We start from the raw sequence: 222,205 nt of genomic DNA, 5'->3' as shown, positions 1-222,205 counted from the left end.
ACACTCTCTTCCTGACTTGCCGCGTCATGGTACCACTTTCAGCTTTTGTTTTGCTGCACGAAGCACGCGAAGGGTGTTTAATCAGGAAAGGGCTGATCATAGAGTGCTTTTTAAAGTCCCTGGGAATCCACAAAATGAAGATCAAACGGATTCTGATTCAGGGTTGAGACATGTGTTTACCAACCCTTTGCATGGCTTCATGCTGAGAATTATGGGACACGTAAGTATCTGCCGACTTCTGTAAATTCCAGGGAACTGAAAAGAAGTTTCTGTTTTTTCAAACTTCAGCTTGGTCTTGGGAAGTCAGTACTGCTGTCCTCGAGTAGGCAAAACACATACTCTTTCTTCCTTCTGCCCAAAGTGTATATATATCTTTTGAGAAATCTACCTATTTTTTTTGCTGCTGGTGTCTCAGTAATACAGATAATTTACATACTTTTATAGAATATTTTAATAATTAAAAAAAAGAGGTGTGATCTTATCTTTTGCTTACAGGAAACCACGTGATTCCAGTGCCTGAGACATTCAGAAAAGCACCATGTACTCAGCAAGTTTGGAAATACTGGTTTATCTGCTCCCTTGCTCTCCACAGGTGTTCACGCTGTTGCAAAGATGCCAAGGGAAAATGGTACTTTTCCCAGAGTTTGGACAGTTTGTTGTTTTTTTTTTTTCTTTCTATCTTTTGAGTGCTGTGTAAGAAGATGGGGGCTAAGGAAGGAGGCGACTCTCTGTCGCTTCCCTTGAGTAATATCTATAAAATGAAGCAGGAGGCCCCCTCCCTCCCTTTGGCTCACTGGGCAGGACCACCACGAGCAGCCACCTGCCAGCACTGTTGCTTTCACCCTTTGCCACCTGTAGGATCCTTTTCTCTGGTATCAGCTCCCTTGCTGCTGATGCTTAGGATTTAAAAGAGGAAGATGCACTCTGGCCCTGCTTGAATTCTTAAAGGGAATCTTCTCCAAGAATGCTTTTCCTGGAGAGGTGCGCGGCCAGGTAGCATCCTTGCAGGATTAGGTTTGCATTCTCCTATATGCAGGACTTACTTAAAAAATGCAATTGCTAATGTGGGCAGCTGTGACAGCACTCGTGGTGAGGACTTTTCAGAACCCATTAAACATGAGGGAAGCCAGAATGCCAGGTTTTTCACAGTTCTGTCCCAAAAGGAACAACATAGAGCGGGTGAGGCCTCACCCACCCTATGTTTCACGTTTTTTATGTCGTTTACGTGTTTTTTACGTTGTTTCACACCACGTGCAGAAAGGGTCAGAGGCTCCTGAAGGCTACTTTCATTATCAATGGAAACTGAAAGCAGCAGCTGCCGCCATACTGGGCTCCTCAGGTGGGATGTCTTTGCTAGAGGCCTTTTTCTGGTGGTGTTTCTTAGGCACACATGGCTCATCTCAGAGGGCTCTCCATCCAGGGCCGGTGTAGTTCTTCACCAGAGCAAACCATCCAGGAAGGTCTCTCTAGGAGACTGGTGGTTCTGTCTGTAGTTTAGAAAATAGCAGAACCTCTGGGTCCCTAATTGACATCAGGAGCTAACCAGTTTGCAGTGTAATTAAAAAGCCGTGATGCAGTGGCACGAGGCTGGTCTCCTAAGATATCGATGGGAGCCCATCTCCTGTGTCCCGGAGTCCGGTGGTCAGATACCATACATTCATTTTTCGTTTGGCATCAAGGGAGAAATCCTTGCAGACTGGCCTTTTGACACCAGAGAGATCCCTTCCAGGTAACTGCAGCTTTCTCCCACTACTATTTGAAAGCAAGAAGACCAAAAGGACAGGAAAGATTGTAGGGTTTGAAATGTCCCCAAAGAACCGCCGACCTGCTGAGCTGCACAAATGAAGGCGCCAGCTGTGTCACTCCTGCCACTCCAGCACAGCCTGCCATCCCTGCCTCCTTGAACTGCACCAAGAGGAAATCCCAATCCCCCTGAGGCCCCTTATTCCCACCCCACCCCCCCGTTGCCATAATAGGTCTGCTTTAATCCAACCACTTTACAAACACCAGAGTTTATCCTTTGCTTTGAAAACGGTTGGGTGGGCAGGAAAATTAGACTCATTGTTTGGGATTTCCCCAGCTGGGATTTCCCCCAACATCCTGTGCGTTTTCTGCCTGTTGAAGAAAAAAAAAAAAAAAGCCACAGAATCATACGATTTCCCTCGCAGCAGTGCTGCTGACTGGATGTCATTCCTCCGGGCTTCAAGCTCCTGCTGTTACTGGACCCAGCAGCCACCACTTAGGCTGAACGTTGCCTTTTTCGAACAGGAGATACCCAGACAAGATGCCTGTTCTGACACAGGAGCTGGTGAGGTCGAACCTCTGAATCCTTCCAAGTCTGTTCCAGGGGCTCTGGAGCTGCCCATCACTTCCTGAGCTCGCACAGTGCAGATGAGACGTGGGCATGGAGTGGTGGAGGCTTAAAACAACAGAGTCAGCACAGAGGCTGATGTCACGCACTACTCATTTTACTAAACGCTGCCGTACCAGCGTCAGGCTAAGTGAGCTGCAGCTACCGAAATGAAATGCTAGTTCCTATAATTCAATTTATACTGCCTTCACCTCCTCTTGGCTATTTATTTTAACTTCTCTTCACAGAGAATCTGAAAAAACAGTGAAAATACAGAGAAAGGAGGACCATGTTTTGGGGCTGTATCAAGATCAAGTTGTTTGTACCTCAGATAATTCAGATGGGCTGCAAGTGTTCCAGCAAAAGACACATTGAAGAAAGGCCCTTTAATGACACCTAGCCTTTTATCTCATTTCAACATCACCTTCCCTCAGCTCCCGGTTTCCTCTTTAATCATCAACGTGGGAGTGAACGCAAGGGAAACAAACGGTAACTCCACCAACAAAAAGAAAAAATAATTAATGACTTTATTTTGTTTTTTTTAGTTCAGTTGGCCATCTGAGGTGCTAAAATCTCAACACCAACGAAGCAAGTGTGCATAAAAACAAACAATAAAACACAACCAAACAGAAGAAAACAGAGTTGTTTTTTTTTTACAGGTAGGGTATACGCTTTTCTGTTAACACTCCATAGATGCCAACCGTAAAAGCCTTGAACAATCTGAATATCAGAGTTCACTTTCATACAAAAGGGAAGATGCCAAAGCAGATCCCTTCACCTGGATTAGACTTCACACACACACACGCATGCACGCACAGATACAGAGTATTTAAATTACCGCAATGCCATCACAACATGGCATCCTCCCCTTCCCATCTGCATTCAGTGACATCCTCCTCTGCCCGGCTACCCTGCCTATAGCAGTACTCTGAGCAATCCAAAAGCAGCAACTTTTGGAAAGTTTCTAATCTCTGTTATTTTGCAATGGTCAAGAGCCAGTGATCTCTTTCTCCGTGAACTATATACAGGCTGGTTTTTAGAACGCTTTAAGAATTCTCTTTATTGCAGACAGTGACAACTGAAATTCCCATAAAGCCATGTTGCGGCTTTTCAGTTTGTACACGGGAGATTTTGTAATGCAACACCTTTCTCATCCACTGGTGTCTGGTGTAAACACTTAATTGAAAACTCATTCTAAAAGAATGTTAACCAAACAAGGTGTAGCTGTGAACATTTTAGGAACAGCTGCTAAGAAAACGGAACTGCCGGCTGCTCTAGATCATGCAGTCTAGACCACTTATAATACTTCATAATGTTCAGGATTAGGATGTATAAAAATATTAAAAACCACCAGAGTGCACACAAACGTGGTGACTAGCTCTACGCAAGCACCGTGTTTCTAAGAGAGGCCTAAGCATTGCACAAAACTCAGATTCTTGACCGTGGGGGTAACCCAAGGATCCACTGGTGTCTTTACATACAAACAAATATTTACATAAAATGCAGAGACGGAGAGAGAGAAGGACAGACTTTTAGAAACTTGCGGTTTGCTCTAAAATATGTTCAGCAACGCAGTTTGTAACATGCCCTAGCGAGACCATGGGGTATTGGTTAACTGAAAGAAGGAATATGTCTGGAACTTGGAGCTGAAACATCTTGTCACCTCCCCACGCACAGTTCTCTGAAGCTCAGGATTTTACAGCCATTTGTGAGTTTTAAGGAAAACATGGTTAAAAGGAACAGAACAGTTAAAAAAAAAATAAAATTGTACTGTGAAAACAGCAGATTGGTTGTTTTGGCAGTCCTCGCTCCCCCATCCCCGTCTGCCTCCCGGCTGTTTCCAGGAGGTGGTATCCCCCCTCCCTTCCCCGTAGGGGACTGAAGTGCTCACCCCATCCTCAGCGTGTCCATTTCAACGGGAACACAGGTTAGGTTCCAAGCTCGTCTCTCCTCCTGCCTACTGCAGGGAGGAAGTGGCCACCCCTGGGTACGGACCGTGTGACATGGGGATGGATGATGCCCTTGCGTGCTCATTTCTCGGAGGTTTGAGGGCCTTTTCGGTCCCCTCGTACGCAAAATGGACACACGTCATTGAATGCACATGGCTGAGTCATGTGCTGCTGCCACCCACCTGGGCAGCACAAAGAGCTAGAACATCCTACTTGGATTCTGATACAAATAAGGGATCTTGTGGTCACAAGAGCCTTCTTCAGTTTTAAAAATATAAAATTTGAATTAAAAATATTCAGATAGTAAAAAAACCCAGTATCTGATATGCAAGTCATATTCTTAAAGTGCAACTGAACAGCAAATATAAGTTGTGCCTTTTTCAACCATTTTGATATACAAAGGCCTTTTAACATTCCCTTTTGTGTATTTTTAATTAATTTGTGTGTGCGATGTTAGCTCTTCATTTTCATTCTCACTGCTGGAGGACTTCAGCATAACCTAGAGAGGTCACTTCTAGAATATCAGAATATGTGGTTTTCCCCTGCAGTACGGCATTACCCCCCTCAAGTGATATCACTCTTCGGCATTGCAAAGATCTGGCCAGAGTCCCCCAGCATGAAAGGGAAAAGTAGTAAACTGGTATTTCTTCAGGATTTCTTTCTGTTCTACAGCTCACATTCAACGATCTTTTGTTAAAAGGTTAGATGTGGTCCATATACCTACTGCTCCACAAAATGGACTGAGGCCAATTCTCTGCGCAAGACAGTTTACAACAAACGATGTATCTAGCTTCCCTCTTTCTTCCCTCCTCCTCTCCAGCTTCCACTGGCCCCTCACATGCAGGCTATGTAAACTATTGTTGCCAATTTGACCTGGCAAATGCGGGGGAATTCTGTTTGTTGGACATCCTGTTGGTAAGCCAACACTCTGTGATGCTGATATAGCCGGTACCACTTGCTACCGTGCAGTTACCAGTTACTAAGTACCACTGGAGCTGCCTGTCTGCTTGGTTTCATGAGCATCTGGATTTAATTTGTAATGCCTTGGCAAAAAACACGAGAGGGGATGAAGGGGGAACACTTGAGGTGGAAAAAACATGTTTCCGCAGTTAACAAGCACCGCTCAGAGTCTCTGGGGACAGCCCTACTTATTCTTCCCCAGCCTGAGGTATGCTCCTGAGTCAGAGGTGAACTCAAATCGTAGGCCCTGGCTTACAGAAGACCTCTTTCAAGGAGGTAGAGAGCCAACAGCAAGAAACCATGCTAACTTCTGTCTGGGACAAAAGATTTAAGGATGTTCAGCCCTGCTTGGGTACCTTGCACCAACGGCATGAGCTCAAGCTGAAAGAGTCAGTACGCTGTAGGAATGTGCTTGGGAATGGGACACTTCCTCAAGGACATCAGGGAGCAGGCTTAGTACTTCTTTAACAAGAAAAGAACGTGGCATTCCAAGGGTGGGGGGGACCCTCTTTAGCACATCACATTAAGGATGGGACACATACCCAACGCACAGCACTATTTCAGCTCTGCGGGACAAGGTAAGGATGCAGTGTGTGCTCAGGGAATCTGTCAAACAGTGAATGGTGCTGAATTGCTCAGTGCATGTCCTGCTTGTTGATTAACGGATGATTACGACGAGTACCCTCCTGGCTGAAAAGCAGCAGCTTCACTAGCTGAGCCAAAAGGAGCTTCTTCCAACAGATGCAGCAGGAAATGTGCTATTTTTATTTTCATGGAAGTCCCTCTAGCTGTATCTCAGGAGTGTGAGGGTCCCCTCTTTCAGTGAGAGACAGACATATGGGATATTTCTACCTCACAGTTTTGGCTCTCCTGTCATAAAAATGTAAAATTTAAATAAATTATAGGTTTATTAGTCCATCAGAGGAAATCTGGGATCCAGAAGAAAAGTATGCTAGGAACACGAATAGATTCTTACAACTCCACGAGTGTGCGGGATTTTGTCATAAAGGAAAACTTCCAGGGCACGATGCATCCATGGGTCCATAAAGGCTGCCCTTGCTGTGAAGCAGGGACCAATCCGCAGTAGTGTCTTTCTCTAAAAGAGTTAAAACACTCCCTCCGCAATCAAATACGTGTAACAATCAAATTATTAATAAGAACACTAATAAATAGCCACAGGTAACAACGTCCAGTAATTTAGAAGTGGAAGTTGTAGGATGCAGCAGGCACACACACCCATCACTCATCCATTTTTTTCCTAAAAGATAAAAAAATGAATCTTCTTTCAAGTATTAAAAAAATAAGTTAATTGACATAAAAGGGTCAAAGTGACTGAGGGCCCAGGCAGGTCTTAAGCTTCGTTTCCAATGTGCAAAAACAAAATACAGAGGAAAAAAAAAAAAAAAAAACCAAAACACTGCAAGGTCTTAATGGTGGTTCGGTCACTTATGGGCTTCTCCCTTTTAGGGGCCTAACAGCCAGGGAATGCCGCCTGGTAAGACCCCTGTCCCAGCACACACTTACCACTGTCCCACAGTCAGTATTTTCCAGTGTCAAAACTGTCACAACAAAAACAGAACAAAGAAGCCCACCAGCCTGTGAGCTGTGGCCATGAAGACTAAGGCCAGCAGTAGCTGTCTCTCCAGTGTGTAGCAAAGCAGAAGGGCATCTTCCCTCTCTTCTTCTCCCCTTTTTTCCCCACAAGAAGATTTAGGAGGCTATGATAGGGAGAGAGTCCTCTGATGCCCACATCTGTCTAAAAACCAGGACGCAGAGAGTTCCATCATGCATACTAGTAGTATCTTCTCTGTCTCATATTTCTTCATATCCATGTATAATGATCAACTGCAGGTTTCTTTGGTGGGGAGGAAGACTAAAGCAAAGAAGGTGTTGCCCTGGGCTTCTGGAGCTCTCTCGGACAGCTGACTCCACCAAATAAGCTGCTACAGGCTGCTGTGGTTTTCCAGAGAGGGTTGTCACTGCCCTCCCTTTTATTAGAACCGGTGTAGTAAAAATGGGAAAGGAATGGACTGACAGGAATCCAGTTTAGTTAGGGATACTTCTTCCCTTAACTTCCTTCCCCACACATGGATTATTCCTCTCCCTCCTACCACACACACAAAAATACGGTCCATTGCATAGGACCTCAAGGAGACTCCACAGTCTCAATTCACTATCTTCAACTTGGCTTGCAGACATGTAAAACTTAAGCTTCTGGAACCAACACACTTATCAAAAGGCTTCCGAGTGCTTCAAACCAAATCCCTGCATGCTGTTGGACCCTTCAGAGGTTTCCCCTTCAACATCTTCCTATCCATGTAATTCTGGCGAACTCAGGGTAGGCCAACTGGACAACACAGACCAGCAGAGGTAAATGTGTTAAGCTCAGGACCAGTTCAAGCTAAAACCTTTGGAAAGCATGACTGCCTCCAGGTCCTTGTCTTCTTCTTTTTCTCGAAGCCGTTGCTCCTCAAGGAGAGCCACGAGAGAATCTCTCTGCTCCACTACTTCTAGCATCTCATTCAGGATCCTCTTCTCCTCTGAGAGTTCCTCATCTGTCTTCAGATGATCTACAGAGATATCAAAAACTATCAGCATACACAAGGCTAAATACACACATACAATTGATGGAATATTCCCTGTTGCTCTCACCTTCTACTGCCATCCTCTCCCGGAGTTCCTGCTGTAATCGACTCTGCCTGTCTTCCAGTTCTAGCTCCCGAGCGCTGAAAGGGAAACATCAGGAATCCAAGTTCAGGGTATGTTATAATACTCCATACATTGCTGCCTATCCATTCTCAATTTCTGCTCCACCTCTAGATATCTGCTATGCATTTTACCAATCTGTTTTGGAACAACTCTTAAAACACCTAAGATATGTAACTATATTTTTAAAAGATTTAAATGTACTTTCAGCATCTCAGGTTCTTTTTACCTTCAGCTAGAAAGTGCGATACAGAAAATTGAGCAGATTATGGGTGGGATTAAGTCTAAAACGGTGTGAAGGAACAACCAAACCTGCAATCACTGCAAGATTGTACTTTACCTTTATGTATCTCCTGCCACTTCCCGCTGTAAAGGCAAAGTCACTTATCAACTAAGGACATGTCAGGCCACTGCCTTTTCAGATTCCAATGCAGACAACACCTCGGGGCTTTTCTGACACAGGCACTAAGATGATCAGCTTCCACGCTGCCTGGGTCAGCTGACATACTCAGAAATGAATTTCAGTGAATTTGCAGCATAGGGACTGAGAAAGCTCCCAGTTTCATTAACAGCATAAAAGGCTTATCATCCGAGCACAAACGAGAGGCACTTGGGTCCCACTACAGGCAGAGGGCCACATGGTAAAAGTGACTGAATTAGAAGTGGACTCTGCCAAAACCAGGAGTCGTCACACATTATTTCTACATAGCTCGAAAACGCTTGTGTGAACAAGACATGTTTTATCCAAGAACAGCTTGGGACAGGCTCAGAGCTCTAAACATTCATCCATACTTCTGCATGTACACAAACAGATGAAATTTTCGTTCCTTATTGCTATCGTTCCTTCTTCTACCACTCTTATGAAATGTACTTGGATTCATATCTCAGCCAAGAATCAGCCTAAGAGACTGCTGACCTCCTGGCATTATAGGGAAGACAGTACTGACAGATCTTCCAATGCCATTTGTAACATAATCTCTCTTTTGAAGCTTTGCATTTTCACTCACAATATCATCAGTTCGGACTCGTAGCGAACCAAGGCATTCTTCTCCTGCACCAGCTTGAACCACTCCTGCATCAGCTTGGGATCATCCTTCTTACCCATGCCTGCCAAAAAAGAAACCTGATAAATTTTCAGGTAACGCCCTGCAATCCTTACAAGCCCAAACTGCAAAAACAACAATGGGGCAAAATGTGCAAAGAAAGCCGAGCAAGATGCTGCCAGAGCACTCCCAAGCCGGGTCCATTCACTTTGCCTAGAGTACACAGAAGAGTGGAAGTCACCTCCAAAAGGATTCTCTTCTCTCTGGAGTCTGAATATTTTATTTTTTTTCTTTTCTGATTTTCTTGTGATTGCTTGTTTCTTCCTCACTTTTAATGCAGAAAGCCCAGATTTCTGTATTTCACTTTTCCTTTCATTAGAAGAGCTTTATAGATCCTCAATGCCAGCTAATTAAATGTGTATTTGTCAGAAACTGACTCAATTGCCGCTCCATGTGTTTTACCTTGATTTTCTTCAACTGCATGTCCTCAATCTTTTCTTTTACTGGCCAAAAGTAACATCTAGTTTTTTCTTTTTACAATAGCTAAGTAAATCTTTTCTGGCTACTCTCCTAGTCAGGTATATCTACCCATTTTGAAGATCCCCTCTGCACAGTGAACACAGAAACTACTTCTACTGTATTGCTCAACAGCGCTGTAAAGAAAAAGAATCCCCAGATACATTTTCTAATATCACAGCAGACTAAAAATACACTGGGCCTTGGCCACCTCAGACGGAACTCTTAGCTGGTGTTTCATCTATTTTAAAACCAAATCCTAAACTTATTTAGTACTCCATTGATGCATCTCGTATCTGCCAGGAGTTGTGTGGAATAAATTGCAGAATGGTGTTCCCAAAGCCTTCTGTTGATTTTTATCAAATGCAAGAGGTTACCAGGGAAGCGCCTCCTAGCAATCTCCTGGTCTGCGCCACTGATTCCACACTAAACCACCCGCAGATGAATGCTGTGACTTCTTTCAGACACCATCAAGGACACGAGGAATGCGCCTGCCTGCATGGAACTGGAGGCAGGAGCAAGGCCTCAAATCAAGCTCAACGGTATTTTCGGGTTGATGCATCTTATCAGCTTGCACTGCACGTAAGCTAGGCATCCTAAATAACTAACATCCCTGTCTGTGTTTGTTATTATGGATACATACTATCTACATCAAGAGCAAAAACTCTCAAATAGTCATTTTGATGCTAAAAATGATCAAGCAGTAAGCTTACTATTCAAACTCTGGGAAACACTTCACAAATATCACATTAATGGCTAGTTAATTCAGACCTGTGCCCTGCTTCCATCCTTAGGATCTCAACGAAGTGCTGCACTGGAGCTACGCAAAGGAGAGCCTACAACTCCTATCAAACTGCAGCTTCGGCTGAGAATACCTGCCTTTGAAAAAATCGTTAATAGCAAGACCCTTGGGGAATACCTGACCCGATTGTACCACCCTAAGAGCCTCTGGCTCTGTAGACTTTATACAAGTGTGTTGCTCAGTTCCAAGCATTCCTTTCTGAGCATCTCTGCACAATATGCCCATGTGGCGACAGGAGAGGGAGACTGTACATGCAGATGTCCAGTGCTGTGGCGCCATGAAAGCACTGGGAAGTCTCCCCATCCTTTCCGATGCCAGGATGTATAGAAAACAAATGCCTAAGAAAAAGCCAAAAACACAAGGCTACTGACCTATGAAATACATAAGTATTTTTAAACAGCCAATGAGCAGAGGAATAATGGGAGGGTTGGAGAGGGAGCACTGACAACTGATGTGAGGGAGCACCATGGAAAGCAGAGTAAGTGGTTAGCGAAATTACACCATGAACACACATAAACAATCCCTTCCCCCATGCCTTGGCAATGGAAACTCTACGGCAAACTCCATTTGGGACAGTTAAAGACTGCACTCAGCAAGACAAATAAGGGAAAACCGGTCTAGCTTAAGGTTTGTTGGTTTTTAAAGTTCAAGGATGTTTTTGCAGACCAGTCCTTACAAAGACACAGTATTCCTTTAATCCATATATTCTAATTAAAAGGCTATTTAAGGAAGGAGATTTTCTTCCCTTACCCCACCTTCTAAACATTTTTCAGGAGGAATAGAAAAATTGAAGCCACCAAATGAAAACAGAAACTTTTGAGTGTGGCGTTACTGCTCCCACCGTTGCTGCCCAACGTCCCTCCCAGTTGCTACACCTTCTCTAGCACAGCTGGGACTAGCTAGGGAAAGGGATACTGTACCTTTCGTAACTTGCCACAGGCTCAGAGAAGCTGGTTACCAGGTTGCTACTGAGAAGGTTGGTTTGGGGACACAGCAAAAAAACGGGCTGGGGATGGGGGCCTTGTGTTCACCAATTGACTAGTGCTGCTATGACAACCCAGCTGTGGTCAAGGAGAACAGGGAACGTGTGAGGTTACGTTACCTTCATGGGCACAGCAAGGGCAGAAGGAGAGAGGTCTACGACGTGGTGTCCCGGCATTGGGCTCAACTTCAATAGGACCAAACGAGGAAGAGGAAGAGGCAGGAGAGGAAGAGGAAGTTGGAAGTGGAACGGAAGAGGAGGAAAGGGGTGAAATAAAAGACAAGCAAAGGACAAAAAGCATAAGAGTGAGAAAGAAAGGAAACACAAGAAGAAAAGAAAAGAAAAAATACAAGAAATGGAGAAGCAGAAACAAGGGATACAGTCTACAGATGAATAATGTCCCTAATAAGCACAGATAACAGGTAAGAGGTAGACTGAGGTACTGGTGAACTATTACTGAGCTGTACAAATACCAGGCAGGAGGTTACTGTTATTGCACTTTTTCCTAACATACATTTTTCAATAGCACGGTCTTTAACCACAAGGTTTGTGAACAAGACGTCAGGATGAGCAGAGATGAATATTTAACTCCTGCTGATAAATGTCAAATTTCAAGGAGGGTTACAAAAAGTCTTGCCTGCATGCATAAGACACCAGCTGTAAGCAGCCGCCCTACCTTAAAGCTTTATCAGGACCATACTCTTATCACCATGGCAGCATCCACTGATGGTAAAAGCGTCCTTTTTAATGGAAAATAATTTCTTCAGACAGGGAACATCACAGGGAGAATCTGATTAACAGGGAACCAGCCTGCCAGGATTTGCCGTGTCAAGTATGGTGAGTACACGTGTACTCAACTGGACTGTTGTGCTTAGAGGGGAAAAGGCTTTTACATGGATAAAAAAAGTGATTCACATCAGGGTCTGTGAGGGCAATGATCAACTGAGGGCTTTGCAGAGTTAAAATGGTAAATTTAAAGCTCTCCTTTGACATTCTCATTTCACAAAGCATTTTAAAGTTTACAAGTCCCCTTAGTATCAGTGACTTACTGAATCTTTTTCATCTTTTCTGTCACCCAGTGAAGGACAAACATTTCTTATCTATAAAATGGTTCAGCTCTTTTAACACTGCGAATTTGCTTTTCAGTTGTACTTAACGTTACGGAGATAAACAGTAGGAAATTACCAACATCACTAATAGTTACAGCAGAACATGTGCACCAGGAAGGTGATGAGCTAGCGGAACGGAACACTCACTGCTCTCAATGCACAACCACATGTATAAAGGCGAAGCATTTCTAAGTTGGGAAAAGGCATAAACTCCACAACAATAACATGGTAAGAATAATGCTTATTTTGGAGAAGTCAGCAGAGCTTGATATACATGGTTCGGAGACAGCGTTAGAGAACTAGACTACCGGCGAACTGGAAAGACTTTAGAAGGGACCATCACAGAACTAGACCAGCACATGGAGGACACACTGGAGCGAGGGGCTTCAAAGCCTGTGACTGAGCAGCGGGGCTTTCTCAGACAGGAAGAAACCTCTGAACTGGGAGCAGGAAGGGGCAACATTAGGAGAGGTGCCACAGTTGGCTATATGATAGTTACAAATAAAGCATCGCACCAACAGTAGTTGACAGTACCAGAACCTTAATTCTAATTGTTCAGAGCTTTCCAACTTCTTAATTTAAAATGAAAAAAAAAATACTAGGGCTTTTTTTCTACAATTGCCATTTCACAGTTTAGGTTACAAAAGCAAAAACAAACAAGAAAACCCCCAAACTGCAAAGGCACTGTGAAGGATATGATTCCACACAAAGCAGAGCATCTAGTGCATGACACCTATTATATTTTTTATTTCACATCCTATCTTATTCAGCATGCATTCTTCTATATATACTTTAATACTCTAACTTGGTCCAGGGGGGATCAGGAGACGGACATTTAACTATATGGAAAAATCCACTTCAATTTTTCAGGGTTTGAGATTTCATTCATAAGTGTGCGTGTGTGTGCGTATGGGGTGTTGGTAATTCAAACGCAGCTGTATTTATACATTTCAAACCATGGACATATAGACTTGGTGAGAAATCTCCAATTTGCCCTATTTGATCTGGTGTGTGAAAATGCCATTCATCTCATTGTGACATCACCACAACCTACTAACTTCTGTCATCGGTGAGCAAATGGTCTGATACTAGGAGAAGATATTATCTTTGGTCTCCAGTAAAAAAGCCACAGGACTTACATATCAGAAGGCTGTAATACAGAACCCACTCCCTGCAATTGTGTTTTCTTCCTTTGCTCTTAGTTGTGGGGGTTTTTTTTAACAAAAGTATTATCCTCCCATTCTTGCCTAAGGAAAACATGTCCTTGAATCAAGTTACCAAGTCCATGGTATCTATAATAGTCCTGCTAGTGGAAATGTTAACATTGCTTTTCAGTACGATAATGAACATAACCTGTACTACTAAGATCCTTTCCTATTACTCCAGATGTAAATTATAGTTGCGTCAGTAAATACAGATAACATGACTGTTACAATTGCTTTGGAAACAACTTCTGCCCAGCCCAGGATAATTAGCAAGGCTTTTAAAACTGTTCCTTGTGTACCGGAGGTCCTAAACAGTGAGGACTGAGTAAAGTGCAACCTGAAAACTTACCTCTTACAGTCTCTAAAGCTGTGAAAACGACACCAATTATTATGCTCTAAAATCAATATCATGCAGTAGAATTTTAGATATATTTTTAAAAACTTCTCTAGTGATAGTCATGAAAACTGCCTCCCCACCCTTGCTAATAAAGAGTATTGATACCTGTGGTACAAATACTATAAGCAAACTAAAATAGGAATTTTCACATTTTAAGAGGAAGACTATTTTATCATATTTCCTGAAACGGAGAAAGATTTTTCTCCGTTTCAGGAAATATAAAATCTCCAATCATTCTTGAAAGAGATGAACTCTTTCAAGAAAAGGCCCCTTAACTGTTTCAGAAACAGAGAACCAGGAAAAAAAATAAAAGATCATTTGATAAATGTAAAAAGGATTCCCTCAGTCATCTGATTAAGTTTAGACAATGTATTATCAGATCATTCATATTCCTGACAAGGTTAATTAGAAAAACAAAACAAAACAAAAACAACTTCACAGCAAGAGCTCTCACTCTGTAACGACAATCCTGGGAAAAGGCTGAACTCATCCAGTACTATTAAAAGGAGAACTATACAATACCCTGGTTCACAATACGGCGTTAAAAACTGTCTCATCTACATTGCCCTTGCCACTTGTCTGATTAGACAATGACAATCCTTACATGTATTCTTATTTCTCTCAAAGCCACCACTAATCCTACAATGTATAGTATTATGATTATTGTATTATTGTTTAGAGAAGAGACATCACCACCTCACAGACTCATTAAATTAAAACCATGATCATCACTGCAGGACAATTTTCCTGGACATGGAGTCAGGGCCAGATGGGAAAAACTCTTTTGATAACAAATTTAAAAAAAAATAAATAATCCCCTTTCTGTTTAAGTCTCCTCCATCACCAAAAAACCCATGTCGGATCTGGCTACACAGGTCCTCACCCACAGCACAGAAAGAGCACTGCTGTCAGCAGCCATACAAGTGATCCGCTCCCCCACTGAAGCAGTTTGTTCAGAGGGAGCTGAAGGATAAGAGAACCACCATTTCAGTGACCATTCACTTCTTAGGTTCCCTCTGCACTGTCAGCAAGAGTTTGAGAGGTGTAACTATAGCTTCTGGACAGAAAATTATCACTTTTTTTTCTCCCCAGAGAGGCAAAACCACCAAGAGACTCTGTTAATCACAAGTTGTTCCTTTTCAATGCCACAAGCCAACTTTTCTGAATGCGTGCAAAGCCTTCAAAGCAGAGGTCAGCAGCCCAAGCTGATGGCAAGCAGAGGCATTCAGAAAGGCACATGGGGTGATCGGTACGGAGCCAGGAGCTGCAGCTCGTGGAGGAAAGGAGGGTGCCCCAGAGCTCCTGAGCACACTGAACATCCTGGAGAGGCAGAAGCTCTGCATTGCAGATTAGCCACATCCCATCAGTAAAGTGACTGGAATGATCTTGCCTCTGTGAAAAGAAGCCTATCCCAGATCCTTCTAGGAAATCTTTCATGCAGCCGTGGCAAGAAAGACCTTGTTTGTTGTAGTACTCTTGAGAGATTGCAGACTTTGCTACAGTGATGGAAACCAAGAGCCAGGCCAAGAATAAACACCATAGCTCCAAAGCCTCTTCAAAACAAGGAACAGAAATTGTATAACCACCATGAAAATATACCTTCCCCTTTGCTGTACATTATTCTTTGTTACACAAGCTACACAGGACTGTTGTCTTCTACTTTTCATTTACCTACTATTTAAACAATACTTCTTCATAATCTGAAGCCCAGTAGTAAAAATGATTGATCAGGATGAAGAAAGCACAGCAGAAAGTTTGGGGTGTCAGACACCATTATACCCAAGCTACAGCTCACGTTGATCCCCTTCACTATTTGCCCATGTCCTGCAGTATGAGGGCTGTGACAACTTCTGCTAAGTGATGAGCCACTACAAATTAAAATGACTTGAACAGATATACCACAGACCAAATAGGATCACATCCTTTGGAAGCTTTGCATCCAAAGACTTTGATTTCCATATTGCTGACTAATCAGGGCGGTTTGGAAATCAGCAACACCAGGCAGGAAAATCCAGCTGTGAGGCTAATCTCAGTGCTCCTGAACCATTATGCTGGCACCTGACCTCACAAGCTAACAGCACAAATCTTGAGAAATTCTTATTGTACTAACAAATTCCACCACTCATTTATCAGGCAGACTAAGAGCTCCAATTTTAACTCAGTGCTTAAAATAAGGCTCAGTCCAAAAGAGGCGAGTAAGACCAACTGAGCACTGATCACAGGAAATATCCTCTTTCCCGCCTCTTAAAAATCAGTTATGGTCAGAAACCCAAGTACTGAAAAATAAAGCATTCCGACTTTACTATTTGGTGAAGTTGTTCAACAGGAGTGTTGTAAACAATACAGTGTGCAACAATACAGAAAGCCACCTCTCTGAGAACAGCATCCACACAACTTCATACATTATATATAAAAGTTGAGGGAAAGGATTCTGACAACTATCCCATAAGCACATCACTCAGCGTGTCTGACTTAACAGTTTACTAAAACTGTGTCAAAACCAGTATCCTCTAAAGTACCATCACTAGAAGAAACCTGGGGAAAACTCACAGACCACTGAAGTGTCATACAAACTGAATCACACCTTTATTTATCCAGCAGAAGAGAGGAAGGGGAAAAAAAAAAAGAAGGCAGTTAAGGGAAAGAAAAGTAGAGAAGGCAATAGTTGGAGCAGAACACACACACAAATGACTGCATAGAAGTCTCCTGTTTCTACTAGACCTCAAGGAACTTCAAAACGCAGTCAGAAGCAGTACAGTCCTGCACTGGCCCTGCCTCCCAAGACTGTTAGTTCCTGTGTGCAATTGTGAGAGGTTTACAGCAAGAAGCAGGTAAATGGTAATTGCTTGCTTCCAGTACCTCAGTAGTACTCTAATTATACTTAACAAGTTCTGCTTATCAAGTACTCTTTCCTGCTCCAAATTTACAGCAAAGAAAACATGTTACCAATTCACTGCAGTGTCAAAAGCAGCTGCAGACTGCAAAAACAATGTTTATCTTACAACTCCACTCCTTTTCCAGGAGAGTGGTGTTTGCCAACGACAAGAAATAGGTCTGTTCCCACTTGAGTATATCAGACTCCAGCCCTGCAGAGTTAGATCTGCAGGACTTTAAAGGGCATACTCAGCTCCAGTATTTTAAATAAGCTACTAAAAAACGAAGTAGTCGTAGAGTATGCTTTAAACAAATAATTAAAAAAGCCAACCATCACACTTTTTCTCCCCTGTTTACCTGATGTTCATAAGGCTCTCGACAAGAAGGGAGAACATATGTCTGAAATCTGCACTATCAAAAATACCAGCTCTCTTCCTTACATCCTTCTTGCCTGTCTCAGCATATTCCAGCCAAGAGCAAGGCAAGACAGGAGTGTGGGGCTGCTTCCTCTCCTCAATGATTCCCTGCTGGGTGCAAGGGAAAGGAAGCTGCTCATTTGAGCACAGAGGGAACAACGGAGGTACTTTCCACAGGCAGACAAGGAGCAAACCAGGACAAGAAACTGGTGGGTACGGAGGAACTGAGGCTTGGACTAATTAAGCAAGGAGAATAAAAATGAAAACTACTGAAGGAGAAGAGACAGAGAGGGGAAAAAGGGTAAGGGGTGAAAGGAGAAGACAGATTTGTGGAGAAGACACGACCTACAATTTTCCAGACAAATAATGCTGGGGAGAAGAGGGAGCAGAGCCCAAAAAATTTTGGGAGAAGGCCAGAGGCAGGGATTGAGACTGTGGAGACTGAGTCAGTGGGAAGACCAGAGCAGGAGTGAATGACTAGGAACAGCTAGTGGGGAGGAACAGGAGGTCTGAAGGGTAGAATACTAGGATGTCTTTGTTAAGAAGGCAGAATTAAAATTAAATGCCTGAGAAGCAGAAACTGGGACTTAGAATGAAAACGGAAGTGGGGTAAGGAGCTTTGGATGGAAAAAGATGGGATTAGGACAATGACTGTCTGGAAAGAGGGAGTAAAAGGGACAAAGAGTGTGTATCCACCAGAGCACTATATTCTTCCAGCGTCTGGCTCAGAATCCCTGTTTTCAAGTCTCACCATTCCACAGCTGCCAGCAAACATCTGTGAAATCCACTGACCATGTCTCACTTCCTCTCCATGAGGATCTACACAGAGGATGGCAACCTAGCACTGCTATCAGTTATTCCATAAGGGCACGAGGCTGAGCTCTCTGCAGTGGATCTAAAGGTTATAAATCTGTTGACATAACATAATACAAAATCTTAATTTCAGTTGGTTTTGCAACCTTTGTAATGTTCTTTTAACATAACTGCATATACGATATACACATAGGAATAATTACTCAGAATTGAAATGTGACCATCTGTAGCGTGAAATGAAACATCTGCTTTACAGCAACGGTACATGACAGGAAGAGAAGATTATGGCATCTGAGCAGAGCAACAAGGGTAGTTAAGATAGCAATCTGTAATCCTGCACACTGGAACTTGACCAAGGATGTCAGAAGTTACCACTCCCTTGCAGCAGTTGTTGCGCAATCTGTAACAACTAAATGAAACGCAACTCTCATTAGTGTAAAGAAAATCCAGAATAAATTAATGCCTTAATCATTCAAAATTTACTACCAATTTACAGATAACTTTTCAAAGTATTTTGCAATTTTGCTTATCATTCTACTGACAGCGTGACTCTAGAGTCATGCTTATGCCTCACAGATGCAAGTTGCCTGTAGAATAATTAGCTCTGCAGCCATCCTAGCTGCTTACACCGCGCTCAGCAGGCTCAAGAAGTGACACGGTGCTCCAGGGATTTTAATGGCAGTCCACCCAGATGCAGGATCCTGCACAGACATGTAAATTTTGAAGCTGAGCTCTAAATCTGCCACCGAATAGTGACAAGTATCATCAGAGCAATGTATCCCTTTTGGCAAAAGTGTTCTGGCAGCCCCAAAAGCAAATGTAAAGCAAATTACAGAGGCAACACAACAGTACTGTAAAGCCACATACTCCAGCAAGGCTACACAGGTTCATTGCATTTAAAGGGATACTGCCCAATACAGTTTTTTAAAGTTTGTTTCGAAAAAGTTGTTTTTGAGATAAGCAGAAACTTGATACAGTTTTAAAATATATCAACCATTTTTAAAAAACTTGAACATTGTCTCTGACTGTTGGAAGCCCAAGTGCTGAATCACCATATAAATAAAATCAGCCTGTAACAGCAGATCAAAACCGACCACTCTGGGGTGGCTGTCTGAGCTCAGAGAAATGGGAAAAGCAAACAAGCCAAAAAGGTAAAAAGTAGATTCAATTTTCAATTCAGATTTTCTGCAACACAATAATTTAAGCAACAGTGTCCCTTTAAGTAAAGATTATTTTGATTTTCTTAAAGCCACTATTAGCGATTTTGATGGGATCGCTGTCTCTAAAGAGGCATTAGGAGGAGAAGCAGGAGGAGGGAGAGGTATGGTGGAAATAGCATTAAATAGGGATAAGGGTCTGTTAAGTGTAATTCAGCATCAACCCTTTTACAGCCCCTATTCTATGCTCATAAGGGTACGTGCCAGCCCCGATGGGCATAACCAGGAAGAGGATTTCAAAGTCTTTCTGCAGAAGATACCCCTGGAAAGAATGCCAGAGGGACTGAGCAGTGAATGAAGCACAGGGCTAGCAGAGGACTATCACATCAAAATTAGCACAGGGGAACTGGGCAACAAATTAGGTCTACTTAGGAGAAGTGTCTTCCATTTTTAAATTTCAACTCAGGTGGATGTTCTTCAACAAAAGCCTATTGTGCCAGGAGAATCTGTAGTCATTCCCAACAGACAACTACGGATGGATACTATGTGGGACAGCCTCCCCAAGGAGGAGGAGAAAAAATGACAGTTAAAAGCCTGGGAGAGATTACGTTTGAAGTATCAAATGCAGAACACAACAAAATCAGGGGAAGACTTCTAGTGATGTGTTCTGGATCACACCTAGAGCGTGTGGATCTTCCAACTCTACAAAGCTGGACTATAATGTCCTCCCTCAACAAAAACACAGCTTAGATCAAGCAAAACTTTATATTCTGACAGACAAATTAAATGGAACTCTGAGATGACAAGGCAGACAAGCAGAGTTTGCTTTCTCTTGGATCCGCTGACAGATTTGTTCATTTTATGAGAATAGATTTAGGGTAACTAAACTAGCAAAGGTAATTTTAATTTTCAAGATGGGCAAACATTAAACAAATGCAATTTGCAACCCAAAAGTTATCCACCTACTAAGGGATTCAGGAAGCAACATTAATTAAAGAAATGCAGAACCATGGTGCAGAGTGATGACCAGATTATAATTGCTATGTGAAAAAAAAGAGCTAAACACTGTAATGTGTGTTTAGCACTAAATGAGAGACTGAAAGAAAATAACATAGCAAGAAGCTTATTAGCTGTGTAATGATGCAAACTGGGCAGACTAGAAACTCTAACAGCAGATTCCATCAAAAATCACTGGAACTCTTAACAGTAGATTCTCTTCTAACCTAACAGTAAGGCAAAACAAGAAAGAAGAAATATCTGTCATCTACAAGTGTTTCCAAAGCCCCTTGAGGGAGCATTTTGTTTTTGTTAGATCATCAACACACTCTGGCTTTTTTGGAAAAAACAAACGAGCCTCAAGAGGGGAAGAGGGAGGCAATGGCATGACTAATCCTTTACAGTGCTGTTAGCTCTTGAGAGCTGGTCAGTTCTGCTGTCCCTTTCACGTTAAAATATTTTCCTAAAGAGGATTTCAGTGGTAGAGCTGGACTTTGCAAAGGAGAAGCAAAAAACCCGAATGGCCTTCCACTGCTATCAGGGAAGGTGGCTGGAGTAAAAACAGTAAGTAAATTTTGAAATAATCAACGCTGTAGAAAATAGAAGAGGAAGCCTTACACATGGTTTGTGGAGCATGCCAACATCTCCTTATCCTGAGCTGGAAAAGGGGTTCTGCTACAGCCAGTCGTGTGCAAGGGCTGTTTCTTCTTGTTTGTGAGCCAAGGATGGGAGAAGTAGGTGAAGGGAGGGGTGGGGAGGAGTGTCAGCAGGGTTAGTGTCAGCGGGAGGTTCAGCTATACATACCACCCAGATGCAAGTCGATGAGGTCACTGTAATAAGACTCTCCCCAATAGTCTACAACAAGGAATTGGTGAAGACAGAGTTATTGAACCAGATACCCACCCCAGCCCCACACAATCAAAGCAATATAAGAGAAAAAGACATACAGACAGAAGAAAAAAGAAAAAAAAAAGGCAAACAAGAAACATGCATCTATACATGTGGACACATATATATATATATATAAAAAAGTATGTCTCTCTTTCTCTGTATACATACATATATGTACACACACACACAAATATATCACAAACATATATATTGGGAAGACGAGGAGAAAATTCCCAGCAGGCAGGCAAGGATTTCCAAGGAGAAAAATCAAGAAGCCTACATAGAGACACTTCACCTACTTCAGCCTGCACCAGTACCTGACACTGGTGTCTTTCCTGTTCTTGCTTAGAAAAGCTGCACTAATCCTGTTGCTTTCATGCTGAGCTATATGGCAGAAGGAAAGAGTGTAATTTCCTAGGTCAGCTGCAGGAAAGGTGTAAGGGTTGATTTCTTGGAGGCAAGTGAGTGGAGGACGCGTACATACAGCAGACGGATGGAAGGCAGTGACTGAGTGCTGACACTTAGGCAAACGCCTAAGTGTAGAAAGATGGGTATTCGTGTTTCTGCTGATGTAGTAGCTGTGCCAGAGAAGAACCTTCACAGGAGTGCGTGGAACAGACATGTACATCCACAGCTGCTAGAGACAGGTACACCATGAGTCTAGCACCGTGTAACGTTTCTTTGGGGAAGAGACAGATGGGAGTACTGAGAGCACTATTTCTCACTGCATATGATTCATTTGATGCAAAGAGGTGGCTCTTAAATTTTTCAGTATTGATCTGACAGTAGTAGTTCCCAACTCCTAAAAATGACTATCAAAGTTTATGCTAAAGGAGGAAAAGGGAGGAGAAAAAAAAAAAAAAAGGTTCCAGAAATTTCTGATTTGACATATTTTTAAGTTAATATTTGAAAAAATGAAAAATCCACACAGGAAATCAAAGTCATAAGCATGTCCAAACAGGCGAATGCACTATAATATGAAGTACTGTTACATTAATAGCAATTCCATTCAAGATGTCTCTTAGGACATTGCAGAAAAATGGGAAAATTCTTCATTGAGACTATCCTACTTTACCTTTGCAGTGAAATACCATCATGCAAAAGAAAGAAGGGGCAGGGAAGGAATGACAAAAGCTTAGGCTGCCTGTATGAGACAAACTTGCAACCTGAAGTAGACCTTACATTATCACTTGAAATAGAGCTTACATTCCAAATCATTCATTCTTGCTATGAATGCGACTATCAAAGGCTGAGATTTTCAAAGATAATCACAGAGAATGTATTAAGGCAATTATGTAATCGTAGGGTGATTTTCTGAATTTTTTGAATCATTTTCTGAATCAGAAACTAAATGTTAGATTGAGCATTCAGCTTTTAAAAGAATAAAAGACCGACTGCGCCTTGCCTGAGGCTGAGGCAATTTAAAAAAGGAAAAGACAAGATAGCCAAGAAGGTGCAATTATTTTGTCAAAATTAAAGTTGACGATGACCTCCAAAATGTTTCTGAGTCTGATTAGCTGAATAGCTACTATCATCATATAGAATATTTCAACTTGACAACTATCAGATAATGAGTGAAATTCCTGGAAAGAGTACTGAGCTGTACTCAGTAGATACTGCTAGGATCTAAATTAACTGTAATATCTCAGGAAGACAGCAGGGCATCACTGTGAAGAATTCATTGACAGTCTTTTCAATGTAAGTCACATGGCAAGAATATATTAAGGTTGATGCAAAATGGATGGGAATATTCTCAGTAAACAAATTCTTAGCTAGAATTTGTTAGTACAAAAAATAGTACTATTTTTTGTGCTTACCAGTCCAACTGAAAAACATTTTTCTAAAAATGGAAAGAGGTCCAGAGGTCAAAGATACGAACAACTAGAGTTAATGGAAGACCTCTAACAAAAGGTAGAGAGGAAAGATGACTAACAGGCAACATACTAAAAGATTATAAATGACACAGAGAAGCACAGATGGTCTTGTCTATCTTTTTCTACAACAGAACAATAAAATCATTACAAAATCCTGTTTCTTCTGTCAGGATTTTCAAGTATATAGTAGTAGGAAACTACTACTAACACTATCTAAAACTTCATATTCAAATGCCTAAGTTGGTGAGTGATTTGTTCTTTCCCTACACAAAGCCGAATAACCCACTCATTACAGACTCCAGTATCTTCTCTAACAACAGTCAACAGTTGCTCTCTACGGGACAGCCGTTATTTTATGCTACATTGCAGTCCTCCTCTATTTATGTGGACAGAGTATATGTGCAGAAGGCACACCTTCCACCCTCCCCCATTATTTCCCCTTGTACAAGCTTATTGAAAGGAAAGAGGTTTGGGGTTTTTTTTCAGATGACAACACCACTTTATACACCGTACTTCCCTTTTTAAACTTTTGTTTACACAGTTTCATTAGGGGAGGGACTGATGAGAGACAAGAGCATGACTCCAAACCTTTACACAATGGTACTGCTGAACGCAGCGGTCACTGTTAGGTCAGTATCATAGGCAATGCAGATGAAAAGAAAATTACATTGCCCTTCTGAATAATTAATGGATATTGGAGGCAGAAATTATTTGTACTTATGGAATTGATGTCTCAGACTTTAAAAAATTAGAAGAAATTCAGTTATTTTATTGCAAGCATATGAAAAATGTCCATGCAAGAGTGGCTAGAGAGGTGAAGGATGTAATTAAGTTTTAATATTTTGCTTCACTCAACACAGGTTAGAACATGCTCCCCCTCCTCTGCTCCCCCCGCACCAGAATGTGTTTCTTGTTAATCCCCTCAAATAACTGGAAGAGTTGAGGTTGGTGAGTTCTTTATAAATTCTATAGTTAAGCTTCTGTAACCATAATGTACGATCTGTTGACAGAAATACGTTGCAAAAGCAAAGAATACCCTAGAGAATTCCTGAAGAAAAGAGATTCATTTTGCAAAGAGTGACCTACAATTTCAGAATTCTGCTAGGAAATTCATGACTGCACAAGCTCATGTAAGACTGCTTCTTTGGGAGAGTTGGGAGTGAGAAGTTAGTTATACAAGGGTTTAATTCTGCAGTCTTCCATATAAAATAGCAATTCTTACTCTTGATCATATTCTGCCCTCTCTGAATGTTTTTAGGCATTCTTCCATCATTATTCAATGAAAGAACATTCTATCATGAAGAATGTTCTCTCAGCTGCTAAGATTTCCCACTTGTGCTGACATGTCTTACATGAAAGTTATTTAGCAGCTGAGTAACCAAGACAGGCTTCCAGAAGAGGAGAAGAAAAAAAGAAAAGAACAATTAGGGATAAGAGAGGTGGTTTTAGCAAGTGCAGTAACTGGCAGGCCAGAGAACAGAGTGGGGCTACACAGAAATACACAGCATAAGGAAGGATGCACCACCAACAGAGAAAGAGTTTTTGCACAAGGCTGTTTCTTTGAACCCACAAATGAAAAAGCCAGCCAGATCACAAAACCATCAGAGTCCTCAAGGTTGTTCTCCACACTTGTAGTACCTATTTTCTTTGGTAACCACTCAGTCCTGCTGCTTTGGCACGTCCTTACGGAGCATCAAACATACCCAATCCTTGCCGAGTAGGAATTGGTGGGAAGTCACAACAGACTTTTCCTCTGGTGAACCTTCACTGCTTAATCAAGTTCCATCTTCACGGGCATAGTCGTCACTCTTCAGTCCAAGCAACAAGCTAAAACATTTTCCAAACACCTGTTCCACTATTACCATTTCTGATCTCTGATCCTTGTAATCAGGTACATAATCCTGGGCTTGTCAGGTATACGCACACTGCATTTGCCTGTTGGATATTTGACTCCTTGCAAACGAGGATTCTTTTTTCCAAATCATTATACTACGATCAGCATTATTTGAACCAAGTACTCCTCCACTCACATGCTTTGCCAGATCAGATGATACTCATTTAATTTAATTTCAAGTACACACGACATTTCTTTAACAGCTGGACATGGATACCTTTCAGTACACGTGTGCATTTCTGCTCTGCACAACTTTGTTGGAAGTAGCCAGTGTGCTGGGCTGTGCAGTGAGGAAGATGTTCTGTGATGGTCCCTTGTAAGGACACTACCTTGATAATCCAACACAATAGAGAAAGCACACACAATTTCACAATTAATTCCTTAACATAAAAACAGTGTTCTCTTCCTGTGACAGCTTTATGTGAATTGCATCTAGGAAACCCCTGCAATTTTCTAGCTGTAATACCCAGCAATATGCAGAAACAGCCAGACAGCCATTATTAATAGTTGCAGAATTACCTCCTAAGCCTCAGGCAAAGACAAGCAGACTAAGTCTCTGCCGATAGGGAAGTCCCAGAATTAGAAGAAACACAGGAAAAACAAGGTCTCAAAAAGATAGTAGAAAAGGGAGAATGGATTCACACTGGACTCTATGCCTAGACTATAATGGTCCAATTGCCTGTAAAATCCAAGCAAGCTATGAACTACTGCACAAGCACTTGATAAGAAAATATTAAAAAGCAAACCACGCTTTGATGGATACCTGCTTCTCCCCGAAGGGCCTTCTCCACAGCAACCCCTCTCTCCTCGAGTTGCCTCTGCTTCTCTTCCACTTGTTCAAGCTGCCGCTGGATGATCTGTTCAGAGAAGAATGGAGCAGAATCTCATCAACAGCAATTCTCCTGCTCAGTCTGCATCGCTCATCTAGCACTGAGTTCAGTCACATCGGCCTTTTCAAAATCACGTATTTGCATTCAACAATACGCTGCTTCAAAAGCTAGCATCACTCACCACTAGCATCACTCAAGTGCCTCCAGTGAGAACATCCTCCCCACCCCATTGCATCCTATCCCTTAATTTTGCAAACACCTTGATACTCGCTTAATTGCTACAACTCCAATCACCTTCCTAAACGCTGAAGCTAAAAGTGATGCTATTCAGTCAGCTGAGTCCCTACCTCAAGTTTTAAACAAAACCCATTACTTATAGATGATGCCAGCAGTTTTCCAACAGATTCTCTGGTAATTAAAGGTTAATTTAGTAACACTTCACTCAGCAGCATAATCTAGCAGAGCAATGATAGCTTCATTGGGTATTATCTGACTATCACTGTTCCATTCAGTGCATGATGCTTTGCTCATCTCCAGCAGGAAAGGTGTTATGGTTGTTCTTTTTCTCACTGTAGAACTATCATGACAAGTTTCACCCATTCTTCCCATGTCTGTGACGTGGTATCAAATTCGAAAGAGGGAGTAGGAGCAGGGACAATCATGTAGAAATAGAGAAAAGTTCCATCTCTGGATCCTCTTCTGACATACTCAGAGGAATGTCAGGATCATGGTGCTTTCAACTGTCTGCCGTGACAAGCAGATCATGAGACACTACCTGAGCTCTGTGTAACCTCTTTAGCTCTTCTTGCTTGGCTTGTCTACGGGCAGCTTTCTGTACGCGCCGGGTCAGCTTGGCGTTCAGTTCCTCTTCTGTGTAGGCTCTCTGAAGGAAGGAAAAACAGGATCAGGTTTTATTTGCATGCTCAGAGGTATGTGGGGAAGGATGACCATTTTCTCTTCCAAAATCTCAGAAGGGACGTGTTCTGTCTTTGCCATGGCTGTGTCAAAAGTCAAGCTTCTGTAGGCAAAGGTGTTCACAGCGCAGTGAGCAACAATTTCAGAGTCAAATCAAGAGTGAAGAAGCATATAAGCCAACTGCAAAGCTGTGATTTTCTATAACGTCTCACCCCATCTTCCACTGCTATATGAAACCTCTCCCCAAAGATCATATCGATTTTTACTCTATTTCTCAATAAATTTAGCCAAATGGATTTAGTTAAATCAATGAGTACCATATAGAGGGGTCACCTTGATTTCATTTTAAAACAGGGCGAAGGCATGTCTATATGAACAGTTACAGCAGTATAAGCTAAGAAATTATTATAGACTAGTGTTGTTGTATTGGTATTCTCTTCTTCCTATTTTATTCTGGAGCAAGAACATCCATAATTGCAAGTGACACTGGTATAACTGGCAAGGACTACTCATGTAAATTTGTGCAACTTTTCTATGAATCAAGGCGGCAAAAAGACATTTGAAAGTAAAATGACATTCTGGTGTGAGATGGGAAATCCCATCTCAAGAGCAACCCCACAAAACCGGCTGGTATAAAACAGAGCAAACAAGCCCTAAACTAAAACTAAAATATTACAACACCAGAAGCCACCCAAAAGGAGAAAGGCTATGTTTATAGAAAAAGAAAGGTACTTCCTCCTCTTCTTTTCTCTCAGTGAAACTAGGTTAAAAATAAGGAAGTCTTTTTAACATTACTGAAATGGGGTTTAGTATCTTATCAGGTATACTAGTTGGTTGTGTTGTAGTCTAGGAGGGCTTCCTCTCACAGACTTTTTAGACTGACAAAGAAACTTCAAAACCGCATTAAGTGAACTACAGTGAAGAAAAGAACTGTCTTCCCACGTACATGTATGTAGGCTTTAAAGGACAGCTGTAAACAGATGTCTTCCACTTCTGGAAAGTGATCTTCTCCAAGGACAGTCAACTTGAAGTAAAAAATGTTAAGACAGACCACCCTGAAATTTGCTTTATCTAGTTATTGTACTGCCACATTGGCCAGTCTACCCCTGGTTTATTGTTCTCGGTGAAGGGAGTTTAAGGTAGGATCTCAGCTCTGTTAAAAACCCCTCAGATAGGTGGTTAGCAAGCACCACCGTTAAAGCTCCCAGAAGTTAACACTTTACTCTTTCTTTTTTAAAAACAGAAAATCCACAATTATACCCAAATCAGGAGGTAAAGCGATAGAGGGTGTGACTTTCCTGTCCCACGTAAAACTCTTCTGACTGTGAAGACAGGACAATAAGAATTTCAGAAAGCAGCAACGTTCCTGAAATAGAAACGCAACTTCTGTCTTGATTTTAGCCTGACACAGAGTTTCACTAAGATTTCAGTGAACTCAGCAATTCTGAAAGACGCTTATTCAAGTTGATGATTTGCTTGAACTCGTATTCTAAGTATTAAAAAAAGAATATGCATACATATTTAATTGCATTGCAAACCAGTTTGTTCTGAAGCTCAAAGATCATCCCCATCACTCTGTACAGTGGTGCACGGCTGTGCACTGCCAATTGCATGCATTCTAACCAGACAGACAATTCAGAGCTTAACGCATTTTTGGTAGTCAACCTCTACAAAGAATTTGCTGCCGATGTCTGCTAACGTCTCACGCATGCACAGTCAATCTTTGTGATGTTAGTGCACATGTGATGGGTAGCTATGGATTCAATGGGTTAATATAGGGACATGCAATGCAACAATGGCCAACTAGTGGGAATGGAGACACTACCTTTGACGAATATGATCTCTTGAATGCCAAGGCGTGTGGTACATAAATCGACTTTAAAGGGGGAATGGTAAAGGGAAAAAAAATAAAAAAAACATACAAAATGAAGCAAAATCAGTTCAACATTGAAAACAGATGCACAGTAATAAAACAAAGCTGTTTTTAAATGAAACATAAAATTGTGCAAATGCTGAACGTGACCCAGATTGATGAAGCACAATGGAACTCTGTCCTCAAAAATTAAGTTTCTAGCACTCTCCTGAAGGCAATTAGCTGTGGCAGCCTCTTTGAAGATACAGTCAACTTGGAAATAACTTTTTCTAGACGAATTATTTGGCCTTTATCTACCTATGGTTTTAATATCCACTGCGCAAGCATGCATACATAGACATACAAAATTTTTGCTTAGGATTTCGAATAATAATTAGCTTATGCTGGGCCATGTTTGGTCTGAACTGGCTCAGCCAACTAGATCGTACTCTGTCACACAACCCTCCGTTTACAGTCTGATCTACAACCTCTCCTAGGAGTTGTGTTTATTTCATTGTTTTAAATTATCTCTACTTCACACAAATGATCGCTTGCATTTAACTAGCATCATAAATCTTCCTCACTTCTTTGTGACAGGAGAAACACCACATGGGCTCAAAATGAGTTATGTGTCCTACAGTAATGGAACCTCCCTGTCTAAGAAGAGAACCTCCAGAGGGCCTGAGGAGCTAAACTGAGGAGGAGGAGGAGAGGAGGGGGGGGACATGGAGGCAGTGAGGGAGGAGGAGGAGAAGGAGAGCAGGAGAAAATCACTACCTTCTCTATCCAAGGACATTCTATGTTACCCTGTACCCGAAAATAAGGCAAGTAAACTTCTTAGGGTTTATAAGAGAAGTAAATTTCCCTTGTATCATGAAGTACAGAGGGCATTGTGCCATTTTGGGCAAACAGCCAGCATTTTGCATTTTCACATTTAATTAACTAAAAACAGTCACAAATGAAAAGCCATAGCACAACTTCAGCATGTATGCAAATTTCAGTAAAAAGCGAGCTACCTGCAGTAGTAAAACACATGTCTGATCACAACAGCGCAATTGTAAGGGAACAACGAGAAACACACTCACAATGACACACGCCTACAAACACAAGACCCGGGAGGCATTTACATCGGGAAGTCTTTACAAGATGCTTCTCTTGAAAGACACGACATTAAACAACACTGAATTAATTCACTGCTGATCACAAAGAACGGGCTAAACAGAGCAAGCTGTCTGGGAAGCAAGCTCACTACAATTACCAAAAAAGCGACACAAGCACAATTTCAGTTTAGAGAAGGGGTTCACATAAAAGTTATACGGCACACAGGAAGTCAACTCTTACCCGTAGTAAGTAGCAGGCAGTTTGTAACTTAAAAAATATAACCCCCACCCCAAATCAGTACAAACCCAGTTTTGCCAGTCTCGAAGTTCAGCTACATTTCTTTTGACAGCAAGGCATTCCAGCGTTTGCACGTACGTTCTACATCCTTGGGCAGGATGCAACAAAACTAGGTAAGTGGAGTTCTCAGATTCATCTCCTCTAAATAAATTCCTTCTCAAAACTATTCTTTAGAAAATAGGCAGATGCTGAGCAAAGAAATTCTTAATGTAACTTCAGCAACAGCAAATGGGAGAAAATGAGACACCACCACCATACCCTTGGCAGAGCTCGTCAGATATTTTCAGTATTAGAATTCCAGGCATCTGCCACTGTCACCTATCCCCTACGATGCTTAATGATGAGATTTTTTTTTTCTGCAAAAGCCATTTTCAATCAAAGTAGCTCAGCACAGAAAAAAAGTGACCGTCAAGGCATACCGAAGTCTGAAAACAAGCATGAACCTTACTGAAGCCCTGCTTCCTCCTGAAGGAGCTTACAAGGCAGAACAGCAACTCTTATCTGAACCCCCTGTATTGCATATCTGTCCTCTGCTAGCCACAGGTACCTCATTCTTCTGCATCTCTTGGAAAATGCAGAATTTCTCATGAAACGCCTTGAGGGCATGCAAGGAGGAATGGAAGGGGGAGAGAAAAGAGGGAATAAAGTAAAACCAAAATAATCTTCCTCTTAGAAGAGATGTAGACCAACCAGGGAGAGAGATTAAGAGAGAGGTAAGTAAATACAGAAAATTCCTACATACTTCATCAACTCCTTCCATCAGCCTTAAATTCATTAGTTATTCTAATTCATTCCACTATATATACACATAGAAACCATTTCCTATTACACTTCAATTTGCCGTACTTCCATACCTTTGCCCCGTGAGCCAAGTATCAATTAGATCCTGCCATTTGAGACTGATTTGTGCACACTGGATGACAGGTTTGAGACCACTGTGTCTGTGACACACCCTCTCAGATGCTGTCTTCTTCCTAAGGTTTTTTAACATGTGAACCAGGCGCCACCAGGAAGGGACAGGGGGAATACATTTTTCATTCTTCAGTACCAAAAGGGCCTTAGTGTTCCATGGGGTCAATGAAATCTCTGCTTTTTCCTCCAAACCTTGCAAACTCTATCTAGCAGAGCTTAAAAGCTCTCAGGAATTCAAGAAGGACTCTTCCCCATTACTATGACTGAGCGGTTCCTTACATTTTTCACTTACTTTTGCATTAATAGTGCCACCTTAAAATTGAAATAAATAGTTTAAAAGCAACTACCTCTGGCACTTGGCTCTCACCATATATTTTCCACGTGGAAATATGTGCAAATAAACTAAATGTACTTTTTCTCTCTGGGTTTTTATGGAGACATACTGATTTCTCCTCTTTCCTCCTCAATAACTTCCTTAAAGCACCACTTAAAGTGAAACTATTTTGGCTAGAAAGCTGTTGATATGTCTTACAACGTGACATTATAGCACTAGCTAGGGAAGGTTGGTCTGGAACACGAAACAGCTCTCAGAAGCAGCAGAGTACCTACCAGAACACACTGGAACAAGAACACCAGGCTAAGACCAACCCCTATATACTGGTATTTCATAGGGGCTCACTACTATGTATTTCAGCTTCACAGTTGTTACCTACGCACACAGACACAGGGAAACACTCAGCAACTACCAAGAAGTCCTCAAAGAAAACAGAGTCAAAATGGAAGAAACAGCTGATGACTCATCTTTTTTCCCAAAAGAGAAGGTACTAATTCAGACCATACACATTCTCTTTTCCCAGGAAAAATAAGCAAACCTGCAAGAGTTGCAAAATTGCAGCCTGTATCTTACCTCTTAGTTGATGATCTGTCTTGACTATGTTCTTGATGTATTCAAAAGTACAATCCTGCCTGCAGTTTGCTTGGAATTCTACCACTTCAATCTATCAAAGAGGCTGGTAAAACAATATCCTAAAATCGGACTCTTACAAAAAGTGAGAACCATCTCACTGTTATCTTTTTGCAATATCATTAGAGACAGTGAAATTTAACTCTTCTGACATTTAATGTCTGTTTTCTGTAGATCATTGGCATGCTCACAATAGGGATAAAATTCACTATTCTGACTGATATTTTGTTGTAAAGTAATGTCACAGTGAGACAACGGATCTTCCACGTAACAGCAGTGGGGAGTAGCTTGCAATTGTGAAACCAAGTGAAACCAACTCATTTTAGGCAGAACAGTCAGACAACTTACAGGAAAGCCTGTTCCATGGAAGAAACAGCAAGAACAACAAAATTAATCATCCAAGCTTCTGATGTGGTTCTCTGCGACTGTGACCTGCATGATGCTAGATCTAAAATGCATTTCCCATCTACCTACCTCTCGCTTAGATTTCTGGGAGGAGCGTTCCAGAATATCGTCACTGGAGAGGTCAGAGTCCTCTGAGAAACTCAGGTGTTGACGGAGCTGCAAATCTGAGAAGCCGGGAATAAAAAGGGGAAGTTAGAGAAATGGTAACTAATCTTCCTGTAAAGATTTCAGAACTCAGTTGGTAAGTTGTTTGATTGAGTTTCAAAAATACTTAGGCCTTTTCTGCCAGTCTCCGTTGCTTCACCTGGTATTACAGAGTGATCAGAGAAGCACTGCTCCACAAATTGATCAACGTTAGTTAGAAGCTCCATTTTAAGAGCACATGACTTTCTGCAAATGCTGTTAAAAATAATGGTCATGATTCTCCCTTTGTACTGTAGTACTGTATCAGTGCTCTTACCACAGAGCACTTGGATGACAGCAGCTGGCACTGTTTTGGCTATTTATACAAGGCTAGAGAAATGTAACGTTTGCTTTCGATCACATTTATGGCTATCTTATTTACTGTATCACAAGTTGCCATTAAATGTCTCCACCTGCACCTGACGGCATGTGAGAGATTTACATGAGGCCACAGAATCCCCACTTCATAGATCAGCAGACAGTTGCCAGATCACTGAGAACACGGGAGTAACTGCATCTCTGCAGTCTTCCTCATCCTTGGAGCCAAGTTGAAAGAAAGAGAACAGACCACCCAAGGAAAAGATGAGGATCAGACTTAAAATAGAGATGAAATGTCACAAACAACTGATTTCAACAAACAGTGCTTATTTCTCAAATCAGTCTAAGGCAGAAAACAGATGCGCCTTGTACATATCGCGAGTAGCGAAGCTTTTATTTAAGGATCCGTTTTTTTCAGTGGCACATCAACTAATTCTGTCAATATGCAAACATACAATTCTAGCCACTAGCACTTATCTTAATCTGTCCATTTGACACAGGGGAGCAGCGTCATTCAACACAGCAGCTGAATGACAAAGTAAGCCAAACCTACTTTCAAGGACACCTATCTGTAAGAAAAATACATAAGGCAGAGGCACGTATTTTTTATACCTGCAGCTGTAACCAGGGGAGAAGCTTTGTGCTTGCCAGAATCCACAGTGGCACTACTTGAGGGAGTACTTGGGCAGGATTTGTCATCAGTCTTTTTCTTCTTGTCTTTTTTATATCCAGAGAAAACAGACTTCCATAATGACCTAGGCTTTGTTGCTTCCTCTGTCCCACCACTAGATTTATCAGAAAGCCTGCTGTCATTTTTGGATTTCTTCTCCTTTTTGTTCTTACGAGGGGAGAAAATAGAAGTTCTTTTCTTACTCTTCCCACTGGAGCCTTCTGAAGAGGTGACAGACCCTTCAGGTCCAGCCACATCAGCAGCAGGAGTGGAGAACTTCTCACTAGCAGCATCATGCTTTCGTGTGGAACCCTCTGGTATTTTCAAGGCCAGATGCTTTGGAGAGTCATAAAACAACTCTTTGGTCTTCAACGGCATAGAAGACGCCTTTCGTGCCCTTGTGGCCCCAGCAGCAGCTGCAGCCATCTCCATATCTTTCATCTTACACAACTGTTTAGCCATGGCATCACGTAGTGCTTGGCTCTTGACAGACTTCTCTCTGGCTCTCATTCTTTCTTCAGCAAGCTCCTTGGCCTCCACAGAAATTTCAGGCAACACTCTCTTCTTTTGGTTAACTCCTCCTTCCATTGAGGGTGGACCACCATTTTCTTTGACCAAGGGCAAAAGAAGTGGTTTCTCTGGCCTTGGTCTACTGGTAGGAGGTGTAAAGAACTTCTCATGAAGGCTTGAGTCCTCTGTCCTGTCATCATATGTGTCCTCTACATCATCAGCAAATGGAATCTCATCCACACTCTCTGCAAAAGACTTTCGCACGTCATCTTTTTTGGCCTGGGTTGACTCTTTGGCAGCAGAGGTCGGCTCACGGCGTGGGGGAGCAGGAGGTGTTGATGCTGGTGTTGGAGGAGACCTGGCTTCAACCTCATTCTGCCAGACTGCTTGATGTCTCTTTCTACGCAAAGTGGCTGGTTCTTCATCCTGAGGTGGTGGTGGTGGAGGACTTGATGGAGGAGTAAGCATGGTAGAGTCAGAGGTGTTGAAGCTCTGGCTAGCCATAGTTCTCATGTTAGATGAGCTCTCCTGAAGGCCAAGTCCAGAACTGCTCGATACATCTCTCCTTTCTTCACTGGAACTCCTTAGCTCTTTTTCTGATGGAGATTTTGGAGTGAGCAGAGAAATCTGCTCGTTTTCTAACTTGGACAGTCCCTGTCTTCTTGGGGCAGGCTGTGGTTTCACAAGCTGGAGCCTTTCATCCCCTGAAATATTCTCGGTATTAAAAGTCTTCAGAGGAGTTGTCTCAAGGGCAGATACAGTAAAGTTCGTCTCTGTGCGTTTGTTTCTGTCTACTGGGGTGAGTCCTAAGCTCCTCCGGATTTCAGCACTCTTCATCCAAAACTCTTCCACAAGGTTACTCCGTTTCAAGGCTTCTTCTGCAGTAGTAGGGCTCCCCAGTTTTTCCACCTCACTATCCTGGCCCCTAAGGACCAGTTTAGCTAAAGGAGTAGACGTTAAGGCTGGGACAGGTTGGAAACATACTGGAGGCTCCACTGGGGATGGAATGGATGTTTCAGCAGAAGGCAAAGGCTGGGAACAGATAGGCATTTGAGCCGATGTTGGGGATGAAGCCAACGTTGGTCCTGCTGGCTGAGACTCTGCTAGTGATGTAGGTGCGATGGCTTCTGATGATGCAACTGGCTGGGATAACACTGGAGATGGTGGCACCAAAGGGCTCTTAACTTTCCTGTCTTTGGGAATTTCATCCTTTGGTCCTTCTTCAAGAATGAAAGGCTCAGGAAAAAAGCGTCCCTCTGGAGATTTTATTGCACGGATTACTTCAGCCAGGGGATCTTTTGCATCCTACAAAAAATGAAAAAGGAAATTTTAATAGTCACTGGGCATATCAGAATACGTTTGGTTTTTGTTTTTTTTTTTTTTTTTTGCATTTAACAAAGTCAGCAATAAGGAGACCATCCAAGTATCAAAATATGAAAAAAACCCACACATGGCATCCTATTCACAGGCCTGGAACATCACTTAGGATATCTCCTCAGGTATGGTTCACTTTTCTGTCACATTGTATAAACCATCCTCTGTAGATGATAACAAGGCAAATTTAAATTTTGGAAGAAAAAACACTAAACTAAACCCCAGAAAGCCATTTTTATCTTTTCCTGCTTTCCCTTCAACTCTCCAACTCTGTGTATTGCGGTGGTCCCTCATCTCAAAGAAACCTGATGCAAGTCTTTCCAGCTCTCATCAATATAGCACTTTCTGCTGGCTAGCATCTACTGTCATGTTTTCTTAAAGCAAGGGGTGCTTTCTCTGTTAAAAGTAAATTAGGCTGCAATTCCTTTGCCCCTTAATGGTCTGAGAAGTGTTGCTTTTCATCTCCTGCATCCAGACTGCCATATTACTGAGTAGCACAATTCGTTGTTTTACAATTTAACCCTTCGGCAGTGGACCCTTCTTAACGAATTCTGGTATTATTCTTTCCGATGACATCTTTTGCACCGTCTTTATTTTGAATGCAGACAGTTTGGTTTAACTGACACATGACCACGAGAGCATGAATCTCTCTATCCGTGTGCTTGTACGACATATATTAAACACCCAGGTCTGGAGTACTGCATTTAGGCACTGCCCTGATATAAACAATGTCTTCCAGAATCATTAAATGGTCCTGAAAAAAACCGCTCAATTTTAATAGAAAGTGAATGTTGTCAGCAATTGCTGTTGGCAAACCAGCCTCATCCCATAATGTGTCCACTGTAAAAGTAAACTAGTTGATGATGAAACTCTCTAGGATAAAGTCTAATCTTTTAGTAATTCCTTAAAAACAAGCACTTAGGAGGGAAAAAATTGAACTGAACATTTTAAGGGTCATGTACTTCCTGCTCGTACACATAGGTAGCTGGAAACACCACAGTATGCTTGTATGCTGACTCCAGGGCTGACAACATGACAGTACATCATTGCTATGTCTCACATCTTTAAGCTGAACTATGTTGTTACTCTGGAATAAATAAGCACAGCTTTGCTTACTACTAAGTAATACGAATATAGTTTCGAATTGCAACTGTACAGAATCTGATTTTGGTACAGAAAAACGATAGCCAAATCAGGATAAACAGGAAACACTTTATGGCTCCTCTCATGCATTATACATATATCTCTTGTTAACTGCACAATGAAATTAAAATATCCTATGTAATTCCTTTTCGGGCTTTGTGATGGGAACTTGTGTGACTGTGACAGAGCCACTACACTCTGAAGATAGGAAAGAAAAATAGTGTATTATTTCAAGTCTAAATGAAATCAGATTTCAAGATCAACATAAATTATAGAGACAGGAAAGGAGGAAAGCCCACTGCTGTCAGTCCTCTTCAGTTTTTCCAACAAACTGTTCTATTGAACAACAGGTAGTACACAGAAAGTTCCAAGATTCCCTTCCTTACCTCTGCTTGTTTTGCTCTGGGACTATCAACTGGAGACAGAGGAAGAACACTGTCACTAGATGACTGGATAGGGATGGATGGCTTGCATGGATCTAGGGAAAGCAAAAATATTTCCAAAAATACATGACTGCTAACATTCTTTTTTTCTTAATGTTACACACAGCAAGTAATGACAAATTTCTCAGCTTCTTACAAATTCTAGATCGGACATCTGGAACCTAGTCAAAAATTTTTAAATGTCCAAATGGTACAAGCTTTTTAATGTAAAAACTTCTACAAGTGAAAGCAGTTAGATGGGCTCTTACACTTTAGGAAGCTGTAATTAATGGATTCAGAACATTCTTCTCAAAATGTTAATGCAAGCACATAGCTTGCTTGCCACTGAGAGTAGTGAGATGGTTCAAATCCAAAAGACTGTCTTCTCTTAAATTTAATAAATGTATAGACTATCTCAAATGCAATTACAATCATCGAAACACTGATGGGAAAGCTATTACCTTTTGTCACACTGCAAGAAGCACCTTCTGCTCCTTCTTCATCTTCTTCATCTTCAGAGACTTGTAGTTCTGGCTCTTCTATGCTACCTTGATGTAAGCGGAACTCCGCTTCTGCATCAGATGGGATGTCATCTGATAACGGATGGGGCAGGAGAAAAAACGAAGAAGTCTTGGATACAAGTCCATCAGGACACGTGTTTATTATTTTAAAACCTTATATAATCCTTTCTTTCTATTCACATGGTGCTAATCACTTTCATAACCTGAAAACCTAAATGTTTCACCCTTTCTGTGTGTGTGCTAGAGTAATTTAAGCAGTAAATTATGGACTATTAGTACAAATAGCTGTATCAGTAATTGAAGTCATACCTTTGCATTTTTCTGGAAATTTTGCAATGTTTTCTTGCATATGTTGTTCATTTTACACTAGCAAGGGAAGATTTTTAGCATAATATTGTGGACTTTTCACAAAATTACTTCTGTTTCTGTTATTAAGCAGGATTAGTACTGAATACGGACAGAAGACCAAGCCCTCTAGTTAGTAGATGGTGACAGGACATGAGAAATTTATTCTACAACCCATGGCGTTGAGGTTCATCTCTTTCTTTTTGTCCCTTCACTCCTGGCTCCCTCTTGACTATTTGAAATAAACTCCTACATCACTAAAAATAAGATCAGGCTTAAGTACTGTCATACAAAGTATTTTCTGTTCTACACAATTCTGTTCACCTAACAGGCTTAGATGATGCACAGTGGAACCCTACCGTCATCCAGCTCTGCACCCGTGTCTCCTTCTTCACCTGCCTGTCCTTCAGTGTCTGCTGGCTCCGTGCCCAGCTCGTCCTCCACATCATTATCCTCACATGGAGCTAGAATATATCCAAATATTGAGAAAAAAGAAAAAAACAAAACTATACAGTGAAAAGGTTCTACATTGAACTTTATCAACAGTTTATAGCTGAGATATTTATTAATTGTTGCCAAAAAAAGAAATACTGAAATGTGCCACCTGGAAAGACATCTATCGTGAAATGATACTTGCAGACTCCAACAAATCAAGGAATGCCTGCTCTTGGGGTGTCTCCAAGGCATTTGCAGTGAAAGCAGCCAGGGCTGCTTCTGAGCAACAGGCCTTGTGAAAAATTAAACAAGAAGGGGACTGGGAGGACATTAAACCAGAAAAAAAGTTTACTGTTCTTCCAGAAAGATTATTTTTTGTCTTTACCACACCGAAACAGATACCACCACTTTATACCATATGTGTATTAGGTGAAAACTGGAATATCAGAATGTACCACAACTGTTCACCTGGAAATTGAAACAGGCTTTTAAGGGTGTATATCAGAGACAGAGTCTAGCTCTAGGATTGATCATTATTACATCTGGGAACTGTTTAACTCTGACTACAGCAGTCTTTGGTAAAAGGGTCTAGGAGACTTGATATGCTGTACAAGTAACTAGGACACAAATTAATTGAGATATTTTTAACTAAGTAAAATGATATATTCAAAACTTTATTTTCTGTTACCTATCATAATTTGACTTGCTGGGTCAAAATAAAGAAAAGATTCTTGAATTGATAACTCTGAAAAGGGCATTTGACATTACTACTTGTTACCGGATGTAATTACAGGAGGAGAGACAAGACCAAACTGTAGGGTCTAAATTTCTTTATTAAATGACACTTTTTAAAAAAACCTAAACCTTATCACACCTTGTCCCATCTCTGGTGCTATGGATGATTTGCTTATTTTTTTTTTGTTAAGCATTTTATAAAACATAATTTAAATCTTAAAAAAAGGAATCGAGCACTTCCAAGTTTTTTCCTAGAGTCAGTCAACTATGTTTTTTAGATTTGCGCAGCAACTTAGCATCAATTCATGTTCAACAACATGCAGACGTTTAACTCTGTTGTATATCCTATTGCAAATGTGTACACAGTCAGCATGTATTATTATGCATAACGTTTGCTAGTTATACACATAGGATATGGTCCTATAATGATGATAACAGATATATTTATAACCTTCTTGGTTGCATCTATACCAGTAAACTAAGCGGTGCAAGTCATACAGTGAATGCATAGTGTCATACTGTCATCTTTAGGAGGGCTCCTGGCATGACTCCCAGCAGCTAGTTCCCATGCTAGGGCTGGAGGCTGTTTGCAATCAGCACTCCGGATGCAACCCTCTGATTCTGAATGGCAAAAAAGTTTAGCCATATGGGAGCAAATCATGCCGTGTCAGCTTTCTTCAGAGTCAGAGAGTAGGCCCTGATCCTTTTTATTTACTAGTGACAATGTGGATTTTGGAACCATTTGTATGCTAGCATTACTAATTAAGACAATCTTGAAAACAAACCAATTCTCCCTAAAACTCGGGTCTTGCAGCCTCTCCTCTTTCTCTTATAGAGGTTTTTGCTTCAGTGGGTGGTTTGCCTTCCTCCTTCAACCTGACAATTTCTCTTTTTCCACGCTTCTCCTCTCTGTAGTATTAAGACAGACAAATATTTGGGCTAGTTTATTTTCTGTCAACTACTGTAAACAGGCAGTTACACTTAGGTGTGATAAATCACTGGCCTATTCCTTTACATCAGAGGCTTATAAAATCCAGAATCTTACAGACGTTGAGCGTAGGAGACTGAGTCATATAGCAAAGGCTGGACTGCCCACAGAGGCATTTGCAAATCTACTGAACAAAACCAAACCGTGCCCCAGTCCGATTGTAGCTTAGGTATGCAGTAGCTTATGTTATTTTCGAAATAATAATGTCATGGGATGATTTTATGGTAGCAGTAAATGTGAGTAATCTTAATCAAAACTTGCAAAAACATAACTCTGATGTTAGGAAAATCTGACACCACTATGTATGTGTGTCTTCAGATCCAGAAACCATGAGCTGACATGATGTGCATAGGGACCGTTGTAGAGAGAAGAGAAAATCAACTCTTAAATAGGTTGGTACACAAAACTCAACAGAAGATTACAGATGCATAGATAAGTAACAACTTGGTGCAAGGGTGGATCCCATTTTGAGGGACATGGAGAGCTTGCAGGTGGCTGGTTATATTATACATATACTGGGCATATACGTATACGCAGTTAGGATAAGGAGCAAGAGGCCAAAAGCTGTCACACAATAACTCAGAAGCTACACACTATGGCAGCCAGAAACTGGGATCAGCACTTGGTTTGTATCAGCTAGCAGCTGTGAGCAGACTGCATCGTGTGCAGACGTCTTGTAAACACTGCTGCCTTGCCAAAGCAGCAGCAGAAGCAAAGTTTTATAGGCAAGCTGAATATTCTGATATGCCAAAGCAACTTAGCTGTACATCAGTCACCTAGCCACAAACTACTCCTGTTCCACTGATCTAGATACCTTCACTGTTTTGCACAAATTTACTCCCTTAGTCTAATCAGAGAATCTTCATGCTCATCGGTTTTGTAATAGAGCTTAGAGGACCACATAAAAAAAGCAGCTGAGCTCTACAATCCTTCAACATTCCTGCAGCTTTCCTAAATAACATGAACCCAAAGTCAAAGGAGACACAACAGCCATCACTATTGCTAAAGATCCCAGCTTCAACCTTATTCTTCTTTTTTGTTTTCTTCACCAGATAACTCGAGTTTGCAGTTGCTACAGACAACAGCAATTGTTTTAAGCACACTCTGTCACTTAATCTTTCAACTGCAAGAAAGCCCCATGTTCTTTTAGTCAAGGAGCTAGGGGAAGAATAACTGCTCCAGTCTTCAGTTTACAAAGCAAATCAAAGCACTCAACTAGATTCCTCCTCCTACTTTATTACACCCAAGATAACCTCTCTGTTTGGCCTGCCTTTGGAAGGGTTACAACAAATGTCAAGTTCATGCAAGAATGGACTGTCTGAGCAAGGCGTGCATGCACACTCCCCCTTCCTCCCTCCCTCCCTCCCTCCACGTCCAGTCATGCAGTAGCGACAGGGCTGTAAGTTCCAGGGTTAAAGTACCAGCTCAGCTGCTGAAGGCATGGAAAAGAGACGGGCAGGGTTATTGTGCATTGGAATACATAGAACATCACCAAACTACCTCCAGGGACCGTCTCCAGCCACGCCTGTACCGCCTCATGGCGTACGGAGGGAAGGTCGGATGCTGAATTTAAAAAACAATAAATTGTAAGAAATCAACATTAGACCATTGGTAAGCGTCTGAAACAGAAGAGTGACAAAGGGAAATTCTTCAGTAGCAAATACAGGAATAACACCTATGAGATGTTAAACAACCAATTCCAGGCTTGGGATTTAAATCAAGGTAACATACAAATGGGAGGGAGCTAATCTTCCTTTAGGATCTGTAATGTTAGAGGAAATACGGACAGCACTGAGAAAAACACTGCATCTGACCAGCAAGTTGCTGCTGCTGTGCTCTACTTGAAACTCTGCAGAGGAAGGAAACTCACAGATGAAAGAGCTGAGCAACAAGAGAGAGGGGATCATAACAGGTACCTCAGAACCTGCGCTGCCTGGGTGCAAATGCCAGCAGACGAAGAAGAGTGCCCGATGCAGGATGAGAAGGGCTTCTCTGTACTGTCACACCACCCCAGGCTTTCAGATCAACCCGCACTGCCAGTGATACTCAAATGGGCTCTCCAAACACCTTGTATCACAGAATACAGCTCAGCCAGAACAAATTTGTCTACTGAACTCAAATTTTCAACTTATGGTGTATCCACAGGTAGTTATTAGCAACAGGCCTTTAAAAACACCCCAAAACCTGCTGATAAGCTTGCACATACCTGTCCTGTATGACAAAGTAATTGAAGCAGCTAATCTATTGACCAGGATTGTCCTAGTTTGGCCCAGATTTAGGGGAAGGGAAGGGAAGGGAAAGAAATATTGCCTTGCTTCCCAAAGGAAGCTGGAAAGACCACAAAATCAATTTGGAAGGATCAACACAAGTTTTCCTTTCTTTTGCTGACAGCTGTAACCAACACGCTTTGGAAAAGTAGGAATTATAAAACACAAATTACAAGAAAGACTCTGAACCTGTAGCGCCACAGAACCTCAAGCAGAAGTAACCTTAATTGTAGTAAATTTAAGAAACTTAATATTTTTTACTTAGATTTCTTAAACATTAAGCAACTACTCTAGCAATACTGAATGTTACAGACAGTTGAACACAACCTATTTCTGTGGTTGCAGTAGGAAGGAAATACCCATCTCTTACTTGTAGAGAGCAGATTTCACACCAGAAAATCCCAGTGCTTTCTACAAACTGCAATCAGCCAAACTGATCTGGAACTGCATATCAAGTTGGACCAGGGTTTAAAAAAACCCTAACATCCAGAACTATGAGGAAAAGATAATTATCTGGAATGGAATATGATCAGGCAACATGAGGTAAAGCCTTAGGCTTTTTTAATACAGATCAGTCATTAACTTAATCTCACATTTCCTGTAAAAGACATCCCTTCCCACACCATACTTACTCCCTCTACAATTCTGGCACAATGGCTACAGAAGACCACCACCCATCAACTACATTGTTAACTTTTATTAAGCATAGGCTTCTGCATAGGTAAAGCACCTATAACATACTTACCTTAAGACACGTTACAATATAGTTTAGAATAAGGTCAACAGGGACTGCTGGAAGGTGCTTACAAGAGAGCTAGACTGTCGGCATTTTCCCCCCAAAGTTTTCCTTTAAGTAACTGGCAACTCAAAAAGATTACACCTCACTTCAACAAAATAGATATACTGTCAAATCTTAAATACAGGTAGTCAAAACCACCACTGGTCAGATTTGCAAGCCCTTTGAACTCCATTATTCCCTGCTGCAGATGCAGTTACACACTTTGAAAAGCACCAGCAGAGAACCATACTCTACACGGAAGCCAACCATGTTCCATCTTTTCTGTAGTAGCTACACAACATAGCCCTTCAGCTTTCCCTAAAGAGGTATAGAGTCCTCACTGAAACAAAAAGCACATTATAGCTTCCACTACTGCCCCTAAACTCAGTTACTGAGGGCCGATTGCCAGCACTATCAAATCACGTGTTTAATGAAGATGTGTGTAATGCTATGGAATCAAAGCAGACACGACAAATGGGTCAGAAGTCACGCCACCATGGAGCTGAGAAAGCAGTCATTTTAAGTAGACACTGACCTGAGAAGCAAAATGTTTAACCAAGTGTAATTTCAGTGTAATTTGAAAGTAGTTCCGTTCAATCAATCACTGCTGCCCCTGCTGAAATGCATAGCTCTTGAAGGCGCAGAAGCAACAGAGTTAAACAGCTGTAACCGTGATCTAGGAATTGACGCTGTGGGGCTGGGGGAAGATTACCTCTGGAGGTGGAGGACTTTGAGGTTGGGACCATTTTTTCCTCCTCCTCTTTTTCACGGATGTGTGTCCAGTGCACATCTGCCAGGATCTCCAGAGGATCCACGGGATTTACAATCTGCTGCAGTCTAAGGTTTCCAGCTAGCAGGAGAAGGGCATGGTGTACCAGGTTGTAGGCAGGGTGGTATGAAGGACAGGGAGGAAAAGATGGGGGAACAGTGGAAAGGAAAGGTAACACATCATAGGGAAGGAAATAGGAAAAGAAGAAAAGAATATATTACTGGCTAAGATCAGTTTGCGAGACAGATAGAAAAAGCTCAGCATTGTGTGTGCACACGTACACCAATACAGCGCTCCTCATACTCCCCATCAAAGCTGAATAATGCCATTCCAAAGGCAAAAAAATGCTATTAAAAACTTCATTGTAGATTACCTCTATTGCAAGCAGCTTCACTGAAATGAAAGACATTCTCTGGGTGTCCAACAGTATGTGGTATGTAAATACCAATTTAGCAGAAATTTCCAGCTCCTTCAGCCTACTCATTATGATTATTGCCAAAGACGTCTTGCTGTTAAAGGCAAGGGACAATCTACATTGTAGTTTGATGCACCAAAACAAAAGGTCTTTCATTCCCTACTACTGGGTTAAGTACTCCTTTCTATGCTGGGTGCATATTTCTTTGCGAATTAAATTACATGATGTATCTCAGAGTTTCAAATGTGTGTGTATAGGTGTGTATGCACACATGGGTGCACACTTACTTTAGCACTTAAAACAGTACTTTGTTTAATCCTGCTCTTTTTACTGACTCGTTTGAAGGGTAGAATTTTTTTTCTGAATAACAACAGTATTTTCATTATGACTTAACAGCTCCCCAGCTCTCCACAAGGGACTTCCTGTTGCACAAATGAATTTGTTTAAAAGAAATTCCATTACTCCCCAATTACCTGCCTACACAAAGCTCAGCTACTTATGGAGTTTCAAAGGGAATAATGGGCACCTAAAGCAACTGATAAGCAACTTGCTTAACTGATGCAGAATACGCACCTTGGGACCATCTACTCTGAAGTGAGTATTATATTCATAGACCCTGTCCTCTATTGCTATCTGCTGTGGGATTATAGCTCAGGTTTTATTTACCCATAATAAAATAATTCATTCTACAGGGACAGATGTTCAGCATCTGCAGGAGTGGTCTTCAAAAGCAAATGACTCATCCTGGAAAGTAAAATGCCCACTTACTTTGTAGAAGTCAATTTTCTCCACAGCTGGATTACTACTGAGTAGGGCAAAACACCGTTTCAGCAGTTTAGAACCTCAAAGCAATTAGATTTTCGTGTGGTGGACTAGTGTTTGAAGGAAATAAGAAGCATTAGCAGCATATAGAGGCTGCACTTGTGATTTCCTGCTCTCTTGTTTTAATCAAGTTCCTCTCTCCCGGCCATGTTTTCCCCAGACATGACAAAGCGTTTGGGACTTCTGTTTCAGGATTGACTGTGTGTGACATTTGGCACTAAAACTGCAGAAGAAACAGGCAGAAGGAACTGCAGGAAGGACAACATCACCAGCTGGTTATTAAAGGAGAATAGGGATCAGGCACACAAACTCAAATGCAGAGCAGGATTCACAATTTAGCCAAGTATTTATCAGTTTTATGTCTCTGTTGCTTCATCAGAGAGTTTTCGTATCAATTGGCACAACCGCATGGTCTGCCAGAGCTCCTGGACATCCTGCAGGGACAGGAACCTGAGCTTTTCTCACTCCATACCAAAGCACTCGCATGCAGGCCCCAAGATGAGTAGAGTTAGCGTTTGCATTGCCACACAAAATTTTGTGTTAAAAGGTTTAGGTTTGCCAGCAATGGCTGAGAAGTATATAGTCACTCAGCAAGGCTCAGAAAGAGCAGGTCCCACGTGTTCTGCATGTTTTAAAATGGATTTCTCTGGGATTTAGACCAGTGTAACTTACACACCTTCAGTTACTCCACAAGTCTCTAGACAGAGGCCTGTCCTGATTAGGACATGGTTCCTTCTCACCTTCAGTAAATAAATAGCAGCACAGCCCACCATGAAGGACTGCTGCTTAGCTAACAGGCAAACCTAACTTTTCCTTGAGGTCTAAATGCTTGAGAATTTCAAACGACACCTGGTGTAGCCTTCCCTCAAGGCTGCCTGCTGAGCTTTGCAGGAAGCTGGACATTAATTGCACTTACATTTGGAAAGGTAGCTTTCCCCTCTAGTTCCACGGTAGCACCTACCAGCATTTTACAAGCAGAGGGCAGTCTCAATGTTTAACTTTAATGGAATGAGAAGCCACCCACAAATCAACTCTTTAGGAGTCAGGTCTAAAGCACACTAGCAACTGCAATAGGGGGAATTTCTTCAGTTATGCTCTTCGTCATCTTACTAATACTTCTCATTCTTACCATCAGAAAAGTTAAGTTGGAAAAAATTGTAATACCTCTTTTTTTTTTTTTTAAAAAAAAAAAAAAAAGAGTCAGAAGCTAAGCTACAGTTGTTACAACCATAAGCTGCAAAATATGCAGTTTGACAACTGCATATGCCCTCTTACCTGCAGGAAGGCACTCGGATTTTCCTCTTATGTGTTCTGGCTCTAATGAACCACATTGAGGGAATAAGGGATTAAAAAACCCACATGACAATGCACCATGGAAAATAACACAATCAGTTAGATTGGAATGTCAGACTAACTTTATGCCCATCGTATGAATGTTTGAAAAATCTTGAGGGATCACTGCAGCTTGATTAGCTTCCCCCACAGACTCTCCCCACAGACACACACTCACAAAGGACAACGACAAAAAAAATGTAAGCTTGTTGACATGGGCAATCTAAAGACAGTACTTCTCATGTGTCCCACGTGCCTGACATATTGCACAGGTGCAATTAGTCTGTTATGGAACAAATCTGAAACTCCTAAATACATAGGGGTCACTGTTCATGCACATTACTGTAGCAAATTGTCCAGGTTTTCTAGATATCCTGAGGTACTTGGCAGCTTTATCTTTTTCCTAAAACCAGTGGCAATGTCAGACCTGATACATGGCACTGGGACCAGGAGATGAAGATAACACCAGCTACTGAATAAGTTTTTAGAGAGCTGGTAAAGCAATTAAATAAAACACAGAAACTTCTCATGTGGGACCTGCTCTTTAAAATATTCCCCCCTCCTTCGGGGAAATGGTAGCGGAGATGGTATATGGGTACCTTTAAATGTACCCGTGTCCTCTTCATTTGAGAGACGTTGAAGCCAGAGACCTTGCTGCAGCTCGCTCTCCCAAGGGCAATACTCCCCCTCTACAGCAGAGGGAACCACACATCCATATATAACACCAGACACGCGTGTACACACACAAGCGATGAAGAGAGAGAAAGAGAGAAAGGACAGAATCAGAAAGAGAGACTGTCTGGAAGTCCAGCAACTCCACATGCTCCTGCTGTATTCAAAGTGTCCAACAGGAAAACTGCTTGAATGAAACAATGTCCGTCCAAGAACACCATGGTTTAGCAGACTAAACACACAACATGCATGTTACCATACTTTAAAAGCAGTCTTGACTTCCACAGATTTCAGTTACGGAGATACAGCTCCTACATTGAAAAAGTAGCCAAGCAGCCTGCTGAGCTCATCAACAAAACTGCCACCAAGACTCAAAAAGCTGGACCATTGCTTGCATTAGGCAGCCAAAGACCTTTACAAAGAAGCTCTTTGGAGTCTACTAGTCTTCACAAAAAGGAAATGTGAGTACAAAGACAAAGACAAGATCAGCAAGAAATCTGGCATGGTGGTGAAACACTGGAAATATATCTATTCTTAGCACAAACTTTGCATTTTGATGACTGAGACAAACACAGGGGAAGGAGTCTTTCCCTAAGATTTTCCAAAGAAATCCCTCAGAGCTAAAATGGGAACCATCTGAACTCCCTGATTTCTCAAGACCATCTTTTAACTAAGAAGAACTACCAGCAGCTTCTTCTGGGATGCCCTGATGACAGTCACAGGGCACTACCCCTGAGTGAGGCACTCTGCAAAACTGAAAACACTGCCTTCACAATGCTTCCAGCTCTTGCTGACAAAGAACAAAGGGCACATTCAAACCCAATTCCCAATAATAATAAAAAACAACAATAAAACAATACAGAGTCACAAAGCTGTGAATTGCACACGTTGGCATGGTGTATGGGAAGCATATTGTGTTGCTACCATTGCTGTAACTGCCCTGTGGGCAAAGATCTTCTGTATCCAGGATGATTTACCTAAAGCTTTCCTTGACTCCCTCAAAAATCAAAGCAATAAAGAAATGGAAGAAGAAAAGTTTTCCAAGGCAAATCTTTCTCATTCGCATAGCAAATACTCAACTCAGTTTTCCCTGCTGTCTAGCAGAAAGGAAGGACAAATTAATCTGTCTAACCTTCGCTCGACTCCTCATCTTCCTCCTCTTCATCTTCCTCTTCCTCCTCCTCCTCATCTTCTTTGTCCTCAATCTCATGATTTTCCTCAGCCTCAATCTCTTCTTCACTCTTTCCCTTCAGGAGGGCATGGATACGCACAGCCTCTTTCCATGGCACACCACCCAAGTCTGAAGGAGGTTGCTGAGGCAGCAGTAGTTCGTCTTCTTCCTCCTCATCTTCCTCCTCCATCTCTGACTCTGAACTACTGTAAGGGTTTAGAAAAAAACATAAAGAAACAACTAGTTAATGCTTCCTACTTCAGTCTTAGATCACTGACAAGTTGTTTCAATACATACAAAACGTACGATGGAAACCATAATACGCATTTTCTGCTTTCAATATTTCATAGGCATTTTAGTGACAGCATCATGTGTGGGCTGCAGTATGGTCCTTGCCCTGCTTCTTTTAAAGAAGGTGATGCAGCAAAGTGCCTGTGAAGCCAAGTCCAAATATTTGTGCAGCACTAATTGTTACAGTTTGTGACAGCTGAACAGAGAAGAAACTACTTTCTTCGTATCACATTGCTTTGGATAATCCAGTGCAAGAGTTCTTAGCAGTGTCAGAATGTAGAAGGTCACGCCTTTCAATAATGGCAGCTACTACTGGCATTTTGGATAGCTAAGATGTTTTTGGCACTTGCTGGGGTGAACCACAGAAGGCTTTGGGAGTGGAAAGAACACACAACATAACTATCAGGCCAAAGGATACAGCATGTGAGCTAAGGAGAGCTGGAGGAAAAAAAAAAAAAACAGAATTCCTCACTTTTCTATATCCCAGACAGAACTATAATGTGTATCCAATTAAGTACACAGTGCACATAGTGGCAAGAAACAGTAGGAAGCAGTGCAAGGATAATTACAATAAAGAGCTTATTATTCTCACAGCAAAGTCTAAAACATGCAAACCAGTAAATCAGTAGTGCTTTTTAGTAGACATCTCTGTTTAATTCTAACAGTTCCTCAGTTTAAGCAGCAGGGGAAAGAAACGTAACCGCCTATATAATGAAATTTAATCTACACACTGGACTACCTAGAGGTACTGGGGAGCAAGATGGTTGCATTTGTCACTGGAAAATGAATGTGAACTACAGCACATTCAGAGAACATATCTGCAGGGTGAAAAGGTCCTCTTCCTTTGAAGAATCACCTGAGAACAGAATTCTACTTTTGACGCTTCCTTATGACAGCTATCACTGTAGTTAACAGCCTTTGGCAGAACCCATTCCATATAGACAACAAGAGGGAAAACCGACAAGTTGAAAATAATGCAGTTTACATTTCATGTAGGTCTATAAAATATAACTTGCACAGTTGTTGCAATTCTGTTTCCCAGTCACAGGTGTTATTACAGTGTGTGACAAACTGACAGTTAAAAAAAAAAAGTTATATATGGCAGCACTCTTTTCTCTTATATTGCAGATAAGCATATTCAGGTGCAGAACTTCAAATTAGTCCAATACTACACAAACATATCATATTTACATGATTTTATTCATTTGTCTGAGAGACTATTTTTAATAGCAAAGCTAATAAGAAAAGTAACACTTTTCTCATCCTTTGATTGTCATGTACTTCTGTCCATAGGCCCTTAAATTCTCTTCACTGTTCTGCATATATATAACATTATTTTGCTCAAATTACAACCCACTTTTTCACAGCATACTTATTTTTACCAGGTTGCCTGGTTTTCACATGCTAAATACTGAATACAAACACTGTTGCATGCCACAGACTTGGTGCATGCCACAGACACAGAGACCAAAGCATATTCCAAAGGCTTTACGCAGATATTGTCACAGAGACAAAAAAGTGACGTTCCCCTCCTCCCTGATTAACTTTCCCACCCTTTGGTATGGAAATAAACCTGACAGGTGCTGCATGCTGGGGTTTTCGTACGCTGTCAATAAGGTTTATTGCTGCTCAAACTGTTGCCATGATTGCTGAATGGGACAGGCTGCTCCTCTTCAACCAGCCGGCTTATCGCATGCAATATTGACAACAAATTCTTTACCACATAGCTCACTTTACCTTCTTTGGCTTTTATTTATAACTTGCTTTTTGTTTGACCTTTGAACACTGAGAAATGAGAAGCTGAAAGACGGCAGTGAGATGGTCTGGTACAGCAGGCATTCCTTTCAGCGTGGCAACCCTGTGCCACAGGAATTAATTCCACAGCTGAAACTTTTATTTTTCTATAAAGCAGAGATCAAAGACCAAAATAAGTTGCTTTATAGAATTTGTATAAGTAGTTGAATATTTCATTAAAAAGGTGCACCTACGCAGATTTAGTGCTGAGGAGAGGAACCCAAACCTGAACTGTGGAAATGAAGCTCTTCTCTTCCCTTGCCATACAAACTCATACAGTACAAGCTGTCCTATGACACTCCTTCAAAAGGCCACGGGGTATTGTACCAAAACTGCAGATGATGTACTGGGAGTTACTGCAAGTTAAGAGAGATGAATAAGGCATCTAAAGGGTTTTCTGCTCCTCAAAAGCTGTCTGGTCAGGGTTTGGTTGCTTAAATGACTTTTTTCTTGTTGAAACTTAAACAAGATTAATTCTCTTTTGAAAAAAATATACTTTCAATTCTGTTTGCTGCACATTTTCTCTGCAGTGTGCATGCTCCTATGTGTGTGCGTGATGGGAAGCTGGGCAGCAAAGTGCGTGGTCTTTGCTTGATTTAGAGTTAACGCCTCACTGAACCTTGAAGCCCAATCCATTGCTCTGTAAGACACGGAAGGAACAAAAAGTTCCCCATCTCCTCCACCTGCTCCTAACCCTGCGGCGCTGCACCAAGACAGTGAAGATGATCAAATCAGGGCTTTGGTTGGCTTGCTGCAGGAGTCAAACTTTTTCTTTTGTTGCTGAAAAAGTGGTCAGACTTTTTCCCTTTCTTTTTTGGAAGGGCTTTCTGTGACATACCATGGAGTGGCTAGAGCTGAACAGAGGATACCTGATAGCTACATCATCTAGAAAATTCTCTTGCTGGTGTTTGGCCCACACAGCCTTACCAATGCTCTGAATAAATTACTTGCTGTATTTGAATTCAGGACAGAAATTTTTCCAGGTCAAACTGACAGGGAACTTGGTATATTTTCTCTTACCCCTCTATGATAGAGTGTGAGTTGTCCACTAAACACCACTTTTCACATGCAAAATTATACAATTCCATCTATTACAGAGAGAAATAGTGAGTATAATACAGGTTAATAGAAGGGACAAAGGGAGCTAAATGTAGCACCCTCTGAGAGGAAATCGAACTCGATAACCAAATGTCAAAACTCCACTTTTTTTAACTAACTTTTCTCCTCCTTTGGAAGTATTCTGCCATTTACTGAGTGGCCTTACTGTGTCCTGATTTACTGAAATCAAGACCAATAATAATACTACTCCATACCAGTAAATTATGTTTAAAAGCTAGAAATATAAAGGACTAAAAAGCCCTCAGTATCATTAATGCCCACATTGTCACAGTTGATATAATTCCTGAGCAGTGAGCTAAAGGAAGGATGAGTGCAGCAAATAGAGTTTACATCTCCCACAAATAGTACTGAGATTATTTAACCAGACCACTAGGTAAGATCTCAATTATGTAAAATGTCAAAATAGTATCTTCTAAAGAAATGAATATCTTAAGAAATTAATCAAAAAGTATTATTTAGGTTTCAGAGAAAACACGTGTACAAGACATTAGGAATTGCCAGACACTTAGCTGAAGCCACACCTTCACGAGATCACATGTACACACACACTATCAAGTCTGAGTTCAGGCTACTAAAAGCTACTCCTTTCCAGATGCTGCATCTTCAAACTTATGAGATAAATAAATGTCGGATTACATTAATCCTGTAAACATTTTAATGAACACTCTTGTTCCTGCATTCTTCACCACACCAATCCAATTCAATTTAGAATGTAGTAAGGAATTTCTCATACAGCCCTATGCCTGTAGGTAATGCATACATCGCGTATGTTTGTAGGATTTAAGTCTCAGGAAACCAGTTACAGCATTTTTGGAGTTTATTTCAAGATGACTACTGGACAGACTGAGAACTGAAAAGGTAAGGGTTGTTATCGCTACAAAGAAAGGTAGGTGATTAGAAACCTATCAAGAGATTGAGACTCTGCAAAAAGCATGTGATTAGTTCACAGGCATTCTTCATTAAGCATTTTCACTCAATGATTCTTGCAACAACTGTTTCCAGTAGCTCTACCTGCATATATTTGGATCATGGTGTGCTTATACATAATTTTGTGGAGAAATTTGTGAAGGTACAATATGTTTTTCAACAGCCATAACTATTGCTTCAAATTAATATCTCTCAGGCATTGCATCATCATTCAGTCAGGATTACACGTGTGTCAAGCCTGACTCTTTAAACCAAAAGCATTTTTGAATTGTAATGCAAACATACAGAAGAAGTTAACTTTGTAACCCCCTCCCGTTTGAATCCATGTTCTGTTTGCTCAAAAGACTCATTTGCCTTTGATACAATTAAGAAAAAATTTAAATCCCCTCCAACTTAGGACTGAATTTCATGGTATTATGGTACTATAGGTGTCTTCTAAGAATGGCGGCAAGCTATTTAGAAGAACAGAAACTACAAGCTAAAATACCTGTGTACATACACAGAACATTTTCAACAACTTTATAAAGTTGCTGGTAAATAGTATGTTAAAAAAAAAAAGTTAAGGGAAAACCAGGCAAAAGTGTGTTGGCATGGGTATAAAAAAAAGCTTATGGACAATGTGTGCTAACCTGCTGGGCACATCCTCTTCTGTTCCTTTGTCCAACACACTGCTCAGGTTATGCTCTGCTAGTGTCTCTTCAGGCACCTCTTCCAGTTCTTCTTCCCGCTGCAGTGACAGTCGGTAGTTCTCCAGCTCAATCCGCTCAGGTGTGCCACGCAGCCGCTTAGCAAGGCTGGGCTCTTCCAGCCCATTTACATTAGAACCTAAAGAAATAAGCCAGTGAATGAACAATAAATGCAACAGTCAGAACTGTATTTTTTTTTAAGGAAATTGAGCAATTGGGAGAAAAAGGGCATGAGGCAGAGGGAGGTAAATAAAGCGAGAGAATACCTTATGTCATTATCCTGTTCGCCACTACTGGCAGAACCTGCTGGGGAGCCAGACTGCAAAAGGGAATCTTAGTGGTTTTGGCTAACAGATGCTAAAAAGAATGTTAAATATCCTAGTTGAGAGAGGAAATAGGGACATTTTAGCTGCAAAAACAAGAGCTGCAACGAAGCCTATGTAATAAGTATCAGGGAAGGCCTGACCACAGACTGCATATATTCTATGAAACAACAGTAGGAATGCTATGGGGCAATCCTGCTGCATAATGTTAAAACTGTTACCAGTCAAGGTAGGTCTACAGAGTCAGGGAGCAAAAAAATATTACTACTACTTAAAGATGGGGAAGGAAGGGAATGAGAGAGTCCCACCTTGAGCAAGTTTTAAAACCTTTTATAGACTTGAATTAATTTGCTTTTTTAATCAGAGTTTGTGATGAAATGAACCACAGGGAAAAGTCTAGGTGAGATGTTTGCAAGCGCAAATACCATGAATCCCAGAAAATTGGAAGGATATGTAAACCAGACAGTTGGGGAAGTTGTACAGGAGCTTCATTCACTGTGGCACTCAATGAATTAAATTCTAACCTGCATTCATCCATTTATTTTTGAAATTGTAGTATTTTAGCTTAAATACCATGCCGCTGTTTACCGTTACCCAGCTTAGTATTTACAGAGCCCAACCTTTCCTAGCTTCTGTTTTGCTTTGTTAAACAAGCCAAGCCTCCTCCCATGAGATAAGCTCTTCAGTGTGCTGATCATCCTCTAGGTCTCTGCACCTGTCCCAGTTTGGATTAATCTTTCCAGAACCTGCGTGACTAGAATTGAACACAGCTTTCCAGATGAGGCCTTATCAGTGTAACATACAACCCTGCCAGAAATCTCTCATCTGATACACGCTGAGAACACACTTGCCTAATTTATACGCCACATAATACCGGTGGCTTTTATTTACTGACTGATATTCAGATCTTTCTCCTTCTTTGCTTTCAACTGATAAGCACCTTGTTGGTAGCCAAAATTCCCAACGCTTTCGTAGTGCTTGACCTGCTACTTTCTACTATTACATTTCTATTTTTAATATTACAGTCCGCGACATTTTGCAGTTCTTAGTGTTATGACGTGCCTATCCTCCTCTGCATTGATGAGGGTTTGAAATGTTGCCTCAGCAGTTTCATTAAGAGATGTTTTCCCTTTTTTGCCAGTAATCCTAGTGAAAGTATTACAAAGATCAGTACCCAGATAATTTTTTGTGAAACTCCACACTTTGTAGGTGACATCCAACCCCATTATTTCCTTTTTCAATAAAACCTCTAATCTCCCATTTAAGCCAACGTCTTAGCTACTTGACACACTGCTCCCTCATTTTATCCAGTTTAAATAATTATTTACATGTGGCAGCCTTCAGGTGCTTTACTGAAGTCCAGATTGTTCAAATGCACTACATTTCCCTTATGAAGGTAATCAGTTATTTTGTCACTAAAAGCTGTCAGGCTGGTCCAGCACAGTCTTTGGCGAATCCATGTCACATTTTATACCACTTACCTTCATACAGTCAAAGGGCTTCACCTGCAGAACTAGCAGTCTTTATTTATTCCTTCAAAGAACATGTTTTATCTACTCTTTAGATTAACTGATTTGTACTTGTTCAGATCACCTTTTTTCTTTTTAATTGTTCATCTGTAGGTCATACTTTTGTCACCCAGTGGTCACACAGTATTACCCTGAATTAGATATTCAAGGTACATCAGGACAGCCTGATTTAATCAAAGTGTTACCACAAAGCTCACAATTTCATTGTACAATTCTTCCACTCTTCTGAGACAAAGACTATTTGGTCGAATTTTATTTCCAGTCATTATAGTTTAGTAATATTTAAATTTTGCTTCCAGCTTCATTGGGTTAAATTCCATTTCCAAATCCTACTACACACTGACTTCTTTTGCTCCCATGTCCAACGCCATTGTCCCCATTGAAAATGGAGGCCACTGAAATTCATTTTGTTGCTTGACTGTACCTAAAATTTCATTTTATGTCAGCCGCACCTTCACTGTGGACCCACTTCTGCTTTCCCTTACCTTGCTTTTACTTACATGCTTAGGGAATACAGCTCTTTGCTTTCCTTTCCTTTACAAAGCCTAACCCAGCATGAGCTTTGGCAACGTTTACCTTATCCTCATATATTTTGACAGGTTTTGTTTTCTTTCTTCATCCTTTGTAGTTTCTCAGTTTATTCCTAACAGCATTTTTCTCAGGGCAATTACTCACTCAGTACCATCTTAGTCTTTCATGCAAAACTACACAGGCCTTGCCACAATTAGTGGCATTCATTTCCAACTCCTCTCCAGAAAGATAAAATCTCATCAAGACAACTGCCAGGAGCATTTTTCTCTCTTCCTCAGTATTATTGAGCTCTTCTATGATGTGGGCAAGTGGCTGCTGTGCCCTCGGCTGGGGCTACAGGGCTTTTTTTATGGTATAAGCCATGGAAGCTTGCTCAGGTGGCAGGCAGGAACATTACCTTGTGTTTCCAGGGATACTGTGGTCTCTACCATTTCCTGCTGCCAAGCCTTATGTTGTGTTAGTATTTTCAAAGTTTAGTGGAACTGGACTGCCTTTTCAGCTGGGATTCACCTTTCATTTCTCTCTAGATGGTGATACCACCTCAGCCAAATCTATTTTTGTAATCTGTGTTACATTCCCCAACCCTGAGTTCACAGTAACAGGGGAACTGACCTGGAATATTGCTCTGCCGCTTCTAGCTGACAGTGAAAAACCAAAGGACTCAGGGTAACGCAAGAACACCAAGGTGAGGGAAAACAAAGAAGGAATACACTAAAATCGTCACAAAACAAGAGTTTTTCTAGTTGGAAATCTTTATACACAGCCGAGCCATCAGCTAGGCTCAGCTACTTCAACAGAAATATCTTTTCACAAGCTGTTTTTAATTTGTTCTCTTCTGATGCATACCCCAACATAGCTGCAAAGTCCACAAGTGGAAAAGACAACTAAAAGAACAAGAACTTTTTATCCACCTGACATTATTTCACTTCTCTTGTTTTCTAACAATCTTAAGGGTTTTTTGTGAGATTTTGAAAAGTAAAGCAAAAAAGAAATATAAAACCGTTCCCATATAATTAATTGAAAATGGAGTATTAAAAAAAACGCTTGTTTCAATGCTGCAATATCTGGTGTGGGGAGAAAGACTGGAAGCAATCACTCTAAGGTAAAAGAGGACTGAAAATCAAGCTGACATCTGTTTATATGCATTTTGTGAATGTATATAATCTTTCAGGTTATTCAAAATACAGATCATCATTGCCCTTCTCATCATGAAGACCCAGTATAACTGGTGCATAGAGAATCAAACCAATTCTATCAAAGCACAAACTGTAAGTGGGAATGACTCAATGTAACTGTGTTAAAAAAAAATGAAAAAGATGGAAAACCTGCCTAAACTTTAATGCAAAAGGATGTGGTCAAGCTAAGATGTCCTGTGAGCTCGATAAGCAATCCATGCTTCAAAATCTCAAAGAAGCAGCAAGGACAATCCCATCGCTTTCACTAATTAATTTATATATCCATATACTTCAGATGCAAGATTGGTAACATCCCTCCACTTCACTTTGCAAAGAAAATGGCTCTACATTGGAGAAAATTATACAGAAACTCAACTGATTACCAGCTTCAGCGAGGGATTTCTAGGAGTTTGCCCTATACGGACCGTTTGGTCTACTTGGTGTATTGGTTTCATTTATAAAAGGTTCTATAAAGACGTATCTGGCTAGCTGCAAAGCCACTGTCAAACTCGTTACCAAATGTGAAACAGGAGAAAGGCTGATAGCCAACTTTCTGCACCACAAAGCCATCAACTATCAGAAGGAAAAGTATTACAGTTCACAAATCTAGTTAAGGGATGAAAGTAAGTGTGAGATACAGGCATCATTAACATGGTAAGATGATGAACAATTTGCTCACATTACGTGATAAAGTTCACAGCGATTCATTTGAATCTACAATGAGAAACTATAAATAGGGATACGGAAATTTGAAGTTTTCCTACCCTCATTTCCTCCATATATATATGGTGCTATATATCCATAGGCAAGGTCTATTCCAATGAAGTTTTGTAGACACTGAAGTTAATTCTCTGACATTCCTCTGGAGGGGAAGGGTGCTTCTCTCAAATCATTACATTGTATTCCCCAGACTGTTTTGTAGCTTGCTGGTGGGAGACAGCTGCAGGGTGTACTCATTATCCGTTAGCTGACATTTCACCTTGTCAGTGCATCTGCGCCCACAGAGCCAAAAGTTTGCAAGGAGTCACAACCGAGAGAAAAGGGGCTGATCACACCGCATGTGCTCGAAAAAACCCCTATGTTATTAGTCAGAGAGGGGAGCTACCTGAAAGCCAAGAGCAGCTTCTCATGCAATCAACCGATCAGTTAAAAAACCAGAAACAACATCCAAAATAGGACATGTTTTCAAATCTGATTCTTTAGTTTGGAAGAGTCAGTGGGCCATGGACATCTCATAGCTCATCTGAAGGGAACTGTTTTTCCTAATAGGACAGGCTGCTTAGCCTGTTGCATGAAAGCTGCCAGAGTCCTTTATTTATCTCAGCCTTGACACAGCCTGCCTCTTGTAAAGAAAATCATATGATCAGAGATAACATTCCTACACTGAAACACTCCTTGCCTGCATGAATGTGTCCTTTTCCAGCAACTTTGGCAATTACTGGAAAGCTTGAGAAGCTCCTCTTGAGAGAGGATCCCATCTCGATTTTCCCCCAGTACTACCTTGTTCTGTAGAATCTACAAATTATTCTCATGAGCTAGATGAAGTCTTGCCAAGATTTCTCCCTCACATAATACTTGCTGAAGATGCAGGACAGAACTGGGAATCTGGGAACAGTGAATTCTTCCCAAAGGGAAACTACCTGCCTATTTTACTAGAATTTATTTTTCATTAATCATGCAGTACCTCTAGACTTCCTTTTCTTAGTCAAATCTGTTAAGATGGAAAGCTCTCCAAGTTAAATGTCATCTCTTGTGAAGTGTGGGTTCGGTATTTTGCACAGACTAGCTGCAGCCTTGGGGAGTTACAGAGATTCAAATTAAGGAGTCTACCATGAAATATGTGCCAAAGGAGGAAAGAATTAATACACTTCTCAGGAAAATCTTCATTCTGGATTTCTCAAGTCTTGTGCTTTTATGATAATGTGAAACACAACACGTGTTTGTTTTCACTCATCTTTTCCAAACTCTTCAATTACTTCTACCTCCACACAATTGTTTGAGAACACAACTATGTCAGTTAAAACAACTCCTATAGAAACAGCAGCATATTGCACATGACAAAGTATAGAGATGGAAGATGGGAACTTTTCTGTGGGAGTATAAAAGTGATGCAGTGAGCTCTGAGTCAGAAATGCTGAACGTCCTCATATTCCATTGCCATTAATTTGAGAAATATCTTTTGGGGTAAAGTTTCTGAAGTGTGCTTGCAGTTCAGCAAGCATTATCACTGAGATATAAAGAAGGCATCAAACAAGATCCAGCAGCATTTTTTGGCTTCTCATTTTTCATCTGTGTTAACATCAGATTGAGTTTCATTTTTTCCCCGAAGTTCCACCCTCACCCACTTCAGCTCCATTAACTGTCTCTCTGTATTCCAACTCCAGTTCTCATCCAAGGGCCTCAGAATGTTTTACAAGTATTGGCATATTAAAACAAACAGATTTTGGAAGTAGGTAAGTACTGTAGAGGCATTGCACAAGTCCAGACACAGAGATTAAATAGCAGAAAGGCAGTCTCACAACAGACTAGTGGCAGTGCCAGAAAGAGCATCCAGAATGCTCAGCCCCAAGCCCTTCACTCTCAACTTCACTTTAAGTCAAGACAAAACACTTTGAAGTAAGAAAAGGACTAAGATATGACAGATATTAAGTGTAATGATTACATGGTGTACATCAGCAGGTTGAAAAATGGCACCTCCTATGAGATGCTCACTGTGTGGACAAAAAAAAAAAATCTTAGTACAGAGGCCCATTGTTTCAATATGTGCAGCATCCAACCGTAAGTCAATTAAAGACATTCCATTTAAGTAAGTGCAATTGATTTCTTCTGAGAGATGTAGCCAGAAATCCTTTCCTTAATCCTCTCCCAAATTAGCATCTAGCCATTGTTAACAATTTTTGTACTGCACAGTAAGAGATATATAAAAAATGTAGATGGCAACTCTAAACTGACCTGCAGAAATGTGTTAAATGGAATGGATTTTTTAAGGGTTAAGAAGAAGTTGAAGGTTTTAAATCTAGATTCATCCACCCTTTAAAATCTATCTTTTAAGAAATGTCTCCAGGAAACCACTGGAAAGAGCCCAGCTAGTCTGGTGAGTTCTTGTCACTGCTTGTTCACACAGCCTCACATCACATACTGCAGAACTGCACATATCCTGGTAGGATCTCCTGAATTTTGATAAGCACATCCTCAAAGTCAAAAGGGGTAATATAACACCTGCTCAAATAGAAACAAGAATGCATTTATTCAAATGTAAATACTTAATAGTCATCAAATGTCAATGTTATTTTGATACCGTGCCTCAACTTTCTCTCTTACTATCCTAGACTATTCCCAAGCCCTCAGGGAGCCTGAATTACTCAGCTGTATTGAGAAGCCATCAAATCTTGAATTTTCTGATGTCTGTGTTTCTAGTTTGATCCATAACACGTTCTGCTAAAAATAAAAGCCCTGAATTCAAAGAGAACAGTATAAAAAAACTAAAGTCAATTCATAAGCAAGATATTCAGAGTGCCCATGCACAGGATTCAAAATAAGCTCAAACCTGAAGATAGCCCTACTGAAATTCTTCTGTAATGCACATGTATCAATCATAACAATAAACAGTAACTGACTAAGCTTTGTAGAAGATATGCTCTACTGAGTAAAAGCTCTTGGAGTTTGACATGGGAATTGTACACATGCAAACTCTCTTATGCAGCTTGGACTTGGATCAATACAACTGTCCTTAAACTGACATGCAACTAAGGAGTAGACACAGAGCAGAACAGCAGCTTTTTCACGCCTACCAGAAAAAAAGGGTTTTACCACTGAGCAACCAACATGCTTGAGATCTCTACTACCATGTCAAAGCTCGGTCCTCAAACTGTCAGTCAAACGATTCTTCCTAGTAAATCAGGGACCTAAACAGAGAAATGGGCAGATTAATCTGTAGAGACAGAAAGGTGTGTTTTGTCAAAATGTCCTCTGATGCAGAAGTACCCAACAGAGAGCTATTAAAGAACCAGCGCTACTTCCAGTGCTGACCAGGAAGTTTTATAACATTACTCAATTCAATAGCACACAGCCCATGAAATAAAAATTAGTGAGGTTCCTGTTCGTATCTACTGGTTCCCAAACCAATGGGAAGCAGAGGTGTCCCCAAGACCCCTGCCCAAAAAATTATAATGTGCATAGGAGTAACTGACAGCTAAAATACTCAAGGGATTCTGAAACTGATACCCCAGAAACAAACATATGAAGATGTAAGTCCTCCTCCACACATTCCACAACCTCCAGCTAGAATTAATTTCTTCATATCTCAGGTATTATCAGTACATGTGGAAGCCCCTTCTTCATAGCTATGAAATTGAATTAGACTGACTATTGAATGAAACTAGTAACTTATAAGTTTATCTTATGGAAGTTGCAATGTTTTCCCCCACCCCCCCACTATTTTGGTTAAAATAGACTTTTAGAAATGTCAAAACAGGCACAGATAAAACATTGCTTCCTACAACATCAGTAGGGCAAAGCCTAGAAACAGCTGTCAATTTGACTGATCTGACCTTTCCTTGGTTTTAGTGAAGCAACCAGAAGTGAAGAGAATTAATTAGTTTTATTTCAAGGTCATCTGCAATTTATATTTGCCACAAACAAATCAAAATTCACCTGCAACTTTATACTATAAAGTTATGTTTGAGAAATAGGTAGTGCTTTTCATACACAGATCTGTGAAGTAGAAGCATTATGTAATGAAAGTTTAACGCTCAGTATACAGTTTAACAATACGGAAAAGCTGTCTTAATTACAGCAGAGGTACAGAATAATCCAGGAATATAGCTATTTTTGACTCCTGGAAAGAGTCCAGTGTTGTAGCTGGTGAGTGAAGAAAAGAAACAGGGGAAAGGAGGTATTAGGTCACCTAATCCAAGCCCCAGGGAACACTGCGAAGCTTGATTCTCCTTATTGCATCTTTTCTGGCAGAAAATCTTAACATTTGTACAAATTTCACTTTCATTGCTGCCCAAACAGGTTTCCAGTACTAAAGATATAAAATCCCTATATCAATTTATATTAAGTTAGTTAATTATTGATGTGTCTATTACTCAGGAATATAGGTAAATGAGTAAAATATTGCCTATCGTTTTCCGTTCTGTTGGTATTATCTAAGATGTCTGAGTCCCCTCCAGTATTTTGATCAGCTCTATCATACGTTGCCTGGCCTTATTTCTATTTCCTGAAAGAAGCCGAGTGTGGGAAGGCTGAAGAGCACTAAAGGATAATCTGGCTAAAGATCACATTACTTCGCAGGCGTAAATTTTGTCCTGGAAGCTATTAAAGGTAAGTTACCTCAAAGAACCACCTGGGATGAGGCACAACCAGGGACTGGCGGGGAGAAAAAGGCCACACTATATTTTAAAATCACCACAACCTTTGCTCATGAGGCTTTCCCCTTTTTTAAATTAAATACTCTAAGTAACTTGGAAATTAACATTTAAGAGTGACTGTTGAGTTATAATCCAAAGAGTAACCCTTTTTATGTTGTTAGACAGAAAGTCACTGCTATCTTCTCTACTAAATTAGACTTAATATAATTTATTCATTGTGGCGTCTATTTCTTGCCACTTATATGTAGCAACCCTCCGGAACCTCTTATTTCACTAGGAGGGATCAGACAGATAACTTCCACTGTGCAAATAAAACAATGCTGAACCAAGGACACTTCCATCTAAAAGTAGCAGAGGAATCCATCAATACAAATATTGCTTGTTTTTTATAGAAACTGGCATTTGCAATTCAACCTTGGATACTAGATGATGTTTTGATCATTAAACAACCAATCAGGAACTAGAAATTTTATTATACATAATAAAAAAAAGTGTGGAATATCAAACTTTGTCAGTTTGCTGTTCAAACTGTGATCAGATTCAAAACACAGCTTTCAAATGGATATCTTCTTTCAGCTGCTGAGCTCATAACCACTATCTCTTCTGTTGCAATGTACTGCACATTTCCGTAATTACTGGATCTCAGAAGACATTTAGATATTAACCAAGTCCTTACTTAATTTCTGTCATTTGTGTCAAGATTATGAAGTGCTGCAAATGGAACAGGCTGCAATCTGAGGCTAGCAGTTCCAGGAAAATATACTGGGGAATACTTGCCCTAAGTCAAAGCTCTGTGTACTCCAAAAAGCATCGACATCTGCTGCCCCATTCTGCTGCGTACTTTTCTATTATCTACATTTATCCCACATGCTCTTGTATAACTTGTAAAGCAACTGAATATTCCAAGCAATCCAGAGCTTCACACCTTAGTGCAAATTTTTCTGAAACTAAGATTTTTTTGTATACAGATATATAGCCAGGTATATTCAAAATCTGCCTCAGTTCCAAAAAGAAAGCTTCCAAAAGACACATTACTGATTAAAGATAACTAATACATCAGTTCTGATGTTTTAAATCACAGAGTTACCCAAGCCTGAAAGTATGTGAAACATCTCTTGGGCAAAATGTCCTATTTTTAAACACTTCTACCCGCAAGCCATTAGATAAACTTCTATAACAGCAGAAAGGACAGTTATGAAATTTTCCTAAAAAAGAAAACACAGCCCTCTTGGATGACAGCAAACACGAGAAATGTCAGACTAAACATACATTTTTGAGAGAAGATGTAAGCAACTAAACAGAGCATAGAAGTGCCATCTCATCCTTAAAAAACATCTGCCCAGTTCTGTTTGGAAAGTCTAAAGCTAAACTCTGCATCACCAAGGATCAGCTCAGCAACCACTACTCCACCTTCCTCCATAAATACACTTCATAGAAGCAGAAGAATAAGTTCAATGTTGACTCTGATGTATCCATTTCCTTCCCTTCGGATTATTTCTATTTGATTATGGTTGGTTTTTTTTTTAAAGTTAGGTTTTCTTCCCTTGTTTCTCCTTGTATTTCAAGATACTTTACCAACCACACACCTTAATAATATATTATGCTGCTGATCACAAGCAGGGGGTAAAACTATCACTGGCTTGTTTTAATTGATGTAGAGGTGAACAGACGTTTACTCATTCATTTTATTAAAAGTACTTCACACTTTCTCGTCACTCTTACAGAGCATACAGAGGAAAAGATCTGTATGAAACAGTTATTCTGCCATATCGGACCTACCATATCAGATGAAGAAGCCTAATGTGTGTAAAAAATAAACCAACTTGTACACAGCAGGGTTTCTACACTACCCTAGCAATGTGTTTTGCAAAGGAGATGGTCTGTGCCAACATCTTGGAAAAAATGCTACCAAAATATATCCGATGAAGCAAGCTGGTTTGAGATGCATGGTGGAAAACATCTTAGTACTCCCAAAAGCTCAAATCTCAGAATCAAGTTTCCAAACCCCTGTAAAAGCTATTTCAGTCCATCATCATGGGAAGTCATCTGTTTTTTGAGGTAACAAAATATTCACATTGCCCACAGACTTTTGTGCATTTGTGAATGGCTCAGTACCTCAAAGTTTTAAAGTGATTTACGCACATAGTTATATCTTGTTTTTAAAAATTGTCTTTAATATATTACTATTTATTATAGTGAATTTCAGTCCTTCAATTTCAGTTCTGGGACAAGCAGCTGGATGTTAGTTAGCAGCCACGTAAGATTTTCTGTGGATGATTTCTTTTTGAGGATGTTAACTGCAAAAAAAGTACATGATACCTCATTTTCTGTAAGATGAATACAATATTTAATCTATTCACCAAATTCTGCAAGTCCTAAATAATGTTAGAGACTCTAAGAAGTGCCAGGATAGCATATTCAGAAAAATCAATGTGTTCTCTTTACAGAGCTACAGGCAAAGAAGCACGTACACTCGGCGAGAACATGGCCTGGCTCAATCATCTACTTTTCTTCCTCATTTTCAGGTCATTTTATTTGCACAAATGTAAAAAAGAACGATATTTGACATAATGTGCTACTTGGGGCTTCATTTACAGAATGAAGTTTCCTATAGAGTAAATCATTTTAAGATAAGTATCTTAGGTTGGAATGGGAGCAAGGAGGAAGGGTGGCAGTGAAGGGAAGAATGCTTGAAAAGGGTACAAACTTCGTTTCACAAACAAAACTAGAATGCCTTTAACAAAAAGTGACTTTAGAGTGTCGGGGCCATGGAAGGAGTTCCCTGGCAGCACCCCTCTCCCATCCAGTGGGGCAGGATACAGGGCCCAACTCTTCCCACAGGAGGCATTAGCAAGAGAACACCAGAAGCTATGAGACTAGAGAAGAACCACCGGCACAGAAAGTATGAGGCATCTGCACAGACTTCAAAGAGAATGAGGTGAGAGTGCCTGGCAGCTCTCCCATCACACAAACAGCTGGTTTCTCCAAGTTTTAGCTGAAAACAATGTCTCCTATACTGATACAGCAAGGAAGTCTGATTTCACCTCTGGTGGGGATGAGCTCAGGAGATGTACCTCCCTTCATCCTTTTTTTTTTTTTTTTTTTTTTTTTAGTTAAAAAATCATGTCACAAACATTTGGTTTCTGAAGACCATATATGTAGTTGCAAAGTTAACAGCTTTCCTGATACAGAACAGTGGAGGCTGTTCTAGTGGTGCATCAAAACGACATTTCTAGTTCACGCACCAGCACATGAAGTTTTACACTGAACGCTGATGGCTCTTTCTCAGAACCAAAGGCCCATTTTAGCCTCTAAATGAGGACTACTGATCATGGTAAAGAAAAATAAAAGACAATTTCAAAGGCATAAAGTGATTACATTCCTCCAAAGAAGGAACTCTTACATATAACAGAATTGGTTTGTAGTTGCAGTTCTGTGAGCTACCATTTAAACGTAACTACTCTGGCCAAATAAAGCCCACAGAGAAGACATACCGTTCACAACTAGACTCTCAAAAGTCACCTGCTATTACAAGCTTTTAATTGCCAATGGTGCAGTAGGCAGCATGAGAAGCATGGGAGAAGAGACACAGAATGAGTTCCTAATGCAGACTACTCCAGTATTTTTTTGAGAACAGGAAAATGCAGCTCAAAACTATGATCCAGTTCCATCTGTTTGTCACAGTGGATTACAGACTGGATAACAGAATAGTCTCTTGACAGTCTTGAGGAAGGCAGGTCATTTCCTCATGTGCCATTCTCTTAAGACAACTGTCCATCTACAACATAAGACACACAGGATTTGGCTACAAGGCTCTGTATTTACTCGTTTTCTGCTTTTCCATCACACCGCAACATCCCATCATCACAGCTGCTGCTATACCAACAAGAGGAACCAAATCCTGCCAAGACCCTTACCTGTCACACCACGTGCAAAGGCTATGCTTCCCTGTTCCCAATCGCTGACTTGCCCTCGCCCACGTTCCTCCTCTCCCCTTACACCTGGGTATCACTGCCTTGCTTACAGAGTGCACCAAAGACCTCTGGCCTGCAGCAAGGCACACAAAACCACCTCCCAAATTGATGAAAATAAATCAGTGAAGCCACAACACTGACAGCGCATCTGTCCAAAGCCAACTTTGCCAAAGCAGTAGAATATTTAGCAGGGGGATGTTTAACAGGTTTTCTACAGCAATATGTCGTGCTCTCTGTGCAGTGTATGCCCTGCACTCTGAGCAAACCACAACACAACAGTAACATTTAAAAAAACCCCACGATACAGAAGCAGCCCAAAAAGTGGTACTTTGCAGTGACAGACAGCACGTGCCATGGAGCTCCCCAAAATGTCTTTTACACTTGAGCTTGCCAGATCTATTCACTCCACTCTCCTCCAACTCTGTATCCCCCACAGCATCCCTCACCTGGAACCAGTGGAGGGAGAAGGGGGATGACAAAGAAAAACTCAGAAACCTGAAGTTTGTTTGGAATTTATTCCCTTGATCATTTCACACAGTTGAACAAATAATGTCTTGATTTCACAGCAACAGGAAAACCACGTGTTACATAATTCAAAGAGACACACACACCCAAAACAAAAACAGGTTAAAAACAACTGCATAAATCAAAATCTTCAAAGAGGCTATACAATGGAGACATGAAGCCTTTCTGAGCACTAATCATCTCACTTGACCATTATCTGTCACCAAGCTTATTTTATGCACACTCCCTCCTTTTCTCTGAGGGAAACAATCTCAAAATGGTCATTTCTTGGATTCCACTTCTCAGACATTTTAATTCTGCAATTTAAAAAAATCCAACTCCTTCACACAAACTTGATATTATTTTTCTAAAACACGAAAACATTCAATGAAGCTCTTAAAGTGCCCAGAAAAATTCATATCACCCTTCAGAATATACACATACAAACAATAAACAAATATTCCAGTGCCACAAGTCTACAGGTCTGAAAGCTAGAGAAAAAGGTGGATAGGGAGCCCAGTTACTCCCAAGAAAAAGTGTTCTTAGCAGGATCCAGCCACGAGCACAAACTCAGCATATTGCTATTTTGTATATCCTGCCTCGGTCCCCAAAACTTTTTTCAGGATTTTTTCAGTGAAAGTCTATCAGGTCAGCTGCATCTCCACTCTTTACAACAAATAACCTTTCCATCATGCCTTTGCCTTCCCAAATTTTCTGGGCTTCAAATTGCTGGTCCTTTAGCATTCTCCTTTCCTTTACGCCAAAGCCGTGCAAATCCTGATAAGAACACTGACAAGGAACATGATGGACTAGGAACAGTCAAGCACTTTATCCTAACAGGGATTCCTGGCTTGCTATTAAGCTATGATTCACTGGGCACTGAACCTTGGTCCTAATCGGGCAACCCACACACTCTCCTCAGCTTCCAAAAATACAGGGTCTGGTTCTTAAGTTTTTTTTTAAATGTTCCAGCAGAGAGAAATATATCTTGCATCAGATCTCTCTGGAGTTGTATGAAACCCCATAGAAGGGCTCAGTATCATGTGCCGTGTCCTGCAAAACACACCACCATGGCTTCTCCAAACAGAACAGACAACATTCAAGGCACAGTATAAGGGAATTATCATTCCTTCCAATTTGGTGGTGCATCCTGAAATATGGATGTACTTCTTTTTTGCCTTTTTTTTTGGGGGGGGGGGGGGGGGGGGGAGGGTGGAGGGGGTGGAATTGGAATATGGATGTGTTTCTAAACGCACAGTTCAGTGGTTTAAAAGGGAGGCACCACAAACAGAACACGATGTCACAGAATTAGTTTGCTGCTATCTTCTGTGATGTAATGTTATGTTTCAAACAGACCAAATTAAAAAAAGAACAAAACCCAAATGTGAGTAATAATGAAAAGCAGTGACCAAGCGGAGAATTTCATGAAGGTATGTTTGTTTGCACAAGCAAACAGTATTGCTTTGAGCTGAATCATTTCGTCAAGTAAGGCATGTATACAGAAGTGTAAAGAGGCAATGTTTATGAACACGAAGCTTATTTATATACAAAAATATATATAAAATGTATTTGTACTTCGTTAGACACAGAATAATTGCGTGCGAGTGATATTGGATACATTCATAAAGATTCCCTAAAATCGCACTGACAGTTAAGGTCCTTTTGAAAATGTGGCCCAGATAATTTATTTAAAGGGCATGGCATTTAGAGGAAGCAGCCACCCTTTTCTAGCTCTCCAAGTCAGCAAAAGAACTTCCTCATGTAAAGTCCAGCTTTCCTTGGTATATACAACAGATTACTTGTTTAAGAGTCTACTGTGAAGACTGTGTCTACTCTCTGTCTACTCAGAACATTGCTCCCTGAAAACACTTAAGGCACATCCATAGTAGGAATTTTAACTTTTCATATTGCATACCTATATCATATACGCTATATATTTTTGTAATTTTAAAAAGCAGAAGACCTAGTGCCTCTACCTTGTATTGCATTTGTCAGTTTTGCATACTATGGCTTATATTTGGCTTCTTAAATCTTTCACAGGGCAAGTAACTACTGCAAAGATCTCTTGACTTGCCTTTTATTGCTGTACATTTTGAAGTATGAGTTTCCCTAGCAGGTCTTTCCTTTATGAACTCCCTATTGCCGATAGGGACAGGGGATAGGGACACACACCACACACCCCCCCGATAGGGACACATTGCTGTGAGAACACAAGCCTGAAATGGGAAACATCTTACAACAAAAAATCACTGGGTAAAGTCACCCCAAGGAGCATTATCGTAAAGCTGATAGGGGTAAAGACTGTTCCAAGTCCATCTGTCAAGAAAGAGCTGAAAGTTCAGAAATACGTTCTTACAGACCTTTAGAACAAACAGAAAAACAGCATTTGCATTAAAAGAACATTAAAACCATAAAAGTACTGTAAATAATATTTAAAAATTCAAGACACAGCAGTTACAGATTATCAAAGGGACAGACAGCTGAAAAGCAAAGTATTATTTTTTTTCTCTTGGCATTAGCAGCAATTTTGGCACAAAGGCAAATGCAGAAGATAGAGGAAAAAACTGGCAGACAGGGTACAGAGAAAGGTTACAGAATCTACGACAAACATGCCACAGTTCAGCAGGACCAAAAGCACAGTAACAGCTTTCCCCAACTTCCCTTCCCTGGAGAGAATGGCATCCATCACTCAAAAGCTTGTTGCCACTTGCCAAAGTCAAGGGTTGAGCTATATTGCAAGAGTTATTCTGCCCATAACCTCCCCAGGAACATCCCTGGTAACGACCACATAAGATGCCACGCAGGCTCTCTGACAAACCAGGCAAAACCTTCGCAAGAAGGGTGATTCCAGTTGACTGCTGAAAAAACCTCAACTTGCTTATCAGAGATTGTGCCCTGCAACTATCATCGTGACAGTACAAGGGACAGAAAATCCATTAAATGACAGCTAATGCTGCAGCCACCCAGTGTGGGACTGACATCTTTAGCAAAAGTTAATACATGCCAATCAGGTTAGTAACACATCACAAGTGCTTGTTGTGACCAATCTTACGTCAGCTGACCAAACCTTCTGAACATTATTTTGTGGTTGAATATATTTTAAGAATTAACCTGGCTAAAAAAAGAAGAGGACAGATCTGGCGGCATAGAAAAAGAGGCAGTGTGAGTGTAAGGGGAGAATCCATGCAATTTACATCCATTTGGGATTCCATGGCAACTAAAAAGCAGGCCTTGCGCAAGTCACCACAAAGCTCACTGAGCAAGCACTTTGCTAACTCAGGGCTCAATTTAACTCAGAGGTATAAAATTTAAGAACAGCGGGGTTTTTCTCTTGTATATTCTTTAATTAATGTTTCTGCTCTACACCTTCCTCTTGCCTTCTAAGCTATCTTTACATCTCCATCAGACATCAAACCTGTGCATTTTATACTTTATACTTTTTTTTTTTACTTAATCATTTATAGGCAACTTAGACTCCACATCAAGATCTACCTCACTACTGAGGATCGGCTCAGACCTAAAGGTCTGAAATTGCTGCTGCCAGATTTCATTTGGTGGCATTTGACTTAAGGGAGGTCAAACATTTTCAGATGTATGACCTGTATTAGATGAGTCTACCAGATACATGAAGTGCAGCCTTGGAAACAGAGCTCTGCATCTATCTCCATCTCAGCCATGTTTTCACTCAAGGCATTTGTCTACAGTGAAAGCAGAATGTCTATAGTTTCTTAAACGGACAATTTAATAAATTGCAAGAAAGCAGATAGTTCAAAGTCATGAGTTATACTGAGATGTAATCTTATAGACTCTTTTTAATTACACAGGAATAATATCCTATTCTTCCACTGTATTATCAAGCTTGGTAATTCAAAAGGGTTTGTTTTGTTTTTTTCAAGCCATATGTAACTGTAAACACATCACAGGTTTCCTGACCTACCTACCCAGCAAGAACAGGAGCTAAAGGTAGGTACCTACAGGACATGACTGTAACACTACAGAGAACTGACCTGCCTTTAGTGACACTGTGTCTTGCTTTTAAAGTACATTGCATTTAGCCTCCTCCCACTTCTTAACCATTGTTAAGCCAGTAGTTGTAAGAGATACTTAGAAACTACTTCACAATCAAATCACAGACACTAGTGGTATTTTTCTAGCAGAAAGGGGGAGAATGGCAGAGGCACTGCTCACTCTTCCACCATTAAATGTACTTCTGTCATGCACACATAAGAATGCACCACAATACACTGCCTTAAAGATTACCTAGCTTGACCCAGCTAAGCTGAGCATGTTCGAATAAAGCTTTAAGAGGTCCAAAAGCTCTAAAAATGATGCTACAGTTATACACTGCTTTAGAAAACCAGAAAGCAAACAGAAGGAGCCCTAGATTTCAAGTTTTGCCATTTGATAAAATGGTGTCCTGTTTTACTCCTCTGGAAATACCACAGTTCTGCTACAGGACTGTGCCACCACTACATAAGAAGAGATGGAAACACCTCATTTATAGTTGATTTATAGAAGTTTCTAGCAAACCATGGCCTATTGCTTGCTCTACTTAGTGTTCTCTTAGATGCTATTTACTGAATGCTTATTTATAAGAATGAGTAAATTTGATCAGTTGAAAGGACTACATCAGAGGAAGGAGACCTTCTGCCAGCAATTGCTTTGATAAACTAATTGATATATATAGCTAAACTCTATTCTTCCACTTCTCATCACCAATAGTTTCACTCCATAAACCACCTTATTCTCACATCAGATGCCCTATGCTCCAAGAAATACTTTTTCCATCCATATTAAGGAATATGTTCCAGCTTTTAAAAAAAAAAATTAAAAAAAAAATCTCTTCACTTTTAGAGAAAGCAATTTTAAGTCTATTCAGTTGCAGAAAAAATGCTGTCATTTTTCCATCTGTCCACAGCATTTTGCAAAGGTCATTCTTTCATACCTTTTGCCTTTCCTCCATTTTGTCATATGGAAATTCCACAAACAACAGAGGAAACTGTGCAAGTAACCACACTTCGAGAATCAACTGCACACACTAAGAATAAATTTCTGTTGGACTGCATTCAGTTACATCTTAGAAAAACTTGTAAGAATAATACATAAAGTCAAACAAAAGCATGAAAAAAGGGTTAAAAACTGGCTGGATGGCCGTGCCCAGAGAGTTGTGATTAATGGGGTGAAATCCTCTTGGCGGCCGGTCACCAGTGGTGTCCCTCAGGGCTCAGTTTTGGGGCCAGTTTTGTTTAATTTCTTTATCAATGATCTGGATGAGGGCATTGAGTGCACCCTCAGTAAGTTTGCAGATGACACCAAACTAGGTGGGAGAGTTGATCTGCTTGAGGGTAGGAAGGCTCTACAGAGGGACCTGGAGAGGCTGGATCGATGGGCCAAGGCCAATTGTATGAGGTTTAATAAGGCCAAGCGCCTGGTCCTACATACATTTCGGTCACAACAATCCCAAGCAACGCTACAGGCTTGGGGAAGAGTGGCTGGAAAGCTGCCCAGCAGAAAAGGACCTGGGGGTGCTGGTGGCCGGCCAGCTGAATATGAGCCAGCAGTGTGCCCAGGCGGCCAAGAAGGCCAACAGCATTCTGGCTTACATCAGGAATAGCGTGGCCAGCAGGAGCAGGGAAGTGATCGTGCCTCTGTACTCGGCACTGGTGAGGCCTCACATCGAGTGCTGTGTTCAGTTCTGGGCCCCTCGGTACAAGAGGGACATGGAAGTGCTGGAGCGTGTCCAGAGGAGAGCTACCAGGCTGGTGAGGGGTCTGGAGACCAGGTCATATGAGGAGAGGCTGAGGGAGCTGGGCATGTCTAGTTTGGAGGAGGAGGCTGAGGGGAGACCTCATTGCCCTCTACAACTACCTGAAAGGAGGTTGTAGGGAGGTGGGTGTTGGTCTCTTCTCCCAGGTGAATAATGACAGGACCAGAGGAAATGGTCTGAAGCTGCGGCAGGGGAGGTTTAGATTAGATATTAGGAAGAATTACTTTACTGAAAGAGTGGTCAGGCACTGGAACAGCCTGCCCAGGGAGATGGTTGAGTCACCATCCCTAGAGGTATTTAAGAAACGTGTAGATTTGGCACTTCAGGGCATGCTCTAGTGACAGAGATTGTAGGGGGTTTTTTTGTGTGTGTATGGTTGGACTGGATGATCTCAAAGGTCCCTTCCAACCATGAAGATTCTATGATTTTTTTTGCCTATATGTTGTTAAGGTCTTTTCTCAGCTAGCACTGTGAAAATATTCTTTTCTTGAGAGTGTTGCTCTAAGTATGTTCTCTCTCTAAAAGCAGCTGATTTAGTTTATCCATAGTGTTCTGGAACAGATACTAGGAATCAAATCTCTTCCTTTTTCTGATGTCACTAAATGAGCACTTCAGGGCTGGGCAAACGAGCATTTGTAGCACAGACACTTCTCCCGTGTTAGAAGGAATTAGAATTTCAAGTTAAAAGGCAAAACTACTTCACAGCAAGACATACACATTCACCACCCCACTCCCAAAGCCATGGCTAGGAGCAGCACAGATTCTGGCAGTGAGGGAAGAGCACCATGACCCGCCAGCACCATGAAATTCAAGGGGTTTAAGGAATCCGATCCCATTAACTGTCAGAGACACCCAGAATTCCACAAGAGAGACAATCCAGAGATAATGGGATCTTTCCCATTCAAGTACCAGATTAATGAAGAGAAGCTTGGGAGAACAAGAAACCACACCCAGAATTCAGGCAAACACAGAAATCCAGTTTGAGAGTTATTCCAGTGCATCAATAGAACTTTTAACTTCACTAACGCTGAGCCGCATACATTACAGACCAGGGCTCTTTAACCAGGCCCACTCAGAGGAGACCCTCAACTGAACATCTGTGTTTTCCTGCAATTCTTTTGGATAACGTCCTTGAAAGGACCGAGAACATCTAGGCCCCAAAGCCACAGTGCAAAATAATATATTGAGACTTTCACATAACACACGAAATTCACACAGCACCCCAAAAATCACACAAATTATACAGCTTATAAAGTTGGGTCACAGTAGTTCTTACTGGTCAGCAGGCTGCCCACAGAACTCCCCTAGGATCTGCATGAGAACTTCTGACTGGACATAGAGAAAGGGAACCCCAAAAGCCATCAGCTGACACATGAAAAAGGAGTCCAAAGGGTTCTGGGCTACGTGGTGCCCAATCGAGGAAACTGTGCTTTGCAGGCGCTGGCTTGCCACCCTAACTCTGTCAAAGAGGCCAAGAGAGTACTGCACCACCCTGCTAAAGAAGGAAGCGGAGCTACCTGGGGCCCTCTCTGCTGAGGCGGAGATGGTATTTGCCCGTCCACTTCCATCACTTGCCATGGCGTCCTGCAGAGGTCCTTTGGTGTCCTGCAAGAACGTGGGGGAAATTAAATTCATATTAAAATTGAAATGACTCAGCAATACTCTTTTTTTTTTTTCCATGTGAGGCTATAAGTACTGAACACGTTGAACTCAGAAGCCATCCCTCTTGCAATTAAGATACACCTTAATCATCACGTAAGGCAAGGCCTGAACCAAGTATGTTCCTGCTCAATTTATGGCTTTATTAAAGCTCTGAAAAACAAGCTGGATATCCAAGAAAGTCAAGTCTGCTCATCTGGGAAATAAAACTAGTACCATTTTTAGTCTTTATTTTTGGCAGGAAGTATGGCACAAATATTGGGATGGATCCCTTAGCCTTCCAAAAAAAAAAAAAAAAAAAAAAAAAAAAAAAAAGAAGTACAGCTTTAGCATATATTGAGAAACAGGCAGAAAAGGCAGAAAGACAAGAACCACCACTACCACAAAGGAAAATATAATTTAAGGGGGAAGGGCAGTTCGTAGCATGCAAGCATAATAACAGAATGTGTTTAGAGACTACCATATAGTTTACTCAAACAGTTTGCAAAAATACTGTGGAGGAGACAAATTAAATGCCTTAGATAGTAATGACAAAAGCTTGGAGACTTTTCTGTATTACACAGTGTGTCTTGATCCTATATTTAAAGCATAAATGCTTCCATTACAATAGTATAGGAAAAGGGATATCCTTTCTTTCCATGCAGGCTTCCATTAACACACAGAAAACCTTCAGAAATGAAGACAGGTCTTCTTCATAGCACCTATGCAAGGGGGGTAGAACTTCATGTTTCAAAGGAAATGCAAATAATTGTTTCATCTTAAGAAAAAATATGGAGAAACAAAGCAAAACCAAAACTGGTAATATAATTCATTTGTTCTCTGCATGGACTGCATAAATATTTCAGCTGACCAGAAAACAAATCAAAATCCTGTTCTGAATGGGACGGTACATTATTTTATAAAGGAACCATGAAAAGAAAAGTGGCAATTAAAGGAACCGCTATTAAATAAAATTTATAGAGCTGCAAGATCTCACAACATAAGAAAGCAACTCAGTGCACTCCGATTTTTTCTACTTTCTGGAAAAAAAAACCCAGCATATTTACTTTTTCAATGTTCGGAACCAAAACCTATTAACATGACATCTTAAATGAAAATAATGAGTTACCTTTTCTGACAGAGGACCCACTGCTGGCCTCTTCCTTTGAGCATAACCAGAGAGTCGGTAACAGTAGTGAGGCTTACAGTAGAATTTACCTGCAGATAAAACGCAAATGATGGTCAGCAATGAGAACACAGCAGTTTAGCACAATATAACTGTCCATCTCACTGCAACTTATTTTCTGCTGCCATTCCCGTTGCTCCACCTAGTTTATTCACTATACATGGAAGCAAACGCTATCTGAAGTTTTTTAACTCCAGCCCTCCTCTCTCCCCCTCCTAACTAGCCTCCTTTCCATTGGGTGCCTGACAGCCATTTAGTTTAAAATCCTATCAAACACCAAAGCAAAGCTGTGAGGCTTGTGTGGTATCACATGCTAACAATGCGGCAGTGTGTGAGGAACAAAGAAATCATCACATGAAAAGCTGGCAGAAGCACTTTTGGAAAAAGCAAGAATGAATACAACCAGCAGAGGAAAGTGGGAGAGGACAGCGTTAACTCCCAAAGAACCATCTCTAAAATGCACAGTGGCTACTTGTGAAAAGGACAATCAACTACTGATTATTTTCACAATTAAGACCTTTTGTGATACCACTGGTTTAGTAACACCCCAGAAGTCTACATGGATTTTCACCAGTATCTAAACACTGTCAGGAAGCCAAAGCAGCACTAGTAATACCACAATACAAATAATAGCAGCAAATGGATGGCACATAATTATCTTTCAATGTACAGCTGTCAGTATATCCTGCTTGGTTTACACAGCCCATAGCATCCCCTACTGCTATCCTATGCCTACAACTTTGCTAATGCATTTCAAACCTATATTCTGACCTTTGCCCCTTCCTCTAGTTTTTCTGGGCTGGTATTTGCACAATGCTTTGTTTATGATGGAAAAGTGACAAACCCTATCTTTTCAGAAGTCTCTGCTTAAATAAACATTTCTTAATATTTGCTCTTTCCAAAAATTGCTCTTTCAAATTATTTGAGAAGAGCAACAACAGAAAAGCTCTTAGAAAAAAATTCTCAGACTTTGAAGCCTAAAACCAGACACTGACTGCAGAATGTTGCAGAATGCTCATCATTCCAAACAGCTAGATGAATGGCAATGATGCATTCATAGCTTTGTTATTTTTTCTCTCAAATGAAACCCAGAATAAAATATAAGCTAAAATTTCACAATTATTAGATTAGATGTTTTACCGCATATTTCTGTTTGGCCCTATCTGCTTCATATACATACACAACTGTTATGCATGTAATAACATTTCAGAATCAATGCTGTAAGTGTCCTGAAACTCCAAGCTTTGTGTTTGTTTTATTGAGAACTATCTGCCCATAAATACATACATAAGCTTGCTGGCAGAGGGAATCACTAAATCTGGTGGCAAAAACTGTTTCAGCTCATATAGCTGAGAGAAGAGCTCAGTCTGTTATTACTAATCATATAATCAGATATTCAGTTATTTGTGAACACCCAAAATAACAGCAGTGCTCAAAAAAATGCTTTTTCCCTGATTTTGATTACGGAGGAAGCTTTTACTTTTAGATGTTGATTTCAAAATTATTATTGGCCCCTTTAAACTCGCATGCCAAGTCTGCTGACCTTCAGGCCAAGTAATAATGGGTTTTCTGTTCCTTACTGGGAGATGTGTTTGATGATTCTAAGTTTCCTCAACTCTTCGTGACTGAGCAAGTCCATTTCTTAAAGTCATTCTATAATGCATCATCAATACATAATTTTGGGGTTTTGCCCCTTAAGCCTGGATGGTGTTTCCATGGTGGTTAGTCTACTGAGTATATGCAAAAACCTTCTTCCTAGCTACATGCAGTAGATACCTCTAAATTTTATAACATTTTAATCTGCAGTAGAATATTGTGCAGTTTCATCCTGTGGCATATCAGTTTATAATTTTTACTTCGTCTTTGACTCAATGAGTAGGGAAAACTATTGGTACTAACACTTTTTTCCTGTTATTTTAGTTTCTACATCATCATTTTGCACATATTTTCCTATTGAGAGAGGAGTAAAGATAATAGAAAATAAAGTCACACCTGCTGATATAAATAAAGGTTTATCTGAGATACTTTCTCTTTTTTTTCTTCAGAAATTGTGAAATTTCTGCCAATCATTGCTCAAGCAAAGAATGCAATACATTGCTACTCTTAGGAGGAGATTACTATTAACAAGTGATGTCTGATTTCAAATTATTAGCTTCAATATGCACACTTTGTTGATAAATTTTGAGTTTCACCTGCTGCCATATTGTCTGGTTTCTCAGATTTGTCAGGTATTTCTGAAGCTTCCCTAAATTCTTAGCATTCTTAGATTCTGTTAACTGAGTCATCAGCAAGTTTTGTAATCATATTCCTTCCTCCTCAGTCTGTCCGATACAGAAGACAAGGATCACTACTGAATCTTCATTAACTACTACAACAACAATTTCTCTCTGTATATAACACTGACTTACCTCTACTCAACTTTGATGCTCAATTTTTGCTATATAATGAGAACTTAGTCTGTAATGAGCTATTATCACAGCCCCTGATTATAAAGTTCCTATTTTAGTACATCTAAAATAAACATATGGAGTTGGACAGTCATGATGTCTTCAAGCAGCAAAAGCTGACTGCATTTGTCCTCAATGCGTTATTCTCTCTTAATTTCTCTTATTGTGTTATTCTGTTAATTAATGTAGTTCTCTCTATTCTTAGTGTTAAATAACTAAGGAGTTTCCTCATGGTCTAGCCTTCAAAGTCAGCCTCTAAAGCCTCTTAAAGCCCCCAACTACTATTTGTTTCTTTGCATTCTAGCAGCTGTTATTATGTTATATTAATTCCTAACAGCTCAGTTATTCTGCTGTCGGCATGACCAGTCCACAGGAAATCCACATAGTTTCAACAATTTCAGAGATGGTGTCTTTGGAACAGAAGTTACTCTCTTCCCTAGCTTCACCAAATAATTTTTAAGCAAAGAAAGCAGTGAAATCACTAGATTGACTTCCAGTACAGTTAAGAGAATTCAGACAAAAAGGCAATTTCTCTTACCATCTTCAATATCATAGGCATAAGATGACAAGCGCAGAGTTGTCGCACAGTATTCACACTTGAAGCAACTGCGGTGGAAGAACTTGCCTTCAGCACTCAGTCTTTCCATCACATAGACTCGCTTGCGGCAGAAGTAACAGACATCACTGCCTCCCAGGTTTTGGGGGAACTCCTTTTTGAGTGAGCCCTAGACAGAAATAGGCATGGCAAAATTTGTGTGTGTCCAGCCTCACCAAGACTGTATGGTCATATTATCTCTTCATTTATGTGGATACAGGAGCATCTGGATGCTGTAGTTTTTCCCACATGGATGGTACAGTTCTTGGACACATTTGACAGGTTTAACCAGGGCATCAGAAACTAACCTTATTGTCCAGGGAAGGTGGTCCTAGGATGTCATGCCTACATATGTCAGGAATAAGCTAAACTCTCGATGGAAGAGCAGACACCAGTACTATTAATGATGACCTTGAAATAAATGACTGAAGGAGGCATACGATGGAAAGCCAAAACCATTAGAAACCCTCAAACAGCAGTTCTTAGACCTACATTATTAAAATCAGCAGCACCTCCAGAAAATAATAATGCAGAAGTAGCCCCAGTGGATCAAACACATCTTCATAAATACGACAAGCAGTTTCTCAAATATATATGCAGAACTCTTGGACACTGAGGTTCGATTAAAACATTTTGCAAGGAAAATGAGGACAAGAGTGAGGGTGGATAGAGAAAGGGAAGTGAAGTCTTTCACAAAGCTACAACAGATTCCATCAGTGGTAGAAACAACTGCACACTCACAATACTTCAGATCTACAGTACATCTAATCACAAACACGCATCATCTTCTGTACATCGTCTTACCAGTTCCTTCTTGTCTAGAAGGGTTTTGGGTTGCTCTTTCCTTTGAAGCTGATTGGCTATCTGCTCAGCCAATGAGCTCACTCCGCCTGTGTACATCTTTATATACTTCTACCAGATGGATGGAATAAAACAATAGGGCAGTGAGAAAAGGGAAAAAAAATCAAATTAAAAAAATGACTAAAATTATAATAGGTTAGGTGGTGAAAAGGTGCAGAGAGGTCAAATCATGCCAAGACAGTGGACAATATGAAGTGACAAGTAATAATAGCAAAGCTAGTGTCATCAGAAGTCACCACTACAGTCCAGGGTCAACTGTAACAATGGAAAAGGCTCCTTGCATTTTGCATTGTCTAAGTGCTCTAGAAATACTATGATGATGAAGAAAGCAGATCTTACTCTTGCTTGTGGGGTATTTTGCACCTGGAAACCTAAGCATAGACACTTCTCAAAGACGAGGCCAAATACAGGTTAAGATTTTAGGTTGCAGGTAAAATTGGCATCAGAAACAAAGATATTTTAGAAGACATGTTACATAGTCTAATGCAACATGTTGATCACAACAGCATGTTTATATGCTTAGCAACTGGAAAGAATTCATTTACAGAGCATTCAGAGCAGGGAGAAATCCTTAACTGAGGAACTCGTAGTGATTCAAAAAATGTGAATTCTTCCAATGCTATATTTGAAGATTATATCAAAAAAGATGTGAGAGCCTCATCCAATGCACTAAAGCCATACCTGCATACATCTGGAACATATACTTGCTCAACTGTGATCACGGCTTTATGACTAGGCTTTTCTCCATCATGGGTATTAACTGACTCCATAACTTTGGATATCTAAAACCCCTTCAATATTCCAGTAAATCTAGGCAGGTTGGCTGTTACTTTAGATGGTACAAAATGGGTGTTTGCCAGCCAAGTTCAGTCACTGCAGCAGCAGAGGAAGTGTTTTTCACAGGAAATAATTACAACCGTTGGCAATAATTACATGGTTAAGAAAATTATGTGGTTACATCCCTGTTAGCAAAATCACACTGCAAACGCCATGTATTTGACTCAGAGCAGCAAAGAGCACGCCAAGCAATTTTCCTTTTCCAGACTAAGAAGCATTATGAATTTTTCTAGCTGGAGTCTCCTCAGGAAATGAAGGATCATAAGAGAGACGCTCCAGCTTCTGGCAAGCGTAAAATACCAAAGATACGAGTATTCTGAAGGACAGGACTAAGGTCGTATCTCAAAACCCCTTTAGTCATATAGCAGAACTTGTTTGAAGCACACTAGTTATTCCCCATAACTAATAAACCAGCATAAATTGCACACATGTGGTTATTAGCCTTTTAGGAATGTGTAAGACCTTCACATGTTCAGACATGAGAACAGCAGGAAGCACCACAAAAACTGAAATTCACCACAGAACGGGTGGTACTTTGGGGAAAAAGATTTTGAAAATGGAGTGCTCAGCCATCAGAGATTACCACTGCCGTCACTGAAGTCCCAATTCCTTAAGCTCTGTGCCACTGCAGTAATGAGGGTTTATTTCTACCCAGAAAGAACTTCTACTTGTCTACTGATTCCACCCCAAAATGTAGAGCACTCACAGTATTTATATATGCAAGAAACAACACATCATTTTTCTTTCAAAATTTTCCAGGTTCCATATTCTTCCTCAGCTAATGTGTGCACACACATACGTGCAGAGTTGCCTTTCAATGTCATACATCATATCTTGTCAAATATTACATTCAAAGTGGTGCCCACTGGAAAAACTTTCTTCCTTTCATTCAACATTGATCTTTAACTGACAACCATAATCACCTGGCCAGGAGTTTTCAATTTTCCTCTAAAAGACCAGAAACTTTTGAGGCTTTTTAAATTTTCTTAAAAGGCAGTTCAACCTTTTCCACAGGAAAATTTTTCTTTTAGCTGAACCAGGTTTCCACTGAACAAGTTTGCTTTGAAACCTTCATCCAACCTTAATTGCAGATGCTTCAGGATCTTTAAATTTCTATCAGCACATATGAAGTTCCATGCTTAAAAAGTGATTATGCTAATCTTAACTCACGTTACCTTGGACTATTTGCTGCGGGAAAATTAGTTGATGAATTTTTGATTTGGGGTTCTGCGTTTCCGATTTGTTTTGCTTTTTTCCTATACATCACACCTGGCCTAACACTGGGTCTTAAATGAAGCATTTTATCTTTCCTCCTATGGGCAAAAGCCTTAAAGATATACAACGTTCTGCAACATTTTCAAGAGTGGGCATAGAACCCACTCCAGATTAGGTTAAACCAAGTTCCTGGTGTTTATGTATGACAACTGTTAATTAGTTCAAGTTCTCAGTGATTTTTCAGAAAGCCGAAGTACTTTTTATTTCACACTGTCCATTAAGCACGTATGCACAAACGCGTTCTATAGTTTGGCCCAAGATCTCAACAAAAGAAGCAAGCAAAACAAGAAATCTTTACTGCAAAGCCAGGACTATCAGTGCTCAAAAAGACTCGTTTGAGAGTGAGATGTACCACAAGCTTTTCATTTACGTCAAACGTTAAACATTTTTAGTTTCAAACTGCTTTATAGCTTTATGACAATAACCAAGCTATGCCACAGGCTGCTTCTGGCTTCTCATTTGTGCATGAATATGCACAGACATTGCCATTCTGCAGGTGAAGCATTGCAAGCCTAGCCATCTCTTGTGGTGTGTCCCTGGCTGGTGGGACCAGGGTGCAGCAAGCGAACACAGCTGAGTGCACCTTGCAATGCTCAGGCTAATGCTACCTGTCGAAGAGAGTCAGATGAAGGTGAAGAAGGGCGATTAGAAGAACGGAGGCTAAGGGAGAGCTCCCACTGGTCAACAAAGAATCGGCGAGACGGTTCAGTCTCAGGCTAAAAAATAAAATAAAAATCAAAGCAATCATACATGGCTACAGAGGGAAGAGAGGAGAAAATGAAAAAACTCAGGTCCTTCTGCCCACCATCAAAAAAATTGTCCTAAAGACTCTTGTAGGATAACGTGGAGGAAAATATCCAGTGTATCTTCACTTTCTCCCTAGTGAGGCTTAATTTGTTTTTTATTAGGTTTTAAGTTATTTAGGACCATTTGGAAGCAGTTACGTACTTCCACAGATGTCCAGCCTCCTGTAACCCAACCTACTAAGCCACTGGCAAAGATCCCAAATCAATTTGCTCAGCTCTTCCACCTGTATCTCCCATTGTTCTGTATTACTGGCCCAAGGCACGAAGACTGTACTTCAGGCCATGTGAAACCTCTTCTATATTTTAACTATATAAACCAAAAAGCCTGCTCTCCTTAGGGATGGAAGAGAAGGAAATTAACTTGTAAGCATTGCCAGTAATTAGCAGCAAATTTCCAACCTAAACTTTACTGTAAGCAGATTGGAAACATCACACTACAAAGAATGAAACAATATAAAACAATCTGCTACTCTTGCTTATCAAATGTCAAGCAATAAATCCCAAACTGAGGATCTGCATCCTTCTGAAACTAGCTCCTCACAGGAGAACCTGAGATTTGGTCTTCCAACATACCCCTCATTATCTCCATGGCTCGTTATAGCTATCTCCCAAGAAACACTTAACATAAACAGGAAAAAAAACAATAGCTGGAAGTATCAGACAAATAGTGCTGGTAGAAACTGTGCATTCCTAGAAAATGTAATCTGGAAAGAGAAATTATGCATATTTCCAAAATTTGACCCTTTTTCAAGAAAGTTCTGTTTTCTATTATAAAAAGGAAAAATAAGAGTCACATAGCTGCATGACCCACAAAAATAGCTATTTCTAGCCACTTAGAATAGCCTAGTCTCAAGATTAAATCTACTGGACAAAATGCAAAACAGCTTGGCCTTCACAATTTCCCCAATTTAATGAAATATAACTATTTTATACACAGATTTTCTGTACTTAAGATCATCAACATTTAATCAAATTTCTTTTCTGAAAATATGCTTCTTTGCTAAGCTTTCTTTCTCTTACTGCTCTACTTTTCTTTTCTTCCCTTAAATCCCACATCATAATCTACCATTGCCTGCAGTGTTCCTCTTTTTCCTCTCTGCCCTACCCACTTTATCCTACCTCTACTTTGTGTTCTCCATCTCCCTTATATTTTCTCTGCTCCTTAATTCTGCACTATGCGTAAATTAGTTTCAAAAATAATTTCTGTCTTTGCATTGTAATGCTCTTAATCTCTTCCACCCTCAAAAGGAGCTTAAAAGTACTAGACCGCAACATAAAAGGTAGGAACAAGATGTTTTGGTCTAGATGTTCATTTCTGTATCATTATTCCAACTGAATAAGGAAACGCACGTGAGCACGCTGTCCTTGGATTATGCCTAACATCTTCAGTTGTGTTACCCATAAACAAATGGATGTTAATATGTTGAAATTAGTCTTCTTACCCAGTCTTCTGTGTGCCCAAATTCTACCCCAAATCCAGCCAAAGGTTCACTCTTCTTTCCTCGAGAACAGTTTCACTGACTTTAATTATCAGCAAAGACAGCATCCCCAAAAGAACAGCAACTGAAAGTAACCTAAATGTTATAAATTTCCTTTTGACATGGCTTGGAAAAGTTATGCCCACCAGCAAAAGTTCTGGGATTGTTTATACTCCAGCCCAAGAAGAGAACTTGATTTTGGATGGTGAACTCAAAACAATAAGTTATGAAAAAATCACTTATGTAGATGGTGTTTTCCAAAAGCACTCTCCAGTTTGCCAAATGCCATTGAAGATAACTGAAAACAGAGACTGGAGCAAGCAACTAGAAGCTAAAGAAACCGCTGTTCAAACTGGCATGCTCCCATATGCCAAAGACGACACACGGGAGAGAAAATTAAGCACAAAACCAAACCAAAACAGAAGCGTACACTGGAATCAAAGAAAATCTGCACAAGCTGCCAACTCTACCGTTGGAAATAAGTATACAGGAAGTATGGACACAAAAGTAGTACTTCAGAGCCAGGAATTAGGCTTGGAAAATGTGAATGTTCTGCTTCCAGAAGCAAGTAAAATTTGTAAGCAACTGACTGGTAAACAACCACTGTGAGATGATTTTATCTGGAGTGCAGCTGGTTTTCAGCATGTACTCTGAAGTTTGGAGGCTGTTTTTTACCTTATTGTGTTTCGAGAAACAGAAACATTGCCATTCATCAAACAAGGAGACAGTTAAGAACTGGCAAGCAGGATAAAAATACTACACAAAATAGACTTGACTGTGTCTTTTTAACCACATGACTGTACAGCAATGGTCATCGTATTTTGGTGACTTTTTCTATCCCTCTGACCCCAGATGTCACCGGTACCCAGAATCCCACACTGGACACCAGATAGGCAGGGCTGTAGTCACCTGATGCCTCACTGCAGGTCTGGACTCCAGGAGGGCAGCTAGCTGACATGCCCTTTGTTCAACATTCTCAGGCACTTGGTCATCAGAAAATAAACGAGGAGATCTCTGTGAGATGAGGAAGGAGGAGGAAGTAAACAAACCAGCAAAGAAAGCCCCCAAAAGGAATAGACACTGAAATGCGAGACAAAAAGGTATGAAATTCACATGCAGAACAGTAAGAGGAGCTCCCATGTAAGACTGTTTTTATTTATTTATTATTTATTTCCATGGTCTACTGTTCTATTTATGAAATTTAAGTTTTGACCCTCAAGGCCACGAAAAGAGAGTTGAATTAGTTGTTATTCACAACTCTCCCACCTAGGACTGCTGCAGCCAAAACCAAACAAGCGTGTGGCCTCTTTCTCTGGCATTACCATCCAAAAAAAAAAAAAAAAAGTAGCTTTATCATGCACAAAGGAGCTTATGTGCCAACTTATTTCACCATAGTTCTCAATTCTCAAGGATTTCCTTTACACATCTAAGCCCGCACATACTTGTGTTTCTCAGATTTTGTGCACAGAAACACATCTTTTAGGGCAACGTACTTCAGCTCTCATAAAGAATGAGTTTGTCTCCACTGGTATATGAAAAGTGAATGCTGTACTTTCCAGAGAGACAATGTTTAATGAGACTGGATGGCTGAAACAAAGCACAGCAAAATCAAACTACCACAGAAGTTGCCAGTTTTCATTCTGCAACTTCACTGCCCTACTTGTTTTTACTGCACTGTCATGTCAACACATTCCAGGCACAATATTTGACACCTCTGCTATTCTGGTCTTTCATATCAACATTCTTAGACTGTTGTGTGACATGGAAAAAAGACCTGGTGTGTGGCCTCCTGTACAGGACAGGAGTGACATCTGCAATATCACACAGTCTTCAGCTAATTTGTTTGTAGAGCTCAAAAGTAAATGAACCAGGAACTACAAACGCATGCATGAAGAAACATCAGGTTTGATCTGTCAAGAATGCCAGGGTGCCGATACGTATTGCTAACTGTTCTCCAAAGCAGAACATAAAATTGGGTTCACACCCAATTTACGAGAAACACTTTTCCCATTCAGATGCATCAATAACGCTCTCTACTTTCAGCTGCTTTCAGTTCCACCTACTCCTTCCTACTAGATCATTTTCACCAAAACTAGGGCCTATTATAGAGCTGTGGGCTTCTGTGTCACTGCAGACACACGCTTATTCATTTTCTACTGCCTGTCAGAAAACATTCAGCCCACAAGAGTCTTTTGTTAGAACACATTCTGAAAGTTGCAACAGTTTTATAGCTGGCTACCACTTATGACTTAATTCATTCAAAGCCTTTACTGGAACGTCAATTAATTTGTCAATATGAATTCAAATCAACCAATTCTTCTGAGTGCCTATCTTTTCTTTTCCCATGCCTCTGTATAATACTGAGCCATTCAGGCAGACTGTTGAATATTTCATTGTCAAGAAGGCTTCAAAGTCTCTAAGCTAAATAATGCCTCATCATTTTTCCTTTTACTTTGGCCTGTAGGAGGCAGGATGGAATGCCAGTTGTTTAACCATCCAGAAAGCAAGCAGTGGAAACAATGCAACCATGTTCGCATGAATTAGCACAAAACATAACTCCTCTTGTTCTGCTAAAGCCACAGCATACTTCAATAAAGAGGTGTAAGAGAAAAAGAGGAATGGGAAGAGCTTAAGTGCCAGATCTACGGCAAAATAAAAGCATGTAGCAAACTTGATAAGGGCCTGTTATGCATTTTTGTGGGTATCGCGCAGAAATAATCACTCCTAATTGACTCTCAGCAGTTCCAGCGTGTTAACAGCAGCATTAGGATAAGTGTGTTTCACTACCCAGTACATTTGCTCTCCGTATTACACACATCCACCACAGCCTTGTGTCATCAGCATCCATGCCATTTGTTCATGCTCTTTACCCTTTCCTGTCTGGGACTCTGCTCCCCAGGATAGTCGGCACCAGGTTCCCTGTTTCTCTGCAGGCAAAAATTGTGAGCTTAATTAACAACCACAGACCAACTTCCCAGTCAAAACACACTTCATCTAATTTTTCTTATGATGAAGACAGAAAAGAGGCCATAACAATAGCATGACAGTTCATTAAGAAAAATATTCTAAAAATGGCAATAACAACTTGGATCCTGTAGGAAAAATTTTAAAAACAATCCATATATATCCATAATAGGTCAGTAAGCCACAATGTAGTAACACAATGTAATGGAATTAGTACGATAAAGATGGTAAGACACTCAATGTAAACTCATACTGTGATGTTAGATCAAAGGAAGGAAATGGAAAGTTTAAAAGAAGTGGCAGAATGAATGCATTAGAAGCGCAGAGGTACAGGTTTTAAAAGACATCAGTGTAACAAGGACATAGATACATCTGAGTCACTATGAGGCCTGGGCCAGGACAATTTCAGGAAAAGAAGTCATTCCTAAGGAAAAAAGAATGTTTCCAAAAGCAGACCCCTCTCAATTGAGTCTAGCAGATCAGTTCTGTAGCACAGGTGGTAAAAATCCCTCAGAGTTAAGAGGAAACCAAGGTTTTTTCTTATTATTATTTGTTTGAGAAAGACAACATACAAAAAAGGTTTCCTACAGGACACAACATAGAAAACGGTCAAAGTACACTTGGACCCAGCAGTAGTTGGCTCTCATGACTGAACTAGGCAACCAAAAAGACACAGGACAAACAAACACTTGGAAAAGCTAGAGAGGGAAAATACAGAGCTACGGGGTTCTTAGTGACTGAAAGCCAATTTCTCTATATGGAAAATTAATCCCAGCCCATGGATTAAAAAGTAAAACTCAGCATTTAACTGCCTTAGTTTCTCTACCTGTAAGCTTAGGGAAAACCCTTCTTCTCTCATAAAACGTATCTGTCAAAATTTTCAAAGGATGTTGAGAAGAGGAAGGCAGCTAGCTATCACATCATCTGATAATATTACATGCAATTCAGTTTAAACGCAGGTTTTGCTTATGAAAAGGGCTTTCCCCACCCATTCTACATAGATGTCCATTCCTGTACCCTTTCGTGCACCATGCTGTCCACAGTGTGCCAGAAAACTAACCACTTTTTTGTTAGGACAGGTTTAGATCACATCAGTAAGCAGACCTGACCTATCTTGCAGATGCAGACATCTGAGATGCAGAGGAGAATGTGTGCTCCAGAGTCTGACAATAATTAGACCAAATTAACATGTAACAACACTCTGAGAAATCACAGCAATAAGGCAAGTCAAACTACGTCCAAGAATAAGTCTTATCTACTCTGCTAAAAGGTAACATGCCTTTACAGAGTTTATAGGCATACAAGCGTTCCGCAAAGAAACATCTTTCACCTATGGGGAAATTTATTTGTACAATTCCTATTTAAAGTTATGGAAGGTCTATTGCAGCTGCCTTTTTATCACCTCAAGGTTAGTTCAGGATTAATCAGGGAGGAATGGAATTTATTACTGCAATAGGAAACAAAACAACAGCTTAAAAAATGATACAGCTCAAAGAAGCACGATGACCCTGTACAAGACGACACAAATATTAAAGAATTTCAGGTAATATTTAACTAGAAGGACAACAAAACACATGTGCACAAACATCTGGATGCACATTTATACACTCTGTTCAGAACAGTTCTCACTGCTCCAAATCCAAACTCAGGCAGACTGAACAGAAACTCTTGTGAGACAAAGGCTTGGGCGGGGGGGGGGGGGAACAGGAAGAGCACACTGGACATGTGCAGGCCACTACCACACCCTGAAAGGGCACTTCATACAAGTAATCCTGAAAGTTTCATGAATACAAGGGCAAATTTTCATTCACACTTGTTTAAATGAAGAGCGGAAACAGAGAAAAGTTGCATTTTCTTTCCCTACACTACTCCAAATATTTAATTTCTATTTTGCTGCAACTCAAAACTGGAAAAGGCTACTTTAATTACAGATTACCTTACAGTAAAATCTCAGAGTCTCCATGCATCAGATAATCATGATAATCATACTTCTGGTGAGCTAATGCCAACCTGTGTTTCTAATCTAAGAGGTTGATGAAGCCCTATCGTCATCTGAAAAAAGAAAGCTGGAAATGCATTTGTAAATGGGATATCCGGTAACTGATCTAGTCGCTTGTACAAGCAGTAATGAAGAGAGAGGGACAGAGCATGCAGAGGGAATCACCTGCTGCCTGGGATATGGTGGAGAGGAAGGTGGAGTGGAAGAAGAGAGCATGATCACTTTTTTGGGGCAGGTCCGAGAACGTTCCTTACTCCTCATCTTTTTTTTAAAACAGAAAAAGAAAAAAAAATCATAATAATGGTAGAAAAAAGATAACATTACCATTGGCTTTGGTGAGACAGGCCAGAACATGTGAACTGAGACATTGTGACCCTTACCTCGCATCTCTCAGGAATGACCTAAGGCTACATTTTATCGGAAGCTGAAAGACCAAAGGTTTTCACCCGTAGCCACATGATCACATGTCCATTTGACAGATACTTCCAGGAGCAGCCAACATGTACTTATATCAATCATCAGTTGAGTTTCTGACTCAAGGTCTTACAATCAGTGAAAGGTACAACTTGGAACTTTCCATAGCACAGCTGGACTGCTCTCTTTGCTTCATGAAAAAATACTTATTGCTGTGTGACTTGCAATGTTTAAAGCTATCCATCCTGTTGACCTAATTACTCTTGCTTGCAGTTCATTAGGAATACAACTCAAGTCATAGTGTTCTGTTCTCAGCTTCAGATCCCTCCTCTATAACTTGCAGATATTGAACCAACTCGGGCAAGTTAAACTGTACTCCGTCATTCTACTAGAACAGAAATACAGCTGTTTTATAGCTAAAATGTAGACGTATCTAATAGTCTGAATATTACACAATGCACATACATGTCCTCATTTTAATATGCCAGAAAACATGCCTTTCTAGTTCTGTAACTTCTTACTATGTACAGTCTTTTCTCCATCACTGAATAATTATTAGTGTATTTTCTGCCTGATTTTTCCTTTTCTTTTGAGTTCTTAACTAACAGAGCATATCTGGAAATTGTCGCATTACCAAAAAAAATAAAAATGCTGTGCGTCCAAAGCCACTATTAGATAGCCTCCAAAGATGAGGCATAAAGATATTACAGATGTTCCTTACTGCCCTTACAGCTGAGCTAGCACAAATATCTGTTTGCGTGTTCTCTTCCCTTTCATCAAAAAAATAAAAAAATAAAAAACCAACCTCTTCCAATTCAAACACATGCTACAAGCAGCTTAAACTAAAGCACGTGACTTTGCGCTGAAGTGGATGAGGAACATTTATATGCTGTTTCAAAAGGCTTAGCTGTGAAGCCACTAATTTCTAGCCAAAAAGGTGATAACATTTTCAACCACTACAGCTGTTCATGGACTTTCATCTGACCACGGCTAGCTTTGCATTTCAAATGTTAACATTTTCACAAACTTGTGTATTTTTCCATGGCAGATCTCAGAATATAACACTGTACAGGTATATGCAGTACATGTTCAGTCCTCCAGTAGGATGCATTTCTGAGCACGCAAAGACAAAGATGGATATAGAAAAGAGGAAAGATATACCAACAAATTTAAATAAGAAACAAAATAGGAAAAACAATGTTTGCAGAAATATTGGTGTTATGCATTCTCTTCCTTTAGTCAGCTCCTGCTGACTATGGTCATCTCAAGTCATTGTATATCTTCAAAAACCACAGTTCCATCAGAATTATTGAAAAGAGGTAGTACTGCTACACCTTTTTCGTACTTCAGAGGACCAACTCAAAAGAACAAGCATCAGACCTCCAGAAGCAGAAAAGATTTTCACCAAAAGACATGTGATCTCCATCTTACAAGCACCTTTGCACACAACAGTGATTTAAGCTTATGTATTACACACATACCTTGCCGCTGTTAGGAGACTTATGAAACTATAGCAGAAAACTGCTGAAGGCCATAAGCTGAGAGTCTGGAAGGCCAGGACAAAATTCAGATTAAAAGGCTTGTCTCCCACACCATACCCAAACAGTGAGATCCTCTTCTGGATAGACCACATATCTTTTCAATGGCTTCATGATCCCTGATGAGATGCTCTTTCCCAAAAACAGCCAAAACGGCTTGGAAAGCAATATAACACATCATGGAAGATATTTTTATACAAGTAGGCATTTGTTTGAGATTAATCACCACACCATGAAACACAAACCAGTTTTTTTAGGAGATATCACCATCACATAAAAAATTACACACATATCCACTGTACAAGTACACTTAATGGTATCTTCATGCATTGCTAGCTGCTGCTGAGGTGCTCATAATAGCACGAAACCAATTTTGCCAACACAGTTCAACATTCTCAAAGTGTAGCTCAATAAAGCAAACCCTGTCATCCAGTTCATGAGGAAAATGCAGGCCACACAGAATGCTGTGAGCTACAGATTGGTGAGGTTTTTAACCTGCTTGATCTTTTGAAGGTTTTCCCCTTTTTCAAGAGAGATAGCAATTACAGGTCTTGTGATAAAAGTAAAAACTGCTTCAGAACAGATTCTGCCAGGATTTAACTCTTTCTAGGAATCCTGTCTTAGTAAGTCTCCCCTACCCCACGTGTAACAGACACAGTCTGCCTGACAAACCCATTGAAACTTCTGGCCTCATAACTCTTAACTCCAGGTCAAAGCAAGGTTCTAGACATAAACTGATAAGCAGGTACAGCTAAAGAAGTCTATCTGACAGACACTGGCAGGAAATAGCCCAAAGCAGATGTAAATTTTCCATCAAAACTGGAGGTCCAACCCAGAACACGTCCTTTGCAACTGTGTGGTTTCTCCCCTGCAATCACTCTTACGCTTCTGCGGTATACTTTCCCCTTCCATGCAGGACCAAATCTATCAAACATGAGATGCAAAACTTCCCTTCTCCCAAAGACGCCTGAGGGCCTCTACTTCATTCTGTCTACTGGCAAGAACATTAGACAACTTGTGGTTTCCCTGAATAACACATCACCACTGTGTCCCCTGAAGAACTGCTTTGCTCCTCTTCAAAGGACTCTTCAGTAGAAGGTATTCACTATGTGATATATCTTATATGCAGTCACTGACTGAAGTTTCTGCTCGCTCTGACACCTGTGCCAAACAAGACAACCCTTTCCCGTAGCTTCATGAACAGCTCCTTCCAGTAAACCTACATCCTCCCTAAAGAGCTTGTCAGGAGCAATACTAATCCTTTGCTGTATCTCCAGTGGCATGTACTGGTACCCTGCACCAACTCCACTGTTGGTAATCTGTGGCCCAGGAAATAGCTTTGTAACTAGAGTGCCCAGTGTCACAGTAGAAAGCCATTTCAGTACCATAGTAACACAGAGTCTCACAGCTATTAGATTCTGCATGCCTAAGCAACCAGAATTAGGAATCTCAGCAGCCAGTTGAAGCACTGCTTCAGCAACAACTTCCTGCAGGATGGATTTCTGTCCAAGCTTGGCAGAGCTGGCTGCTTGGCTCAGCGGATGGCTTCACGCCTCACCTGACCTCTGATCAGTCAAGAATAAATGATTCTATATTCTCCCATAGCTTTTGAATGAAGACAACTGATGTTCTTTGTTTCTCCAGGAAAGTAATAAGAAACCTTTGGAATAGGGACTGTATCAATTTTTTCTTTGATCCTACTGTATCCTGCAGATTTTGCATCCTTGACGCCAAGTTTTATTCTTCTCCATTTCATTTGTCAAATGAAAAGCACTGCAAAATCCAGCATGAAACATAGACCCAAGAACCAACCATCTTCTGTTGACACAGTAAAGCCTATTAAGGGAAGATCACCTCCAGCTGTAATCTTGAGAAGGAAATCATCCACACAAGGCAAACAAAGTCAGCATTTAATAAAACAATGTAAGTCCTCTGAAAGCATAATTGTTACAGAAAGAATTTTCAAAGATCTGCCCTACAGTGCTGCCTATATGGAGATGCTATCAATGTTGAGGGAGATCAGAAGGAATTTTTTTCTCTCCCCCATCCCTCCCCTTGTTGTTTTTTTTGTTAATCATGTAGTGCAAGCAAAAACACGAACAAAATCAACAACAAACTGCTCTCTGGTGAGAAGAAAATCCTCATCATAAAAGCAAGAAACAAAAGTTTGTGCTTTTTTTGATCAATTACATAAGGATGACAAAAACTTTTGTGTTTCACCATAAAGGCTTAATTATAAAACCTTCATAAAGTTTCAAAGGCAGGTTCAAATACAAATCTCAAGGCTGCAGGGACGTGATCTTCCTCAAGTGCTAAAACACAAATCTTCAACCTTCTGAACGGAGATAAACTGGACTGCATTGTTTGTCTTCCCTTTTTTTGTGGGGTAACTAAGCAGTGCTCATTAACTGACTTAATATTGTACAGCCATATTATGCTCTTCTGCATTGGTTCTTTGGGTTCTCCCCCTTTACCTGGGAAGTATTCTTAAAAAATGAAATTTGCCTTAATTATGCACGATGTGCATATCCACCTGAAAATACTCATTAGCCTATAAAGATTTTGATGAGACAGAATGCAGAAGAAAAAACACTGCGTCAGGAAACCTAAACATAATGTTGACATATTTTAAGACTCTCTTGACAGTCCTGTTGACAATAATTCCCCTGGTTTAGGTCGTCTTTCTTGGAGAGAAATCTTCTAGATCATGGCAGTGGTCATGACAGGCAGCACCAACTGTGTTGAATGCCTTGAACATGAAGTTCACCATGAATCCATAAACATGCAGAACAGTGAATTTCCAAACTAGTGTCATCTTCTTCTTCTTGACTCCAAACTGTGCTTTGATTAAACTGCATCCAGAAAGAAGCAGATATTTCCCCAAATTACGGCTGCCAGAAAAATGCACCTCGACACTCTCAGAAATTTGAGGAGGCCACGTGCACAGGGTAACAGTGGAAGCAGAGTAAGACAGTAAGACAAGTATCCCTATCTGCCTGAAAAGATTATCACAAGCTTGTTTTCGAAAGTGCGCCGATGGAAGAAAAACACCGGTAATGACACTGGGCCAAAACACACACGAAAGAAAATAAAATTTGATACCTGCTGATTTTTCTCCTGTTGATCCCTATTCTGACCCCCTCTGTGGCAGAAAACCTAGAATTTACTTAATTTATAGTAATATAGGAATCTGCAATGCAATGAATGTGAAAAGCTGGCAAGGACAGCTAGGTTTGTCACAGACAAAAGGAAATCACAGTAAAGTCTCCTGTAACTGTGTAACACGTAAGATTTCACATGTGAATACAAAACTGATAACCGATTTTACTATCTAAACCAAGGAACAGCTTTAATATCATAGATGGCACAACACCTTTAACCTCACTGGTTGCAATAAATGCTTACACATTTTCAGGTTTTTTCCAACAGACAAATCTAGACATACTCTGGATGATAAAATGTTTACACTAGGTTGCATCTGTAGGCAAGGATGATAAAACATCCACTGAAACTCTGGGAAGCTGAAACTAGCATAAGAGGGAAGGGAAAATTTTATTAAGTCCTTCTGAAACATTAAACCGTGCATCATTACCAAAGGTAGATGTTGATTTTATTCATTAAAAGTTAAATTATTTAAAATAACCGACTCACGTAAGGTGCTAGAAAAGGACCGGTTTAAAAATAGGACAGCAATAGCCGGTGTTGGGTGCAGGCAATGCATTGTATTCATAATCAGTTTCTTTACCTGTTTCCACTGGGGTATGGGAGCAAGACGGCCCTGCTCTCGTCTGCTGGATGGTTGGTTGTGAACACGTTCTTGATAAGGCAGGACAGGTTGCTGCATGCAGGTTGTAGGGAAAGTGGGTTGGGACCAAGGAGGAAAGATAAAATAGTAAAGGAAACTCAAAGAAAGCCAAAGGAATGGGATACATAATAAGACAGACAAACATTTATGAAAAAAAAATAGGGTAGGGGAGAATTCATTTAGCAAGTAAAACATAAAAGGGAAAAAACATCCAAAACTGGGAAACTTCATATGTTTTTAGACCTTCTTTCCATTTTCATTGTTCCTTCAAATAAGCCTGGTTATTCCAGCCAATATATAGTGGCTGAGGAAATATTTGATTGATAAAGAGCAGGATAAACGTCACCATTTTGAGATTATGTTACACTGCTAACACCAGTGTGCAGTGTAGCATAGATACACTTGACCTAACTTTAAAAGTAGCTAGGTCAGGTCCCATTCACAATCTGGCCGTGGCAGCACAGAGCTTGGCACAAGCTACAGACAGGCTACAGACAGACTATGCGGCAGAGGAAGAACTCAGGCACTTAAACCATAGTGAGTCTTACACTGCTGACACTGCACTGCTAGCACTTCCTTGAACTGACTCAATCTAACTTCAAAGACAGTGAAGTTGCAGCAGTTCAGATACCATCCTGAATAACCAGCAGTTATTAGGAAGCCTCACTGGGAATGACACAAATATCCCAATTGTAAAGAAACTCCCAGGCATTTATCGGCTGTGCTTACACGCATGTACAAAACTTAACCACAGTTCACAAGAACAAACAGATACAACCTGGCATGAAAAAGTTCAAATCAGAAATTAAATTATAGTTCTTAAACATTAGAAATAGGATGTTCCTGGAAAGCTTTCTCAACAGCAATAGTCGTTATAAAAGAAAACTGCTTGCTGGTAAGATGTTTTTGAAAGAGATGACTTAATATAATACAGGCAATAACAGGAAACAGACTTTTATTAGGAAGTTCTTCTCTATCCTATACGCCTAAATTTAAAATTTTTCTCTTTTGAATAAGCTTCACTCTTCTCTAGGAGAGCCTTTGACGTAGAAGAGCATCCCACCTCAAGGGATGTTATTATTCATGATCTTCCTCCATAATTCCAAAATAAAATGGTTTTATTATCCATCTCCTACCTGTCTTCGTAAGCTTGAGGACTGCACTGGTGCGTTCTCCTCAAACTTGGCAAGTAGCTGGGTTGCCATAGACTTGACTTTGTTCTGATTCCCAATGGCAGCATCAATTCTCCTCTCTGTCAAGGCGCTCACCAGCGTGGGCCTTTCTTCTCTGTAGCTTCGCGGGATGTCCTCCTAACAAGGAGCGATATCAAAATTTAACAAGATGCCACTGGATCGATTTTTCCTCTCTACCCATTCGCTGTGATAGTTTTCTAACACTGTAGAAAACAAATCTATTAGTCTGCGCTTGAAAATTCACATTTTAATTTCCTTTAGTATGTCATCCAAAGTTGTGTTAAACTTTACTTATCTTTTCAGCCTTATTTGATACACTTACCTACCAAAGAGACCACAGCTGAAACACTCCCATGAATCCACTGACACAAAGCAAAGGCCTATCTTCAAACCTTCATTGACAACTCAAAGCACTAAGTTTTAACTCACTTGTACCTATTTGGCTATCAACATTTCAAGTGAAGGACTGACTCATGGGACATAACAGAAATGTATGCTTTTCGCACTAACCAAGGCTAAAGTTTAAATATGAACGAAAATTCTGACTATACTGCATGACTTTACTAATTGAAAGTTTTATTTTTGGTGTCCTCATCATATCAAATTGCAGTAAAAAGAGAACATGAGGGAACTGCAACATTTCCTTTGTTGTGTACTATTCTTTCATAAGCGTCAGTAAAATATTTGCACTATAGCTACAACAAAGTGTAACCTCTGAAGACTAATTTTTATCTAAAAAAAATCTTATATAAATCTTGTCTGAATATAGAAAATGAAAGGACTGAAGTGGGAACAAGGAACGTACCATGTGTTTTCCTCCCTAACACCTTCCTTACTGTAATACTTACATCCTCAGACTGGCTGGTTTTTCTCCTCTTTCCTGCACCGTCCAGTTCCTTTTCTTTTTTGTCCTGAAAATGGAAGGAGGAGGAGAAAAAAAGAAAAAATATAAGGATTCTCATACCTTTCTGGCCTGAGATAAATGTTATCAGTGCACTTAAGCTTTGTCACACAACTGATTAATTCTCTGGGCTCATTCTCCATTTGTTTTAGAGGATTCTTACCTTCAAATTGTACATCCTTCCAACACTTTGAACTAATTGGGAACTGAGAAACCTGTTACATTTCAATACAAAATATATCCCCAAGTACTAACACAAGGCTAGGATTTTAAGACTGAAATGCCACTAATTGAGAGCACATATTACAGATGTAATTCAGCAGTTATAAATGTCACATACTCATACTGTTCCATGCCAAGAGCTGATGAACACATGCTCTTTTGCAAACACATAGCAGATGCACGCTTACACATGTATTTTTAGTACCACCTACTTGGACAGAAGCCTAACAGACACAATTGTTATCAAGAATGTGGCATGTTTACCTTTGGAGTGCGTTTCCGAGAGATGCTTTGTCCCAGTTTACTGAGAAAAGAGATGGGTGATTTAGTACTGGCAATTAGGGCAGCTTTTTCTTCTGCATTCAGGTCCAGAGCATCTGTTAGCAAAAACAGGTAGGACAAGGGAATGCCGAGAAATTATTTCTGTGTTACTATTATTACATACACAACTGAAGGACACACTGATTTTTTATTTTTTTTTTTAACATAACACTTTTTTTTCTTAAGTTTCTGTACAAAATGATTGTAATGCCTAGAATGAATACCTTCCTCAGCTACTCTGCTTTTTAATTTTGCCAAAATTAATTCTCCTTTCAGGGTTTATAAACACCCAGAATAAATACTCTGTTTGTTTACTCTATTTACTTTCGTATTTAAAAAGCATCATGATCATCAGTATCCTTAAGAAGCGTTCAGAGTTTTGGAAATAATACCTCATACATACTGTATTTTTAAAAGACTATTAAACACAATTTTTTCCCCTACCAGAATGATAGACTTGAATTAAAATCACCATTAATAAAGAACCAGCTATAACAACATTATTAATATTTAATGGTGGGCCATATTGGTTTGTGTTAGGCAATTACATCTTTCACATCAAATCAAAGATCTTTCATTCCTCATTGGCCCGAAATTACTCTCAGCATTCACAGATAGTAAACAGATATAAAACTTGGCCAGTGTTTTGCAATTACCTATTAAACAACTGCTAGCAAGGCATCTCACATTAGACAAGACAGATGAACCCACAACAATAGCAAAGAAAGCAGAAAAGTTACCTAGTAGCGCTGAAGTGAGTTTAGAATTTTTGAGGACATTATTTTGAGAACATTATTTTGCATTAACTCATTTTTTTGCTCCTGATGCTGCTAACATGGTCTTTATCAGCACCAATAAGAAGTCAACTTTTGTAATGTAAAGTTAGTGAGTGACTAGCATGAACTTATACAGAAGAAGCATGAAGATAACTGAAGCACACACATTCATCCTGAAGCTGTCTTTAAATCTGAGACATTTGCCCCAAACCCGAACTCCTTACCGCTAGAGGGTATGGTGTCTTTGAACATCTCATAGAACTGTGTGAGGTACATCACCATAGACAGTTTATCTGGCTCTCCAACAGATGCCATTTCTTTTCCAGTCATAATGGGAGATATTCCAAACTCTTTTTCAGCGATGTCAAAGGCCAGCTGATTATTCTTCTCCACATTGTGTTCATCCAAAGAATCAAAGTCTCTGCAATGGGCAGAAAGATAGCATGCACTGAATCAAGTAGAAATCAGTCTTCTGAAAGAACTCAGAGATCCATCTCCTTTTTTCTTTCTCTCTGAAATCTCTAAAATTAATTTGCCAGCAACCTTTTCGTATTGCGGAGTTGAAGCTACTTGATTAACCTTATGAAATTCAACAAGGGCAAGCGTAGGGTGCTGCTCCTGGGGAGGAATAACCCCATGCACCAGTACAGGTTGGGGGCTGACCTGCTGGAGAGCAGCTCTGTGGAAAGAGACCTGGGAGTCCTGGTGGACAACAGGATGACCATGAGCCAGCAATGTGCCCTTGTGGCCAAAAAGGCCAATGGCATCCTGGGGTGCATCAAGAAGAGTGTGGCCAGCAGGTCGAGGGAGGTCATCCTCCCCCTCTACTCTGCCCTGGCGAGGCCGCATCTGGAGTACTGTGTCCAGTTCTGGGCTCCCGGGTTCAAGAGGGACAGGGAACTGCTGGAGAGGGTGCAGCAGAGAGCTACCAAGATGATTAGGGGACTGGAACACCTCTCTTATGAAGAAAGGCTGAGGGATTTGGGTCTCTTCAGTCTGGAAAAAAAGACGGCTGAGGGGGGATCTTATCAACACTTATAAATACTTAAAGGGTGGGTGTCAGGAGGAAGGAGCGAGGCTCTTTTCAGTGGTGCCCGGCAACAGGACAAGAGGTACTGGGCACAAACTTGAACATAGGAAGTTCCACCTAAACATGAGAAGGAACTTCTTTCCTTTGAGGGTGGCAGGGCACTGGAACAGGCTGCCCAGAGAGGTGGTAGAGTCTGCTTCTCTGGAGACATTCAAAACCCGCCTGGATGCATTCCTGTGCAACCTGCTCTGGTAGGGGGTTTGGACTAGGTGAACCCCAGAGGTCCCTTCCAACCCCTACCATTCTGTGATTCTGTGATTGTGGTGAACTCTGGCTCAAGCACATCAATAGAGAACTAATTCAGTGTACACGGAAGAGAATAACCATGGAATTTTTCAGCATGCTTTACACTGGGCTGTGTCTTCAAATACAGCTCTAGCGTTATTTTATTTTAATGTCCCTTTGGGAAGTTGAAGCCATTTCAGATTTCAATTGAAGTACCAGAGTCTTTGCTCCTGTTACTTGTTCCAGCCAGCGTTTTTCCATTCTAGAATCTGGCCACTGTTTTACCCAATTTACCATGTAAGAGGATGCCTCTCTCATTCATCCAATCAGCGCTTTAGCACACAAACAGTAGCAACATCTCTATTTAGACTGTGGGTCACTACTTCTAAAAAGAGCAGCCTAGAAGTCTTTAAAAAGAGTTACTGTTAAACAGGAGATTTATAAAGGGCTGTGTAGAGACTTGTTCATAAGAAATTTAACTGAAGATATAAACTATTCCTGACTAACTTCACAAAGAAAAGAGCTGTCAGTCAATAATGGTTTCCAGTCAGTACCAATTTGGAGATTAATTCTGTCAAATCATCCAGAAGGGAAAATCACAACACATTTCTTTTCATATTTATCAAGCTATTATGACCTTTCACTCTGCTGGTGAATCACCACACATTAGCTTCTATCAATTTTAATTGAATTCATTTCAGTCCATTTCTCCGTAAGTCACAAATGCATTGCCTCAGTCTTCACACTATTAGTTCCAAATATCACTAATGTTCTGCTCCTCTTAAGTTATTCAGAACAGCCAGTTACTCACATTAGGTCTGGACGGTATCTGTGGATAATGGCACACAAAGCTAGGCCACTTTTCCATGACATCGTGAGATCCGTCACATTTACACCAGCATATCCGTCGGTCTGCCTCTGGCACCAACTAAGCAATTTACTAGAGCGAGCTACAGACTCTGTAAGAAATCATATTTTTAAGTAGAAATGTACAACATCTCTTTCATGGATTCTAAAACTAACATAAAAAACATGAATCAACAAATAAAACCTTCATGTAAACAACAAGCTCCTTCTACAATGAGCAATACAGGACAGAATTTTTTTTTTTTAAAAAAAGAAAAGACTGTAATCTATTTTAGATCCAAGAAAGGATTCTAAATTTGCTACAAAGTAATTATCTATGTTATAACTTGCCAGGCTTTTCACCCTAGCCCTTGTAAAAGAGCCCCAGCAATTACAGAACAGTCACAAAGGCTTGTTTTAAATATGATCAAAAGGATATACAGTAGCACAAATGCTCTCTAAAGTCCAGATATACTATTTCTAATGGCAGAACTACAAATGTACTTCTGCAACTTTTTCTTTTCTCTTGAAAGCTTCCTTTTAAAGCACTGACCTATTTTGACCTTACCTTACTGCAAGATCTGACAAGATTACAGCCTAAGGGACATGGTTGCAGGCCAAAGAACAAATCAAAAGCCTACATAGCTATTCATCAGTGAAAGGGAAGCTTAGCAGCAAAGTGCCAAACGCTACCTGGACATCCAAAGGCAAGGTGTGCAAAAGGACAAGTTCAACATACCCCTCCGTGTACGGGACAAGTAGGCAGATACTGAAATGCTTATCACAAGACACCTAACTTTCAGAATAATGCAAGCAAAGTGAGGTTTCATTCAGTTAAGCTAAGAGATGAGATTAAAGGAAAGCATGAACATGAATGACTGCAGAAGAAATACCTTCTGTTATGTTTGTAAGAATTCTGAGTTTACTGTTAAAGTGAATTCAGGCTGGGCTTCTGCACTCTTAAGTAAGAACATTGTTACAGGATAGAGGAGGTGAAAAAAAAAATCCTTGCGTAAGCAAATATGCTTATAACAGCATTATTAAGCAAGGGAAATTAGGCAAACAAGAATATATTTACATGTTAATTGAAACTTGAAAAATTGGAAAATCAGAGTATTGACCAAACAATTGCTGGATACTTTTTCTAAATCAAGAGAAGCCGGTTAAGTAATACTTTAGAGCCTTGCTGCTCTATGTCCTGCACTGATCCAGCTCCAGAATACTGAAAGGAATGGAGTAGTAGCCAGGCCTACCATTCCGAGTCAGCTTTGGTGTCCTGGAGTTCACAAAGTTCTCTATTTCCAGATGAATGTCTTTCAAGTCTCCTGTATTATACAAGTGGCGTACCTAAAATGAGGGAAAAAAAAAAAATTCCTACATGCCATGCACCCAAGATCCATACAGAGAGAGCAGGAGAAGAAGGAGCCATCCCAAGGCACAAAAAGGAAGACAAATACACTTATGTAGCTGAAATCTCCAGTCCAAGAACCCCAGAACAAGAAAAAACAGCTAAGTTGGTGCTTAACAGTCTAGCTGACTGCTGCTGCTCAGTGGATACCAAATTGCAACGACAGACTGCTATGCTAGATTATTACAAAGAAAATGCGAGCACACGCACACGCGCACACACGCGTGTACAGATTTCATTTATCATTACAGCAAGGTTAAAATTCTCAAAATCAAAAATTCTTAAACAGGAATGTTAAAGTACAGAGATCTACTCTTGAATGATATATCGGCTTTTCACTGCTTCCACACTATACTGCCATATCAGGTCACTATCTCTTTCCAAAACATTAGCATAGCTTCACCTAAGGAAAGACAATGCAGACTGCAAGCATTCAGAAGCACCATTTGTCCAGTTACCTGCTGTGGCCGCAAGAAGTTGACGTTGATATTGGGATACCGGGTGGCAGGATCAATGCTGTAATGGCTGAAGTTTTTACTCACATTCTCAGGGGTGGTCTGAGGCAGTAGCCTATAAATGCTTTCCCTGGGGAAAATAAAATTTAAAATAAGTTTTGGTGTTTGTTTTGATTGTTTGTTTGGTTTGGGGTTTGTTGTTTTGTTTTATTTTGTTTTTGAGAGAGATGCATCATTACTAATACTGCCAAGTCAATCCTGGAGAGATAAACATTTAAACCAAAAATCTAACCACTTCAGGCATTGAATAGCTAAGTTTCAGTACAAGTGTATTAAAATCTACAATTTAATACAGCTCCAGAAATCAAAAGAAGCAAAGAAAATAATACATTAAGCATAACTGAAAGGGCTCCCCAGTACATGAAAGACACTGAGACATTGGAGCGACTCAGGAAGAGAGGCACCAAGGGGACTGGAGCACTTGCCCTGTAAGGAGCAGCCAAGGCAACTGGGTTTGTTCAGCATGCAGAAGAGAAGGCTCAGGGAAGATCTTACTGCTGTCTGCAAATGTCTAATGGAAAGGTGATGTAAGTCTGGCTCCTACTGCGACATTATTATCTTCATCTTTTTTTTTAAAAATTCAAACAAATGGACCTTTAAATATCCATTGTACCATTTATACAATTTTTTAAATGATACTACAGTTCCTGATGGCCAGAAGCTGCAGCTGCTTAAGTTTAAAATAGGTTCTATTAGACTTTGCTTTTACTTACTCCATCTTTCAATTACTCAAGTTCTGATCTCTAAGATATCACCTTGAGTCAACAAAATAACATTCAACCAAAAATGACAAAAACATCAAGAATTCAATACTCCAAAGAAAAACAAGATGTTGTTTGGCTTATACGAAACAGAGAGATCAATTTAGGAGAACATGAAATAAAAGCAGGTCTTAGCTTCCTTAAAAAAAAAATCATAAAAAATATCCACAAGATAATAGAGGATGGCAAGAATTTTTGTCTTATGTACTTTAAGGGCACCTACATCTTCATCTGCTTTGCTATTGCAAGGCTGGTGAGAGTAAGTCAGGCTGACTTTCTCCATGTAACACCGGTAAGCACCAAAAAAAGACTCTTCCTCTACTCTGCTTTTAAAACTAGGACCAGGAAGAGCTGCAACAATTCTTATTCCTCTATAAATATACCTTAGGAAATTTTTTCTTCAATTGAATTATATCCACAAGTGTCCTCTAAAAACAGTGACAATTTGTATCCCCTGTTCTGTCTATATATTTGTACTAGAAGAAACTGTAATGGTGAGATGTTGGAGGATTAGATTAAAACCGAAAATGTATTCATTTTCTCTATTACCTCTCTGCAAGAACTTCCAAAGGACTAGCTCCGAGTGACCAACTTCGTACCATCCAAGCAGAGTCCATTGCAGCCAAAAATCCCCTGGCTATTCCAGTTCCCATTGGCCAAAATGGCTAATATTATCGTTTACAAAAAAAAAAAAAACAGAGAAAGGAAAAGCATTACTTAGAGAAAATTTTAAACAAATACCAAGAATACATTCACATGGTAATCTGCTGGGAAATTATAGCTCAGTAATTAGCTTAAAGCTCCACTCCCACTGGGCTAGAGGAAGCCATATAGTAAATTGCTCATGAGCTCCTCCAAAACCAATGTTCCTCTACTTCCAACAACAATTCGTAACCCAGAGTGCCTTAACAGCTCCTCTTCAAGATTGCACTTTTTAAACCAACTACAAAATACTACTTATTAACAGGCCTACAGTACAGTAAGTTCTGTAGAGAGTCTAAATTGTCCCAATAAGAAGCAGATGGAACAGACATAACTTCAGAGAAAAATCTCTGCATACATTTTTTTAAGCAAGATCATTGCCATCCTAAATATTCTGTTTTCCCAACACTCCCACCCTTCTTTCAAACCTCCCACTTTATTATATAATAAACAGCAGCTTCTTTATAGTAACTATATTATAGGCAGTGCATATTTTGGTGATGGGTGCAATGGCTTGTGCTTCTGCTTCAATTCACTGTTTACACATGATAAGTTTAAAATACAAACCTCTAAGAGACTGTCCCCAACCAGTGCCACAAGTAACTGGTGGCCGTTCTGCTCTCGCACCAGGGCTGCGTTCTCCGATGCATACATGCACGTGAAGTCAAACATGGCCACATCTGGCTGACCATAGTGATTGATGGCAAAGTCCAGTGACGGCAGCTGCTGATTAGTGGAGAAATCAGCTGCTTCTCTGGCATAGTTTAGCAGAGCCTCCTGGTCCACATTCTCCCGTGAGAGTAGTAACTCTGTGTCAGCATAATCCTGACAAAAAGAGAAAATTGAAAGGGAAATAGTCAAATGCACAGGTTTATTTTAAGACTGGTACATACAATAGTTGGCATTAAAACTCCTACAAATCCACTGATACAGGTTTGCCCTCTAATTTCTTTCATTCCAATCTGTGTTTATGCTTCCAAGAGAAAATTTGTAAATCTTTTATTGTAAACAGTAATCACTCCTACTATCATTTCTGACTGTGAAAGGGCTAAGAAACTTCTGAGCATTTCTCTTCACATGCTTCAGACAAAAGGCACAAGACTCCAGTGCTTATTTATTCATTTGTGGCCAAACTACTTTTAAATCAGCTTCTGTCAGAATTAGAAATATTTCCAGTACTTTCTTCACTCCCTGCTGTTTCATTCACATAAAATAAGGTAAGATCAACTAAGCTATCAAAGATTCTTTAAGCATATTTTATCTTAACATGAAAGAAACACTCAAATCTACAAAGAAATACAAATTTGGAGAGGACCGATCTTGTAACACTCTTCTGATGGCCAAAAATATTTCAGAGAACAGCACTAACCACATATATTTGTGGACTAAAATATGCCAGTATAAAAACATTCTATGGTGAAAGAAGAGTGTTTCCCTTCTTCCAGCATACTGAAAGCAAATTGTACCAAAATCTTAAGTTTATAGAGGGTATAGGAAAAGTTAATACTCACATGCCGTATCACTCCTTTTTCCAGCAAGCTCTGTTTTTTGGCAGTCATGACAAAGTAGTGCGTGTCATCTTTGTAGTAGACAATGTTCTCCAAGTCAATACCTTGTGACAGAAAAAAAGGCATGGTAGTGAAGGAACAAGTTACATGTTACATGTAACACGAGCTCTATGGGAAGAAAGTAAATTGAAACTACACGGTTAGAAAGCCTCAAAGAGAGAATGCCAAACAGCTTTCTCCCATGCTTTTGATGACTTTAAAATAAGAATCTTCAAGAAAACCACAAACAGCACATTTCACCTGCATATAGCTAACCTCTTTTTAAAAATATATTTATCATCACTGTAAGGTTTGCATTCAGATGTGGAGTACAGGAAACTGAACTCAGGATTCAGACTTTTCCTATTTAGGGCTCAGATTTCCTGAAAACCTTCAGGGAAATAAGTTCTCCACTTCTGAACAAAAATGACATGCATCTGAATGACATCCATCTGCTTTGTACAGCTGTAGAAAACAGCTGCGAAAATGGGGAAGTCAGATTTCAAAGACAGATAGCAGTGACTTGACTTCCTTGCACAAGATGTTCATTTATTGATTAATCATGATACCTGAGTTACAAAGTTGTAATAATAAAGACAATTTGTTTTCAATGGAAATCTGGCAATTGCTGGCAAACCTGTGGCTTCTCGTAGATCCTGGAAGAACTTCTGGTTGAATATGAAGGCCACACCACTGATCTCTTCTACTTTGGCTTCAGCTGTGGTGTTGCGATTGATGAAGTTTGCTGTGATAGCAATTGCTAGTTTACCACGGAACTCTTTTCGGCGAAACCCTGTGGGATGGATAAAGCAGTAACACTGAAAAATAGAGCACACCTTCAGAGAAGGCTCAGCATGCCATAGACAGGTGCCCTCACAAAATTAAGAGAGGCTTACAAACTGCTTCACAGAGAAAGCAACAACTGCTTCATCAGAAAAATAAAAGCTCTTGTTTAGGGAAAAAGCTCCCTTCTCTTTCTTACCTCTTTTACAAAAATTGCAACTTGCATTAAAAATATTAAGATAGACTTCTCTACTACACAGAATAATATTCAACACTTCAATTCCTATGCTCAAAACAAGAGCTACAACACCACTCAACTAAAGAAAAAAGTATGAAAATCTATCCAGGCCAAAACACCTAATTCCATTGCTAGTAGATACAAAGAGGAAAAAAACAACCCACATGTCTTTGATACAAATGGATTTTTAATCTCCTGTTTCATTAGTCAAATGTCTTTACAGATTTTGATTGGGATGTTAAAGGCCGCTTTTGTTCTAACTGATTTAAGAATAAGTTCTATTTGAAAATGAATTACAGACACACCATTACCTTCTAAGGTGTTCCTCCTGCCATCCCCTCCAATGATGACTTCAAACTCATACTCAGATACTGGATGGGTTTTTGGGTGGACCAATGCACGCCAACCTATTCCTGTTGATAAACTCCAAGTTAATGACAATATAAACAGTGCTCATAATAAAACAAATACATAAAGTCACTTCTTACTATCCATAATCCCTTCCTCTCATGGTCAGTAAAGATACACTGCAGGACAGCTATGTTGTTGACAGAGTTGTTGCTGACTTGCACAGACACTCTATGTGAATCAGAGGCAGAGATAGCTCCGGTAAAACCTCCCTGACTTATTACCTTCAAGTATCACTATAACCTTTATAGCTTCTCTACTACCTGCTCAGTTAATAGGATGCCAAAAAACAAGTAAGCCACCATCTCCCACGGCAATCGGAGAACAGGTCTCACAAAGATAAAAGATCATTCACTAATATAATATCTTCAGTGAATGCAAGGAAAGGAGTTGTTTCAAAAAGGTACCTTCTAAGTGTAATAGGCTTAAATACTTTAGGAGCAATTACTGTGTCATGCTCTATTTCTACACGTAGTACTTCAGGTGATTTTGTTTTATATGGTAACTAATTTGGATTTGTAAATAGAAAGAATGAATCCAACTAAAAATTCAAGCTAAAGTGTACTAATAGTTACTGCCATTAATGAAGCATGAGGAAAGGACCTAGAGTCATAAGCAGAGTTAAGGAGCAGGAGTCTGTGTATCCTACCATAACTTCCCCTTTCTCTACTACCCATTTCAATGCTACTTGCTTTCATTCTCCTGATCCTCCGGAGGGTAAACAAGCCCCTGAAATTCCACATTGACATGGATCTCTATTCCCAAGATCAAGGCAACCTTCAAAAGGATAAGCTGGAGCTGACGGATACCTGCAAAAAAGCAGATGATAAAGAAATAAAAGAAAAGAAAAGAGCACAAGTGCCCACACGTCTCTGTTTGACATTACAGATAAACTGATTTAAAGGTCAGCTGCTCCTTTCTTTTTCCCCCACTGTGTTCCCAGCACTTCATCCATGCAGCATTGGTGTGTAATATCATGGCATGCCAAGAAACTTCTATATAGCTGAAACCCCAGCCCTTTTCAAAGAAAAAAAAGTAAATAATTTTTTCATGTTTCAGTTCCCAAATCAACAACAAGGGAAACAACCAGAACATGCACTGCATGAGAGAAGGTGGAAGAGGGCACAAGCAGGACTGGACTTTTGTCACAGATGGCAACTAGCCATTTGATCAGCCTAGCTGTAATATCGAACTGCACATTCATCCTAACACCTTTGGGTTAGTGAGGGCATAGTGAGTTCCAAACTTCTTCACCACCTCTTTCCTCTTCAGTTAATGTAGGTAGCAGGTATAAAATGACAGCATGAAAACTCTATTAATTTGAAGGAAGTCACTTTATTGTCATGCTGCAGATACTGAAATGAAAAAATGTTCCACCTAAACACTAAATTTCAGCTGTGCTGAGATACAAAAGAAGACAATATGCATAAAGTACTAGAAGAAAACAAATGACATGCAATTGGTGTTTTACCATGCATTGCCAAAAAAAAAAAAAACGCAGTTTTTGCTCTGGACAAGAAGATAAATCTTATCTATTATTTTTATGTCACTTTATACTTCCCGCTTATGCCCACTGGAGAACACAGACTGGTGGGGAAAACCTGGCTGTGCCATGTCCAGTAATTTTTTGAAAAAAAGAAAAACTGAAAAATAACTCCCGCTCCACCAAAACATTAAGGTTTCAAAGGAGACTGATTTCTCAGAATTTGAGAATCATCAAAATTATTCTCAATTTTAATATGTAAACATCTATTTAATCAAAACTTATTCACAGGCTGACAGTGTTCTTAAAAACCAGCTTCATTACTTTTCCAAAAATTAACGAAGCCAAAATTGTTCCTCTTTTTTCCAGATCAACATTCACAAGAATGTTGAAAAGCATTTAGTAATTTTTCTTTTTACAAGTCACTTACAATGCTCAAGAGAAACAGAATAATGTCACAGCTGCAGGAATGTAATAGCAAAAATATGAAAATTATCCATCAAAAAAGAAAAAAAGAAGGTTTGAAACTTAAATGTACTTTTCAGTTTAGGAAGATGATGCGCCTTGGAATGGAAAGTAATAGGTGTAAAAGATGATAGATATACATTGCATGCGGGATAATCTCATGGTACAATATATTTCTTTCATATATAGGTCTAGCCGAAAACGCACCATGCAAATGTAATGCGGAGTTGTACCATAAGGACTTGAGAGCAGTGACTGGTGTAGGCTGAATTTTAATGCATTACCCCCATGTCCTCACCCACCTTTCCCCTATGAAGAACAAGTGCTGCTGTGTCTAGCAGCAGCTGTACTTACTGATATGGTCTATGGATCCTGCACAGAATTTGCCGTAAAACTTTTTGGCGCCAAGACCCCTCAAGTCATGTATGGTGAATGGCCACAAATGCAGCACATTATTGCGGGAAAAGGCATCCCTCTTTTCTATGACCACCACCTTGGCTCCTAGGAATGATAGGTCGATGGCTGTACGAAGGCCACAGGGTCCAGCCCCAATTATCAGACACTGCAAAACAATCAGCACAGAGTAACTTTACTGTCCTATGAGGAAAAAGATATTTTTACTACAGCTTCCAAGCATCCTACGGCTCTTAGGAGTACATGCTATTTGTCTGTAATATAAGCTCAAATTTCAGATCAGTCTTTCTATTGTTACCCGCAACACTCTGCCACTGATATGTTAAAGCAGTTCCTGCAATCTGAAAACAAAGCATATCACAGAGCAGCAGAAAGTCTGGAGAAACACCTGCCTCTTTTTAACCCTTGTTTTAAGAAGAGACGCCCAGGTGTACTCTCCAAGCTATGTAAGCACCTGGAGAACACCAATATTTCTGAAGGCTTCTCCCCCTCATTCCATCCATGTGATTTTTATTTTTTTTTTTTTTTTTTTAAAGAAAAGGTAATGTAGTGTTTTAGTCTCATCTTCCAAAGCCTGAGCTGGCCTGTCTTCAGAAAATCTGCAGTAACACCAAAAATTCCTCCTCATCACTGAGTAGCATAGCAATTGCTAAGGCAGATAAGTACAAGAGATGCCAGACCATTCAGAGTAGCACAGACAGTAGTGAAGTCAGAGCACTCTAACTTATGCCTATGCCAGTGCTTCTACTATTGCACCAAAAGAAATTTCAGGAAAGTATATATAACATAAATATAAACTTTGTGTGACTAGACAATTTTTATCAAACTACATTTTCTCCAATCCAACCTTTGTCATACCAGAAGTCTTTCATTTTCTCATTTTTTTCCCCACTCTATTCACAATCGAAGACTAATAAACAACTTGAGAATGTAAAATACTTGCGTATCTAATGTTGAAAGTACATTCAGAGAAACAAATGATACAGCAAGATAATTTATTTTACAATTAAAACAACAACAAGATAAACAGTTGACACTTCTTACCCACAGAAACTGAGGTCCACAAAGAAAGCTGTCATGGTTACATGCATTCATAGGAATATAGTACACGGTCCATTTTGCCATATCATTTTTGTACTTCGATTTCTATTAAGTATAAAGCAGACCCACAGTATATTGACCTTGCTACAGTGGTGACTGCTGCTGCCATCTGAGTATTTTCCAGATCCTTACATACCCTTACAGCTGGACAACAAAGCCCTTTAAGAAATTTTTAAGCATGCCAAAACTTCACTAGAACCCAACCTTCTGATAAACAGCGCATCTAAAGCAAAGCTCTTTGTCCTTTGGTCATCCCCATACGCCAGTTTCCACAGGTCGCCACATTTCCACCAGTTATTCACTGGGGCATAAATTCTGCAAATGATGTGAAACTGCAATTATAAAGCCTGAATGATGAATGGAACAGTACAAGTTACAGCAGTGATGACATAATGACTGACATGCAAATTCAAAGAAAGACTACTGTATAAGGCAAGAAGTCACATAAATCTAAGGATAAAGATCCAAGAGGGAAGGGAAGAGTAACAGCACTGAGTCTTTAGTAGCTTCAGGAACCTGAAGGCATATGGGAGAAAAAGCAAGCCCAATCACTAAGCTATTAAATTCCAGAATAGACTTGTATATTGAACAGATGTCCAACTTGTCATTTGTTAAAAGGGATAATCAATTAGGATCTAATATATTCTTCCGATTTAATATTGTTTTCTTTGTGGGTAAGTATAACTCTCAAACACCACTTAGTCTTTCTTTTTTTAAACTTGTAAGAAAATTAGCTGAGCATATCATGTTTATTCAGGTAATAATTTTGCTCATCTGAAAACTACAATCTTCAAAGCGACTGTATTTAATAAGCAACAAGATCACATTGAGTTGGGTGACTTATTCTGTGATAACTTTCCCCATATAAAATAGTTATGATAGAGTACACAACAGTAAAGGAATTGCACTAAAATCAGACTATTCAAACTCAGGTCTATGTAATAAAATTATAAATTAATTTGCCTGTAATTTTGTCATAGAAATGTAAAAGCATTTTTGTCTCTTCAGCCTTCTCTCCTGCCCCCAAACAAGGATGAGGTTAACAACATCTAGGTTATGTTTAAGACTCTAGATATTCTGGATGTAAAATATATTCTACTCAGTGAAGTAAATCATGGCCAAAGTTGCTTTTCTTTTGTTTTGTTTTGGGTTTTTTTGTTGTTTTTTTTTTTTACCATCACAAAAATATTTAATTTTGTTGTTATAAAAGACATCAAGTTTTATGCACAATTAAAACAAGAAAAGATTCTGCTCCCTTTTCCACCTTTAACACTTCTTCCCGTTTCAGATCTCTCGTAGAAACCTACCTTCTGATACTCTCACAGGCAGCAGTAACTACATGAGATGCCAAGTACAGCCAAGGAAACAAAGGCAGCTACTGCTGTTCCTTGTTCCCTTTCCCCTTAATGACTCCAAACAACTGCTGCAACTCCATGCACTAAAGCTGTCTCACCCCTCAGAAACACTTCTTGCTCAAGATCTTTCAGACAGATAATATTAAGTTTTCAGTAACAACACCATGGCAATGGAACATTAAACACAAACTGAAATCCTATATTCTCTGTATAACCAATGAAGAGAGAGCACCATTTGTAACTATTTACATCTGAACAACCCATCACGTCCAAGTCTTGCTTTCATGAACACTGGTTATCTGAATTCTGGTTAACCAGACACTGGCCCTGTGATGCACTAACTGCTGCCCAACTCCAGTCACAGAACTTCACCCCTGACCAATTTTTAAACAGGCAAGTAAGAGCTACACCAGAAAGAATGAGAACTTCAAAACTGGTATACGTTCAAGTGTCTAGAAGCTGAGATTACTAAAGAAATGACTGACTTCTGTTCTGATAACATGGCTGAAACCCTAATATTTATTTTAAATCTATCATCTCCACATGCACACTTAAATTTCTGTATTTTTTAATCAGTGGTTTGCAAATTACATTAAACATTAGTAATAAAAAACTAAGTGAGATAGGAAGCATCAAATCAGATATGATTCAGTACTCTAAAGGCCTCTACTTTGAATAGTCATGATTATCTCTTAGGAATTACACATAAAAATGTCATGGCAGATCCTATTAGGATAGTAATTAACAGAAACATATATGAAAAATATAAAAAAATACATATATTTAATATTTTTTTACATTTAAAATGCCAACAAATTTTGTATGTATAGCCACATAAAAAACATTTATAATCACAGGCATATATTCTTTAAGACATACTACTAACAACAAAAAAAAATTAACTAAATTTCACTTTCTCTCAGTTACTAACTTCACTACTCAAAATGATGTGAATCCTATATGTTTCTGAGTTAGGGCAGAGGGGGTACCACCTTTAATTTACTCCCAATTCACCTTTCTTACTTGTGTTTCTATACAGCATATCACCAGCAGCTGCTTAGAAATGCTGGCAAATTACTCCCCGGTTTGCCTCCACTCCCCTTCCGCTTTTCACAGAATCATAGAATGGGTTGGGTTGGGAGGGGCCTTAAAGATCATCCAGTTCCAAGCCCCCTGCCATGGGCAGGGACACCTCCCACTAGACCAGGCTGCTCAAAGCCCCATCCAGCCTGGCCTTGAACATTTCCGGGGATGGGGCATCCACAACCTCCCTGGGCAACCTGTTCCAGTGTCTCACCACCCTCACATTAATGAATTTCTTCCTGATATCCAATCTAAATCTACCCTCTTTCAGTTTAAAACCGCTACCCCTCATCCTGTCACTACACTCCCTGATAAAGAGTCCCTTCCCAGCTTTCCTGTAGGCCCCCTTTAGGTACGGGAAGGCCACTATAAGATCTCCCCAGAGCCTTCTCTTCTCCAGGCTCAACAACCCCAACTCTCTCAGCCTGTCCTCATAGCAGAGGCGCTCCAGCCCTCTGATCATCTTTGTGGCCCTCCTCTGGACCCTCTCCAACAGGTCCAGGTCCTCCAGAGCTAGATGCACTACTCCAGGTGGGATCTCACCAGAGTGGAGTAGCGGGGCAGAATCACCTCCCTTGACCTGCTGGCCATGCTTCTTTCCATGCAGCCCAGGATGCGGTTGGCTTTCTGGGCTGCAAGTGCACATTGCTGGCTCACATTGAGCTTCTCATCAACCAACATCTCCAAGTCCTTCTCCTCAGGGCTGCTCTGTAGCCATTCTCCACCCAACCCAGGTGCAGGACCTTGCACTTGGCCTCGTTGAACTTCATGAGGTTCACACAGGCCCACCTCTCAAGCCTGTCAAGCTCTGGATGGCATCCCTTCCCTCCAGTGTGTTGACCACATCACACAGCTTGGTGTTGTCAGCAGACTTACTGAGGGTGCACTCAATCCCACTGTCCATGTCACCAACAAAGATAAACAGCACCAGTTCCAGTACCAACCCCTGAGGAATGCCACATATCACTGGCTGCCACTGGACATCAGGCCATTGATTGCAACTCTTTGAGTGTGGTCTTTCAGCCAATTCCTTATCCACCAAGTGCTCCATCCGTCAAAGCCATGTCTCTCCAATTTAAAGACAAGGATGTTGTGTGGGACAGTATCAAATGCTTTGCACAAGTCCAGGTAGACGACGTCAGTTGCTCTTCCCTTATTCACCAGCACTGTAATGCCATTGTAGAAGGCCACTAAATTTGTCAGGCACAATTTGCCTTTATTGAAGCCATGTTGGCTGTCACCAATCACCTCCTTATTTTCCATGTGCCTTAGCATAGTTTCCATAGTTCCTTTTCCTCTACTCTCTTTCTTCTCCTTGTCACCCACACAGAAGGGCAGCTACAGAATAAGTCCTCACTTTCCTCTAGTAGAGACCAGTTAAGCGTGATCACTGACACATACACTGCAACCATTTCCTTCTATCCCTCCTCTGGTCCTTCACACCAATACCAGCAAGTTATGAGGTTTCTCTCTCATCATTAAATGAGAAAGAGTCATGCATGACACTGTGAGTCTCTCTGTTTATCTCACCACCATTTCATCTCCAAGATCACCACATGACACTTCTACAATCACTCTCCTGATCCCATTTCTCCAGTTCCATCCTACACTCTCTCTAGCTTGCCTTTGGCCTTTTGGACTATACAAAATCTCTAGCAAACTCTATAGTCAAACATCACTCCCAGTATCCTTTACACCTTTTACCCCCTTTTCAACTGCACTTGAAGAGATGTTTTATAGACAGTTGGCTACATGTATTTCTTGAAAGCGTGTACTTTTCTGATTTTTTTTTTAAGACTCAATACTCCTCTACGTCTCCACCCATTCTTTCAGAGCTCCATCTGAAGGACTTCACTCAATTCTCCCACTCCTCTCACTATAAACTTCCCACAGGGCTTCGCCTGTCATCTCTTTATCATCTTCCTCTACAATTTGCCTTTGCACCACCTCTTTCACAGGCACTGGTTCAATCAGCCTGTCAGTGTTGTAGTTTCACAGAACTTTTCCAACTTAGCTTGGATAAAACGTAGTCAACTCTAAAATTTCTATCTTTCTGACATCTCCTCATGGTTTCCTAGTTGTCAGTTCACGTCCAACATGATAAAGTCCTTCTAAACTCACCTCACCACTTCCCTTCTAGATAAGCGTTACAGTCAATTTTCTGAATGTCCTTCATAGCTGATGTCAGCCTCCACTCATGTCAATTTTTCTGTACGTCCTCATAATCAAACACTATCAAAGTCATACACTTATTCTTCCATTAAATCTCTTCTTTTGTGTTGCATCTCTATTATTGACACAACCTTTTCTTCAGTGTGAACAAATACAGTCTTGCCCTCATTTCACAGCTTTCAACACCCTATTTCAGTTCTACCCATCACGTTTCATTCAAAATAAGACAAATTCCTGAATACAATGAACGTAAAGTGCAGTCGAGTTTTCAGAAAAACAATTTTGAATTTTTCCCCATGATGTTCATAGTTCTTATAAGGTTTATTCCTAAACATACACAAAAATCTCTACATTTATCTTCCTCGAAGTCCTTCCTTCCTTAAACTGCCTGAAAAACATAAACCTTAACAGTGGTTGGACTTTTGGAGTGTTGAAGCTAGTGGCCACCGTGATGACCAACACTGCCCAATTGTTTTATTGTTTTCCAAGTTAATCTATAAGCACCTGCTATCTATAATCTGATGTACCAATTGTAAACTTTTTGAGGAAAGCTTTACCTTTAAAAGACCTAGGACAAGTGGACCTTGGTCCATTAGTAATGTTTCTAAGTGTTATTGTAGTAATTCATTATAAATGCCACCATCCACATGAAAATGGCCATTGGAAAGTGAAACAGAATAAACAATCAAGAATCTAACATAACTTCCTAATATCTAGTTGTGAACTAAACTTCAGCCCACAGATCCAAAGTGACCGACATATCCTAAATAGGATACATTTCCCCCTCAGTTCTCTGCTGAGGAATTAGTCATTAATTCCTCCTATTAAGATATTTCCTTCTCCCAAAAGGTAATATTCAAGATAAGAAGCAGCCTCTATTGTCCTCAGTGAAGGGGAACAGAATCCTGTTCCAATTTTAACATATTCCGCACTATCTTCCTTTTTTAAAAAAGGAAGAGTATGATTATTTGTGAAAATAACTTATTCCATTCACATATTGATGAACAATATGAAGAACTGCTTTCAGTAACAACAAAACAAATAAACAATCTCATACTGTACAGTCCAACATGGGTGCAGGACGTAAATACCAGCTCACAATAATTCAGGTTAAAAAAACTGGGGGGGTGTGTAAAAGTAGAAATTCCTGCAGTAAATACCACACATACCAACCTTTTAAAAGGAACTGGTATGAGTTTACACGGTGTTTTTTTTTTCTCTTAACTTGGAATATAAGTGATTACTTTCTAAATAATGGTAAATAAAATATTTTGCCAAATTGTCACGGAAGTTCACTTTTCTTCAGAGACTTATGAGAATTTTCAAATTAAAATCGGAAATTTCCAAACATAAATATTTTTTATCTAGACTCCAACAGCAAATTTCATGTCCCTGTTACTGTCCAGTAAAAAATGTAAAAAATAGCCTATCAAGATTAAAGGTTTACCAATTATGATTTTCTAACCCATCTATAGTAGTGATGCACAAAAATGTAAGACACAGAAATGTGCAGGCTGCTTCTCCTGAATAAAGTATGAATATTCTGGTCATTCATAAGGATTTCCATTGAGCTTCCCCTATTCAGGTGGGCAGTCAAATTTGGTAGCAGCAAACGCCGTTTTTGGTTGAGAGTCAAATGCCATCAGATTGTGACTATATTATAAATAATATGTGTGAGAACATTCCTAAATATTTTCTGGGCTTATACTGATATCAGGCAAACATCTCTCCACATCGAGACATTTTTATTGTGTATTCCAGAGACAAAGTGGTTAATAGTTGTCTTGACCACTGTGAATAAATCTCTTACCTTCGTGTTGGCGCATGCTTTCCCCTTCTTGTAGTCCTTATGGCTGCCTCTTTTATCCAATTTGGCCCACAAGGCTTTGGCTTTCCAGTAATTTAGCTTGGACTTGAGTTTGTGATAGAAAGAACGATAGTCCTTAGGCTTTAGTTCTAGGTAGTCACAGAGCTCTTGGAAAGCCTTGAGAGTCCCCTTGCAGGTTGAAGCCTGGACAAATCTGTCGAAGAGAACATGAGCCTGGTTCACCTTCTCATTCTTACTTTCCTCCATGCTTCACACTTCGCAGCTGCCCTGGGGGGCAGCTGTTCTCTTCCAGTCCGCCAGATTTTACGATGTTGCTCTGCTGAGCCACTTTCACCTCTGGCTTACAAGCATTATTAACCTATAAAATAAAAAGAAGAAAACATAACTGAGCTTGCTCTTTTTTTTTTTTTCTTTCCAAAATTTTGTCTAAGCCTGCTAAACTGAGAGCCCAGATTCTCAGTAACTAATCAGTCCTAGATAAGTCAACCAATCAATACCCCAAGGTATTGACTGAAGTGGAGCCTTCCAAAGCTCACTGAGCCTCACTGCAGACAGTAGGACATCTTGCCTCTGTTAAATCACAAAACACTTTAGCATGAACAGCAGAGAAGTCACAAGTAAACTGGCAGATGTTATGTGATGTTTGGAAGTAGGCAGAGGTTTTTAAAAAAAAGACAGACTTACTAATGTAGCAGTCACTGTGATAAACAGATCACTGTGGTAACATCACAGTAATGGTTATGTGCTGGTCTTAAAAACACTACTACCGCAGAGTACTTTAGGAGTTGGTATTCCACGAGTAAAATAAGTTTTGGTTCCTTCATTCTAAAAGGAGATGCGTCTTTGATCATGATAAATAAAGAAGAAAGAGGATGGTATAACACAAGCTGGTATCTCTGTCAGAGTCCTTGCAAATACTGCTTTTGCACAGTGAAATAAGAAACCCAGTGATGGCTACTGCAATCCTAGAAAAACCTGCTAATAGCAATCATATGCTTAAGAAAAGATGTCAAGACTGAAAAAAATGTCTGTGTTGCATCAAGCGGTATAAACATTTGCCTTACCTAGAGTCTATGCATATATTCCTGTTGATAAGTAAGCAGCATAAGAGTGAAATGTGGCTGATGCACAATCCTCCTGAGACTCTCATAGTAGGCTCCTCTATTCTGTGGTTTTCAACTTCTTTTGATATACAGGTCCCTATAAAATTTTAGGTGGTAGCTGGGGTCCTCAGCAGATTAAATACGCTAACAGGAGGTCTGCTACTCTTAGTTGCTTTTCTGGGATCCCTCAGAAGCAGCCTGCAGACCTAGAGAATGAATTGTTTGGGTCACAGATAGCAGATTTTGGTTAAAGAACAGACATTTTCTCTCCCTCTCTTTCTTTTATATCTAATAAATTTCTTTCTTCCTTTTATATGTAATACTAAGTACATACATAAAATAGACTGCTCTCTAAGAAAGAATAGTTCTGTTTGTCTTCAGATAGGAGGGCAGCATGGGAACCTATGCGGGAACTATGTAAGTGAAAGCATTTCTGAGTTGTTTTCTGTCCTTTGGTTTTTTGCAAAGGGTATTAAGGTAAAAAAGGAAATATGTGGACTCGGATAAAACCTTTTAGATTCTCACCAGCTCTTTTCCTGCTTCCAGTAGACAGGAAGCCAAGTCAATTACAGCTCATGTCTCTTCCCCTCCCGTACGACAGCTCTGCAGCATTTTATTTGGGCACTACTGCATTTCATCCTAACTTTATTGCTTACGTTTTGAAATAGCAAAGGAGACTTAGAAATCTTTGTATCCAGCCACAAACTGTTCTTAAAAATATAAATAAAATTCCTTATAGTAGCCACAGTACAACAATGGGTTATACCAGAGAATGTGATTCTGACTTTATTAGGACAACTGCCTTAGAGGACTCAGTACATATGAAGCTGTTTTTCTAACTGGCTGATAGTGACGCCATGTCCGTATCAGTACTGCTCACTAAGCAGGATGGAACTAACTGCTTTTCTTATTCTTAACTTCACTGTTGTGAAGCTGGAAACGTGCTCCAGGCTCGCACCTCAGGGTAACCACTGCACTACTGTGGAGGTCTAAGACACTGTGCTTTAAAACCTGTGTCTCCTCCTCTGTTCTCAAGAATATTATAAAGAGCTCCAACAAATCACCTCTTACGCTGAAGGAGTAGTTTTAGTGCATCTGTGTAAAACAGATACAACAAAATACCTACAGTCTAACCCCATATGTCTCATTAATCAGCACAACATTGCAAGCTGAATACTATTTTGTGTTATGTTTCCCACACCTCTTGTGCCCCACTCTACAGCCCCAAACACTCGCTTTACACCAGCGCTTCAGGTAACTGACACTTTCTAAGAAAAAGCAATAGAAGTTATATGACCTAAATTCAGTGGAGTTGATATTTAAGTCTGTTAGTCCACAGTCCGTTACTGACATATCCAGATGTAAGGACAACATAGATTTCATTTCTTACTGTTGCTTCTATTGTACTCTTTCACCACAGGAGTGAAGCAGCACTGATTCTGCACTGCTCAGAGATATCCAGAAGTTAAAATCCAACCTACTTTCATTCTAGGAACTTACTGCTTTGTGTTCAAGGTTTGCCAAGCCAGGAGACAAACCTGCAAAAGCAGGTCATTTTACACAGTGCAACCCAAGCGGCACGTTAATATATCAGTTCTGTCGACATCTCATTTCATGCAGGCTGTGAAGTCAGTTATGCCCACAGGTCAAATCAGGAAGCTTCAGTCCCTGCAATTAGTCACTCCCTAGAACTCTGCATTCTTGATGTAAACACCTAAAGCCCTTGGAACCCATGAGCAACACGTCAGAGAACATGGAAATTACAGGAGGAAAGCAAAGGCAGGCAAGAATTATTTGCCAGGTTTCCAGGGTATTTGTATGCCTTGTTGGCTATTCTGCAAGCCTGCAGTATCCTACATGTTTTGTCTCGAGGCAGTTGATTGCTGACTCAGAAGCTCTCTAAATTCCTTGGCTGTAGTGTTGGGAGAGAAAGACAAAGCCCGTGAAAAAAAACGCATACAAGAACAGTGTTCATGTTGCTATTTACAACAATAGCATGAGGTTGTCACTGACTCATGACTGCAAGTATGCTCAGGATCTCCAGCACTTGCCCAGAACAAAAGAAACCAAAGAAAAACAGAGACACGGGCAATGAATAATTCCAGGTGGTAGTTCCTTCCCAGTCACCACAGATGCAGGAATATGAATATTTTACCAAATGCATATATGAGAAAGAGTCCACTGCCCTACTTCTGTCAAATGCAAGAGATAGGAATAGATTTTGCAAGTGACACATATAATGAATTTGGTTGAACAAATTCAAGTTGCTGCAAAAAGTGTTGTAAATGCAGGGCTCCTATATTCCAGGCAAATAAACCCCAACTACAGGAGTCACCCCCCTACATTTTCCATCCCGATTTTGTTAAAAGTGCTCATTCAACTAATGACTTGAGCCTAGAAAAATAAAAAATTATGGGAATGTATTTTGCAGCATTCTTCTCTGTTTTTTCCCAGTGGAAACTATTGAGTTAATTCCATCTAAATTCACAGCTTGTTCTGTCTAGCTTAAAACAGCATTTTGAGTGAATAAAACATTTGCCAAAGTAACTGCCCAGCTCCACTTCAGTATGCTGTTTCTCTGAGCACAATGTAAACGCTTTCTTACATTTTGATTATTTCACAGACAGGCAAACACCACAGATGCACCCTTGACAGGCAAATCTCTGAGAAGTCAGAGATCAAACTACAGTAGTACTGTACGGAATTTGGAAGCAAGTTGGTCCATCAATCATAAAACTACTGATAGCTCCAATAGCTTCACTTTCCATTGATTTCATCCTTTCCCTAAAATTTCCAGTTCCCCAGCAACTTTCCCTATGCCCTTGTCTCCCTTTCATGGCCCCTCAGCTTCTGCCTAAGCGAGACTCAGTAACGCATTCTGGAAACTCTGACATTACTGCAGTGCCTAGGCAGCCAGTACACACTTGCAACTTGGCTAGCAAAAGCCTAAGCACAGATTATTGTTAAGCTTATGTTGCAGACAGTGAGGACACCTATTTTTGTCTCTCTCCTCCATCCAGCCTCCAGTTTTCTTGTAGGAAACCAATTACCTTTGAGACTTTTATTCCCCATCAAATCTGGATGAAATTGTTCAAAAGTTATTAAGGATGAACCAAAAAGCAGATGGACAAACGGCTCAATCCTGTAAGCTTCCCTTCTTTAGGAAACCACTAAAAAAAGTCTTTATTCCAACAAATGAAAAAGCTGTGTTTTCATTTCTAAGATTTGATTTGTTTTACTTTTAGCTAAAACTAAAGAAATGGACTTTTCTACAATATGTTCATGAATTTCTAAGTGATGTTGGATACCAAAAAGTGCAGCTTTAGGGCAGCGGTAAGACTGTGGAACAGATGGCAAAAAGAGGACAATTTTGACCCAAAAAAAGCTAAAGCCAAAACTGGCAATTATTTTAGCTCCATATTATGCAGACAAGGAATGGGAAAGCAGGAGGACAAAGGCGTGGTTGCCATTGTTTGCTGCTTCCCTTTAATACCGGGGGAAAAAACGGAACGTCAGCACGGCCACAGTACATTTTAAGATGGTATTTATATCTGCTCCTGTTCATAAAATTCAACACACAAGCAAATAACACTGGCAAAAAGATGTTTTTGTTTTAATACACTTATCAAACCTGATTTGGTGTGCTTCTGCCCACCATATGGGAGTGAGTCTTTTGGGTCTCCACCTCCTTCCTGTCTACCCTCCCTTCCAAACTAGGACAAAAGTGGGAGAAAGAGAGACCAAGTATGAACTTGGTTGCAAATACAAGAACCCATTCTTAAGCAGAAGATCAAACACACATACAAACAGTTCATAGAATTTGCACATCAAGAAAAACTGAATGCAATAATGATTTGAAAAGAAATGCTAATTATATCCAAGAACATGGAAACATACAAATACAGAAGCAGTTACAGAAAATATTTTGGTTCACAAATTCATATCAAGGTTCTGAAGAAAAATGTGTACATTGTTTATTACTAAGCATTTCTTAAGCATCACAACATGAGTACTGAAAACACCAGACCTACAAAATAAACCTTTTATCCATATGAATTGAACAAACTTACTGTTCTGTTGCTTTGTCATGCACGACTCTCAGTAGAGTCCCTACACTGAATGAACACCAACATAAAGAAAGAGACCAAGAAACAGATCATCCTCTCCTTCGTAACAAAAAAAACAAAATTATACCAAGGAAGGGGTAGCTGCCCCCTTATGAGATGATGAGGGAACAGTCGGCCATCTGGATAGCTGTCATATTGTAAAATAAGCCTCAAGAACTGCTAGCTTAAATACCTGACGCAGCCACATGCTAGGGAGATCCCTCATAGCACAAATCTTCGCATCGAGCGACCAGTAACCAATGCAGCGATCCCTTCTCACCTAGCACCAACTCACCAGCTGTGTCTTCTTTATGTCTTAGAACTGTCACCACGCTGTAAAGAACAACACGGTACTCCACACGCACAGCAAAAGAAAATCTATTTCTCAAAGAACTAAATGTGCTTTTATTCCAACGGTAAAAAGTACTACATTCCACTAGAATCAAAACTCTCTCAACAAACTTTTTGGAGCGTGGCCATTAACGCGACAAGTCATATGACTAACGCTTTCCTTTACAGGCCTCCCAAAACCAAATGGCATACAACAGCAAAGACTCCATTTGTTATCTGGGTGGTGAAATCTATGCATATCCCACAAATCCTCCTGAGAAAACCCAAGTCCTCAAAACCCAAATCCAGCTGTTTCAATAGAGAGAGCCCTCAGTCTACAAGCATTTCCCATAAAGACCATACCCCACACCTGCAGGAGTCAGACCAGTCAGTGGGTATTTTCTGACGAGTAACACTTATCCTGCTTCTAAGGTTAAGTGTACAATCACTTCACACAAGGTGAAGGTGACTTCACTACCAGGCTGAAGCTCACGGAGACTTCTCACTCGACCACTTAACAGGACAAGAATGTTGAATGTCATTCCCTCATTTGAAGTGCTCTGAAACTGTTCTTGATGTTATATTATATTTCAACATAGAAACCCATCCTAAAGTTAGTTCCCACCCAGTTTTACAAGCTGAACTTCGCCAGAGTTCTTCAAACACTATCCAATAACATTAGAAAAGCTCCTACACAAAAAATTTAAAAAAAAAAAAAAGCCTCTAAGAAATGACTGGAACGGCAATGTCACAAAACTTTATTTCTATGGCTTTAAATGGAGATAAAACAAATTAGTCGTCTTAGCACAGCAAGACATACCAGCTTTTGAAATCATACGGTACATGGATTGATTCATTTTTTAGAGCCAACATGCTATGCCACAAGAAAAGGAGGTTTTCAGAAAAGCTTTACTGAACATAAGAGAACAAAAACATTGTTCTGACCCAATTAGAAATTTTGAGCAGAACAAAGACTGAAGACTACAAACACTATAATGACCTCTGCAGCCCGCTGTGCCAAGTCCTCTGAGGCCTTCAGGTTCCGCCAGAACACTGATCACTCCAAGCCATTCCACGACGCAGTGAGAAAACAAGTAGAGTCTATATTTATATTTTTTATTTTTAAAAAAATCTCATAAAAGAAATTCTCTAATGAAACTCACATAGACACATTTTTAAAAATTTATATGAGTGAAGGCTTCTATCTGTCAAAACACACACAACAACAATCACAAAAGAATACCATTTTTTAAAGAGCACATAACATGGTTAATGAGATCTTAAAAATGAAGCGGTCTAGCATGTAATGTAGTATGTGCTTGCCTTCTGTTCTATGCACTTGTCTCCACTTACATGGAGACTGCTTCAATTTTGCCTTTTATTACCTAATTCTGCCTTACACAGGTCAAAGACTACCAGTCACATAGAATCGCGGAGTCCAAATTAGGCTGAACCTTCAGCCACCTGCATTTGGGTCATCAAGAGAAACATCTTTGCACCTCAGAAGCAAACTCAAAGACTAGTCATTTGTGCCAGCATTTATTCTAATCAAGGCAGATAGCTGCCTAGATTTTTAACTCCAAGGGTCATTCCTCAGTGGTTCAGTAATTACCAGACTCTCACAAAAACAAATATTCCAGTTACAGACATGAAAAATGTACATGAGAAAGCAAGTTTTATTTGTGCTGCTTTCAACTCTCAGCTGTTATGGGTGTGGAAAAGAGGCAGGCACTTCCTCGAAGGAAGTGGTAGAGGAGAAGGGAGTTCGAAAACAGGATTAAAAGAGTCATAATTCCACCCTCCATACACTTTCAGCTAACTAAGGCATCACAATTTAAGTACACTACCCAAAGCAGTTCAAACAGATTATTTAATGCATGTATATCCCGTTTCTGCGGTGGAAGACTAAATAGGGAAAGCAGAGGGAATTTTGGAATTTTTTTCCTAATGCAGATCTTGCAAGACTCTTTTGGGAGCCAAGAAACCAAAATAAATAGACATTTGAATAAGAGAGCCATAACGATTCATCCAACCCACAAACCACTTCATTAGAGGCTGTTGAACTTTAAAAACAAAACAAATCCCAAGCTTTATTATAAGAAAAGTCCAGGAAGGGCTGGGACCATGCTACAATCTGCGGGTGCAACCTTAGCCTTTATAATTACCAGGGAAAACATACATGCAGAGCTCAAAAAACACCTAAAAAATTGGACCTTAAACCCAGACCTCCAGAACTGGCACCTCCTTTCCCTTAACCAGAAAGGTCCAACCAGGAACAACAGATGAGGACCAGTGCCTTACTCACTACCCGCTACATACCTTCACTTATCACTGTTAATATATCCAGCATACTATATCCCAGCTATCATATGCCCCAATCTGCCACTGCCCCCAACCCATACACGGCCAACAGACCCAAGCTCCACCAGCAGCCGAACTCCCTCAAGATGAGTGAACTGGGTTTGTTCAGCCTGGAGAAAAGGAGGCTGAGCAGAGACCTTCTTGCTCTCTACTACTACCTGAAAGGAGGTTGTATCAAGGTGGGGGTTGGTCTCTTCTCCCAAGTAACAAGGGATAGGACAAGAGGAAATGGCCTCAAGTTGCACTAGGGGAGGTTTAGATTGGATATTAGGAAAAATTTCTTCATGGAAAGGGTTGTCAAGCATTGGAACAGGTTGCCCAGTGAAGCAGTGGAGCCACCATTCCTGGAGGTATTTAAAAGATGTGTAGATGCTGCACTTAGGGAAATGGTTTAGTTATGGACTTGGCAGTGCTAGCTTAACAGTTTGTCCTAGTTTGAGCGACACAGGATTAATTTCTTTTTCAGTAATTTTACTTTTCAGTAAGGTCTCTTCTAATGCTTGGGAAAACTGCATTTTTAGAAGACTCTAGTGTCTGAATTCATGAAAATATTTACTTTATAGCCAGCTATAGTATGCTGGTTTCAAGGTCTCAGTCTTTTTGAGCTAGCTAGCATTTCAAGGTCTCGAGTTTTTGAGGTGCAGGGATGAGGAGGAATGAGACCCGGGCACTTGACCCAAGCTGGTCAAAAGGATTATTTCATATCATGAATGTCACATTCAATATAAATTAGAAAAATTGCTGAGAAATTCTTTCTCTTCTACAATGGTGGCGATCCAGAGAACTTGGCCCAGTGCCAGACATGAGGCCTTCCCTTCCTCCCAAAGCCATAGCACTCACAGTGTCTGACGTTCGCTGTCCGCTGTTGGGAGTGCAGAGCTTCCTGCTGATAGAATTGGCTGAATATAATCCTTGTATATTTAAGATTGGTATCAGCATCTATATTGATTCTTTAGTATTATTAATGTTAATTATTTAGTCTTATTCTATTAAATCTGTTTATATTTCAGCCCTTGGGTTTCCTTGGTTTTTCCCCCTGATTCCCCTTCCTGGGTGGGGAGGGGTCATCGGGTGATAGCATAATTGTCTAAAGAACAATAAATTGTTGTGAGCTCTTCAAAACATAACACGGTTGGACTTGAATATCTTAAAGGTCTTTTCCAACCTAAATGATTCTATGATTCAAAGCTTCACTGCTGCCAAGGAAAATCTCACAGTGTGTTTATAACCACTGATGGGTGCACCCTGCTCACGTAGCTCAAATCACTACACCTAGCCTTCCTTTCTCCTTAATCCCTAAAAGTTGTGCATGAAAGTGTGTGCTGTGTAGTCCCTCTAAATATCTAAAACCAGAAATGGCAATGGCAAGGAACTCAATCTAGGGTAGATGGAGCAGGCTGTTCCTTGATACTCCACAAGCCACCACAGGCCTGCCACATTAGTCACTAAATTAGACCATAATGTACAATTAAGCAATTTCATTTCATTTTGCAAAGGCAGAGAATTACACACCTCAGCAGGAGCGCTACTGACTGAACAGAGTTTTGAACAGGACATAAAGCAGGATTTGAAGGGAACCTGAAAGAGACTGGTTTCCATCACGTGTTGAATGTCCTTTTTTTTTGGAAGGACTGACAGATTCAGTATAGAGCTACACCTCGTTTTCATGAGAGAACTTATTTGTCTAGACTCTTAAGGCATAGGGCTTCTAGATAACAGAAAAGATACTAAATGTGTTCAATGGACACAATGCTAAATCCCAGTTTATTAGATCACAGGAAGAAAAAAAAAACCACATACAATAATCCTATAACTTTTATTTCATAAATTAGATCATTTAATTGAGGTCTATTCCACAGGTCCCACAAACCTCTTCTATAACGTGTCCCGGGCTGAATTCCTGTAGACATGTTTTTATTCTTTGAGGGGGGGGGACACAAAACTCTACCCTAGCCTTTCCTCAAAGCACTCTCTTACTGTACTTACATCTTGGAGTTCTTAATTTGACAGCATCTTGACAGTTTAGTATTAACCCTTGATAAATTTACTCATGTAAACCTTTGCTCTTCTCGAGGTAAGAATACCCACCCTTTGCACTCTGGTATGCTCCACGATCTGTAGTAACAATAATAATTAAAAAAAGCAAAGCAAAATACAACCCTTAGCAACTAACAAACTTCACTGTGAGACTGTCAAATGACAACTGATCAAATCTGTCAGCTCAATGCAAATTCATCTCTATTACACAATCCTATGTGTCTAACGCTTCTCATCATTCATTTTCCTCATAGGTACAAGGAAAGCTTTTACCAGGAGATAGGAACATATTGTAAGCAAATAACCTGTTTAACATTTCGGCTGAATTATGACAAACAGCTAGAATAAAGAAGTTAACATTTTCTCGTGGTACAAAATATACGAAAACCTTGAAAGATAATCCAGATTATAGGTAGAATATGGCAAAAACAAAACTTGTAACATCAAACTTTCAACTGTGGACATAAGTAAATACCATTTGCACATACTGTTACATAGCTCAAAAATAGTAACCAGGCAGTGTGCTCCCCACTTGGCTGGACATTTGACTCTCAGTACATGCTGAAACATTTTCAATTGGCCAGACAGCAATCCCTCTTCAGCTGCCGAACACCCAGGAGATGCCTCTCTCAAAGACCATGGCAAGCTCAATGCCTCAAGCAAATGAAAATCTGTTAGGAAATCAGTTATAGAGGAAAGAGGTGGAGGCGGTTTTGTGATTTACTCTCCTCTCCCTGAGGCTTTGGCAAGCAGATTCTGAAATAAGATGGCAGTCATCACTTCCAGAGGCAGACATTACTAGTCTGCTCAAATACAGCTGCACTGGTGGGGACATGAAAAGACTTGGTATGAATTAGTCAGAGATTTAATCCAATCTAAATGTAAGGATGCCATTCAGCAGAATTTGTTCCTAGTAGCAAGCACACATAAAAGCTTCTCTCTTTGCCTTTCATCCTCAAGGACTTTTCTGTCTAGTCTTTTTAATTCCATCCTCCTTTGGATAAAGGCCATTCCTCTGCAAGGATATCTGGGGGTATGAGGCAGATACCCTTAGCTGAACCTCCCAGCTATCTGGCAGAGAAAGTTGCTCTGTGAGAGAGCACAAGCACCCCCTTCACTCAATGCAGGTCTGAGAGCCCCCACCAAGGGACCTACAATCACCTTTTGCGCAAGACATCTACACGAACCTCTTTAATAGATAAAGGTCTCAGTGGTCACAGAGAACTATCACGCTGTGAATTAACTTCTGCCCAGCGTGGTTCGACAGCCCTGATGCACTGCTTTGCCACTATGCTGCTTGCAGGCTGGAATTTGTCTCGTAGGGCATTCCAGTATTTCTACTGGCAGATGATTCCGTCCTGGACCTTGGGCTCAAACTGAATAATTTCCATAATCCCATATTTCATAACACCATCCTCCATCTGGTATTTAAGCACAAGCCAGAACGACCCTTTTTCAAAATGCTTTTAATGCAGCAAGGAGAAGGGGGAAAGGGAGACTAGAGGTAACCTGTGACTTTCCCAGTGATAATACAAACAGGCTGCTGCTATCTTATCTGAAGTCAGGTAATAATTTCTGGCAAGCTCCCTTTAAGAAGAAAAATATTGAAATTAAGAAATACTTTCTTCAACTTCATTCAACTGCTGCTTTCAGGCTAGTCTGCCAGCATGGACTGGTAGCACAGCACAGCTCTGTAAACAGGGGATGACCAACAGTGGTGGCAAAACTGTAGCATGTCAGTAGCTGCTTTCCTAGAAATCTATACTGTGCTCCTGCATAGCAGAACACAACGTTAATTGTAAGCTCCTCTCCAGAGAGAGCAACCTGAGGCCTTCAACATCTGGAAACCACCCTCCTTCCAGTTGCTCACTAGTATTAAACAATTTTGTATTCATATATTTACCATTAGTTTATGCTAACAGAAGCATGCAACGGAAGCTACTATTAAGAAGGCTTGGTTTTCTCCAATTTGAATACTGAGAAACGTAAAGAGTTTGCTCCTAATTACATTGGAAGCCACCAGTGAAATCCATATGACTAGTCTCTCCACTCTGCTGTCCTTCCCCATACATACACCCCAGAAATTATCACAAGCAGCCTTTTCTCCATGGATCTGAGAGCTGGCTGACTGTAATGAAAAATTTCCTGTTCCATGGGGTAGAGTAGAAAACTCTTATCATGCTGTGGTGATTGAGATTAGTAATGCTTTTTGTCCCTTCCCTGTTACCACGTCAGAAGTTTCTTCCTGAACTCACTTGTTTTTATGATCAATAGCTTTCTTTTAATTTGCAGGCGAAGTTTATACTTCTTTGTTCCTGTTATGATACTGACCTACGCATTAGTTTTCCTTCCCTTCCTATATATATTCATAGACAGATGCCACATCCCATCCTGATCTTCATTATACTGAGGTTAAATCAAGTTCTCCTAGTTTAAGATAGGCTCTCTTTTTCTAGGCCTCCCAAGGAGAAGAACTGCATACTGTCAGGTTGGGTGTGTGTGTGTGTGTAGTCTTATGAAGGACTATAGCCATACAGTGTGACAGCTGTACAGTGACAACTCAGATGAGCTGTCACAAGAGAGTGCCACAATAAGATGCATACTGCAGGGTACACCCCTCTCTGACGATTCTGGGATTCCTTTGGCCTCTTCCACAACTACAATCCAGTTTTAGTATACATTTCAATATAGTCATTGATCATAGGGATCACTATTTCTCCTTTCTTGGTCATTTCCAAGTGAAAGGATGCCAAATTGTATCATTGTTTTTATGCTACTGAATTTAATTTCATTTGTATCCCATAAATTCTAGTTCTTTCTACAGAATATCAATATAAAGATCAAGTTAGTCTTGAAGGAGTAGCATCACACCTCTCCATCCTTAAAGAACAGGAACAGTAAACCTTTCCCACGAAAACGAGTTCCTTCCCCTTTTAAACACAATTTGTTAATTTCTGTTCCCAAGGAAGATGCTCAGAAGTGCAGTACTCATCCCAAATCCAAGCCTCAATCATCTTCCCAACTGAACAGCATCAGCTATAAGTAGCCTTTCATGTATACGTGATGCAAGCATGAAACATTCAGGAAAACAGATCATGTCCCATATAGAGCTATCAATGGTTCACAGCACATTCATTAGCAGAGAAGTGTCTTGGGTTCACATCTGAGCGAACTTCTTGTGGGTACACTAGAGGATTCAGAATATTGTGCTTCTGAGCTAAGAATCAAAGTATCATACATGGGAAATTGACTGACCTCAGGCACTAGAGCAACATCAGTAGAATGAAACAGAGTGCCAGGGCTACAAGAAATCCACCTGATGAAATTGTGAAAGAAACAAATGTGGTATTTGAATGTGTCAGTCTCTCCAGAAAAGAGGTGCAATATTAATGACACTGGTCAGGAGACTGATAAAAGCTTCACATGGAAGTATATGCAGTACTGCCTCCCATGGGCTGTTAGGCTAGTCAAACTAACAAAGAACTTGTGATGGGCACTTCCAGTTTCCCCTACTTCTTGACCCATTTCTATCAACATTATAAACAGGGTAAAACACCTTTGACAGTGGCAGAAGTAAACACGCACATTAGGTTTCAGACTGCAACTCAATGTTTGACACCACAGAAAAGGGGTTCTAGAGCACTCTCAAAAAGAAAAGCCCAAGGCTATTAAAGACTTACTCAGTTCATTAAGAGAAGACCATTTTCTGAGACTGAAAGGAACAGACCGTATCTTAGGAGTCGCTTCCAAATCGGTCCAGTGCTTTGATATTACTGTACATACGTAGACATGACAACATATGCACAATTAGTATCTCAAGCCAGAATCAAGTGATCCTAACCATGACTGCAAAATTGTATGCATCGCAAAATAGCTTTACTGTGCAAAATTATCAGCTTTCAAGACCTTTAGCTTCATAAAGATGAATTTTCTGTCAAAGTAGCTGATATTGTAGCCATTTCTGTAACCGCCTCTTCTCTTACTGACACTTGTGTTGTGCAGGGTGGGAAAAAGTGCATGGGAGGTGACCCTAGTAATTTGAAACTCCATTTCCTTGCCGGGATGGATGAAATTTCGCTTCTTCCTCTATTTTAAAGAATCGTAGCCTTGAAAGCTGAAGGCAGCAACAGACTTTCAGAATTTTGCTTATGTGTATAGGGCTGAAAGAAACAGAGCTGTTAACAGAGTTGTTGCTTGGAAAGACAGGAAAGAGGCTTATACAATTCCAAGAGAACTGTGCTTCTGGTAGAGCACCACGGTGCAGATGCAGCATACGAAAAACTACTGGTACTCTCCTGCATGTTGTTTACCTTGGAAAATAAAATTTGAATGTTGTTTTCTCCCAAAGGCATAGATACGCTATGCAAAGAAATTCTTCAGGCAATTTATGACACATCTGTGTCCCCACAGCTAATAAAGGAATGTAAGATGACTATAAGCTATACAGGTATAATCAGTTAACCAAACGACATCAGGGAATTTAAAGGATAAGTAGTGCTCCGAGCGTGTGGTATACGGCCCAGAAGTCCATTATCCCAAAAGTAAAAAAAAAATAATAATTTTTAAAAAAAAATCATGTATCTTTGAATTGCTCTTAAAAATACATAGTATACACCAACAGTGTAGTTGATTCAGGACTTCTCTAATCTGACCTTAAATGAGCTTGGGTTTCCCTTTTCCATGTATGCTATGTAACAGTGACTTCATTTCCATTAGTCTCCTGGCTAACCCCTCAGGATCTGACAATAATATAGCCATAAGCCATAAAGCAGATCAGTAGGGTCTCAAGTTTAACAGAAAAATCACTGTTTATACATGTCTATTACTTCAGTCCAGAGTTGTTGGCACATTTATAAACAGCCACAGATTGAGATGTGCTAGTGTCTTAGAGAAACACAGAACAAAACAGCAGCCAGTTTGCAGTATCTGGCTGTAAAGAAATCTGAATCTATGTCCTTGACAAGCATAATACAGTATTGATCACTGGATACAAGAGGTGCTTCCTTCTGTAGTTTGGATTGCTACCTAGTCAAGTGTTCCTGAGTGCCCCTATGCCCCCTACTTGCTGCCTTTGGAGAAAACAGGCTGCCAGTGTATTATATGGAGGGTCCCAGAGTTCATCTCTGCATAGACTGCGGGGCATAACCCTAAGGTTACTCAACATTTAAGTATTTCAGTAGCTCACAAGACACACTGGAGAGAACACTAGTAGTATCCACATACTTCTCCATGTACTCAACGTAGCACTTACTGGCTCTGTGTGTCCATATCTAAGCATTAGACTCCCACATAGCTCCACTCCAGGGGACTAGGCAGTTCACTTTTAGCACAGAGCTATTTATTAGTTATACCACACGTTACATTAACATTAGTTTATGTAAGTAAATCAATAGCAAGGTAACGCCTAATCAAAAAGGACAAGATAGGCACCTTGCTATTAAATGCTGTTTTCCCTGGAAGTATTTAAAGCAGTGAGGGAACCTGCGAGAGAAGTTGACAACACTACAACAGCTACTTGCAGCAAGGCAAGATGTGGATGCAAAACATCTGCAAACAAATCCATTCATTATCTAAGCTGTTTTTGTTTTCCACCTAATAACTAACCATCACACACCAACCTTGTGTCCACATCTATTTCAATCCTACCTCAGGTCAGCCCAACAAGTTTTGGGTGTAATCTCCACAGATGTACCATGCTCTGAGAACAAACAACCACATGAAGTGAACAAGATCACCTTTCCTTTCACAGAAAAGCAAAGATGCTCGCTCTCTGTCTGGAGTGTCCAAGCAGGATGGCTCCCTCTCTCAGCAGTCTTTTCTATAGATAGAATTTAGCATAAAGAAACTTCCAACATCCTCCTCTTCTGCCTTCCTCCACTGAACACAAGAAGTTAAATCCATTCATGGAAAAACAGCACATGCGCATGAAAAGAAAAATAAGTCTGTCCCAACTAGGCCTCGCTCAACAACATGACTCAGTACTAAGCTGACCCTGACAGTATTAAACTGGAGGACTGTCATGCCATTAGTTTTCCTCAGATCAGATATTTGACTACAGAAGTAGGATCATTTGTGGGGAAATGCATCCATGTTTCCTTTTCTCTTCTTGGTTAGGGGAACCGATTTGGCTGTTTATTAGGGAAGTGCGCCAATCCAGCCTGTTTAAAACTTCTATTTGAGGAGTGGGTCGAATTAAGAAATAGAGTCACAGAACCATAGGATAATTAAGGTTGGAAAGGACCTCTGGAGATTGTGTAGTCTGATCCCACTGCTCAAAGCAGAATCAGCTAGAACAGGTTACTCAGGACTGTGCCCAGTCGGGTTTTGAGTATCTCTAAGGATGAAGTCACGAGGGACACTTTAAACCTAACATAATATCCCTTGCAGCAGACAGACCTGCATATTTAACCTCCAGGCAGATTAATTTTTATGTAACCAAGCAATACAAGAGAGGATAGATGCTCAAGTCCCAGCACGCATCACCCTAAAAGGCAAAGTCAAGAGAGCCAAAAGCAGCAACTCACTTTTTCCCCTATATTCATGAAACTCATATGGTCCTCAGATTTCCTGCTTACCTTGAAACAAAATGAAGTGTTTATTCCCAGGCCTCATGGAACATTAAACAAAAGAAAGCTTAACCCATGAACATCACACACAAAACTACTCTCTAGTAGATGGGATTGTAGCTGTGAATCCCATTTCACATTCTACTTTCTAAACAAAGGCAACGCCTAGCCCAAGAGTTCAACTAAACTGACTCCTCTCTCCTTGAAAATAATTCTTACTGGTCGAGTTTAGTAACATCTGAATTTGCAGTAAACAAGCTCTGGAAGAATCAGAAAAGTAACACTGAAGAGAACCTCAAGAAATTATCATCATGATGGTCCGTATGCTAACACAGAACATGTGAGTTTCTTAGGAGCTGCAGTATGAAAGAGGTACCTAATGACATCAAAAAGGATATTCACACCTAAGGGGGGGGGGGGGGGGGGGGGCAGGCAGGGGGGAAGGTCAAGAAAGCCATGCTTCATTTTCCAAGGGTGAAGTGCAGTTCCTGGCAGTGGGGCCCTATTGAGCTGGCAACTGAACCACAAGGTTTTAAATAGATAGTTCAAAGCCAGAGATTATTCTCTTATCCCGTGCTGTCTGTGTTACAAGGCTGTGAGGAAAGGTAATACTGATGTACAGAGAAGCAGCAAAAATATTTCATTTTAAAATTAAATTATCTACCTTGGCCTTTACAAAACCACATTTTTGATGACTTGCAATGTGTGAATATGATTTAAAACACTGGGTATCTGTAGAATCCAGTCAAAGACCCATGGTCAGTTTTAGTGCTGTCAAGAGGCTTTAGTTATTGTGGGCTTGTCATTTTAATTTTGACATATGAAGAACTCGCTCATTAAAATAAGGTTCACCTCTGGGATAAGAAGTTGTTTCTAATGTCAGTTCGTGGTAGCTACTTACAAGCAGTTGGGAAAACATGTGATTTTGCTAGGAAAAAAAAAGGTCACTATGGGGGAAGACAAGTTAAGAAACCAGCAGAGTAGGCTGGCCCTACTAACAGCTCATTTAGAAAAAAGCCTAGTTTAGTGGAAATCTATTACACACATGCATGTTGGACTGGAGATCCTCCAGCAGGCCAGCCCTCTTATGCTCAGGGTCCTTCTTCAGTCCTTCTTCCTTTCCTCATCCCCTAACAGGAGGGTCTGGCTTTGGATTTGAGAAGATTATCAGGTCAAAGCTGGAAGTCTGTTCCAGCCAGCAGTCTAAAAGTGAAGTTAATCACCTCAACACCTTTAAAGGGGTAAGGCCTAGGAAATATTTAGCAAGACTGCTTCCATTAACTGGCCTGAAATTACTTGTAAGACATGTAAAAGCCAAGTCTGATTGTATGTGCAAACAAGTCCTGGGCAATGGTTATTTGAGGCAACAGATGATGGGCAATACAGAACATACACCTTCACACTGTTCCACACAGATCATTTCAGCAGTCTCGTCGCAACACTGAAGTCTACCAGTTAGAGGTCTATCTTAAAAAGAACTTTTGCTTAAAAAAAAAAAAAGATAGTTTGTGTGTGTGTATACATATATATTTAGAAAACCACTATCTCCACTCAAATCCTTTGGCAACCAGGGAAAGCAGCACTAAGCCTTTTACAGAGGAAAAAACCCACTTGGCTTTATGTAGACATGAATACCACAGGCACTGAAAAAGTGAAACCTCTTCTAATGTCATCAGTGCACAAGATCAGTCTCTCTCTTCTCACAGCATGCAGCCCAGGTAGACATGCTACACTAATCTCAGCTACCACACAACCATATATTGTCAGCGTGCAGACTTGTTCATAAACTTCAGAATTTATGATGAAAAGTAGAAGAAAATATTCCAAGCAACAATTTTTAGCTAAAACTTGTGTTATGGCACAATTCAAGTCTTTAGGCTAAAGAGGTCAGCTGCTGCTTGTATAAGTGTTCACTAAGTTTCTTCCGCATTTGATACACATTATAGCCATTTTCCCCTCCGCATAAAAAAGAAAGTCAGCCCTACCACAGGGACCCAGTCTTTAAAAACAAGCTTGTTCTCACTTAAAGAGAAATCTGTACACCTACAACTCTGAAATTCTCAAATATTCCAGATTTTACGTGAAGTTTTTCCTTTAGTGACCTGGCTCCTCAAGTAGTAAATAAAAAGCACATCTCAAAGAGACACAATACGGCTCTGCAAATCATTAAACACATTCCTGCTCCTACAATCCTTAAAATTCAACTCTTCAAGGCCCACTTCAAACACCTGCCTTTGAATATGGCATTAAGATTTTGGAAGGAATAAAAGTGCCTAATTTCAAAACTTGTTTCCTTACCATTGCTAAGTTCAAATAAACTCATTACTTCAACGCTTCTTTGAGGTCTTCAGTTCACTGTTTAATGGAATAAAAATGAGTGCGGATTTGTTTAGACTTTATTAAAAACACTAAAAAAATTCATCCAAAGAATTAAACATATCTTGGCATATCTAGTAATACTTTACAGATTGTTATGCTATGATGTTCAGTTTTGAGATAAGGTAACCAACATGGTTTTAGTTGTTTTGAGGCTTGAATCTGACACAGAATGAGCTGGAAAAGCCACAGCTATTTTCTTTCTTTCTTTCTTTCTTTTGTTTTTGGATCCTGCCATGAAGTGGAAACCCTCCTAGAAAGAAGAGTGATTTCTTTCAGTACTATCTCTCCTTTTCAGATTGCCAAGAACAGTACAGGGAACAGTTTCTAGAACGGAGACAGAGGAACTTTCCAAATCAGCCGATAGCTTTGTAAGTTTAAGGACACTCTTCTCAGACTATTTCAGTCACCAACAGTTGCACTGGAATGGCACTAGAGATTCCAGAGGGAAAGTTCTGTTGTCTATCACTGGCAAGTGAGCTACGCTGGACTCTGTAAATGTTATCTTGGAGGAATAAAATGTTATGTTTTTCCTACAATTATAGTACTGAGAGAACAGAACAAGGAATACAGTCTCTTAAGCATTTTTTAATGTCTTGATATGTTTTCATTCTAGATTTTATAATTTATTCATATCACTGAAGTGTACATTTCTTAAAATTTAACATTTCAAATGTAATCTCAGTCAAACATGATAAAGAGAAAATTCAGTACCTGTACCCAAAACAGAACTGCTATTTCTGCCTTCAAAAAGGCCAAAGACAACATGCTTGTTCAACAAAATCAGTTCCCAAATTTTACAACTTTCTCTTACAGTCCTGTGGTTTCACTGGGTTTATTAAGTTATATCACTCAGTATTATTAAGTACTTAATGATACTGCAGAAAGGAACCATACCACTTCTGTGGTCAGAAGCCTAGCCACACAACCTTCCTGTTAATCTATGATTAGAGGCAATAACTAACAGCAGATGCACCCAAGATCTCCACATACACAAATCCATGCTTTGCTTATTTAGGATATCTATTATCATCTGTTTATTTAGGTTATCTATTTCACACTACCACTGAAAGGTATTTGTTTCCCTTTCCCCCCTGATTTTGGAAATGAGTTTCAACTGAAGACCACACTGCCACCACCCTTCCCTAACCAAAGAAACAAGAACAGCCTCTTCAGTCAGGTCAGAGATTGGATCCAACTCCCCACATGGCTGCACAATTATCACAAGAGAAATATAGAAGAAAAGAAACACAAGGTTTGTGGCAAGATGGGACCCATCCCTTAGGCAACAGTTTTATGCACATCATAAAGAGGCACCCTATGGATATTCTTACATCTTAGGGAATAGGTTGTAAGAAATGTAATAATCTCTCTCAATTGTCAAAGTCGGTGAAAGGTTTTTTTTTAAAAAAAAAAAAAAGAATGAAATACCAACAAGGTCTCGGCAAAGGGAAATATTTTTGTCAGTATTTTAAAAAATTCTGCAGTTCTAACCACCTCAGTATGACAACATGCTTGGGAAAATAGTTCTTTTATTTTTCAGTTGCAATACCACCAAGTTTAACTAGAAGTTGCATAAGCAAAGCCAAGAACACCCAGCCTGCTTATTATCAAAGAAAGAATATAAATGATTTGTCTAGATCTTCCCACTGAGTTTAGGCCCTCTGGATGCTTTAAGGGAACACCTCTTTAAAAATGCAGACACATTTAATCTTGCTTACTCCTTTAAGAAATGTTCCAATTGTTCTTTTAATATCCCCATATTTAACTTCAGTTTTAAAAACCTGTAGATTTATCACTGCGTTTTTTCTTGTGTTCACAGCAGCTGCACACTAAGCAGAATTTCCTTCCAAGGACCTTAATTTGACTTTTTAGGGCTACAGCTAACTGGCTCCCAAAAAAATCTGGAGGAACATCAAATAGGGCAATCCAAAGGGCTGCCATTAGGAACTGCGACAAAGCAGTAAAGAAAAGCTCATACCCACATCAGAAGTGCTGTGGAAGAGAGTCAAACTGAATGTTTGCTCTATTATCAACTTGGCACACTCAAGGGAAGTTGTGGAAGTCTGTTGTTCAAGTCATTTAAAATTAGACTATTTAAAAAATAACAGGAGGACTAAGCCTTAGCTGCTTAGATTAGGTTTCCTATAATTTTGCAAGAAAATTAGACAAATATGCACAGTTTTATTTTTGTGCAAGGGCAGTAGGCTCATGGGATGTAAATTACCATAATGTTTGATGCTTAAGAACATTTGAACTGCAATATTGTCCACACTACCCATTAATGTTCTAAGAGCTCTAGCATAGGTTGGGTGGCTGACAAAAATGTATTTGTCACACTGAGTTCACAGGTCAGCACAAACAATTGAGACTTCCCCTGAGTGTCCTGAGTCATCCCCCCCCTCAAGCCCTCATATGCACAACTACAGAGCATGACAGAAAAGAATCTTCTTCATCCTGTTTCTTTGGGAATCTTGACATGGGGAGTATATAGTATCTGTGCCAACTCATGGACATGTTTTCACACAGGATTTTCAGAAGGAGAGGTAGAGGTAAGCATAGGAAATAAAAAAAAAAAAGAGCAACCATACAAAGGAGGCTTACTTTCATAGCCCATGCCTGGTGGCATTACACTGGGTGAAAAGTTTCTGAATGAACAGAATTGCTTTTCAAGGTTATAAGCAGTTACTAGATTTCTGACTATGTCATTTTATTGCAAGAGCTTGTATCACCATCACCCTCTGATAAAAACAGTACCCACTAGCTGCCAAAAAAATGGCTTTTTAAACTTAAAAAAAAAAATAAATAATCAAAATACAAGATGTCAGACAAAATTAATTATAAAGGTGTCCACCTAGCATGCATTCAAAAGTCAGAAGATGCTGAAATCAAGGCTGTATTGTACTACCCATTATGATCTGGTATAACTGCATTACTACATCAAACCTATATCTCTATATCTGCTATATCTATGTCTCCTATATCTGCTAACAATTCCATTACTCAAAACCAGGAACCACAATTCAATATAGCTGTAGCAACAAGCAGCAATTCTCATGCAATCACCACAACTTTACCATAGTCACAGTTACGGTTTTGGTTTGTGGGTGGTTTTTTGTTGTTGTTGGGGTTTTTTTGTTTATTTATTCATTTTAAGTCTCGTTTTAGCAGCCAAACATAGCAGTGCATGAAAATAGCTGTCCTGTCCATACCTACCACTAAATCCCAGGAGCTGTCAAGCATCAATACATCTCACCTTAAGTCCATGAGACATGGCCACAGCCAGTACTCACTCAAACATAACCACTGCCTTTTGCATACTTTTTCTTGTTGTTGTTGTTCTCCACATCCCTGACAATTTTTCAGCATCCATGCTTTTACTGTATGTGACACAGGTTCCTGAATAGCATTTCAACAGGAACAGGACATTCAGATCCCCATTCAGAAGTCTCCAGGAAGTCTCCTAAAGGGTCAACCAGGTAAAATCTACATATTGCCAATGGGAATGCATTTGTTCTAAGCTAAAAATTAATTTGTCTGTAACAGATAAAGTTAACAATTTAATAAGAATGGTACAAGGAAAAGTTATTGTAGCTCTTAAGATTTTCAGTGTGATCATTTGTATTCAATGTTAGTCATACAGTACCTAAGCAAAGAGCCAATTAGAGCTACTTATCTTTGCAAATTAACTGTAGATGTCATGCCATATTTTTTTAGTTAGATGAGAAGATACTTAAGGAATTTAAAAGTCAAAGCTAAAAAGCCATGTCTAACCACATATTGAAAGTACAGCAAGAATCATGAAAAGCGTTTTCAACAAAACTTGTGTTATATCCAAGTAAAAGTACAGGTTTACTTAATAAAAAAACACACACACAAAAAAAAAACCAAACAGAAAAAACACTTCCCGTCAAGCATTTTTCTCCCTTTATTGTTCTCAGTTTACACGGTGACTTAACTATAAAATTTCTACAAAATTTTTGAATGAAAAATAAGCCCAAAGTATTTCTTCAGCATTCAACATAAACACTTAAGAAAAACAGGTACAGGAACAGTATAATGTAAGCTTTTATAGGACCTTCCCGTGGTGAGTTTTCACTAACGTTCAATTGCAATTAAGAAAACTTTGAAAAGATCAAACTTTAGGCTCCGGCTCACACGCTATTTTAAGCATGATCATCTGATTCTCTGAGAATTCAGAGCAATGCTTTACAAGCTTATATACTTTATTCACACTAGAGAGTTTCTCTCAACAAAAGAAAAAGTTGTGAGCTACCAATATGGGTCTGAAAGGTTAAAAAAAAAAAAAAAAAATCTTATTTCTATACATTACTTTTCTTCAGTTTGAAAACCTAACTGATTTACCACCTTCAGCCAGCAAGCTGCTCAAAGAGCAGAGGTCCAGAGCATGCCTACTCTTCCTGGAGTATGTTTTGTTCAGGAAAATGTAAGCCATCTGTGATATTCTCTTTCATGGGGTGAAGTTGTACCACAAAGCAGCTAAAGATAGCACAATGATTACATGTTTGCAAGGAAGCAGCTAATTAAGCTTTGCCTAAGCAGGCAGAAAGCAACCACAGCTTGAACAACTACAATTTCTACAATAGTTTTTCATCTTTCTTTCCAGAGACAACACACATGGTCCTCCAGATCCTCTAAAGGGTTATGACTCAGCTAACTCAGGTTAAATCTTATTTTTTCAAATCAGCAGGGATTTTCATGTGGCATGATTAAATATGAGTTACATGGGTAACAAGTGCACCCAAGATTGAGAAGGGAGAAGTTTTAGAGAAACGAGAAGACAAGTTCAGTTGGAAACAATCCTGTGGCCAGAAAAGCACATACTGTCCTTGCTATAAAAATCTATTTACTCATCTTCAAAACAGCAATATGAGAGATTACTGAAAAAATGCTGGACAAGATAAAACAACAACTAGCTAGTGTCATTCAGTCTGTGTATGTCCTCAAATTTCTACCCATTCCCAATCCCTGTTTAATCCCCACTTTTTGCCAGCTCACTACCATTTTAAAACCTCCATAATGCCTTCATTATGAGGAGGTCTATTTTACTGCAACACAAAATTTGTCCATTTCCAAGCACTTCTTGAATTCTCAACTGAGGCTGCCGTCACTTACATGGTGCAGCAAAGCAAGTTGCTCCAGCATTTTTGCTCCCTTACTTCACTATTCCTCTAGAACGAGAGCACATATCCCGCTGGCTAACCTCCTGCTTTTCAGTTTTGCACTCCAGGGAAATCAACGCGTTTCAATTATGCACACTTACGTCACCAACTACCAATCAACACAGGACAGAGAGTTCAGTTCATCCATTAAACTACGTGCTCTTTGGCAGGTCATGAAAGAGGTGCAGGTGTAAAACAGGAATCTATCATCTGTGATTTTAAAGGGCAAGGGTAGATCAAGCAAAACAGCATGCAAGTGTAATAGAAGTGAGTTGTGAGACTCTTAGCTGAAGTTCTTAGAGCACATACAGACGTTTTAGTGAAAACTGAATGCTATCACTTTTTTTTCCTAGACACACACACAGGGTGGGGGGCAGACAGAACCCTGGTGATGTGGCAGCTGGTTTTCTGTTCTTTCCCTAGAGTAGATGATTTCATGTCAGGAGCATATGTTTTAGAGTATACATTGATTTCAGTCAAAGAAAATATCCAGAACTGTCATAAACTTTAAAAAAAGGATTTCTGACCACAATGTGGCAAGACTGGGGTAAGAAAGGGAGAAGAGGAAAATTTGTTTTGAGACCTATTTTAAGTTCATATCTCCAGGCAGAACAGCTTTTAGCATTGCCGTCCTCAGTAAGAAGCTTCAGGGCCGCTTACTTTAATTTGCTGGTTTTTCCCTAAGGAATAACTAGGTTTGCATGAATAGAGCTGTCTAGCTTGGCTTAGAGCATACGTGGGGGGATGTGGAAAAAGAGATGAGTGGGACGGAGGAGACAACAAGAAAAGTACAGTGCAAATACTGTTTACAAATGCTGCACCACACAAAGACAATCTCCTCAGCTGTTCAGGCAAAGTATTAAATTAAATCCCAAACAATGTCAACAGAGGTGGAGAAAAGCATGGTACCACCTCATCCTTCATTCCAAGAGTAGACAGATGGGCAAGGATGTTCCAGGCAAACCTCTTAAGAGGACAGGAAGAGACACAGGAAGTCTTTAGTTTTCCCAGGAATTAATAAGCACTTGGCTATGGACTCCACTGAAGCAAAGTTGGCCTCAATCTCACCACAGCAGAACAGCACCTCTGATAAAACAGTATATACAAGTGAGAGCTAAGCAGGACTCCGAAAAAGCTACTGGAACCGAAAAAGCGGTAATTTGGTACACAGAAAAAGGTGACTGGAAATCAAAAGGAACTCAAGGACTGCCTATTCTGATCACAAAAGCACAGGTCTACTGGTGCCTAGCCTACCTAGCAATGTTATCATTATGTGTTTATCTATATCTGGACAGTGAAAATGTAAATTATGTAGTTAAAAGCTTCTCACTGCTTTACTGACTAGTTTTTCTTATTTGAGGTTCAGGGAAGAATGTATAAACACTCCATTTATCAGCTCTACGAGCATGAGTGCTCAATGCCTGTTACTGCCTGTGTGCCTACTTCATTTCTTTGGATTATCATTGACACCTGCTTAATTCTTTGACTCGAAGATTATTTGCAAGTACCATTTAGGGTAGTTTTACAGAAACTCATGCCCTAAGAGCCTAACAGTTTGCCAGCTCACTTCATTAAAAAAGCCTCCCGTGGTAACAGCTTTCTTCCACTGCTGACCAAGGCTGTGTTTGAACTGATGACCCTAAACTGAAGTGCTCCACACGTCAACTATCAGCTATGCCAAGTCAGCCCGTAACCCATGAATACAGAGAATTCTTAAAAAGGAGTCTTCTCTAACTGTGGCAGCTGTTACTCCCCTACAAAAACAGAAGAGCCAGTAAATATGCTTTTATAATAATCTTTAGATATCTAGAAGAGAAACTCCCTTCCTCCTCTTGAATATTCAGAATTTTCTATTACCTCAGCACATTTTAGAACACATACCCTAATCCCCTTGTTCACTGACAACTTCTCTTAAGATTTTATCTGCACCCTTTTGGGATTACTTACATGGTCAAACTCTGGTCTTCAAATAGCTTTTAAAGTGAGGAATGAACAATAAGGGGCAGGGGGGGTGGTAACAAATTCAGCGTCAGCCAGACAGAACAATTCTGGCTCTTAGAGTTGGGCAAGTCTTGGAACGGACTACAAAACTTAATATTACTAAAAAGACCATGAAAAGACCACCGTCTGTCCCAGTTACCACCTCAAATGCAAAGGAACAGGCAACATCAAAGAGCAGATAGCCTCCACCCTTGCTACAGCAACAGTCTGCCAACAAGCCATTTATCAAGGCTACACAGCCATGTGAACTGTAAAGCACTCTTCTTCAGACACTTGCCAGCTGTCTCATCTCAGGTTAATACCAAAACCCTAGTTTGTTACACACAGAACCTGTGACAAGCTTCACTACACTGAAAACGTGACTAAAAAGATGCCACTTGAACACCTTGTAAACTTAGTACTTCTAATGGGTCTAAACCATAGAATATTAGAAGTCAACTAATGGTAACTCTTTCATTAGCCTTTTAATATTTTTTCCATACAAGCATTTCTGCGATTTCTCCCTCACCATCTTCAAACACAGCTGCCTCGCTGTTTTCTGAAGATGGTATGGGGAGATAGATTAAGGACAATTAAAAAAAAAAAAAAACCAACAAGAAACCACACCAAGAATCCAAAAGGTTCCACCAGTATAACAGCAGGAGCACACAAGCATCTGGCAGCTTGTGCACTCTGCTCTTCTCCAGGCTGAGCTTTTTGCCACGGTATCTGGTCACACGCTGAGCTCTACAAATGCATATGGTAAAGGCAGTCCTTTCCCTGGGAGTGACAAACAACAGGACCTGCATCCACGACAGGCTTCCCAGAGGTTACCACAACAAAAGCTTTCTCTTCTGCTGGTGCACCTAGAGGCATAGAGATTATAAACCTTCGTTCTTATAAAAGAGGGGAAGCTACAATTAACTTAATTCTTCCGTATTAAAGCTCTTAAGATAAATCATATTGCACAAGCACCTTTTTAACTGCTACGATAAGAGGCCTCTCCAGGTGGTATTCATACATGGATCTGCTCTCTCCAAAGCTGCTGCTGCATTACAAATCTTGAATTTGCCTTCTCCAGAGTTGATGTGTTACTAACCTTGACAGAACAAAACAAAATGAGGTAAACAAGCAAGCCTTTCAACTCTAATTTCTGAAGACATTTAGACACTGAAAACAAAACTGTTTGATCAGCGTACAGAAACAAGCAGACAGGAACGGCTTGGTCCTGAAAAGAGTCTGAAGGGAGAAGGAAAACACAGCATAAAGATTTGTTTCACTGCTGCTACCTCAAGGACCTAAAGATGACCAGCCCATGAGTATGTCTCAATCTGTAGTACCTTACATGCCCTTTTGAACAGTTCTTGACCGGGGGAGCGGAGGGGGGAAATAGCCTAAAGGGACAGGGGAGAAACTACATGAATATTTATCCTCTTTAAGAACAATAATCTTTGTGTTGTAATATGTAACATGTAAACAGTTTACTAAGGGTTTTAAATATTCCATCATTCAGCCAAAATGTCTTGTTTATAAACTATTACATGAATCACAATCTTTTAAAAACCTGTTTGCCTCCTGCCGAAAATAAGCAAAATATTAGTCCTTGAAATCTCACACAAATAGTAAGTATTTTTAGACTAAAGGATATTAAGCAAAGGTTACGAGGAGAGCAATGTCATTTGCAAATAAGCTCTTTGGAGCAGGAAACATCTGAATTTGGGTCTGTTGCTGTTCAAGACAAGTTATCTGGCACTTCTAGCCAAAAGCATATTTTACACACACAAAGGTGCTGGTCTCTAGAAACAAAATACATCTGCCACTCTTGAGCACCAGTGATAGGCATTAAGCCTCCAGAATAAAAGACAATGACAGAAGACAGACCCTCCCCTACCCAATCTGAAGTTCAATTTGGGTGTGCTTGAAGGGAGAAAGGGAAAGGAGGCTACACAGAAAGTGAGAGAGAGCAAAAAGAGGGATGGCTCATTTTAAACAATAGACAGATACAGCCACAATTTCAATTCACGTAATGTGACCATAGAGATCATGTGAACTCATGGTAGGTAACCCTCAGCACTGACTGGTGGGGCAGGAGGAAGATGCAATCAAATGGTTACACAGGACATACCTATTCCTCTTCCATCAAATGGTCTATTAGGTGACCAGTACCCTGCTTCCAACCGATGGCAGTACAAGTTAGGAGCAGTCAGTATCTCAAATGATCAACTTTAGACATATAATTCAACAGACGAGCCTCAGATGTAGGGATGATGACTAGCCCTGTTGCATTATGGACAATTTGAGATTCAAGAAGTAAATATTGTTCTCCCCAGCTTCCCAGATTAAATTTCAGCAGAGGATAAAAGACTGGCCTGCATATTCTACATTTTTATGCCAGCAAGGAAGAACAGGTTAGTACAAGAGCCTCATGAAAATATCCCCTCAAACTTCCCTGCAGAGGTCATATTTCTGGGCTTGTTCTCTTCTCCCTGACAAAAGCTATTCCACATAACTGTTTTCACTTAATTGAAACATTTTTTTGGGGGTGTGGGGGAAATGATGAATATCAGAGGTACTTTTTATGGGTAGGTGGATTCCTCCCCCCCCCCATATATGCTCATTTTGCAGGTTATGAAGCATGTAAGCCTTTGGGTACTTCATATTCAAAAGTAGATATTTGTTTATTTAAAGTTCCAGCCTATTTTCTTATTATTATTGCTCCCCACACACCCCCCTTATGCTGGCTACTTAGAGGGCTGAATACCAAATGTAGCAGCATTTCCAAGCCTCCAGACCTTGCCAGATGAGAGTTCTTCATGCTTTATCACACACTATGTCCCTCGCATAGGCTTTTATGCAAGTTAAAACCAGCTGCGTTACTCTTTCAAACAATTATTATTTAAGAATAAAACATAATATTTGATGGTGTGTCTTGAGAAAGGCATAACATTTGCAAGCAGTCTGCAGTCATTTTTCATTCAAGATGAATCTAACTTCTTTCAGCACGTGACTGGATTCAGATGGCCATAGCTGCGGAGTGAAAAACTCAGGCTATCACTAATTACTTTGTATAAAAGCAGAAGTGGGAGTTACCACTTAAAGCCTAGCATCCAGCTAGCTGATCTAGCCCAGAATACGCCTAACGTATCACTAGCATAGAATTAAACCAGTGTTAGAGCCAAGGCTGGTACCTGGTCACCATGAAACTCCTGAAGGGAAGAACTAAGCTGAAAGGCAACAGCTCTACCACACGACTTCAAGCAGAAGCTTAAGACTCTTCCCATCATTTAAGGCTCTGCATTTTCTTCAGTATGGTATCTCCATGCAATGGTAGACAAGTTCTAAATTAACTACGTCAGAGTTCGAATCAAACATTTTAGTCTTACATATACTCTTAAACAACCCAAAGATTAACTAATTTTAGCTTGTTTCTCTCCATTGTAGAACAGCCTGAACCCATAACTACAGGTCAAACTTCTCAACCATCTTAAATTTTCAAAGTTAACACACTTAGCTAGAAAAGATTTGCAATTTTTATCAATTTCTTCAACAAGAGAGTTGATATGACTTAACAAATCTTAGTACCAGTGGTGGTTACCAAGCTCTGTAAGATGGAAAGAACACTGACAAATGTTAGAGTAATACAGTAAGAAAAATGCATTATCCCATTTTCTGGTTTAAGCTGCTTAAAAAAAAACCCAAACAAACAAACAACATTTTCACATACAATTTGAGGTCTTTGGCCACTGCTTGGCCAAAAAAAATCAAGGGATTTCAAGGGACAAAACAAAGCCTCTGGTGCCCACACTAACACACATCAAATATATCTTCCTTAACCTTCTGCAAGCCTGTGGGAATTGTGCATTACTTTTATTTATTTATTCATTTAAACTAAGTCAAGGATCTGAACAAGGACTTTGCTTGACTAATGGCATTAAATGCCTCCCTGAAGTAGAAAGGAAAGAAAAAGCTAGATGTATAGACAGTCCCTAGATCAGTCTGAGTCCAACTCCAATTGGGAAGAAAAAGAAAGCCAGTGATCAGCAGACTTACTCAAGTTCTTCTAGAAGATGAGATCCGTTGGTACGCAGCTGCCGTGTGCCTAGCATATCTTTTTTAGCGATGCTATAAATAAGCTTCTTTGGACACCACGGCTACACACACACATCCCCCCCCCCATTTCTTCATGAACCGGTGCAACTCCCAAACATTTCTCTCAATCAGGAAACATCACAAGCACTTAAAAACCATTCAGTGAATATCCAGCAAACCTGTTGTTCTCCCATACAACATTCACACTGTGCCCTGAACTTGAATGAGTCCTTACAGCAGCGTTCCTGAATCTGGAAGGAAGGCTTTACAGTAAGTACTAAATAAACATGTGACTAGGGGTGCTTTTAAGAGGCTACTTCACCTGGTAAGTGGTAGAAATTACACGGATAACACCTTAACAGAAGTATGAAGCCCCAGCTTATCTTAACAGCCCAAGCAGAAGGGTGTAAAACAGTATAGTCTCTTCCATACTTCTGCCTGCTTTAAGAGAAGGGGAGATGGGGAGGCAATAATTCAGACTCTTCCTGTGCTTAAGCAGAGAAGCCATGAAAGATAATCTCGCTTTAAGGTGACAAACCAACCAATCTTCAAACCAGAGGAGAGATGTGACCACAAGTTGCCTTGGCAATGAGTAGATAAGTTATTTGCAAATTCACTTCATTATGTACTGAGTTACTTAGGTAGCTTCATATCAAGAACATACAGAACTAGCAGCAAGCAGGCCATTTCCAAGGGGAGGCTTCAACTTCTATCCTATAAACCTCCACCAAGGTTTTTGTATAACTGTGGATTAATAGGCGCTTCTTACATAAGAAAATACTTTCAGCCAACAGCTGGTGAATGGACTCTATTGTTAATATTTCTTTAAGACCCAACTGCCTATGCTATGCATCTACTAAATCTACTTGTGAAGTCTTACTTGTGAAGTCTACAACAGAGACCAATCTCAGAGAGAACCATCTCTAAGTTTACTGTGTAAGTGAACAGAAATCAAATATTAGTCTCGAGTAAAGTGCAAAACCATAGGTTTGTTGTCCTGCACAAACAGAATTGTCCTTCAAAAAGGAACTTCACTGCAGAGTCATCTCTGTGTCTATCCCACATCATCTTTACTTTGATGAGTTAACAATCTGTTCTATCTAACAGAAAGGTTTATCAATAAAGTATTTTGTTTTGCACAAAGCCACAACAAGTGAGGGTTGCTGAAGCAAAGCCAAGTCTAAGCCTCTGATCTGGGAGAGATTATATTATCTTAAGATTCAAATGGGGACCACCAGCACCAGTGCTGGAAAAACTAAGGGAGACAGAAGATCAGCGCTATGAGAGGCAGGAGCTTAAAGCAGGAGCTTAAAGCTCTACCTTCAACCTGAAAGTAACCCTGGAGCCCCTGTGACCAGGAAGTGATTCAGGACCTTTGAGTTCAACGTGCAAGACAGGGCTAGAACTATCTCGGCTCAAACTATGACAGAACCACTCTCCTTCCTCCCTCCTCCTTTCCTCAGTAAGCCTTCCCTGTTGCCTGAACTGTGGAGAGGATGTGACTGTCAGTTCACTGGCAGCAATTCACAGGATACCATCCCAACAACCATCAGAGGAAATAGTGTAGAGAGATGGAACAGGTTGCACGTATAAATATACCCCCATCAGAGATAGTCACTGCAAAACAGATCACCCAACTCTGCAGAAACCTCCTCATATTTTCACATGATCAAAACCCCACCAGGAACTCCAGAGTCCCCTCCAACTAGATCGATTTCTGCTTTTCCATTAGCTATTATCAGCAGAATATTTCACTAAGTGCTTCTAACAAAATAGTCTTTCCCCGGAGAGTGGTGGTGGACACAAGAGTATGCAGTTACAAGAGGGCAGAAAAACTAGTTCCTGATCTGCAGAAGACCTATTCAATGCCTGCTCTGCATTAGCAGGAAGGTTTCTCCTCAACAGTTCACAGCAAGATATCCAAGGCATCAGGGAAAACAAGATGAGCATGTATCTGTGTAGGTGGCCCTTCCTGTTATGCCCTGTTATGACCTTCAAAGTCTAAATGAAATTCAGGTTGATTCAATTATCACATACATTAAAAAAAAACAAAATAAACTTTGAAAGGCCATCAAGTTCACCTAAAGCAAGTCCCTTCCTAAGTCAGGGTCCTGTTCTAGAAAGAGGTCTATGAAAACACTGCCAAGACTTAGTATTTGTTTCAGGGTCCATATTTTATTTTTTTCCCTAGAAACTGAGAAGTTTCTCAATTCAAAGCTACTTTATTATAAACTAATCTGTCCAGAATCCCATGTTTTCAAGGATTCAAGCTTCTCATATGGTTGAATTTCATTTCAAGCTTATCCTTGGATTTGCCAACTTGCTTCTTGAAAATAATCAGTCATGACAAAAAAAAAAAAAAAAAACACCACACACCTTTATGTATCAAATTATCTTAATCACATTGGCACAGCTACTAAATGATGTTACAGGTGGATAGAGCTACGATACAAAAGTATTTAAATTTCAGAAACTGATACCATGGTTTTATAGCACTTTGTTTTTAAGCAATTACAATAACCACTAAATTTTTTTGCTCAGTTTTTCCAAAATGCACATCTCATCTCTAACTGTTTGTTTCGGGACAGGCCTATAAAGCTGGTTATTTTCAGAAGAGCTTAAAATATCCACACATCTAAATCCCACCGAGCCTTATCATTATTTGAGTGATATTTTCCTTAGGCCCTCTAGGAAGTCCTAGAAGCATGCTTTGCCATGAAAAGACAGCTGTCCTGCTGGGACTGTGCCTAGCTCTAGAAAGCCTTCCTCAAAGAGACTGGGAGCATACCTAGGAGGAGTACAGAACATCACATCCTCACTGTTTAGGATCACACCAATATACTCGATGAGTGTGAGAACAGCTTCCACCCATACAGCTATCCACATTGCCAGAAACCCTCACAGCAAAAGGGCAAAGTCATAATCAAGGACACTTGCCACAAATGCCAAACTAAAGAACAGCCTCAGCAAAGTTCTCCCGTTCTGTGTCCTGCCCCTCTGCCTCAGTCCACCCCATCAACCTTCCTTTCTTTTTCCTACAGATGCCAGTCCAGACCTTCTCACTAGCAGTATAGATTCACTTGAACAGTTAAATGCTGCCCTACTCAAGGGAAGAATACACATGCACAAACACATTCTACACACACAGAGCTCTTCCCAGACAGTCTGTAGCACTTCAGCACAGGGACACAAAGATCTGGCTTTTCAAGAGCACTATCAGTCCTGTAACAAAGTCCAGGGCAAGCTGACAGCAGCTGGCGATAGAGCCAAGCCCTCTCCTAAAAACATCAGCTCTATAGTTATCTTCCTCACACAGAGTGCTTTGCGCTCCTCCAAACATGGAGCTTTGTTAACATGAGAGGAAAAAGGCAGAGAGTAAGATGCAAAGCAGCTGTTCTGGTCTACCGGCTGTGGCCCAGTAAAAGCAGATAGCCCTAGCTCATAAGATAGCACTGCAAACTTTAGAGCATTCCTTGGGAGCAGAATAGGAAAAGGTTTGTTAATTACAGAGTCGGTGAGATGCTGCATTTCTACACCTCACCAAGAACAACAAACAACAAAAAGCAGCTACACCTTCTCATTTAGGGGGACAGCTGCAGGGAATTAGGCATGCAGAAGTTTTCTTTAGGATTCACTTACTCTGTCCTTGTCACATTCAAAACAATGCTTTTAATGCATGCTTGAAACTCAGTTTCTCCTATTTCTCGTTTGTAATAAGGCTTGTAAACAAGTTTTATTTAGACAAGATTTATATCACACATTATTGCTGAAAATAGTACTCAAAACCAAATTAAAAAAGACTAGAATAGGGCATCTATGTCAGAACTGGCCTAATGTCAACAGGCCTGTCTTCAGTCAAGGGGCACAGTAACCTCACCAAGTCAAATGTGACTGGTGCCTCTATTTCATAGGAGAGCCAAACAGCACTGCAATAACTGTGGGTTTGTGAGATGAAGAGCTCTCCCCAGCTGTAAAGTCTGAACTTCATAAGCAGACGAGAACATAGTACGTTTCTACAAACCAGACTGCAAGAAGCAGCTTCATAGAAGTTCTCAGAACTAGCACGCATACCCTAATACCTATTAAATTTCTTTAAATCCAGTGTGTTTTCTTGTTCTAGTAATGTTTATAAATGTCTTTTCAGCACAAGAGAAAACCAGCTATGCAACATAAAAGCTGAACGTGACATATTGTCAAGCTGACAAAATAAAACTGAAATTTCACTCGCTTTATTAGCACACCATACACTTTAGTTGAAACCTGTAAGCAGTAGACCATTTTCAAGGAAACAAGATATTAAAGATAAGTGCATTTCTTCAGTGTGCCAAAATGAATCTCCACTACTTAACCATACCACAAGTAGTGAGCATAAGCCCAGAAAAGAGTAAAGTAATTAAATTTCAAACTGTAACTGTTGCAGCACAAACACACGAAAAACAACCCAAAAGTCTTACTAATGCAAACTGCAAGCACTGGATAGTGCTGCTCTAGACTCTATGCAACAATAGTAGGAAATGGAATTGTCTTGCTTTTTTCAGACAAAACATCCAGAATATGAACACACTGTGAACACTAAGCATCTTCCAAGTAGCCTGTCTTCCACTGCTTCCACCGCTGGAGAGGGTACAGCAAAGGACTACGAAGATGATTAGGGGATAGGAACACCTCCCTTATGAAGAAAGGCTGAGGGATTTGGGTCTCTTCAGTCTGGAAAAAAGATGACTGAGGGCGGATCTTATCAATGCTTATAAATACTTAAAGGGTGGGTGTCAGGAGGATGGGGCCAGGATCTTTTCCAGCAACAGGACAAGAGGTAATGGGCACAAATGTGAGCGTAGGAAGTTCCACCTAAACATGAGGAGGAACTTCTCTCCTTTGAGGGTGGCAGAGCACTGGAACAGGCTGCCCAGAGAGGTGGTGGAGTCTCTGTCGACATTCAAAACCTGCCTGGATGCGTTCCTGTGCAACCTGCTCTAGGTGACGCTGCTGTGGCAGGGGGCTTGGACTAGATGATCCCCAGAGGTCCCTTCCAACCCCTACCATTCTGTGATTCTGTGAAAGGCAGAGGAAATTTTCACTGTGATGATAAAATCTCCTGTGCCAAACCTGTTTCACTAAGGACTAACAAGCACAGCCCCCTCCTCTCATAGCCCAGGTCTGAAATTCTGCTTCCCCCCCATCACAGAACTGGCATTTACAGGACAAGCAGAAAGTAAATGGTTCACTTTCTCTCTGATAACTATTACACAGAAAGGAAGCTGTCTAGCACTTAAATGATTGCGGTGGGGCTTTTCCTTCCCATTAACTAACCTTAGGCATTCCGTCTGTATTTTCAAGTCTGACACTTCACTGGGGTCAGAGCCTTAGATTTCTGGCCATGAATCATCATCTTCTGTGGAACGTACAGAATTCACAGCTCATTGTAGATACCAGAAAGAAACACGAAGTTGACATCTGCCCAGGGTCCCAAAACAACTTCAGTGGATCATCTGAACACAGGTTTGTGAGCAAGGCCACTTGGAAAGATACAACTATCAGTGTAGCATAATGAAACTGATCCCCATGAGAAATAGAGAAGGTACCTTTGCCCACAAATTCCGGCTGCAGCACTTTCTGGGCTTAGAGACTTCTGTAACAGTCCCATGTCATAAAACCCTAGGGACTACTAGGGAAAAGGAACAAGATCCCATCAAAATAGGGAGACAGCAGATTATTGCTACTCCTACGCAGAGCAAAAGAGAATTCAGAAAGTTGCCTTTCACTTGTCCTTAACCAGAGATCTAGAGTGCATGTGGAAGCTAAAGACATAGATCAATCACAGAACAAACACCTCCCAGGCCTCCAGTCAAGACACAGTTCCAGATTAGATTTGTGGCCTCTCTGCTAACTGCTGAGAAAGGAGAGGATTTCTGTCTTCTGGGGAGAACTTGCAAAAACCCACAGTTTATAGCAGCCAGGGTACACAAATTTGTTAGGATTATTTTTTTACCACTGCTGTTTACCAACAAAGCAGCCCAAGTTGTGCCTTCGTATCCAGCAAGTCAGCCATTCAAAAAAAACCCTACCCAGAATATGGTTGTGAAATGTATCTCAGATGAGACTGTGAAAGAACTAGCCAGATCAGGAAAAGGAGCAAGTCGTTTGCTCATTTAAGTATTTTAAAAAAAGTCAGAACTGAGCCAAAAAAAGCCGCCATACACACTTCCTTCAGCTGGCAAACTGCACATTTTCATATTTGTCCCTTATGCTCCTAAGTAAAACCAGAACACAGCAATCAGTCTAGGGGTTGTTTCGATTTCTTTTCATGCCTCATCACCAGTGTCAATATTGATCTAGGAATAATTTGCTAATTATCCTTCTACAAAAACAGAAGTGAGCACTTCTACTTATGTAGGAAAACTTACCCCTCTCAATCAGAAGTGTTAAAAACAGTCATAAAAATCTGGAGTCTTTCAAAAGTACAATAAAAATACAAGTCAGGTTTACTAAAGTGAATAAGTTGGCATTAGAAAACAGAAGCCACATAAAGCTGTTCTGCCTATTTTCCTTCTGAAGGCATTAGTACCAATTTTTTTTTTTTCTTGCTACTCTGATGTTTCATCCCTATTAACATGTCAAGGAGGAGTGGAAAGAGTTCTGTGAGTTTCCATACATTAGCCCCGGCAAATTGAGCTCCCTCTTTTCTATTAAGTTAACTTGAAGCACACAGAAAAAGGTCTCTGAGACACAACCTAAAAACTCGTAGAAGTCATTTCCATAAATTAATTTGCAAGCAAATAACTCAGTGTGACCGTAAAAAAAAAAAAAAAAAAAAAAAGATGCATAGGAACAAGTAGGGAAGAAAGTATCTGCAGTTCTACTAGGCAATATTAAAAAATGAATACCTGAGGGCACAGTGATTTCAAGAGAGGAAATCCACCCATTGGGAAACATCATAACTAGATGTAGCGCACACTGTCTTATACCAGAAGCAGAATGCTACTTATTGCAATATGAAGGACAGGATCACTCACTGCCTTGCAAAAAGGGTGCGCATGTGCATATTGATCTTCAAATATCAACTCCAATTCAGTAGAAGTCTGAAATTCCTGTTATTGAACTACCTATTAATACCAGTTTCCACTGTATGAAACGGCTCATGCATTGATTTTCCCTGCCTCCAGTTTGGGGTTTTTTTCCACCTGTTGTAATAAGACACCTTAAGAAACCAGCAGGTATAACTGCTGCCAGAACTACTATTATACCAAAAACTGCTATGCTGCGTATTTCAGTACAGGTCCTAGTTTCAACTGAGACCGACAAAGTTATATGCAGTTTAGGCACTCAGTCATACAGCTAACAACTTTTTTAAAAGGTAGTAGCTGGGAGGTTTGCAGAGAAGAATCCAAATTTACTCTATACTCGGCACTCAAGATCTGTGTGCATTATACTGACAACGCCACTAAACAGTCACAAACTCAGGAATGTGTCTTACTTGGTTTCCTGAAAAAGAGCACTTAGTATTACAAAATTACAAAAGGGGCTAACTGATTAATAACTCAGGGCTGTCCTGAAGAATAAAAGGCTTCAGAGGTACAGTTAGAAGTGTAAACAATAGAAACTTTCAGACAAAAAAAGACAGAATAGACACTGAACCAACAGCTTAAAAAAAGGTACCGTGAATGTTAAAAGCAAAACAGACTGCCTCCATTAAGTCAGTCCTCTGAAAAGGCCAACACCTTTTAAAAACAAGACTACCAAGAAAGAGACAATAAGAGAGAACATGGTATTCCCATTTCTCAAATTATCAAAACTCTGTAGTAAAATCATAGAATTTCCCTGAGTCTGTGGTCCCTCCTGTGAATCAGCAGTCTTTTCAGTGTTTAAATCAGAATGATAGTGGCACCAACAGAAACATTTCAGAACCAAATACTGAGGCTCTTGCTATAACATAATTTTGTTAAAGGAACAGAAGTGGTTCATGGGGACCAACAGGTATGATGGAAATTTCAGAAACACTACAGGTGTCAAGGAGGGACTTCAATAACACTATAAGCAGGCAAATAGCACACACTATTAATTGCAGAAGCATTCTTGCAACTGAACCCCAACTTTTAGCAGATCGGATTTTGTAATGTAACTATGAACAACCAATCCCTTAAAGAAAAGCAAGCACAGAGGGTGGGGGGCACCTTCGTCACAGAATGGGCTCAATGCATACAACTCTAGAAATAACTTTCCCAACATGCAGTCCAATGAAATGGCCAGCTTCATCACCAGCCATCCAAATTCTAAATCAAAGAGTATATTAAAAAGGGTTGTTGGGGGTCACTCTAACACCATTCACTTTCCCACCTGTAGTATTACTTGGCTTACTTACTTGGGGATGTAAACAGTGTCACACAACGGTGGTTCCCATTCAAAAAGTCAGCAAAGACAGGAAGCAGGAGCTTTATATTAAGATTTTCAGCAAGTGGACTACCGCTTATGCTTAAAAAAACCCCATAGAGTTCATGTCTCTTTTGGGAAGGGAAGGGAAGAGAAGAGAAGGTAGAAATTTTTTATTTTGCTTTTTAATACTGTTCTGCAAGCATGCGTTCGTACACACTCTATGTGCCAAGTGGCACAGTTACAAGCTATCACAATTTTCCCAGACCTGCATCTGTTCACACCCACACTAGTATCTTGCAAATCCATATGCATATGTAAAAACAGATGTAGGGCTTCATTAGTATATGCATAAATATTCATTAGTTGCTATTCATGCCCACAAACATGTATATCACATCTGCAAGGTAGTGAAAAGTTCCTTCTTAACCAACTGATCCCAGGAACAGGAAGAGACCTAGATTCTTATCCTAGCTGTGTCTAAGCTTATGAAGGTCAACTACAATACGATAACAATGCATTTCATTTACCTCCCTTCAAAAACTGAGGGGACACAGACTTTTGTCCCTTTTGTAAAACGGGCGGAACAACTAGAGATTAAAGAACTTCAGTGTAATGTTAGATCAATAGTATTTTCACTGGTTTAAAAGGTAACGCTACTGTCCTAGATAAGAACAGGCTACAGACAAAAATCCTGCAATGCTGCAAATGGCTATCTGAACTGGAGAGCAAAGTACAGGAGAAAGACAGAAAAGCAACTACCAATATCATTCTCCTGCACGCTCCACCCCAATTTGTACGCAAGTTCTGTGAAACAGGAAAGATAGCTGGGTCCTTCCTTTCCAATTTTACTTCCTTTCGATTTCTCTTTTAGGCTTTGAATAGCTGAGTAATATTGAGACCCATCTAGGTTAGGACCTCTGATTTTTCAGTAGCATTTATTTTAAGACTACACTGACTACGCCCGGTTTACACTCCTCCTTCACAGAGCAGGCAGGGAATCTTATTTCAAGTTTCTCTGTAGAGAAGCAAGAAATTCCATCCCTGAAAGTGGCTGGTCATCTTTAAGCGGTGAGACAAGTCGCCTCCTGTCATTCTCTGAGTACAGTGAGGGTTTAAGTCAATTCCACCTGAGCACTTCACAAAGTCCTGACATACAGTCCACTCCTACTTATTGCTACTTGAAAGCACCATCCTAAGGCCACAATGCAGTAAAAGGCGCCTTTCTGAATCAGTGCAAAGCCTTGTGAAGTAATCATAAAGAGGAACTGCATGGCTAGAAACATCTCAGTGTAACACAAACGGGTACTCGGAATATCCAACTGAAAACTAGCCTTACCAAAAAAAAAAAAAATCAACACCACTTTTTATTGTTCCAACGTTTTACCAAGCTGGTTCTAATCACCAATTAACAGGAAAATGCAGTCATTTCTTCAATTATTAGAAGCCTCAAGTTTTTCACATATTCAGTGGTAATTAAGACTGAGCAAGTAGCACATATTTTGCTAGTACAAATATTAGGAGGAGGTAATACAGGAAGAAGTAATTTTTCCTTATAAAACCAGTAGATACAGACAGAAGTGACCATGTTCGCAAGTGCACCTGAAGAAGTTCACTGAGCTAAGAGGGAAAACAGGCAGCAGCTAACAGAGCAACTACGTTCTCTCAGAAGTACTGCTCCATCCACCTCTCAGCCAGGGCCCTAGAGACACAGAATGTGGTCGGAATACAAGTCGAGGATCCAAAACCCTATACCAGAAAAATAAGAATAATGGTTCAACAGAAATAGTGATTTTATGGCACCTCATCTAACCACTAGCTGTATTTCCTCTTCTTTATTAACTTGCATCTGTTGCTTCTTTCTTTTGTAGAAGCTATAGTCTTTTAACACTTCTCTTGAAAATGTTTCTCCCTTTTCTCCACAGGTATCAAGTACATTCTCCCAAATACAAGACCATCAAGCAAAAACTTTTCTTTGTTATTCACTGTGCTCCCCCCCCATACCCCAAGAAGCGCTGACAGTAACCCCATCTTCACTTCACCATCAAACCATCCCCACCTGACTAGTAATGCTGTTACAACAGCTATGGGACTACACAGTAAACTTGAGCAGGTTCACTATCTTTTATTGAAGCAAGGCTATTTTTAAACCCAGATCAGTTTTGTGATCACACTGGGCTGTGTGACAAGAAGAGAAGAGGACGCAGCACCCCAGGACAAAGAAAATGAACAGCTGGAGGAAGGGGCACTGCCCAAGACACTCCTAAACTACCCTCACCCCCCTTTGTAATTGCTTTACTCTTGTATTTAGCTTTAATGATTGCTTCTATTGTTTCAGATCTGAAGAACCTGAGGGCCTTAAAGCCTGTCTATTTACTGAAAAGGAATGCACTTCACTGAACAATGTAGCTATAGGAAAGCTGTATCTAAAGTCTGTTTAGAGAACAATGAACAGTTGTCTTGATTTAGACTCTTCAGATCTGGAACTTCGCTACTTAAACCAAGAAGAAAAAACACAACTCTCATAGCAAGCGATATATTCACTTTACCCCACTGGCTCTGCAGTAACAGAGCTTAGCTGAGAGAAGTCCTGGTTTTAATAATGCTGCCATACCAGGGAAAGGAAAATCATTTTTAAGTGAAAAGCACAACAAGTCAAGCAAGAAAGGAATTTTGTTTGTTTGTTTCTAGAGTTGCCTTTTTATTTAAGAAAACACAATGGAAAGCATAAAAATCTCAGAAGAATGAAGCAGACAACAGTGCCCTAAGGGAAAGGGAAGGAACACAGAGGCTGCACTCCAAAAGCAGCAAGAATTATTACCCTGTAGATCGCTAAGTGGTGGGGAACCAAAGCCCCCCCCAGCCCAAAAGTATATATTTATGATTATACATGGGCTGTCTTCTCAATAGTTGCCATGCTACGGTATACCTCCTAAGCGTCTGTTTCACCCTGTTTGTGGGGCTTTTTAAAGTTAATTAAATACTCACAAAAAGAGATTCAGCACATCTTTCAGGAGACTGGGGACAGGAGCATTTACAAGATCACATACAAAACGTGACAAGAAGTAGTTATTACAATTTCACTGAAAAATCAAAATGGATCTCTGAACAGATGCAGGACATTTAAACTGCTCCTCCCTAACAAAAGGGCCTCCCAGAAAATATTTTCCTAAATACCAGTCACACACAGATTGTTTCAATGGAGCAGACATTCAAGGTCACTCAACCCCCAGAACCCTGCTTTCTCCTCTAGCTGGTTTCTGTGAATCCGCAGATACAAGACCCTTAAAACCTTTCTCCATATCATCATGTCCAGGCACTAGCATCAAAGCTTGCTATGTTTTACAGACTCTAACATTAACGAATGCTTCATCCTACGTTCATCCAAATTCTCAGTAACTGCACAGCTATTTAATGGATTTCCCCTCCAATCTTGGAATAACACATGCCACGTACCATATATTCACTCACCCAGGAGCTCACAGCCTGCCACCAAGGGGGAGGAAAAGGTGGCGAACAGCTCTTAATTCTTCTGTGTTTGGCTGAACAGCATTCTCCCTCCCGTGTGCTGCATTCTGTATAGCCACTGCAGTGCTCAGAGCAAGCAGCCTCGCAGGAGCAGCTGGAAAACAACCTCGCATCTTCTAAACTGAACGTAAGTGTCCATCCCAGATTGAGGGTGGTTCTTTCACAGTAAACCTATCATCTACAGCTCCCTTAGCCAGAGGGAGGGTCACAGTGACAAGTGGCCTTTGGAAGGTGATAACTAGGGCAAGAGAGAATAATAAAGGCAGAAAAATTACACACGCATGTGTGTGTGTGTAGGAAGGGAAAAGAATAAGTGGAGCAAATAATGAGAGAAAGAATGGAGTCAGTATACAAAGAAAATTATTTACTGAACAGACTATTTGTGCTGCTGACCTCAGTTCATTCCTCTCCAAGTTTTAACTCCTTACAGTCAGGGCTCTGCCTGGGAGAGAATGTCACAGCTCATTTCTGCCCACTACCCCCCCATAACCACTCTAAGACATAACCACTAGATCCTGCAGGTGAGGACACACTCCAGCAAGGGGCTGCTGCTCAGTTTCAGTGTTCTAGTAAGTTGTCAGAAATTAGAATATGCATACCAAACGGCTGCTCAGCCCGTTATGGATTTTTGTCCCCCTCCACCTCTAAAGAAAAGCCCCTTTGAACCCAGAGTTGAAGGGGGTGGCTAGGGTTCATATCTCTACCATTTTTAAGACAGTCACAAAAAAGGAGGCTTTTTTCTGCAGTACCTGAATATTATCAGCTTATAAAAAGTTAATGCCTGCCAAACATTCCTTTCCACAACAGGGACTGCTGTATGCAAGTTAATCTCACAACCATGACCTTGTTCTTGCCACCTAAAGATTTTGCTGTCACAACTGAAACTCCATAGACGCTGCTTGTGTTTGCTGTGCGTAATTGTGGCATACACTCCAATGTCACAGCAACTTGCATTTTGCAGGAGTTATCTCATCAAATGGCAACACTAGTATCTTTTGCATTTCTACTTGGGAAAACAGCAGAATATAATGTTTTACACCTGAAAACATATATTTTATTGCTATATCTTTTAAATCATTACTGCATTTGAGAACAGGTTCACAGAATCTACTTGCTCTCAGATTCCGTGATATTTATTAAGGATATTGCCTCCCTATTGGAGCCTGTATGATGAACCAAGCAGCAAACCTCAGTAAAATTGTGCAATATGCAGTGTAACTTAGCACTGGATGTCATGATTGTGTTACATGGCCTAGCATTTAATTTACAGCACTGAAAACACCTTCTAGCCCATACTACTGTAAAGAAACTTTTCTAAATACAAGCCAAAGCGTCTGACTTTGTAAATAGGCTGAAGGCTGATCCCTTTCTTCTGTCAGGTGTCAGGACTCCATTCAGTCAAGTCACAGGAATTAAAACTGAGTATCTGCAATTGCCATTGTAGCAAGTGAGGCACAATTCTAGTAAATAAATCAATCTAGCTTAAGCTAAGACAGCTGTTAGAAGGACCATGCTCAGCTTCCCACTCCTGTGAATCATTTCCTGAATTGCAGTAATTAGCACAGCATTGTAAGGCAATTCATCCTCAAATCCAACAGAAGAAATTAACACTCATCTTAGTTTACTGTGTTCATCTCACAGGACTTTATTCCCAGTCCATTTCAGAGTCTTCCCTTCAAGACCCACCTCTTTTGTGACACCAACAGGAAAAGGAACCACCAAGACCAGCTAGTCTGCAGCAGGCACTGGCCTGCTGGGTCCAGTCTAACCTATGCGTCTTGAACCTAGTCAGACATCTTGTCCTTTCCCATCTTCACTACTGTCTCTTTGAGCTTTGTTGTACTTCCTGTTTCTGAAATTCCTTGCTTTTTCTTAAAAGTCTAGAACCAAAGCACTATGCTCAAAAGCTGAACTCACCAGCAGACGCTGACTGTGAGAAAGCATCACGCCTGTAAGTTATCATCATGGTTTGCATGGATGCATACTAAAGAATTCACCACCAGCGTCCTCCACCATCAGAAAAGCCTGGACTGCCTGGGATGTTTTCCTGGATGCTGGTTGATCCCTATAGTTTTATGAAACCTGTTAGCTTCTCTCACCCTTGGAAAAAGTCTCACCCAGACTTTTGATATTACAAACCTTGAGCTCATTGAGAGTTTGATGAAGCATAAAATAAGTGCAGTTTAACAGTTAAACGAACAACAAAGGGCTTTTTGTGATAGCTGAAGAGTACAGGAACAGAGCAGCAAAGGAATGAGAACTTGGAAAGAGACAACCTCTTATATTTGGAGGTGACATTCTGCAACATTTGATTAATCATCTGATTTATCAGTGACATGATATGATTTCAAATGAATACAAAAACTTCATTAAGTGTAATTGCTGTACTGACACAACTGATCTGAAGACTTTAGATTAAGAAAGAAAATGATAAAAAGTAGAACCCCTACAATGCTACAGGAGTACAACACAATAAGGAAATCTGACCTCTTGAAAAACATTTTCATTGAAATTTTCTGGCAAAGGTTAAACAGTAAAGTTCCCAAATTTTTGGCACAAAGAAGGAAGACTTACAAACTACTTCTCCTCGAAAAAGTAAAATGATTTTGCTTGTTTAATAGCACCTTACTGCTCCGTGGGAGCTACAGTTCCAAGGTGACTATCTCAAGATGCAGCCCATCTTAAGATGTCAGAATTCATCACAGGTGAAAATAAGTCATCTTTTTATAGCAGAGAATGAAGGATAGTGCACAGCAGTTCCTGAAATTAAAAACGTTGGATTTTGACAATATTTCAGTTTGGGAATGTCGACAAGTTAAACTAGAGTAGAGGAGTTTTGAGGAAGAAAATTATGAAGTAAACAAGTTGTCTTCTAGAACAGTTTCAACAACACTTTCCACTAGCCTTAGAGAACAGAAGAGACAAATATTTTTTCAATCTACTCTTTTAGAGGATTACTAAACGTTTTAATTCCTTCTATCCTAACACTGCAGCATTTTAGAAGGCTGTTGCTTCAGTAACTATTTAAAAATAAACTCTCCAGAGAGCACACAGCACTAAAAACAAGCCTCTCCAGACTGATGAGACATCTAGACAATCGTCCACAAAAGGGAACATTAGCAGAAGAATTCTCCTACAGAGGAAGCGAACATCTCAAGTGACACTCTCCAAGCAATTTAGCTGGTTTAGATCACAGCTGAGACTACACCATTTCTAAATTAACATTAACTGGTTCCCCTCCAAGAAAACAATACAGCAAGCTGCACAGCTAATGCAGTCCATGAGACGTGCCCTGGACACGTTCTATGTTCCTACTGGCTCCTCCTGTTAAGAACAGGCTTATGGCTATTGCTAACAAAATCCAGTAGTTTCTACTCCTGCACCAAAGAAGGGTAAGACAGTAAACAGCCAGGAGGAAAAAATAGAAAATGCCTACGGGGAACATAAAAAAGAGGGCAGCAGACTAAAGGAAGGAAAACGTGTAGGAGGAGGAAACCAGAAGGAGCACTGAATAATGAACCTGAACAGTGCACTCTGAAGGCACCAAAAAAAGCCAGTTTTCCAAAAAGCCAGTTTTCCAGTGGCACCACGTCCTGAGCTGCAAGGATAGGATACCAGAAACACAGTTCACCGTCGCTGGGATGCCAGACTCCCTCCCCAGTGCTACTGCAGTTCAGTCTGACCATGCCCAGAAGAAGGTTCTGCATCCTGGGGAGGTGCTGGGCAGGAAGTGTACAAAAAGAGATGGAAGGGAAAAGTACAGCCAAAAGCCAAACAAGCAGACCTGGAGGAGATGAGAGAGGAGCTATATGTTGTACACACAGCACACTCATCAACTAAGATCTCCCTCCTGTCCCAGAGGGAACATGGATCAGGAGACTGCACCCTCCCCTTGTGAGCCACTCTGGGAATACACCCATGACCACAACTGTATGAAGGATTACATCAGCAGACTGTGACAAGCTGGCCACCTGTAATACCTTATCCCTCTTCTGATTTATGTAAGTCCCATCACTTACTGTCTAAGTAGGATTATGATACCAGGAAGTGGGAATAAGTGTGGTACAAGTGCAGAGAGGTGTCTGAGGGACAGTTCAGAAGCAAGTCCACTCAGTATCATGGAGCAAGCCCACAGAGTTTATATTTTGTAGCTTTAGAAGTGTCCCACTGAATTATTTGAAGGTTGGTTCACATTCAGAAATAAATCCCCTGTCAAATAATATTGTATTCAACATTCTGAACTCAAAACTTCCCAGCATTTGCCATTCTAAACATCAACAGAAAAATTGTATCAGCTTTCTTCCACTCTTATCTGCTTTATTTAAGGAAAAAAAATAAACCAACCCAAAACCAAAGCACAACCTCAGAGCATAGACTTCTTTACTGTGTTTTAATACAATATTTGGCACAGCAGCGTCCTGGGTGGGTCTCCAGGCATGTGTAACGCAACAGGCATTATACGCAATGCAAAAGCAACAAGAAAAGTATAAGATACAATGATGGCTCAGCTGTAGCCCATCTGTCTTTTCTCTCTGAGAGAACACTGAATACCATCACTGTAGAGAATTAGTGGAGATCTGCTACTGATGCTGTCACCTTCTGGATAACTCCTCCATTTTCACATGTACAGACTCCTCTCCTTCTGAAGTACTGGAAGCAGACCAGGTATCACTGACACACAGCCTTTTCCTATACTTCCCGGATGTGTAAGAAGTCCTGCTCTCCCCAGAAAGTCCACAGTATGTTTAGATTCTGTTTATAAGCAGCAAGACAAATGACACTTAGATCTAGAAGAAACTTGAAATACCAGGGCTCAACAAAGAAACTATACACAAAGGCTAACTCCAAACCAGTCTTTCTTTACAATCAATGCAGAAAGAGGCACAGCTCTAGAGAATTCTGAATGGGAGCCTCACTTAATTAGTGATTTAGCGTGGCTAAAGTGAATCATCAAAAGCACACCACGCTCCTTAAAACTGTTTACCCTTCCCTAACACAGTCTAATCTGGCTTTTCTTTCTCAAACTGAGCAGAACTCTGTTTATAGTAGATGAAGTACCATACATGATGTACACAGACTGTTATTAAAGAAAAAACTTTCTCCTAAAAAAAAAAAATTAATGAAACATTCTTGGATTTGACTGCTTAAAGCAAGACTCCTAGGCAAACACCTGCCTCCATTCCCAATTTCTGTGCAGATCACTACACGGAGAGGAGATGAGAAAGTCTACTGTCCTCTCCTTCATTTCTTCAGTCACGTAACCATCATGTTGCAAGACTTGGAGGACACTTCTCAACATGAGTTCCACAATAGTCTATTACATGGGTGTCACTGGATGGGTATCACTTGATTTTGCACTCTTTAACTGTGTTTGAGCCAAATTTGGTTTCTTGTTGCCTTGAGATTTATTTCTTTAATGAACCCTGAAAAAACATAAGCAAGTGTTAAATGGTGCAAATCGCTACAAGCTGCAGTATCTCACAAAAATGGAGCAGAGTTTATGCTATCCTTTTCACAGGACCCAACAAGAGAAGTCCTTTTTAACAGTTGCATAAGTATACGTAGCATATTTAGGAAGACTATAGGAAGACTAAGAGACAAGCAAGAAGGGCCTCCCAACCACCCCATAAAACCAAGGCAGTTCCATCAAGGCCATAAAGAGATAGAAACGTCAGATAGGACTCACATGGCCACAAGCACTTTTACTCACATGGCAGTATAGATAACAAGATACGATCCCACAAAAATGCTGCTGTTCTGCCTACACTTTTAACTTCTAGTAAGAAGTCTCCCCACAGACTCAGGGTAAAGAGATCTTTATAATTTAAAGGGAGGTCACTTTAAAAGTTATGAACTAAAGTTACTTTAGAAGATTATACCCTAAGATGTCCTCAGACACGCTATCCAAAGTTCATTCCAAAGCATCTTGCAGCCATGATGATAAAGGATATAACTAAGTAAAGCCTGAAAGGAAGAGATTTATTAAACATCTTCAATGCACTGAAATGTCCTCTTCTCGCAACCACATCAGCTCCCAGCAAGCCTAGCCTCACTTCAAAGCCCTGCAGATTCAGAGGAATTATTTCCAAACAGCAGGGCAGAAAGCAGTAATAAAGAACAATTTTCCTGCCGGCCAAAGAGGAAGTTGATGCAATAAGTCGGTTATTTCACAGATTTTAATTAAGCTGCACAACTGGAATCCTAATGCAGGCAAACACAGCTAAAGACCCATACCGCAAGACAAATATTCCTGAACTGATGTTGGAAACAGCACAGGAAACAGCAAGATTTTCCCTTTGTTTGAGATCGCCAGTCTAAACCAGAACTCCAGTACATAATATGCTACATAGGAGCAGAACAAGCAAACACACCTCTTGTACACAGAGACTCCAACTCAAGGGATGACAAGATTGCTGGACAAGTGGATCCAAAGAAAGAAGGGAGCACAGCAAAAAGGCAAACACACTCATGAAGTGCCTACTCAGTCCACTGCCAGGCTGTTCTGGTTCAGTCAGCTCTCAGCAGGGGAGGGCATTCAGAACCTCTCTGACGTTATGAAGTCAGAAGATAAGGTAGCTCCATCAATGTTTACAGGGCTCTTCTTCATGATGGGTGAAAAGTATCCATGCCACACCTCTTTCAGGATGAACAAGGTAAAGAAAAACCACACCAAGGCTTCAGTGAATGCCTTAAAGTTAGCAGCATTAACAGGTGGGACACAAAATTTTCTACAGTATGCCACTCTAGATGACAGTCAAAAACAGACCAAGAAGGAAATCAGCTTATGTCTGTAGTTGTAGGACCCTGCATAGGAATTATTCGCTGAAAGTCTTAATGTCAGACAAAAAAAACCCAAACACTTTCAGTAAAAATGGTCATTGTTTTGAACAGTTGAGTGTCGAAAAGAAATCCAGACACAAAGTGAGGGCAGCCTAGACTAGTTTTAACCATGTGGCTAGACACAAAAGATCATATCTCAAAGAAGTTGTGGAGAAACAATGAAAAAGGTTAACATATAACCCAGATAAAGATCTGGGGAGAAGGCAGAGATGACAGGCTGAGAGAGACAGGAATGTAGTAAAAAGGCTTTCCTCACAATTTCCATAGCTTTCTTCAGTGCCCCTTCTCAAAAATGTAATGCAGTTTCTCATGTTGTCTATTGCAAAAACAACAGTTGCAGAACAGTTGATCTCTATTGGAGCAATCAAGTTTCTGTCTTCAGCATGAAGCTAAGCTTCTATGCACACCTTTAGCAGAAAATTTATGAACTCTCCTTAGGAAGTGTGGGATGAAATAGGTTCCTCTTTCCTGAAACTGAAATAATTCTATTGTTAATTTATTGTCATCTACAAAGAGCAAAAACTTGCATTTCCTTTCCTAGTCTCACTGAATACTTTTGAATTGAGTCAATTTCAATACCTCAGAAAGAAAGAAAAACATCCTTCAGTTTCCTTTTGCTACTAAGCCAAATAATTCCTGGTTGATTAAACTTTGAAAGAAAAAGCGGGAAGAAGGGGTTTCAGAAGAGAGGCCGTCCACACAGGTGAGCGCCCTTCTTTTCCTTAAATTACTTCCCGTATCTGGGCACTGAATTTCTATCACAAGCCACTCCATACATAAGAGCACCACAGTGCTGCTTCAAATCAAGATATAATACAGGCAGGATAATGCGAAGAGCTAAGATTCATGTCAGTTTAGTGTTTACACAAACAAACCAAATGCTGTTAGAGTCCTAACAGCTACCTATTCCCAATACCTCAAAATTAGGAGGACACTGTAGGAACAGACAACAAACAATTCAGTGACTGCATGTCCCAAACACTCAGTTGGAATCCAAATGTTTTCATACCATTCACAAACACTGTCTATGTGCAGATCTCATTCCTCAGAGCGTACACTCTTAGGTTCTCCTAGATGCACTTTTCCCTTTCTCCCTCTCCCTTGTGCAATTACAACAGAAGATGTCATTCAGCTGGGGGAGGGAGGGGGAGAAAAAGGAAGGAAAGGGTGGTGATTTGATGTTCCTATGCTAGCTTACCTCGTGCTCTGTCTCCACTGTTTTGGGCTCCCCTCCTAGTAAATAAACAGTGCCTGCCTCTTGTATCTTATCACATCATTTCCAAAGAGCAGCATGAACACCGGAGCAGTATCATCGCTTCCTTATTTCCACCTATCAAATTATGAACAGCATCTCTGTAGCTGACATGTTGGCAAAGCTAAGGTCCATTCTAAGTTCCAGTGCTGCTGGGAGACCTAAGAAAACACAAGCCAGGCTCCTCTGCCAGAGCTCATGCAAAAAGCCACTTCCTGGATTTACCAGTGGGAGCTTCCCCCTCCCCTCCTTTTTAAATGAAAGGTGAGATTATCCTTAGGATCTGCTACAGCAAAAGTACTCGCCCAGGAAAACTCTCTCAGATCACATTGACACTAGGAGTACCTCAGCAGTATCAGAACAGTCATACAGTATATTGGCAAAGCTGCATTTCACACCTATAAATTAATAACAGACCACAGTGTTAAGACAAGTCCTAACAGCACTCGTATACCTGAATCTGTGTGAGGACCTAACATAAAACAGACCATACCCCTGATTGACAGCTACACTGAGAAGATTTTAGAGTAGCCCTGGCCTGCACCCCAAGTGAAAGGATCCCCGCCCCCTCCAGCCCCAGGCTCTTAAGTTGTAGGTCAACTGGCAGAGAACAGATTCCTAAAACATCAGGGCTGTAAGGTGCATGACAGAAACAACTGCTAACCAACCTGTTACTACAGCTGCCTAAGCCTTCTCTACAGTATTAGCACAAAAGCCGTAACACCAAAGAAAGTCCACATACGGGCTCTGCTGTTGCTCTCATTTCCTGTGACACAGTTAAAAGAGTGGAAGTTTTCTGTCTCTACCAAAGAAAGACTGCAGCAGCACGGACAGTCCTCCCTCTCCCTTTACCTACAGCTGCTCTGAACACTACTCAAAGACAGCCCTTGTCTTTGCAAAGGAGAAAAAAAAACCCTAATCCATTAATGGATTACTTAAGTGACTGAGAAGTCATTTTGCAATCCTGCAAAATGACAGGAGCACATCCAACTAAGGACCAATTATGCCTCACCTTCCTCCAAAAACAACATGGCATCAGCACTGTATTACCATGTGTGCAACAATAACTCAAGCTCTCTCATGGAAAAGTAGCAGCACACTAGTCTTTATCAAAGGAGACCTGCACCTGCAAAATAACTAAGATTTCTCATGTGAGGCATGTTTGCAAGATATTTGAAACCCAGAGAGGCAAGAAAGCTTAGAATAAAATGTCATCCTGACCTCAACCAGCTGTGTTTAGGTTTACTCCAGGAATATAGTCACATACTATTTACAGATCCTTTCTTAATACATAGGATTAGTATTCAAATTTATTGAAAATGGAAATTCAGATACATGTCATTCATAATCAGCATAACTATTAGTTATTTTTTCTGCAAAAAATACTTTAAAATAACTGCTAAAAGAAAAATCTTTATGGTGTCCTGTAACATTTCAGAGGAGTTCCCCTGTCCGTTAATTTAAGAACTAAAGGATTTCCAACTTCACCAATTAGCTATAAGGCATACCTTCTAACTGTAATTTAAGATATGAATACAAGTCTAGTATAACTAGTTATATCCATCTGTATTCTTGGACACAAGCACTTTAGCAAGCTGCAAGCTACGTACAAACATATCTGTTTTCTTAACTGTAGCGTGACTTTTTCCTTTTCAGCTGCAGATGAATATGTTGTAGACTCTTGGCTAGTTTAAAGGGACACTGCCAACTTCAATCTAACCCTAAATCCAGTTTTGTGAAAGTAAGCTTTCACAGAATCTTAGATCAGTAGAAATATTCCCATGATTAAAGAAGTTAATTCCCATGCAGTGAGTTATTTTTACCAAACACATCCCTGCAGTACAACCAACCCATACACAATTGCTGAAAATGTGACAGCGAAAAATAAGTAGAATAAGCACATTCTCTAAAAGAAACACAGAAAGAAGTATTAGCATAACTACTGGGAAAAGAAGTCTATTTCAACTAAGTTCTTAGTTATACACAGAAAATCTTGTTTACTGGGGTTTTTTAAGCTCGGTTAACTTGTAGCTTTCAAAGTTTGTAACTAAAATGGACTAACTAATGAAATAAATGAACTAACAGATAGTTAGTTTCTGTATATACAGATTGTCCAGCAAGAGGCTAGACGTGTATTTGTTCAGCTTCCCCTAAACCCTCTACACTAGAACCAACCCAGTCCATTTAAAGTGCAGAATAACCAAGAACCCTAATTTTAAGCCTTAGGTCTAATGCTCAAAGAGATTTCCCACAGATTCTTCAGTTTGTTAACCTTTCAAAGCAGTACAACAGAATCAACAAAGGAAGTGCCAATTTTTGTAGTGACAGACTTGGAAAGTATTCCTCCATCTCAACAAAAGTTATTGTCGATTGCTGCACAGCACTAACCTTAAATGGATGACTGCCCGAGGTAAGAGATGACTTCTTTGGAATATAGAATTAAGCTGTTACAGTGAATGCATAAGCAGGTTTTTATTATAATAAGAGAAGGAACCCTATGTTTAGAAGTAGTTACCCTTAAGTATTCTAACACCCTAAACTTAGGACAACAGGCTGCAGAGATTAAATCTGTATCATAATAAAAAAAAAAAAAAAAAGCAGAACAGGGACAGAAGTATGAGAAAGCTGGGCATCACTTGTACTAAACGTACCTAGAATAACAATACCAAGGCTAAACGCTTAGGTCTGCGAGACAAGCCGAAGTCTATATAAAATGAGGCCGGTATGTGCAATTTCTCTTGCGGGGGTGTCATAACCTCTCTGACGATGAAAGCACTGGGAGCACTTTATGACACTGTGGCAGTCACCGCTGTGAAGTCTACCCGCGGTGTAACGCAAAGACAGCCCGCACAGCGGCTATCTGCGATAAAGCTGAGGCAGAATCACGCTGCACCGAGGCACCCCGGTCTGACCCGGCCGGCGGGGCAGGGCGCTGCCGCGGGGCGCCCCCCACATCCCCCGCCCCCCGTCCAGCCGCCTCCAGCCCGACATGAGCTGCCCCGGTACCTTCGGCCGAGCCACCCCCCTCTAGTGAGGGAGCGCTCGGGGGTCCCCGGGGGTAGCCGCCCGGCCGCCACCTCCTCGTTCCTCCCCGTACACCGAGCCCTGTAATCGGGTGAGGGAGTCGGCAAGGACCCGCCGCCCAGCTGCGGGCCGCCCCCGGGGATCGGGTTTCGCGGCGGTGCCCTGCCGCCCTGCGCCAGCTGCCACCGCCGCTCCCCACGGGGCCGTGCGGCCCCCGCCCCGGCCCGGCGCCGCGCAGAGACCCGCGCTCCGCTGCCAGCGCCGGGGGCGCCGCGCCAGGCCGCTCCCGGGGCGATGCCAAGGGATGAAGCGGATCCTCCGCCGCCGCCGCCGCGGGAGACGCCTCCCCCCGCGCGGCGGCCACCCCACCTGCCGCACCGCGCCGCACCGGAGGCCGCCCTCCTCCCCTCCCGGAGACCTCGCCGCCGCCACCGCCGCACTTGCCTTCGCCTCATGCTGCTCTGGGGGCGGCGGTCGCGGGGCTGCCACGGCCCGAAGCGCGTCCTGCCGCGGGGGGCGCCGCGCTCTACCCGTCAGGCTGCCGAACGGAGCGGCCCGGCCCGCCGCGGGAGGGAGCGGGGGGAGCGAGTGAAGCGGCGGCGGGAGCGGCGGCGCGCGCACACCTTGGCAGCTACCGCCGCCTCAGCCCCGCCCCGCCCCGCGCGCGCGGATGGCGGTTGGCGGGGCGGGAGGAGAAGGAGCGCGCGAGGGCGAGCCCACCCTCGCACCGCCCCGCACCGCCCTCCCGTTCCCTCAAAGCGGTACGCGGGGAGGGCGGCGGGAAGCAGAGGAGACAGCCGCCGGGCCCACGGCGCTATGGGGGGGAAGAGAAGCGACGACAGCAACGGGGACGCAACAACAAAAGGCCGCGGTTCTCGCCCCCAGCAGCCCCTTCACGCTCTCGGCTCCTCCCCCGCTCCCCGGCAATGGTACGCTCCCAACCGCTCGAATCGCACAAGGCCGGGCGGGGATTGGCCGCCGAGGCGGGGCCGGGGCGCGCGCGCCAAAGGGCGACTGGCGGAGCGGCGATGAAAAAAGGGGCGGGGCGAAGCGGCAACCGTTTAAAACGCCCCCGGGCGGGGCTGGGTGTTCGCGTGCGGGGCGGCGGGAGCGCGCGGGGAGGGTCGCTGAGGTGCGTGCAGGTCCGTTGGGGCGCGCGCGGAGGGCCCCGCCCGCCGCGAATCAGAGCTCTGAGGGGCGGGAGGCGCCCCGTGCGTTCCCCGTACGCCGCTCCTGTCGCACCTACCCGGGCGGAGGCCGTTACCCGCCTCCTCGAGAGGGCGAAACCGAATGTTGCCCGTTCGAGGTAAAACTGCTGCCGAGCGGAATCCTGAGGAGGATTAACCCCCGCCCCAGCACACGGTGACGGCAGCCCTCCCAGAGGAGGCGAGAAGGGCCCTCTCACAGGCCGGGGCAGCCGAAACCGTCGGTGCCGGCAGACAAAGCGCTGGCTTTCAGCGAGGCTGCTGGCGCAAGCAGAGGTTTGCACCCGGGAGTTCCATGCAGGCTTCGTGTGTAAACGGAAAACGCTGCTGAAGCCAAGCACGGGAGAGATAGAATGTAAGAAACCGGCAGGAGAAAGGTGGTGAATCAGATCTAAAAATGTCTGGAGAGGCGCTTGTAAAATCATCATGAGAAAGAGCTAAATATATTTTTGGTTCGGGGTTGGCTGGGGAGAAGCTTGGAACTGTGGTCATAGCAACTCCTCCTGTTTGGATCCTGCTGCGTTCAGGAAAATAGCTCATTGCCTGTGTGCTCTGCGCAATGAACAAAATCACACCAGATGAGTGCCTGCTCCCATTTTCCTTGTCTCCTGCTAATTGAGTCAACTTGAAAGACCCAAATATTGACTAATCCATCAGGTTATGCTGAGGTAATAGTATAGGTACTGAATCAACAGGGAAATGACAAATCCCGGTTCTTCAAGAAAGTACTGAGAGCAACACAGAAATGCTTAGGGTGTTCATGTAGGCATATATATACACACACACATGTATGCACATCTGTTTAATTTTTTAATGCTCTCAGAAGCCACTGGTTACTGACTGAATGTATCTGAAGTAGCAGTCAAGAGCACTGTAAATTCAGCATATACATACACCCACATGTCTGTGGGCATACATATATACATGTTTGTATACTGTTTATATATAAATGTTTAATTTCTATCTGTACACTTTAGTATGTATAAGCAGTGTGTGCATGCATGCTGTCTTTGCTACGCTCAGCTGAGTGCCCTTGAATTCTCCAGCCAAGGGAGCCAGTCGATGTGCACCTGAGTACAGCAGGAAATGCAAACCAATACAGAAGGACTGTGAATGACCCAGGGATTAGGAATCAAGTACAAACCCAGGATAATATCATAATAGCAATGGTAATATAAAGTACACCAGTTTTCCTTTAAATAGGCCTCTCCAGCTGAGCTAATTCAAACACCTTTCACATCCAGATCCATGTAGTCCCAATGTCCTACCAAAGCCAGTCTTCCAACCCTAGCTTAAGAGAAGTTTTGATCTCCATAGTCTATTAGGGATTTTGGCATGAAAAGCAGTCAAGTACTACAATAAAATACAGGATTAAAAAAAACCAACAAAACAAAAATAGATATCATTCACAAGAGATGCATAAAATGAGCTTGTGACATGTCTGAGGGAATTCTTACTACAATGTGGTGTGACAAATATCAGCCAGAAGTGCACAATTCCCAAATCACTATCTATATCCCTGTCTGAGAACAGATGGAGGAAAGCCTTTAGCTGATCTAAACTTGGCTCGGCCCACCCTGTTTACTGATGGAGTTTCCATGAGCATAGAAAGTAGAGCTACTGCTTGCCATCGCTTGAGAGCTGCAGCCTGCTGATTCAGTTTACGTGTTGGAAAAGCTGGCAAAGTCACCTGTCCTTACCTGAGCAGATGCACAAAGTCATGCACATATGAGTGCCAAAGGGCAGTGAAAGCTCCAGTCAATGGGTATTTCTGCCTTTGAAGTCAGTGAAGGTCACTGACGTGGTAGCTCTTTGCAGGGGAGGCAGCAGCCTGTAGTACCTGTTGATAGCCAAGACATCGAGGGGTCCTCCTCTACAAAGATGCAGGTTGAGGATGTGTTAGATTATTGGAAAATGAAAGCAGACGGAGGTAAGGGTTTACATACAGTCATATGGGAGACATTTTTAAATGTTCTCAAAAGGGCCAATGCGTACCGTGTGTCCACTGATTACCGGCTAAGCACTCTGCCTCCGAACAGTCAGGAGGAGGGCTGTCAGTTTAACAGTAATTTTTGTAAAATGGTAATAAGGACCCGAATAATTCCCATTAGGGAATGCACTCTAGCATGAGGCTGCCTATGGCATCCACAGCAAGACTTGTACATCTTGGCTTGATGTTTTGGAATCCAGCACCAGAGAGGCTTAGTCATATGACAGGGTTATTTGCATCATTATGCTGTTAGATTCCCAGAGGAGTTTTCACAATGCAGTGTAAGAGGAAGGGTTCGAACAAGTGGAACTAAAGCAAAAACAAAGCACTATACTTCCTTTGCATGTCTCTTTTCACTGCGCCCACGTGGTGTTCAGAGTGGGAGGAGGGTGGAAGGCAGTACTGTACAGAACTCCAGGCTAATAAAGCGCACACACAAAAACAAGGGGCTGCAACATCAGTACAAAATGGGCTAGTTTGTATAAGCAAGCTAAGACAGCTGAGATCCTGCATCACAGCCTAGTAGAAGACTGATGTTCCAGGCTGGTGATGAGCAAGGTAAGCCCATTGCTGTATCTTCTCTGAGGACTTTACGGAACTGCTGGTTTGCATTGGGTCAGGTAACAGTCACCTCACCCCATCCAAGCGGTGATTCCCTGTGAATGAGTGCCCGCAAGCACTGTAAAACTGTGGGCCTGGCACTCGAGAAGTCACCGCTAGTAAGCAGAGCAGCCATTGAAGCAGCAGTCCCAAACCAACCCAAGGAAAAATATTGTGGTTGAAGATTCAGCTTTTAAAAGGAGGTGAGCTGCTACTGCTCAAAATAAGGTTAGAGCATAGTACCATGTCCCATTTTGAAAAATCAATATACAAAAATGAGGCCTGCTTTTTTAATATATTCTGCTTCCAAAAGAAATTATTGAAGGTTCGTAAGGGCCAGGTGCTGCTCCAAGTTAGACAAGTATAGCAAGCAAGGCAAGTTACAGAATAAAATCCAAGAAAGTTTTTGGTATCTCCATGATATCAAAGCTATTTTCACAGTAAAAAGGGCCAAGGAATCTTGACTTCTCTTCTGACGACCTTCCAAGGCTCTGAACTTGCCAGGTGCATGACTGCTCCTGTGGGATATTGTAATCTCTTTAAAAACCAAGAACAGCAAATTCCACTGGAAGCATATTGTCCTGGAGCAGAGTCCCCACATCTGGAATTAACAAGTGAAAACACAGCAAGTGGATTTTCAAACAAGGAGGTGATCACCAAATTACAGGGCTGGAAGGGATACTGAGAGGTCATCTAACTCCATCCCTGTGAAAGCATTTCTGTTCCATCTGTTTTACCCCTTAAAGACCTCCCCAGTGCTGCAGACACCATGGACTATCCAGGCGAGATGTTCTTTTCTCATGATTCACTCTTCTTGCCTTTAGAAAGTTTTCCCTAATGATTAACCTGGATCTCTTTTACCATCATTTGTATCTACTTCTTATCCTACCCATCACAAAGAAGATATGTTCCTCTTGCTCCTGCAACAGCCTTTTAGATGCATGAAGATTTATCATGTCACTTGTTATTACATTCCCCAGACCTAAAACTCCATTTCTTCTTGCCTGTCCTCCCAGGTTACATTGTGAGACCTCTGGTGATTCTTGATGTTCACCTTTGGCGGCTCTCACAGACTCACTTTAGTCCATGTCTTTCCTGAATTTCCCTGAGCAGGAACAGCACACAGCGTGTTCCCAGTTGAGGTCTTACCGGTATGATGCAGAATGGAAGGAGCACTTGGTGTGTTCTGCAAACATCCCTCCTGTTTATACGTCTTAGCATGACGTTTACAGCACCAGAGATTTCTTTTGCTTTTGCTGTCCACATATGTGTCAGTTTTTGTAAAAGCCAAGGCCACAACATGAAACCAAAGTGCCACTGAACCATCTGAGATGTTCTCCGTTAACCATAACTCTTATCTTAGGTATCCAAGTGTTTCTGCTAAAAGTCACTGCATTTAAATTGCTACCTGCTGGAGGCAATTTAATTGGAGATCTCCTTGATGAGTTATAGTCTTATTTGCTGATACTCACATCTACTTGGACATCTAGAGCTATTTCTTTTTAATGTAAAAGTAATCTGTACACAAATCAGCAGCTGAACGCTTCCAAAAGAAGAAATGTTCCCATAAGAAACTGAAGGACAGCAGAGAAAGTCAATTCTACAGAAGTCTTAAAATTTGCTGTCTTCTGCATCAGCTGTAACCGTTAGCAGGAAAAGTTATCCAGTTCTTGAGAAAACATAGAGCTGACTTCCTAAGCAATAACACAGGTGTTCAACTTGTGTTTGAAATACAAGACTGAAGTCATCAGCCACCTGGCATTCTCCTGGTGCAAATGGCTTATGCAGTGCATAAGCATTTGAATAACTGTAATATTCATAAAATGGTAGCATTTAACTCCATTCCGCCCCCCCTGAACACACACGCACACACTAATCTGGAGTGATGTTGTGTGCAGCGGTGGGAGCTAGGTTCCGAATAAATTGCTGGTGTTTTATTACAAGAAAATCAATATACAAGACTAAATCACTTGAAAAAACTACCTATTGGCTCACGAAAATGAAAGTAGAAAGTTCTCTAGGTAAAAACTTCTCCAGTTCAACAGGGAAATAAAAGCCAGCCCATCATATCCAGTAAACTTTGATCACGTAGAAAAATGTTTCTAATCCTTCAGGATAAGAAAATAAGCTTTCAGATAGGAACTAATAAGGGAAGTTTCTCTGGGGCTACATGCAAATCTGCTGAGTGTTCAGTGTAGACTTAAGCATTCGGGAGCATTTTAGGAATAAGAGAGTCTCCAGGTCTGTACATTCACACTGTAGATAATTTCGCCGTTCACAGATTTTCCAAGCAGTAAAATATAAAATTGCAGCTGGGTTTGCTGCGATGACTCAGGACTGTGGGCATACAAGAAGCTAATGAGAAACACATAACTTTCACTTCACCATACTGTAAATTTTTAGGTAGAGGTAACCCAAAACAAAGGCTACAAAAGGACAGAAAACTCCCTCCCCAAACTGTACAGTAAGCTAAGGGCTGGGAAGAGTAGCCCAGCTGAGTCTGACTTCACGCTTCCTTTAAGAACAACAGCAGCTCAGGTGTGTACAGAGGTGCGAGATCATCTAAAGCAGTAAGATGAGTGCTTTTCAATTAGCAAAATATAGATATGCAAGAACACGACCATACCCAGCTGAAGTACTATTACACTGTTGCCATACTATGTAATTGATGTATAAAACAAAAAAAAAGAAGTACAGCATTTCCTTGTACTCAGATACTCCCGGAGAGCGACTGAAGGAATGGATTTAAATGTACCTTGGTGAAATTTAATAGAGAAAAAGTCTTGTGAGGTTGTCATTGAGACACTTCATTGGTTCTTCACCTAATTTGGGCTATACAAATTCTGCACAGGAGCTGCCTGTGGAGGGCTCCCCCTGGGACTGATTTACTCCAGGTAGTATGCATTAAGGTCTAAAAGGCATGTTTACTATTTTAAGTTTGGATTAGGGGAGAGCCTGAGCTATGTTTTGTATACTTGCTTTTAAAGCAACAGCTTTTTACTCCAAGTGTGTAGACCAGCTCCCTTGTGGTGGTGTCTAGAAATAACCAACAGCCCCAAATCTCAAATAGGTCTGGAAGTTTTCTTCAAACTCTTAACTTACTCATGGTTAAGTTTCTCTACCAAAAGGTGGCCCTGGTTGAGGGCCTTACTGCTTTTCTAGTACTTTAAGATATGTCCTTTGACAAGCAGTAGAAAAGACTCTACCTGTGTCCCATCCAAATTCATCACTGTTTAGAGAAGTATTAATAAAAAGGGGAAAGTAAATCAATGAAGTCACTTTATTGATCCTGAGAATGTGGAACTACTATTAATAAAACATGTTGATGTTGTTTTATGGATAGGTCAAAGTCCTGATAAGGGTGTGTTTGTCATTCTAATTTATGTGCAGTTTCATCAACAAAGTATTTGTTATTGCAGTATTGTATTTATTCATCTCCTGTTTTCCTCCCCCACAGCCAGAACATCTGCTAAACATTTCTGAATCTAAGCTTGTTGGGATAGGGCCCATTACTTTTACATATTTATGAACTGTGCGGTACACTGGCATTCATTCAGCAAAGGCTGCTTCCCGAGGCTCATGCGCGAATGACATAAACCGGTGTGGGTTTATGTGCAAGAGGTCCACATGTGCAGGGGTCACCGAGGGGGCTGGAAAACCAGTTACATGCAGGAGTACTTAAGCTCCACTGCTGCAGAGGAACAGAACTATCTGCTAATACTTGAGTGATGCAGGAACACACAAAAAAAAGGAAGAACAGGTATTTATGGTGTCCTAAGGAATTGTAATGAAAAGTAATGGGATAAAATTGAATGAAAAGAATTTGTATGTGAATCCAGAAACATCCTCTATCAAGAAAATATTTTCAAGTCTGGACAAACAGTCCAAAAAAGCAAAAGCTGCTATGTGTGTTTGTTATAACAGACTGGACAAAGCAGAACACAGAACTGGTTCTGGGGGTGGAAAAATGAACAAATAATTCATTTCTGATTTCTGTTTTTCTTCTGTTGTAGCCTGGCCTCTCATGCCAACACTCACACAGGCTCAGCTTTATGCTATTTACACACTGGAGGGAGTGTATTCTGCCGTTATTGTGCAGAGAACTTACACATGTGACTCCCATTACCATGAACAGAAGCTATGTTCATAAATTGCCCTTGTGTGCCTGGACTGAGCAGACCTGTCCCTATTTGCCTTTCCGGCTGGATTGCAAACAGTGCATTTCCAAAGTCAAGGTTGTAAGATTTTCAAACCTCGTGAGAAAGAACGTGGTCCATCTCCTCTCAACTGTGAGAGCCATCCATGCTTCAAGGATCATTTGTCTGCCTAAATCCATGCCAGCAACAGAGCACAAGCACAATCACAGCCTAGTAGTCTTAATGAGATTACAGCCAGAGATGCCCCAGTGCTGCTGTCTGGCCAAGGAACAGAACAAGCACCAAATTCATCTGGAGAAAAGAAAAATCTCCTTGGCTTTCACGTCATCAGGCTGCAGGTTGATCGAGATTTCAGGTCTACTGTGTACAAGATCCCTTTAATTTCTTTTTCCTTATATTTATTTTTGCAGAGGATTATTATATTTTACAAAGCAGCATATTCTTCTCACGTATCTCTAGATTTAATTAATATTTTTCAGGTGAGAATTTAAAACTGATGATCATCGTGCTCTGTAGCACAATTACATTTACAGATGCCTATTGTTAGCCATGATAGATTGATCTCACCCATGGCTTTTGTATGTTTGACTACTATTTGTCCGTATGCTTGACTATGACATCCATGTGCTACAGTGGAGTGTGGTGGATCTTTGCCAATACAATAATTCTTTTTATCAGCAGTTTATCTGATGCATCTGTTTGGCTCACTGGAATGAAATTACTTGTAACTCTATCCTACATGGGCAAATACTCTTTCTGCACCTGTTCCAAGCGGCATTTGGTTTACTTACTGCTTAAATTCTTAATCTCAGCAAAAACAAATAAGTTAGCGTGTATAACAAAGGCTAGAATAGTGAATTAAATGAAAAAGCTGATCTTTGGATAGTACCGTATCAGCTGGCTGGAGTACAAAACCTGGTATCAATGCATTAGGGTACAAATTGTGCAGCGCTCACTGCAAACCGCAGATACTGCCCTGCAGATTTCATCAAGCTTGCTGCAAGAAACCTGCTGCTAATGGGTAAGTCTGCAGCTCCTGCAGGACTTCACGCCTACAAAAGAAAATCCCGTAGTAGTGCATTCATGGATTTTGCATAAAGCCTATTTAGAAGAGCTAGCACAAAAGAAAATTCCTCCCCTTAGAAACAAGAAATCCCAGAATTTTATAGTCAATAACAAACAATAAATAACATTTTCAGCAGAAGGTACAAGAGAGCGGCTGGGTCAATACTCACAGAGCAAGGCTGCATAAGTGACCTTCTTCTCCCACAAGTCAACTCCTCCCCGACAGGTGCTGATAGTTCGCCCACCTCTGCCAGGGCAGGCGGCTAAATTAGAGCCCCCTCGCCACCCATCGTGCCCTGCCTCCGCCCAGGCTTCTCCTTGGGGAGCTCATACAAACGATTTTCTCTTTCTCTGGGCTTGCAAGGTAAAGCCAAAATGAAAAAGGAAATGGGATTTGAGATGCAAATCTCCTTCTGTACGTCTTTCCCAGAGCATCTCGCAGGGTCTCAGGAAGGCTGTGTGATGATGGGTCTGGCTGCCAATTTGTCATTGTTGCCGTGGTAACGGAGCAGTGGTCCCCTGTGGCTGGGTAAGGGACTGGCAATGGGAGCACCGAATGTATCTACTGCCTCCTCCTTTGAGGATTCCTCTGACCTGGGTAATCTGCCCATTTCTTAAAAAAAGGCTGTTTTATACAGAAAGTACTACCCACCCACACCTCCCCTTCCCGGCTCTGGCACACACACGCTTTGGTTACTCCACTCATGGAGCACTGCAGCATCCATAAATCTTGTTTGTATGGTATAGGAAAGCTGGCATAACCCTGAGAGAGACACTCACTTCCTCTGGGTAACACCGTGTCATGTGAAAACAGGAAAAAAGAAACCTTGTTCTGGGAAACATCTGAACATCAGCACACGCTCACCAGTGTTTGAAGAAGTGCTAGGATGGAGAGATATAATCTTGTCTCTCTGAGCAGGTGAATGAGCAGCTGAGACAGCAATAGGGCATTTTTCTGCCAAGTGTTTCTCTGCCAACATGACCGAGTCCAAGTGTGTCTGTGAGGCCCTATTACAGCTACGGGGAAGCTCAGGGCAGGCAGAGTTCCTTTGTTCCTGTTCCCTCAACTGAAAAGTCTTGATGTTATCCTTTCTAAGCCTTAATATTGCTGTTTTCTACTTGTTTAAGATATTTTTATTGTAACATTAACATAAATATTATTAGTAATGTTAGGTAGGACAGTCCACAGCAGCAGAGACCTACAGACTCCGCGCTGTAGTTAGAGAAGCAGCCAGGACTGCAGCAGCAGGCGTTATTTTCCTGGACAATGAACAATTCAGGCTTGTTTTGGAAAGCAAATCCTTGGATAGTTAAATAATACCACTTGTTTACGAGGCAGACTATCTCATCTTCTTAATAAAATGTCGCTAATGGTGCTTTGTTACTTTCCTTATTATTCTATCCCAATGCCAAGTGCTTCTTTTAAGGTCATGGATTTCCTCTCTCAGGACACCAGTAACAAACACAGCTCTGTGTGCACATAGGTGGTACAGACAAAAAAACCCACACAGAAGTAAAAACCACACTTTTTTTTTCTTGACTAACTTTCCTATCCTCACTTCTAACTCAAGTTGTTTGAGCTTTCTCTGATGGTGGCGCATCACAACTTGCTGGGTAGGGACGGGCCTCCAGATACCAAAATCCAAATATTAAAGATCCTGTCATGACAGGGGATTAAGTATGTTTTTGACCCACTATAATCTGAAGCAGCAGAGATGGGACTAGCTCAGAACAGCAGTATCAGCCAGAAGGGTTAAAAAGTCTTGAACCAGATTCAAAAAACTGTGAGTGGGCTAAAAAAAGTCTCAGACGTTAAAAACCATAACAGTTCAAGTCTTTTTACTTGTCTTTGCCTCTGTCTTCAAACTCAGTTTTCCAGCTTTTCTCCAACATACTACAAGGACTATAATTTCATTTTGGCTTAGGAAAAAACTTCCATTTTTCCTATGCTTATGTGATTCTAAAATGTGAGATTTGGAGAACACCACCAAATGCCGTGATGGCCATGACAATGCTGCTGGATTTGGCAGTGCAGAAGCATCTCTGCAAAGCAGGTAAGCCCATTTAAGACTGGTCTTAGGAAGTCTGGAGCCTTCACGTTGAAGATGCTGGACTTTAACAGCATCCCCACACACACCTCCTTCTATGGTGGCTTAGTGGCTTGTTCAAAACTAGTTCTGAGTACACCCAGAGTTACGAGCGTCTGCTCCACGAGGATACGAGGTTACTAAAAATATGAAGGCATGTTATAAAAAGCCACGTTATCATGGGCGTTTTACGGCTGCTTCTTTGGTAATCTTAAATGAGAATGGAACACGATCAGAAACTGTACTGCACGCTTAATCTTACATAGGGAAAATGCTAGTTATTACATATAATTAAATATATCTGTTTTGCTGACATACACGCACCCCCTTCCCCCAGACATTTTTACGGTTGGCGTAGTGGAAAAGACTTGGTGCCTCTGGGTTTGATTGCATGAAGCAATCAAAATGAAGCTGTCCCCTGAAGAAGACAATCCTGAGAGGGAATGATGCTGTGCTGACAGGGGGTACGAAAGCAGCAGAGGAACGCAGGGGAGAAGAGGTGGCTGGGCTTGGCCTGCAGCACTGCGGAGCCTTTTCCATTTGCAGCTTTATCTTCCCGCAGTCGGAGCACTAGCTAGAGCTATTTAATGGGATCACGAGGGCTGCTGTACCATCACTTATGGAAGAGGGTATAAAATGACAGCAGCTAATAAGCAGCAATTTCTCATCAGTCGCCTCATCAGGCTAATTTCCCAAACAGAGAGTTTCGGAGGCTAAAGGGCTGGAAACGACATTCCGAGTGCTGTATCCAGACCAGTACAGGGAGAGTACATCCCTGTGCCTGCACACTTCAGTCTCAACCAGAAACAAAAGAGAGCTACCCTAAACGTACATCCACAGGAGAACATAGATTTCATAAACTGAGCTGGAAGGCTAAAGGCACAGCACATTCATTCTTCCTAATGATTAAGAGGCAACAGGAGCAGGAACATGAATGTTCCTTTGTCCATAAACGTCCAGACCACATTCATGGTTGTGAAGTACCCTCACAAAAAGGAAGGCTTTGTCTGGAGCTCCTGACTGAGGACAGCAAGGAAGCCTTAAAAAACCCCAAACCTGGTGGACCAGGGGGGAAAACACACCTTTAATTGAGGAGTTACTTCAGAGGAGGTGTTCATGCGTCCAAGGGAGGAGGCTGGCTGATGCAAAGGGCAGAAAGTGGACAGAAATGCGTGTGTGGTCCAAGAGCAGGATAAAGACAGGGAGTGTGTGTTTATGTGTGTAGGAAGGGAGCGGATTGTTTGTAGTGGGAGTGCAGTCTATGCATGTGAATTACAGATGTCAAAGATGAAAAAGAGCTTGTTGGCCTTTTCACTTTTCCCTCTTGTAGCCACTGAAGATTTGAAAAGTTGAATCTTCCACTCGTTGCACCAAAGGGTCTAATGCAGTCAATCTGCTCTAGTGTCATCAGTCACTAATAAGGTAATTCCGACCAAAACAAAAATCTGTGACAAGACTGGTTCTTTCAAACATCGAGGTTCATTTTTGCTCTAAGTATCACTATCCGTTTTTTTTTTAAACATGCATTTAATTTTTTTTTTTTACTCTGATCTATAGTTAGCCTTGTTAGGAAGTGCCTATGCTGTTTTTCTATTTTTACAAGATGGGCCTACATTTGTTCAGTTTTTGCTTTAAATTCTTTATTGCACCGCTGGAAAAATTAATTCATAACCAGTTCTCAAGGCTATTAGACAGCCATCACCACACTAAAATATGTGCTGTGCTAAATGATTTGGTTATGCTACATTTTTTTCACAATATTTCCACACCTGATTTTCATGGAGATCCTTGCTCCTGCTTGTCTGGACTCCTATTAACTGCTGCTGTGGCCATGCCTGTTATTGATGGGTTTCTGGAAAGCTCAGCAACTCAGCAATTTTATAACTGCATTATAAATAATTCAATCAACCGTTCTTCCCCACATCTACTTCTCATTTATTAATGGACTTTCTTTCTAGGCAGTATTTTCTCATCTCTCATCACCATCCAATATATATACTTGGGGGAGGAATGTAATTAGTTTTGTCGTCCTTCTGCCAAAACTTCCACTGACTTCAGCCTGAGATTTGCCTAAAGAATGCCTGATTATAGCTTGTAGGAGTTGGTCCTATTTCTGTACACCAGGAATATGCTGAAGTGCGTGCACACAGGTGGGCTATGGAGTCCCACAGGCATTTTAACCCACGGGTGTTTTAAGAGAAGCATGAAAACGTGAGTTTATACGTCCAAGAAGAGGAAGGTGAAGGACATGGGGGAAACCAGGCAAGGTGAAAGAGGATGCTGCTGTACAAGAGCAAAGAATTTATATGATATGAATAATTTATATGATTAACTCGTGTTAAACTCTGCTTCGTTGGTGTTTTTTGTTTGTTGGTTTGTTTGTTTTAACTTTTCAAATAACAGAAGACTGGATTTTCTTTCTTCCCCCTTTTCTGTCATCAGACAGCTGTGCAAATATTCTAGCATGTGATTGTGGAAGCACAACACTGAAAACTTCTGAATTGTGCCAAGAGAAAAGTACAGGAAAACAAAAGGCAAAAGCCTGGGGTAGATCTAGCTGCCAGGATCTCCTGTCCCCTGGGGAACTAAACAGCGGAAAAGGGAGAGAAAAAAAGAGAAGTCTGATAGCTTTCATTGCTTACAGTGACAGTGTCCCAGGTCAGAAGGAAACACAGGCTTTTGTAATCTTTTTGAAGGAGGGTAGCAAAGGTATCAGAGCAATTAGCAGTCTATTAAATCACGGCTTTCTTGAAGGTTGTTGGCTTTAGTCTGCAGCACCAACTGCTTGTATTGTGCCTGCTGAAGACGGGAGTTCTCAGGTTGCAGGTAGATTGAAAACCTGACGTACATAGTGTGGTAAGTCAGTCTTTGAATTTAGGAAAACAGAGCTACATGCTTGGTCTGTGGTTATACTGGCCAGGCATGAAACAGGTCTTCTTCCAGCAGCTTAAGGGGTTCATCAGCAAAGCGGTGATTCAGGCCAGCTGCCTAAAAATGCATCTTTTCACAGGTTCTCTCAGGAGTTTCTGCTACGTAAGTGTGGGCAGCAGGTGATAATACAAACCTAAATATGACACATCCAGGAATCAGTTGCACTGATTCTCTGCCAAAAAATCCTATCTTCTTACTGCAAGGGAACGAATTAGTCCATAAAAATAATTAGCTTTCACTTGCAGCATTCTCAGTGTCTTTTGCCATACTCATTCAGCGATTCCTCTACATCGAATGACAGAACAGCTTCATCTTTCCCTCCTGCTTAAGTTAAAGCAATAGGTCATGCTGTAACCTATCTCCCAGCAATGCCAAATGCTAACCAATCCATCCTGCTGGTGAGAGGTCAAAGGAACAAGATTTCTTCCTGAAGCTGGTCATCATTCTGTGCCCTGAAACACAGAGCTGGTGATACTTCTCATTTTGGTTAGGCCCATATAACTGCCAGAGTTACTCAAACAAACAAGAAACCTTTGGCTGTGCTGCATGTAATCTCCCATCCCAGGGAATTAAGCAGGTGGTTATTAAAACTGCAATAACACCCACACTGCGAGCACATTTAAACCCTAAAGGAAGAAATTCTTCCTTCCATCAAAGACAGCAGAATCGTTTAATGATTTCAGGAAGCCTTCATACTCCAAACTTCCTCTAACCATTTTCATTCCGCTTCCATTTAATTACCTGAATGATTAATTAAGGTTAATCAGTTAATGTTTCGCACAGTGCTTTGAATAAGTAAAGCACTGAATAAATCCTTGGCATGAATTGTTTATTAGGCTACTATTTATTTCACCGTTGTTGCTCTCTGGGCTCTTCCTATTCCTTTTCATATTCCCTTTCATAGGCAGTGGCCAGTGTTACCATGGCTATTATTTCTAGCCCAAGTTACGCATTCAGCCACACCATCCTCCTGTGGCTGTTTCAAGAATAGGTAGCTTTCCTGGCATCCTCACATGTACTTTTATGAAACCAGAATTCGCAGTGAAGACCTTGCGCCCCATTATCCACTTAACAGCATTTTTACCTCGCCCTCAGACTCCAGCCTCACTGCACCTATGCCCTGCCTGCATCTGCACAGCTGTGAGGACAGAGGCTCCCCTCGCTTAATACGTCAGCAGAAACCAAGGGTGGTTTGCAGCTGCTCCCAAAAGGAGATCGGTTTCCCAGCCGAGGCCTGGAAATATCTGCAATTCTGCCCTTCTTTTAGGAAACCTAACCAGGGCCCTCTTGATGACGCAGGGGTGAGCACAGATTACAGTAGAGTCATGGTTAACGTGGCCTCCAAGGACAAAGAGGAGGCTTGTCTGTGGCAGAAATCTCACTCTCCTGAAAAGGGTTTGAGGCCACTTCCCGGCTTCTCCACAGTCTTGTATGACTCTGAGCAGGCCTTTTGCAACTAGATGTACAAGCGTTGATTTTGGGTGTCTCAAGTTCTGGTTGTTTTGAGAGACCAGAGATGTGACTTTAAAAACCAGCATGTATCCCTCCAATTGAAATCAGTGGGCTCTGTAGTTATCATCTCTCCAGATCCTGTGAGGTAAATTTACAAAATAGTGGGTTTGCTTTTTTTTTCTTTAACTGTCAGCCATACAAATTCTGCTTTGTAATTGAGAGTCAAGTTCTTTTCTTCTTACTCATAAGTAATATTCAACAGGCCAAAACAGGCCACAGGGATGCCAAAAATAGAAGTCTTTGGAACTTGGTAAACAATTTTGTTGATACTGCTGAAAACAGAGCAGAATCATTTTCTCTCATTGCGTTGGCTCTTCAGAGGTAATGACAGCTCATTTCTTTGAGTCCCTGAACTCGGCAGACCCAACTGTGAGCGCAACCGGGGCAGGCTGAGCTGGTGAATCTCATGATCCTTCTCTCATGTTCCAGTTTACTTTAACTCCTTCTAGGGTCTCAGAAGCAAAAGACCGTCTCGCACTCAGAGACACCAAAGCAGCAAAGGACAAGTCCAGAAATAAAGTCCCTGTAATCACAGAATCATAGAATCATAGAATCATTTAGGTTGGAAAAGACCCTTGGGATCATCGAGTCCAACCATCAACTGCACTCTACAAAGTTCTCCCCTACACCATATCCCTTAACACCACATCTAAACGAGTCTTAAACATATTCAGGGATGGTGTCTCCACCACCTCCCTGGGCAACCTATTCCAGTGTCTGGCCACTCTTTCTGTGAAGAATTTTTTCCTAATGTCCAGCCTAAACCTACCCTGCTGCAGCTTGAACCCATTCCCTCTTGTTCTATTGCTAATTACTGTGAGAAGCGACCAGCACCAACCTCTCTACAATGGCCTTTCAAGTAGTTGTAGAGAGTGATGAGGTCTCCCCTCAGCCTCCTCTTCCTCAAACTAAACAGTCCCAGCTCCTTCAATCACTCCTTATAAAGTTTATTCTCCAGGCCCTTCACCAGCTTCGTTGCCCTCCTCTGCACTCGCTCCAGCACCTCAATATCTCTCTCATATTGAGGTGCCCAGAACTGGACACAATACTCAAGGCGTGGCCTCACCAGTGCTGAGTACAGGGGGACAATCACCTCCCTCCTTCTGCTGGTCACACTATTTCTAATACAAGCCAGGATGGCATTGGCTTTCTTGGCCACCTGGGCACACTGCTGGCTCATGTTCAGCCGCTTGTCAATTAGAACCCCCAGGTCCTTTTCTGCCAGGCAGCTCTCCAGCCAGAGATGTTTCTTTCTTCCTTGCCTAGGTCACTGCTAGAGAAGCATAGAACTATTTCTAAGCAGAAATGTCCATGCAGGGAAGGGAATGAAGAGAAGAAAGTGTGGTAATCAATCTGCCCTCACAATCCCCCTTCCTTCTGTATCCTCACATTATAAGGAGTTATGGGCATGGTTATGGGCATGGTTTTGGGGGAACTATGAAGCCCTACTTACTTCTAAACCTTCTTGTCTTGGCCCTTATCAGCTCTGGAAGAAGACTGCTATGCGCACCAGCTGCCAGCCAGGGTGGCCATGCAATGTGTCTGTTGCACGTTTTCCTCGTAAATCCCACAGTGATGTCCAGGGTTTGCCCAGCTCAACTACCAGTCACAGTCCCCAGTGCTGAGAAACGATACGATTTGCAGTTAAGTCAGCCAGCAAGTGAGCAGCGAAGAACCAGAGAACAAAATGAAGGAAGAAAAGCAAAGGGAAACAAATGGACAACACAGAAAAGAAACATACAGAAAATACAAGAGAAATCAGAGCCACTTAATGTGGTTTAAGTCATTGGTGACTGGCATCTATAAACCCCAGAAGGGCTAGTTAAAGCACCAGAAAGGTGGCAGGCTTGTCCTGGGACTTGTATGCACATACAGACATGGAGGCATTATACAGGCAGCACGGAGAATTCAAATACAGGGGTTTAAGTTTATGTACTACTCTGTGTGTGTGCATGTTAACATATATGCAGTACCAAGAAAGTAGAAAATCACGAGTCAGGCTCATTATAACACAATAGGCTTAAAAACCTTAAGATTTTGAGCTTTTAAAAAAAAAAACCAAAGAGGACAGTGAGCGCTTTTTTGCTAAAACCACAAAAGTGACACAAAGAGGTGAGGATGAACAGAAGGGGTTGCTGAAGTTTGTCTGTCTGCCACCCATTAGTACCTGTGCTGCAGAAGGTACACAAACCTGCCGGTGTGTTCTCTGTCGCTGCGGAGGGTACTGCTGTATGCGAAGAAAAGTGCAAAGGCAGATTTGCCCTAACTGTCCTGACTGACGTCTTTCTCTGATGGATATAAACAGCCAACGATAAGTTTGGAACAAATTGCAGTAAAAGACTGATGAGATGCTGCCCAAGTGCTCAATACAGAATGTAAGGACCAGCCTTGTGGAGAAGACTGGGCAGAAGGAAGAAACAATATATGAGAGTTTTGACCTTTTTTCACTATATCAACAAGGAAACAATATATGTGTCTTCCTTCTCTTTGGCTACAGGCGCTGTGCGAGAGCAGGGGGATTGGTTTCTGTGGCTCATTAACCCAGGCTACTGCTGTTTCATGGAGATCAATGTGTCGTTTAATAGGGAGAGGCTTTTCAGCTCTGCGAGATGTTATCTGCTGATGGCTACCATGATATTTATAGACATATCCATCAGCGTAACAGGGGGAAGCAATTCTCTAGGGGTCGAATTGGGTGGATTCCCCCCGTTTAAATTCCATTATGGATGCAGCTTTCTGTATAGGATTAACCACTTAACTCACTGAATCCTGAACATCATCAGCTATTGTTCACAAAAACTGATGATCTCCACGGCTTAGTTGTGGGATGGTTGACTTGTTTTCAGCCTCAATTATCTTTTCAAAGAATGAAGTCCTTTGTTAACCTCTGACTTGCTGAGGAATGTGTAGGCAGCCTATTAAGTACTTCACAGTCCTCTTTTAACCCTGTGATTCAGGCAACTCTAGAGATTTAGTCCCACGATTGTCCTATTTCTGACCAGTCTGAATCTTCAACTGTCACATGAATAGCAAGACCAGAGAACCCGTTTTATCGTAGCAAGCTTCAGAAAATAAACAACAGTGACTTGGAAGATCAAGGCAGAAACTCTGTGCATATTATGCAAAGTGTTTTAATGCTTTAGCCTAACTTTTGGTAATGATTTACAAAGCATGCTTTCCTGCTAAGATTATTTTGAGAGTCAGCTCCTTTGGGGATTTAACATGCACTGATTCTATCTCCCAAAATTATCCCGAGTGTCTTTCTAGTATTGAATTTCTTATGGTGAACACACCTTTTGGCATGAAACAGTCTTGCAAGGGGAGCTTAGAATAGACCTATTGTTCCGGCAGCTCACAGGGCATGGGGGATGTTAACTGCTGCTTAATTTGACACAGAAAGACGGATGCTGACTCCTGTCATGGACAAGTGTTCTTGAATACAAACAACAAATCTGAGCTATTTAAGGTTCTGTTTCCAGTCGCCAGAGTTATCATCAGTCATGTCTGTCCATCCACTCTCCCTTTCAAACTTACCATGACCTCCTCATCCCCCTCTTTCTCTTAACCTTCCCTCATGTTTACAGTGACCTCCACCCTCATGGCTTGGTTGTATTCCTAGTGCCAGCCTGACCCACCAGCATGCAGCTCTCATCTTCCTCTGCCTACCACCCTCACAAATATACAGTGCTTCCTCACAAATACACCTAACAAGAAACGTGAGGGCAGATGCTATCTATCCCCGAGTGCAAAAATTAAGTTTCCAATCTCTGGCAGAAGCCACCCCATTTTCCATCCTCAAAGGTCTCATCAAAGTTTATACATAAACCTCTTTCCCATTACTTGGGTCTTAAGTGATTTTATTTTGATAGTGTATACAGCGGCAGTGTACTATTGCTCCTTTACTTTACAGTAATCCATTTCTTTCCATCCGGATAAGTCAGAACACTTCATAAATGCAACTTAAACTACAAAACTCATAAGCCTCCTGCCAGGTAGGAGAGACAATGAAATTATTATCTCTGTCTTATGCAAAGAGAAGCTGGTGTTCAGAGAGAGAAAAATTTTATAGGAAGCAATCTCTAGTCGATAAACTCTACATCCAAGATGACATGGGATAATTTTAATGCTTGAAATGTACCTATCCAAGAAACTTTTAATTTTTAGCTAAATCAAGATGCTTGTGCAAGTCTATTAATTAGTCAAATTGTTTTTTAAAAAAATTACTACATTACAGAGTTCTTTAATCATCTTAGCAACACCTGGAGCAACGTAAGAAGTCATCATCTGGACCCCCCTCCAGTGGCACTAATAGACCTTAACAGCCCTGCCCAACCTCCCTTGAGACCACCCTGCACCTTCTGCCCAGTGGTCCTGGGGAGGGGGGCTCCACTTAAGCCCCATCCTTGGCACACAGACCTGCCCCAAGCTACATTGTAGCTGTGCAAGTCTGTGGCCCTCTCTCTGTCTCCTGGGTGGACATTGGACTTAAGTTGTAGTCCTGCTTCCTGCTGCTCCTGACTGGACTCCCAGGATGGACCCTGAACCTAATTACTCACCTCACCTTGTCTGGTGCAGTTGGTGAAACCTGTTATCGGCACCCAATGCTGCCCACCCTGCTCAGGTCCTCTGGGTGCAACTGCACCCCGGTCAGGGAGGACACTGCTCCTGCCTGCCCTGGCCTCACCCTTGGCCCCACAACTTGTCCCCTGCTCTTTCTGCTCCCCAACACCCTCATCCCCACCGCGAGGTCATTCTCATACTGGAAATGCTGGAAAAGATCTCGCAAGCACTTCAGTGCAAAGCCAGCAAGCCACCTTAGTCCAAACCCTTCTCGGTGGTGGTTTAGAAGCAGATGCTGACTTTGTGGCAAAGTGACTGCCAAGCACTAACACAAGCCGTTGCATTACTGCTCTCCAGATGAGCCAGTGTTGATCTGGGGTGAGAGTAAGTTACTGTGGGAATGCCATGCTGAATTCCCCTGGCTACATCTGCTGAAGGACGACTGCAGTGGGAGAAGGGAGAGTTACAGCTTAAAATCCACTTTGATAAACAAAGAATATTTAAAATACAACTTGCCTGATCTACAGTAGAGTTCCAAAAGATATTAATTACAGTTTATTAGCTTTTCCGTAATGTTTCAAGCAAGTTCTTTCAGGCTGTCTACATTGAGTCATTTTTTTGGAAATAACCAGTTTGGATCTAACCCTAAATGAGAAATTATTTCAGATTTGGTAATACGGATTGGGTTTTCAACTTCCTCTGTGAACAGGCATTTGGAACGAAAACATGTCTAGAAAATTTTGGCCTGCCTATTCAGCCTGCCCGGGCTCAGACTGCTCTCAAAGCTGAAAACCTTACTGAGAGACAAGGGTTAGATTCCTCATGGGCTGCCCTTCCCCCAGTGCCAAGAAGTAAACATGTATGTCTAAGGCTACATAAACTAATTAGACACCTAATCCTACCGTTGTCTGCATCTGGTATTGCTGAGAAAGATGAGAAGGAGCAGCAAGTAAGGGAGGAATGGAGAAAAAGAGAACATCGGCTTGTCAGAGAAACAGGGGCCAATACACTGCTTGAGACATCGATTTTACACAAACTATAAGCATATCTCTCAAATCAATAAGCCCCTAAAACAGCATACAGGTCTTCAAAAGGAGGGGAGAAATCCTCCCCAAAAGAGACGTGCTGCACTTTCATTGACTACATAAATAAGCTCAGAGGCAAATTAATAAAAAAAGCAATAGCTTCTTAATTACTGTATCAAGTTTGGTAGTGAAATGGCAAGCAGGGGAGCCCTGCCCACTGCAATCCTCCTGCCAGAGGGGCACACGGGGGTACGCTCACCGTAAAACGCGAGACCCAAAGGTTGCATCAGCAAATAAACCCTTCCCAGTGGGTCCTCTCCAAGTCTCAGGCACCACTACCACACAACTCTGCATCACTGCTGGCTTTCCTAAAATGAGCTCTCATCACAGCTTTTGTAAGTATCACAAAACCTGGCCAAGTAAGAGCCAGGACCGGCAGGCAGCCTGAGATGCAAAAGGGTTTGTTAACTTCTGCAACATTTTCTGCGATTTCCAATTCAAGATGCAGAACACACATTGACTGTTTGTGGCAATAATTAACAGGAGATTGCAGTAAACGTGCATTCAGAATGAGGGACAGATGTCTGACAAACGCTGAAAAAAGAAGTACCGAGAAGTTAGGAAGCTAGGTTAAAAATGAGAAGAAACGTATTTTCTCAAATCGCCTCATTTGCCTTATGGTACAAATACTTTCAGGACTCATCCTGCCAAGCACTTCTCCCAAACATGAGAGCACATTTGCTTTTGAAAAAGAGGAAAGGTGGAGATTAATGGATGACAACTGATTTTGTCAGGTGGGGCTCTGAGAAGAGGTATTAACTATTAGAAGGGCTTGCAACCCTAAATCAGTGAGCAAAGAGATGCAGTGCTAGGCAAACAGGATTTGATTGACCTACAGTGATGACAGGCCTTAGTATTTTCTCACAGGTAATAACTGGTTGCAGAAAAGAAGATGCCTAAGGCCTTTAACCAAATTAGTCACCTTAAAGCTATGAAATGCCCCACCCAGCACTAATTATTACTATTATAACAGTAACAATGAAATCAAAACTAACAGCTGTTATTCTTTGACTGCTGCCTTGCCAAGGCTGGTATTTTGTTTGATATGGAGCAAAGAAAGAGGCTTAATCAACTTAAAATTGCCCTTTGTTTTGGAAGGCTTTTGCCATTATCTGAGTAAAACTCCTCAAGTTTCGACAAGTTGTGAAAACAGCTCTGTGATTCCAGTTTCCCTATTTCCAGCGTTTACACCTTACACAGTGTTTGTGCGTCTGTGATGAAGGTTAAAACAGGGATTTGCTCATACTTTTATGATTCTCCCCCAGTTAGACTGTGGCTGTGACAACCCCTGTAGTTGCCTTTTCTGCCTTCTACTGTCCTTGCCTGTTGGTTATATGGGTTTTCATGCGGCCAAAATAAGAGGTGACTGCTTTTAATACAGTAACTAGGGACATCAGCAGGGGGTCTCAAAATCAGGTGAGTCTCCTCTTACCAGTTCTATTTTTGAAACAACAAAATAGGTTTGATTCTGTGCCACCATGCTCAGTGAGATAAGCAAGCGCAGCATCAAGATCGGCCATCTGTTCAATGCACAGCCAGAAAGCGTGCACCTTCACCCAACCGAGGGACTCTGAGGACTGCCTGCCAGGAGCAAGGGGAGCCCTGAATCTGGGCTAATTGAAGAGATCTGTAGCCAGCTATCTTCATGTTGAATAGGGATGTACTGCTGATGGAAATGACAAGCAAATTACAGCCATTCCAGCATGTCATGGTCTAGCCAGACCCAAACAAAAGCACGTGGTGATAACAACAGAGCGCTGCACACTGGGACCTCATAGCTTTATTAAAGAGTTGCTGATAAGCTACGATGTACTACAAAACTTTATATCTTTCCTATAAACTATCCTTTCCTCAGTTGTGTTTATAATGCCTTTTATAATTTCCAGCTCTTCTGTTTGTTTTTATACGGGTGTAAGAGGGTTTCTTTCTCTTCAAATCAAATCATAGGGCCTCACTGTTCTAGCTCAAAGTCTCCCTAATGCTGCTAATCTCATATTAACAGCCTACTGACACAGAAGAGACTACAGAAAAGACTGATTGCCAGCTCTCTGGCCCTGTGACCGTGTGCTGGTCAGATCTGGATTAATACTTGAGGCGATTTACCTCAGGAGGCCTTGTTACAGGTGCCTGTAACTCAAAACTCTCCTTGAACTGCCTGGCAGGAGAGGGAGGAAGGGAACCTGTGAATCCACAGCTGATGCAGACACAAACAAGACCCCTCTGAAACTCACTTTTCCCATAGGAAAATCAGGATGACAGCAGCAAAAAAAAATCCTTGATTTCAGATACAAGGCAAGGAGCTGGACATCAACATCCTAGCTGGGACACAAAATCCACTGCGATGGTCCCTCTTACTACCTGTCACTGGCAGTAAGTTTGCTTAACTTCAGCTTTTCTGGTTACTAGAAATGGTTATTCAGCAGCACAGGCAAACACACTGATTTCCTCCAGTGTTTATGTAGCGGTATAGCCCTGCAGTGTACGCCAATTCACGTACAAGGGTGACTCTTTCAGATTTAAAAACAGTTTAAGCTGTTCGCATTTAAGGAAAGATGGAAAAACAGCATCATTCCTATTTGGCAATGAGTGTCCATGTGACAGTTTGGTTCACCAGCCCAAATGGCCCCAGGCTCCTCTCCAGGGCTGGGCTGCACCTCCTACATTCGCAGCACTGTGCCCTGCCGACTCTGCTGCTCCATGACCCTACATAGTAGGAGGAGGGTGCTGGGATGACGGATCAGGCTGACCAGCTGCGCTTGACGTCACCCAGCAGAAGACAGTCCACACGTTGCATCTGGGCTGCACAAGGAATATGCCTGACTGCCGGGGAGAGAAACAGAGGCAGGAGACGATGTTGCTCACGGCCAAGTCAACCTCCGAGGCTACGCACATGCCCAAGTCTGGAGCTAGAGCATTGCTCCTCTCCACTAAGATGATTCTATTTTGGAATGATTTAATTTTGCTTGTTAATAAATTGCCAATAAAATAGGCAATTGTTCCTGGCCTGAAGTTAAACAATCCTGTAACTGAGTTACTGTTATTTGCAGGTCAGGGAGCTGCAAGAAGTTTGGCCTTCAAGGCACCACACTGTCCCCTCTAGGAAGAGGGGTGAAGTACAAAAACATTCTACCATGCCTTACAGAGAAACTAATTTCACCTACAATTATTGTTATTACAAAGCTGCTTGTTCCACCTTGGCTTCTGAAACAACCACAATGCAACTCATACAGATCTGTTTAGAGCAACTCCTACCTCTCCCTGACCCTTCCCTGCCTCTAACATAACCACATGAGCATTGCAGCTTGCGTATCTTTCCATAGGCCTTTATTAATAAGGAGCATCTGCAGGGAAACAGGATCTGACTCACTCTGTAGCAGCTGCTCCTGCTGCTCACTTCCCCACCTGAAACAACAGTCCCCTCTTTCAAAAGTCACCTCCGTCACTGCAGCAGCCAAATCCAACATCACCAGTACAATGCTGTGCTGCCCTTCTGAGGGACAGAATATACTTGTCTGCTCCCCGTGAAAGAAATTATTGAACTATATCATTGTATATTGCAAACTCACCTTGGTTTTGTGCTGCCTCGCTCCTTTCCTGAGTCTCAGTGGGGAGTATCCAGCCAGTGTGAGTCTTTTTCAAAATTGATTCCTTATCCATATTTGGGAATTTGTGCTGGGCACTAGCTGGTACCAGGCGTGTTCTTCCCACAGTGCACTTTGGGACTTGTAGTTCCCAAAAAGGAATGTTGTTTTCCAAATTGCAAGCGCTGAGCAACACAAACAGAAGTCTGAAACGCCTTTACCTCTGCCTTTGCGTGGCTGCTGGGCCCTTCCTTTTACAATGTTTCTGTGCTGCTGTGCTTTTGTCTTAACCAGCCTGGATCCTCCAGGAACTTCTTCCACAGTTAGGGGCACAGTGTGTAAACCCCTCGGGTGCACTGTTGTGCAAAAGCTGCTGCTGTAGAGTGCTTCTGTTGCTACCGTCAGGGGCTGGTGCGCGGTCCTGCCTCCTGGAAGCAGCTACCTATAAAAAGAGAGTTATGATCAAGTTTTTAATTGTACTCTCCATGCTTTCTTCCCTACTTCCAACACAGAAATGCCATAGAAATGCCCCTTTAAAAGATGTGCTTCACATTTTAACATGTTCTGCATAGCATATTTTATTAATTATATAATCATAGTAGGGGAGTCAGCATTACAAAATACGTAAGAACCGCATGTCCTGTAGAGATTCATTTTCAAAGAGAGTTTGTACTGACTGCCATAATTACCTTGTAACCAAGACACCCTATTGTTTTTAAATAACAACTAAAGAAGAATGTGAATCATTGCCTGCAGGGTACTGATGGAGACGCTGTTATTACGCCTGAACTCTGGTTCCTTTAACTGCGTAATGTGCTTAAAAGTGTGCGGGGACACGAAGATGATCAGGGGGCTGGAACACCTTTCCTGTAAAGACAGGCTGTGAGAGTTGGGGTTGTTGAGCCTGGAGAAGAAAAGGCTCTGGGGAGACCTTACAGCAGCCTTCCCGTACCTAAAGGGCGGCCTACAGGAGAGATGGGGAGGGACCCTTTTATCAGGGCGTGTAGTGATAGGATGAGGGGTAACGGTTTTACACTGGAAGAGGGTAGACTTAGATTTGGTATCAGGAAGAAATTCTTTCCTGTGAGGGTGGTGAGGCACTGGAACAGGTTGCCCAGGGAAGCTGTGGAGGCCCCATCCCTGGAGGTGTTCAGGGCCAGGCTGGATGGGGCTTTGAGCAGCCTGGTCTAGTGGGAGGTGTCCCTGCCCATGGCAGGGGGATTGGAACTAGGTGATCTTTAAGGCCAGTTCCAATGCAAACCATTCTGTGATTCTGTAAAACCACGGGCTGGGGGTGACTGAGGAAGAGGAGGCCAGGAGAGGAAGGCACCCATCACCCACCTCTGGGACCCCGCCTGCCTAAAGCGGGAGCGCTCTGCCTTTACCACCCACTCCAAAACCCTTCTCCCGCTGCCCGTGGGAAAGCCGCGGGACTGCAGACGTGATGCCTGGCCCCAAAGCGGCCTCCTGCGGGGCCGGCTGCTGCGGCCCGGGCAGGGACACGCTCGGGGCTGGGCTGACGCCCGGCGGCCGCGGCAGAGAACAGCAGCGGCCGCTGCGAGGCTCTGGGCCGCCTGCTAAGGAGGGCAGGCGGGGCGGAGAACGTCGGCTTAGCCGCTTCCCCTCGGCAACCACACGAGTGAGAAACTGAAGGGGTTTTTGACAGGGACCGGCACCGACCGCCGGCACAGCGTCGTGGTCCCACAGCCGGCGGCCGCAGCCGCTCGGAGGGCCCCCGGCGACCCCGCTTTCCACCACTGATCCCCGCAGAGACAGCGCTGCCCTGCCGGCAGCGGGCGGGATGGCCTCCCTCCCGGGGAAGCCGAGGAGCCGCCGCCCCGGCTCCTCGCCCCGGCGGCCGTTGATCCCCCGCTCCCTCAGGCCGCCGCTAGACTACAAGTCCCGCCGGCCCGCGGGGCGGGGAGAAGATGGCCGCCGGGGCGGCCCTTCCGCTGCCGGGAGGCGGCGGCGGGCTCTCTCACCGCCTTCTGGGGCTGCGAGAGGCTCCGTGACTGCCGCTGCCTGCCTGAGCGGAGCCCAGCCCCGCGGGGGCGGTGGTGGCGCTGGAGCCGGAGCCGGAGCCGGGCCGGCGGCGGGCGGTGGGGCGCGGGGAGGGCGGCAGCAGCCCTCCCGGTAGCCCTCCCGCCGCCATGAGGAGCGAGCCGCTGGCCTGGGCCCCGGTCTCGGCTCAGGCGGCCTCGCTGCTGGAGGAGGCGGCGGACCTGCTGGTGCTGCACCGGGACTTCGCCGCTGCCGTGGAGAGGTGTGAGGCCGGCTGTGACAGCCTGGGCCCCGGGACCGGCCCCGGCCCCGGCCCCGAGAGGTGCGAGCGGGGACAGGGCGATGCAGGGAAGAGGCCTCTGCGTCAGGCTGGCTCCTGACTGCAGGCCCCGTCTGCCCAGTTTGTGACTTTATTTTTTTAAATATAGGGCTTTAGGGGTTTAATAAACCGGTGGGTTTTTTTGGCGAGGGGTTAGGAATCTCTTAGGTTCGAATATAAATATTATCTGTATGAATGGTAGTAGCACCGATGGCCCTTGCTTTGGCTGCTGTTTGATAAGGGCCTGTCTGTATTTCCATGTTTTGTCTGAAGGGATCTGTGTGTGTTTGAGGGAAGCGGGACGCACTGAGGAGCTTTCCCTGCATCTTCCTGGAGATACAGACTTAGTCCATCTTCTCGGGGGATTAATTTGCCTTTTTATTGGAGATGGGGAGAGGGAAAGGAGGGGAGGCAACTGTTGGAGAACTGCAGAGTACCTAGGCTAGGCTGCTGGAAGGGATGCAAGGGGAAACGTGGTTGTCAGAAGTGCTTATTTAAATGTCTCTTCATTACCAGTTCTGCAGAAGTGAAATGCTCCCTTTGTGTTGTGGGGATTCAGGCACTGGCTGAGATGAACCGGTGGAGAGAAGTTCTGTCTTGGGTCCTGCAGTATTACCACATCCCTGAACATCTGCCTCCAAAAGTTCTGGAGCTGTGGTGAGTTTCTGTCTGTGGCTGTCAGATACACAGGGCTTGCGTGTGTTAGGTTTAATAGCAGGCCAGACTTGAATGTTGCGTGATATTTTCACTTTGTGTGGTGTGAGGATGAAAGCGGAACCTGGGACAGGCCTGTTCTTGACCCCTGTGTGTTGGAGCATGCCTGCAGGCCAGCCGATTGCATCATGGTGAGAACATACAAAAGGGGTGATGCTGAGAAAGTAACATCAGAGTCTGCACCTATTGTCCGCCTTGGAAATCTGCGTTTCAGGTGTAGACCCTGATATGTGCCTTCCTCATAGCTGCTTGTGGGTAGTAATTGTCAGTCATCTCAACTTTTACAAAGAGTTAGTGTTTTCTAATATTTCTTTCTTGTATTTCAGTATCCTGTTATACAGCAAAGTCAGAGAGCCCCAGGTAATGCTGGAGGTTGGCAGTAGCTGGCTGAGAGACCAAAGCAATAAGAGCCTCCCCGAGTACAGTTCGTTGCTGGAGCTCTATCTGTTGCATGTGTTGCTTCCACTTGGCCGGTTTGAAGGGGCAGAAGAGCTTGTACGCAGCTGTGATGTTTTTGATAGTGAGCAGCAGCTAGCATTTCTCGGGACCATTTGTGAAAGCCGATGTCAGTGGACTCAACAGGAAGAGATGCGCTTGGCTGCTGAAGAGCAGCCAGATGCAACAACAGAAACTGTTTTGGGTAGGCTTTCCCTCTCTTGTTTGTGCTCCTCTTCTTTTTTATAATTTTATTTTGAGTTAGTTAGTCCCTTACTAAGGGTAGCAAGTATTAACTACGTGACAAACCAGCCACAAGGAAGTCCTGTTGTGTATTTCAGAAAGAAATGGAAGACTTAGTTGATCCATTTGCTGACAATTACAAAGCATATTTAGTCTCTGCTGATGTCAATAGACGAGAATTATTTTCCAGATTCAGAAGCACTTCAGAATAAATGTGTTGGGGTTTTTTTGTTTGTTTGTTTGTTTTTTTAAAGGTACAAAAGGGAAACTAAAACTACCTAGCAATCCCTTAAGGGTACATTTTGTTGTTTCTGTGTATGCTCTGCCTTGTTTCCATTTACAGTTGAGTCCAGGTAGGATAATGCATGTCTGGCATTTAAAGTACTACTTTTCCTCCAGAACTGTAAATCACTTGATGTGATATCCCAGGAGAGAAGCTGGCACTACTGTGGTATAAGATCATATTATACTAAAGTAGATGCATAAAAGAAAAGGTATAACGAATTGTGTTACAAAATTGTACTGTTTCTTCAGTCCCTATTATAAAAAAACTGCCACCCAACACAACTCTTGTGCAATCAAACTAGGAACAGTCTTACTTTAGTATCTTAGTTACTTATTATCTGTATCTGTGTGATTATTATTTTTACTTTACTTCTTGCCCTAACAGCCTTTCTGTTCTTGTATTTTAGGTGTTCTGTCCCAAAAGCTCTTGACCATGTTGACGTTATTACGTAGAGCGCTGAGGTCCATGTCAAGCCACTTCTACTTACTCCCTTACAAAAAGATGCTCTTGGCTACTTTTCTGCTGTACCTGGTGGTGGTGAGATTAGACCCAGGTACAGGATTAAGATTTCCAATTTTTTAAATTCCATTATGGTTACAGGGAAGAAAATAGTTGCTTTTAATAGGTTTGGTCTGTGTAGATGTCTCGTCTTTGGGAGCCACAAAAACTGTGTGACTAGGAACTTACTGTTAGGCTTGTTTCTAATGTTTCCAGTTACAATCCATGTAGAAAGATGTAGCTCTACAAAACCCAGTTTTCTGAAAACAATTTTTCCACCCTCAGCTCTTTCCAACAGACTGTGAGAGGCAGGCTGAGCTGTCCGAGACTCGGCCTCTGCCTCAGTCAACTTGAGGTGCTACAAGATGAATGTCTCCTGGAAGAGTGATTGCCTGGCAGGCTGTCCTGTCAGGGAAGCAGAGAGTTCCCCAGGGCAGCAACGTAGTTGTGCATTTGATCTGCTTATGCTGGAGTTTCATTAGCGGTGGCTGCTGCTGTCACTGAAGAATGGGCTGGTCCGGTGACGTAGAGGTGGCAGCTGGGGTGTGGAGGGGATGGGTGTTTCCCCTTCTGCTGGGTGGCAGGTGCTCCAGAGCTATTCTGCAGATAGTGCATTGGAAAATACTGAAGAAGGCTTGCTCGGGATGGGAGCAGTGTCCTGAGTGAAGGCTCAAGTACTGAACCGAACAGAAGGAAGTTAAGACAACTAGATTTTGGTTAACTCTAGTTGGGATTAGTTCTGTCTTAATATGTTTAGTGTATCTTAGTGTTACCTTTTATAATGAAAGGCTCTCTTGCTTTCTGTTTTGCTCTACAGCTTCTCCCACATCACTGCCATTCATTTACAAACTGGTCCAGCTCTTCCGACAGGCTTGGGCAGCTGTATTTTCTCCAATCCATAGGCCTCCAATTCAAGACTAAGTGTATTCCATCACAGAATGCGTTTTTTCTCTGCTGCTGTAAAACTGTCAGCTTAAGGATGTTATCAGGCTCTTCAAGGTCTGTTGAAGTCAGTGTCCTAATTGAGATGACCACCTGTGAACTCCTGTGTGGCGACACCTTAGTTTCTTCAGACGGGGAATTGTGTTGTATGAATTTTGAAACCGGGACCAAGTATTCCTGATGTTTTGCTTGGCTCTACAGCACCGTTCTGTCCAACACCAGGGTAAAGCCACTCCTTCTATAATTTACAACTGAATAAGAATCCTCATTTTCAAACACTTTGCTTTGGATGTAGTTCTTCAGTGAGGGTTGCATAGCCAGATATGAACTACAGAAGAAAGTTTGATCCTTGCAAATGCTGGGCAGTTTTCTGAAGAAGTGAAATAGTGTTCCTGGAGGCATGACTGTAAAAGGCAACGATGTACCAGTAATTAGGGGAATATTCTGCTTGGCCTGAAGACATCTGAAAAGCCCAGTTCCTGCAGCATGGGATTTAGAACAAGCATGTGGAAGAAAAACACTGGAGAAAATGAAGACTATTGCGTTTTGAAGGCCATGGTTTCTCTTGTGACTGATGCCTCCTTACATAGGCATTGACTTTAGTCATACATAGGCATACTCTTGATTTTAGTCATATTTAAGCCAGAAAGCCAAGGTGGTGGGCCACAAAGACTCTTGCGCTGCACTTTCTCGTCTTAAATGCAAATTACAGCACTCTGTGCTTGCCTGATGCATAGTAATTCTTAAGAGCACGTGGTGGTGGTGGTAAGGAAATAGATTTATTTTTTTTAAACTATATATTATTGTCTAGTTGAACAACTGAAGTTGTTGCATTGTTTTACTCTTTCCCTACCTCTTGCTTTTTTTATGTAGGTGTCAAAAAGACTCTGTATGTAGAATCCACCCTCCCCCATCCCCCAATATCTAAAGTCCTGGTTTATGAGGCAGCCATTTAGCAATGCTTTATTATTCAGAACAAACATGCATTAACAGGTAGAAAGAGGTATTTCTCTGAGATCCTCAAACCTTCCCCGGATCCGTGGCAAGAAAATTGTCTGTGTGGAAGATCAGTCACCAGACTGACCCCACTTCTGACCACTCGGGGAAGAAATTGGAGGTTATGGGTAGAACATTCATTTCTTCTCCATCCATCTTCCTATTGTCAATTGACAAAAGGTAAATTCCAAGGGGGAGAGCACTGGCCTACTTAAATATTGCTTCCACTGGAGAAAACTGTTGTGTGCTGGAGAGACAAGTTAAAAGTAAGGAGCCTTTGTGGCAAACAAGTAGGTCGCCATCCCAGCATTTGTGTCAAAATGATGCAGGCTGGCTGACGTCATCCCAAACTACAAAATATTGAACAAAGCAGCCTTTTTGGTGAAGGCAAATCCTATCCAACACGCCAAACCTGTGAAAAGTAGCCAACAGAGATCACAGTGGAACAGTAGTCCTCTTCAAGTTGTTCCTTTGTCTCTAGCAGTCACCATACCGTGAGGTGGTGGCTATTTCTATTAACAAGGAAAGCAGCCTGTTGGTGTCTTTAAACTATGTGTGATCTGTTGCTTTGTTGTCTCCTGGGCCACTTTGAAAACAGTTCTGTGTCTGGTTCTTCTTGGATTATCCCAATCGAGAAACACTCCAATACTAGTGTCAGATAAACTGAGGCAGGTCATACCTGAATGCAGCAATGACCTTGCTTAGTTGTCTTAGTAAAAAAACCAAAACAATCCCATATCCCTCCCCAATGGTTTTTCTCTGCTAGGACTTTACACCAGGCTAAGTAGCATGTAATGCTTCACCATATTAAAAAGTTATTTCTTACATACTCTGCACACATAACGAAGGCCTGCTTTTGATATCGCTGGATGATTCTTGTAATCCAACTATAAAGTGTAGTTACAACTCCGCAACCAACAGTTGATGCGAAAACAAGTAGAATCAAATATGGAGGCTCTGCCTGGACTTGAGCTCTTTGAAGATATGACTAGGTGGTATCTACTGGCCCCCTACTTTGCAAGGCCTCACTTTAAGTACTTTGTAAGCCAGTTAATGAAAAAGCAAAAAAAAAAAAAAAAAAAAAAAAAGCCAGGCCAGATTCTCACCAAATTGACTGTTTAGGTAACAACCAATTTTTGCTCTAGTTTTCTATTAACACTGTTAGTTAAATGGCAGAGACGCAATTTTGGAGGTTGGGACCAGTGGTCTGAGCACGCCATACATCATGTTTAGAATGCTGTTAAATGTCATAGCCACTCATTTACCAGGACTTTAACATTCAACTTGATTTTAAGCGCAGGTTGGTAATCTTCCCCTTTTTTTTTTTTTTTTTTTTGAGTACTACTGATTTTGCATTTGTATTGTATTTAATTCATCATGAGAGGGCAAGAAGGCAGAAGCAAGCCGTCAGGGTTTTTGTGCAATTAATACTAAAACTGCAATATTTAATTTTCACAATAAAGTGACTACTGATTTATCTCTTTGTAGAGCTGCTTATTTGTGCTGTGATTAAATATATGAAAACTTTTGCATTTAATGTATTGATACTCTACAGTTCTCAATTTGCAGAAATGTTTCACTATGTGTCCTTGTTGTACAGGCATATTTGAATTAAGTAGAGGACTTGTTCACTGTGAATCTGATGAGATCTAATCAACTGATGATGTCAGAAGGGTGTAAGCCTGCATTTTCATAGGAGTTCAGAGAGTGGTAATTACTTTCTGTGAAACATCCAGCATATAGGTATTTTTTTTTTGAATATGTAAGTGTACGTTGGGATGGCCAAGACCAGTACTACCAAGAATAAAGGACCTGGAATTTATTTCCAGCTGTGTTTTTCTTCTGTGCTCTCATTATATGTTGGAGAGAAAAGACACAGCCATGGGGATCCTACTGTTTAAGCCTGTCAGAGAGAATGTGTGTGTGCCATGTCTATGTGAACTTTCTGCTAGTAACACCAGATACAGCAGGAAATTCTATTTCTGCTTTTTTGTTTTGCCATCTTCTTGCTAGATGCAAAAAACCTTACATTGGCCCATATTGTAGGCAGCTGAAAGGCTGAAGAACAGTTGTCTATAATCAGATGGACAGAGGTCTCAAAGATAAGGAAAGGCTGGCAGAAAGATGAGGTTTGGTGCCTTAGTACCAGGAGACAAGAAGATAATCCCATGTATGTACCTTGTCCACAGATGATCAAATACTCCAGTGGAATTCCTTGCAGTTCAACCTGTTCTGCAACTCATTTCAATCAGTGGAACTTAGGCAAGTTAACTCCATGTCCATCATTCATCTACAGTCGCCTTTGTCAGAAAGACACCATTTAAAAATGATGCTACCTTTTGAACGTGTAAATGAAGAAATTCTGCAATGTTTAATAATCTTTATAATTTTTTAAATGAGTTATCAGTAGCTTATTTACCAGTTGTTAGAGTTCTAAGGAAGGAAACTAGTTATTTGTGAAGACTTACCATACGTGTTAAAATTCTGGTTGCTAATACCAGTTGTAATTTTTTTTCTTCTATTTTTTTTTTTTGTTTTAAACCAACGTTTAGCTCGGAGAGTTAACTGGGAAGGCTTGCTTAAGAACAGCCTTCAGGCTGTGTCCTGTAGATGGGTGAAAGCAGGCTGCTGGTGTATCAGGTGGGTGGGTGGAATGGGATGGTTGCCTGGGAGAGATTATGACCTCTCCTGCCTACGCTGTAGTGCTGCGGGGCCCCTGCCAGCAAGGTGTAGATGCCACCTTGCACCAGGCAGCTTACACAACAGCAGAAACATCAGTAAACAAAGCTGCCACTACCAACCAGGAAAGGAAGCACGCAGGAGAAACCATGGTAAGAAAAGAGTCTGATTATTTTAGAATCATAGAATAGAGTCATTCATAGAATGGTTTGGGTTGGAAGGGACCTTAAAGATCATCTAGTTCCAAGCCCCCTGCCACGGGCAGGGACATCTCCCACTAGACCAGGCTGCTCAAAGCCCCAGCCAGCCTGGCCTTGAACACTTCCAGGGATGGGGCATAGATTTTATGAGATAATGAGCAATGAGTTTGGGCTTCTGTTTCCCCCTACTCTGGTTAAGATCTTAATGAAGGTGGGAAGGCTGAAGTGACTTTTTTGCTTCATTTTGGGGGCAACAAATGTTGCTCACAGTGTGCAAACAAACTATTATATTAGCTTCATGGTAAACAAATTCAGACTTCAACATGTACAGCTGCATTTGTGTTAATAAATTATAAGAGAACTCGTATGCAGAAAAAGAAGGATGGCGTTGGAACTTATTTTTCCTTTTTGGGTGGAAGCTACCCTGGATGTACTTTGAATACAGTATGTTTAACCCCGTATTAATGGCCTTTTCCTACTAGATTGCCAGTATTAAAATTAAGAGCAAAGAAATGTGGACATTTCCCTAGGTACTCCGTAAGACTGCATGGGAATCATCTGCCAAAAGATTCATACTCAAATATACCATGTCCAACAAGAGTGTTTTTGAGAGAACCCTTTAAATTCACAGTACTTGTGAGTCTGCATAGCGATCTACAGAAGGAGACACGCTTCTTTTTCTTTTAGGATATGATACTCTATTTTGTGTTTCAGATTTCTGTTACTAAACTATGTGCAAAACACAGTACTAAATACTTCAGAAACTGTTCATTGACTGCACAACCATGATTACGGAAGTGTATGTATGAGAAGGATTTCTCAAGACATTAATTTAGTCTTGACATGCAAAGAGTACCACGTCCTCTTGAGTATCAAGTTAACGCTTCCTGTGTTAAATTGAATTAAAAGTACCCAGAGAATGGTCCGAAACAATCAGTGATGGAAATTAATTAAGGTACTAAAGGCACTTGAATTCTAGTTCCTTTAATTTCTACAAACTTGTCTTCCACCTGTCCAACACACGTTCAACAGAAGCTTGGTGCTGGTCTCTTCTCACAGGTAATTAGCGATAGAACAAGAGGGAATGGCTTCAAGCTGCAGCAGGGTAGGTTTAGGCTGGACATTAGGAAAAAATTCTTCACAGAAAGAGTGGCCAGACACTGGAATAGGCTGCCCAGGGAGGTGGTGGAGTCACCATCTCTGAATGTGTTTAAGACTCGTTTAGATGTGGTGTAGGGGAGAACTTTGTAGAGTGGGGTTGATGGTTGGACTTGATGATCCCAAGGGTCTTTTCCAACCTAAATGATTCTATGATCAGAAAATACTTCATTCCCTTCGCTTTATCTATGTAACGCACCATAGCTGTGTCTTGCCCTGGATGACTGGACTTGGCTCATATTCCTCAGCTGGGACCTGCTGTTGTTTATTTTGTGTGCCTATACGCAGTTTTTCTATCTGTATGGGCTTACGTGCACTTAAATGTAGATCCTGTGTGCTGTACGCCATGCGTAGGCATGGCTGCAAATCTCTAGCTGTGGAGACTATTGTTTCTTTCTTCGCACAGCAAAATGTTTTTCTTCCTATTTGTAAATAAATGTCAGAATACTTTCCATTAATTCCAGTCTTGTGGAAAATTTTGCAATCGTTGGTTGATTCGGGGTTTCAGGAAAGATCAGCTTACGGACTCTTAGGGTATTCACTGGTTCTTCTCACCATTTCCCTTCTCCTCTCCTTTCAGCATGAGTGCATCTCTGTTCACATTGGCCAAGCAGGAGTTCAAATCGGCAACGCGTGTTGGGAACTCTTCTGTCTGGAGCACGGCATTCAGCCAAATGGCATCTTCATCGACCAACCCAACAGTGATGACTCTTTTGCCACATTCTTCAGAGAGACAAGCACTAGAAAATTCGTGCCCCGGGCTATTATGGTGGACTTGGAGCAAACTGTAATAGGTCAGTATAGAACTAATTTTTGGAAAATAGAAATGAATTAACTCTTCTGGGTGCCAAAGTTCAGATCACTGAATAGCAGGACAATGCCCTTACCATTAGGGATGATCCCAATATGCAGGCAAAACATATGGATTTTAAGTTTTTAATACCAGATATTACTAAAAGCTTTGTTCTCAATGAAAAGATGAAAACTGTACCGCACTCTGTCATGGGTGCTCTACAAATAATTAATAAAATCAAAAGTTTACTATTGTTTAAACCTCCACTGCTTATGAGCACAATATAGCTTTCTTAGAGATTCAGTTCTGGTCTTTCTTTGTGGTGATGGAGCCACAAACTGATGGAACCCTCCTAACTGATGTAAAGTGCTTTCCTTGCATTCAGATATAAGAGAGGAGCAGGAAAATTCAGGCAACAGAAGTGTCCTGACAGATTATTCAGGGGAAAATACTGTTTTACTCTTGCAAATCTCCTCTTTTTCCAGTCATTCCCCTGAAGGTTCTGATGGATCTTAATCTGATTGGTATATAGAGGTGAAATTTTACCATAGCATGGCACAGCCCTCATTTGATAAATAATTCATTTGTATAACACAGCAAATTACATTTGGAGCAGAGTCCAGTTCTTTTTTTTTTTTTCAAAATGGAGAACATCTCAGATGATACTCCTCATCTCTGTCCTTTGCTTTTCAAGGTACAAATTTCCATAACAGTTTCTGCCAACATAAAATGCTCCATCTGTTTTGCAAACATTATCAATCTCGGTGAAACATCTCTTTCAAGCTTACGCTTTTCCTCTCTTGTTCAGATGAAGTGCGAACTGGCACCTACCGTCAGCTTTTCCATCCAGAACAGCTGATCACTGGAAAAGAAGACGCAGCAAATAATTATGCACGTGGCCACTACTCTGTTGGCAAAGACAAAATTGACACGGCATTAGATTGTATCCGCAAGCTGGTATGCACTATTACATTGGAAGCATGACCTTGGGAGGGTGGGAGGGGAAATAAATACCACTTATGGTTTTTGATAGCGCTTCTCGTTTTGCTTTATCTATTGTCATTGGCTCAGAACAGAGATATGCAAGTCCCGGATGTCCCATTTGTCCATATGAATGGAAGGCTTAAATGGGAAACCTCAAATATTGCTATAGCATTATTATTGTAAGAAAAAAATCAATATAGCTCTAGCAATACTCTAGCGTGAAGGGAAAACAGACAATAAGAATTTTCTGGGAGAACTACTGACTTTAGTGTTGTGCACTGGGTGTGAGTATTGCTGTCTCTATTTGAGAGTGTAATTTAAAGATATGTTCGTTTATTCTTTCACTTTTCCTATTGGCTTTCAGGCTGATGCCTGTTCTGGGCTGCAAGGTTTCCTGATCTTCCACAGCTTTGGTGGGGGTACCGGCTCTGGCTTCACCTCCTTACTGATGGAACGCCTCTCCAATGAATATGGAAAGAAGTCCAAGCTAGAGTTTGCTATCTACCCAGCCCCTCAGGTCTCCACCGCTGTGGTGGAGCCCTACAATTCCATCCTGACCACACACGCCACCCTGGAGCATTCGGACTGTGCCTTCATGGTGGATAATGAGGCCATCTATGATATCTGCCACCGAAACCTGGACATCGAGCGCCCCACTTACACTAACCTCAACCGCCTCATCAGCCAGATTGTCTCCTCCATCACGGCCTCGCTGCGCTTTGACGGTGCCCTCAATGTGGATCTGACGGAGTTCCAGACAAACCTGGTGCCCTACCCGCGTATCCACTTCCCCTTAGTGACCTACGCCCCCATCATCTCCTCTGAGAGAGCATACCACGAGCAGCTCACGGTGGCTGAAATCACCAGCTCCTGCTTTGAGCCCAACAGCCAGATGGTGAAGTGTGACCCAAGACATGGGAAGTACATGGCCTGCTGCATGCTCTACCGTGGTGATGTAGTTCCCAAAGATGTCAACGTAGCAATTGCTGCCATCAAGACCAACAAATCCCTTCAGTTTGTGGACTGGTGTCCAACAGGCTTCAAGGTGAGCAGGGCTGCCATGAGCTTCTCTTTAATGTTTAAAGGGCAAGTTCAGTGTAGCGGAAAACTTGTGTTTAAAGTTGTAGACCTTGCATGTTTTCCACTTGTAAGAAGAATGAACGTAAGAAAGGTGCGTTTGTATAGAATGTGCCTTTCCTCCTTTGGACATTCCATTGACACAGACCCCTAAACATTTAAATAAATGGAAGCATATATAGTATTTCTATATTCAGTAACAGGAGAATGTCAACCCTATAAGACTTTAAACTTAAATTGCATTTGAGAAGAAAGATCAAGGTAATGCTTATACTCTGAAGACACTGAGACACTTGTGTATCCTTCGTGAGATGTAAAAAACCAAACCAACCAAACAAAAAACCCCCAAAGTTATCAGTAATAATACATTGTTGGCAAGCGAAACATTTCTACAACATCTCTGCAAAGAGAGATTTTTTTCACTGTCCTCAATTTTTTTATGCATACTGATGTATTTTTCTAAGCTTTTCTTCATTAGGGTCCAGTTCTGGTTAGTCGCCTTTTTTTTTGGTTTTTTTTTTTTCTGTCTTGAGTGAGGTTAAGGAACTGACTTGTGTGCCAAAAAGTAGCTTGAATGACGTTAGACTTAACACTGATGTGATTTGAGTTTTTCTCTACCTCTTTTACTCCCCTCACCAATAGTTTTACAATTTTCTTACCCTGTTTATTGTCTCATCTTGTCCCTTTTCTCATAACTCTTTTTATTCCTTCATCTTTTCTATTGTTATTTGCAGGTTGGGATCAACTACCAGCCTCCTACAGTTACACCAGGAGGAGACCTAGCCCAGGTTGAGCGAGCAGTCTGCATGCTGAGCAACACCACGGCCATTGCAGATGCCTGGGCAAGGCTCAACCACAAGTTTGACCTTATGTATGCCAAGAGAGCTTTTGTGCACTGGTACGTGGGTGAAGGCATGGAGGAAGGAGAATTCGCAGAAGCCCGAGAAGACCTGTCTGCCCTGGAGAAGGAATATGAAGAAGTGGGAACTGACTCATTTGAAGAAGAAGATGAGGAAAAGGAATCTTAAAATGCACTGTGCCCTTTCCTGCACATGATTGTCTCTGTCTCTTTTTTTCATGTGGCTGTATTTCTGCTTGGCTCACACACATCTAGTCTATTGCCATCTTAGTACACTATAAACAGGATGAGTTCTCTGCTATGAGATCACAAGACAGTAATGCAGAATATATGACCATCTAATCATTAGCCACTTTGCCTCAGAGGGTGACAGGCTTCATATTTTTTGCTAATTTATCCTGAAAGGATCTCTGTCATCTATACTATCATTTATTCAATGCAAAATATTACATTATACACATTACTGTATCTTACATATCTAATATAAGATACAGTAATGTGTATAATGTAATATTATTTGAGGAACTCTTGCTTCAAAATGTCCCAGATAATTGCTATGGACTCTTACGTAAGGAGAAGTTACCTACAGTGCTCAGTCCTTATTTCAGACTAATTCGAAACATACTGTTTGTAAAGCTGTAAGATGCACTGAGAACTCTGTTGGTGCCAAGAACACACAGCTTGTGCTAGTGCCCTTGCTTCTGCAGAATCCACAGTGTGGGGTGGTTAGAAGATATGATTTTGGCAGCTGGCATGAGTAGGGGCACAATTCAAGTACTCTTTGCTTCAACAGGAGTTTAGAGCACTCTATGCTCGTGCAGCAACTGTGTAAGAATCCTAACCGGACTGGTCTGGAGGCACAAGTAGGCTGACAGTTCTGTTGAACTGCTAAATCTATGACAGGTCAAGGGCCTTAAAATGACCAGCTTGTGGCATGCAGAAGAGAAGCATTACCAGCTCCATTGGGCTTACTGAGATCACAATAAATCAGAACCATGACAAAAAATGTATGCGACAGGTATAGGTGGGATGTCTAAGAACACCAGCTATAACTTCACATCTTAAGTCTTAATAAGGTATATTTTTGTATATTTCCATTGTTTGAGGATGTTAGAACAATGTGTTGTTAAGGCAGGCAGGCAGGTGGCCAGGGACGGCCTGCGGTTAAACCAATGGAATAACAAGAGAAACTGTTGGATGTTGCGGACAATGGAACAGGAAAAGTGGCTGGCCAACCCTAACCTGTGTCTCAACTAATGAGGTAATGGCAAGAGAAGCTACTGGGCATTACATACAGTGAAAAGAGAGTTTGGGGGACCCCGCCTTGAGTGTAAGATACCAACAGAAAGTGAAGGGGGTGTTGGCTTACTGAGGGTACTAACTAAAGCTGAAATTACCAAATAAAGGTGTCAAATTAGCAGAATAGGGCCAGTGATGAAAAAGTGGGGGGCACGGGGGTGGTGGTGTCTATTTAGGGACGGGGGAAGCAAGAGGAAAGTAATAGAAGGTAAAGAAAATGGTGTTGGTCTCGGGGTACCTGTCGAGCAGTCCTGTGCTTGAACAACGCCTGGAGCAAGACAACAAGCCCGTTGTGCTGATCTTTCCTTGTGTGTCCAACTTGCTTATGAGCTCATGGTTATCTGGAAGGTTTTCCTTAGCGCTGATGAAGAGGCACCCTGGAGGGGATGGAGGACATATCAAATATATACCACTGTTATTTTCATGCTAGATTTATTATTGATCTTTCATAAATGGATTTCTTTTTTAAAAAAAATATCCGTGTTTTCACTGAAACATATACTCAGCACATACAACTGGAGCAGGGCTACAGAAATGCATCATGTTTCACCCAGCTGTTGAGGAGCGTTTTCCACCTTCTGGTAGCTCAGTTTGTATTAGGATTGCTAAACAGTCATAAAGAAATGTCACATCCAGAAACGTCAGTAGTGTAGTTTGCCTTTTTATCTGCAAAATGAATGGCTGGTCTTTATATTAGTAACTACAGTTCTGAACTTGCTATATTAGGGAAGATAATTCTGCAAGACCAGATCTAATTCCACAATTTTTAACACGTACTTAGAAACTTTCTATATGACAATTCTTAATGAAAAGGAAATAACACTTTTGAAGCTGTATCCCAAGATGTACTTCATTTTTCTTTATTTAAAAGTAATTTTAAAAGTACATAGCACACTTCTCTGTTTCAGGGATAATGTCTGAAAGCCAATCTTTCATCAATACAGCAGAGTTTTATGTGGATACTGAAATACTAGACTTTAGGCTAATTTCAGAAATACCTGCAATGAGATGCTGTCGATTCTCCCAGTAGGTGGCAACAGAATGACAGAATGGAGCTCTACAGGGGACACAGGGAAGTATTTAAACCTTCATTTATCTAAGAAGGTACTATAATATGTGTGAAATGCAAAGACTTTCACACACAAAATTAAAAGCAAAAGAGGTTTTTGTATGATCACCAAAGAACTTCTTAGGAGTGCACTGTTTTGTAGGGTGGCATGTTACTGTTCTAAAATAATCCACAATTCTGGCACTACTGGTGAATGACTTAGATAACCAATCTGTAGGGAGTGATGCACATCTGGTAAAGGAGTTAACTGTTCTTCATTTGCTATTGACATATTTATATCTCTAGTCAGAACAGAACTGATAGATCACAGGACTTAGTTGTTCTCTTGGCCTAAGATCTGGTGGAAATCTCTAGATTATTCAAAAATGCTGTTTTCAGAGAGGTGTCTATTTTTAAATAGAGAAAAAGGGGTTAGGTTTTATACAGCAGTGTTAAGGTCTTTGTTTTTTTTTTTTTTAAATCCCTCTAAAAGGCTGATCTTGATAGAATCATAAACAATTGGAGATAACAACTCGTAACTGCACTGCTCTGTTGCATTGCTCTGGAGGGCACCTATGGCACGGCACCCAGTCCGTGTGCACATGAGAAACCCTCTGAGAACATCCAGACCCTCCCAGTTGTGTGCAGGCTGCGCATCACCCCAAGGAACATGGGCTATTCACAAGCCTTCTGGCAGTACCAGCAAAACCACTCTAGCACTCATGCCAAATTCACTTATTTGCACACCTCAGGACTCCATGGCAGGGTTTTTTTTACAATCATCAGCCTTACTTAGCTCTCGTCATCATCTAACAGTGTCACAAGGTAAAAGCTGAAGTGGGCAGGTCTTGATAAGGCCACTGGGCAATCAACCCTCCCCATGCAGGGTGTGTTTCAAGCCTGTTCCATGTGGGACAGAGAGATGCCCCTACAAGGCCACCATCTGCCAACACAAGTTGAATGCCAGCATTGAGCAAGATGTCTTTCTTTCCAAGAACCCAGGTCCAGGCCATATCTGCCTCACGTCTCTATGGAGTAGAGCCTAGAGGCCGACTTTGGAGTCAACAAAACTCACCGGTACCTGGGACTGCAGACCCACACTGTGCTTTCAGGCTACCCTCTAAATGTAGGCTGATGGTTTTCTGCCTAAGCGCTCGGCAACAAAGGCGGACAGAGCAACAGAAGTGAAACCTCATGAAAAACAATATGCCCAGGTCTTTCTTGGGGCTTTTACATTTGTGTCTGACCATCACCCCAGACCAGCACAGAGGTCCACATCTGGTGGAGCTGTGAGCTTTAACATTTCAGATTGTCTGGAACACCGGAGTTCATCTGGAATGTTACCAGTTCCATTGGAAGAACACTAAACCGACCTATTTCTCAGTCTCAAAGCAATGACCTGGTGGTTTTCTGGAGAAGCGTGCCAATCAGATACCTTAAACAAAGCAGCAGACACAAATTATCACAGGAATTCTTCCTCTGTAAAAAATCCTTGTGGCTCCAGAAATCTCTGTAGCTTTTCCTAGCCAAAATTGAAGAGCAGTGATTTGCAGGTTTATGTAAAGATCAGCAAAATGAAGACTATATATACCAAAGTAAATGTAAGTTTATAAAAACCAGTATGAACTATTTCACACTGTTAAAAGGTAGGCATTAGTTAGAGAAGATACATAGATGCTTGTTGCCAACAGTGGCAGAACTAATGTATTAATACCATCATGTCAAAGTGGATTAACTTAAATTTTAGGAATTGTGTATTTAAATTTCTACTGATTAAGCATCATAATAAACTGCATGTTTATAAAATCAGGGGATACATTAATACTCAGATTCAAGCAATTAAGCGTGCCTTCCTCTTTGCTACCTAGGAGTTGCAAACACAAGGATTTCTCCACTGAGAGAAGCTGCTGAGAATGCTGAGCCAGTGCAGAAGGAGCGGACAATAAATTGGTGGAGGCAACTGCCCTAATTTGGTGTGAGAACGTTTGTGTGATGCCTCCAGCTATGCCTTGCAATAAGCACTGCAATGAGAATCAAATTTCTTTCTGTGTTTGGACAGATGAGTTAGAGTCTTTGCTTAATACTGCCCTGTACTGCTGACAGCCCAGATGACTCTACACAGAAAGAGAAGCAATAGAAGTAAATTGAAACATTAATAGAGAGGCAGCTGGAGTAACGACAGAAAGAAGTCAGGCCATCATTTAAGAAACCTGGTAGGGTGCACTTCAGAATGGTAATTATATTTACTTTCCAGTTGTCTGTTTTTGGTTTTTCTTCTATCCTTCTCTTTTTCATTAATTTGCTTTCTTACACCCTCTTGGTCTTCTGTATTGGAATTTAGGAGTGATTTTTGTCTACATATGTGCGTGTATCGGAATTTAGGAGTGATTTTTGTCTACACATGTGCATGCTGGCAGAACAGGGAGCTAGGATGGTATGTGTCTTGTAGGTGATATATATGGATAATACTCAGGTGTTAGAAAGTACAGTGTACAGCGTGTTACGTGGCCACACTCGGATTTAATAAGCCCGCCAAACCAGGCGGGACTAAATTTGAAATCTGGGGCATATCTGAGCCCTGCCTGTCTGGGTGGCTTTGCATAGGCAGGGTGTCAGGGAGGAGCGCAGGAGGCGGCGATTCAGCGGGCAGAACGGCCGAGTCTGTGACTTATTCCACATCTCACGGTGACACTGAAGCGCAGCAGCAGGTGCCGGGTGGGGGGCCCAGGCTGCCTCTGAGCTGGGCTCCTGCAAAGACCTGCCACCACTTATCCAAAAGGGAAGGAAACACCGCTGGAGACACCATGGTAAGGGGGGGATGTGGGAACACCAGTCGTATGGGGACCGGGAGGAGCGTGGGCCAGGGAAGGCAGTGGGATCTGATGTTGTTATCAGTGGTCTGTGTCACAAAACCTTGCTCTTACGCACCCATTCCCACGTAAGAGGATGGGAAAAGTGGTGTCGGAAAATCCCACCGGAGCTGTAAGGCATGGCAAACCAAAGTTTTCTTCAGAGAGTCTCAATCAGTGGAATTATAAGATAAATTACATCTGTAGTCTTAGCTTTTTAGTTCGTTCTGTTATGACTATATTTTCTCAAGACAACTTAATTTCCATGTGAGATAATAATTTTTTTTAGAAAGAAAACAAAAAAGGTTACTTACCTTTGTGTCTGTTTTAAATTAATTTAGCCCCAATGGTTGTACTGTTCATAGCTATACATGTGTGTTTCTGGAGTGCGTGAATATTTTTATATGTGTATGCATTTAAGTAAGTATAAAATGCCTTTGATTTTTAAGATTTGTGGCTTTATTATAAATTTGTAGAAATCTCTCAAAACCTCTTAAGAGTGTGAGAAATTCATTTCACCTTGTATTCCAATTTAAGTCCAGCACCGAGTCTTATTTTGGGTACAGACAACTATGTTATTTTCTGCCAGTACAGCTGCAGGTCCAAAACGAGAGCGCTCATTTTGCCAGCGAGATACACACTTCCACAGGCTCCCTGTGCCTTAAGGCAGACTTAGGATAGTGAGGACGTTTTGGGAACAGCTGGAAGACTAAAGTCTGCCTTTGTACAGTAAATACTTAAGCCAGGTAGTATTCTGTTTCTTCAATAGAGTCAAAGCTGTGCCAGGTTTAGTTTCACAAAGGACCTGGCCCCCTTCCACTGTCTCTTGGTAGATAAAAAGTCAGGTCCGCAGCTTCTTAGACAGGTCCTGGTACATTAGTGATGGGATGTGAAACATGAGTTTGGTGTAGGCTCCAAATTTAAATACCACATAGAGATCAGTTTACTCTGTCTGTGACTCCGAAGAAGTCCCACTCTCTTCCCTACTAAAAGTCCGATATCTATTTTAAAGCTGTTCACTATACAAAATTAGAAACCTCTTTGTTACTCTCTTCTTGTCAGAATACTTCCAAATTACTGCTGGGGTAGGAGAAGATGGGAGTTGAAGGCAGGAGTCACGGCAAGAGGTCTGGTTCAAAAGGCAGGGCTGAGATACTGCTTCAAACTAGCGCAGCTGAAAGCTCAGTCTAAAAGAAAAGGAACTGATTCTGCAGTCTTCAGCTGTACTCCTACATTCCCATCCCTGGGAGTGTTCAAGGCCAGGCTGGATGGGGCTTTGAGCAGCCTGGTCTAGTGGGAGGTGTCCCTGCCCACGGCAGGGGGGTTGGAACTAGATGATCTTTAAGCTCCCTTCCAACCAAAACCATTCTATGATTCTGTGCTTCTATGATTAAGCTTTACAATATTAACTTTCTAAGGCAATATTCACTTGCTCCATCTGTGAAAAAACAGACCGATTCCTCTATTGATCTGAGGAACAGAGCAAAGTAGCTCTTTATATTCCGGGTATTGCTTGACTTGTAATTGTAGCTTTGCTCTAAAAGATATTATTTTAAAAAGTCACCTGGCTCATTGCCGTGTTTAAAAGGAAAAAACTTTTTTTCTTGCTGCCAGCCTCACAGATTCACACTGGGATTTAAAAGAAAAGCAGGAGCCTGTCCTGTGCAAAATCAGCATTAACTGAATTCTCTAAGCCCAAATATGCCTTCAGTGACTCCTGAGTAATCCTCCAGATTGCAACTCCCCTGCAACATACCCACCTACGAAGCCTCATCATCACTCAAATAACTCGGATACTTTTGCACAACTCAGTTGAGAAAAACAGGTTGTGCAACTGCACCTGAGAGCATGTTACACACACTGCTGCATACGCATTTGCAGGGTCAGCAACTTACCAATGAGTACTGAATAGAAATAATATATTTCATTGAATGAAATATTTAAACGGACTTTCCATATTCATTTGAACTTCTGAGGATGACTAACTGGGGTAGCGGTGACTTCTGAAATTCCACTTGCTTCTGAAAAAATACCTTCAGTTACGTTTCTAAAGTGTAAGTCAATTTGTGAAGAATACGCTGCTCCAGAGATGCTTCTGGTCACATGTTCTGCCTGAGGATTTAATTTTTGGGGAAGATGCATTTCACTCTCAGGTCACAGGATGATTTTGTAGGGTAAGCAGTTACAGCATTTGAAAAAAAATAAAAAATTAACTGGCCAAATCTGCTATTAAGTCACTGGATATCTCTAAATGAGATATTACAAAATAAAAATGAGCGAGGACCATTTTCTGGCCTTGAAGCCAGGTAACATGGCCTGCTTCGTATTTAGGCATCTGAATTCTCTTTCCCTTTCCAAAGCTAGGCAGTGATCAGTGACCTGCTCACTGGAAACCATTATTGACAATGAGTTGTATTCTGGATGGTACCCAAGCATTGTCTGGAAAAGTATGAACTGGCAAAAGCCAAAACTGTGCCTGAGAGTGTGCTAATTATCAATCAGCACAGGCGATCACGGGCCAGTGTTCAGTACTATGACCTGACCCTTTCTTACTCCCTCATTTAGACAGAGCCATTGAGGTCACAAAGACAGAGCTCAGAAGACGATAATTACAATTGCTCCAAAGCAGAAACTGAAGCTGAAAAACTCATGTCTGAAACCGCTCTCTCCTTACAAAACTGCCTTTCACTACAGCCGGTGTCGTAATTGTCGGGACTAACTCAGAATTATCTGCTTTACAATTCTATTTCTGAACTTATGAAATCCAGCACCAGGTCCTTCATACTCCTGTACTCTAAGTGTAAAGGACTTTGGAGCAATTGGCACCTGCCTGTTTTAGGCTGGTGTTACACACTTTGTTTTCTTTTCATTGAAGTTTCTGGCTACCACAGGAACTATGTTCAAATTTATGCAAATAAGCATGCTATATTGCAATGACACTGCCTGAATAAGCATTGGACATGCAATGTAAAATTCATAGCTGCTCAGGAGCTTGAAGGAACATTTGTTTCAACCAGGAGAATCTGAAATAATTTCCTGAGGTGAATATTGCTTAAAGCAGTTCTTCCAAGTTTCCACTCTAGCCTGCTATCAGAGGGTAAAAGGATCAAAAGACACCACCTGCCTTGGGTCACATAAGGTTGAAGCATACCACATGGTTGTGTCAGGTTCCAGCCAGGAGTAAAAATAAACTAAACTGGGATATGCTCCTCAGCAGGGCCAATCCATAGGAGAAAAGGTGGGATTTGTGTAACTGAAATTATTTTTTTTTCTTCCTGTTTTCATGTACCCATATATTACTGCACAAAGATCTCAATTTTTTAAAGAGCTGTCCCAGTATCTGGTGTGTATATGTACAGTTTCATTGTGGTCATGGGGCTGAGCAAACAAATGAAATGCTGACAGCAAGAATTCACCATTTTTGGGAAAAGCAATACACTGGGAAAAAGTAACCATTAGGAATAAGGAGGACTAATGTGCTGTGTTTTTTCTGACCTTGTCTCTGCTCTTTCCCTTTAGCGTGAGTGCATCTCTGTTCATGTTGGCCAGGCTGGAGTTCAGATAGGAAATGCATGCTGGGAACTCTTCTGCCTGGAGCATGGCATTCAGCCAGATGGCACCTTCAAGGAGCTGCATGATAAAGTCAACTATGATGACTCTTTTACCACGTTTTTCAACGAAACAGTCACTGGGAAGCATGTGCCACGAGCTGTAATGGTGGACTTGGAACCAACTGTAGTAGGTCAGTATAGAAATAAAGCTGGAAAGTGGAGAAGAGCTTACTCTTCTTGATATCACCATGGTGTGCCACCAGACTCCACTGGTACGAAGCAGCACACCCTTTGTATCTTGGTCTACCACTAGATAGCATAAAATTAATTTTCTTGTGACACAGAATGCTAGATTCTGTCATGACTCCATATGATTCTATCTCCATAGGTGTTATAAAACATAGCAACAGCGCGATCCTCAGCAGTTTAATAACTAGTACACACGGTTTGTATGACTTCTCTTTGCAGAAATATTCAAATTTTGGTTTTGTTTATCCATTTTTGCCATTCAAATTCTGCTTTTCTCCAATTCGGATCCAAAGTGGGAGCCTGACATTTTCCCTCCAGGAACAGAAGGATTTCTAAAAATTGAGGCACCTGGGGGAACTTGATTTTCTTCACAGTTTTTTCTGGTGACTTGTCCTTTTATCAGTACTGTCTGTACAACGGACAAGTTCTTTAGAAGACAGCAATTTCTGTGGCTGGATACAACTCACACCATTAATCAACAGAATGCAACAATTTAAAAATGCTTGGGAAACAGTTTTCCCTTCTCCATTAGCATCTGGTTTTGGCAGACATGACCTCCAGTGACTGAAAGCTTGCATCAATGCCAACAGCAACCAGAATTTGTTGGCGTCGAAGCACAGCCATGCAGCTTCTTAGAATTTCTCTTTCTTGATCAGATGAAGTGCGGGCCGGCATCTTCCGGGAACTTTTTCATCCAGAACAGCTGATCACTGGAAAGGAAGACGCAGCTAACAACTATGCCCGCGGCCACTACACCATTGGCAAAGAAAGCATCGATGTGGTGCTTGATCGTGTCCGTAAGCTGGTAAGTCCCAGTAGTTTTGAAACAGCAGTATGGGTTCTGCAGAAAGAAGAAGTGCAGAAGAGGTAGCTTGTTAACTACAAATGATACCAACGGTTCAGAAAAGCGATTGCAAGACACACAGAGGCATCATTACTAGTCCAAGAGAGAGAAACCCAGTAGTTCACTTTCCAGCTGTATGCCTTCAGATAGTCCTAAAAAGTGGTTCTAAATATGTAATTCTTCATTATTAGCGCAGCCCTGGAGCCCCGATACTGATATAGAAGGGTGGATTAGGCAGTTCTGCATCGCTGGTTTCAGCTAGACTAACTAAAAGTGTGAAGTTCAAAGAGAGAAGCCCCACAAATAAGAGTCCAATTTTTACATCATAAGTTGAGCCAGTGAAGGAAGCAAAGGACAGGATTATCATCAGCACTTTCTCAAGAAAACCTGCCATGAAAGCTATGTTGTATATTGCTGATAACTGCTCTCTCCCTCAGCTCAGAATAAGCTCGCGTAGTAGATGAAGTGCTTTCATTTCTCTTCAGCCCGTATTCTTTCACTTTCCTATTGACTTTCAGGCTGATGCCTGTTCTGGGCTGCAAGGTTTCCTGATCTTCCACAGCTTTGGCGGGGGTACCGGCTCTGGCTTCACCTCCTTACTGATGGAACGCCTCTCCATGGATTATGGAAAGAAGTCCAAGCTAGAGTTTGCTATCTACCCAGCCCCTCAGGTCTCCACCGCTGTGGTGGAGCCCTACAATTCCATCCTGACCACGCACACCACCCTGGAGCATTCGGACTGCGCCTTCATGGTGGATAATGAGGCCATCTATGATATCTGCCGCCGAAACCTGGACATCGAGCGCCCCACTTACACTAACCTCAACCGCCTCATCAGCCAGATTGTCTCCTCCATCACAGCCTCGCTGCGCTTTGACGGTGCCCTCAATGTGGATCTGACGGAGTTCCAGACAAACCTGGTGCCCTACCCGCGCATCCACTTCCCCTTAGTGACCTACGCCCCCATCATCTCCTCTGAGAGAGCATACCACGAGCAGCTCACGGTGGCTGAAATCACCAGCTCCTGCTTTGAGCCCAACAGCCAGATGGTGAAGTGTGACCCAAGACATGGGAAGTACATGGCCTGCTGCATGCTCTACCGTGGTGATGTAGTTCCCAAAGATGTCAACGTAGCAATTGCTGCCATCAAGACCAAGAGAACTATCCAGTTTGTAGACTGGTGTCCAACAGGCTTCAAGGTGAGCAGGGCTGCCATGAGCTTCTCTTTAATGTTTAAAGGGCAAGTTCAGTGTAGCAGAAAACTTGTGTTTAAAGTTGTAGACCTTGCATGTTTTCCACTTGTGAGAAGATAGAACATAAGAAAAATGTGTTTGTATAGAATGTGCCTTTCCTCCTTTGGACAACCCATTGACACAGACCCCTAAACATTTATGTAAGTGGAAATTTGAAGTGTGTTTGAGTTAAAATCTACAGAAGTATTAATTTCAGACCTGAATTTTGAAAAAGCCAGTGAGTGTTCCCTCTGAAGCATCATATAAAACTAAGGAAATATCAAAACCAATACAAGAAATAAAGGAAATGTTGATATTAGGGAATCTGTCAGTTAACACCCTCATCCAGAATTGTTATACAGCCTCTCCTCACTGGCTATATAGCAGTGTTGGGAAACACAATTTCAATAATAATACAGATACTAGCAGGGGAAAAACATTTGTCATTCAAATAGATGGTTTATGAAAACTTAACTGGGAACCAACTTCCTGTATTAGTTTCTATAGAGCATTTTGGTGAAACTGTATGTTCAGTGTTGAGTAGCTGTTAAGAAAGCTGACACTGTATATTAAACAGAAGAATAATATAGACCTTAAAATGACCATGTATCATACTGTTTATGATGCTATTAATTTTTATGGCATTTACCATCTGGTAGTTTTGATAGTAACACTACTCTATGCCAGCATCTGTAACTTTACTCACTTTTTTTTCAGCTCTTTGACTGCTTTCTCCTCCTGCCTTTCTATAACCTTCTCTCATATTCCTGTTTCCAGGTGGGGATCAACTACCAGCCTCCTACAGTAGTTCCTGGTGGAGACCTAGCTCAAGTTCAGCGAGCAGTCTGCATGCTGAGCAACACCACGGCCATTGCAGAGGCTTGGGCAAGGCTCGATCACAAATTTGATCTGATGTATGCCAAGAGAGCTTTTGTGCACTGGTATGTGGGTGAAGGCATGGAGGAAGGAGAATTTGCAGAGGCCCGAGAGGACCTGGCTGCCCTGGAGAAAGACTATGAAGAAGTGGGAACTGACTCATTTGAAGAAGAAAATGATGAGGAGTAATTTTAAAATACACTTTGTTCCCAGTGAGCACAGAATTGTCTGTGTATTGCACATGTCTACCATTAGGTCACCTTTTTTGTATGTAATATACAGAAATTTAGGAGGGGTCATACAGAGACATCTTTTATTCCATAAATTGCAGGTAAATTGTGCTGTAAGATATGATCAGTTGCAGTAATGCCCCAACACTCCCAGCAATGCAAAAAGACTTGCTCTTCTTCCTTGAACTTCTAATGTAAGCCTTTTCAAGCTCTAATACACATGCTAAAACCACTACAATTCAGTATATGCAAGCTTATAACAGAGCACAGTGAATCAGTGGAGTTTTTAAAATTCTAATCTGACATACTGTCATGGTTTAGCCCCAGCCGGCAACTAAGTACCACACGGCCACTCGCTCACGCCTCCCTCCCCCCTGGGATGAATCAGAAGAAAGAGGTAAAACTACTGGGTTGGGATAAAGATGGTTTAATAGAACTGCAAAAGAAGAGAAAAACAATAATACTGATGAAAGAATATACAAAGCGAGTGATAGTGCAATTGCTCAGCACCTGGAACCCTATGCCCAGCCCGTTCCCAAGCAGTGATCCCTGCCCCCTCCAGCCAACTCCCCCAGTTATATACTGAGTATGACGACACATGGTATCAAATATCTCCCTGGCCAGCATGGGTCAGCCAACCTGGCTGTGTCCTCTCCCAGCTTCTTGTGAAAATTAACTCTCTAACAGCTGAAACCAGGCCATTATCCACCCCTTATTCTATACCACCTATGTCATGCCCAGATCCTACATTTTCCAATTAATCACCACCACTTTTACTGTCTTTATGTATACATATACACACACACACACACACACACAAAGGCATCATTCCCTTAGTCTATGGGCCATCCCTCTAAAATGACCGTTAATTTAATCCATGACTTTTGGGCTCCATCTTTCATAACAGTCTTTCAGGGCAGGAAAGATGGTGTGTGTGTGGTGTTGGATTGTTGCCTACTGCATCTGGAGCTCGTGGCTGGTGTACCTGGCACGGCTCGTGCCCACGGTCTGTGGGTTGAACATGTCAATCTCGAGGAAGCTGCTGGGTGCTAGCTGCTGAAGCTAGTTTCTGTACCATCACCGCTACAGTTTTCTCAGTTTCATGAAAGTTCATCCTTCATTAGCCTGGGTGATTCTTACCGTAACACCACTGATATGGCATACAGCAACTGTAGTAGCGATGACATGCAGTGGCAGTATTATTTAGCAATTAACATCATACAATTTAATTATAGGCTATTCTCACCCAAAATCAAATCCCCTCGAGATACACATCGGACTTGCCCATGCTTCCACATCATCCACCAAGTGCACCCAGGTCTTTGAGCAAAAGCAATCCCGCGGATGGGTTTGCCTTTGCCTGAGGCAGGACTAACCCATACTGTCTTCCCTAACATATTCTTCAAATGCACTACAGGGATTTTATCCCCTTCTACAGTACGTGGAAGTTTTGATTGGGCAGGGCCAGCTCGATTGGTAGATCCCCTGGTGTTAAGTGACCAGGTGGCTTTTGCTAAATGTGTATCCCAATGTTTGAAGGCCCCTCCACCCATTGCTCTCAGTGTAGTTTTTGACAGTCCATTGTATCATTTGGTTTTCCTGGAGGCTGGTGCATGACAGGAGATGTAATATACCCACTCGATACCATGCTCTTTGGCCCAGGTGCTTTATGCATTCTATGCTTTATGCATACTTTATGCATTCTAAAAAACTAGGTGTTGAGTTCCTAACTTCCTGAAAGCTTTTTAAATCTTATCCTGATCATCAATGTTATAGTTTATTTTATCAGAAAGGACACTTAGTGTCCTGGTTTCAGCTAGGATAGGGTTAATTTTCAAGGGGACACAGCCTGGGTGGCTGACCCAAACTGGCCCAGGGGATATTTGATACCATGCTGAGTATAAAACTGGGGGAGTTGGCTGGGGGGGATGGGAATCGCTGCTGGGGACTGGGCTCGGCATTGGGCAGTGAGCAAAATTGTACTGTGTATTACTCACTTTGTATATTCTTTTATCAGTACTATTGTTGCTGTTTTCCTCTTTCCTTTGCTGTTCTGTTAAACTGCCTTTATCCCAACCCACAAGTTTTGACTTTTTCTTTCAATTCTCTCCCCATCCCACTGGAGGTGGGGGGAAAGCGGAGTGAGCAAGCAGCAGAGTTTGTTGCCAGCTGGGGC

General features: G+C 41.3%; 4 protein-coding genes across 18 annotated transcripts; 3 read left to right on the top strand and 1 right to left on the bottom strand.

Moving 5' to 3' along the window:
• Window positions 1-2,858: 2,858 nt before the first annotated feature.
• On the bottom strand, window positions 2,859-169,479 carry MICAL3 (microtubule associated monooxygenase, calponin and LIM domain containing 3). Of its 12 annotated transcripts, XM_063359212.1 has the most exons (42): window positions 169,339-169,479; window positions 115,735-116,110; window positions 108,154-108,361; window positions 106,544-106,660; window positions 105,755-105,856; window positions 105,060-105,215; window positions 104,387-104,487; window positions 103,443-103,700; window positions 102,723-102,838; window positions 101,356-101,482; window positions 100,743-100,836; window positions 99,455-99,602; window positions 97,553-97,749; window positions 96,496-96,608; window positions 95,957-96,019; window positions 95,052-95,225; window positions 93,856-93,948; window positions 86,066-86,122; window positions 84,105-84,209; window positions 81,520-81,627; window positions 78,743-78,850; window positions 77,882-78,068; window positions 74,840-74,928; window positions 73,590-73,677; window positions 52,841-53,036; window positions 48,042-48,286; window positions 46,837-46,926; window positions 43,612-43,749; window positions 41,355-41,417; window positions 38,056-38,160; window positions 37,292-37,423; window positions 36,795-36,886; window positions 33,324-35,196; window positions 32,280-32,374; window positions 28,505-28,555; window positions 26,540-26,647; window positions 25,698-25,791; window positions 21,080-21,130; window positions 11,429-11,494; window positions 8,973-9,072; window positions 7,912-7,985; window positions 2,859-7,829 (listed from the first exon to the last, which is right to left on the bottom strand). In XM_063359212.1, the coding sequence occupies exons 2-42, from the start codon at window positions 115,996-115,998 to the stop codon at window positions 7,645-7,647; spliced, it is 6,831 nt and encodes a 2,276-aa protein (XP_063215282.1). In that variant the 5' UTR covers window positions 115,999-116,110; window positions 169,339-169,479; the 3' UTR covers window positions 2,859-7,644. The 12 variants fall into 12 exon arrangements, with proteins under 12 accessions (XP_063215282.1, XP_063215219.1, XP_063215195.1 ...); XM_063359149.1 differs by lacking the exon at window positions 11,429-11,494; XM_063359125.1 differs by lacking the exon at window positions 21,080-21,130.
• Window positions 169,480-195,589: 26,110 nt separating this feature from the next.
• Window positions 195,590-201,923, top strand: PEX26 (peroxisomal biogenesis factor 26). 2 transcript variants are annotated; one of them, XM_063359115.1, is made up of 5 exons: window positions 195,590-195,930; window positions 196,504-196,644; window positions 197,028-197,341; window positions 198,072-198,218; window positions 198,981-201,923. In XM_063359115.1, the coding sequence occupies exons 1-5, from the start codon at window positions 195,818-195,820 to the stop codon at window positions 199,082-199,084; spliced, it is 819 nt and encodes a 272-aa protein (XP_063215185.1). In that variant the 5' UTR covers window positions 195,590-195,817; the 3' UTR covers window positions 199,085-201,923. The 2 variants fall into 2 exon arrangements, with proteins under 2 accessions (XP_063215185.1, XP_063215179.1); XM_063359109.1 differs by having other exon boundaries at window positions 195,590-195,990.
• Window positions 199,736-209,274, top strand: LOC134526823 (tubulin alpha-4 chain-like). Of its 2 annotated transcripts, none has more exons than XM_063359089.1 (5): window positions 199,736-199,870; window positions 204,719-204,932; window positions 205,740-205,888; window positions 206,280-206,960; window positions 207,727-209,274. In XM_063359089.1, exons 2-5 carry the CDS (start codon window positions 204,905-204,907, stop codon window positions 208,018-208,020), a joined length of 1,152 nt encoding a protein of 383 aa, XP_063215159.1. In that variant the 5' UTR covers window positions 199,736-199,870; window positions 204,719-204,904; the 3' UTR covers window positions 208,021-209,274. The 2 variants fall into 2 exon arrangements, with proteins under 2 accessions (XP_063215159.1, XP_063215167.1); XM_063359097.1 differs by lacking the exon at window positions 199,736-199,870 and adding an exon at window positions 202,725-202,932.
• Window positions 209,275-212,395: 3,121 nt separating this feature from the next.
• LOC134526810 (tubulin alpha-4 chain) lies at window positions 212,396-220,387 on the top strand. 2 transcript variants are annotated; one of them, XM_063359076.1, is made up of 5 exons: window positions 212,396-212,411; window positions 216,567-216,789; window positions 217,504-217,652; window positions 218,210-218,890; window positions 219,701-220,387. In XM_063359076.1, exons 2-5 carry the CDS (start codon window positions 216,762-216,764, stop codon window positions 219,986-219,988), a joined length of 1,146 nt encoding a protein of 381 aa, XP_063215146.1. In that variant the 5' UTR covers window positions 212,396-212,411; window positions 216,567-216,761; the 3' UTR covers window positions 219,989-220,387. The 2 variants fall into 2 exon arrangements, with proteins under 2 accessions (XP_063215146.1, XP_063215137.1); XM_063359067.1 differs by lacking the exon at window positions 212,396-212,411 and adding an exon at window positions 212,858-213,005.
• The last annotated feature ends 1,818 nt before the right edge of the window (window positions 220,388-222,205 follow it).

This window comes from Chroicocephalus ridibundus, chromosome 1 (assembly GCF_963924245.1).
Source record: "Chroicocephalus ridibundus chromosome 1, bChrRid1.1, whole genome shotgun sequence".
In the NCBI taxonomy this organism is placed as follows: Eukaryota; Metazoa; Chordata; class Aves; order Charadriiformes; family Laridae; genus Chroicocephalus; species Chroicocephalus ridibundus.
The sequence above is the reverse complement of the archived record's forward strand: the minus strand, read 5'-3'. Positions and strand labels throughout refer to the sequence as shown.

What these genes read in the sequence shown, in the direction of transcription:
- MICAL3 (XM_063359212.1), bottom strand. Translation starts at nt 115,998, where the DNA reads ATGGAGGAAAGTAAGAATGAGAAGGTGAACCAGGCTCATGTTCTCTTC. An exon ending in TGCCTATGATATTGAAGATG is followed by an intron (nt 74,929 to 77,881) that starts GTAAGAGAAATT and finishes TTTTATCTGCAG; the next exon opens with GTAAATTCTACTGTAAGCCT. An exon ending in CCCAGAAATCTAAGCGAGAG is followed by an intron (nt 28,556 to 32,279) that starts GTAGGTAGATGG and finishes CCCCCTTTAAAG; the next exon opens with TCGATTTATGTACCACACGC.
- PEX26 (XM_063359109.1), top strand. Translation starts at nt 195,818, where the DNA reads ATGAGGAGCGAGCCGCTGGCCTGGGCCCCGGTCTCGGCTCAGGCGGCC. An exon ending in CCCGGCCCCGGCCCCGAGAG is followed by an intron (nt 195,991 to 196,503) that starts GTGCGAGCGGGG and finishes CTTCATTACCAG; the next exon opens with TTCTGCAGAAGTGAAATGCT. An exon ending in CCAAAAGTTCTGGAGCTGTG is followed by an intron (nt 196,645 to 197,027) that starts GTGAGTTTCTGT and finishes CTTGTATTTCAG; the next exon opens with TATCCTGTTATACAGCAAAG.
- LOC134526823 (XM_063359097.1), top strand. Translation starts at nt 202,780, where the DNA reads ATGACCTCTCCTGCCTACGCTGTAGTGCTGCGGGGCCCCTGCCAGCAA. An exon ending in CTTGGAGCAAACTGTAATAG is followed by an intron (nt 204,933 to 205,739) that starts GTCAGTATAGAA and finishes TCTCTTGTTCAG; the next exon opens with ATGAAGTGCGAACTGGCACC. An exon ending in GGTGTCCAACAGGCTTCAAG is followed by an intron (nt 206,961 to 207,726) that starts GTGAGCAGGGCT and finishes TGTTATTTGCAG; the next exon opens with GTTGGGATCAACTACCAGCC.
- LOC134526810 (XM_063359067.1), top strand. An exon ending in CTTGGAACCAACTGTAGTAG is followed by an intron (nt 216,790 to 217,503) that starts GTCAGTATAGAA and finishes TTTCTTGATCAG; the next exon opens with ATGAAGTGCGGGCCGGCATC. An exon ending in TTGATCGTGTCCGTAAGCTG is followed by an intron (nt 217,653 to 218,209) that starts GTAAGTCCCAGT and finishes ATTGACTTTCAG; the next exon opens with GCTGATGCCTGTTCTGGGCT.